This window comes from Amphiura filiformis, chromosome 1, assembly GCF_039555335.1.
Source record: "Amphiura filiformis chromosome 1, Afil_fr2py, whole genome shotgun sequence".
NCBI classification, from domain to species: Eukaryota; Metazoa; Echinodermata; class Ophiuroidea; order Amphilepidida; family Amphiuridae; genus Amphiura; species Amphiura filiformis.
This window is the reverse complement of record NC_092628.1, coordinates 15,608,523-15,896,880: the sequence shown is the minus strand read 5'-3', so window position 1 is coordinate 15,896,880 and position 288,358 is coordinate 15,608,523. Positions and strand designations below refer to the sequence as shown.

The following is a 288,358-nucleotide window of genomic DNA, read 5'->3' as shown; positions in this document are numbered from 1 at the left end:
ATATGGAGATACCTTTCAGTCCGTTGGCATTTTATATATGTGTGTGAAATCTGGTTCTGATTTGACAATCGAAGTGCAATATATAAAAGTATTTTTTCTCTCATTTCCTTATGTTCTGGTGCAGATTCTTGTAGGATTCCTTGTATCATAACTCAACATTATGATCTGTATAATTATTTACCAGTGGAACCCACAAGTTCTGTAACTTCTTATTTTACCGCTTCTTCCAAATGTAACATTGAGTGCCGTGTTACTGTGCTGGTAATATCAACGCTTGTATTATAAATTGAGAGGTGTTGGTGCTTCTGGCAGTTGTTACCTTCCGTGCCAAGTGATAACATGTAAATTTTAGCATTATTATATAAAATCGAGCGATAGGCAAATTTAACAGATCTTCCTTTAAAACTCTTCGTAATTTATACCTTGTCCCACAATAATTAAGTTTTTGAAGCATATCCGCCTAGCAATGAGTTTTTTGCGGGGATGGTGTTATGGGGTTGGTACCGTAAAATGGGGTAACTTTGGGCACTTTTCAGAGTTTTTAAACCACTGCTTCCAAAGAAAACCAATTATATTTCTAATTAACTCTATTTTGTGACATTAGGGTTCCTTCTGCCCCTTGCAGTTGAAAAAGATTGGTTAAATAATTTTGTAAGGGTGCCCTAGGGGTTAAAAATGACCTGACCAAAGTTACCCCGCCTTTGGGGCAACTTTGGTCACAGTATTACATTCCATGAAGGAAAAAAAAATTACAAAATTGATCTTCGCTGAATATGGGCAAGTTGTTGTTTTTTGTGACATTTGACACCTTGCAATATTAATCAAACACACATCCTTGCTCACAAATATCGATTTTTATTTTTTCTGAAAAAAATGTAAAAAAATGCTGATTTTTTTTCAATTTTCCCGCTTTTTTCGTAAATCTCAAGGAAATTACACATGAGCGACTATTATTTCTTCCAAACATATTTCTTAACAAATTGACACCAAATATGACTAAAAACAATATTGCTGTTCGAAAATATGACCATTTAAAAAAATATATTTGACCGACCAAAGTTACCCCGCTGACCGAAGTTACCCCATTTTACGGTAGGTGTTTATCGGCTATGGTGTCATACACAGAACTCCTTGAAAATTACATAGGATACATGTATGTGTGTATTGATGAGAAAACCTTACTTGCCAAGTTTTAATTTTTCCAACAAAGCGTTTTTGACTTATGCACGTTTTTGTTATCTAAAAATCCCATTAAATTACTACAGGGAAGGGTTTTGGAACTTTTCCCAAAATAGCCAAACTTTTGAAAACAAAGATTTTATTAAAATTGATTTTTCTCTCTTTTATAGCAATTGTATACAAAAAGATTTAAGTTTCATTTTGCTGCCAATATATCACAGAATAATACAAATCAAGTTTATTTTCTAACTTCATATTACTTAAGGGGTGGGGTATGAGCGTTTGGACAGTATCTTTGTGGGACATGAGAGCACATCAGACATATCGAATTGCATTCTGAATACGGAGAATGTCCTTCTAATATCAAATAATTTTTATTTTTTGAAATTTGCGATATAATACCCATTTTATGGCAAATGATTAAAGATTGATATTTTTTAAATGGATGAAAACGTCGCTACCCGAGCCCTTAAGTATATGTTTAAAAGGAATATTGCTATAGAAGTTTTATAGAAACACTAAATGACCTAAATTCTATCTAGGATTTTATTAGCCAACAGGGAAGGTGCTATTGTTACCAAACTTTCAGGGGTGGTAAATAAGATTAATATCTAAATTCTCTCAACAGCTTTTTACCAATTTAGTGTTTCTATTTTAAGCTACTGTGTTTCTAACTTTCCCTAAAATAAAAAATGGACAAAATTTTTTTTTTCCTTCAAAAAGTAAACAATTTCTCCAAACATCCGGGCGAGAGATATTAGGCTTATTTACCATCTCTGAAAATTGTGTGACTTTCCTTGCGGGCTTCCTTGCGGGCTACTAAAATCAAAAACTGTCAACATTTAAGGAAGTTTCAAAAAATAAAGAAAAAACATAAGAATTGTTACAATTCTTAAAAGACTCTTAAAACAGGTAGGAAATACTTTTCTTTGTTATGATTAAAGATTTAAATGAATAGACCTGATTGAATTGACACAAGAGCAATTTTCCTACAAGAGTGTTGTATCCGAGGCAGCTACCTTAAGTATTTCATATAGAATGCTGACATCATGGATAACAGCATTCTATTTCCTAGTTTGATGACATCATGGATAACAGCATTCAATAAATTTTAAATAAAAAAGTGTTCACAAAATAATCATTCGACTCCTTTTAAAATTCAACATCTAAAGTTGAAAATCGTGTTGACTCCCGGACGATCGTAAATCATCAAAATGCTGGTACCTTAGTGATTGTCATAGATGTGATAACATAACAGGCTAGTGGTTCAGACGAAAGTCGGGCATTTAAGACATAATAAGGCATTTGTCTGCAATTTATATACTGACAGTATATAAAGTAGCTGCATATATTTGAATGTGGCTTCAACTTGGCCAATACTGCTGTTTTTTATTGTTTTTTGCCAAATTTTTCATTTCAAAAATACCAAATGACAATTTGAATGACGTTTTTCTTCATTTTAAAGCAATTCATAAACAATTGTATTTTTTACACTTCCGCTTGGATCACTTCCGCTTGTATCTTTGCCATGCCCAAGATATTTAACATATTAATAACACAATAAATATTAATATCAATATATGTTACAGATGATATATGACACTTTTAGCAATACGGTTTAGTGTCAATGTGAAATTTAATGCCTCTTCAATGGATCGTGATCGTGGAAAAGTAATGTGTTTTCATGCAAATTAAGCATGCCCTTCTGTGACGCCGATTGCAATGTTTCATATTTCAAAGTTGCACCAAGTTGCCCCTGTTTATCGAATTAAAATGTAACTGATTTTCCTTGCAACCTACAACAATGATGCCAAAATATGTATGGAATGTATTCTCTTCGTTTAAGTTTTCAACCTTTTACTGAAAACACTCATGAGTGCGTTTAACGTATAATTAAGTGCTAATGTCCGTTTGTCATCTATGTCTGTTGTCAATCATCCGACTCGGATTAGATAATGGAATATTCCAGTTGAAATCCATACACCCCCAATGGAAGACATGGCCTTAATCTCCCACACTGGGTGTGTAGATTTCAAAAGGAATTACCCATTTAGGTAACCCCATTTGAAATGCACACTCCGTCGGCGGAAGATTAAGGTTGTGTCTCCCATAGAGGGTGTATGGATTTCAAATGGAATAGCCCAATTATTCTCGAGCTTACATTACGCTACAGGTCCATTCATTAAGAAATTGTTCGTGACAGCGGTAGTTCCAGAAGGACGTCTTACCCTGTCTCTGAGATGACCTTTTATATTACAGACAGATGGGGAATTGGTTATATATGAAAGATGACCTTGAAATGTTCAGTCTTCACAAAACCTAGAAAGACATTATTAAGTACTGAGCTGGTAACTTTTGGATACTCCAATATTATATTTGAAGGTCATATCTATTGCATTCGAAGAGAATAATTATTAAATTGACACTCGTTGCAATTTTCGGGCACCAATAGCGCTATAGGACCAAAAAGATGTTGTGCATTTCAATAGATTTAACCTGTATGATTAAGTAGTAGATTTAGTATGACAACTTGTTTAAAAACCGAAGCGCTTTTGAAGAACTCCTTTTTTCATTAGGTCGGTATAATGCCATATTCTGTTGGAGGATAATACTTACTGCTTCCTATTACATTTATGTAGCTTTATGTAGCCAATATCGATTCTTTTTTATACATATCAGAACATCCTCCGATATCTTAATGTCTCTATTACCATGATTACATTAGACAAAGAATACCAAAGATCTTTCAATAAGAAAACTCATGGCCATAAACCGACACTTATCAGTTTTTCGATGAATATATATATCGTAAGAAAGGATCATGAAAATCCACATTTCCTTTACTACTTCCCAAAGGTAATTACGAAATAAATTGCGACCTGTTCTTTTACGATGAAAGTTAATTTTAGTCGTAAAATATACGTGGAGTATATCAATACTCAATTTACAGTTTCTTATAGGATTGTAAGCAGCATTTGCAAAGCTACATTTTGCAGAAAACCCCATTGAATTTGGACAATCAGTTCAAAAGATATTAGCAGTTAAAGAGTTTCCAAAAACAGTAGGAAACATAATGAAATACTTCCTTTGTTTGAATATATCTGAAAATCAATATTTCCGACTTCCGACTGATTTTTCTTTACCAGAACAACTATGGGAAATAAATACAATTATTGCCTTTTTATACTACTTATTTCTTATAAAATCAATGTGTTTAAAGTAGAGTGCAGCTAAAAACTAGGCCCCTGCCATCCAACCCGCCTTAAAGGGACACTTTGTGATCCACAGTGAGCCTCAGCTCCCGCCGTCCCCACTTTTAATGTTTGTGTGCATATTGAATGTGTGTATGTGGTAAGATTCAATTGTTGAACAAAATTATTGTCAACAGAAATATACAGACGGCAACTGAGTTGAGATAGCAATAATTTTCATCCCTGTATATCCTAAACAAAGACACTTCCCAGCTAACACACTACGTTTTCACGACGTTCGCTGACGTTGGACTTAGGTTGTCATTTACGTTGTAAACACGTAAATCTGTGAACTCGTATTCGTGTAGTGACAACGTTATTTTCGACGTTGATTTTTGGACGTTGAAATAACGTCATTATGACGTTGTAATGACGTAGTTTCGACGTTGATGCAATGTTTGACCAGACCTGGTGACACCGTTTGTATAATACGTTCAGAAAACGTTGCACAAATAGGAATCTGAAAAATAGTTTGAATGTTGACACCATGGAATGTGAATTCTTCCATTCCAAGGAGATGGTTGTCCAGCCAAAATTTCTCTATCGTGTCGTCTGACTCAAAGTAACGACTTCTATTCCTGAAGTTCTAAACTTTGAACTTTTATACGCTCTCCCTTTTTGGGATTGAGCATCATTGTTGCCGGATGTTAATATAATGTCATAATCACGTTGTCTCGACGTATAAAACACGTGGTTAAAACGTCGTTTAAAAGTCATGAACTGACCCAGATACAAAGTCATCAACGGACGTCGTTAGTATGCAAATTTGTTACGTTGTTTCGAAGTATAAAGCCCGTTATTACAACGCCGTATAAATGTCATGGTCTGACCCCGATACAACGTAATCTACGGACGTCGTAATTACATTAATTTTAATTTTCGTACGTTGATGTAACGTCATAGTGCTGTTATTTCGACATTCGCAACTTGAAGTCGAAACAACGTCATCATGGCGATACATTAACGTTCGGGAATAACGTTGTCACAACACGAACACGAGTTCACAGATTTACGTACTTACAACGTCCAAATATTACGTTTATACGACTTTATATAACTTTTAGACGACGTTATAACAACGAATTTTTTTTAGCTGGTTATGTCCAATAGCTGCATCTTTTAGCTCGTCTCGGATTTAAGAAATAAAGACACGGTGATTCAAAATCCCCCAAAAGATGCAAATTTAAAAGTTGCCTTAGTGATCAATTGGATGATCTATTGTTTTATTATTTTTATACAAAACGTTCTCGATTTCGCTCCTTGAGTTTTCAATCACCGTTTTAATTATCAACCTATTTCAACAAAAGGTACAAGCATGTATTTTTACACAACGGCCTACGGAGCACTGTAATGTATTTAATTATGCGCAGCTTCTCGCACATTCAACTGAGAAATAAGGGTTTTCCGTATACCAAAAAAAATGCTACCAGTGCTATAATCACGAAATGCCACTTGAAAAAGGTTATGTTTCATGTTATTTTTCTTAGTGTCATCTGAAGTGTTTATTATTGCCGATTTGTCAGAACAGGTGTTTCAGCAGTTTTGTTAAACTAATATGACCTATATCGTATATAGATATCATCAGTATAATGTCATGTAAACCTTAAAGCGCATACTTAACACAACAAGTATGTAGGTGTCAATTATTGCCAAAAACGGTTTTGTGAGATTTATTTAACTTTGATTTTTTACAGGGAAAGAAACCCTTCTCCTGATTCTTTATGTCGCCCCTCTTATTAGACGTATCTATAGAATCCCTTTGTGTATAACAGGCAAATTATTTACATAGTAATGAAAGCTTACTTTGATAGATAATGTTGCTACAAGAAGCTAGTAGGAGCCTTTTCCTCAATCCGACGATGAGCATGAATTTACATTATGTCATCACCAGTATCACTTTTATTTATTTATATGAAACCTTTTTGTACATTATTAGTGTCAATTCAAACGTTTACTTATTTTAGGCGGGAGAAAGTATGTCATTCGGCTTGTATCCGATGCTCTTTCATATATCAGTTTTTTTAATGGGAGGCCTAAATGTAAGATACAAAATAGAATATAAAACAATTTGACCACCCACGTTTAGATACAAAGAAAATCAACTGGAAAATCTACAATATTTTTGCCCACAAAAATCAATACTCATTTTTACCAGAAAAATGAAATTACAAATTATTTGATTAAATAAATAACTACTTCTGACGACAATTTACATTTTTACGTTTCTACGAAGACATGATCCGAAATATATAATAATTAATATTCAAAATATTATATTTTTTAGCTAATATATGTTTAATATTCTTTCAAAAAGAATTAAATAACAATTAATTTGATAAAATTATTTATTTTAACAAGAGTTGCATTCTTACTCTCTAGAAAGAAATGATTAGTATTCAAAAATTTTTCGTTATATATTTCTTTGACAGAATTAATGAAATATCAAATAATTTGATTATCTTATTTCTTATTGGTTTTGAAGACGTCGTCTGAATTGAATTACTAGTAACTATATAAGTACGAGCGTAATGTTCAAATTTTCAAAACAATTCTTTCAATAGAATTAGTGAAATAACAGTTCATTTGATTACATTATTGCTTTGCACAAAATTTGCATTTTTCTCCGAAGATTATGATTTGAAATAAATAAGAATTATGTAAATAATATTCAAAAGATTTCCTTTTAATCTTTTAACAAAATTAATTTAAAGTTTTGCTTTTGAAAAAAATATATTATCGCGTTTCAACGAAGACCTGATTTGATTATTGTAAGTTTCAATTAAAAATGAAATGACCTTGAGCTAACTTTGACACATTGACACTATCAGTTTGTTAAATTAACACCTTGTAGGTGGTAATAATCTGAGCAATTAAAATTAATTCACTATTACTTTTTCGGCTTTACTCCAAAGCTTCTTGCTGTTCCATTAGGGTAGTTGTCAATGATACATTAATGTTGAATCTTTCAGCCAACATACGGAGTGCTATTGTTAAACATACATTAAACCAGAATATGCACAACCTCAAGCGGGAGGTAAATCGCTATGTAAGCGCTAACCCGTAATTGATAACTAATGCTCGATGCCTTGGTTTGCTTTGACATCCATTAACCAAACCTCAATCCTCGCGAGGCTTCAACTAAGAGTATAAAGTAAGAATTATACCTTTATCACCTCAAACGTTAACCCTACATGTTTTTCTAGGTCTTGTAGCCTCTTATCAACATAACCGCAGAAATTCATAATTATTAGATGATTGAATTGTAATCATGATGCCAGATTTAAAGATATATCAATGTTGTGGCTGTGGTTTGATGAATTTAGGTTACATTGATTCTTGCAATTCATCTCTTATATCAGATAGAGAAATGTCATGTCTTAATGTGTCATTGGGGGAATCCCTCATTTCAAATATTTAGTTTTGGTTTCTCTTTTGTTTAGAAACCAAAAATCAAGGGATTAAAAAGTAGAGCTGATCTGGTTTGCAATCATAACACTATTATGCTGGAAGGACACAGTATAGGGTATATAACCAGAAGTATACAATAGCCTATTGTGCTAACATAATTATTATCATGATTGATATCGGAAATCTATCCCGCGGACGACAGTTGATGCTCTCTGTCGAAGGTAGGTGGCATATTACACTCACGAGTTCTAGGCCTAGAAATCATATACATGCGCGTATATTGAAGGATGGGGCGGGGTGAGGGATTTGTTTGTTTGTATGAAACATAAACGATGCATGGAGATGATTTGATTATGAATTAGTTTATTATCCCGGGAAGCACAACCCATACCTCTTTAAGAGGGGGCTCCTCTCCCTATATAACCACCTCTTCCCTAAATTACCCCTTTCCCCTCCTCCTCCCCTACATTCGATATCTTCATCTCGAGCTCTCCTCCCCTTCTTTTTCACTTCCAATGCTCTCTCTCATCTGTTTCTCTCTCTCCCGGCCCATATCCCCCTTGCCCTCCAACCACCCCCCCCCACACACACACACACCCCACACAATCTCTTTTCCCCTCTATCTTCTACTTTTTGCAGTAAAAATTGCTTCAGTAAAAGTCATTAGGTTATTAGAGGTCATATAATGGCCTTCTATCGATTCTGGTACATGGGATTAAGGACATGAATCGATTTTGTTTATAGCACCTATACAATTACAATAGTGACCCCTTTTGTAATGTCGAATGCAAATATTTCGATGGTCTATATTTTTTCACAGGTGAATTAGCCTAGACTTATTCGGTTTTGTAAACCACGTCTTTCAAAGTAGATTACCATGCTCGATTTCTCTCCTCGTGAATATTGCACTGCGAAATTTAAACATTTCTTTTGTATACTTAGAGTAGGTAACTTCAAATCAAATAATTTTACGATCCACACCACTTATAAGAACTGAAACCAAAACCGAAACTGACTGACACAAATGTTCGGTTTTAAACAAAAGGTAGAAACAATGAGTTCGATATCTTATGATTCAAGTGGTTAGGCAGGTCAATAGGAAACCACGTGACCAAAACCAAAACCAAAACTAAAACTATATATTTGAAATGAGGCACTGTTGATAATCACAGTCAATGTCTTTTACCGATATGATTTAGTAGTACACTTCAAAAGCTTCAAAAAGTTACTAAAAGTAACCAGAAGTTAAAACTGAAAGTACGAAGTAAGAATTATACCTCAAACGTTGACCCAATACGTTTTTCTAGGTCTTATCAAAATGGATGCAGAAGCTCATCATTATTACATGATTGACTGGTAATCATGATGTCTGCCCTTCCTTGACAACGTCGTGGCTGTGGTTGGATGAATGAAGGCAACAGTGATTCTTGCAATTCATCTCTTATAGAGAAAGATCATCTCTTAATGTATCATTAGAGAAATATTGTTAATAATTAACAATATTTCTGAAATTGTTATTGTTATTGTTGTTCACATTAACACCTGTTTGATCGTAATGACTGATTTTTCAAAGTAAGATAGGAGTGCGTACGTATAAATAGGAAATAAGTGTTTCGAAAATGGACTGCGACTCAATTATACTCTGATTTCTATTTATGATATAGCACATATGTTTATTCGGACTACGAGCAATAATGTTTGAGAAATTTCAAAATGTGCTCTCTTCCGGGAAACACCGCAGTATATATTTTTCAGCAAAAAAACATCCGAGACCTACAGGATGACCAAATGGTCAGAAGTGTGACAAAAGTAGCTGAACTTCTGCTTTCTCTACAGACTTGATGACTACAACAAGGCGTCTGTGGTCACATAAGTGTTATGATATGTATTAGGGACGCACCATTAGACTTCAAGGGGAGGGGTTAGAAAGTTTTGGAAAAAAACTTCCCCCACTACATGAGCAAAAAAAACAAACAATCCCCACCTACCTGTGTATAAATGCATGAAATAAAAAAAAAAAAACTTGCCGCCTTCCGCGGCGATAAAAAAAACCAACTTAATTTCTTTCCGACCCCAAATTCCTAACCCCCCTTGAAGTTTAAAGGTGCGTGTCTTACTTGATTTACGAAGATCTTATTTTCGTAATTTTGGTAGAACAGAACCAATATCATTAAATTAAAAAGTGTTTGGGTTTTTTCTGGAATTTCTTAATCTCGGTAGGTTTCATTTGTACTAAAAATACTTCTACCAAGTGGCATACATTTCAGACACGTACTGAGAGCAGTACCTTAAGGAAGAAAATCAGTTCAATAATATATCCGATAATCCCCTTTCCGATATTGTTTCTTTTGGTATTGATGCATTTTGCAACAGTTTTGTACTTTCCATAATGGCATCATTTACAAAGTTATACAATTAAGTTATATAAATTTGCTCCATTTAAAAATAGTCGCGGATTACATTCGTTCAGAAAAAATAATGATCAAATGCTATTGGTGAGATACGATAACAATGCAAGGTAATACAAAGCAGGTGCACGATCAAAAATTCTAAATGCCTGGCTTTCTGTCCATGCGATTTACTTTATTATCTTATTCAATACCTATTGAAATGAAGTAAATATGCGTCTAATGATTTCGCGGATTTATTGAAAATACTACGATGGCAATCAAAACTATTGCAACACTTATAGAGTCGATATTGGAACCCGGGGGCACTCGAATATGAAAGCGATGTACCTGCGCCTACCGGAATAGGGGACTTTTGTTGAAATAAGGGAGTCATTTAGAGGTGGCTCTAAAAATGTGAGTCATTCAGAGCGGGAACGCTAAAAATTGGGTGCCATTGAAAAAGGAACTGTCTGGGCAAAACTTTGGAAGAAACGTTTACGATAATTTGCAATTTTGAAGCTAAAATGGCTACAAAAATGTAAATTTGAAGATTTAGCGTAAATTTCGAGAAACAAAGAGGAACATATGGGGTAAGCTGATGAAAAAGCGGGTCATCGGGTGGCAGACCGGATGAAAAAAGGGATCTAGTGACAGGCACATGACGCATGCCAATATGCGAGTGCCCCCCCGAAAGGAACGTGATATTTTACTCATGCGCATGTAGTATTCAAAGTGCTTTGCAGTTATTACCGCTAATGATTAGGATAAGGTCACCATTTTGCTCCAGTATTTTTGAAACAAAGACACTTGTGCATCTCCACAACTGACGTCGCAACGCAATATAGTGATTTGTTAAACTTAGAGTGCGCTTTACCAAATCCGCAATGCTTCTTTACAGCTCAACGTTGACCACTGCGGCCGCAAATTCCTCCATGTAGCAGACCTTGTCGTTTGAGGTGAGCCATCGCTCCAACTAGTGAGCGATTTTCCACTCGCCATAGACGCTAAATATTGCTCGCTGCGAATCATCCCAAGTTTCAATACTTTTTAATTTATTCGATTTATCGTGAAAACCTATTAATATATAAATATAAAACGTGTTATATATATATGTATATATATGGTCAATTCCAGCGAAAGCGGGACAAAATTCTCTCTATGTTAACTTTCCACTTTAAAATGTCATTAATAAAGGAAATCACGTTATTGATAGAGCATATCATGTCACATCCAATGTGCTCTCTTTGTGCATATATGCCTTTACTAGCAAGTCATACCAGGGGACAAGTTATGATGGCTTAAATGAATTGGCGTTACCCACGAATCCAAAGATAAAGCACCATATATGTCATTGAATGTCCTTCAATCAAAATGAAATTATTACCGTTAGAAAGACGTTTGCATGATCTCTCATCATATGTAAAACGATTGAATTCCACCAAAGTTTGTGGACTCTAGAGGCCATTAAGTCAATTTGGCTAATAATTTTGTTACCCGCGTATCAAAAATAAAATGATCGTTCTGAAAAATGTTAAGTGAATATGCCATAAATGACTATATCATGAAACGAAGTTTCGTTCTATAATTCTGAGGTCCAAGTGATTATTTTATGCAAATACGTTTTACCCATAAAATTCCATAAATTCAAATTTGACGTTACCCACGTATCAACTGTTACCCACGAGTCCAGCAAATATAATTGCCATAACTTAAATTAACATTTAATGACTTTGGACACTGCATTTAGTTTGACAAGCGCTTAAAATTGTAAATCGTAAAAATACGTTCACCGCTTTAAAAAAGAATCTACGACGGTTTAAACTTCTGTTACCCACGAATCCCGAATAGATGCTAACCTTGAAAAACAAGGAGATTGTTTATTTAAAGTTTAAATCAGCACATATTCAAGCCATGGGTATGCTATAATTTTACAGTACTTACAGTTTATACACCTAAAAAACGCAAACCCCAAACGGTACTATAGTACTTATAGCTTTACCCACGAATTCGGCGTTACCCACGAATCCAAGGATTTACTCGTAAATTATATGTTTCTTATGCATCTTAACATTTTGAAAACATGCGAAATAGGTTCCAAAACAGTCCTGTCTAATAGCGTCCTCTTGAAGGTATATTGAAGCTGTATCATGAAGTTTTGATTGATTATCCTAAATTACCATTTTTGGGTAAATGCAATTGGTTAGAGAAACGGGAATCATTGAAACACAATGGAGGAATAACCGCATGATGGTTTCCAACCTTCTGTAATATTTTCTATTTTGCCGCTTACCAATACATACCTTCAAATATGTGTTACCCACGAACATTTTGGTTACCCACGAATCCCTACTTAAATTATAGTTAACAATGTATTGATAGTGTTTTAGTACATAGGAACTGTCAAACACGATTTAATAGAATATTGCTGCATGAAAATATGGAATGATTTTACTAAAATAATGATATAAAACTGCTTGCTCTGTCTATTTGAATTTGGCAACTTCATTATTCTCAACATTTTTATACCCAAAATGCCATAATGATCCATTCTAAATATTCCATGTAGTTTGTATATTGATTAAAATTCATTTTAGTGCCATTGCAGCCTAAATTATTGACATACGGAAAAGTATATTTTATTTTTATCAAAAAAATTAATAGGAATTCCTATTTTCCAGACGCTGTTACCAACGAATCCATCCGAGATCCTCATCCTGCGACGAGATACAAAATCTAACTTTATATTTATATGAAGCATTTATTCTAATCTTTCGAAATAATACAGTAATGTTAAATGACAGCCACTTTGGAAAGAGTTCGAAGAATTGACACAATCTTAACTGTACACCTGGTTCTTTCTTAAAATTTGTAATAACCAAAATATTTCTTTGTAGATATATGTAATAAAATTCTATTTTACGTTCAAAGTCTTCACCGATTTCTAGTGTATATGATTCACACATAAGATATTGAAAGATATTAAAGAAAGTGAAATTTTATGGCGTACAACAGGTGAAAAAGGCTTGAATTCGTGGGTAACATGCATATGCGCATTTAACACTTTATTTGGTCTAGCAAGAAAAGTCATTTTTCAATCCGATGGCACTTCCACCTGATGATTCACCAGATATGATCGTCTCATTTGATAAGTCTAGAATTGAAAAGGAAAACATTTTCAAAATGGCCCCCAGAGAGAATTTTGTCCCGCTTTGGCTGGAATTGACCATATACAAATCTATCTCACTACAGGTTTAGCGTGTAAAGCTACACCCAACAGTATGGTATAAGTTTCCATGTGTAATCTTCATTATCAGCTAATCACGAATGATTGAATCAAGCTGTACAAAAGATCTGGGTAGATTTGATTTTTCAATGGCATGATTATATCGGAGTACAAATGATAAGACGAAATGGCAGTGGGAACACCACAGGGAGTATTATGGCGGGAAACGGGAGTATTATGGCGGGAAAATGGAGTATTATGGCGGGAAATTGTAGATGGTAAACCATGATGAATATGAAGATACCTTTCAGTCCGTTGGCATTTTATAAATGTGTCAAATCTGGATCTGATTTTTGCATTATACACGTATAAACGTCTTTTTTCTCATTTCCTTACGTTCTGGTGGAGATTCTTATAGGATCCATTATATAGCTCGCCATTAGAACCTGTATACGAGCTTGTCGTTGGAATTTGTAAGTTATATAACTTCTTATTAACTTGAAAAAACTGTTATATAACATTGAATGATGGTAATATAATAGCTGGCATTTGGCACTTTTCCAAAGTGATAGTTTTTGTGCGTCGACAAGTTATTGTGGCATAGCTTGATTCATTTGATAGGGAGATGGGGGGTGCCATGCCTGATTGACGGAACATCGGCTGTTTTTACGGCAACTTCAAATGGTGATAGGAATCCAAACCTTTAATTTTAGGCACACTCAGTCACTCACCCCCTCTTCCCCCATTTCCGATGTCCTTATGACGCTACGCCACTGACAGCTACTGATGGTAATGTGTGGTAACGTAACTTGTCCAGGCTAGGTGCCAAACTGCAAATTTCAGCCCTGTAAGTAAATCAATGGATATATTAATCAACAGGTTATAATACTATAATACACCTATTCGTTTCGCTAAAAGCTCTCCATGATTTAGTCCCTTTCACACAATAATAGGGTTGTTCGCGCAAATTCGCGTATATAAATAAGGCTTGTCATTGTGCGGGGATGGGATGTGTAGGAATGGGATTTTGAGGAGTGTATGGTTACCATAATATCCCATCCCAGACATCACGGTTAACAACATTACACTTTAAAAAATTATGTTTACAAATAATTCGACTCACTTAACAATTCAACATCTACAGAGTTTAAAATGGCGTTGACTGAAAACAACTCCAAAGAAAGATATCCTTTACCATTTCCAAGACATTAAAAAACATTTTAAAAACATAACAGCAAAATAAGGATATCAATATCTGTAACAGATGACAATGATACTTCTAGCAATATGGTTTGGTGTCAATGTGAAATTTGACGCGTGATCGTGGAAAACATTTAATGCATTTGACGCCGATTGCAATACATTTTGCTTACAACTTAAAAAATGATGCCAAGCATGTTATCGTATGGAATATTATGCTCTTTGCAAATCTTCTACTGAACTTTATGAGAGCGTTTATTGTATACGTACTAATGTCATTGTGTCATCTATGTTGTCAATCATCCGATTTTGATTAGATAATGGACCATTCCAGTTGAGATCCATACACCCCAATAAAATACCTTAATCTCCCACACAGAGAGTGTAGATTAGGCAGAGGATGATTTAAGTACTTACCATCATGCACTGTGAAAGTGTTTCAACTGTCACTTAAATTTTCAAATCCCATTGAATTCTGTGTAAAATATGTTGTTTTAAAATCGTGTTTGTGTCATTATTACTTGGTCCATGTCAGAATAAAAGTGATGTGTGTATAAAGAATAATTCACACCTTGTAGATAACATAAAATGTGAAATCGACCAGCATATTGACAGTGTTTTTATAGTAACATAACTATACAAATTCAAATTTAACCATACTCTTGTATGCAGTGACAGAACAGTGGTGTCATGTTTACTCACACTGCTATGATAGCTATATTGTTAACCCAGTGGGGTGTTGGGTAGTACTTAACTCATCCTCTGTCATTTAGGTAACCCCATTTGAAATTCACACTCCCTGTGTGGAAGACTAAGTATATATTCGATAGGGGGTGTATGGATTTTAACTGAAACTTAACACAATTAATCTTAAGCTTACATTACGCTACATGTTCCTTTATTAAGAAATTGTTCGTGACAGCTGTAGTTACTGATGGAGTTCTTTCCCTGTCCCTGAGATCATCTACTGTATTATACCAGTTTGTATTACAGCCAGATGAGGAATCATGTCCAAAAGATGACCAGATGAATTACCCCGGATTGGTATCAGGAGAGATCAACGATTAAATATTGATGTCAGATGCAATTCCCCAGATATCATACGGACAGATTGCCAAGACAGAGTTTGATCTATCCGTCATGACATCTTGATTCCGTAAGATGTATACTCCTTGTTTTAATACTAGGCTACGTGATACTAGGCTTATACATGTAGGTAGCACCCAGAGTATTGAATCTGGCCCATAAAATATCAAAGAAGGGATCAGTAATGATGTAAATGTATTCTTAGTGGTAGAAAATTGGCAATCAAAGCAAAGCAAAGGAAAAGACAGAATTAAGAGGAACAAATAAACTTACAATCAATATATGATTTAGAAGTAGATTTAGTATGACAACTCGGTCAATACCGGAAGCGTTTTTGAAGGACTTGTTTTATTATTAGGTCAGTATAATGCTATATTCTGTTCGAGAACAATACTTAATACCTCCTACCACAATTATGTAGCTTTATGTAGCCAGTAGTCATGGTAGTAATTCCCTCCTAGACGATATGCATTTCATAATCATCTCTGAAAGCTTAACAGTTAGCTAAAATACCCTAGCTCATGGCCATATACGGACACTTCAGTTTTTCGATGAAAAATTATATAGATCGTTTAAATTATCGTGACTACATAGACAAAATGACAAAATCCACATTTCCTTTACATATCCCAAAGGGGATCACGAAATAAATTGGCACTTGCTCCCTTCAAATGAATTAAGTGGTAAAATATATGTACGCTCGTACCTTTACTGTGAGCCAACAAATTTTCAGTGGTACAGATCATATCCCCAAATCTGACCTTAAGGGCTGGGGTATGAACGTTTGGACAGTATTTATTGTGGGACATTAGAGCACATCAGATCTGATATCAAATAATTTTGATTTTTGAAATTCGCAATTTAATACACATTTTATGGCAAATCATTAAAATTGATATTTTTGATATTTAACAGTACTTGAAGTAAACTTTATAAATCTGATGATTTATACTTAAAGTGTATGTAGGTGGGATGAAAAGCCGACGATCAATTGAAAATTTTGACCTTTCGTATTGAAGATATGGATTTTTTCCCCAAAACACCAAAAAAATAGGTCTTTTTGGGAAAAAAATCCATATCTTCAATATGAAAGGTCAAAATTTTCAATTGACCGTCAGCTTTTCCTCCCTGCTACATACACTTTAAGAATATGTCATTAGATTTATATAATTTACTTCGAGTACTGTTATATATCAAAAATTTGAAAAATATCAAATTTTTAAAATTTGTCATAAAATTTGTATTATATTGTGATTTTCAAAAAATGAAAATTATTTGATATCAGAAAGACATGCTTCGCATTCAGAATGCAATTCGATAGGTCTGAGGTGCTCTCATGTCCCACAAAAAATACTGTCGAAACGCAATAAACGCTCATTTTAGATCCCTTAAGTTGTTGAGTATGAGATTTTGTACCTCAGAATTGTGTCTTGACAGCACGGTTGATTTATGGCATGTAAAACTGAGTCATTTTAAAGAACAGTTGAACAATGATGGCGCTATTTATCTTAAATCATGTATGCATTGTTTGCATCTTTACAAGGGGTGGACAATTGTATCATGGTAATAGAACATCAGCAAAAAGACTAACAAATGACAAGGGAATTTTCAAAAAACTTTTTATCATGAAAATGTAAGATATAACGCATAACATTTGGCCGGGTATTTGGCTAATTTAAATAAAAAATATATGTAAACAGCGCCCTCAGTTTTCAAACAAATGTACAGTTTATTGAAAAATTACCACAAAATGCCGAAAAAGATGAATAATTTGATACAGAATTGAAAATCTATGTTAAAAATTGCTACAAAATATATGTGTATATACAGTTTATTAGTGTGATACGAGCTATTCAAGTCTAGAATTGAACATTATTATCATTATATGTTTTGTTAGAAAAATTAATACATGATCACATCAAACAACCATGACAGATGAGCATGTTTCCATGTGAGTAATATCGTCCAATTCGTATTTTCTGTCTGTCAACAGACACATACAACAACAAAATGTCTGACTAATGCCAGAATCACGAAATGCCCCTTGAAAAGGTTATGTATCATGTATCAAGTGTTCTGGCGACATATTTCTCATTTTGTCAGAGCAGGTGTTTCAACAGTTTTGTTTAGATGACTTGACCTATATCATACAGAGATGTCATCAGTATATATCATGTAAGCCTCGAGCGCATACTTAGAATAAGCAAAAGAAGTAGGTGTCAATTCGTCGTCCGTATTCCATAGTGGCGTATAGTGGGGCGCCGCGAATAAACAACTTTTCGAGAAAATCGGGTTTGAAGAAATGCCAATTTAAAATCGAGTTGTGTAAATCAGACATTCATTATATTTTGTAAATGATGTGAAATTTCTGTAGTAAACTAAATAGATTTTATTGTTATATATTTTCAAAAGAAATAAATACATACTATTGCTGGCAAACTGACAATAAAACTATACGTCACTATGGAAAACGAACAAAACGCAATACCCTAACCTTACGTTAACCGTACGCCACCTCGGTCGCCGTGTAATCCCTATGGCGTTACTTTTCGTCGTTCGTATTCCATAGTGGCGTATAGGTCCGATACGCGTACGCCACTATGACATACGATGTTTTTCATTTTGCCGATATTTCATAATTATAAAATGTGTATAAAAAGTGGCGTATGGTCGATACGCCACTATGGAATACAAAAATGTCACTTTGTAACTATACGCCACATTTAATTAATTAATTACTAATTAATTAGCTAATTATGACTGATGAGACTTAGAAAAATGAAAGAGAACATCATTAAAATCATATGTGCCAATTTTCAAAAAAATGACCAAAAATCACTATACGCCACTATGGAATACAGCCGACGAATTATCGCAGAAAAAAAACCGGGTTTGTGAGATTTACTTTAAGTTTGGTTTTTTTACAGGGAAAGAAAGCGTCTGTTTTGATTCTTTATAAAGCCTTTTTTATTTGATGTATCTATAGAATCCCCTGATATGTAATACAAGCAACAATCATTTATATTATAGCTTACTTTGATAATGATATCGCAGCAAGAGGCTGGTGGGAATCTGCACCTCAATCGAACGATTAGGATGGATGAGATGTAACAGCTTCACATTGTGTCATCATTGGCATCACTTTCATTTTGTACATTATATCAATTAGAGCTTTTACTTGCTTTGTGTTGAAGTACCATCATTTTGTATCTTTCATAGATCAGCTTCCTTGCGGTTCTACTTTTAAGGCAATCTAATCCCTTCTTCTAATCCTCTACAGGTAGTGTTATTATATATTGATTTCCAAATGCTTAGAGGTGTGTGACCAGGTCCACATCATCATCCCCAATTTTTCGTCATAAAAACTGATATTTTGGTATCAGTAGAAAGCTCATAATACCCATTAAGATGGCGCGAACAAAAACGTGATGTTAACATCACCAGAAATATGTACTATCCTATGGAATATTGTTATACCAGTTTTTGCTTTTAATAATATCTACAAATTTGAAAACAGGTTGTTTCAATGACATTAAGATAAGAAAAAAAAAAGAATATGGAAAAATCCGATCACCCACTTTAAATACAAAGAACACTAAAAATCAACCATATCGTTTGCTCATAGTCTACTTACTATATACGACCGATACTCTCTTTTGTCATATATCGCACAAGGCATTCTCATCTTCAAACATTTACATTTTACACACCAACTCATATTGTAAAAGATTAGAAAATTTAATGGAAAATGAGAAAAGGCTTTTTGAAGTTGAAAACTGTGGGCTTATTAAGATCGTAAGGTATCAATGTACCAACCTCATTCAATACGTAAAGGCAGAATATTTATGATGTATTTATGTTGGCAAGTGGCAGAATATGAGGAGTAAAGAAAACATATTGGATTTAAATCAGACCTTTCTACGAAATAATATTAAAAATTTTTTATTCGTTTTAATTATGTTTTAAATTGGATGTCAGGATTAATGAAATAACAAATAATTTCATTAAATTATTATTTTTCCGAAAATCTGTATTCTTCTCAGTACAAAACATAATCTATGTCGTTTAACAGAATTGATTAGAAGTATTGAAATAGCAGATAAAAGCATAGAATTTTGACTTGTTCTACTACATGTCTTTACAGATCTGTTTCGTAAAGGCCGTTAATTATCTGAAATGATCTGAAATAGCAGATAATTTGATTAAATTATTTCTTTTGAAAAAATATAGTATTAAATTTTATTTCTTACGTTTATACGAGTACTTCATCTGTAATTAACAATAACTATATTAGTAAATATTCAACTTTTAAAAATTTCTTTCAATATAATTAATTAAATAACAGTTCATTTGATTATATTATTGCTTTTCACAAAATGTGATTTTTTTTGTCCAAATACATCATCTGAAATAGATAATAATTATGTAAGTAGTATTTAAAAAATCAACAGAATTAATGAAATAATAAATATTTTGATTAAATTATTGTTTCTACGAAGATATGGTCTGAAATAATAATAATAATTATATGATATATATATACATTAAATTAATACAAGATTTAAATAACTATTAGTTTTATAAAATGATTACTTTTACGCAGATTTGCATTTTATTTGCAAGATATGACCTGAAATAATAATAATTGTGTAAGTCTTATTTAAAGGAATCCCAAGAAATTGATATAAAGAAACTACGTAAATACATTTGTTTGTATCGCCCCATTAAACAAAGGAAGTCAGCACTAACGAGAAAAGTATTATCTAATTGATACTGAACATAAATGACCTTGGGCTAACTTACACTTCATCAATTATGACTACACAATGATACTTACAGGTTTCTGAATTCACCTATTGTACTTGTCAGTCAGGTGACAATATTCTGAGTAATTAAAATTTAATACACTGTTGCTTTTTCAGTTTTCATCTTTGGCTGGGTAGAGTTTCTCATTACTACAGGGTGTCCCTGAAAGAACTGTATCGTCGGAAACTTACCTGTTTGGTATTATAACGCCATAACTTTACATAATTAAATAACTGGTGTGGTTGAGGAATAAAAGAGCTATCATATACTTTTTGAATTTTTTCAATTGACCACACCGTTCTTGAAATGTAAGAATTTTACAAAACTCCCTCATTTTCAAGCCTTTCCACGGATTCAATTATCAATCGATGAGGCGTCTACATTTATTGTGTTGATAAATATTTGACTCCGTGGAATGGTTAGAAAATGAGGTAGATTCGTAAAATGGAGCGGCTAATTTAGCCGCTCCGTTTTTTCATAATATGTGTTACTTGTGTGCAATTATTCTAAATGTAATTTGATGTTTTTACAATCTCTAAACGTGTCTTTATGTTATTTGATATTTAAATCAAATTGTAAAATTCATGTAATTCAGCCACTTCGTTGCAATATGTTTTAATAAATATAATATTCTATTCCATTTTTGTAGTATAAATACAAAATGTTGGGTGCAAAAACTAGATTGATTTGCAGAAAGAAGTCCAATTGTGGTAAAATAAGAATACAGCTGAATATTGGCAAGGAATAGAGAATACTAATATTATATTCATGTTAAGAAGAACATTGACGTAATAAGAAGTGTTTCTAAGGTTTTGTACAGAATTAAAGTGCCTTGTTTTTAATGTAGATTAAAGTGGCTTGCTTAATAAATGTAGATTGAAGTGCCTCGCTTTCATAATAAACAAAATGTTTTCCCCACCAGTCCCAAGTACAGGGAATAAAAAAACAGTCGAAAGCAGCATGAATTGATTAAAGAAAGCGTGATATATCACCGACGATTAAATAAAGTTTTCTCAAAACTGCTTTGAAATCGGTGCCGTAAGTTTCTTATCTCTGTCATGAATTGTTTTAAATGCTATTGTTTTAAGAATTATGAGTCAGATATTCATTAGAGCATAATAAAGTAATAAATCTTACAAAAACCATTTTTCCTGTAATTGACACATCCTTCTTTTGTGGATTTTCTTTTCTCGTGCTTAAAACAATCTGTGTAAAAACATCATACAAACGAAGGTATATAGAATTCAATCATCCAAACAGACCTCGGCCTTTCTTACGTGCCATCAGTCTTAACCATAATTGCAATGACAATTTGTTATGAATGAACTTATGTAACACCGACCTGTCAGGTCAAAACAATCACAAGATTGTCTTAATTGTACAGCAGATTAATAGAAACGAAAGCTACTACTGATGCCTACATTATCACTCGAAACTGATTAACATCATCATTTTAATAGAACCAATATACACCAGGCACAAAAAGAAACTTGTCGGTTATAGTCATCCTTGCTGTTCAAAATCCTGATGATTGTGGATTATTATTAGACTTTGTTTTCTCTTGGACTCCCTGTTCGTAAAAATCGAGCAAGAATTGACCAAGATATGCACCTCCAAACAATCAACCCCCCCCCAAATCAAAAGTTGCAATTTTAACGATTCAATTGTGCGTGTTACACGTGTGCTTTATCGATTGGCTCGTGGTGCTTGTGTGCAATACAACGATGCATTCCCATTGAAAATCGTTGAAATTGCAACTTTTGGGGTTTGAGGGTTTGGAGGCGCATATCTTGCTCGATTTTTACGAACAGGATGTCAAGTGAGAAAGCAAAGTCCCATTAACAACAAGTATATTTCAGAATAATCCAAAATTATCCGGTTGTTAAACAGCAAGGATGACTATAACTGACGAGTTTTCGTTTTGTGTCTGGTGTATTTTGTTTTGTCTGCCCACGCCCCCACCCAACGTTCCCTCCTGGTATTTTTTTGTGGTTGTTGCCTTCTCACATTTATTCCTCTATATAAATGCACCACCCAATGAATAACTATAAGTCGGCGTTGCCCTACATAATATGTTCAATACAATTATTTATTACAGCCTAGATACGTAATTCACCTTAATGTTTTTCACTACTCGAAATCTTGTCTGCGTCTGTATTTGCTTGTCATTTTTAAAGCCTTTATCTTCAGGCCAGATCTTCTAAGTTCGTTCACTCATTGCATCCATATTAATCCAAAAGTTCCTCTTATGTCGACATTATCATGTCAGAGTCGTTGGCAAACTTTACATTATTTGTCATATTGTCCAAAACCCAATGTCAATACAACTATTGGTTACAAAGCTACAACAATTTGAACACCGGTACATTAAAAAGAACGAAACTGAGAAAATCAAGTTTAAAGTTATCTAATTGAGTCATTTTAGCACACCTAAAATACACAAATATATAGTCAACTTTATGGCATTGATACCTTTGGTTTAAGATATGGCTACGAAATTTGGCAAAATAAAACATTAAATCCGAGCTCCTCTTTGAATAATTTTTGACAATTATCGAATTTGGATGGGGGTCAAAAAAGTCACTAGGATTGCCGAGTTCCGATTGATTTTGCCTGATCACATAACCAAGCATTGTACTGGAATCATTTGTAGGTCTTTTGTAATGGCTAGTTTTTGGCGGGAGGTAATGTAAAAGCAGACAGACAGGCTCTTATCTCCTTTCAATCATTACTTGCAGCTGAATACCCCGAAGTCGCCTTCTGTGTTCTAAATTATTTCCTCTATTATTTCTCTTCAATGCTTTGACAAAATTAATGACAAAAATAAAACAAATACTCAAGAACGCGGATAAATCAACCAGAGACCGATCACGGGAACTCACAAGTCACAACACACAAGAACTTAGCACGTCACACACGCATACTTAAACACGGGGTTTTTCTGCGAGTAAGGACAAAATAATGATTTTTGCACTCAAAGCATCTATTCACGTGCAGCATATGATTTTGTAATTCCAATCACACAGATGTAAAACAAATTGCTGACGTTAAAGGTGTGTAACCCGATTAACAGAATATCATATCTCACTGTAAGTACCATGCTAGTTCAGTCAAAGTTGTGTATAGCGCCCTCATGCATACAGAGCCGTTCGATAGATCAATACTGTTCGATAGATCAATGCGGATCGATGCATTGGCTGTTCGGGGCTCTCTACTAGGTAACTCTTCAAACATGTGTTGCCCTATTGTTTACACAAAAGTTTTTAACCGTTTTTCCATTGTTATGTTACAATAAATGTTAAAAGAAACAAACAAGACAACAGCTTTGATAACATTAATTTGAAGGTGGCATCGATGGAGACGTGTCTAGAACGAGAACTTATTGAAATGGTGAGAAATTATCAGTCAGTCTGTGGGTTTTAAGATCAATCATGTTTAGGGTGACGAATTCGTGGAATCAAGCAATCGGACCTTCCACTCACTTGGCACAACAAAATGAAGATTTGGGTAGTTGTTTTTTATATAATAGTTGTGGCGATATGAGCACGAATATGATACTTTGGTGATTATGTTTCGGACTATGTACCCTATGGGCCACACATTTTTGCTTCTGTAATCAAAAGCGCTGGAACATTTGAATTCAAAACATGGAATACGAATGTTTGGGTGATACTTGAACCCCAATCAAGCGAGTCTTCAACAAACCAATAATTGTAAGACTTGATCTTTCATCATCACATTAATTCCACTGCCAGACGAAAGCCTCAGTGCATCTCCGCCTGTAGAATTTGAGTGTGTTTTGCTACTGAGGGTATGCCCTCCCTCCGAGAGTATGCCCTGTAAGCCTGCCCAGATTGATATAAAACATTATTGTATGCATACCGCTTGCATCACCTCATAAGACAATATCAATTGAATATATTATCAATAATATTGGTATTTTAAGACAATGTATCCTGACAGTGGATTCATCATAATCCGATTTAAAGTTGAAATGGATCCCCACGGTCTCTGTTAAAGTTGTTATTATCTTCTTGTTCCAGATGACTTACCACGATAAGGGGGCCATCCTGGACAAGTGCGCCGTTCAAGTTCAAACGAGGTGTGTTCCAGGGGGACCCCTTATCTCCCATTATCTTTTTGCTTGTATTTAATCCGATCATTCAATGTCTGAAAAACCAAGAAAGTCTGCATGGTTATAACATGGAAGGAGAGAGATATATCACCCTGCCATTTGCAGATGATTTCTGTTTGATAACCGGTGATAAACGCAAGCATCAAAGGATAATGTCTGAAATTCACCAAATTACCAAATCTATGAATCTTACCTTGAAACCGTCTAAGTGTAAGTCTATGTCCATTTGCAGTGGTCACCCTGGGCCTCAAGGAAGAACAGATGATTAATTGTGTTTTCAACTGATTGAGTGTCCCAGGTTAAAGAAGAAATAAAACAAACAAACAAAAAGTGGTAAACCAAACACATGTTAATTCAAAATCGGTGAAAATGTCTTAAAAACAATAAAGGAGGCTCCTTAAAAATTCCTGGGTAAACATATCACTCATGGTTATAAAGCCAAGGACACCTTTGAGATCATTGAGAACAAGATCACTGAACATATGAAAAATATCAATGAAAGCCTCGTAAGGGGTGAGTTTAAACTCACATTCAATACTCTATCCCTGCTTTACGCTATTTGTTCTCAGTCCATGAACTATCCGACACCCAGTTGATGTGCCTTGATCACCTTCACACCAATGCTATAAAATCTTGGCTTGGGGTTGCCAAATTTGGTTCCACGCCAGCTGTTTTTTACAGCCCTAATGGGCTGCCCCTCCCAAAACTTTCTGACATCTATTTAGAAGCTCATACATTATTGTATGCAAGATGTCTCGTGAAAGCAGATGAACGAGTGATCCACGCTCTTCAATGCAAGATCACTCGGGAGTCCGATTGGAAGCAAAAAATGAAGACTTTCGGGAGTAAACGATGGAGCGCCATCTACCTCACTGCCTGCGAAAACGCGGTCCAAGATTCTGCTTCTGAAGAAATCAGGCCCAAATGGAAGGTGGTCAAGGAAAGCATCAAAAAGGAACTCACATGTGAAAAACAAAGGGAATGGAGAAATGATATCCAGTCCCTTGTCGCCCAGGGTAACATGCTAAAACTTATTGAGGCTGAGAACAGTGACCTTACTTGGAAGTCGATGATCTATAACTTGCCCAGGGGGGTCTTGAGTTTTGCTGTTAGATCTTGCATTGACTTTTTACCCACTTTCACCAACCTCCGAACTTGGGGTAAAAGAGTCAATGCCAAATGCAAGTTATGCCACAACACTCAAACCCTCCTCCATGTTTTGAACAATTGTTCTGTTTCTCTCCAGCAAAGCAGGTATACATGGCGGCACAATAGTATCCTCACACATATTATTAATATGCTGTTCAAAACCATTAAAGACAATTGTATTATTTTTGCCGACCTCCCTGGATACACAACAACAGGCGGCACTCTTCCACCAAATATCCTGCCCACTGCTCAAAAACCCGATTTTATCATCATTGACAACCATAAAAAGTCAATTCACATATTCGAGCTAACCGTTCCTCTAGAAACAAACATCCAAAACGCCCACGTGCAAAAATTGTGCAATCTGATATCACCCAAAAAGGGTTTAAATGTTACCTGAACTGTTTTGAAATTGGGTCCAGAGGTCTGGTTACAAGTGAGAACGTGGGGAGATTGCGCGACACCTTCAAATTCGCAGGAGCCAAATTCTCCAAGCAATTGGTCCGGGAGATTAGTAAGATCGCGCTAGTCAGCAGCTTTACAATCTGGAACGCCCGTAATGAGCCCCATGGGGAGGCGGCTCATTACCTTAAAATCTAGCCCCCCCCCCCCCCCCCCTTTGCTTGCTGCTTTGCATCTCTCCCCACGTCCTCATTTGCTGTGTTAAAAACATTTTTGGCATTTGTATTTTATAATAGTTATATTTTTATATTGTGTTTTGTGTTGCCTTTTTAAGGCCCTCCTGCCTGCTTGATGGCCTGCCAACGCAGGTTTTCAGCGTGTCCTGGGGGTGTTCGTACATTCTTTTCTTAATTTTGATGTATTTTTATGATGTGATTAATAAAGAATGATTGAATGATACTTACCTGAGCTGCAAATGAACCACCCCAGATGAAAATTTTCCAAATGTATAACCACCTCAAGAAAGTAGTCAGCCGTAAAGCAATCGGACCTGATAATATACCAAACCAACAAAGATGTGAGTTCATTTTTCCAATAACTGAAATATTAAATAGTGTGCTCACGGAGGGATAAGTGTCCAAACTGTAATCTCACAACTTGGACTTGCCTCCTTCACATCTTAGTTTGCTAAGGAGTGTTTGTGTATTGTCACCAATTTAGATTCTTGGTGACATCTAGTGCAATATTGACCACTATCATTACGGTTATTTTTTAACAAAGAGCTTGACTCACACGACAGGGTTGCGAATCTAGTCGTAACTGACCCTCTCAAAAGCCTTTGACTCTATAGATCACACTACAATAATTATGAAATTAATCCAGGTACTCGAAGGGATATCATTACACGGAGTGTCGACGCCTAAAGGTCTACGTGAGAAACGCTTACTTGTGGTGTCCCACATAATTTTTTACATAATCAACGATACGATGCTTCAGCTGATTCCAAATTCAGCCGATAGAAGCCCGGGGTAGAAGTATGTTGAAGATCTGAAAATCCCCTAAATATGATGCTCAGATCACAGAAGCACCCATTAGCTCGACAATTGAGCAATCTGAACCCCAAGAAATGTAAGAAAGTGCAAAAGTGTGTCAAACTTAATGCCCTTAAATCACCTGCACTTAAATTTTTGTGGTAACACCCTTGATGCTGTCAAAGAAACCAAGGTTCTTGGGATATGAGTTCAAGAACAAAAGAAATTCAAAAGGCAAGCACCGTCTGTAATATAATGCTGGGACTTTCGATTAAGTTAATTCATCCTGCCATAGTGTTCATTTCCCGTATTTGCAATATTCTTTTTATTTTGTGCAATAAGCTCAAATGCACACCAACGACCTGTATAATGCTCCCTGTGTTACCTAGTAACGACAATAATAAGTAGCATCAATAATTAGATCTAGTCTGTACAACGAAGCACACTACCTTATTCTATTAATATTATTAAAGCCACAATGTGTGATTTGCTCCACTTAACAGCAACAGCCTCGAATTTCTACTTTTTGCATGATTGTAATGCCCAATGGTGCACTAAAATATTACGTGAAAGACTAAGCCTGAAGTGCTTTAATTACAGTAAGATTTAAGTTTTTATATAAAATCTGGAGATCTCCGATTTTATTCAGAGCTCACAGATAGAGTGATGGCTAAACACATCACGTACTCGTGTTAAAGCCATGTGTGATTTGCTCCACAGTGACGCCCTCAATTTTTCTCGAATTTCTGCTTTTTGCATGAATGTAATGCCCAATGGTGTACTAAAATATTACGTGAAAGACTAAGTCTGAAGTGCTTTAATTACAGAAAAATTTAAGTTTTTATATAAAACCTGGAGATCTCCGGTTTTATTCAGAGTTCGCCGATCAAGTGAAAGCTAAACACATCGCATACTCGTGTATCATTCAATCAGTGACGTATAAACTGTGTGCATATCACTTTTCATCTTACGTCTTGACGTCTAAACTGTGTGCATATTGCTATTCGTCTTAAGTCTTGTTTGTAAATCCCAGCTGCGTGAAGCTCCGCCAATAATGATGACAATAATAAGATCGGCGAGCTAATACACGCATTGTATGCACTGGAATGAAATAGCAATTTTCTTCGTTTTACTTCATTTGTTTGGCTGAAAATTAAAAGGTGAACATTTAAATAGGATTCTATTCTTCACGCAAATCACCCATTATTGATTGAACCTCAACTGTATGAATATTAAAATGATTAAAATACTGAACAAATATGAACACTTTGTAATGAAACTAAAAATAACTTTTATGTTTAAATTGATATCTTACTTAGTAATGATTCAATACTTATTAAGAGCAATAGTGCGATTTTGTGGGTGAAGATTAGCGAGCGAGGCAATTCTTGTGAATATGGTTTTACAACCATATTGACTGGAGGGAAATTGTCCTAGATCCTTTCATGAGTCGTTATTAATTGCATTTTAAAACCGCAACACGCCAGCAGAATCCTTATTCGACGTTGTAGGGTAATACCATTGTAGTGTCAATATGTGGGTTGTGACCCGCTTTCTTGTATGTATTTTCCTAGTGAGGTGAAGTAATTGACATCAATGGACATAAAGATTGGTTATGTAAACGTCTAATTCATCTTGTCAACTATGAAATCAAGATGGTTTCTCATACATAAATGCACATCTTCTTCAATTGAATGTATAACTTCAAACGTAATGCTTTTAATGTATTGCATTATACATGTATGTTGACAGATTCATTTCTGAAGCTTTACTTCCTCAAGTAGGTATTTAACTAGATCAAACTAATTGTGTTCAATCCAAGGACCCTTCTCCAGGGTAAAAAAACAACAACTTCAGAGAAGTCTTGTTAATCAAAAAGATGAATATCAACAAAGTGAGGCACATGAAATGCTAGAAAATGTTTCTCATTAATATGGTATAATTTTAACGGACAGATTACATTGATGATCAATGGATCACCACCTAAGTACCAAAATACCCTACAAATGTTTCTTTTCTGCTGTAGTTCTTAATATAAATTTTTCGACTCCTTCATTGTTTTATCTTATTGTTATTTGCCTATTCATTATGTGTTTCAATAACATATATATTCAATATCATTCTTTAATAGTAGGCATGTCCACTAAAAATTGAAGTACTTTTAAATTGATTCAGACCTAACTTATTGGATGGGAATTGATGAAAGAAACATTTTGGCGTTTAAATAATCTTAATCGGACGTTTCATTCCAGAGATATGGCCTTTCGAGTGTCACGGTTTTATATAGGGCTGCTAGAACATGTTAAAAAGTTAAAGTCCAAAAGGAATACTAACAGAAAGTGCAACTTTAAGGTACTTTTTCTTAATGTATTTATTAACTATCTGATCTGGAACATTATATTTGCTTATAACAACATGAAAATAAGATCATCCTGAAAATTTTATCGATTTTGTTGACATACAACTAAAAATATAAGACCTCAAAACCCATGGTTTGTTTGGTGAAACCTCAAGCATGATCATAGATGGCCGCCATGGAAAATATCTCCATAGAGGAGATGAACAATAAGTGCATTATTTCAAATGAAAAGCGGTAGTCTTAAACATTGTTCAATCTTTTAAGGTCAGCACATTTTATCTTCAAAATTATTATATTTCATCATGGCATAAGTTTGGTAACATTAATCACTACCAATTTTGAGAAATTTGCTCCAACTCAAAGGTTATCTTTACTACATTGAGCAATACTGTGTGTGCATGGAAGACATGATGGTCCCCGGGTTTTTATACTCCCTATGAAATGGACATGGTAGTGAGAAGTGCACGGGGAAGTGCATGATTTGAGATGGGCCGCAGTAGGCTTAAACATTCTTAAATTTCTTAACATCCTACACATTTTGTCTTCATAAATAGTTAAATTTTATAAGTATGTAAGTTTGCTTGTCTGATTCACTCCAAATTCGGAGATAATTGCGTTTGAACACCTGATGCACGGAATGGTGTCACTTCAACCTGTTGTAGTTCTCATCTCATTAAATTTTTCATTAAAAAGTTGATCTCTTCTTGCAGGAAGGTCCTCTCTATTTACTGACCAAACAGGAAAAAGTTTGGTTAATGTTTTCTGGTGGAATCAGGAATTTCTTGAAACACCCTGATATAGGCCTACATTTGGATCAAAACAAGTATGTACGCCATTTAACAGGCCTGGGATTTCTTGTATCGATCAGTTTCTCCATAGACAATACGTGTGTGAGTGCACGCACACAGTAAATGAAAAATCGTTCTAGTGGAAACTGTATTGAGAGTGGGCATCCCTATTAATAGGGCCAAGTAATTCATATTGTTTTCCAGTACTTTTCCAATAATCGTGGCTACCTGTATGCTGCTAATCTTTTTTGGAACCTTTATTTTCAGACCACAGTTTATAGTTCCTTCACTTATTCCACCAACATTGCTCCTTCTAATGTTTGTTCGACTTATAATTGGCGAAAAGTATTCGCTTCTTGTTACTCGCGCGGCAATAAAGTCCCAACTCACGCTGGTGTAAATTTTAAGTGTTGCGCCCAACTGCATGCACACCATGCTTTATCAGTACACGATGTTATTATACGCCAATAATAAGGCGAACAAACTTTAGACTTCTTCTTATGTCCACATTATAATGTCAGTGTCGTCAGCGAACCTTAGCTTATTTGTTTTTGGATTCTGAGCTGCATGTTCATTTATTTAGTATTTTTTCTTTATGAGGAGGGCCACCTGCCCGCCTACCCACTATTTCCTCAGCTATTCACGTACTCCAAATACCACTTAATTAACTTTGTTGGAAATATCGTGAGTAGGCCATGCACGTACATCCATCAGGTATACAAGTAACTTGTCAGTGTATTCACATCCTTGTCAATTAAATTATTCTATATTTTCTATTTTACCTATACTGGAAATTCTTTTTGTAAAATTGGTAAAATAAGTTTGATGTCAATAAACGTGATAAATGAAAGAAAGAATGTTGCCACTACATAAATAATCAAAATGGTTATATATGTGACCGTCCACCACGAATGAGCCGTAAATGTCCTCAATTGTATTCTGAGTTACAGTGTAAAATGGGCATGAAGGTCATATTCATAGGTATTTCAATTTGGTGCTACGTGTATCTCATTAAATGAGGTACACGTAGCACCAAATTGAAGTACCTATGAATACGACCTTCATGCCCATTTTACACTGGAACTCAGAATACAATTGAGGACATTTACGGCTCATTCGTGGTGGACGGTCACATATATAAATTTCTGTTAGTTTTTAGTTAGGATGCGATAATTTGTTGTTAGTCATTTAAATGTAATATCAAATCAACCATACTTTTAATATCGTTCAAATGTCATATCTTGGCTACTTTTTGGCGGGAGGATATGTACACGTAGACAGGCATGTTCGCAATTTAAACGTTAGTTGCAGCTGAACACCCAGATGCTCGTCTTCTGTGTTCTAATTATTTCCTCTACTACATGCTGTCCCTTCAACGCTGTGAAAGTAACTTGTTTCACAATTTTTTATGACAGCGCATCACAAAAACCCAAAATGTTCAAGGTTATGTAGATAGATACACGAGTCACAAGACCCAGCAAACACAAAACATTTTTGACATCATTCGCAAAAGGTTATAAAAGATTGCCAGAAAACGTTTAAATGCCGGGTTATATCAAGGGTATATAAGGATAATCAAAAAAGTTTTTTGATAACCCACTGCAAATATTCTAACATAATGTTAAATAAGAATTGATAAAATATTTGGTAAAAAATGTTTGCAAAAATATTTTACAATAACAATTTGAAAACATTTAAAAAATGTTTTTGTAATGTGTTTTCATACAAAACGTTTTAACACGTTTTCATGATCTTTATATAACCCAACATTTAATGTTATTAAAGCGTTTTTATAACCTTTTGAAAACGTTGTAAAAACGTTTTGTGTCACGTTACAGAAGGATTGTCTGTAAGTAACGACACAATTACGATTTTCGCACTTCTAATATCTACCTATAGACGAATCCAAATACACGCATTCCTACACCTGACTAGCAGCCTTTAGTTGGGTCCCCGTCGGCCACAATGCATCCAAAATGTGAAATGATTCGGCCTTGGCGGAAATTTTAAACTGCATTCCATCACCCGTTTTACACCTTCCGCGAAAACACAGGTAGACAAAAGAAGTTTGCAACACAATACAGTTCCAACAGTTGTGCAAATAAAAGCCGCCTTACACCTAGAGAAGGTCGAGGAGGGTTAATAGAATAATACAATAGAGATAATTCCGCAGGTAATCTCGTCGCATCTATTCATAGATGTACGAACAAAAGGACTATGTATGAATAGATGCGACAGGATTACCTCTATTGTATATCATTATTCTATTAACCCTCCTCGTCTTTGCATCTTCTCCAGGTGTTAGGCGGCTTTTATTTGCACAATCGGGTGCTCATAACCCCAGGTTGGTGCTAGCGGGAAACCAAAGATGGCCGACCAAATCCTGACCATGACTTGGCTGGTTGGATTCGTCTATACACGTGCATTCAATGATTTTACATTATGCCAATTATAGGGATATAAAACCAAATTGATAACATTTTTGTATCAATATGTAACAGAGAAGACCCGTAGATATACATTGGGCATCACGCTTCTTCACCCAAAAGTGAAGAAGCTTGCTGGATCAACCCATTGAAAAGTAATATTGATGAGTGAAGAACTTCCATTACCTGCTGATCAGAACATACCCTTGTGATGAGCCGCCTACCCTTGAGCATATGAGAGATGCCACCCAGAGCATGAAGAGCAATTATTTGGCTGGATTGTGCGAGTACTTCAGAAGCACTCAAAGGTTGCAGTGAAGTTATGACCAACATTATACAAGACTTACGCCTCCTGATCAGTGGATCAATAATGGCATTGTTCCATTACCAAAGAAGATATTCAGAAATTTAAAGGATGTCTCCGGCAATCACAACATTATGCCTTATATGTTAGAAAAGTTAATTATCAGTTAAGTTAAGTTAATCACGTGGTTTTATTTTAAACAAACTCATAATGACAATAAAACAAATTAAAACAGCCATCTCTCAACACGCAATATTCAAAATTCCCGGGCGCCAAAATTGTCGAGTGCAATGACGTCCCAGTAATACAATGAAGGCTGACAACAATTGAGCACAGGTGACCATGACGTCATTGCACTAGGCGATTTCGGCGCGGGAAGCTTGAATATTGCGTGTTGAGAGCCGGTTGCTTTGATGCGTTTCATTTGACATAAAACCATGTGATTCGTGCTTGATAATTATTTTTTTGCCGGAGACACCCTTTAAAACTTACGTGCATGAACAAGTTAGCAGTAATATCATTGCTTGATTGTGACCCACTTTTACTAGTGATTTGAAGTACATCAAGTGACATGACGATTGACTTGTAAATGTCTAATTCAAGAATGAAATCAATATGTTTTTCGTATATACAAACACACCTTTCTCAATAATTGAAGTAGAATATGTAACTTGAAATTGAAATGACGTTTTATGTACTTTTAGCAGATTTGAAATATATTAAAAACTTTGCAGAGTCAGTTGCAAGTTGACAGAGGCGAGTAGGTGTGCAGCCACTAGTTCTAAGGTACTCGAGTGCAAAAACAAGGTTAGCTTATCATTTATTGAAAATGTTTACCTTTCATATTGAAGATATACATTTTATCCCCAAAAGATCTAATTTTTGGTGTTTAGGGGGGAAAATGTCAATACAAAAGGTCAAAATTTTAACAAGAACGACGGCTTTTTATCACAGCTACATAAACTTTAAGTACATATCATCAGATTTATACAATTTACTTCGAGGACTGTTAAATTTTTAAAATATCAATTTTTAATCAGTTGTCATAAAATGTGTATTATTTCAATATCAGAAGGACATTTCTCGTTTTCAAAATGTAATCTGATATGTCTGATGTGCTTTCAGCTCCCACAAAAATTCGTGAAAACATCATTATCCGATCCCTCAAGTTGATAGAAAATTGTGCCCAAGGATATAGTAAGATACCATGTATACCTTTTCTGGAGACCTAATTTAAATTAAGATAAGTATTAGCATGAAATAACTGCTTTATTGTAACACATTTTGTAGACCATTTATATTTCATATGAAACAATGTGTGTTCAATTTAAATATTTTAAAACTTGTTTGTGTTCATTTTTAGAACCGTTTTAAATGATCTGGGTCTGGTCAATGTGGCTGTAAAAAGTTTGATAACTCTGAATTTACTTTATCAAAACTTTAAAGTCAAGTATTAACATGTAAGACTGTTTTTGCTTTTGGTCTTCATCTGCCTTCTTTTTCTTTCTTTGTGTACTTCTTCTTTTCTCCTTCTCTCCTGCTGAGGTAAGTTACTAATTGGTTGGTATAACATTCGTAAAGGCTTAAATCTGTGAATCACAAAATCTGCAGAGAATAGACGTGTCAGAAGCGTAGGCAGCTACACTATAAATGCCTTAAACTATAACAGTGACTGTTTCGTAATCACAATTATGCATCCCGACTGTACTATTAAAGTTGAAAAAAGTGATATTTGTAATGGCTATCTAATGGCTAAGTAAGCCACATTTTGCAAGCACGGTTCTGTATGTAGTGACTGTGATTTTACGTGTGTACTTCGCCAATTTCTTGTCATATGAACAATAAGTTCAATGTGTTATTATGGCAGTGCTATTGTGCATTTTCAAGGAGCAAAAACAGTCCTGAGATCTTCAAACTAATGGACCCCTTTGCATCACCTAAGGTCCTTGTTGGTATATAATACTAAAATTCTGCGTCAATACTGTGACATTTGATTTGCCTATTTTTAACGTCTTGTCTGGCTTTCTTCCCCTAGGTCTCAAACTGAGGAAATAAGTATCTAGAAATTAGTCTTATATAAATGTAGATTATGTTTGTGTTTCATTAAAGCATACATGATCTATTTTAAAATCCAGTTATTTATGAAAGACACCAACAACACGTTTTCTGTAGAAACTGTTTATGGAAAAGGTATGGGATAGCTCATTGATGGCGTGGCATGAAATAAGGATCCTAGTATAAAGGGATAATCAACAGCTGTGTTATCTGTGGTTTCGCTTCTTTACAAATGATGATATAGTCTCCAGTGATGCCATAAAGGTCTTAATTTTGTAACGGCTCTGACCCTTTTGGAAATGGCGCAAATGCTCTTTGTATTGTATTGTATTGCATTGTATTGTATTGTATTGTATTTTTGTATTTGTATTGTATTGGATTGTATTTGTATTGTATTGTATTGTATTGTATTGTATTGTATTGTATTGTATTGTATTGTATTGTATTGTATTTTTGTATTTGTATTGTATTGTATTGTATTGTATTGTATGAAACCAGTAAACAAAGCCGCAGTGTTATATTTCCAATCATCCTCAAAACGTGTGATTACTCACCACCTGTTTGTAACCCTCCTTATCCTACTCCATGCAAGTATGATTTTTAAACAAGGAATAAGATACATATCTATAAAAACAAGTTTGGCCCGGCGGATACATGCATTAAGTTGATCAACTTCGAAGAGTATAAATAGGTTACATTTTGACTGTGCTGTTTAATTTTCATGCTTGTTTTGTTGATTGAGATTAAATTATGTCGTTGATATTTCTATAGAATTAGGACGGGATGGTTAACCCGTTCTTCTAGTATCCGTAGCTAAAACAAGTAGCTAATAATATAGGTCAACGGAGTGTACTACACATGATAACATATAACACAACAAATATTGATACATCAAGGAAAAAGGAAACAAAGCACCTTGACAATAAAATGTTGGAACTCTCCATTGCCGCACTGCTAATTCAGTGAAATCAGTATAACTATGTTTGATGAGAAATGCAAACGTCCCCTTTCCAATTCTCTGCCCCATTCCCCCTAATTCAACGAAACTTATGGGATCGGGAATATGGGATTAGATAAATAACATGGAAAGGGGAATTCACAGGATGGGGAATTCACAAGAAAGGGGATTTCAACAAAATATGTAGAATTAAGAAAGAAAGAAGGCAAAAAGGAAATATCGAGGGTTGAGAGCCAGAAAGCCTCAACTCACAATCACATGCCCCACAAAATGAGTATAAAGTCGCCAGGGCACTTTAGAAGACACAGTCCATTAATCATGACAAAATTTAATAGAAAACAAAAGATATTGTGGAAGAAATATTGATTTTTGAAAACTAAAGCAACGAGCCAACTTTAGGCCAAAAAAAATATTGTTGTGTTGCCCTCAAGTGGAAAAATGGGAAATTTGGGTAGGACGGTCGGATTATTATTATTATTATTATTTTTTTTCAAACCTTCAGTTTTTAAAAATCCCCTCAAATATTAAATAATGCTTGTTCAATTAGGGGACATTTGTCAGACTTCTGGATACCTGTTAGACAACAATTAAAGACTAGTCTTACAATAAAATATTACTTTTAAGTGAAAAACATTGAGTTTTTGAACAAATCTGTAAAAATCATCATTCAAAAAAAAAAAAAATTGCGACCCTGATTTTCAGGATTTAGGGTAGGACGGTTGAGGGCAACACAACAATTTTTTTTTGGCCTTATGCTCATTTTGTGAGTAAGAGCTTCTGGTTCTGAACCCTCGATATAAGAAAGGATATATTCAAAATTAATGGTAATGGGATTAGATAAATAAATAATGAAGTTAAAACAAAGGCAGAAGCTAAAAAGGGCAGATTTAGATAAATATAATTACCCTTTTCAGGGTTCTTCCTGTTTTAGTAAACGGTCCCATTCACTTAGCGGGGCCCAATGTCAAAAGTGGTTTCAACAACATTAAATTGTGGCAGAAGGGTGGCGACTTAGATTTAGTATACCCGAGTGTGCCAACATTATTTTCCTTAATTCTAGCTCTTTATTCAGGAAGAATCTAGTGGTTAGGGCGTCTGCCTAGCACACAGAAGGTCGCGCGTTAAATTCCAGTATTGGCGCTTTCACATTTTGTATCAGCACTGTCTTGTTAATTGCGTTTGTATTAAGTTTCAATTCTAACAGATCGGGTGGTTTACCAGAACTTTCGCAAAAATCAAACTGCCATACCACCGTGTACACATTTCTCTTCATTATAGCACCAACAATAGTCTTTTGATTTTAGCAATAAGCTACATATCAAAGACCTGTACTGTGGCTTGAGTTAGTAAGTCACAGCCATTGTAAAAAGTATCATCGATATTAAAATCTAGGTAGTACAAGGAATTACTACCGTTAGCTTTAATAATCTCGTGAGAGAGAGAAGTTATTCATTGGTAGAACACCCGCGCTGTCACCTTTCACCCTTTTTATGATGAGCACTCCATCGTCTTAAGCATGTGGCTTGGGAATAGTTCCGTGAATTGAATTTCTTCTCTTTGCTTACTTACAAACAAAACAAAAAACAGCTTATACCAAAGCCTATGAACAACAGAACTAGCAGCAGACAGGACTAGTGTATAGCTATGAAAAGTGACGTTGAGGAATGGTACTTTCATTGGTAGAACATCAACACTATATCAACACTGTCACTGGCACCAACCCCTATTCTCGCACTCATCAGCTACAAGGTCTTGCTATTTGCACTTTTTCCTGGCATATGCATTGGACAGGTTCTCCTCCATTGGAACAGTGAGTTCATGTAGATGGTAATGGTATTTGGGGAGAGAACACTATTCGTTTGTGTTCTTCATCCATCAAGACTTCCCAGTCGTTAGCCTTTTGTAGGATGTTTGTACATTCCTTCTTTGGAAGAGGCAAGGCTGGATTCATGTAGGCTGTACCATCTGCAGTGCGGAATGCGATAGCAGCGATATAGTTTGTATTGTCTGGAGACTGAACAAAATACTAAAAGATTACAATTTTCAGGCCCAAATTTCAACGTAACGTGAAAATACATACATCATTCATAAAAATGGTAAGTAATGGTTTTCAGTGGTTATTGAGAAAAGTCGCGAAAGTCGAGTTAACAGCCAATTGATTAAAGATATCCCAGATCCTTTTTACGTAAGCCGCAGTCAAATATTGCATTTCAACCCCGTAACAAGTCAGCAGATCGTTACATGCGGATGTGGGATAATACCATTGTGTGGATTGCGACCCGCTTTCTTGTACAAGGTGTCTCATAAAAAGGTTACATGTAGAAAATGAACCGCGTTTTGCGATGGTACAACAAAACAATGTCATTTTTCCAGGTACTATTTATTCATCCTCCTTATTGTTAAGTTTCAACTCCGTATCTTAAAAGCAACGTAACTTATGAGCGCAAGGTGGCAGGGGTGTCAAGAGTGACTAATCATCAAAATATCGTACAAAGAAAGTTGAACACAAGCACATTTTCATGGTTGAAAAGCTTATTGCACTAAAGAACCATATTGACTTATTAAATGTTGCTTATTTTAGAGCTTCTTGACTCTTGGCGATAAAAAGTAAGACGGTCATTAGAGAGGAACAGTTTTTGGGTGAAGGCATTTCTGCACGCTGTATCTCCTGCCATCAACATAATGAAATTAATAACAATTTGCATTTAGGCTTTGTTAATTGGGTTTAGTTGAGTTGAAATCGCTGCTGTGTATAGCCTACTGTAAGAATATTGTCCATTTTCTGACTGAACTCTCAAAATAAAACTGAGCAAGTTTAATTATCTGTTCAACAGAATAATATACTGCGTCTGCCATGCTATGGCTGGACCTACTCAAATGACCCGCCAAATGCACTGTGCGCCGTGTGAATCTCGTGTAAACTTGGTAAACAGCTTGTCTTAGGAATGCGTGGAATGCGGGCTAAATACTCACGTTGTGAACTTGACATTTACAGGTGTACTAGTGGAGGGTACATAGATTATGTCATGAAAAGGGCGTTTAGATTTGTTAACATTAACTTATATTATTTTCAGAAATCTACATGTAACCTTTTTTTGGGAAACCCGGTATGTATTTTTTAGTAAGATGAAGTAAATCGAGGGTTGGGAGAGAGAAAGCCTTGTTAAGGCGTTCTAATCCTGTGTGAGTTAAGGATTTCTGGTTCTCAACCCTCGGCCGCCAATATATCTCCCGGGTATATCTCCTGGCGCCCGTTCTTTTTACGTCAATATTATAATTTCAATGTCGTCGGCGAATCTTAGATTATTTAGTTTTGAATTATGTGATCATAAGCTGAGTACAAGAAGGTGGTAAGTGCATAGTAATAACAAAGCACTTATGACCTTTTTGTACCCGGCCGACGATATATAATATTTTATACAATCGAAAGGAAAAAATGAGTTTGACTGTGAATAAAGTAGTCATGGTCCGTAAGTTTAAGTCAATAAGATGGTGTTTATCTGCCCTGGAATATATATGTAGTGTTTTGTAATCTTTGATTATGCAGTTTTATAAACGAATGCTAATAAACTTATATCGCTGATACTTCATGAATAATATTTAACAATGGCCATATATTTACAGCTGCAGGACATATTGTTTATATATTTATTTGGTTGGTTGTTTTTTGGTTGACTTTTATTTCTTTTTTGTCAAATTCAGCTTTCCAAATACACCATCCACAAGTTTTCCTACACGACACATTCAATGTAGTTTTTTAGATACAGAATTCAACTTGTTCCAATACTTATAATCTTATCTTGCGTCTGTATTTGCTAATCCGTTTTGACAGCTTTATCTTCAAGTCACAGTTTCTAGTTCACTCACTAATTACACAAAATGTTCTCATTTGAGTTTGTGTCCAAATTATTATGACGATGTCGGCGAACTTTGCATTATTTGTGTTTAGATTCTGAGATGACTGTTCATTAATTTTTAGTACGTACTCAAGTACCAATTTGTTAACTTTACGGGAGCTTTGTGGGAGATTGTGGGTGCTCCATAGATACCCCCATGTTGTAAAGACCTGCAACCGTGGACCTTTTTTGAACTTTTTTGACCAGAAAATACCTAATGAACCATGACCACCATGAATACCAATCGAATACAACAGACCTTTTACATTTCAAGGTAGTCCCACTACCTTAAACAAACATGAGCAGTGGTTTAAATGGCGAATGATTTCCTTTTTGGCTGATTTGGTTGCAGGTGTGTTGCCATTTAGGCGGTAACAAATCATTTCTGTTTGGCTAGGGGATATGTAGACGTAGACAGATAGCTTCCCAATTATTATTTGCAGCTGAACACCATGAAGCTACCTTCTGTGGTCTAATTCCATCCATTACGATTTCCCGTCAACGGAATAATATAACGCAACAAAATATTAGTTCAATAATAGTTGTGTCAACTCATTATGAAAATTTACAAACAGAATGATCAAAGTTACCACTCCGACGATGGAGCACCTGTAGAAGATCCTGTTCCTGACGTTATCACTATAGCTAGCAGGACTTTCGGAAAAACATATTTCACCATATAACTGCGTTCATTTTCTTTATTCTCTTTAGAATAATTAATAACCTCAAATATACATCAATGACCTGTATACACCAGTGTTATCCAGTAACGGTAATTAATATAAGTAGCATCAGTAACTTTAGATGTTTGTAAACAAGGTAAATAGAATCACAATACCTTGAAAAGATTCATTAGATTTATTGATCAAATACGGTATGTATTAATTTTGTTTGTCAAAACCAGGTAAATACTTACTACTACAATATTTCCACGCTACAGGACTTCATCAGATATTAATAATATGGTAATCTGAACCACTTTAATGGGTCATCTGAATCCAGTTTCCAATGAAAGTGGATCAGATGACCATATCGGTTATTTAAATCTGACGAAGTCCTCCAACACAAAATGTCGCATCTCATTACTGTCTGCTATTACTAAACTCAACTGCGTGGATGTAGAATTTCAAAGACTGGAAAAGGTACTAACAAATTCGAATTTTCTTTTTAATGCATACATTGAAAATTTAAGCTATATATTGTAACATTTCCATTAAAACAGATTTTTGTCCCCAAAATGTTAGCTTTTACTCTCCAATATGTCCCGTTTAAATTTTGAGCTAAGGTAAGGTAAAGCAAAGAAAATTGGAATTTAATTCCAGCTCCGATATCGCCAATGCGTGTCACTCCGTCGGTCGTGCCGGAGTCGGTTCTTTGATGTGTTATGTCCATCCCGTATCCCATATACGAACAGTGCATGCGTGTTATGAACATTGCGTGTATGCGTTCGACTTACATTTTGACCGTGTGAATAAAACGACGGGACACATCGTTTTATCAAAAATAACATATTTTGTCACAAATACACCTTAAGGCATGAATTTTTGGAGGGTATGTTAGTTTACTAATTTACATTCCAATCATGTAAAAAACAGAATTTTGACGACATTTGAGGGCGTCCTCATCAGCAAATGTTACAATATGGCTTTAACCATAAAAGTATTAATAATATGTTCAGTTTTTATTGCGAATATCTGTGCGATTATATAGGTGAAGGAAGACCCAGTAGTGGTGAGTCATGTGAAGAGGGCTTTACAGCCACATTGACTGGAGGGAAAATGTCCCAGATCCTCTTCGTGAGCCACATTGACTTGAGGGACAATGTCCCAGATCATCTGCGTGAGCCACTATTAATTGCATTTTAAAACCAAAACAAATCAGCAGAATCCTCAATCGATGACATAGTGTCATACCATTGTAGTCTCAATGTGCGGGTTGTGACCCGCGTTCTTGTGTGTATTTCCCTAGTAAGTTTATTTACATAAATTTTCTTTAAAAACATTTTTGTTAAAAGTCCAATTCAAGAATGAAATCAAGATGTTGTCAATTGAAGTGGAATGTGTAAATTGAAACTATATCTATATTTTATGCACTTAATTAGCTTGATATAGATTTTAAACATAAATTATTTTGCAGTGGGTATGTGGTTTTCTTTAAATGCGTACATGCATGTCAAATGTTCAGTAGAAGGAACTTTTTCCGAAAATAAATCAAAACGAACAGAATATACCTACCTATAATATCTTTTGAGACCAACTCCCTCTCTGGTTTTTGCTTAAGTGGAAGGAAAGAATGAAGGAAGGAAGAAAGAAGATGAAAAGAAAAGTTGCTTTCCCCGTTTGGCATGATTACGCAATCGGATCACTTGGGATGCTGTCGATTCGTGCTTTATGGTTTGTATGGTCTAGTAGCGTAATACAAATATAGTGACGATTAGAAAATACATTTATGCGAAAGTAATTTCAGTCAAACCTTTGTTAATGTTCATTTTAACCACGTCTCAAAGATGTGAATATTCATTTACTTCGTCCAGTGCTGCTTGTTGGATGTAGATTGGTTTCCTGGTGACCAAGATAGTTATTAAGCAAGGTTTTGGTATTTAACCCCATATGATTGCTGCCATTGTTAAGGCCATGGAGTATGGATGCAAGATCATCAGGGCTTTATGAGACTAGGATGATGTTGTCAGCAAATCCCAGGTAATTGCGTTTCTGTCCATTGAAGTTAGTCCCATTATTTTCTCAATGTCGCTTACCAGTAAAAGCGGCATTGAAAAGTTTGGGAGTTTGGTGTCCCCTGTCTTACTCATCTGTCAATACGTATCTTACGTGTCTTATTCATCTTATCATTCTCCTTTTGAAGCTGGGTAGTAGCTGTGCCCTTGCTGTAGATGTTCCTGACGATGTTGATGTTGGGGCATTATCAATTCCCTGGTCGACAAATGCTTGGAGTATAGCTGGTATTTTAATGTTGTCAAACGCCTCTTCAAAATCTAGGAATGCCATGGATCATTGCTTGTGGTGAGATGGTCTGTGGTGGGAATACACACTTCTGAATCCAGCTTGCTCTTAGGGTTGATTGAAAGCCAAGAATGTAGTATTATGTAGATAATAGATATGGATGTTGAATAAAATACCTATTGGTCTGTAGTTGCCGAAGTCTGTGATAATTCCTTTCGTATGGATAAGGATTGAGTAATTTGAATAAGTTTAAATACTTTTAAATGTTGATACATCAATGGATTAAAATAGTAATTTATCCTTTAGACAAGCTTAGACTCAAACAGAATTTTCAATGTACCGCCTTATCTTTTTAACATATTTTAGCATTTGTTGGAAAAATTGTGTAATCAAAACTTTAAATTAGTAAAAATATTGCATTATGTTTAGTGTTAAAATGCAAGTTTTGAGACAAAACAAAGACAAATGAGGGAAACCACTTTCCGTATTGCATTTTAAATCTTGAGACAAATATTTCTTTTTGCATTCTTTTGGCCTAACAGTAAATAAAAAGCTTTTAAACATGTTTATACTACGTAATGTGTCATATGTATCTTGAAACTGCAGTTGTAAAACTGTTTGCCAGGGGAGATTAAAAGCTTAGACAGTTGCACTTTAAATGCTTTAAAAATGCCTTAAGTTATAAAGATGTCTGATTAAAGCTCGATGTAGTACTATCGTACATGTAGCTTTCTTATATAATTCCATCTACAAGCTTATATGCAACTAAATGATTGTTGTTGTTTTTTGTTTTTTGTTTTTGTTTTTGTTTTTGTTTTTGTTTTTGTTTTTGTTTTTGTTTTTGTTTTTGTTTGTTTTTTGTTTCGTTCTTTTGATGAAAGAGACGAAAGGTAGACGCTCCCACAAAAGCTTTAGACAAATGTAAAGTTATTGTGCAGGGTATCTATGTTTCATCTTTTTCGTCAAAAATACTAATTTAGAGGACATAATATGCTTGTATTCTGAAAACAATCAAATAGTTTTGATAAAAAAATACTATATCCGTCAAATTAAAGACTTTTGCAAGCACAGTTTTGTAGATGTAATGACTGTGATTAAAGGCAAACTGAGAGTTGAACATTGGCACGTTTATTCCTTGGAACAGTGGTGTCGCGTTGGTCATCACATTGGGTGGGGGGGGGGGGAGGGCACCGACCATGATGGGGGGGGCACCGGGTCTGATTGGGGGGCACAAGCCGTTTTGCGGCAATTATCCTGTGGGATTTTTAAAATTTCAGATCGATTGGGGGGCACGTGCCCCCCGTGCCCCTATGACGCTACGCCACTGCCTTGGAATCTGAACAATAACATCCATGTTAGAATAGAAGAATTTCATTATTTCAACACTACTTACCGGGAGCGCTTTCAAAGTACCAACTGCGTCCTTCTCCGGATGTTATGGCTCTAATGATTTAAGGCTTGACAAGCTTGGATGACGTCAATAAATTACCAACCTTAACGCATGTGTAAATATCACATAAGCGCGCGGCAGTCACGCATTACGATAAGAGCATTGAACTAACGTAGTTACAGCAGAGATTTTATATAATGAGATAAGACAATCTCTACAAACTGCCTATACCATGCTATACAGCAGTTGACGACAGGCAATTCGCAAGCGTCATCGCCGGCCAAGTCTTACTACGATCGTGTAATGAGCAGATACCATAGAGTCCTACATAGAGATCTGAGGAAGAGACGGTCCGAATTGACCTACCTTGACCTATAATTTATCAAGGAATCACATTTTTGTACCGCTCACAAAACAAAGAGTATATGTCCGCCCACCGCTGTCAATCATTCTAATGAACAAATAAAACAAGCTCTGGCAATGACGTAATCCTAATTATAAATGAGAAAATCACATTGTACATGTACTGTCTGCTGTACTAGATGTCTTCCAACCAGTGCCGGAGTGTCGCGGTCCTGGTTACAGTGCCTAACTTTTCCATTTTGGTTTTGCAATTTGTACAAAGTAAACTGGGCTCAAAAAGAAACTTATAATTTTTGGCAAGGTCATATCTTAAATCCTGTCCATTAAAATGAACCAAAATTACACACATGATTACTTCAATACTCTACTCTAAACAAAGTTCTGATTAAATTCAGATTTCAGCTCTCCCCATGGTTCACTTAGAATTGGGTAAATTAATCATGAAAGTATTCCGTCCTTCGGAGGCAACGCACGCGTCGGTCCCGTGTCTAGAGAGTCATACCTGTACATGTATCTCGCAGCCAGTTTCGAAAAGAGTAGGGTGTTAACCACTGACTGTTCCCAACCCGTCCCGGTGTTCAAATGGACCCCAATGGAAATATGGTTCAATAGAGGCTTTCTTTCAATAGAGATTATCCAGGGTTGTCAAAACCCGAACAAATCAAATCAAATCAAATCAAATCAATTCACAGGCAAATAATTGGCACCCAGCAAAAGAAATCTGCATACATACAAGATCCTTACACAGGTGATTATTTCCAAAAGGTAAATGAAATAGTGTGGAACGGGCTGCTTCTGCTTTTCACACACTTTCCTCAAGAAACAGTTCTTGTTCCACATTATTCCACTTACTCACAGATTTCTTGTGTTGGGTGCCAATTATTGGGCTGTGAATGTGGCCCAGGAAGCTGTTCCATGTCAGTGCATTTTGCTGTTGTGTCAGTTAGACAATTGCTTGGTTACTGACATGTGTTTAGAGTATTGAAGTAATCCTATGTGCAATTTTCGTTCATTTTTATGGATAGGATTTTAAGATATGACCTTGTGAAAAAATATATATTTCTTTTTGAGTCCAGTTTATAACAAATAGTTCTTGTGCAATGAGCTCAAACATAGACGGCGGAAGCGGAGAGGGGACGAGAATCACGTCCCTTTAATTCTTTCCATACGGGAAATTGCACTGTGCATCTTCCTTTGTTACCTACATTTGAGCAAAAAATGGTCTGATATTAATTTTTTTCGGAAATTTCACGTTAAAACTGCCTGAATTTTCATCCTTTTGCCACCACTGGGCTCAGATACACATCAGTGACATGTACACGGCGCCTGGGGCCTGTGTTAGTTAGTCAGTGTAATTATAAATGTATCAGCAATCCAATCTAGTTAGTACAAGGAATCACTGTTGTCTGCAATTATTAGTATCATCTGAGTGCGTGAATATTAAATTTCGGAGACTGGAAGATTACATTTAATTCTCAATTTCCATGTCCAACTTCATTCATCGTTCATAAATATTAGAATGGTTCAGCTGTTATTGGACATTTTTGAGCAAATGAGAACCCAATGAGTCTGTTAAAGATAGTTTAGAGCCACATTGACCGGAGGGGGGAAATCCGAAATCCTTTCCATGATCCGCTATTAATTGCATTTTAAAATCGCAACAAGGCAGCCGCATACTTACTCTATGAGATAGTGTAATACCATTGTATTCTCAATGTGTGGGTTGTGACCCGCTTTCTTGTGTGTATTATCCTAGTGGGGTGAATAAATCAACATGAAGATTGTTTTTGTAAACATTGGTACATTGTAAAAATACAAAGTCAAATTTTGTTTTCGTACATAAATACGAGTACATATCTGCCTCAATTGAAGTTGAATATGCAACATGTCTTTTTAAATCATTCTTAGTTAATAAAACCACTCAGATTTGAATGATTTTATTTACGTTTGTAATCTTGTTTATTACGAACAAAATAGCTTACATTTCATAATGGACACTACTAAATTTGACATTTGGACATGCTGAGTCATTTTCTCGTAGTGTTTCCTTTATGCCCGGCCCTTTAGGATAGCGTATAGGCAACTCAAGCCAAATATCGTTGTGTAAGCTCAACTATTTAAAAGGGCATTTCGTGATCCACAGCCTCATCCCCCCACTTTTCTCAAAAAAAGTTGAGATTCTTATATCACTGGAATATTCTGGCTACATAATGTTTATGTACAAAATATTTCTTGCAGATTAATTCGTTTAGCAAAGATATCGCGAAATTTGAATTTCGTTCTGGTGCACCAGAACGAAATTACAACCTATTGTCTATGGAGCAGTGTAATACACATAATCATGCATAACTCGCAAACGGAAAATCGGAATCAACTGAAATTTTGGGAATATGCTTTTTTCGTGGATATGTACTGAAAAATGTCATAAAAAGAGGATGCTAGGATCACGAAATACTCCTTTAAGTAAATATCTGAATATACTTAGAACTGTTTTTTGCTTGTCCAACATTTTTAATGTATCACTTAATCTTTTTAAAGTACATTTTGCCATGCTTGGGCGCATTTATACAGGAACTGCATACACAAACCATCTGTAATAATGCGAATATTGCCAACAATGCACATGAAACAAGTCATTCGCTCTTATATAAATGTGACTGCTTGTACAATAATAATTACCAAAATAAAAAATGGCTCGATCGATAAAGCGAGAGATAGTGCATGGGGTTAAACTTGACATTTTCCTGGAGAAAGAGCTCCCTGCTTAGTATCCCGATATAATCTGTACGAAACTCTTGGAGCTGATCATGGCTGGGATGGTTTATTTGGATTGTATAGAGTGTACGCTTCTTAATTGGTTTATGTATAGGATAATGACATGAAGTGAAACAACGATAAGAGCCAACTCAACGGTATCATGAAGGTACGGATCTACAACAACGCAATTATACCCATTCTGACATGAGCGTTCACCATCTATAACTTCCCAATTACGTTCCTCGAGAATCTGGAAGCTACTTGCATCAAACACTTGAAGCGATGGGCTGGAGTAAGCCGATGTACCACCAACACCGCCCTGTACCGACCGAAGTAGGAATAGATGCGGCCTACAGCTAAAAAGGCTGCTCACTTCTGTAAAGTGCATGTAGGTCACCAAGTATCTCTCAACAAACATTCTAAAGATGGAAACACTCAGGCTCTGTACAAAGACTGTCTCCAAAAGAAATCAAAGCAATTCAGATGGAATGGAGTCAAGGAACTAGAGCAGAACGCCACCTGATACTAAATGAGATGTGCAGAGGACAGACAGATAGAGCAGGCCTTGGATTTAGAAAGAACCACAGGCTAATCAAAAACATGAAGCCGCAGGAACACAGATAGTGCTTGACCGGTCTTTTCAAACATGTGGATGAAGATGATAATGCTTGTTTACCTATGTGCTTGTGCTAAGCAGGGAGATTGGCTTAAAACTGAAGTGTACTGAACTGAAGCCTGTACGATCTTTTTAAATTTTTAGATTTTTCTTTTTTTTCTTCCAAAATGATAAAATAGTTAATATGCAATCATTATGAAAGTTCCCAATATATTTGGACGCGAAAAACATTGGAAATTTGCACAGAAACAACAACAAAATCATCACCTCTATCACTCGAATTATCTCACACTTTTTGGATTAGGACGGCGAGTGCGGCCACAGAGTTAGTCTCCTACGCAGCCAGTTTGGTTACGCTCCCTCCACATGTGGAGGGAGCGTGACCAAACTTCGTAGGAGACTACGATTTGAGATGGTTCCGACATATTATCATAATCTGAAAAATTATGATAATATGTCGGACAAACAGAAAATCATCCCGTTTTATATAGGTATATTCTGAAAAAAGATCGTACATTAAGGCTTTAAGTGGGTCTCCGCCATGCAAGTTGACACATCATGGGAGAAGCTGCTGTACGTGTGGACACCAGAGCTGCTGTTGTTCCATATCAACACCATATATGACCAACTGCCAACCCCCACGAACCTGAGATTATGGGGCAAGACCAATCTAGGACCTGCCAGCTATGCAGCTATCACATCAACTGTACACTTTCCCATATCCTAAATGGCTGCAACTTCGGTTACTCCTCCATGTAATTATACACGAAATCTATACACACACACCCCATACATAACACATAAGACCCATACAAATTCGACTATACACGAAATGTACGCACACGAATTTTATATATACAATTAGACTATACACGAAATGTACGTACACGAATTTTATATATATAATTAGACTATACACGAAATGTACGTACAAAAGTAATATACATTAATCAACATTATTCTCAAACTTGTTCCAATGTTCCACGTTCCAAAAGTCCAATAGATCTTTACACACATGATACAACATATATAGACCATTACTTGTAAACTTGTTCCAATGTTCCACGTTCCAATAATACTTTATATACATGAAACAACATATATAGACCATTACTCTCAAACTTGTTCCAACGTTCCACGTTCCAAAAGTTCAAGAGATATTTATACACATGATACAACATATATACCATTACTCTCAAACCTGTTCCAAAGTTCCACGTTCCAAAAGTCCAATAGATCTTTATACACATGATACAACATATATAGACCATTACTTTTAAACTTGTTCCAATGTTCCACGTTCCAAAATTCCAATAATACTTTATATACATGAAACAACATATATAGACCATTACTCTCAAACCTGTTCCAATGTTCCACGTTCCAAAAGTCCAATAGATCTTTATACACATGATACAACATTATATAGACCATTACTTTTAAACTTGTTCCAATGTTCCACGTTCCAAAATTTCAATATTACTTTATATATATGAAACAACATATATAGACCATTACTCTCAAACCTGTTCCAATGTTCCAGGTTCCAAAATTTCAATATTACTTTACACACATGATATAACATACATAGACCATTACTTTTAAACCTGTTCCAATGTTCCAGGTTCCAAAATTTCAATATTACTTTATACACATGATATAACATACATAGACCATTGCTTTTAAACTTGTTCCAATGTTCCAGGTTCCAAAAGTCCAATAGATCTTAATACACATGATACAACATATATAGACCATTACTTTTAAACTTGTTCCAATGTTTCACGTTCCAAAATTTCAATATTACTTTATATACATGAAACAACATATATAGACCATTACTCTCAGACTTGTTCCAACGTTCCACGTTCCAAAAGTTCAAGAGATCTTTACACACATGATACAACATATATACCATTACTCTCAAACTTGTTCCAATGTTCCACGTTCCAAAATTTCAATATTACTTTATACATATGAAACAACATATATAGACCATTACTCTCAAACTTGTTCCAATGTTCCACGTTCCAAAATTCAAATAATACTTTATACACATGATACAACATATATAGACCATTACTTTTAAACTTGTTCCAATGTTCCACGTTCCAAAATTTCAATATTACTTTATATACATGCAACAACATATAGACCATTACTCTCAAACTTGTTCCAATGTTCCACGTTCCAATTTCAATATTCCTTTATATACATGAAACAACACATATAGACCATTACTCTCAAACTTGTTCCAATGTTCCACGTTCCAAAATTCAAATAATACTTTATACACATGATACAACATATATAGCCCATTACTTTTAAACTTGTTCCAATGTTCCACGTTCCACGTTCCAAAATTTCAATATTACTTTATATATAAGAAACAACATAATATAGACCATTACTCTCAAACTTGTTCCAATGTTCCACGTTCCACGTTCCAAAATTTCAATATCAATATATATAAATCATCTTTATTCAACATAAAGAAAAACACATATAAAGCCCAGATCTACTGCAACCCATTCCGGTTGCAGGCAAGGCAGGACAAAAAATACAAACATTTAAATAAATAAACAAAGTTGGAAATACTCATGGCGGGAAGAAAAAGTTAAATAATTTCATTTACATTCCAAGATGTTTCATATCTGGCGATGAAAATGGAATAAGATGACATTAGCGCCGATTTAATCAACTGGGTCTTGAGATCAGAATACTTTGTGGGAAGATTGAGATCTTTTGACAGACGAGTCAGACTATTCTTGTTGTCGGCGTCAATGAAGCCTCTTGAGCCTACTTCAACAGCAACAAGTGAGCAACAGTACCCGGCGTTAGTGATGTCGGCAACCAGGGAAGAATAGCGATCAAGTTTGGTGTAATGAGCTTTACTGATGTTTGGTTCAAATGGTACCGACAACTCAAAGAGAATGACTCGCTTGTCAGAAGGCCAGTATAACACAATGTCCGGTTTTTGAGACGTGGAAATGATATTGGGTGGTATGGTCCCCCCTCCTATGGTATAATTTTCCAGATCGGCATAGATTTTAATATGAGAATTACGAAATGCCTCCGACTGTTGAAATGTGGAAAGAAAAATACGGATGAGGTTGTTGTGTCTCCATAGATACCTGTCCAGCATATTTTGGCAATTATTTAAAATGTGCAGGAGAGTACCTTTCCCCTGACAAAGGGACAGCTGTCCGTAAGCCTTTTCCCCATCTTTTCAAATTGGTGAATGATGGCAAGGAATCTATGGAGGCATTGATTGCAAATTTAAGCACACCCTTTGGTAATGAAAACATAATGGATTTCCAAGACAGATCGGAATTACATGTTTCAAGCAGTTTCGGAAACTCCCCCTGGCTCAAGAGGGGCTCAACTACAGATTTCCAGTGGTTATCCGTCTCTTCCTTCAGGATCTTTTTAACATCAGGTTGGCCCTTATTCCAAGGGGGGTTGACCCGGGCTCCAATAGCAAGTGCATGAACGTTTTCACACTGGTTGGTTATGGAAATTTTACGAGACCACGTAGATTCTCTGTTGAGCTTGAGGTCAAGAGCCAGGTTAGTAACTTCATCAGCTTTGCACCTAGATCTACTATATGATGCGGAATGAGCCTGGCGATAAACATCAGAAATGCGCTGGATGTTAAGCCCTCGGGACATATGGACCAGGGCAGTATTTGCACCATGTTTTGGAATCCCAAGCCATTTCTTAACATACTGCCCGGACATACGGTCTAAAAGCACAAGATTAGAATGGGTCAGGTCATGCACCGTAAGACAGAATCTCATGGAGGGGAGGCAGTAACGGATATATATTGCCAGTTTGTACTCATTGCGAATTAAAGTGGAGTCAAAATATTTATATTTAGGCACATGCATATTTGCCTACATAGAGTTAAAGAGAGCCCTCAAGGATTATTTTCAGACTTTCTGGCTGGATGGGTTTTCATCTCTAGAGGGGGCTATTATTGATTCTCAGCAGTCTTCATCAGGTGATGAGCTAATTTGCATATTACCTGGCGGAAAATTTTAAAGTGCCACATGTACACATGTGGCATCTTCATTGGGCAGGTGGCTTGGAAATAGAATCACTTTTGTGAATGCTGTTGGAGTATCAACACCTTGGACAAGTTTGCTGCTGACAAGAAGCAGTTTGTAATTTTCTCATCGGTTACTGCATGGAGATAGAAGATTTTCTTAATTTTTCATCGGTGACTGTGTGGAGATAGAAGATTTTCGAATTTTTCATCGTTGACTGAGTGGAGATAGAAGATTTTCTGAATTTTTACTGTGTCGGATATCGAGTACGGTGTGGAGAGAGAAGAGATCCCAGTATCAGTAATTGGAATACTGGTAGGTTGAATTGAAATTGTTTGTGATACATGGGGAAAGTAAATTATTATAGTTGCATTTCATTATCACTGCTGTGTAGCCAATTTGAGAGGGAATAGTATGCCTGTTATGGGAGCATGGTATGGTGTTTAGCCGTGGGTGCTTAAATTTTGTTGTATTTTTACGCTTGAGCTATTGGGCAGATGGGGCAGTGGTGAGAGGGCTCCACATGGGAATCACATGTTTGAATCCTGCTGCTGCACATTTTTTCCTATTCATGCAGAGTCATATTATTTGGGTTAAGTTTCTTCTCTTCGCTCAGGAAGGAAAAAATAATTGCAATTCATATACATGTACTGCTTGTCAGCGAACCAAGGTGGTATTTCTTTGATTTTTAATTTTGTATGACCAAATGGTGTACAAGTTCAATTTTGCTAATGGCTAGCGTGTGTCTCAGTTCATTTGTAGATCCTAGGATGCCGAAAGCAAGACGTGGTCGGAGCTGTCGGTGGGCCAGTGCGACAAGGAAGAAGTTTGGGTCAACAACGGAGACAGATGGCGGAGCCGCAGCTTGAGGAACCATTCCAACTTGTGCGGCAGAGGACTGAAGAAGCTCAGCACCAGTCTCTTCGAGTTGCCAGTCCTCATAGACGAGTTTCCGAGAGTGCAGGTACCCCAAGCTCAAAATCCAGGGCCTTCCTGTGGTCTAGGGCAATGTCGCCCAAACAGTAGTGACGGGATGTTAAACCCCACAAATGGTGAGTTCAATACTATGCCTCATTTTGCTTTTGTTAATAATGAAACGTTGGGTTGGGGATGAATAAGATACAAAGCATAACCAAATTCTATGAATGCCACACAGACAAACATAAAGTCTGAAAAATCAGTGAAGCATAAAATGCGCACTAAAGCAGCGCATGTAAATCCATCATACAGGTGAAAGCACTTTACTAACTTTATCATGTAAATATCCATTGAGGAAGTTTTGTTTGAATGTTGTTTTAATACTGTCGGAGAAGGGGTGAGTTTAAGGGATTGGTCAAGATCATTCCAGAGGAGAGCACCATGTGTTTTGATGGTATTTCTAGCAAAATCCGTATTAAATAATTGGATGTGAAAGTCTTTAGAATGTCTGGTATCGTGGGTATGGATGTCATCATTAGTAGTAAAGAAGTTGTCGTAGCATCTGGTAGCATTTTTATGAAGTTTATGCATAAAAATTGCTGTTTGAAATTTGAACATGTCATGGATTTTAAGGGCGTTTAATTGGTGGAAAAGTGGGTCAGTGGTAGGAGAAAAAGAGAATCCAGATTGCGTTGTTTTTATCTGCCCAGACAATTGCACAGTAAGTTAAATAGGGAAGGACAATTGTATTTTAATAAGGTTTGCAAAGAGGCCTCCGGTAGAAAAGTGCGGACTTTACGTATAATACCATTTTATTTTGACAAACTTTTAGTGACGTGTATAGTGTGGGATTTCCAGCTGAGGTCATCATCAATAAGTAGGCCTTGAAATTTGGTAGTATGAACCAGATTTAATTCTGTGTTATCTATTAGTGCTTTTATATTTGTTTCAGATTTATTATTGTATTTATTTCTGAAAGCATGAGTGAACATTTAATTAAAACCAATTTGATATTAAATTAAGCTTAGCATTAATAATGATTCGAGGTGATGGTGATGTTAATGCGAAAAAAGTTGGTATCATCTGAAAAAAGGATAAAGTGTGGGACTTTGGAACAAAGGGAAGGTCATTAATATGTAATAAGAAGAGGAGGGGACCAAGAATTGACCCCTGTGGAACTCCGCAGGTGATATTAGTGAGAGGAGAAACTGCTTCATTCAATACCACACATTGTTTCCAATCACTGTGATAATTTCGAATCCATGTATTGGCCAGACCTCTGATACCATAATGATCGAGTTTGTTCAAAAGGATGTTGTGGTTTAAGGTATCGCATGCCTAATTACTGAGGTCAAGGAAAATGCCTGCCACGTGTTGCTTTTTATCAAGGTTTTCGGCAATTTTGCAATAAAGCTCTTAGAATATCATGAAGTGAAATAAAATTTAAAATACGATTATAAATGACTTTTTCAAGAAGTTTGATAGTGATGGTAGAATTGATATAGGCCTATAATTAGGGAAATTGTGACAATCGTATACTTTAAAAAATGGGTGTGACTTTAGCAATTTTTAGTTTTGTGGGTACAATACTGGATGATATTGAGGAATTGGAGATGTGGGTGAGAGTAACGCTTATTTCGAAGATAATTGATTTAGAAGATTGGAGCTTATTCGGCTACACCAGAGCTATATGTGTTGTTTTTGAAGAGAGCTTGATAATTTACTCAATTGATGTTGGGGAAAGGAAGAGTCTTTTGTTGTTTGGAAAGTCATTGAAGGTTGACGGGGAATTATTATCGGGTTCGGTATATTTTCGGCCAAAAATGGTCCGATGTTTGTGACAAAGTCATTAAATTTCAATGCAATGTCTTTATGATTAATGGCTTTATGACCGTTAACGGTATCAGTAATGAAATCGGGAAATTTCATTTTTCTGTTTTATTTATTTATTCCTACCTAAGAGTTGTTCGAGTTCGCCACATTTATTTTTTCATGTTATGACTATGAAATTCAATTTCGGAGGTAATGCACAGTTTCTTTGAGTACGTAGCAGGGAGTTTAAATAGTTTCTATATTTGGTATATTTTATTTCATTCTCGACAGTGGGCTTGGAGATATATTTTTCATAGAGTCTGTCGTTAGTTTTAATCGATTTTATTAGGCCACTTGTACTGTAATCCATGGTCTCCGAGGTGATTTTTCTTTAGATAATTTAGTGGTCGTGATTGGACAGTGAATATCAGTCAAGATGGTTAATTTGTTAGTGAATTCATTTTAAGCACCTTCTGTGTCATTGTTTGTAATGAATGACCATTGACCAATCCACAAGTGCAAGAGCATTTTAAAACCTCTGATGCTAGGGGAAAGTACTTGGAAGTTGCCTCCCAATCTAAAAAAAAGATTTTGCCACTTTCAAGAGCATCCATTTCAGTCTCATTCACTTCGAATTGGTGCAGCAACAACTGCTGGGCAAATAGGCATATCGGACCAACCGATTCAGGCAATGGGATATGCATATGTTATATTGCATGGAAGCCTAAATGGGGGATCTGCAGGAGCTTCTAGTATCTTCAGATGACGTCCCCGACTTGCTTGTCTTTCACCTTGGGTGCAATAATTTGAATTTTATTAGCAGTTCAGGTAAAGCATTTCACTATAATTATGGTGAGCAACCTTTTCTCTTTCTGTGCGGAATTTTTGCCTCCTACCCAACTCATTTGGTCCTGCATATTCCCTCGGAAAATTTGTAGATTTTTTAGATACGATGGGTTGGAAGTTGACGCAAGTGACCAGGAATGCAAAAAATCTCTTCCTCAGGGCAGGTGGCAAGGCCATTGGCCATCCGGAAATCCATCCCTTTGGGTGCAGAATTTGCTTAGGGGCGATAATGTTCATTGGGACACGCTTGGATTAGACTTGTTTGTCAATAACCTGAAAGGTGCCTTGGGAGTTTTTCCACCTTCAACCTTAGGCCTTGGTATTTCCACATTGGATGCTGCGGTAAGCTTACAGACAGTTTGGGCGACATTGGTGGGCCCAAAAAGCGTCTTTTTGGGGTGGGTCAGTTTGTTTATAACAAGTTCATTATTCAGCAAATAAAGTAATAAGGTTAAGCAATGTTCAGGCTCTCCACAAGCACATTGTATCCAGTAAACGGGATACTTTTAAATTCCAATTTGAAATGTTGGAATTTCACAATTCCATCAAAAAGAGACAATCCTCAAGTCACAATCAAAAATTACATAAGTTTGCAATTGCAATAATGCAACAATTAAAGAATAAGAAAGGAATCATCAAGTGCACAAGCACAAATACTGTAATTTCACAATGTTAATTTTAAAGAATAGTAAAACAATCGTCAAGTGCACACGCATGAATTTTATTGATTTTCACACATTGTCTTTTAATGACCAAACCATGTGCCATGAGCTTGAGTACTTGGCACATGTTGAATTGTAGTCTGGTATGATCAGTATGATCATGGTCATCGGAAATAAACTTGCATTCACAAATGGCAATACATTTTGTGTTTTCAGCTTCTTTCTTGAGGTGTCTTATTTAAATATATATATATATATATATATATATGAAACAACATATATAGACCATTACTCTCAAACTTGTTCCAATGTTCCACGTTCCAAAATTTCAATATTACTTTACATATATATGAAACAACATAATATAGACCATTACTCTCAAACTTGTTCCAATGTTCCACGTTCCAAAATTTCAATATTACTTTATATACATGAAACAACATATAGACCATTACTCTCAAACTTGTTCCAATGTTCCACGTTCCAAAATTTCAATATTCCTTTATATACATGAAACAACATATATAGACCATTACTCTCAAACCTGTTCCAATGTTCCACGTTCCAAAATTTCAATATTACTTTTATATATATGAAACAACATATATAGACCATTACTTTTAAACTTGTTCCAATGTTCCACGTTCCAAAATTTCAATATTACTTTAAATACATGAAACAACATATATAGACCATTATTCTCAAACTTGTTCCAACGTTCCACGTTCCAAAAGTCCAAAAGATCTTTATACACATGATACAACATATATAGACCATTACTCTCAAACTTGTTCCAGTGTTCCACGTTCCAAAATTTCAATATTACTTTATATACATGAAACAACATATATAGACCATTACTCTCAAACTTGTTCCAATGTTCCACGTTCCAAAATTTCAATATTACTTTATATAGTTATATGAAACAACATATATAGACCATTACTCTCAAACCTGTTCCAATGTTCCACGTTCCAAAATTTCAATATTACTTTATACACATGATATAACATACATAGACCATTACTTTTAAACCTGTTCCAATGTTCCAGGTTCCAAAATTTCAATATTACTTTATACACATGATATAACATACATAGACCATTGCTTTTAAACTTGTTCCAATGTTCCAGGTTCCAAAAGTCCAATAGATCTTAATACACATGATACAACATATATAGACCATTACTTTTAAACTTGTTCCAATGTTCCACGTTCCAAAATTTCAATAGTACTTTATATACATGAAACAACATATATAGACCATTACTCTCAAACTTGTTCCAATGTTCCACGTTCCAAAATTTCAATATTACTTTGTATATATGAAACAACATATATAGACCATTACTCTCAAACCTGTTCCAATGTTCCACGTTCCAAAATTTCAATAGATCTTTATACACATGAAACAACATATAGACCATTACTCTCAAACTTGTTCCAATGTTCCACGTTCCAAAATTTCAATATTCCTTTATATACATGAAACAACACATATAGACCATTACTCTCAAACTTGTTCCAATGTTCCACGTTCCAAAATTCAAATAATACCTTATACACATGATACAACATATATAGACCATTACTTTTAAACTTGTTCCAATGTTCCACGTTCCAAAATTTCAATATTACTTTATTTACATGAAACAACATATATAGACCATTACTCTCAAACTTGTTCCAATGTTCCACGTTCCAAAATTTCAATATTACTTTATATAGTTATATGAAACAACATATATAGACCATTACTCTCAAACCTGTTCCAATGTTCCACGTTCCAAAATTTCAATATTACTTTATACACATGATATAACATACATAGACCATTACTTTTAAACCTGTTCCAATGTTCCAGGTTCCAAAATTTCAATATTACTTTATACACATGATATAACATACATAGACCATTGCTTTTAAACTTGTTCCAATGTTCCAGGTTCCAAAAGTCCAATAGATCTTAATACACATGATACAACATATATAGACCATTACTTTTAAACTTGTTCCAATGTTCCACGTTCCAAAATTTCAATATTACTTTATATACATGAAACAACATATATAGACCATTACTCTCAAACTTGTTCCAATGTTCCACGTTCCAAAATTTCAATATTACTTTGTATATATGAAACAACATATATAGACCATTACTCTCAAACCTGTTCCAATGTTCCACGTTCCAAAATTTCAATAGATCTTTATACACATGAAACAACATATAGACCATTACTCTCAAACTTGTTCCAATGTTCCACGTTCCAAAATTTCAATATTCCTTTATATACATGAAACAACACATATAAACCATTACTCTCAAACTTGTTCCAATGTTCCACGTTCCAAAATTCAAATAATACCTTATACACATGATACAACATATATAGACCATTACTTTTAAACTTGTTCCAATGTTCCACGTTCCAAAATTTCAATATTACTTTATATCTAAGAAACAACATAATATAGACCATTACTCTCAAACTTGTTCCAATGTTCCACGTTCCAAAATTTCAATATTACTTTATATATATATATGAAACAACATATATAGACCATTACTCTCAAACTTGTTCCAATGTTCCACGTTCCAAAAGTCCAATAGATCTTTATACACATGATACAACATATATAGACCATTACTTTTAAACTTGTTCCAATGTTCCACGTTCCAAAATTTCAATATTACTTTAAATACATGAAACAACATATATAGACCATTATTCTCAAACTTGTTCCAACGTTCCACGTTCCAAAAGTCCAATAGATCTTTATACACATGATACAACATATATAGACCATTACTCTCAAACTTGTTCCAGTGTTCCACGTTCCAAAATTTCAATATTACTTTATATACATGAAACAACATATATAGACCATTACTCTCAAACTTGTTCCAATGTTCCACGTTCCAAAATTTCAATATTACTTTATATAGTTATATGAAACAACATATATGGACCATTACTCTCAAACCTGTTCCAATGTTCCACGTTCCAAAATTTCAATATTACTTTATACACATGATATAACATACATAGACCATTACTTTTAAATCTGTTCCAATGTTCCAGGTTCCAAAATTTCAATATTACTTTATACACATGATATAACATACATAGACCATTGCTTTTAAACTTGTTCCAATGTTCCAGGTTCCAAAAGTCCAATAGATCTTAATACACATGATACAACATATATAGACCATTACTTTTAAACTTGTTCCAATGTTCCACGTTCCAAAATTTCAATATTACTTTATATACATGAAACAACATATATAGACCATTACTCTCAAACTTGTTCCAATGTTCCACGTTCCAAAATTTCAATATTACTTTATATATATGAAACAACATATATAGACCATTACTCTCAAACCTGTTCCAATGTTCCACGTTCCAAAATTTCAATAGATCTTTATACACATGATACAACATATATAGACCATTACTCTCAAACTTGTTCCAATGTTCCACGTTCCAAAATTTCAATATTACTTCATACATATGAAACAACATATATAGACCATTACTCTCAAACTTGTTCCAATGTTCCACGTTCCAAAATTTCAATATTACTTTATATACGTGAAACAACATATATGAAAAACCTGATCAGTGGTCTATAATGAACCTTATCCCTGTACCAAAAAGTGGGGATCTTAGCAACACTGCAAACTACAGAGGTATAAGCCTTAGCTCTATTGTAGCAAAAACCTACAATCGCATGCTGCTTGAAAGGATAAGACCACATATGGACATCAAACTCAGACCAAACCAATGCGGATTTAGAGAAAACAGATCTACTGTATGCCAGATTCTTGCACTTAGAAGAATAATAGAAGGAATTCAGGACAAAAATCTCACTGCAGTAATGACATTTATTGATTTTAAGAAAGCATTCGATACAATACATAGAGGGAAAATGGTCAAAATACTCAAGGCATATGGACTACCCACCATAATTGTGAAAGCCATAGAAGACACCTACCAGAACACAAGAGCAAAAGTTGTGACTCCTGATGGAGAAACAGAGGAATTCAACATCCTTGCAGGAGTTCTTCAAGGGACACTCTTGCTCCTTATCTTTTATAACTGTGTTAGACTATTGCATGAGATCTGCTATAGATGGTAGAGAAGAGAATCTAGGCTTTACAGCAAATCCCAGACGCAGTAGAAGGGTTGGACCGCTATGTGTTACTGACTTGGACTTTGCTGACGATATAGCATTAATATCTGATACTGCCAGTCAAGCTCAGGAGCTACTGGAAAGGATAGAGAAAGCTGCTTTACAAGTAGGTCTGCACATGAATACCAAAAAGACAAAATGCATGGTATTCAATCAACAGACTGAAGTGGATGTAAGAACTGCAGATGGAACCAGTTTGGAAGTTGTGAAAGACTTCAAATATCTTGGAGCTTGGATCAAAAGCAGCGAGCAGGACATCAAAACAACGAAAGCACTGGCATGGAGGGCATGTAATAAGCTCACTAAAATCTGGAAATCCCATCTTCCAAGGCAGATTAAAGTCAAGCTATTCCAAGCAACAGTAGAAAGCATCCTGCTCTATGGTTCAGAAACATGGACAGTGACAACAAAGATCCGCAAGTTGTTGGATGGTTGTTACACCAGGCTACTTAGATCAGCTCTTGATATAAGCTGGAGGACACATACCACAAATAAAGAACTGTATGGAGAACTCCCAAAGGTAACTGATAAAATCAGGAAAAGGAGACTACAATTTGCTGGTCACTGTTTAAGAAGTACAGGGCAGGTGGTGTCAGACCTAGTGTTGTGGAAACCCAGTCACGGCAAAAGAAGTGTGGGGCGACCGAGCAAGACCTATGTAGATCTTCTGTGTGAGGACACTGGACAGGAACCAAACGAAATCTGGAGCTGCATGCAGGACAGACACATCTGGAGAGCCATCGTAGGAGTCCGACAGAAGTCGTCCGAGTGAGTGAGTGAGTGACATATATGGACCATTACTCTCAAACTTGTTCCAATGTTCCACGTTCCAAAATTGCAATATTACTTTATACATATGAAACAACATATAGACCATTACTCTCAAACTTGTTCCAATGTTCCACGTTCCAAAATTTCAATATTCCTTTATATATATGAAACAACACATATATACCATTACTCTCAAACTTGTTCCAATGTTCCACGTTCCAAAATTCAAATAATACTTTATACACATGATACAACATATATAGACCATTACTCTCAAACTTGTTCCAATGTTCCACGTTCCAAAATTTCAATATTACTTTATATATATGAAACAACATATATAGACCATTACTCTCAAACTTGTTCCAATGTTCCACGTTCCAAAATTTCAATATAACTTTATATATTATATGAAACAACATATATAGACCATTACTCTCAAACCTGTTCCAATGTTCCACGTTCCAAAAGTCCAATAGATCTTTATACACATGATACAACATATATAGACCATAACTTTTAAACTTGTTCCAATGTTCCACGTTCCAAAATTTCAATATTACTTGATATACATGAAACAACACATATAGACCATTACTCTCAAACTTGTTCCAATGTTCCACGTTCCAAAATTTCAATATTACTTTATATATATGAAACAACATAATGGACCATTACTCTCAAACCTGTTCAATGTTCCACGTTCCAAAAGTCCAATAGATCTTTATACACATGATACAACATATATAGACCATTACTTTTAAACATGTTCCAATGTTCCACGTTCCAAAATTTCAATAATACTTTATATACATGAAACAACATATATAGACCATTTCTCTCAAACTTGTTCCAATGTTCCACGTTCCAAAATTTCAATATTACTTTATATACATGAAACAACACATATAGACCATTACTCTCAAACTTGTTCCAATGTTCCACGTCCCAAAATTTCAATATTACTTTATATACATGAAACAACATATATAGACCATTACTCTCAAACCTGTTCCAATGTTCCACGTTCCAAAATTTCAATAGATTTTTATACACATGAAACAACATATAGACCATTACTCTCAAACTTGTTCCAATGTTCCACGTTCCATAATTTCAATATTCCTTTATATACATGAAACAACACATATAGACCATTACTCTCAAACTTTTTCCAATGTTCCACGTTCCAAAATTCAAATAATACTTTATACACATGATACAACATATATAGACCATTACTTTTAAACTTGTTCCAATGTTCCACGTTCCAAAATTTCAATATTACTTTATATCTAAGAAACAACATTTATATAGACCATTACTCTCAAACTTGTTCCAATGTTCCACGTTCCAAAATTTCAATATTACTTTATATCTAAGAAACAACATAATATAGACCATTACTCTCAAACTTGTTCCATGTGTTTCACGTTCCAAAATTTCAATATTACTTTATATACATGAAACAACTATATATAGACCATTACTCTCAAACTGAAATTTTCCAATGTTCCACGTTGGAACAAAATTTCAATATTACTTTATATAGTTATATGAAACAATATGAAATATGGACCATTACTCTCAAACCTGTTCCAATGTTCCACGTTAAAATTTCAATATTGAACTTTGGAACGTGGAACATTGGAACATGATATAATGGTCATACATGACCATTACTTTTAAATCTGAAATTTCCAATGAACATTGGAACCAGGTTCCAGAAATTTCAATATTACTGTTATACACATGATATAACATACATAGACCATTGCTTTTAAACTTGTTCCAATGTTCCAGGTTCCAAAAGTCCAATAGATCTTAATACACATGATACAACATAAGGTTTGCGCAACGTGGTCTATATATGTTGTTTCATAGTATATAAAGTAATATTGAAATTTTGGAACGTGGAACATTGGAACAAATTTGAGAGTAATGGTCTATATATATGTTGTTTCATGTATATATAGTAATACTGAAATTTTGGAACGTGGAACATTGGAACAAATTTGAGAGTAATGGTATATATATGTTGTTTCATGAGTAATCTAAATTTTGAATTTGAACATTGGAACAAATTTAATATGGTCTATATATGTTGTTTCAATATTTGGAATATTGAAATTTTGGAACGTGGAACATTGGAACAAATTTGAGAGTAATGGTATATATATGTTGTTTCATGTATATAAAGTAATATTGAAATTTTGGAACGTGGAACATTGGAACAAATTTGAGAGTAATGGTCTATATATATGTTGTTTCATGTATATAAAGTAATATTGAAATTTTGGAACGTGGAACATTGGAACAAGTTTGAGAGTAATGGTCTATATATGTTGTTTCATGTATATCAAGTAATATTGAAATTTTGGAACGTGGAACATTGGAACAAGTTTCAGAGTAATGGTCTATATATGTTGTTTCATGTATATAAAGTAATATTGAAATTTTGGAACGTGGAACATTGGAACAAATTTGAGAATATTGGTCAGAGTAATGGTATATGTTGTTTCATGTATATAAAGTAATACTGAAATTTTGGAACGTGGAACATTGGAACAGATTTGAGAGCAATGTCTATATATATGTTGTTTCATGTATATATAGTAATACTGAAATTTTGGAACGTGGAACATTGGAACAAATTTGAGAGTAATGGTCTATATATATGTTGTTTCATGTATATGTAGTAATACTGAAATTTTGGAACGTGGAACATTGGAACAAATTTGAGAGTAATGGTCTATATATATGTTGTTTCATGTATATAAAGTAATATTGAAATTTTGGAACGTGGAACATTGGAACAAGTTTGAGAGTAATAGTCTATGTTGTTTCATGTATATAAAGATCTATTGAAATTTTGGAACGTGGAACATAGAAACAGATTTGAAAGTGATGGTCTATATAATGTTGTTTCGTGTATATATAGTAATACTGAAATTTTGGAACGTGGAACATTGGAACAGATTTGAGAGTAATGGTCTATATATGTTGTTTCATGTATATGGAGTAATATTGAAATTTTGGAACGTGGAACATTGGAACAGGTTTGAAAGTAATGGTCTATATATGTTGTTTCATGTATTTAAAGATCTATTAAAATTTTGGAACGTGGAACATTGGAACAGATTTGAAAGCAATGGTCTATATATGTTGTTATTTCATGTATATATAGTAATACTGAAATTTTGGAACGTGTAACATTGGAACAAATTTGAGAGTAATGGTCTATATATGGTCAATTCCAGCGAAAGCGGGACAAAATTCTCTCTATGTTAACTTTCCACTTTAAAATGTCATTAATAAAGGAAATCACGTTATTGATGGAGCACATCATGTCACGTCTAATGTGCACTCTTTGTGCATATAGGCCTTCACTAGCAAGTCATACCAGGGGACAAGTTATGATAGCTTAAATGAATTGGCGTTACCCACGAATTCAAAGATAAAGCACCATATATGTCATTGAATGTCCTTCAATCAAAATGAAATTATTACCGTTAGAAAGACGGTTGCATGATCTCTCATCATATGTAAAACGATTGAATTCCACCAAAGTTTGTGGACTCTAGAGGCCATTAAGTCAATTTGGCTAATAATTTTGTTACCCGCGTATCAAAAATAAAATGATAGTTCTGAGAAATGTTAAGTGAATATGCCATAAATGACTATATCATGAAACGAAGTTTCGTTCTATAATTCTGTGGTCCAAGTGATTATTTTATGCAAATACGTTTTACCCATAAAATTCCATAAAATCAAATTTGACGTTACCCACGTATCAACTGTTACCCACGAGTCCAGCAAATATAATTGCCATAACTTAAATTAACATTTAATGACTTTGGACACTGAATTTAGTTTGACAAGCGCTTAAAATTGTAAAACGTAAAAATACGTTCACCGCTTGAAAAAAGAATATACGACGGTTTAACATTTGATTACGAAGGAACCCTAACAAGATGCTAACCTTGAAAAATAAGGAGATTGTTTATTTTAAGTTTAAATCAGCACATATTCAAGCCATGGGTATGCTATAATTTTGACAGTACTTACAGTTTATACACCTAAGATACGCACACCCCAAACGGTACTATAATACTTATAGCTTTACCCACGAATTCGGCGTTACCCACGAATCCAAGGATTTACTCGTAAATTATATGTTTCTTATGCATCTTAACATTTTGAAAACATGCGAAATAGGTTCCAAAACAGTCCTGTTTAATAGCGTCCTCTTGAAGGTATACTGAAGCTGCATCATGAAGTTTTGATTGATTATCCTAAATTACCATTTTTGGGTAAATGCAATTGGTTAGAGAAACGGAATCATTGAAACACAATGGAGGAATAACCGCATGGTGGTTTCCAACCTTCTGTAATATTTTCTATTTTGCCGCTTACCAATACATACCTTCAAATATGTGTTACCCACGAACATTTTGTTACCCACGAATCCCTACTTAAATTATAGTTAACAATGTATTGATAGTGTTTTAGTTCATAGGAACTGTCAAACACGAGTTAATAGAATATTGCTGCATGAAAATATGGAATGATTTTACTAAAATAATAATATAAAACTGTTTGCTCTGTCTATTTGAATTTGGCAACTTCAATATTCTCACAATTTTTATACCCAAAATGCCATAATGATCCATTCTAAATATTCCATGCAGTCTGTATTTTGATTAAAATTCATTTTAGTGCCATTGCAGCCTGAATTATTGACATACGGAAGAGTATTTTTTATTTTAATTTAAAAAAAATTAATAGGATTGCTATTTTCCAGACGCTGTTACCCACGAATCCATCCGAGATCCTCATCCTGCGACGAGATACACAATCTAACTTTATATTTATATGAAGCATTTATTCTAATCTTTCGAAATAATACAGTAATGTTAAATGACAGCCACTTTGGAAAGAGTTCGAAGAATTGACACAATCTTAACTGTACACCTGGTTCTTTCTTAAAATTTGTAATAACCAAAATATTTCTTTGTAGATATATGTAATAAAATTCTATTTTACGTTCAAAGTCTTCACCGATTTCTAGTGTATATGAGTCACACATAAAATATTGAAAGATATTAAAGAAAGTGAAATTTTATGGCGTACAACAGGTGAAAAATGCTTGAATTCGTGGGTAACATGCATATGCGCATTTAACACTTTATTTGGTCTAGCAAGAAAAGTTATTTTTCAATCCGATGGCACTTCCACCTGATGATTCACTAGACATGATCGCCTCATTTGATAAGTCTAGAATTGAAAAGGAAAACATTTTCAAAATGGCCCCCATAGAGATTTTTGGCCCGCTTTGGCTGGAGTTGACCATATATGTTGTTTCATGTATATAAAGTAATATTGAAATTTTGGAACGTGGAACATTGGAATAAGTTTGAGAGTAATGGTCTATTATGTTGTTTCATGTATATATAGTAATACTGAAATTTTGGAACGTGGAACATTGGAACAGATTTGAAAGTAATGGTCTATATAATGTTGTTTTGTGTATATATAGTAATACTGAAATTTTGGAACGTCGAACATTGGAACAGGTTTGAAAGTAATGGTCTATATATGTTGTTTCATGTATATAAAGATCTATTAAAATTTTGGAACGTGGAACATTGGAACAGATTTGAAAACAATGGTCTATATATGTTGTTTCATGTATATATAGTAATACTGAAATTTTGGAACGTGGAACATTGGAACAGATTTGAGAGCAATGGTCTATATATATGTTGTTTCATGTATATATAGTAATACTGAAATTTTGGAACGTGGAACATTGGAACAAATTTGAGAGTAATGGTCTATATATATGTTGTTTCATGTATATATAGTAATACTGAAATTTTGGAACGTGGAACATTGGAACAAATTTGAGAGTAATGGTCTATATATATGTTGTTTCATGTATATAAAGTAATATTGAAATTTTGGAACGTGGAACATTGGAACACGTTTGAGAGTGATGGTCTATATATATGTTGTTTCATGTATATAAAGATCTATTGAAATTTTGGAACGTGGAACATTGAAACAGATTTGAAAGTAATGGTCTATATAATGTTGTTTCGTGTATATATAGTAATACTGAAATTTTGGAACGTGGAACATTGGAACAGATTTGAGAGTAATGGTCTATATATGTTGATTCATGTATATGGAGTAATATTGAAATTTTGGAACGTGGAACATTGGAACAGGTTTGAAAGTAATGGTCTATATATGTTGTTTCATGTATTTAAAGATCTATTAAAATTTTGGAACGTGGAACATTGGAACAGATTTGAATGCAATGGTCTATATGTTGTTATTTCATGTATATATAGTAATACTGAAATTTTGGAACGTGGAACATTGGAACAAATTTGAGAGTAATGGTCTATATATATGTTGTTTCATGTATATAAAGTAATATTGAAATTTTGGAACGTGGAACATTGGAACAAGTTTGAGAGTAATGGTCTATATATGTTGTTTCATGTATATAAAGATCTATTGAAATTTTGGAACGTGGAACATTGGAACAGATTTGAAAGTAATGGTCTATATAATGTTGTTTCGTGTATATAGTAATACTGAAATTTTGGAACGTGGAACATTGGAACATATTTGAGAGTAATGGTCTATATATGTTGTTTCATGTATATAGAGTAATATTGAAATTTTGGAACGTGGAACATTGGAACAGGTTTGAAAGTAATGGTCTATATATGTTGTTTCATGTATATAAAGATCTATTTAAATTTTGGAACGTGGAACATTGGAACAGATTTGAAAGCAATGGTCTATATATGTTGTTTTATGTATATATAGTAATACTGAAATTTTGGAACGTGGAACATTGGAACAAATTTGAGAGTAATGGTCTATATATATGTTGTTTCATGTATATATAGTAATACTGAAATTTTGGAACGTGGAACATTGGAACAAATTTGAGAGTAATGGTCTATATATATGTTGTTTCATGTATATAAAGTAATATTGAAATTTTGGAACGTGGAACATTGGAACAAGTTTGATAGTAATGGTCTATATGTTGTTTCATGTATATAAAGTAATATTGAAATTTTGGAACATGGAACATTGGAACTAGTTTCAGAGTAATGGTCTATATATGTTGTTTTATGTATATAGAGTAGTATTTAAATTTTGGAACGTGGAACATTGGAACAGGTTTGAGAGTAATGGTCTATATATGTTGTTTTATGTATATAGAGTAATATTGACATTTTGGAACGTGGAACATTGGAACAGGTTTGAGAATAATGGTCTATATATGTTGTTTCATGTATATAAAGATCAATTGAAATTTTGGAACGTGGAACATTGGAACAGGTTTGAAAGTAATGGTCTATATATGTTGTTTCATGTATTTAAAGATCTATTAAAATTTTGGAACGTGGAACATTGGAACAGATTTGAAAGCAATGGTCTATATATGTTGTTTCATGTATATATAGTAATACTGAAATTTTGGAACGTGGAACGTGGAACATTGGAACAAATTTGAGAGTAATGGTCTATATATATGTTGTTTCATGTATATATAATAATAGGGATGACAAGCACAACAGCCCACTCATTTGGACATCTTTTGTGTTTACCATGCAGCACTGGACACACACATATTTCAATGGGGTTGTCCATGCAGAGACTATCTTACTGAACTGACCAATGGATCTCGCTTGAGTGCACACACAATGCATCCAGTATTATTATTATCAGGCTGTTTGTCAGATAGGCAAAAAACATGTTTTTAAAAAGTCCAAATATGCACCCCTAAATATCAATCAATATATCTATAACTTGGCCAATCAAATTTTGATGCAGATATACTGTTGATTTCACTTCAGCTAGCGGTCATTAACAGTCACATAGTTCATATGCCTAACACTCCATGAGAAACTGAGCGCATGGATGAGTCTCATGTGTAAAAAATGTATCACCAAATTTTGACAACTTGTTATTTAAGTAAAAAAACATGTAATTAAGTTGATCTGCAGTGACTTTTTATGCAAGGTTTCCGAATTTTGCACTTTTTTGGACTTTGATAATTTTTGGGCCTTGGATGCAAAATTCGGAAACCTCGCACAAAAAATCGTCACTACAAATCAACTTTATTACATGTTTTGTGACTTAAATAACAAGTTGTCAAAATTTGGTGATACATTTTTTTCGTCAAATTTGTTCATAATTTTTCTTCCATGACTGCCATCTTGGATTTGTACAAAGAAATATAGAACAAAAAGGCAATTTCACAAGACCAGATCTCCGAATGCATTTATGAAAACCCGTATTTATAAACGATTTCTTCTTGTGAGTATTTGTATAAATCATGTAATCCATTTTCAAGGGTTACTGAAAAGGTGTTTTTTGAAAATACTTAATTTGAAACTGGAAATTATTAAATGTTGTGCCATTTTACCTTGGTGTCCATAATCTGTCCAAACTGCCTATTCAAAACACGCATATAAAATTGGCCGTAACTTCAGAACCATTTATCCTATTGAGGTCATTTAAAGACTGAAATGCTCCATTTAATGAGCTCTTTAATATAAGGTATGATTCTACAATACAGGAGAAACTTCAAATTTTCATGGTCATCCCTAATAGTAATACTGAAATTTTGGAACGTGGAACATTGGAACAAATTTGAGAGTAATGGTCTATATATATGTTGTTTCATGTATATAAAGTAATATTGAAATTTTGGAACGTGGAACATTGGAACAAGTTTGAGAGTAATGGTCTATATATGTTGTTTCATGTATATAAAGTAATATTGAAATTTTGGAACGTGGAACATTGGAACAAGTTTCAGAGTAATGGTCTATATATGTTGTTTTATGTATATAGAGTAATATTGAAATTTTGGAACGTGGAACATTGGAACAGGTTTGAGAATAATGGTCTATATATGTTGTTTCATGTATATAAAGATCAATTGAAATTTTGGAACGTGGAACATTGGAACAGGTTTGAAAGTAATGGTCTATGTATGTTGTTTCATGTATTTAAAGATCTATTAAGATTTTGGAACGTGGAACATTGGAACAGATTTGAAAGCAATGGTCTATATATGTTGTTTCATGTATATATAGTAATACTGAAATTTTGGAACGTGGAACATTGGAACAAATTTGAGAGTAATGGTCTATATATATGTTGTTTCATGTATATAAAGTAATATTGAAATTTTGGAACGTGGAACATTGGAACTAGTTTCAGAGTAATGGTCTATATATGTTGTTTTATGTATATAGAGTAGTATTGAAATTTTGGAACGTGGAACATTGGAACAAGTTTGAGAGTAATGGTCTATATATGTTGTTTCATGTATATAAAGTAATATTGAAATTTTGGAACATGGAACATTGGAACTAGTTTCAGAGTAATGGTCTATATATGTTGTTTTATGTATATAGAGTAGTATTTAAATTTTGGAACGTGGAACATTGGAACAGGTTTGAGAGTAATGGTCTATATATGTTGTTTTATGTATATAGAGTAATATTGACATTTTGGAACGTGGAACATTGGAACAGGTTTGAGAATAATGGTCTATATATGTTGTTTCATGTATATAAAGATCAATTGAAATTTTGGAACGTGGAACATTGGAACAGGTTTGAAAGTAATGGTCTATATATGTTGTTTCATGTATTTAAAGATCTATTAAAATTTTGGAACGTGGAACATTGGAACAGATTTGAAAGCAATGGTCTATATATGTTGTTTCATGTATATATAGTAATACTGAAATTTTGGAACGTGGAACGTGGAACATTGGAACAAATTTGAGAGTAAGGCTAGCTTCAGACTCCGTATTGTACGTACAATATTGTATGTACAATACTTTTCGTGACGTCAAAAAGTATTACACGTGCAATAAATATACGTGCCACGACGAGTTGAATCAGATTAAATAACGCGCTATAACCCTGACGGTTCATTGTTTGCTAAATCCAAGCGAGGTCACCAGAAAATCTATGCAAGAGAAATTTCTACTGCTGCTGATGAAAAATCCTAGAGTGCGTTTGGAGGTTTTTTCTGCACTTTACCAGTAGGCCTAATAAATTCATAAAAAAATAAAAATAAAATAAAGATTTAGGGCGAATGTTTTTACTCACTGCTCATCTGATCCACTTTCCCAGGAAACTAAATACCGATACTCCTTAGTTTTTCCCTGACTTTCCAGACATAATTATGAGTAAACATCAAATTTAATGTTTACATGTACAAAACAATCAAATATATTTATTCAAGGTTTATTTTATATATATGAAATCGTGTAATGGAACCCAAATTCTAATCAAAAATAAAAACAAATTTGTTATCAAATACACTAGGCCTATACATTGTATTACAGGAATTTAATAGATGGTGCATTTTAATAAATAAATAGATTAACACGGGTAATGGGCGAGAAATATTTGGCAATACCGGATTTACCACAGAGCCAGTGGATAAAGAAATTAATTAAAATTAAAACAAATTAAATGAGAAAATGAAAGCAAGGACATTTGGTGAAGTATTGTTTTAGAATTCGAAGGAGTCCTAAATGTTATCCTGGCCCAGGACACTGATTAATGTAAATTCGACCCATAGTTATTTTATCAACTTTTGCCAGCATTCAACTGTTCAATGTGATTTATGCCTATTTTAAATAAAATTCCGAAATCTGACGTATCAACATTGTATCGTGCACAAATTATGATTCGAGACTATTTCATTTGACACGGTTGTATGGATTTCAAAAGATCGGTCCTATAATAGATATCGATTAGAGAATTACAACAAGAGGCTTTGAGGATGCCGTAGTCCTCTTGACAATCAACCAATCAGAGAGACATATTTCAGAAATATATTGTAGAATTGAAACTCTTTCAACTCTGAAATATATATTTCAAGTAATCTCGTTTCACATTTAGCAGCAATCTGGCTTGCAATAAAGCCACGAAGGGGCGGTAATGCTAATATACGATTTCAGTAAATATTGGTGCAAATATACGATTTCGGTCAACTATTTGGCTATCCTTTGCCCAAAATTATGATATGTTTATTGGTAACAGCAACTCTTAGGAGGGTTTTCGAGTAATTTTAGCGAAATAATGAGGTAAAATAAAAGAAAACCCTCTTACAATTTTGGACGCTTAACTGTGGTGTTCTAGGGGAATTAAAATATCACAATTAACAAGTTTAATTCAAAATCGTTGTCCTACAAGCACATGTTAAATGGCTCGATTCATATTAGGTATAAGTTGGGACATTGTCAGATTGTGTGAACATTACAAATACAAACAATAAGGTTGAAAAATAGCCATTTAAAAATTATTTTAAAAGATCGTCTATTTTGTAGCTTTATGACACTGAATAGACCAAATATCGGCCTCTGACGAAAAAAAAAATGTTTTCCATGCTGATTTGTTTTTGTAACAAGTACCGTATGTCATTTCAAAAAGAAAGAAAAAAGGCGGATATTACTTTTAAAAACTCAACGCATTACTATTAATACGCTTATAATTAATGAAAAAGTATAGAAGGCGTTGCATCCGGTTCTGATGAGGGGGAGGGGCACAAGCCGTTTTCGGCAGTTTTCCTATGGGATTTTCTAAAATTTCAGATCAATAGGGGGGGCTTCCGTGCCCCTATAACGCTACGGTTACTGCATTAACACGTGTATGGATGTATTGTGATGATCATAAGTAGGCCTATAACATACACCATCATAACATGCCTCAACGATATTAATATGTAAAAAGGTGTTGCAAATTCATAACACAGCGTGTTATAATGTAACGAATGCTATGCCAAAACTTTAAGAAATAACAAAAATATCAGTATCAATAAAATCAGAACCAGAATAAATACATAGGCCTACAAATAATACTTTTAAACTGACTAAATCAATATATGACTAAATATCAGTATAAATGAATCTCTAAATCAATTAATCAATCAGTAATCAATCAATCAATCAATCAATCAATCAATCAATCAATAAACAAATAAACAAATAAATAAATAAATAAATAATAAATAAATAAATAAACAAATAGGCCTAAATAGATAAATCTATAAAGAAATAAATAAGAACTGAATGTGCCATTTATATTATTATTACAATTTTAATATTATTAATATTAGTATTAATATTATTAACTTTAAAAAGGTGCCCATTGATTATATAATAACTCAAGTACAGTTGAATACAAGAAGACATTAAAAGATGTTCATCATTCCGTGCACTCACTAAATTTACCACTCTTAGAAATTTGGCAACTCCGTATCAATTAAGCAACAAATGATTGTAGCAAAATATATATTTTCCCGGTACATACTATTTATTGCATGTGCAATACTTTTTGACGTCACGAAAAGTATTGTACATACAATATTGTACGTACAATACGGAGTCTGAAGCGCGCTTAATGGTCTATATATATGTTGTTTCATGTATATATAATAATAGGGATGACAAGCACAACAGCCCACTCATTTGGACATCTTTTGTGTTTACCATGCAGCACTGGACACACACATATTTCAATGGGGTTGTCCATGCAGAGACTATCTTACTGAACTGACCAATGGATCTCGCTTGAGTGCACACACAATGCATCCAGTATTATTATTATCAGGCTGTTTGTCAGATAGGCAAAAACATGTTTTGAAAAAGTCCAAATATGCACCCCTAAATATCAATCAATATATCTATAACTTGGCCAATCAAATTTTGATGCAGATATACTGTTGATTTCACTTCAGCTAGCGGTCATTAACAGTCACATAGTTCATATGCCTAACACTCCATGAGAAACTGAGCGCATGGATGAGTCTCATGTGTAAAAAATGTATCACCAAATTTTGACAACTTGTTATTTAAGTAAAAAAACATGTAATTAAGTTGATCTGCAGTGACGATTTTTTATGCAAGGTTTCCGAATTTTGCACTTTTTTGGACTTTGATAATTTTTGGGCCTTGGATGCAAAATTCGGAAACCTCGCACAAAAAATCGTCACTACAAATCAACTTTATTACATGTTTTGTGACTTAAATAACAAGTTGTCAAAATTTGGTGATACATTTTTTTCGTCAAATTTGTTCATAATTTTTCTTCCATGACTGCCATCTTGGATTTGTACAAAGAAATATAGAACAAAAAGGCAATTTCACAAGACCAGATCTCCGAATGCATTTATGAAAACCCGTATTTATAAACGATTTCTTCTTGTGAGTATTTGTATAAATCATGTAATCCATTTTCAAGGGTTACTGAAAAGGTGTTTTTTGAAAATACTTAATTTGAAACTGGAAATTATCAAATGTTGTGCCATTTTACCTTGGTGTCCATAATCTGTCCAAACTGCCTATTCAAAACACGCATATAAAATTGGCCGTAACTTCAGAACCATTTATCCTATTGAGGTCATTTAAAGACTGAAATGCTCCATTTAATGAGCTCTTTAATATAAGGTATGATTCTACAATACAGGAGAAACTTCAAATTTTCATGGTCATCCCTAATAGTAATACTGAAATTTTGGAACGTGGAACATTGGAACAAATTTGAGAGTAATGGTCTATATATATGTTGTTTCATGTATATAAAGTAATATTGAAATTTTGGAACGTGGAACATTGGAACAAGTTTGAGAGTAATGGTCTATATATGTTGTTTCATGTATATAAAGTAATATTGAAATTTTGGAACGTGGAACATTGGAACAAGTTTCAGAGTAATGGTCTATATATGTTGTTTTATGTATATAGAGTAATATTGAAATTTTGGAACGTGGAACATTGGAACAGGTTTGAGAATAATGGTCTATATATGTTGTTTCATGTATATAAAGATCAATTGAAATTTTGGAACGTGGAACATTGGAACAGGTTTGAAAGTAATGGTCTATGTATGTTGTTTCATGTATTTAAAGATCTATTAAAATTTTGGAACGTGGAACATTGGAACAGATTTGAAAGCAATGGTCTATATATGTTGTTTCATGTATATATAGTAATACTGAAATTTTGGAACGTGGAACATTGGAACAAATTTGAGAGTAATGGTCTATATATATGTTGTTTCATGTATATATAGTAATATTGAAATTTTGGAACGTGGAACATTGGAACAAGTTTCAGAGTAATGGTCTATATATGTTGTTTTATGTATATAGAGTAATATTGAAATTTTGGAACGTGGAACATTGGAACAGGTTTGAGAATAATGGTCTATATATGTTGTTTCATGTATATAAAGATCAATTGAAATTTTGGAACGTGGAACATTGGAACAGGTTTGAAAGTAATGGTCTATATATGTTGTTTCATGTATATAAAGATCTATTAAAATTTTGGAACGTGGAACATTGGAACAGATTTGAAAGCAATGGTCTATATATGTTGTTTCATGTATATATACAGGGTGTCCCAGAAAAAATTACCGGGCAGATGAATTTGGACGTAAGTCGAGAAATAGACATCAGAATTAGACAATCTAAAAATCAGTGTGCAGCCCATGCTATTCTGCATCTTATACGCTAATTTGACTGGAATCATTTGACTGATTGCGAAGAAATTAGCGATTACATAGCGCATACGTCAATTCACTTCATTCCAAGTTTGAAAGAAAGATCGTTCAACACAATGCGCACTAGTGGTTAACTGTCAATGGGCTTCATATTTTGTTCGGTGAAATCCTTTTCGTTCTTTTTAAATAATTTGTTTCTTGCAAAACATTTCATTAGGGTTTGTTCAAATTTGAAAACTTGCATGATAAAGAAAGCTTGCATGCGCATGTAAGATGATGATCGGTACTTTTTTCGTTAATGTTCATAAATGTTGCAAAAATATAATAGCATAAAGAATTCCATCTGGCTTAAAAAAATTCTCACACACAATAATGTTTTTTGGGATATTTCCAAGAAATTGTAATGCAAATTTGAAAAATTTTAAAACACCAACATTAATGTTACATGGTATCATAAATCACACGTAAAGCTGAAAACACTTGTTCATTGTCATTCTTGGTTGTAATGTTTTTTGCACAACCTAAAGAATTAAAGTTGGGAAGCTGTCAGTTGCAGAAAAAAGTTTTCTCGGAAAAAATGTTATTCATCTTCAGTGAAAGCATGAATTACATAACACCGTCGGATTATAAAATAAATTGTGTGGACTAAATTTAATGAGATACAAAAGCTTTAGGAAGCGGTGAGCGAGTATGAGAAAAACACCTTTTGATCAAACTTGGAATGAACTGCATTGATTCGCGCATTATGTAATTGTTAATTTCTTCGCAACTACTCAAGCGAATCAAATAAAATTTTCGTATGTGATGCACAACACAATCAGCTATGCGCTATATTTTAAATTTTTTGATTCTGATGTCCAGTTCTTGACTTACGTCCAATTTTATTCACTCGGTAATTTTTTCTGAGACACCCTGTAGTAATACTGAAATTTTGGAACGTGGAACATTGGAACAAATTTGAGAGTAATGGTCTATATATATGTTGTTTCATGTATATATAGTAATACTGAAATTTTGGAACGTGGAACATTGGAACAAATTTGAGAGTAATGGTCTATATATATGTTGTTTCATGTATATAAAGTAATATTGAAATTTTGGAACGTGGAACATTGGAACAAGTTTCAGAGTAATGGTCTATATATGTTGTTTTATATATAGAGAGTAGTATTGAAATTTTGGAACGTGGAACATTGGAACAGGTTTGAGAGTAATGGTCTATATATGTTGTTTTATGTATAGAGTAATATTGAAATTTTGGAACGTGGAACATTGGAACAGATTTGAAAGCAATGGTCTATATATGTTGTTTCATGTATATATAGTAATACTGAAATTTTGGAACGTGGAACATTGGAACAAACTTGAGAGTAATGGTCTATATATATGTTGTTTCATGTATATATAGTAATACTGAAATTTTGGAACGTGGAACATTGGAACAGATTTGAAAGCAATGGTCTATATATGTTGTTTCATGTATATATAGTAATACTGAAATTTTGGAACGTGGAACATTGGAACAAATTTGAGAGTAATGGTCTATATATATGGTGTTTCGTGTATAGATAGTAATACTGAAATTTTGGAACGTGGAACATTGGAACAAATTTGAGAGTAATGGTCTATATATATGTTGTTTCATGTATATAAAGTAATATTGAAATTTTGGAACGTGGAACATTGGAACAAGTTTGAGAGTAATGGTCTATATATGTTGTTTTATGTATATAGAGTAATATTGAAATTTTGGAACGTGGAACATTGGAACAGGTTTGAGAATAATGGTCTATATATGTTGTTTCATGTATATAAAGATTAATTGAAATTTTGGAACGTGGAACATTGGAACAGGTTTGAAAGTAATGGTCTATATTATGTTGTTTCATGTATATAAAGATCTATTAAAATTTTGGAACGTGGAACATTGGAACAGATTTGAAAGCAATGGTCTATATATGTTGTTTCATGTATATATAGTAATACTGAAATTTTGGAACGTGGAACATTGGAACAAATTTGAGAGTAATGGTCTATATATATGTTGTTTCATGTATATATAGTAATACTGAAATTTTGGAACGTGGAACATTGGAACAAATTTGAGAGTAATGGTCTATATATATGTTGTTTCATGTATATAAAGTAATATTGAAATTTTGGAACGTGGAACATTGGAACAAGTTTCAGAGTAATGGTCTATATATGTTGTTTTATATATATAGAGTAGTATTGAAATTTTGGAACGTGGAACATTGGAACAGGTTTGAGAGTAATGGTCTATATATGTTGTTTTATGTATACAGTAATATTGAAATTTTGGAACGTGGAACATTGGAACAGATTTGAAAGCAATGGTCTATATATGTTTCATGTATATATAGTAATACTGAAATTCTGGAACGTGGAACATTGGAACAAACTTGAGAGTAATGGTCTATATATATGTTGTTTCATGTATATATAGTAATACTGAAAGTTTGGAACGTGGAACATTGGAACAAATTTGAGAGTAATGGTCTATATATATGTTGTTTCATGTATATAAAGTAATATTGAAATTTTGGAACGTGGAACATTGGAACAAGTTTGAGAGTAATGGTCTATTATGTTGTTTCATGTATATAAAGTAATATTGAAATTTTGGAACGTGGAACATTGGAACTAGTTTCAGAGTAATGGTCTATATATGTTGTTTTATGTATATAGAGTAGTATTGAAATTTTGGAACGTGGAACATTGGAACAGGTTTGAGAGTAATGGTCTATATATGTTGTTTTATGTATATAGAGTAATATTGAAATTTTGGAACCTGGAACATTGGAACAGATTTGAAAGCAATGGTCTATATATGTTGTTTCATGTATATATAGTAATACTGAAATTTTGGAACGTGGAACATTGGAACAAATTTGAGAGTAATGGTCTATATATATGTTGTTTCATGTATAGTAATACTGAAATTTTGGAACGTGGAACATTGGAACAAATTTTAGAGTAATGGTCTATATATATGTTGTTTCATGTATATAAAGTAATATTGAAATTTTGGAACGTGGAACATTGGAACAAGTTTGAGAGTCATGGTCTATATATGTTGTTTCATGTATATAAAGTAATATTGAAATTTTGGAACGTGGAACATTGGAACAAGTTTCAGAGTAATGGTCTATATATGTTGTTTTATGTATATAGAGTAATATTGAAATTTTGGAACGTGGAACATTGGAACAGGTTTGAGAATAATGGTCTATATATGTTGTTTCATGTATATAAAGATCAATTGAAATTTTGGAACGTGGAACATTGGAACAGGTTTGAAAGTAATGGTCTATATATGTTGTTTCATGTATATAAAGATCTATTAAAATTTTGGAACGTGGAACATTGGAACAGATTTGAAAGCAATGGTCGATATATGTTGTTTCATGTATATATAGTAATACTGAAATTTTGGAACGTGGAACATTGGAACAGATTTGAGAGTAATGGTCTATATATGTTGTTTCATGTATATAGAGTAATATTGAAATTTTGGAACGTGGAACATTGGAACAGGTTTGAAAGTAATGGTCTATATATGTTGTTTCATGTATATAAAGATCTATTTAAATTTTGGAACGTGGAACATTGTAACAGATTTGAAAGCAATGGTCTATATATGTTGTTTCATGTATATATAGTAATACTGAAATTTTGGAACGTGGAACATTGGAACAAATTTGAGAGTAATGGTCTATATATATGTTGTTTCATGTATATATAGTAATACTGAAATTTTGGAACGTGGAACATTGGAACAAATGTGAGAGTAATGGTCTATATATATGTTGTTTCATGTATATAAAGTAATATTGAAATTTTGGAACGTGGAACATTGGAACAAGTTTGAGAGTAATGGTCTATATATGTTGTTTCATGTATATAAAGTAATATTGAAATTTTGGAACGTGGAACATTGGAACAAGTTTCAGAGTAATGGTCTATATATGTTGTTTTATGTATATAGAGTAATATTGAAATTTTGGAACGTGGAACATTGGAACAGGTTTGAGAATAATGGTCTATATATGTTGTTTCATGTATATAAAGATCAATTGAAATTTTGGAACGTGGAACATTGGAACAGATTTGAAAGCAATGATCTATATATGTTGTTTCATGTATATAGAGTAATATTGAAATTTTGGAACGTGGAACATTGGAACAGATTTGAAAGTAATGGTCTATATAATGTTGTTTCATGTATATAAAGATCTATTTAAATTTTGGAACGTGGAACATTGGAACAGATTTGAAAGCAATGATCTATATATGTTGTTTCATGTATATATAGTAATACTGAAATTTTGGAACGTGGAACATTGGAACAAATTTGAGAGTAATGGTCTATATATTTCATGTTTTAAATAGTTTCATGTTTTAAATAGTTGTAATATATATATTTTTTCATTGTTAGTTATAAGGACCCCTTTGGAAATAAGTCGCTGACTTTAAGGGATATCCTTGGCATATTATCGTGTCAATTTTTATGTTTTAATTTGTATTTTATAATAATTATGTTTTTGTATATATGTTCTGTGCAATATGTTATTTGACTCTTACGATGATATGCTTAATAAACTCAAATCAAATCATATATATGTTGTTTCATGTATATATAGTAATACTGAAATTTTGGAACGTGGAACATTGGAACAAATTTGAGAGTAATGGTCTATATATATGTTGTTTCATGTATATAAAGTAATATTGAAATTTTGGAACGTGGAACATTGGAACAAGTTTGAGAGTAATGGTCTATATATGTTGTTTCATGTATATAAAGTAATATTGAAATTTTGGAACGTGAAACATTGGAACAAGTTTCAGAGTAATGGTCTATATATGTTGTTTTATGTATATAGAGTAATATTGAAATTTTGGAACGTGGAACATTGGAACAGGTTTGAGAATAATGGTCTATATATGTTGTTTCATGTATATAAAGATCAATTGAAATTTTGGAACGTGGAACATTGGAACAGGTTTGAAAGTAATGGTCTATATATGTTGTTTCATGTATATAAAGATCTATTAAAATTTTGGAACGTGGAACATTGGAACAGATTTGAAAGCAATGGTCTATATATGTTGTTTCATGTATATATAGTAATACTGAAATTTTGGAACGTGGAACATTGGAACAAATTTGAGAGTAATGGTCTATATATATGTTGTTTCATGTATATATAGTAATACTGAAATTTTGGAACGTGGAACATTGGAACAAATTTGAGAGTAATGGTCTATATATATGTTGTTTCATGTATATAAAGTAATATTGAAATTTTGGAACGTGGAACATTGGAACAAGTTTCAGAGTAATGGTCTATATATGTTGTTTATATATAGAGAGTAGTATTGAAATTTTGGAACGTGGAACATTGGAACAGGTTTGAGAGTAATGGTCTATATATGTTGTTTTATGTATAGAGTAATATTGAAATTTTGGAACGTGGAACATTGGAACAGATTTGAAAGCAATGGTCTATATATGTTGTTTCATGTATATATAGTAATACTGAAATTTTGGAACGTGGAACATTGGAACAAACTTGAGAGTAATGGTCTATATATATGTTGTTTCATGTATATATAGTAATACTGAAATTTTGGAACGTGGAACATTGGAACAGATTTGAAAGCAATGGTCTATATATGTTGTTTCATGTATATATAGTAATACTGAAATTTTGGAACGTGGAACATTGGAACAAATTTGAGAGTAATGGTCTATATATATGTTGTTTCATGTATATATAGTAATACTGAAATTTTGGAACGTGGAACATTGGAACAAATTTGAGAGTAATGGTCTATATATATGTTGTTTCATGTATATAAAGTAATATTGAAATTTTGGAACGTGGAACATTGGAACAAGTTTGAGAGTAATGGTCTATGTTGTTTTATGTATATAGAGTAATATTGAAATTTTGGAACGTGGAACATTGGAACAGGTTTGAAAGCAATGGTCTATATATGTTGTTTCATGTATATATAGTAATACTGAAATTTTGGAACGTGGAACATTGGAACAAATTTGAGAGTAATGGTCTATATATATGTTGTTTCATGTATATATAGTAATACTGAAATTTTGGAACGTGGAACATTGGAACAAATTTGAGAGTAATGGTCTATATATATGTTGTTTCATGTATATAAAGTAATATTGAAATTTTGGAACGTGGAACATTGGAACAAGTTTCAGAGTAATGGTCTATATATGTTGTTTTATATATATAGAGTAGTATTGAAATTTTGGAACGTGGAACATTGGAACAGGTTTGAGAGTAATGGTCTATATATGTTGTTTTATGTATACAGTAATATTGAAATTTTGGAACGTGGAACATTGGAACAGATTTGAAAGCAATGGTCTATATATGTTGTTTCATGTATATATAGTAATACTGAAATTTTGGAACGTGGAACATTGGAACAAACTTGAGAGTAATGGTCTATATATATGTTGTTTCATGTATATATAGTAATACTGAAAGTTTGGAACGTGGAACATTGGAACAAATTTTAGAGTAATGGTCTATATATATGTTGTTTCATGTATATAAAGTAATATTGAAATTTTGGAACGTGGAACATTGGAACAAGTTTGAGAGTAATGGTCTATATAATGTTGTTTCATGTATATAAAGTAATATTGAAATTTTGGAACGTGGAACATTGGAACTAGTTTCAGAGTAATGGTCTATATATGTTGTTTTATGTATATAGAGTAGTATTGAAATTTTGGAACGTGGAACATTGGAACAGGTTTGAGAGTAATGGTCTATACATGTTGTTTTATGTATATAGAGTAATATTGAAATTTTGGAACGTGGAACATTGGAACAGATTTGCAAGCAATGGTCTATATATGTTGTTTCATGTATATATAGTAATACTGAAATTTTGGAACGTGGAACATTGGAACAAATTTGAGAGTAATGGTCTATATATATGTTGTTTCATGTATATATAGTAATACTGAAATTTTGGAACGTGGAACATTGGAACTAGTTTCGGAGTAATGGTCTATATGTGTTGTTTTATGTATGTAGAGTAATATTGAAATTTTGGAACGTGGAACATTGGAACAGGTTTGAGTGTAATGGTCTATATATGTTGTTTTATGTATATAGAGTAATATTGAAATTTTGGAACGTGGAACATTGGAACAGGTTTGAGAATAATGGTCTATATATATTGTTTCATGTATATAAAGATATTTTGACATTTTGGAACGTGGAACATTGGAACAGGTTTGAGAGTATTGGTCTATATATGTTGTTTTATGTATATAAAGATATTTTGAAATTTTGGAACGTGGAACATTGGAACAGGTTTGAGAGTAATGGTCTATATATATATGTTGTTTCATAAATATCTATTAAAATACACCCCCCACACACACACATATTGGAAAACAGGTTTGAGAATAATGGTCTATATAATGTTGTTTCGTATATATCTATTAAAATACACCCCCCCCACACACACACACCCTATATATCTATATATATTTATATACATACATATACACATAAGCCTATCCATAATGAATATTACTGTTATATATATGTGTAACATTTCGTGTATAATTACATGAAGGATACACCGCAACTTCTCACTGCAAAGTGGTCGATACAAGTAGCGTCATGACCAAACCTTAAAAGCCATAGCATCTGGTGTTATCATGGTTATGAAGAAGAAGAAAGAAAGAAAGAAAGAAAGAAAGAAAGAAAGAAAGAAAGAAAGAAAGAAAGAAAGAAAGAAAGAAAGAAAGAAAGAAAGAAAGAAAGAAAGAAAGAAAGAAAGAAAGAAAGAAAGAAAGAGGTAAGGCGACTGTAAGAAATGTGTGTGAATTTTGTCTTATAATATTGGAATAAAATATTATCAAGTCCTATTGAGAGACGGTAAAACGCATTGATTTGACTTTCAAAGTTTCGTAATAAGATATCTGTGGTGCTTCTAGCTTTAGTGATGATCCGTATAAAGTATTATGATCACGGACCCTAAAATATAATGTGAGTACCGTTATAAATTCACCTTTATTGACTTCGGAGGTTTGTAGGTGGCCCTTTTCTGTTCTTCCCGTTTATTTAATCTCGTGTCTTCGACTGAATGAAGTTAGCTTTGTTATAAAACGAGAGAAACTGATCCTGCAAAAGTATATGAAATATCTTACAAATCTGAATAGTATATAGTATAGAATACATAAACATGATAAAGGGTACGTCGTTATACATTCTGGTTCAAGTGAGGAAAATTTGTATATGGAAAACGTCTGGATTTCATTCTGGCAAAGATGAATTCGATATTTTACTTTATATTTTACTTTTATCTTCGTGTCAGTTAATTCTGAAGGTACCAACACCAATAGAAAGGTACATCTCCAACCTGGTAACTGTATTTCGTATCTTGGTAAAATCGATCTCTTTTTGCCATACCTCGGTGATGGAATAAATTGTATCAAGCATATAATAATTTGCATATAATAACATTTGCATAGTATTATCGTTTTTATTTATAAAAAAAGCGAAAACACTATATGTAACGTGTCATGTCAAAAGGAGGCACTTTTGGGCAGAATCGTAAATGGAGAAATAGCCAAAAATCTGCCCGTGGGTTTGTTGCGAATTTGTGATGTTTTTAATGTTAAAAATATTGTCTGATAGTTTCAGACCGGAATATAACTGGCATCTTGTATTTTTTGAGACATTTTCAAGGTAATTCCTACTCTCTACATTGTTAATAATATTTTTTAAAGGCCGATATCTCAATTTCCAAATTTATAATACCATAACTTACGAACGCAATATCTTCGCTTAGGAATGTCCGATTTCATTGGAGAAAACGGCGTTGTGGAGCAATATATCTCGCTATTTAAGATAATGTAAAAACCTCAAAATTGATAAATTGCCCAAAAGTGTCTCCTTTTGACATGACACGTCAAATATATGCTCAGGAAGGGTCAGCGGTACCTATCGGGGTGCCTATAACGCCATAGGACCAAATTAGATGTGGTGCCTCATTGTTTCCTCAGTATAGGAAGGGTCAGCGATACCTATCGGGGCCACTATAGCGCTATAGGACCAAATTAGATGTGATGCCACATTGTTTCCTCAGTATAGGAAGGGTCAGCGATACCTATCGGGCGCCTATAGCGCTATAGGACCAAATTAGATGTGATGCCTCATTGTTTCCCCAGGAAAGGAGGGGTCAGCGATACCTATCGGGGCGCCTATAGCGCTATAGGACCAAATTAGATGTGATGCCTCATTGTTTCCTCCGTATAGGAAGGGTCAGCGATACCTATCGGGGCGCCTATAGCGCTATAGGACCAAATTAGATGTGATGCCTCATTGTTTCCTCAGTATAGGAAGGGTCAGCGGTACCTATCGGGCGCCTATAGCGCTATAGGACCAAATTAGATGTGATGCCTCATTGTTTCCTCAGTATAGGAAGGGTCAGCGGTACCTATCGGGGCGCCTATAGCGCTATAGGACCAAATTAGATGTGATGCCTCATTGTTTCCTCAGTATAGGAAGAGTCAGCGGTACCTATCGGGGCGCCTATAGCGCTATAGGACCAAATTAGATGTGATGCCTCATTGTTTCCTCAGTATAGGAAGGGTCAGCGGTACCTATCGGGGCGCCTATAGCGCTATAGGACCAAATTAGATGTGGTGCCTCATTGTTTCCTCAGTGCACTGTTTAAGTTAGACGTGTACAGTCATTATCTAAATGCTCCTTCTCTCTATTCCCAAAAATATAGTTACCGGTATTTTTTCAACCTATTATTGCTTGAACAGGTTTAGTGGACGGACTTAATACACAATAGTGTTTATGTTTGAAAATATGGGGGTTTGTTTTGCTGAATATTTTTCAAAAAAGTAAATGATATTTTTTTTAAACATGCAGCATTTCATTTGATTCTAAATGGTCTCAAATGCGTCACTGTTCAGTCTAGGCAATGATCTAATTGGCTTAATCGTGCCATTAGAAAATTGCACTCCCTCTGCGGATTCAGTATGCATTAGAGCCACCGTAAGGATATTGTAATCATAATTAGTTTTTATCTTTTATTCAAACAGTTTAAAGAAATACCAGGGGAAATACCATAATTATTCTTCTAGACCTTCCACTTGATGGTAGGACAAGGTCGATGACATACCTTATTTAATGAAGTGTTGTGGGTGCGATAGCATTTCCTTCGTACCACTAATTTATTGGAGCAACGCAAATAATGTTCAATTTGTTGAATGTTGCCATAATGACACTGCAAACTGACCACGTTTCCAGCCAATCTATCAACCAGAACAAGGAAAGAACCCTACACCAAAAGACGTTATGACAACTATCACTTAAGGTTAGAAACTATTTTAAACTGTTGCGATTTGGTAGTTCACAGCATCATGCGAATGGTAGTGAGCTTTGGCAAAAATGCATTGATCATTTCATAGCGAGTGTGTAGAAGAATTCAAATATCACAGATATAATTTTGTAGTTCTTGTGGTTTTGAGTTATGTTGTAAAGAGGGCTGAAACAACAACACTTTTGTAAAACGTAAATAACTCATTAACAGCAATAAATCAAGCAAGTCTTCAAGTATATGATGTGTAGAATGAACTTTTGCAAAACATCAAAGTATGTAAGCTTATGATGCAAGATCAAGAGCAAATAAACTTTCTGGTGTATTCATAAAACTATGAAAGATGCATAACACTTCTGGAAATGTTTTAAGTTAATAATATGATAAAGTTCAATCAGCACCTTTGGGACCAAAAGGTGAGAGCCTTTTGAACTTGCTGCTTACTTTACGCTGTCAACGTTTTTTGGTGGATCTGTTCTATACAGCCATATAATGGTTTCCTTGGGCATTCTCAGTGTATAGCTAACCCCTAAATACCTGCTAACCATATATATATGCATCTTACATCGCAGCATGTTTTGAATTGTAATAGTAAACAAGCAACATAAAGTTTGTTTCATAGTAATACGTTAATCAAAATGCTGTCAATCATATGGTTATATTCGCATTTTAAAGCATTTTTTAATTAAGAAACGTAAAAGGTGTTATGAACCACATTGTTCAACGAAGTATAATTAAAAACACGATGTCCTATGAGTATTAGATATTCCCGGGTACTAAATTCGACACGGAATATTATCCATAAGTAACACTTAATTTTGAATCCCCACGCTGTGCAATCGTGACCCATTTAAGTCTACTTTACACATAGTGTCACATAACATGCCCTCGTTAGAATTCCTTCCAAAAATATAAGAAAAGTGCATTTGATAAAGTTAATGGTAAAGGGACCTGCAGAGGTCTGTCGAGAAGTGTCAAATCTGTAACCGTCGCTTAATATTGTTGATACATTAGGAAAATGCCCTTAAACCAATTTCCTTTCAGAAATATTGACAAAATCTGAAAAAAAAAGAAAAAGTACCTCCATCTTTGAGATCGCGTTTCCTATTGAATCCGAATGGAATTCCTTATCCCTGAGCAGAAAGATTCTAGGCTCAATATTACTAATTCTCTATAACACAATTTTTAATGAAAATATAGGTAATTTCAAATACGATTTTCTCATACATTGAACTTTCCACGAAAAGACATTATTATCAATTTAGTAGTAGAAGGTTGAATCCCCAAATGACCAAAATTTCAACATATTATTATGACCTGAGACTTTTCTTGTTTTATACACTTAAGTGTAAAGCAGGCGGTGTAGGTTACGGATCACGTGCCGTATACGAGGTTGGCGAAACGAAAAGATTAGAAACCCGTTCAAAATAATTATACTGTTAGCAATTACAAATTGAAAAAAACAAACATAGCCTACCTACAGTTGGTTCTGTTGTCGGACTCCACCGGTTTTAAAATAACATAACACATTTAGAATTGTTTGTGAAGATTTCATGATTACGTGCTAATCCAATGGCGACGTAAAAATGGCGATATCGATCCCCCCCCCCCACCCCTCGGTGTAAATAGAACAAACCTATAGTGCGCCCTTTTGGACATGAGACGAATACACCGGTAAGATGGGGAAATTTGATTTCCAGTGGAGGTAATTGGGAAAACTTTTCATCAAAACTGTAAAATAATGATAGAGAAAACAAGGCATTTCTGCATGTTACCTTATTCGTATGTTTTATTTGTATAGAGGTTATCCACTTTACTCATGTGTGACTTCTAACAAAAGGCGCTGGTCCCCGTAGTATTCCTTATTCAAACCAATTCAATGCACGACCTCGCAGTTACCTGCATGACTTTTGCGGGCTATTTTGAAACAGTCGTGGTTGCACATGCAGATACTTCTTTTGAAAGTCCTAAACAAGGTATAGCAGTCGCTGCTAGGATATGCAGCTTATAGAACACGGATAACCTCTATTTCTCCTTTTAACCTTACAATAACGGCATTTTCAGGGTAAATTATGGCATATAACAAAATCATAATATTAAACCTCGCTAACTTGACAACACACACGAGCATTACATATAATACCATAAATATTAGTAGGCATATCCCCTCAAAAATAAGCTCAGCAGGGACAGGTTATTTAATGTTTCTAAATGAATGAGTTTTATTAAAGAATAAAAAATCAAAAAACGTTTTCATTGTATCAGGGTGCGTTTTTTTTTTACACACATGTATACAAAGTTCTTTCAATTGATAACAAAAAATACACAAAAAGTAATTAATTATGCAAATTAGCTAATTACAGCTAATTATGTATTCATGATATTATTATGTAAATTAGGCATGAGTAATTTTGGTTTTTTTCAATATTTAATGAAAGTCTTTTCATTCATCATAAATTTATCAAGTATGAACCTGTTAAGATGTTGAATAAAGGAACTGAAGTTAATTACTTAAAGGTGAACCTCATTGAAAATAAAGTTATATATCAATGGAAAGCTTATGATGTCAGGAAGCAGAAAAGGAAATTTTTTATTTGCATAGCGTACCAGGCTAGACATAATCTCCATGCAAAGATTGGATATTGGCACCCCCTAAATTACAAAACGAAATCGTTCAAATTGGGCGCTTTCGTTGATGACGTCAGCCCAGGGACACACAGTTACTTCCGGGTTTGATTGTAAACACAATGTCCGTGTATTACTGTGGCATGCATCGGGCCAATGCACGAATTCAGTCATTGTCAACTTACTTTACATGAAAACTATCTTCAATAAAATAAGAATAACATGAAGGAAATATCATGATCAAATTAAGAATGAAGTTCTTGAATAAAGTGTGTGGATTTAAAAATGGGAAAAGTGCTGGCCGGGGTGATTTGGGATAGGCCAAGCCATCCACGATATGCATAGGGAATATTACAGTGAAGCACGAAGAGCGAAGATTCGCCGAAGAACCGGAATGAAAACAGATTACAAAAAATAACTGCTAGTGCTACCAGTACAGATCGTCACACCAAGTTGAGATGAACTTATCACAATGAGAAAATGAAGGAATAGAATAAGGTACATGTACAGGATTTTTTAATTATTTCTTAGCTTTACAACCAGTCATGGCCGGTCATGTATGATAGGCGAACTCGTATAGATACATACGGGATGAGCTCAGTGACTGCACTGAGTCTCACTACGCCGAGTGTTCAGTATCCGCGACTGTACTGAACTTGCAGACAAAATGACCGATTTGATATTCACATTCTTATTGCTACTTCATCAGCAAAATTTATTCCTGTAAATGTTCCAAATATAAGGGAACGATTGATCAAATCTGCTGAAACACCCCATGAAACACGGTGGACGAAGCCCCGAAGCGAGTCGCTGTGTTTTTTGCATATCCGTCCCTGCAATTCAGCAGCAATTTACGCATCGTGTTCGGTAATCCATAAAACATGAATGTTTCACTTTTTCAGTACCGTACACTGATTGTACTATCATTAAAGAATCATGACACAAGTGACAATATTTTAATTTTATTCAGATTTCAGAATTCCATCAAATAACGGCATACTAAGCCTAAATTGTATTTATTTTATAATAAAGTATCTGCCCGAGTATCTGTTTCTTTCAATCGCGATTGTGTGGAAAGAATGTATTACCGCAATACGCTAAATATAAAAACCTTTTATGGGCTGGATTTGATGAGATCGGCGGTTTTTATTAATTTTTTAATTACTGCAAGACGATATTTTTTTAAATCAGACATTTTAAAATGAATCAAGAATATATAGGGAATGTCACAAACAACTATTTAATTTGTTATTCGATCATGTTTATTCAGTCCATGACATGAACGGTAGCAGCATTTGCGCATGGGATTGATCCCAGCGCGAAATTCAAACTCAATTACCCAGTTATACCCAGCCAGTTATGACTGATTTTGTCAAAAATGTACGGAAAATTTATGTGTTTCTAATATATATAGAAGGAACCAGCAATTTGAAGATTCCTCTAATTTCAAGCTTTATTGTGAAAATCAGACTTGCCGGGCAGCTTGCAAAGTACAGGAAGCAAGTCTTGTTTACATGTTTCCGAGTAGGATCACGTGACTGCGAACCCTGAGCTTACGTCACGAGCATTCCCAAGGTCATAGACGATTGATTTGGGTGCTTTTTGGGCGCCTTAAAAAAGACCAAAAATTCAATCATTTTTTTAATTTTTCAGCTTTATTAGTCATCAAAAAATCGGAAAAAATAATTTTTAATATCCTGACATCATAAGCTTTCCATTGATATATAACTTTATTTTCAATGAGGTTCACCTTTAAATGTTTTGCCTAATGCAAAAAATACGGTGTCTGGAATAGAATTTTCATTTTTTCTGTAAATATTGTATGTGTAACCATTGCTCAAAGCCAATTCCGAAAAGTAAAAAATAAAAATTCATTTGCCAATGAGACTTTATATTAACATTTTGTTATCTGGATTAACATGGGAGGACAAATGGTAAAAGGAACCGCCATTCCACTACATACGGTGTGGCCTTGGACACACACAATGGCTTAGAGCATTCTGGTTTGGAATATTACTCCCTTTAAAATCACTTTGCTAATGATATGTTTTTAAATCGTTTTCCTCAAGTGTGTCATTCGTTGTCGACGGAAATAATTTACATGCTAAGAAAGATTAGTATAGTATTTCAGCTAAATGGTGGTAGGTCTTTTTATTTCAAAAGGCCTATATTTATTGATTTATGAGGGATCTTCAACAATCCATAAAAACAGGTAGTAACTCTTAAACGAAGCAATACTTATTTTTAAAAGACCCGATGGTAGTCACAGAAAGGTTTCACACACCATATATTAAAATTTCAAACAACTGGGATGAATAGCACATATGAGGAAATTAATTTTTCGACATGGATGTTTGCCAAAATTGAACAACAAGTGTGGCAGAATAATTGTGCAGCCACTGTGACATCCCTAATATTAGCACTCGGAGAACTGATGTTCATTGATGTATTTAAAGCGCGACCTTCAACACGAAAAATTGGAGAGGCTTTTATTTAACGGTTAGTTTCCAGGCCATGGAAATTGGTTATTTGCACAATACGAAATACAATAAGTCCCTTTTGCCCAGAGAGCTTTTATAAACATAGAGTGGCAACAGATTACCGAATGCTTTGTTCCTTTGATGCCGATTTGATTTTCCGACAGGCTATTTATAAAAGTGGTACCATTGTTTCGACAGGCTTGTGTGCTTGTGCGGGTCTGAAGTCTATAAAGGAGGCTTTAGCTGTCGATGTAATCTTCTTTATCACCCACCTGATTTTAGGCGCTTCTTTTAAATAAATTGAATGCTCTTCCTGATCGATTACACATCAGAATGTATTAAGGCTGCCAGGTCCACATTATCTATAGTACTCTATAATGGTAATCGCTACGTATATGTAAATATAAGTATAGTCCTATAAAGGTTGTTTTTCACAGATTTCCATTTAATTTTGTTTTAAGAAGGAGATTTGCATAGAAATAGTGGCGTACCCAAAGGGGCGGTGGGGTTTGGGAGGGGCAGATTCTACCCTGTGAGAAGTCTTGGGAGGGGATGAGGGAGGAAGAGGAAGAGGGGAGGAGGGGATATGGATAATGAGAGGGGCCTACAGGAAGGGAGATTGAGGAAAAATTAAGTGAAAGAAATAATGAGAAGTAAATAAAATAATAGAAAGATAAGGACATATTGTTGGAATGAGATGGAGCGTAAGAGAGGACAAAAAAAGAAAGAAAGAAAGAAAGAAAGAAAGAAAGAAAGAAAGAAAGAAAGAAAGAAAGAAAGAAAGAAAGAAAGAAAGAAAGAAAGAAAGAAAGAAAGAAAGAAAGAAAGAAAGAAAGAAGGGTGAAGAAGGGAAGAGAGAGAAGGAGAGCGAGGGAGTGATAAAGTTAGTGTAGGCCTAGGAAAGAATAAGTACAGAGAAAGCAAAGAGAGCGATGATAAATAAGTGTAATAATAATTATTATAGAAATTAAACACATAACATCACTAAGCAGCCATTCTACACTCTCATGAATATTGATTGGCAACATTTTCCAATATGTCAGCGCTCTAATCGGAAACAATAGAACAATAAACCCTACAGAGCGTTGGTTTTGTCTGCCCACACTTTGGTTTAGCTTGTTCATTGCATTCATTACCCAGATAATAATTAAAAGTATGAAAACAATCAACAGCACAATCGGAATAAATCAACACTAAAGCAAAACCTCAAACCAATTGATATTTTTCACAAACATCATCGCTTTTTCGCGATCACGTGATTTAAGTATACGCGGGAAACGGTTACACAGGCTGACATAGCAAGCAAGTAGCACACACTACACTGACTATAGCTATAGCTATTTTAAACTACAGTAACACTGTGAAAACTCAGAAAAGGTTTATACTAAAACGTTCGGCAAATGATGTGGCAGCAAGCAAGTTAACCAGTGGATGATAATTTGTGGTGCGTGGGTTTGGACATTCCGTGTGGCAATTTCTTATCAATTCGTATATCGTCTGCTCATCGTATGTGTCTCTCTATTGTATTAAGTTATTTTTCATCTTGGCGCGCAAATTTGTCATAAAAATCACATACTCATACCTGTGATTATGATCATCAATCAGATTACTCTGAAATCTATAATTGTGAACAGTCAAAACGGCAGATTATTTCATCGCACTATATCTTCTGGATTATAATAGCTGACGATTAGCTCAAAGTGGATTTAACAGGACCGAGGTAAGCAAACTTTTAAATAATAGTAGAGTAATCTACCAAAAAAGGATATAATTATTGTACTTAAAATTGCGCATTAATTTACGAAAACTTTGCTGCTCATGCCCGGAGTGCTTATAACATCCCGCGATCGCCACGTGCACATCCATATTTACATAGTCATACACGATACATCTACCAGAACCAGGATTAGGTTTAGCAGTTTAAGTATGGTATAAAGAATTATAATGCCTTGATTGATATACAAAATTAAAACTAAACAATCACTCGATCGTCATTCGAACATGACTGTAAATAAACACATGTCGATATTATAAACAACAGGTGATAGGACCATTGACCTTCATTCCCTGTACCTTTACTTATATCTATCTACGGTATCACAGTGTCATCGACCCTATATCTTCATGGCAGGAATCGCCATGGTAGGTTAAATCCACAGCCACTATTAGCCATTTGGTTCAAACCTTTAAAGCTCTTTAGAATTAATAATTAGCCGAGGGACATAACTAAGGCTACTCACAATAGCTGGGTAATTGATCTTGGTTGTGCGTGAATAAGCTTGTATACCCCATTGAGGTCAATGGTCATCGACTTTTATACTGCCTACAGTGAGTGCAGCTGTACTACACGCTGTAGTCAATACAGGGTATTACACTATTTACAGGACCAACGCAATATAAAATGGGCAGATTTTGAGTTCAAAGCGCACGGCCAATTTTCAAAGCGCATTCTAGCGACTATCATATCTGTTCAACACGTATTTTCGAGTGTATGAGACCACATCTGGTTTCTTGAGAAAAATTCATTTGCGGGAGATATTCATCAATTTCTAACCCAGTATTCGAAGATTTTCGTCTGATATCAAAATCGTGCATAGCAATTCACGTGTATCGATCCCGTGTATTCATTTTAGTGTCCCTGCTCCACCAAATAATTATTAGCCAGGCGGTGTCGGTGTGCGGTATTAGAGAATAAGCCTAATGACATGACTGACTTATTACGCGTATTTCAGCTGCGGAGATCACTGCCCGCGAAATAAAAGAGCACTAGAGAGGCCGTGCAGCCAAGAGTACTCAATTTCACGATTCAAGTTTAAGTTTATTTGTTTTTATCTCAACATAAACATGAAAAATGGAAAATACAAGATAAAGAATACATTACTAAGATAAACCATAAGAACATATAAATTTCGTTTCCATGGCAACAGTCACACTATTTAAGGATTCTTCATAAAAAGACAAATTTTCACTTGCTGTTTCTTTGAATCTAAATGAAGTAGAAACTTCATATTTGGGGTGGATACTACATGACACATGGATACTTATTATCAATTCATAAAATACAAGGTGTCCCATAAAAAGGTTACTTGTACAAAATGAACCGCATTTTTGACGATACAACAAAACATTGCCATCAGTATTCTTGTCATAGTCTGCTAAGTTTCAATTCCGTGTCTTAAAACTGCTTAAACCAAAATCACTTCCGGGTAACGAGGATACGTCAATAGCAACCAAGTTTCGCGGGAAAAGCAGTGGACCAATTCACCTGTGATCAAGCCATCAGCCAAGATGGCGAAAGCTCAGTTCCGTGAGTAATATGTATTGGATTCGGCTAGCATAATGAACCAGTTTATATATTATTCATGCAGAACAATCCAAGGATTTGTTAAATACGTACACCACACTACTAATGTAAACAAAACACAAAAAGAAACTCCGTACTTATGTAACCCATCATAAACCTAAACCCACGTATGATGTGGCGATTTGATTGAAACAGTTGAATGTGTGCAGCATCTTATTAGCTCTAATTTGATACCACATTTGCTACCAAAACCTCTAAATTGACAAAGATTGATACCAGGATATGAAATTTGGTGCATTTGTAAAAGTTGCAAATTAAAAAAGAAGCATGCGAACATGTAGAGGTGAATTGCAGAATGACATAGCTCGAAACAACCGCTAGGTCATTAACCTTTTCGAAGTATGGCGTGCACAAGAGGGCAGTCTCCAATTTGGGTAAAACCCGGCGAATTCAAAAGACTTTACCCACTTCGTGCAGCGCCATCCTATTGTATCCGCCATATCTCGAAAAGGCTAATATCGATCGTATCATGCCCTAGCATTCATCAGTAAAGCATTGAAACAATTGATGCGTTTTTCAATCGGGCATTTGGGATAGTCGACAGGGGCTATTCGCGACTATTTTGCAACTTTTTAAAATGCACCAAATTCCACATACTGGTATCAATCTTTGTCAATAAGAGCTTTTGGTAGCAAATGCTAACACGTTTCTGCACGCGACCGTTTCAATCCAATTGTCATAAATTGAAAGACTCGCGTCTGACGTCATCTGTCAATCAAACTCGAGCACGGTTTGTTTACAAGTGTCGTGATGATGACTTGCTGAGCGCGGCGGTATAAACCAGGCGCCTTATTGTTAATTTTGCACCTTCACACATACAAACCATCTCAAAAGTTAAGTCTTTATATAGTAGGAAACTTTCTTTCCCGAAGGCACCATGTCAACAATGCCTAAAAAGTTGCATTTTGCCTTGTAAAAGTAGGTAAGTTTTCACCATTTCCTGCTATTCCTTTTCTCCGATCGGCACCAGATAAATCGGCCTTCCTTTACGCGCTATTAACCAATCAAGGATCGTAATTGACAGTCACGTCAGACGCGATAAAGTCTTTTTACTTCTGTCTTTCATTATAGCAGGAGCAGGTTTAGATTTAAGACGCGTTTTGTAATACGGTGTTTCATTTTGTGTTGTGTAAATATAGATGTACCTCATTGCACTGTGAAGCTTACAGACTTCTTTTGTTATATCTAATCAAGAAACCGGAGGTCAGACGATACTAAAAGCTTAAACAGTTTCTTGAAGTAAAGGGTAGAGACAAAGCTATCGATTACAACTATATATCGATAGCTTTGAATACCGACAAGAACCTAGTTATGGCAATGGAAAACTAAGGAAACGTAACCAAAATTAAAACCATGAACTTGAAAACGTCCAATATTTAAGATTTAAGACGAGTTTTGTAATACGGTGTTTCATTTTATTTTGTGTTAACATAGAGGTATCTCATTGCACTGTGAAGCTTACAAACTTCTTTTGTTATATCTAATCAAGAAACCGGAGGTCAGACGATACTAAAAGCTTAAACACTTTAAAGGAAAGGTTTAGGACAAAGCTATCGATAACAACTATAATTGTTATCGACAGCTTTGTATACCGTCAAGACCCTAGCTGTGGCAATGGGAAACTAAGGAAACGAAACCAAAATTGAAACCATGACTTTGAAAATGTCCAATATTTAAGGCGAATCGGAGCCTTTAGGTCATATTAGGTCAAATTTCTCCTGTTTTGTTATACTGTTTCAGTAATTCAGTTCATGTACGTTGATTTTATAGGTAATAAGTCAAGGAAGCCACTCGTCAAATTTATATTTCCACATGTATTGGAGTTATTCAGTTAGGACAAATTGTATGTCAAAACTAAAGGTTTCACTATTTCCCCCTCCCAGTGAAAATCATGCACATGAGGGGAAAATAAAACCCATTATGAGCCTCGTGATCTCACTTATTGAAATTTTCCTATGTGTGTGGACTAAATTTGTTGAGCACAGGCCCCGCTAGCTCAGGCACCGCTCCGTCCCGCCATTAACGATTTCTGTCAATTATATTTTGTGTCATTAGTGAATTATAATCAAAACATATAGAAAGCTGCTTTAAAAGTTCAAGAATTGTTTTGACACAGTTGGATGAAACGGCTTATTCTAAGTAGTAAGTACCAAACAGACTAATAATGTAAGTCTTAAAAAATCTTGTACAAATGACATACCATGTACATATACAATGCTGATTTCAGATTGCAAAGAACTCCCTTTTTCCGTGAATATCAATAGCTCCCAAGAGATGATACCTCTTCACGTACCACATATCCTTCTGGATGAAATCCATAAACCTTCACCAAAGGTTGTGACCTATACTGACTTGTGGGAAGATCAATGTTGTTTGCAACTCTTCGGATTGACTCGTCAGCTTATGGGATAAGCACAAATACTACCTCACATATCCGACATGAATTATTACTTGAAACGTAAGATGCACAACTATAACCGAAGAAGCAGTCTACTTAGATTATTACTTATGTTGTTTTTAATATGCAGAGTGTCAACTTTTGTGATACTAGGCTGGCTTTTTTAAACATAATTGATAGAATATTGAACTCTTTGGGTAATGCATGAAAAAAGTCATGCCAAGTCACGGCGCGTCATTAATTTAGTACATACAAAAGTGAGAGTCCGTATTTTGTCGACGCCCGACGACACAATGTCGCTGATGAGTATTGTGTGTAGGCAGAAGTCGTGACAATTATTAATTAAAAAAAAATTGAAAGTGAGCAACAACCTCATCCAAATATTATCCCCACTTTCTTTCCACAAAAGGAGATAATGGTAACGTCGGAAATTCTCATTGAGCCTGTATACCGGCTCGAGATCCTACGATTGGGAGTTGATGTTTAGGCTATTCAGAATGGAACAACTTTGGATATAGAATTTAACCATATCACCCTTTCCAAAATACCTCTTTTTTGATGTTGCTAATTTTTGTTTAGTTCCACATATACTTTAAGGTACACTTTATTACAAATTAAAATTCGTAAGTCTTACTGCCTGACTCGGCTGTTATTAAAGTTTTTTCTGTACTTATACCGTGATATCAATGGAATTTTCACAACATACATTCTTCCAACTTCAAGGTATTGCAAGCGAAGGCCCAAACTAAGAGTGTAATTTCGGATTGTATTAGTAGTTTAAAGAATAACTACTGATGTTGCTCAAAATATAAAACTAGATCAAAATGTATACGGTTGCATATCAAAATATACAGGTTTTAACTAATAAAGCGTAGAATTATACCAAGATTATTTTAGCACAGAATGCTGTTTTAGCACAGATTGCATGCATATTCGGGATTACCAAAGAATGTTTTAACCCAGATTCCGTTATCCGGGATCACCACAAAGGTGTATCTCTTTAATCATAAAATGTTGTCATTATTTACCACTTACTTACGGACATACTCATATATCACAGATTCTCAGTTTTAATAACACTGTATTTTGGAATTCACACCTGCCAGTATGCCCAAGGTTGTTCTTCTTTCCCACCTTTTCTTATTTTCTGGATGCCATAAAATCAAATTAAACTCCGTATACAGGGCGTGAGTTTCTTGGGGAACCAATATGCGATATTGGGCTTTCACCCGGGCTTTCACCAAACCCGGGGGGGAGGGGCACATCACAAAATTTTGGTGGGTATGCTCCCTCGGAATTGTTAGGTGGTGGGTATAAGGGGGTCTTTTGGAGCTGCGAACAAGTAAAATGGGGACTTTTGGAGCTGCGAACAGTTCAAATCAAGGGTCTTTCTTGGCTTTCTGGTTGAAAAAAAACCTTTCAGAGCTGAAATTATCAAGATCAAGGGTCTTTCGGAGCTATATTTTGGTCGAATATTGGGGGTCTTTCGCAGCTGCGAAATCCAAAAAGGAGGGTCTTTCCGGGGAGCTTAACCGTATGGTCATTTGTGTTGAGTGCCCCCCGGCCACCAAAAACACTAGGAGAAACTAGAACATGGTTGTTTTCTCACCGACATTCTGAAAATCAGTTGCCCGGGATCAGTTGTTTCAGTACTTTTTAGATATTCACTTATTGTTTAACTTAAATGGAAAATATCACGACACCAATGTTTGTTCTAGGTTTTTTGTAGTAACAATTCGCCTGCTGTTAACACTTGCTAAAGTTAATGTCTTTCCAGTGCAGACTTTATACACCTTGCATGGTCTGGGGCGGTTATTTTATAAATGAATTTAGAAGAGCAGCAACGACACCACTTGCATTACATTTCAGATGTTAAAGTGACATCATATGCAAAATTTGAGGAAAAATGAACGAGTCAGTTTTATTTTAGGGCCATTTGTCTATAACTGACCCGTGCGAATTTTCTAAAATTTTCAGAGTATGTAGTATATATAACAAGTAGTTGCCCTACCTGCTCTTCTCCAAAACAATAAAAAGTCCTATACCTCAATGATAATGAAACCTAGGTGATCATACGTAATTTTCTTCCTGTTCCATACGCCCCCTATGGATGGCCATGATCTTCAACACGGGTAGTATGAATTTCAAATATGGCTACCTGAATGGGTAACAACATTTTGAAATTTACACCTGTTTGTGGGAGATTAATTAATCATGTTTTCTATAGAGGGTATATGGATTTGCCAACTCAATCTTAAATTTGTGTTTGTTACAAACGTTTTACATATTAATCAATTCACTGAACTTGCGATTGGTTCATGATGACTTAGAATATTAAAGGATAAAACGGGTATTGCCCGACAGATCACCGTCACACACAGAGGGTGCGTTGTCAGAAAAATCTCCTTAGTAAGAGTATAATACATATTGTTAATCGACTCGACTGTATTATGTTTTTCAATGTGGTTAGAAGTAGATGCGTGTGTGTCATTTAAACTGTTAGTTAGTCAAATTAATAAAAAACATCGCACTTAACGTAGGTTTACGAATATTTATAAGCTAATGTTTTGCGTAAAAGCGTCAAATCATTGATCACTTAACACGAAATTTAAATATTGAACATTAAACGTAAACTAAGAAATAAAATCGTTTTGATTTCAACGAACCATACAGCTTAATATATTTTACACATCAATATTGTTATTTTGAATAAATTTTGTACGAAAGAAAATCCTTATTTTTCAGTTTGTTTGTATCTGTGTAGTTTTTATGATGGTTTTGTTGTTTTAAGGTCATGAGTGAGATGGAAGGGATCATATGTTTCTAGTTTTAGCCATCTAACTAAAACATGCAATGTAATTTTTCGTTGAACCAGATACCCTTAAAGCGGGTGGTTGGAGAGCATGACCAAGGGATGTTTGCAATCAATATTGAGACAAATAATATGAAATGAGTCAAGGAAGTTTATTTATTTCCATTGGTCTTGCGGTTCTCGAGTTAAGGACAATAATATCACCATAAATTCATTGCACAATGGATGGTAACGACACCCCTTATAAAAGCCTTGGTATTTCCTTTATACAATCCATACCGTTGACATGGTTAACGTTGAGTGCCAGCTTTATTTGTTGTAATATTTGGGTGCTAGGTCACGTCGGTTCTACAAAACAGTACATTAGTTGACAACAAATATATTTCACGGCATGCATATACTACATTATATTTTCAATGATTAAGTTTGTTAATTTCTGCTACACCTAATGTTTACGAAGGTATGATCATTAAGTCCAAAATGATAAAAATATAATAAGAAAAGAAACATAACTTCACTTCAAAATATTAATATTGTACAGTTGTACATCTTAACCGATATAATTAACGTACGTATTGTATTTTATAGTTTTATAGTTTTTGTTCGATACTTCTCATTGTATTAGCCACATTGTTACTTTTCATTGTATTAGCCACATTGTTACTTTTCATTGTATTAGCCACATTGTTACTTTTCATTGTATTAGCCACATTGTTACTTTTCATTGAATTAGCCACATTGTTACTTTTCATTGTATTAGCCACATTGTTACTTTTCATTATTAGCCACATTGTTACTTCGTAATGAATTTTAGTGTTGTTTTGCTCAAATATGTAAAATGTTATATGAATTTCCTTCTACCTCTGTTTAGTGACTACCCACAGCCTACAAGCGAATACCTACTAGGACTAGAGGTTTTAGTGCGTAATTAGACTGAAAATATATGAGGTCAAGTTGGTGCACGAATCTGACATCTTAATAGACGAAACTGTGATTTTATTACTGAAAAATGCTTCCCTTTGTTTGATAGATAACTTTTTTTTTTTAAATGTCAGTCCCATAAATTTGTTTTACCAAACTTGATAATAATGAAGAGTTCTGGTCTTCGTCTGACAGATACAAATACGAAAAACCTTTACCATAAATTTGTTCTGGAATCGCTTTAAAACATTAATGCGTTTCGCATCTGCGCTATTTATCGTATTATTTTATTCAGTATTGCAGAGAACTGTAATTTAAAAGGTTTGTCTTCAATAAAGCAATTTAAGCTTTTCCATTTATCATCTGAACATTATGTTAGAGTTATTAATGAAAATAGAAGCATATTTATTTAAGCCCACTTGTGGATTGAACTCAATTTTCTTCGGCCAAGTCGTAAAACATTTTACGGTTAAAATATCATGACAGACGTGTGTGAGAATAAACAAACAACTTTAATGGTAAACTTGTACCTAATAATTATTAGGACACATGTGTGAAGCGTAATTTTTGAGACAGCTTTACATACTGTGCCAATCCGCCCGCAATGTGTAAATGGCACGTCTGAAAGTTAATCATTATCATGATAAAAAGCATAAAAATCATGAATAAATAAGCTTTATGTGAGTCGGCAAATTTAAAGTGACGTCTTCTAAGGTATTATATTTTACACTTGTAGTTACTCGCGGGTCGTAGGGGAGCAGCACCTAGCCGTGTTTGCAATCAAGTATTGACATAAATAAAGCAGACACATTTATTTATACAAGCGATCTCAAGACTTGAGAAATATGCTGTAACTGGGACAGCCCTTGAGTGGTTTCGCTCATATCTTAAAGGATGGTCATCACGTGTGAACATAAACGGCACCATGTCATAGGGCCTGCACTTTGGCTCGACATTTGAAAGGGGCGTGAATTCATTTTTGGATACGCCCCTATTATAATTAGGTAATACTCGACTCACACATTCCCTATATGTATATACATGTACCACATGTAGTCAATCTGTCTGCTTTATCTGTATTGTGCCGTTCTTAAGCAAATACGGTAGTTAAACACGATTTCATCAAACATTATAACAATAGCTCTTTTACAGTGTGCAATCATCCCGGGCAATAATTGGGCAATAATAGAGGATGTGCGTGAAATTATTGATTGGCTCCATACAAAGGAATTGAACCGGTGTCCTTCACCGTAATCATGGCACAATGCAGTGTATTCAATCAAACGTTGTCGTCAACCTATTTGATCGTATTTGTGCATTTGTTATGTGTGTGAGACGAGCTGTCGCGGTAGATTGCAATAGCTTGTACAGTTAGCAGCCTGCACAACCGATTCTTTTGTTTGGCAAGGCTCACTCAGTCATTTAATGAGGCAATACAAACGATCGAATTTGGTGTTGAAATGAGCTAAATTTTTAGTAACACCTTTTCGATGTAAAATTCATTTTCTCGGCCAAATGAAAAGCAATCATTTTCATTTTTTCAGTAAATGTCAGGAAAAATTGTAGTGCTTGATACTGTATTTTTTTCTCAAATTCTAGTGTTAAACTTAGGCGTGAAATTTAGTCATTTAGTGTAAGATTTTCGATTTTGATAGGCTTAAACTCTGTCCGCGAGCCTTTTTTTGGATCAACCTTTTAGCTTTTCAAAGTAAGATAGTTCGCTAATGAAGGATTTTTCCCAACTTTCTAACGCACATCACCGTGAGCGATATATCATAGTTTTGTCAGAATTTCCGTTTTGATTTCACCATCTTTCACTGTCGGCTGAAAAAATTTCTAAATCAACACGTGAAATCTAAGGCTAGTACCAGCATTGTGGATCGATATCCCTGGGTTTAATAGGAATACCGGCATGGCTATAGTGTTGCCAGAACTTCAATATAGCAAAGAAATTCCCAGACCTATAGCGCTCCTACTGATCATGTTTAACCAGAACACCCAATTGGGGATTTAATCGCTGGTCGGGCAATTTGCTTTCAATGAAAAATTGACCTGGATAACAACAAAGGAAATATCGACCATTTCTGCTGGTTGCTCTCGAGATAAAAGTACTCACCATTGCCTACTTTTACTTAGTTTGACATTTTCGGAGCATCAATGGAAAAAGGGTAAAACAAAAACGGAAATTCTGACAAAACTATAACATATAGACCTACACGATGTGCTTTACAGAGGTGGGAAATATCTTTCTTTAGCAAACTATGTTAGTTTGAGACGCTAAAACATGAATTCCGTAAAAAGCTCGCAGGCGAATTCAAGGCCTATAAAATCAAAAATATCACACTAAAAGACACAATTTGATGCTTAATTTTAACACCAGGATTTTTAAAAAATGTATATCCAAGCACCAAGTTTTTAACTGACATTACTGAAGAAAAAAAAAATATTGCTTTATATTTGACCGAGAAAATTAATTTCATAGCAAAAAGGTGTATCTCTGAATTGTGCTGATTTTTACATGTATCGATCGACTTTTAGCGCGACTAAGCATTTCTAAAGAATTGGTTGTCCAGGCGGCAGACTGTGTAATCATGCTTTTGTTGAATGAATTTGAGTACTCCGCCATATTTACGGTATGATACGTCATAATCTAGGTGATTATTTGCATTGGATGTCTTGAATACGCTGGCGAGGTTGTGTAATAATCGGATTAATGCTATAACAGTAGGTGAATACAAGTTTTGAATATATCGCGTTGCAAAGCCCCATTCAGTGATCCCAGCGAAAGTGAAAAAAAAATCAAATTGTTACTTTAAAAAATTTTTTTAATGAACAAAATTGGCACAAAACCCAAGAAAACGGCAGTATTGACGAAGTTGAAGCCCCATTCAAATACATGTAGCTAATTCATATATACTGTCAGTATACATGTATAAATTACAGATTCACGTAAATGCATTATTTTTGTCTTAAATAGGCCTACACGGCTTAGGGCTGAACCACTAGCAGAAGACACCAAGTTGATGTTTTATGACCTTTGACATTCTTTTGTAGCGAGTGACATGGTCAGTTCAATTCACGCCGAGTGTCCTTGACAGGTTTAACTCTGCTTCGGTGGTCATGAAAGAATTCAAAAGATAACCTCTGCCCCAACAATCCCAAGCAATTGTCTGAAACTGCTCTTCGGATGATGTATCATAAGAACTCAGTCGTCAAATGATGATAGTCATATAATGACCAAAAGATTATTACTGACTATATCATTGAAGACTGAGTTCCGCAGTCTTGTACAAAATCTGAATTTTGATGATTTACGATCGTCCGGATGAAAAAAAATCACTGAATGGGCCGTTAGTTCCCTTCTCTCCTTACACTGGCAATATGGATCAAAGAAAAATAAAGAAAAAAATAAAGAAAACAAGAAAGAAAAAAAAGACAAAGAAAAGAAACAATAAAAGAAAAACAAATATGAAAAGTTCGAACAATATTTGGTTTATAAAATTAATGTGACCGTGATGAGGCTCGAACTCATCACCTTCCGATTTAAAGTTCGAAGCGCTAGTGTACCAAATTCTGATGCCTTACCAAGTGAGCTGTGCTCCTGAGATACGAAATAAAAATAAAATAATACACTGTATACCTGCTTGTGTCGGTAATTGATTTGCTCAAATTCCATAATGGTACAGTGCAACAGAGCAAAAATGCCCAAAATTTAAAAGCTATATAATTTATGACCACTATACACTACACATAAAAATACTAATACAAGGGAATTTCAACGTAAGAATCCAAACAATTAAGTACCAACATGCACAGCTTTGTCCTTATATCACATTTGGGTTTTTAACAAAATGTTATCAAACCTCTACTGTGATTGGCAGCTGCACAAGGCATCTCTTTGATATCTGATCATGGCCATCCATTCAGCAAGTGGCTACTAACTGACCTTGACAGGCTTGAATGAGCACTGTCATCTGCTACAAAACCATCACACTCTAGGACTACACCACATTTCGCCATACTGCATTCTAGAAACGCTTGCTGTTAGAATAAGAAACATTTTAATGCTAAATTATTGCACATTCTAGGGAAGCGTGGTTACCGTTTTGAAATAACCGAGTGAGAGGGTTTTCAAGAAGATATTTTTCCTGTCAAAACTGAAGCATCCTCTGTATAAAAGAAAATATGAATATTAACTGCACATCATATATATAACGATTCGTGATACCCAATTGTGGCACATTTGAGGTCGTTTATGAGGCAGAGAATTTTATTTCAATTTTATATACGCCAAAATATGTTTTTAATTGAGCAAGAATAAGGATAGAAAAAACGTTGAAAATTCTATGTATAAATAACATTAGACCCGGCAAAAGATTACTGTTTCGTTTTTATGGTAATCTAATCTTTTATTTCCTGAAGAAACATTTGGGGTCTAAAATGGATTTTTTATGTAATTGATAAAAACATCGAACGTGTATACAAGAAAAATGGTAGGTTCCTCTATAGTATTTTACTGACCATGGAAATGTACTGCCACCGTGCGAGCACATGTCAAAATCGATATAATGTATTGTCCATATAGACGCGCATTTATCATGTTTATTGTCGGATTAACAACAATTGAGCGCTATTAATACACATTAATGTTTTTAGGCAAATAAAATTCCAAAATATGGTACGTTTTCTGCTTTTGCTTGTCACGTGGTAGGCCTATATTGAAGTTGCGATTATATCTTCAAATACGTTTCATAAAAGATTCCATCAAGACAAGTGGCCGAGTGGTCTAAGGCGCTAGGCTCATAGAGCATCTCCAAAGCGGCGTGGTGCGCCGTGAGTTCGAACCCCGCCTCTGCCAAACTTTAAAAGAAGTAAAATTAAAATTTAACTTTTTTTAAATTTCATATTGGGGAAATGTGACTGGGAGAATTTATGTATGGCTTGGAGTGGTGTGCTCTAGGACCTGGTCACTCCATAATGCTACAGGGAGCACAGTACTTTGACAATGGAGTGAAAGACTATTACTATTGATTAGGCGCGGATTTTAAAAGTACAGCTCCTATAGCAAAAAATTGGAATAGAATGTTTGGAATCATGTAACTAAAGTACTAAATGCATTCTGCAAAATGCGCTCTGACCAATTTATAAAGCATTTCATTAGCTTTAGTTTGACATATTGTTTGACATATTTGGAATTATGGTAAATCATTAAATAAAATATTTATTAATTAATCAATTATGTCGATTAATTAAAAATTTAATGCAAATATGCATATTTTCTCTGACAGAATTGTAGGATTTGACAAGAGCCATCTTTCTTGTAAGTTTGATTCTTATAACATACCAGTATCGTATTGCGTCCCGTTATAGTTGCAGAAAAAAATACGCGTGCAGGACACACATACGCACACCCCCCCACACACCCAGAGGATCGTACCGTTTTACAATCGTATAACATTCATTGGCGCTAGTAGTAGTAAATTTCAATTTTCTTTGCTTTACCTCACTTGTTCTGCTCGAAATTAAAAGGGGACATATCTGACAGTAAAAGCTTACATTTTATGGAAATTATGTTTAACTATTTGCTTAAACAGCACAAAACAGATAAAGCAGACAAATTTACTATACATAGGCCTATACATGTATGGTATCTGTATGCCAGGGACTGTTTAAGAATATAACATTAGATTTATGATATTTACTTCGAGGACTGTTATTTATCAAAAATGTGAAAAATATCAAATTTTAATAATTTGTCATAAAATTTGTATTATATCGTGAATTTCAAACAATGAAATTTATTTGATATCAGAAAGACATTCTTCGTATTCAGAATGCAATTCGATATGTCTGATGTGCTCTCATGTCCCACAAAAATACTATCGAAACGCTCAAAACAGATCCCTTAATTTGGTTAATTTTCTTTTCTTGTTTTTTCTTTATTTTTCTTTGATTTATTGCCAGGGTAAGGAGAGGAGGAACTAAAGGCCCATTCAGTGATTTTTTGATTTTTTTCATCCCGACGATCGTAAAAATCATCAAAATTCAGATTTTGGATACTAGACTGCGGAACTCAGTCTTCAATGATAGTCAGTCATTTTTATATTTTGGACATTATTATGACTATCATTTGAGGACTGAGTTCTTATGATCCGAGGAGCAGTTTCAGACAATTGCTTGGGATTATTGGGGCAGAGGTTATCTTTTGAATTCTTTCATGACCACTGAAGCATAGTCAAACCTGTCAAGGACACTCGGCGTGAATTGAAAGACCATGTCACTCGCCGCAAAAGAATGTCAAAGGTCATAAAACACCACTTTTGTGTCTTCTGCTATCTAATGGCCCTTTCGTCATTGTCATAGATGTGCTAACATAGCTTGCTAGTGCAGTGGTTCAGCCGAAAGCCGCGCCGTGTGTCTAAGACAAAAAATAATGCATTTACGTGAGTCTGTAATTTATATACCGGTACTATACTGACAGTATATAAATTAGCTACATGTATTTGAATGGGGCTTCAACTTCGTCAATACTGTCGTTTTCCTGTTTTGTTTTTTTGCCATTTGTTTTTCATTTTAAAAAATTATAAACGTAACAATTTGATTTTTTTTTCACTTTCGCTGGGATCACTGAATGGGACTTTATAGCGCGGATTATTCAAAACTTGTTTTTACCTACTGCTATATAGTATTAATCCGATTATTACATAACTTTTCCAGCGTATTCAAGACATAGGTTATGTAGGGATAAACTGTACATGGGTATAGAGGTCCTGCATGCTTTTATCGATTGGCTCCAAACAAAGGATTTGAACCGGTGTCCTTCACCGTAATCACGGCGCAGTAGCCTACAGTCCATTCAATCAAATGTTGTCAGTGTGCGAGACGAACGATGTATAAATCTGGAGGTCACATCATCACTTATCATGCTTAATTGCTTATTGTAAAAAGTTTGTCCAATGCATATACTGTGTGTATTGTTCCCGGGTATTGTCAATACAGTCAAGCAAACAGGTATTATATTTTGAAAAGGCCGCTATAGTATATTCACAGGGGTGTCTTGAATGGCCAATCATATGGGACATAATCAAATTGCAGTGACTGCTTCCTTTGTTACCACATGTCAGTCATCTTGTGATTATTGGACCATGTAAACCTGCAAAAAACGAGCCAAAGTGCAGGCCCTATGCAGACCCAGTTACTACTGATTTCGGACTGCCACAAGGATCAGTCCTCGGACCTCTTTTGTTCACCACATATTCCAAGCCCATCGGTGACATTGCGAGGAAACACGGCATCGATTACCATCAGTATGCAGATGACTCGCAATTGTATGTTGCTTTTAACCCGCGTAATCCTGACGACATCATCAAGGCTTTGAACAAGATATCATGCTGCATTGCTGACATAAAATCTTGCCTCACCGCCAATTATCTGAAACTCAACGACTCCAAGACTGAGTTTTTCATTGCAGCATCAAATCATAATCTCAAGCTCCTGGACACACAGAACATTCAACTCACCATCGGTGACTCCACAATCAATCTGTCTTCTGTCATTCGCAACCTGGGTTGTCACTTTGATTCCAACATGTCTCTTACTGCTCATGTTAACATTCTCCGCAGAAATACGCTCTTCCAGATAAAGAACTTGTGGCGTATACGGTGTTACATCAATCAAGAGACCTGCCATCATGCAGTAAGAGCACTGATACTCTCCAGGCTCGACTATTGTAACGCACTCTTCCTTCAGCTCTCTGCAAAAGACATAAGCCGTCTCCAAAGACTTCAGAACTCCGCCGCGCGTGTCATCTTTGCCGTTGGGCGTCGAGTCGAAGCTCACCCATTAGTCTCATCTCTCCACTGGCTCAGCATTGATAAACGTATCAGTTTCAAAATTCTTCTGTATATCTTCAAGTCTCTCAACAACCTTGCTCCGAAGTACATCTCCAACAAACTGACTCCTTATATTCCTCAAAGAACTCTCAGATCAAGTAATGACACCACACGTCTCCTGGCTGATAGATCCATCAGTGTCGCCGGTGATCGTCGTTTCCCTGTAGCTGGTGTTAAGCGCTGGAACTCATTACCAACAGAAATCAGACTTTCGCCATCGGTCACTCTTTTCAAACAGAGACTCAAAACTTATTTATTCTGAACTGTTTTATTCTGAACTGGTTTTCTTATGTATTTGTTTTTTATTGTAAGCGCAACGATGCTTCCTTTGCGAATTGCGCCCTAAGAACTTTGTAGTAGTAGTAGTAGTAGTAGTATAAGGTAATTCCCGCTTCAAATGCACAATATTTCTCGGGACGGGGAAAACACCCAAAAAATTTGGTCTTAACTCAAGAAATGCATGACGCGATCGATTATTGGTTTTCTTGACCCATTTCCTATAGGATCAATGTATTAACATTTAGAAGTACACTGCAGGGTTTTTGTTACATGGCTAAAACTGGATGTCTCTTTCCATCTCACTCGCCTTTAAATAAAGCAACGTTTGTATTGAAACACTCCTGGTTATGTCCCAGCACGGTTGTAAATGTATAATGCATGTGGTAACAAGGACAATCTGCCACACTAAATCCCACGAGACTGCCGGAATCACGATTCGATATTGTAAAACGCTACTTTATTTGTGTACATGAAACGCGTCGTCCTTTTTCCCGTTGGGTTTCCACAATATTGTCACAGCAAATAGCCTGGTCATAGTCAGTTTCTTTCTTGGTCCCTAAGGCCCAATGAATACTGTATCTTTAAGAAAGCAAATACCGTATTGCTGACAAACTATACAGGTGAATGCTCGGTACAAGAAGGTGGTTGTGGTGATAAGAGGTTACATAACATCTTAAAGTTTTGTGTGGACTGGTGTTAAGCGAGCTTCAGACTCCGTATTGTACGCACAATATTGTATGTGCAATACTTTTCGTGACGTCAAAAAGTATTACACGTGCAATAAATATACGTGCCACGACTAGTTGAATCCGATTAAATAACGCGCTATAACCCTGACGGTTCATTGTTTGCTAAATCCAAGCGAGGACACCAGAAAATCTATGCAAGATAAATTTCTGCTGCTGATGATGAAAAATCCTAGAGTGCGTTTGGAGGTGTTTTCTGCACTTTACCAGTAGCCCTAATAAATTCATAAAACAATAAAAATCAAATAAAGATTTAGGGCAAATGTTTTTACTCACTGCTCATCTGATCCACTTTCCCAGGAAACTAAATACCGATGCTCCTTAGTTTTTCCCTGACTTTCCAGACATAATTATGAGTAAACATCAAATTTAATGTTTACAAAACAATCAAATATATATACATTCGTTTGCATTTTGTACATAAATATTAATATTAATAATGTACAAACATTAAAAAAGGGGGGCCTAAGAGTAGGCTATGTCTATCTTTAATCATATACTAATTCCGCCATGCCCAAACATATTTTATATATATATGAATCGTGTAATGCTGTACCCAAATGAAAGCAAGGACATTTGGTGTTCAAAGTATTGTTTTAGAATGCAAAGGAGTCCTAAATGTTATCCTGGCACAGGACACTGATTAATGTAAATTCGACCCATAGTTATTTTATCTACTTTTGCCAGCATTCAACCTGTTCAATGTGATTTGTGCCTATTTTTTAATACAATTCCGAAATCTGACGTATCAATGTTGTATCGTCCACAAACTATGATCCGAGACTATTTCATTTGACACGGTTGTATGGATTTCAAAAGATCGGTCCTATCAGGGGCGGCGCCAGGGTATTTTGATAGGGGGGGGGGCAAAAGAATTTTGGAAATTTGATATGCGGCGCGACAGCGCTGGCCATCGCGCTTGCGCGACGCAGGGGGGGTGTCTGAGGGGGGATGTGCCCCCCTGAGAATTTGGAAAATTTTCAAAATGAAAGCACAAATGAAGCCATTTGATGCACCATTTTCATCCTTTTTAGGGTTATTTATTTATTTTCCAACCGCATATTTTTATGGATTTCATTCACGGACCGGGCCCGACTTTCAGCCTGCTGGTTTTAGGCATAGACCTACTCGATTAGTTACTCCAGCACTACCTTTTGGTAACAAAATAAATTCATGGTACAAATGTGCACGAAGTGAAATATGGTGGAAACAGTATTGGCAATTTTTAGGCTAAAATGGCCAAATATGAGGTTACTTTGGTCAGAAACCCACATACAGGCATCAACATTGGGGAATGATTGTAGGCCTATATGGACCATGTACCCTATCAAAATATTGTGGGGATTTATACCCCACATCCCGGGTCGGATCTACGCCTCTGGTCGCAACGCGGTGTATGCCTATGTTAAGTCAGTTGCATTGTATATGATATGCTGGTTTTTTTTGTATAAATTGGCACGATATCAAAAAATGATATGAATGGGGGTGTCTTGAGGTTGGAAATATTTCAGGAGCGTAGGCGGGAGGTACATGTAGTTGCCCCCTAATCACTAAAAGCCGAGAAGGTCCGCTTTGCGAGCGTAGCGAGTGAAAAAAAAAGGTTTTTTTTATGCTTCAGTCAGAAAATGACAAAATTTGCCCATTCGCGAGTGTAGCGAGCGAAAAAATTAGGTTCTTTATGCTTTCTTGGTCAAAATTTTAGGAAAAGGTCCAAAATAGGTCCACCTTTTCAAAATATCAGCCCCCAATAAATCCTGGCTACGCCCCTGGCCGGCCGTAATTAAGCCAATTGCTTATTTATATTGGTGCATAATTTTTACACTATTTCTGAGAGAGGCGTTCTAGTATATAGGTTTTGGATATACAATGTGATGAAACCCTGTAAAAGTTGTGTGATATCGGTCTGAAAGTAAACTTATTTATAATGATCAATTGCTGCATGATACAGACCTGCATGTGTTGCCGCGCCTGGAAAGTGACGTAGCCATGGATTTTTCCAAAGTAGTTGGGAGAAAAGGCAAGAGAGGCCATGTGACTTTTATGGGGGAAAATGTGCCGAAAATGGGCCCAAAATATAAAAACCAACAACTTTAAAACCGCGTAGGTCAGCATTCCACAAGGGGCAAGATGTCCGAAGGGGGAGTTTCCTCCTTCTAACCATGGCCAGGGAGGGGAATGGCTCCTTTTCTTCTCCTCCCTCCTCTCTTTCTCTCCCCTCCCTTTTCTCTCTCCTTCTTCTCTTTCTCTTTTCCTTCCTTTTACCTCTTTTTTGAAAATCATAGGGGGGGCAATTGCCCCCCTTGCCCCCCCTGTGGCGCCGCCCCTGGGTCCTATAATAGATATCGATTAGAGAATTACAGCAAGAGGCTTTGAGGATGCCGTAATCCTCTTGACAATCAACCAATCAGAGAGACATATTTCAGAATTATGTTCGTATAGTTGAAACTCTTTCAACTCTGAAATATATATTTCAAGTAATCTCGTTTCACATTAAGGGGGTACTACACCCATGCATTTTTTTTTTTTGCATTTTTTTTGCATTTTGTGAAGAAATGAGAAAAAGAAATTGGACAAAGTGGTATGCAAAATGAAGGGGCAAATCTTCTCGTTCAATTGGTGGCATCAGAATCAATGAAGCGTACATGCTTCTAATGATATAAGCCAAAAGGTGGTACATCACTGATGTTTTAAATTCACTTCATTTTGGAAAGCTTACTATCAACGGATTTCGTTAAAATTTTGGATATGTGTTGCTAACACATTTGGGAAATAATGTTGATATGTAAAATGGGAATAAACGGTCCCTGATCTCTTTTATGACTTCATGAACTTGGTGCTCCACAACTATCAAAAAACGAACCGGTTAAAATGCTTCTATTTTCAATGTTGAGCTATATTTTGTATTTTGAACTTGCGACACTATTTCACTGAAACTTAATTAAGCCATAGGTAACAGGTTACCACAACCACACTACAGCAATGTTGAAAAAGATTGTATTTTTGTCACCCATACCACCATATTAGGTAGTTTTCCGTAAGCTTCATTTTTCTGATTTTGGTAACTATTTTATATTTATTTGCCCAATTCATCTCAACTAGGCAATCTAAATTGTACTCACCATTTACATCCCAAGGTATTTTATTATATCCACCTCACATATTTCCATTATATATCCAGTAACAGACAAAATATCAAAATTGATGCCTCATTATGACATGTATGATATCACAGACTACCACATGTTGATGCCTGAATTTGACCTGAACCAATTGACCTATAACCTGACCTTTGATGACCTTATAGCCTTTTTTAATCTCTTTTCCTAACACCACATTATAGAAGATAAATACATGGTGTACTATTAAATTGTCTATGTGGAAGAGATTAGGCCTATTTAATTTATTCAGTGTTATAATCAGTGAGTACATTTCTATAGATGGTATAACAAAGGATTTAATGTATTCTATTCATGCCCCTACTTGAACATGTTGAAAAGAATAAATTATGGACAATTTATGGTTTGTTATGAAACACGCATCTGAGTTACCAGGATACATGTAAACAAAAAATATATAGGGCTAAAATGACTTACTATACAATGGTTTAAAAGCACCTTTTTTTATTATTATTTTATTATTTTCTTTATTTCACATGATCCGTGCATATATTGCCTAGCTATAAATGAAAAAATATTTTTTTAGACCAATCAAACCAATACATGGGTGTAGTACGCCCTTAACACGTTTATGGATGTATTGGGATGACCATAAGTAGGTCTATAACATACACCATCATAACATGCCTCAACGATATCAACATGTAAAAAGCTGTTGCAAATTCATAACACAACGTGTTATAATGTATAATGTTATATGCCAAAACTTTAAAAAACAATAAAAATATCAGTATCAATCAAATCAAAACCAGAATAAATACATAGGCCTACAAATAATACTTAAGAAACTGACTAAATCAATATATGACTAAATGTCAGTATAAATTAATCGCTAAATCAATTAATCAATCAGTAATCAATCAATCAATAAATAAATAAATAAATAAATAAACAAATAAATAAATAAACAAATAGGCCTAAATAAATAAATCTATAAATAAATAAATAAATAAGAACTGAATGTGCCATTTATATTATTATTACAATTTTAATATTATTAATATCGTTAGTATTAATAGGCCTTTTAATATTAAGTACAGTTGAATACAAAAAGACATAAAAAGATGTTCATCATTCCGTGCACGAACACTCACTAAATTTACCACTCTTAGAAATTTGGCAACTACGTATCAATTAAGCAACCAATGATTGTAGCACAATATATATTTTCCCGGTACATACTATTTATTGCACGTGTAATACTTTTTGACGTCACGAAAAGTATTGTACATACAATATTGTACGTACAATACGGAGTCTGAAGCGCGCTTTATAAAGGTGTTTTGGTCATGTACACTAATTATTGATTACCCTTTGGATCGGTTTCAAATCAAGGACCTTTGTCATATTATTTGGTCGACTTTTCAAGCATCATTCAATGACCTGAGTATCATACATCAAAAGATAAAATAAAAATATAGTTTGTGTTGGCTAAGTTGAAAATACTCTTTGTGTCAACTATTGGTGTCATTTGTTTAAGTAGAAGCATTAAGTGCACGGTTTGGTGTCATACAGGGTTCACAATAAGCCCCCGCCCAAGATATTTTGGTATAATTCAACAACTACTGGATCAATTCTCTTGTTTTAATTATTAGTTATGCATCAAGTGAGCGGGTTTTTGTTGCTTCCTTTTATCATCGTCACTTAGAAATACATCGATTTTGGTGGAAAAGCGAAATAATCAAAAAGCAATGTTTCTTTTTTGTGTTAAGTTCATGATTTAGGTTTCACACATTCCAAACGTGTTTTAGGTTCAGTGGGTGATTAAGACATTTATGAAATTTTATGCACAAACAAACGTTGCACTTTTCTACAAAGTCTTCACGTGACTTGGTATATAGATTTTCAATGATGAATTCAGATTGCAAAGAACGTGTCTTTTTTTGTGAATATCAAAAGCTTCCCTAATTATACTTTTCCACATCCAACATATTCTTCTGGATAAAACCCATAAGTCTTCACCATCGGTTCTGGACGTTGACCTCTACTTACTTGAGGACAGATCAAAGTTATAAGCAACTCTTCCATTATTGACTCGTCAGCTTATGGGATAAATACAAATGCTGCCTCACAGATCCGTCATGAATTATTACTTGAAACGTATGATGCTTTTGTCAATATAATTGATAGAATAATGAACTCTTTGAGTAAATGAATAAAGTCATCATGCCAAGTCACAGTTTTTCATTTATTTAATACTAGTAAAGGTGTTCGGATATCGTTGATATCCAGCGCTGCTAATGAGTATTTGGAAGGCAGAAGTCTTGACAGCTATTGATTTTAAAATAACGGAAGTGATCAACAGCCTCGTCCCAACATTGATGCCATCAAAATGCGATTCTATTATTTTTCTCATTGATCCTGTCAACTATAAAGGCTTAAATATGTTCTGTGTGGATTTTGTAAGCCAAAATGTATACTGGTAGAGATCCTCACGGTTGGGAGTGGAGGTTAAGGTCCCGGGTTAAGGTAATGCAGGTAAGAAAGAAACAGCGTGTGATATACAATTCGACCTTCCTAATTTCCAAAATACCTTTTTTATAATGTTCCCAAGTTTTGTTTAGTTCCCCATCATATGCCATACGTAACCATAAGCTGCATAGAAATAATATATTTAGACATATACATTCAGGTATTAATTCACCTTTTAAGTGTTAGCTCTTTAGCTCTTAAGACAGACTCTTTCTGTTTACATTTTTCGTACTTTACCCGCCATATCAATGGAAGTGACAAAACGTGCATTCGTTCAACTTCAATGTATTGTGAAGGCATGCCAACACAAGCTTTGAATTTAAGATTGCATTGGTAGGTTAAAGAACTATTTACTCAAAATATGTGCCTTAAAAATGAAACAAAACGTGTAAGGCTGTTTACATAATTTCAACAGCGTTGAACTTTTAAGGGGTACTGATGCATTGCTTAAAGTCATTCATAAAATACTGAAAGATTTATACCATTAATTGTCGTTGTAAGAACATGGCTTTTAATTAATCATGTTATACGCACTTTATATAGTGATTTATCCCCTTCAGTATTTAAGGGTGAATGTTATAACTTCCTCGCCTATCTAGATCATACCCGTTTCTATGTGGAAAAGTGTTTAATGGTCACTATTAACCCACCATTATTAAATTCATTAGTTGGCTCAAAATATCTTTAATCATAAAATGTTGTCAATATTTACCAGTATGAAGTTTCAAATAATTATGCTTACTGACATACCCATATATCACATATTCTCACTTTAATAACACCCTATTTTGAAATTCACACCTGCCAGTATACCCAAGGTTGTTGACATTAAATGCGTCTTCCGGGTGTGGTGGGTGTTATTTTATGGGGGGGGGGGTGAGCAAGCACAGTATTGGGTCTTCATCATATAAAGAGCAGTAAACTTGGAAGTATTTGTTTACCTGCGAACACTCGGAAATTAATTTGTTTCTGCATTTTTTAGATAATTAAAACGTGGTTTAATGAATGTTCATCGGAAATCTCTCGATGACCACAAATTTGAATTACTATATCTAATAAAAATTTATTAGGTAACCCAAACATCTTATTGGTTAATAACGCCAGCGTCCGAGTACTGTATTTTTTTTATTAGTAATAGTAATATAAACTTCTGCATCCCAATCACCACACAGTGTCTCAACCCGCGCGTCACTATTCCTTTAAACGTAGCATTATGCCACACAACGACGATTCTGCAGATGCGTTTTTCTTGCAAATTGTTACGAACGTTTAACATTTTAATCAATTCTTTGAACTCGCGATTGGTACATGATGACTTAGAAGATCAAAGGATACAACGGGTATTGCCCGACAGATGACTGTAAAATTACACACAAAGGGTGTGTTGTCAGAAAAATATTGTTAGCAAGAATAAAATACATAGTTGTTAATCGACTCGACTGCATTTTGTTTTTCAATGTGGTTGGATTTAGATGCGTGTGTGTCATTTAAACTGTTAGATTGTTTAGTTAGTCAAATCAATAAAAACATCGCACTTAACGTAAGCTTACGAATATTTATAAGCTAATGTTTTCCGTAAAAGCGTCAAATCCTTGAACACTTAACACGAAATTAAATATTGAAATCAAGTTTAAACTGAAATATAAAATCATTTTGAATTTCAACTAACCATATAGCTTAATGTATTTAACACATCAATATTGTTATTTTGAATTAACTTATTTTTCAGTGTGTTTGCAGCTATGTACTTTTTTAAAAACTTTTTTAGTTTAGCTGTTGGAAGGTTTTGTTGTTTTAAGGTGAGTGAGTTGGCGGTTCTTTGATGTATATAGAATTGGCTTCATTATTAACTAAATGCAAACTATAGATGGCGCTATTTATCCTAAATCATTTTTTTTTTTTTTGCAAGGGGTAGGTGATTAATACTGTTATTAAAACTACTTGAATAGGTGGAACAAGCAACAAGGAAATTTTATCACCATTATAAAACCCATACTATATATCTTGTTTACCAGCTTTATTTGTCTCAATATTTGAGTGCAAACACCATCTAGGTCATGTTCTCCTCCGACCCATCTCAAGGTCATCCGGTTCTACAAAAGAGTACATTAGTTGACAACAAGTATATTTAATGACATGCGTATGCTGAAAGAATATACAGATTACAGGGTGTTCCTACGAATGTGGTGATACATGTATTTTAAAACGTGTTTTAAATCATTATTCGTTATTTACATAAAGGCCCCATCAATTAGCTATAATTTGTATTTATCCAGAACTCATTTGACAAAACTAATTTGAAGATATGATCTCGGATGTAAAAATGGTGCAGAATGAATTTTGAAATTTTGCGTTGACTGCAAATGATCTCCTCTACTTGTGTCATAGTTGTTTGTGTGTATTGTATACCTCGACTGCTTACGTTAGACCCACTTTTAACCACCGAATCCCATGCCGTCACATTCCCTGGCTTGTTTGTACAAGTTGGGTTGCGTGACAGTCGGGATTTGTGTTTATTTGTTGTCTTGTTTAATTGTAACACTTTGGGTTGGTAAACTGTTCTTTCTTTCTCATACATTGTTAACCGATACAATCAAGGTATTAATTGTATTTTGAAGTTGTTGTTTTTTGTTCTAAAGGATATGTTTCGTTGTTACTGCATAATGTAATGCATTTTAGTATTTTAAATTTAGCTGTTTAAAATAAATTAGCTTTCCTATCTGATTTTCTAATTTGTTTACCTTATTATTTTATTCAGTTTTTGTATGCGCATCTTAGAATTATTAATGACAATAGAAGCATATTATTTAAGCCCACCTGTGGATTGAACTAAAAACATCGGCCAAGTCCGTAATAATTTTACGGTTAAAATATCAGGACAGACGTGCGTGAGAATAAACAAACAACTTGAACAGTCAACTTGTACCTCAATAATTATTAGGACACATTATGTGAAGTCTAATTTTCGAGACAGCTTTGCATACTGTGCCACGCAATCCGCCCGCAGATGTGTGAACAGCACGTCTGAAAGTCAATTATTATCCTAACAAAAGCATTGTTCTGAAGAAATAGGCTTTATGCAAGTCAGCATGACATCTTATTAAGAAAATATGACTATGGTATTTTATAGTTGCTGGTATTAAGAATCGTTTGCTTTGAAGCACTCCTGATTACATCAAATGTATAAGTTGTAACGAGAGGAATAAACCAGACTAAATCCAACAAAACTGTCGGGATCACGATTCGTTATTGTGGGTTTTTTTCTCGTTGGGTTTCCTCAACATTGTTATAGCATGGAACTTAGTCACTTTCCTTTTTGGTACCCAAAGCGCAATGAATGATGTATCTATAACAAAGCAAATACAGTATTGCTGACAAACTATTGAGGAGAATGCTCGGTTCCGGTGCTCGGTTCAAAATGTGGTTGTGGTGAAAAGACGCGACGTATTGCAAACTTATAATTATTGTTACGCTATCAATCGTTGTCAAATCAAAAACCTTTGTCATATTATTGGACGGAAAGGCTTTTTAAATACCAGAATATCTTACTTCGAAAGATGAAGTTAAAGAGTTTGTGTTTAGTCAAGTTAATTCAATCGGTATGAGCCTCCGGTGCATTGGTGTTTAGCGATGTGAGTTCGAGCACTTTTAGTACAGTCCCTTTTGTTTTCTTGTTTAAGGGGGCTGTACGAAATTCGGGGAACTGATCCTGACTGCGATTGTGATATGTAGGCTGATTAGGTTTTTAAAGCGTATCTTGGGCCACAGTGCTTAGCGAAGTACTGTTATAACAGTAAAAAGTACCATTTGACGATGCTCTTAAAATATATAATTAATGCTTAGAGTGGGTGTCTCGCGTTTTCATTAACAACTTTAAGGTATGATGTCACTTGCAATGCAAAATCTATCAATTATATACGATGATGATTTACTCTGACTTTCCGTTTTAATCGCTATAACATATATTAACCTTTAAACAGATTATAATGGTTCCAAATTATAACAAACCTTAACCTACACATTTTGAACTCTTTGTCCATTTAGATACATGATTCAAAATTAACAGTCGGAAAATGGTTATATTTCTTCTACGTATTGGGCTATTCCAGTTAAATCCATACACCCCCCTATGGAAGACATGACCTGAGTCTCCCACATAGGAGGTGTACATTTCAAATGGAGTCTTCTGTTCTGGTAACCCCATTTTAAATTCTCACGCCCTGTGTGGAGGATTAAGGTCATGTCATCCATAGGGTGTATGAATTTTAACTGGACGAGCCCATTGTTAACTATATTCTACCGTCACTAAAAGAAACAACTGACGTATTGATCAAGCAAAATCAGTCGGAACTCGGAAAATATTAAATTTTCACTTTATTATAGGATAGTAAAAAGCATTTACAAAGCTGGATTTTGCAGAAAATCCCATTGAAATTGAACAACCAGTTCTAAAGATATGAGCAATAGAAAACAAGAGAAAACAAAAGGAAACATTTCCTTTGTTTGGCTATATGTGACCCGGCAGCACAAATGAGCCGTAAATTCCCTAAATTATATTCTGAGTTACGGTGTAAAATGTGTACGAAGGTCGTATTCATCGGTAACTTAAGCTGGCCCGACATCGATCTCATTTTGATAGTGAAACACTAATCAATTATCCTATTGTTGAAGTGGATAATAATCTTCTACCTTAGATGGCTATAGAACTTTTAATAGCTCTGATCTTTGTTTGCTTTTGCTAAATCCTGTTCAAGTGGTGGGTTACCAGGCATTGTATTTTGTATAGGTATGCATGACCAACAATTAACAATGAGAGAACTTTCTTAAACCTCGTTGACTTGGGGATGATTTGAAATGACCGCCAATTATGACTGTTTGATATTTATTGCCAGCAATGTGGAAAAAGAGACACACGTAGAAACGAAAGAAGCTATAATTTTTTTGAAGGAGCAAAGTTTAACAAACCATAACCCCGCTTCTGGATATCGTTTGAAGTCAAATGATATACCATTTTAAGTTTATGATGTTTATTTTTAAACACGAAATAAAATAAAATTGACCGGGGGAGGAATTTACGGCTCATTCGCCGTGGACGGTCACATATCTCAAAATTTCCGAGTTCCGACTGATTTTACTCTATCGCATCACATATAGTTACTCAATGTCATGCTAGAGGGCGCTCGAGCATAATTAGACTTTGGAATAAGAATAGATAAGTCGTTAAGGCTTGGAAGAGATGAATTCAATTGACCTTTTAAACTTGGGGTCTGCCAGCGTTTCCACGCATGGACACTCAATCATCATATCAATTGAATATTCAATTTTGTTAGCATTGTATCAATAGAGAAAATAGAGAGACGTAAACTGGAAAAATTGGATTGACTTTTTCCATTGAATTATTATGCAACTAACGATCACGCGTCGCAGATCTTTTTATCTGTCAATTAACAATAAGAAATCCAGATTCTTAGGTTGTCACGATATCCTCCCTTCCGCATATCTAATTTGTGATGCGATCAAGCAAAATCAGTCGGAACTCGGAAATATTACATTTTCAGTTTCTTATAGGATAGTAATAAGCATTTGCAAAGCTGCATTTTGCAGAAAACCCCATTGAAACTGAACAACCAGATCCAAAGATATTAGCAATTAAAGAGTTTCCAAAACAAGAGAAAACAAAAGGAAATAGTGCCTTTGTTTGGCTATATCTCAAAATCAATATTTCCGAGTTCCGACTGATAACAACAACAAAAGCATTTCATTTTCTTGCATATTTCGTCAAAGTGATGTCAGTGTTTTTAGTTGCTGTTTTCCTCTATTGTTTCCCAGGCAAAAAAACAACAACAGTTAGCATGCTAACGTACAGGTGCAATTAAAACCATACATGAGAAAGTTATCAGGTGAATACAAGTACAAAGAGAAACGGTGGCTGTGTGCCCAGCATCCCATACTCGCTAAATCATCTAAAAACAAAAAAGATCTCATGTTCAAACCGAAGCGATGGACACGCATCACCTGCTACCTGCATAACAATAATTAAATAGTATATATTTAATCCTAGAACTACGAATGGGGGAGGGGGTAGTCGTCATAACAAAACGCACGCGTTTATGCCCAACGAATAAAAGCTAATCGTAGATACATCCTTTGCGCTCATTTTGGTGATTAAGATGCTATTCTCCACAAAGTGCATTGAAAATACCCCATTAATTTCCCAATATTTTTATAACTTCCATAAGTATATTTTTCTAGTGTATAATGGTTTTCCAATTCGTTCTTGAAAATATGGATCAAAGGATTGTTTTCTTTCAATTAGATTTTGTGCATGTGAAATCTGCACAGAAGTAGAATCGATTCCAATATAGCATCATTACGGCCGACGTTAAATTAAAGCAGTATTCATACTTTTTATTGTACGTACAATATTGTATGTAACATATATACGTTATTTAATCTATTGCCATTCTATTTCCAGTAATGTTTAAGTTCTAACGAATGTTTGATGACGAAAAATCGATAATATATTTCTGCTAGATATTGTATGTAACATATTATCGATTTTTCGTCATCAGACATTCGTTAGAACTTAAACATTACTGGAAATAGAATGGCAATAGATTAAATAACGTATATATGTTACATACAATATTGTACGTACAATACTCGGAGTCTGTGGAGCGCTTAAGAGTTATATGTCAATTTGTCCTCGATCCACTTTTTCACATTATCCCAAAACCTAATGACAATTGCAGAATATATCACTTTCATTCAGACAAACAAAAAGTACATAAACTGGAATCTTTTATTTCAGTTTCAAATAAATTTGTACTCCGGATTCTGTGAATTATTCTACACAGAAATAATCTGAGTTTAGTACTTATTTTACATTTCAAAAGGAGCATTAATGATGATATAATTGAAGACCGAATTAAAAAGACTAGTTTGCTTATGACGTTTTGTCAACCAGACCAAAACAGCTGTACTGCGCAGGTAAACAGCCAATCACGCCGCGCCTTTGCCCTGACGTCAGACTCCAACTAGTCTTTTTAATTATAGACCAGCTTGCATTTATATTTGTGACCTGCCACAACGAAATAAGTATAAACTCGCAAGTTGGTAGTTTCGAAACATCCAGCTGACTGAGTTGATGACTTTGTTTGCCGCGCACCTGTTCAAGTCAGAAGTATGTCTGTATGTCCTTTGTGAATTGGGACACAATGAGCCATTCACGAAGGAAACAAAGACCACCAACGCAGTAGCCAGGGCGTTTCGAAACTACCAAATTGTGACTTTACGCTCATTTCGTGGGGACAGGTCACATTTACGAACAAAACTGGTTTTCTTTAAACATTCTTCTGGAACTCTTTTTATTTTTGAAAGTTAATTTGAATAGTCGTGTAAAGCTTTTGTCAAAGACTTTTAGAAATGACTATTTGATTGCAAAAAGTGATGTTTTGAGAAGCCGGATTTCTTTGATATTTTTAGGTAAACAATTAGGAGATCAAGTAAATATTTGAATATTGTTAGCATTTCAACATAAGGATTAAATTACATTGTTATAAAATTAAACCTCATGTAAGTGTTATTAATTTTCCTTCCCCGGCGTTCATTCGCCTGCCTGCACATGTGAACTTGACTTACGTAAGTCCCAAAATGGGAAGCTTACATACCTATATAAACCTGACAAAGTGTTTGGTTTAAAACAGATGGTGGGATCACATCTTGGCCACAAGACCTCCAGGCATTTTTGTCTTTCATGATGGTTGTTATTGATAACTTTGTATCTAATCTTTGTTTGTAGTTTAAGCACAACTTTAGAAATTTAGGAAAATTATGAGACTCTTAAAATAGGTGAGGAAAATACTTTTCTTTGTTATGTTAAAGATTTAAATGAATAGACCTGATTGATTTGACACAGGAGCTATTTTTCTGCAAGGGTGTTGTATCCGAGGCAGCTACCTTAAGAAGATATAATTATTTGCTATTAGGGTCAAATATTATGACGTAAAATACTGTAAAATATCAGTCCAAGAGCATATTATGTTCTCAAATGTTATACCACTTTTATATCATGAATTCAAAAAGTTTGTCTCCAATAAATAAATTCAAGCTTTTCCAATATGCTGTTAGAGTTATTAATGTAAATAGAAGAACATTTGCTTTAGCACACTTAAGATTTGCAGTCAGAAGAATTTTGGGGCAAGTCGGTAAACTATTTCACGGTTAAATATGCGGAAAGACGTGCGTATGAGAATAGACAAGCTGGATACTTTAATCCATACCGCAGCCAATAATGAAAGTTTGACCACAGTAGCATTACACAACACAGCTGTAATAAAACACAAATGTCCTTTTCATCACAACTGGCTTGCCTTCTTGAACCGAAAAGTCACTTATATCATATAGTATGTCAGTAATTGCTTTGCTGTGGATACAGCATTCATTATGCCTTATGATCAAAAAAGGAACAAACTTTGACAATGGACAATGTAGAGGGAACAGAATGTGGCAAAGGGCGATGTGCTACATGTATGCACATAAAGAGATGTATTACAGGCGTAGTCGTAGTTCCAACAGACTGGTGGGTTGATTTAGTCTGAAGCATTTTCCTTGTTATCTCTTGATTTTACAACCGTGCTGGGACATATTAAACAGGAGCGCTTCAAGACAAACGTTTCTGCCCTGACAGCAACTACAAGTATAAGATGTAACAAATAATATTATCATAGTTTTACAATGACACTATATATGCTAGCTTGCATGTTATTGAATAACCTATTTATTCATGATAATGCTTTTTATCGTGATAATAAGTGATCTTGTGATCTCAGCGAAAAGGTGAACAAATTGAAATAAATTATTGTGCATAAATTACCTAAAGTGAAGGAAAAGTCATTAAGCTTATCTTCAAGTATTTTTGAAATGACAAAGTTGGCAAAAAGAAAACAGCGGTTAAGTTGAAATTCAAAATACATTTATCTTATATCTCTATGTAAGTAGAACAATTACAGATTCATGTAAGATGTCTTATTTTGTCAATGAATACACGGCTTACGGCTTAACCACTAGCAGGCTTTGTTAGCACATATTTGATACTAACAAAGGTGTCAACATCTGAATTTTGATGATATTTACGATCATCCGGATGAGCAAATCACCGAATATAGGCCTTTAACTTTTACACGTGTCGTTTACACATCTGCTGGACGGATTGACATATTGTGCAAAGGTGTATGTAAAATTACGCGTCACACATGTGTCCTTATATCAGGTACAAGGTTTACTATTAAAGTTGTTTGCCTATTCTCGCGCACGTCTGTCCTGATATTTTAACCGTGAATTAGTTTACCGACTTGGCCCAATAATACATCTTGCTGCAAGCCTCAAGTGTGCTAGAACAAATATTCTGCTATTTACCTTAATAACTCTAACAGCATATTTGAAATGCCTAAATTGCTTTATTGGAGACAAACATTTTTGACTTACTGATATAAAAGCTATATAAAATTGAAAGTATACAAAATACTTTTGGGTTATGGATACGTGACAACAAGATGTTGACCCTAATACCAATATCTTAATTATATCGGTTAAGGGGGTACTACACCCCTGGTGAATTTTGTGCCTATTTTTGCATTTTACTTAAAAATTATAGCGCATTGGTGACAAGTACGTAAGATATGTATATTATAGGGGCAAGGACTACAACTACTGTACTGAAAATTCAGCAACTTAAGTCAAGTAGTTATTGATTTATTGATCAAATATTGGTTTCCCCTCATTTTTGACTCCACAACTGTTGTCTGTGCACAAATAAAGTTTCCAGTGCAGTAATTGTAGTTCTTGTCCCTATAATATACATATCTTACTTGTCACCAATGCACTATAATTTTTGAGAAAAATGCAAAAATAGGCACAAAATTTGGCAGGGGTGTAGTACCCCCTTAAGGGTACATTATTGTATCATATATTAATGTTTGTAATCTTTTTACGTTGTGCTATGAAAATGGCAGAAATATTTTATTCATTTCATTGCTTTAAATTAAAGAAATAATGTAACATTATATTTCTTTTCCACAAATTTAAGTTTTCATTGCCAGATATGTCCATTATGTAATTCCAGGGCCGATGTGGCCAATTTGTTTCAACACTGAGGGCGTCCTCCTCAGCAAATGTTACAATATTGTTTTTGATTGAAGCCATCAAAATAGTGGGGACTTTCTCTTTTGGATGTGTTTAGTTAAAAGATGTTGAAGAAATGTAGGCGTTGGGATACGACAATCTACTTTGAATCCAGAGTTGTATGATCATGACAAACTAGCATGTACAATGACATTTTTGTCACAAATAGTTATAAAAACCACGAGTTCAAAAGTTTTAAAGTGTTTTGTCTAAATCCTTATAGAGTGGAATTCTTATAATCCATTTAAGCTTGACATATTCTAGAGAAATTAGAAGGATAAGTCAAGGTATATTTCTTCGGATATGAATGATTGGTTTTGCATTGCAAGTGACATTATAACGATACGTTGTTAATGAAAACGGGAAGACACCCACTCTAAACATTTTTTATATTTAAAGTTTTCAAACTGCAACTTTTTTTTGTTAGTAAAAAAGGGTTCTTGTTCGATAAATCCGTTTACCCTTTAGCTTATCAATTTTAATATCGTCACAGGGCGCTGACTCATATCAGTAGCTGACCTTGATTTCACTTATACTTTGATCAGCTCGTGATTGGCGAGAATTATTCGGTTATCATGGTTATTGTTACTGCGTGAGTCAAGAAAGTCCCAATTTAAGCCCGCGTAAACTTACAAAAGTGCGTGTCAGTCACGCAATACGCAAAGCCTTGCTATGTGTACGCCATTCTATATCAATCCGCGATGTTATGAGTCCCGCCTATTACGAGCTGATCAGAGTAAAGTACCACATGATTTAGGAAAATGATATACTATTGGTAGAATCATAGCAAGAACTCACTTGGGTCATAACAAAACACTGTAATATTTTATTGTGTACAATTGATAGATTTTCACTGTTTATTAGCTTCACAAGTGATATTTTTTACTCTTCTTTCGCGATCAATAAGCTGGTAAAACCAAAAATCAAAATTGTTTAGTAAGCAAGCCATTATAATTATGCCAAGATATGTTGCATTCAATAACATACGTATACTTTACTTTTACTGTCACTAATTATATATACCTTTTTATTTTATTTTTTATGGCCATTTATTGAATACTTTACATGTGATAAACATCACTATAATTTCAAGTTCAATTGAATGCGTTCATTATGATTGATAACATGATTAATGTACATTCATACGTAGCGGTAAACGTAAATAGAATTTGGTACACTCACGTCACCGGAGCGCTTTCACCGGGTAAACCGGCGTCTTCGGTGGATGTTATTGCTCTGAAGATGTGTTGTTGCTAGTGATGTTGTTTGACGCCATCTACATCTGTGACGTCATCGGAGGTGTCGCAACAACATCTTGAGCAACAACAAATTTTCAGAGCAATAACATCCACAGAAGACACCGGTTAAACCGGTGAAAGCGCTCCGGTGAGTGTACCAAATTTGAGTAGCGTAGAAGTTTAATTTTGCTTTCTATTAACATAATTTTATTTATCAAAACTCGACTATGGCATAGTCTAGGTGTTGCCAAGATATTTACACCTTGATCTCTAAGAGTATACAATACAAGCTTTAAAACTTTCATAAATTTTATCTGGCAAAAAATATGAAAGTGTGAGAAATTCTGCTCTTGGGACGTTCAATTGCTTAGTCGCCTATCAAATATATATGACAACGGTTTGTGGTTTAATACTGTTCCATAGTGGTCAAAATATCAATTTACGCACTTTCGTCGCAGAATTACAAATTGTAGAAAATAGATCAGTTTCTTAATAGGATTTGAAGAGATAAAACTTCATTGACCTTTCAAATTTGAGGTCTGCCAGAGTTTCAATGCGTGGATACTAAATTATCATATCAATTGAATTCAACTCTGCACTCTGCAAAGTTTGTTGGCATTGTATAGGTCTTAAGCTTTCAGTACTGAGTAGCAAAATAGAGAGAAATAAATTGGTAAAATTGATACAGCTTCGGAGTGACTATTTCATGTAATTATTATGCAACTAACGATCACGCCTCGCATATCTCTTTATCTATTAATTTTCAATAGCAAATCCACATCCTTCGATAGTCACGATATCCTCCCTTCCGCACATCTAATTTAACAAAAACAAAAGCATATCATTTCCTGTACACATTTCGTCAAAAGCAAGTCATATTTCTTCATTGTTTCTAGGAGGAGATTGAACGTCAATTTTAAGGTTAAGATAATATTTGAATATTACTTCAAAATCAGCTTTCATTGTATATTGAATTAAAGTTGAATTTTCAATTCACAAGTTGAATTACCTTTTAAGTATAGTTTTTGAAGTTGAGTTCAGTTTCATTTCAATTTTTCCTATGTAAAACTGCCTGCACGTGTGAACTAGAATTTGGCAACACCTAAAACTGCGAGCTTTACAGAATTAGATCAAACTAATATAAAGAATTTTTAAAGAACCATATTTAGGCCATTTTGAAAATAAAGAAAGCAGTTGTGTATACAATCGAAAATTTAATTAAATTTATGTCTGGTGATTATAGAGTTCGTGAAGAAAAGAAAGAAAAGACGGTTTAGGAAGAATGAGGTTCGCTTATGAAAAGCAAAATAGTTGAAGGTGAGCCTATAAAGCTAGTTATCATCTGTAATGGGGGCAGAGAATTAGATGTACCCGAGAAATTATTCACACCTTGATATTGATATCATGCATATTTGGGTCATTCTCATAGTTTTAAGGTTTTAGGCGCTTTAAAAGTATATAATAAAGTTAATTTTGTAACCGGATCTGATATTATTATAGTACATTATTATTTCATTGTTCAATGAATATGATCCAATTTGCAACTTTCATCTAATGAAATTAGATTTTGGTACCTGTAAACCTTGCATTTATCATGTTTATACGCGAAATATTACAAACATAAACCCAATCGTTAACAGGCATTCTTTTTATATATACTTGAAAAGTTTTATACAATTGGTTCTTTTAAGTATTATTGGTGTATTTGCCGAAAAAGCATCGTAATATTTACTCCGTAATTTCCCTCAGTTGTCAAGCCACGCCCTCTTTACGGAGCTAATTTGTAGTTTGACCAAAATCGCTACTCAAAAGCATAGTTTAACCCGGTTTGGGATGTTTTCAATGACTTATTTTCTCCCAGTCTCCTTCACATCCAATGGTTTAAATTTATGCGGTCTTCTATATACAACCATTTATTTTGTTGTTATAGAACCCTAAGGATTGTTCGCAAATGTAGAACCATTACCTTTTTGCTTTGTTTCTGTGTACCCTTTTCTTTTTTACCCCTGGTCTTATTCTTCAGGCCCTGCCCTCTATCGTTTTCTAATGTATAGTTTATCCTTGTTGGCTATTGTTTTTGAGCACTAATTGTATCTTTGTAGCCCTGCGGGGCAACCTTGAACTATATTGTCTTTGAGCGCTGTTGTTGTTTACCTTAAGGATAACGGGCTGTCTCTATTGGTATCGGTATTTTAACTTGACCTTAATGTTAAAACCTTGCATAACCATAATGTAACGACCTTGTAATGTAATGTAATGTAATGTAATGTAATGTAATGTAATAAATTATATATATATTCTGTGGTGTCAAAACGTTTAATATTCGTAACTGCCGTGTATATAATCAGTTTAAGATCATTTGTAGGTAGGTAGGATATAATATGATAGGTCTTGCAAAATAACCTCTGAACCAATTCACAGCAACACATGGATTTTGATTTTGATATATTTGAGTTTTTATTCTACAAAAAATGATTCATATATTCACATTCCGAACTCAGTACAGTAATTGCAATATGTGATTTCGTTATTGATGGTGTTATTTTTATACACATTGTGTATTTTTGGAAGTAGAGACGTCATCTGTGGATCATTCTGATATTTTTAACCAGTATAATCAATCTAAATATTGAGTTATTGAATAACTAATGTTCTCACTGAGCGGGCGATTATTAAGATATTAGATTAAGTTCGATTTAATAATTGACTAGTTCAGGTAACACCCAGCACAGGTTACTGCACTGTAATAAGCCACTAAATAATGTACTTTAAGGCATCATATAAATCTCCCAAATCAGGTTATCTCAAATAATTCATTTATCACTTCTAATGCATTGAAGCTCAAACCATTAATGTATTTGATTTCGTTTATACCCGGGGTCACTCACTAATTGACTTACTATACGCAACCGCGTCCAACCATAGTGTCGAAAATGGCGTTAAATTGTCAGCATAATTATTCAAATATGAATTATACGATTGTTACTTTTGAGAGGGCATCACATTTTAGGGTGGGGTATTACCTTCCAAAAGCCTTGATGATTAGGGTTGAATATTTTGCTGAGTTACTTGGCAGTAGATAATAAGAGGTGAAATCTACCTAATTAAAAGTAACGCATTTTTGTCTTTCCGTGGCTTCTCTTAACTTCTGCATGCAGCAAGTTTACGATAAAAAGTCAGTTATTAGAAATCTTGATTTCACTGATAACATCGCTCTCCTTGCTATATCGATCAACAAAGCCGAATTACTGTTGAAGATTGTTGAATCAACATCCAAGGCAGTGGGTATGAACCTCAATGAAGGAAAACCAAACACATTCTCCTCAACTTGCCCAACACCTAAAATGTAAAGACCATCAATGGAGTAGCACTGGAAAATGTGTCTGAATTCAAATAACTGGGGCATATGCTCCAGATTCTTTCCATGAATTCAGATGTAGGTAAGCCCAGGCATGGAATACTTGCAATAGATTGCATAAGATCTGAAAGTCCGACCTCGAAAGATCAATGGAAATCAGACTCTACAATGCTTGCGTTGAAAGCATTCTGTTATAAGGGTCAGACACGAGGACCATGCTAAGAACTGGAGGACAGGCTCATGGGTACTACACACAACTGTTGCGTCGAATGTTAAATGTCAGCTGACGAGATCACATTCCAAAAACTGCGTTGTATGACGACATCGGCACATCCCCCTGTGTCATCACTAATCAGATAACGTTGCTGTTCACTGCATTCGCACAATTGACCAGTCTGTCTCCTGGATGATTTTCTGGACCCCTCCTGATAGGAAATCAACTAAAGACAGAATGCCACTTCGATACCATGACACCATCCAGAGTGATATTGGCCTGCAACCATCAGAGATTCAACAACTGATGAACGAATGAAGAGTTTGGGCATCGCATACTCCTGATGCTTATACACAATACGCAATACGCCACTTAGTTAGCTCTAGCTCATGTATTTGTGTAAACGACGTTATTATAATCTCAAATTACCCTCACCATGTATGATTGCATATTATATACCTCATATATAGATTCCTTTCATCTGATTGGTTAAAAGTGGAGTCATTAAAATAGCTGTGCCCCCTTTTTCTATCAAGATGACGTCATACAACAACTGTGCCCCGGGCACAGTTGATTCTATGCCCGGAAAATAATTGGATATTCGCAACCCCGAATACACAGATCGCTCGTATACATTGCGCACCCACTATACGGCCGGCGTTGATTACGAGTGTTGAGACTATCGCGGTCACAGTTCGCAATGAATTTGACCTCTCCTTGACGACGATCTTTCACCGGCCGCCGCGAGTGCAGTGATTGTTTACAATCTGTTACATGTCAAGGATTTATACCTGCCAAATGTCACTTTTTAGACAAATTACTACGACCTGGAGACTCGGCAGTGTGTGATGTTAGCACAGAAACGGTAGGGTTGTTTTAGATATGAAATCGGTAGATATCGGTCCAAATTCTGCACCCTTGCTCTTGCATGCACTGTGTGCATTTAAGCCTACTTAGGCCTATGCAGTTAAAACCTTGTAGGCCTTGTCAGTCAGGAAATCTTTTAACCAATCAAATGAGAAGAATCTATATTATTCGAATATATAAAACAAATATTGACTGCTTAATATTCGGGGCACAGTTTAAAATTATAGGCCCTCGGTGATGTCAAAACCATGACTATGCCCTCAGCTTCGCTTCGGGCATAGTCATGGTTTTGACATCACCTCGGGCCTATAATTTTAACTGTGCCCCTCATAGCAGTCAATATTTGTATAATGTAATGTACTGCGTGTGTACTTTGGGCGACATAAGCTGGTAACTTAATGTGTAGACAATTTGAACAACTAAAAACTATAGAAGTATGCCAACAGTCTGAGATATTAGTAGAAACAAATCTCACGCAGCAGCCTGTTGAGATTGCACAAATGTTTGAAATTGAATACCACTTTGCTCCTTTACATTATCCCCTCGGCCCATTAAAAGAAGGTGTTTGATCGCTTTTACATGTCACCTGGTTTTGTTCTACCATTAGACATGTAGTGCTCACCTAATCAATAGTTGGTCTCTGAAAGGTGAGCCATTTGTTATTGTAGTATATACTAGAGGAGTTACAATAGTTTGTTCATTTCAAATGTACGTTATTTGCTAAAGTGGTTGACTTAAAAAAATTCTGATGTTATCAGACCCAGCGTATCAAAGTAATCGATTAAGTTCCAGTATAAGAATTAATTCAACAGATTTTTGAGTTTACCTATTGGATATTCAAACCGTTCGTAACAATTCACCAGCGACTGTTAATATTCTTGGCATGGTGTGAGTGGCATTGCTCTTCCCAAAGTTAAATGTATCGATCCCGATTGCATTGGTCTGATTTTGCCCGTAACAAATTATATTGTCCAATCAAAGTCTACTATAATTGAAGACAGAGATAAAATGACTGACCTCATCCGTCAATCAAACTCGATGCTCTAGATAACGGTCGGGGCAACGAGTTTTGAACAAAAGAAGTACAGATAAAATGTAGTGCATATCCTAAACGATCTCTCAGATTATGTATTCAGTCATGTTTGGTCATCTATATTGTTTAGAAATAGACTTGTGAATCTATACTTATCCGGAAGCTTCCGGATGCTGTATGAAGTCTGTTAAAGTAAAACGTAGCTTTAACATGATCCACACATATCTCTGGTTAAAATATAGTAGGTCCTACGTATTATATTCCTATGGGATCTCTCAGAACAGATTGCATGACTTGAATTAGGTCAAGCACTCCTAGTTAGCTTCATGCCCCAATTGCCACAAATCAAATCAATTACAATGCGTTGACTTGGCCATACACTGCTATGGCTGGACTATTGACCAGATGCAACAGATCATGTAGCAATAATTGTATGTTGCCAAACACAAAACGTTTTACAGGAAACGTTTATAAGCTTTTATATAAAGGGCATATAAAGGGAGTAAACAGTTTTAATAACATTAAATACCTTTTTGAAAATTTGCTTCAAATAAAGTGTTGACCAATGTTTGCCAAAACATGTTCATCACCTTTATATAAGCCAACATTTAAATGTTATTACAACATTTTGGCGAAAACCTGGACATATTTATCATGTTTATAACCTGTTTATAACGTTCTAAAAACACGTTTGTGTTTGCTGGGCTCTTTCCTAGCTGTAAAAAATTGTTTTCAAACATATTTAATGCTTGTCAGAGCCTTCATACCATATTTTACCAGATTGGCTTTATGCAGGGTAATACATGGATCTGCCAAAACGTGGGGTAAAAAAACCCACACCCTATTACCAGGTGAACCACACATTTATGGCTTAAAACCTTAATGTTAATCCACGGCTGTTGGTTAAACTTTAACAAGTTGTTGATTAAAATTCTTAATCATTTGGTTGTTAAATCCCTCGAACGAGATCTGATAAGCTTAAAATCGGGCCCTATTCAGAACCTCATTCATATATTATACATTATACATTTAGTTTGCTGCATTATAAAAGTGCATACTAAGTATTAACGCTACGTGTATGCCATTTGGCCTATTAATCATTCATAGACTGTGTTACTGTTACTGTGTGCGTGAATGTGACTTGCCATGTTCGCGGGGAATTCAGGTTAGCGCTCCTCTTGCGTGTGCACGCTCGTTCGAGAGTCACAATAGCTTTACACATTAATTTACAATATTTTAGAAAGTGCCACATACCTTTGAACACTTCAATTTGGGATTGTAGTCTCCACTCTTTCAGGACACGTCTCACTTCGTCATCCACTATGATGCCACATTTGCCGATGAAAGCAACAGCCTCGTTTTCATGCGACACCACGTTGTTTAAAGTTTAACCAACGCGTATTATTTTGTTGCCGCCATATAGAACGTTATGATTTTGTTGGCGGGAAATCCCCTTTTAGTCCAATGCTGGTTAAAAATCCGTCACATGTCGATTAAAAATAAACGAATCTAACTTATACCTTTCCCTGTAAGTGTTGGCCTTATTTTCCTCATTATTTGAGTACAAACACCGCTAGCTCTGACACCGAACCGACTCGCCTTAAAAAATACTAGACTTTATTTTGAAGGAAACATAATAACACAAAATATTTGAAAGAGTCTAATTTGTTCTAATAAGTACATGTTATCTGCATTATAATGTTTTGGCATAGTAGTAGGGTGCTTTTGTAAATACATTTTACGACATTTCGACCCTTGCAGTTCATTTATAAAGGAGCTATATCTTGTTATCTGAAAAGATAACTTCCTTTTTATAACGGCAAGGCATCATGTGTAGAGATGATATACAAAAGGAGTCCGTTCCTGTTCCCTGTTACTCACACAATGCATTTTCTCAAAATTTTGTATAAAACCTTCATTGTTAACATTATTAATACCTCATTAATAAGGTATAATTGAATAAAAACTTCAAGAGAAAAAAGGTCCAAACCATTACTCCGTAACCATATATAACACAAAACATACAGTGATATAAAATTGATAGTGATACCTGTCCTTAGGTTCGTTGACGTGTTCGGAAGTGTGAAAAGTAAATCGTTACGCACGTATATATCTCCAAACCGCAGATATGCAATAGTTGATTCAGAAGAGATAATGCTCTTGGCAATTTCCGTCACTTCGTCATAAAAATGGTCCCCATTCGCTAGCTTGTCAGTACGATGCTCTTTTATTTGTTTGTTCTTCTCAAATTGCAGATGGTAATGTTGTGAAACCACTGAACAATTAATGACCATGTGTGTACTCTTTTACATGCATTTTGCACATCTTTAAGATAATGATTGTTTAGAATTAAAGTAGTATTTCCACTTCTAAAATAGTAAAAATCATGGTATGCAGTATTATGAAAGGACAATATACAAACTGCTTCTCCTCACCTATAAGGCTGTTCACGGCATGTCGCCTGTTTACATCGCTGAAAACATCTTGCTTTACAAGCCTAGTTACAATACCCGGTCGTCATCCAAACTGCTTCTAGATTATACTCGCAAGTCATCCACCAAATACTATGGTGATAGAGCCTTTGCTACTGCTGCTCCCACTCTTTGGAACAATCTGCCTTTCACTGTTCGCTCTTCACCAACTGTGACAGTCTTCAAGACGCGGCTAAAAACTCATTTATTTTCTGTGAAATACCTGCAAGTTTAATTCATGTGTTTTTTTTGGTGAAATTGTGTCGATGCTGGCCATCTTGACTCTGACTTTTTATCTGTTTTTTGCTTGTTTTTTATTATGTTCTTACCTGCATGACTTATGTATATATTGGTCTTGCGTATTTTATCACTTTTGTCTAGGATAAAATTTCTGTAGTGTAAGATTTTATAAATGCTCTCTGTGTATTTTATATATCTATTTTGCTGTTGTAGAGTAAGTGTTTACTGTAAAGCGCACTGAGACCTTGTTACTTGCGCTCTATAAATGCCTTTTATTATTATTATTATTATTATTTATGCGATACCCTTATACCACCCATAGTGGGTAGGAGAACATGAAAACTAATATGAGATACTGTATTAGGATCACATATTAAGTATCATGTGAGTATACTCTTGTACTCAGAAGACAGGATCACATATTAAATGTGCGACACTATGGAATATAAAAAGCAGGATATGGGTATGTTAAAAATTGAAATGAGGTATGGGGCTGGCTGGGGGTGGCTACGGGGCGTTATCTCAAGGACAATATTGTTCAAGGTTGCGCCGCAGGCTTACAAAGAAACAATAGCAATCAAGCTTAAACTTTAAATTAGCACCCGATAGAGGGCAGGGCCTGAAGAATGAGGGAAATTATGGGGTAAATATTTAACGGAATAAACTGCATAATCATATTATTTAGATTTATTCCGTTAAAAATATTATTTTAACCTTATCAAATTACTAGTTTTTATATTCTATGGTGTCAAATATTTAATATGTGATCCTGTCTTCTGGAGTACAAGAGTATACTCTCACATGATACTTAATATGTGATCCTAATACAGTATCTCATATTAGTTTTCATGTTCTCCTACCCACTATGGGTGCTTATACCCATATGGGATCAGACTGGAATGTCACTGATCTGCAATACATTTGTATAAGTACGCTGCAACTTATCACCAGTCATGTCTGTGTATGTGTGTAATCATAAATTGAATACAATACCGCCATTTTCGAACACGGACTCTGCATGATGTGATATTTCCATAGAATTACGATCCAGGTCTCTTTGTCTATTCTTTGATAATCAATGGTACGATAAAAGAGTTACAGTCCCTCATTTCAAATATTGAGTTTTAGTTTTGGTTTTGGTCACGTGGTTTACTATTATCCTGCCTACGCTCTTGACTGGCATGATTATCAATATCTTTGTTTCTACCTTTTGTTAGAAACTTAAAATTTGTAGCAAGGAGATTCTGTTTTCATTTCAGTTTGTTGAATAAACAACGTGTGAAGAAGATAATCACTTGCTTTGATGTTACCTGATCTAAAGAAATGTTTAAATTTCAATATTCACAAGCAGATAATACGAACAAGTCAATCTACATTTGAAAGCGTTGGTTCGATTTCCAAATAAGCCATAGCTTATTTCTCTGTTAGCAAAATAGACCATCGAAATATTTGCATACGACATTACAAAAGGAGCGACTCAAGTGATATAAACAATAACGATTCGTGTCCTTATCGCATGTAGGAAGATCGATAGAAGAGTGTGTGCGTGTGGGGCTGGGGAGGTAAGGGGAGGGAGAAAGAGAAATAGATGGTAGAGAGTATTGGAAGTGGAAAGGGAAGGGGGGAGGAGAGATTGAGAGTGGGGTGGAATAATGTTCGAATGTAGGGGAGGCAGGAAAGAGGAGGTTTATAGGGGGATAGGTGGGAGAGAGGGGAGCCATGGTAAGAGGTATGGGTTGTGCTTACCGTGGACAATAACCTAATTCATAATCATATCATCTCCATCATTATGCATCGTTTTATATATTTCATACAAATAAACAAAGCCCCCTCAATATAATCGCATGATTTCTAGGCCTCGGGGTGTAATTATACGATGACATGAAAGTATGCCACCTATGACAGAATCAAGACTAAATCATATCTTATGAGCATGAACTACCGCCCGTGGTGATAGATATCCGATAATAATTATGTTAGCACAATAGACCATTATATACTTATGGTTATATACCATATACTGTGTCCTCCCAGCACGATAGTGTTATGAGAAATCAAAATCCGGGAAATTGTGGCGTAGCGAGGGCGTTTTTTTGTTAGTGCGGTACAGCGAGCAGCAGACATACTCACGTTGCAGTGCGTATGCGGTCACGAAGCGATGTCGTGTGCGCGCACTGTCGCAAACAAGTGGAGATTATAATTGATCCGCATCACAAAAGTCAATTATCTCGTTTTACTTTATTTACCTGTCTCTTTCAATCATCATCCTGAGATTTTGACAAAAATATTTAGAATAGTAAACACTATCAAATTGTTTATGTTAGTAATCATAGTGAAGTGACAAAATCATTATTGACAACCATTGGGTTCACTTATTTGGGAGTAATAAGACAAGTAGATAAAATAGCTGAGTACTATGGATTTTATTTCATATAATGATCAATGCAAATTTTAATTATGATGCTTTTAGTGACCTTCTCGCATTTTAACTGCAACAACACGCACGTATGAAACAAAACTCACACAAAAAGTTTTATGTTAAAACCTTTCTCATAAACAAATAATAAGTTTAACATGGAGGATGTGGACTCTGGTAGCCTGAAAACATGGTGATGTCAAGATTCTCATAATGGCGCATATGGTCTCCATTGACACAACTGGAATCTTTGGCACAAACCAACATGACCAAGAATGTCCTCCTGCAAAAATGCAAATGAGGGCATGGACGCTTCATTCTTCTCCTTCCTCATTTATACGTGGAATTTACCCTAAGGCAAAGGAATCCATACGGTATGCGAATTTTCGCTGAAAGTGAATTATCAGTGAAAGAGACCAAAACAAAACAGGAATATCCATCCAAAGGCTGAAAGTTTCAAAACCATTTTGTACGGTTATTTTTATGTAACACATTGAAACATTGAATCATTTGGATCATGTATTGCCACTGGCTATATGACCACCGTGACCTTGACGGTATGTAATATTAGCATCTCACGTCAAATTATGAAATAAAATACTACATTTTCACTTCATCCATGTCACAGCGCGTCATGATGAATGCAATAAAGTGGCATGTGTGAGTGACACAGTAGGTTTCTCACACTGGCTCACAACCTGAGTTAACACCAATACATTGCTCTTCACATAGAATGATGTGTTGCCCAATCCGTCAAGTTAGCCTTCGCCATTGCGCTACTATACAAGAAGCGTCACACTGTTTTTGCTTACATTGTCTACACCAGTAAATCTGCTTCTATTGACGTGAACTGGAACAATTGGGAAATGCAACAATGATGACGTCATTGTTATGTTTTCGGCATTTTAAGATATATTTTTCACATCGGTGCAATAATCTGTGTTCTGGACAAGTAAACATGCAATTATTCTGTTGTTGATGACGTCACAACCGTTCAGTTTGGGATTTCTAGTGGGTGACAATTGTGATTGTGTTTATTGAGAGAGGTGATAAATATTTTGACTGCATAGGTCTAGTAGGCGCTGTGCTTCAGTTAGGCATTCAGTAATTTTTGGGATTTTTGAGAGACTAGCCCAACTCAACTTGTCTCTTAGTCTTATCTCGGGAACTTTTTTTGCTTCCATTTCGGGTTTTGGTCCGTTTCATCCAATATGTCACCTCTACATTTTTATAACAAGGCATATCTAGGTATTAACATCACGAAACTAATAAAGACTGCTGACAGGTTTGCGCCCTTATAGCGTTATCTTCCTTGCTGACGTTGGCCCGAAGTCTGACACAAAGATATGCCCAAGGAGAGCATTCTACATACGGGCTGTAGATAACTGACAATAGAGAGCTTGCGAAATGGAGTTACTTTAACTTTAACTTTAACGTCTAGAGGATTATAGAGGATTATGTATTCAAAACCACTCTGCCATTAAAGCCGCTTGAAGTTAAAGTTAACGCCAGAATCTATAGTGTGCCGTAAATTATGATGAAAAAACGTCATAATTAAAACAATGGTTTGCATATTTCCTCATAGACTACATAATTACCACTTATGTATTGTCTAGTTAATAGACCAATTATTGGAAATCTAATTTGGTTTGGGTAAAAACATGCCACATGATGCTAAAATTACTGATTGAATTAGATCAAAATAAATTTTGTTCCAAACGTCACACTTGATATATACATTTGTGTGTGCTCATGACGTACACCAAATCAGCTTGCGGAACCAAGTTTTTGGTTGGACTTCAACGCCAAGGGGATTAAGTTCTCGTAAAATGGTCTGGTTTTACTTGAGCAAGCAGTATATTCAAAATTCCCGCCCCGAAATTGTCTAGAGCAGTGACGTCCCAATAGTTCAATAAAGCCTGTCGACAAATGTGATGCGATCAAGCAAAATCAGTCGGAACTCGCAAATATTGATTTTGAGATATAGCCAAACAAAGGAAATATTTCCTTTTGTTTCCTATTGTTTTGGAAACACTTTGATTGCTCATACCTTTGGAACGGGTTATTCAATTTCAATGGGGTTTTCTAATGCAGCTTTGTAGATGATTTTTCCTATCCGATAAAAAGCTCAAAATTTCATATTTCCGAGTTCCGACTGATTTTGCTTGATCGCATCACAAATGAGCACAAATAACCATGACGTCACTGCTCTAGAACATTTCGGCGCGGGAATTTTGAATATCGCGTGTTGAGAGACGGCTATTTTTATTCGTTTTTATGGTTAATATGAGTTTGATTGAAATAAAACCATGTGATTCGTGCTTGATAATTATTTTTCTAACATATAAGACCTAATGTTGTGATTGCCGGACACTTCCTTTAATTGAAACGTATAGCTAGTTTCAAAATAATATGACAAGGAGATTAACGCTGAGTCCCGACATAATCCATGTTGAGTGGTATCGCGAGTTCATTCATGTTTACTCAAACGAAGCTCTTAAGGTAGAGTCTTTTGTCTTGAAGTGGGACTAATAACCACTTGACTAAACAAAAGAGAGATACTTGGATGTAGTCGGTACAAGCTCTTACACATGCCCTTCTTTTGAACGCACATTGATACACATGTCCCGAGTTTAAGCGACAAGACGCTGTTGTTGCAGTAACCAACCATACGTTCGCGTTGGAGTAAATTTGAGCAAGAAATCCAATCGATATTTCTGAAGTTGCCGTTCCAGTTAAAGTAACTTCATTCCGCAAGCTCTCTAATGTTTGATCATGGTATCTCGACTGCAAGCCTAGGATCTTGGATTCGTGTGTGTCTGTGTGCTAATGATACTGAGATACTGATGCAGTTTGATGATACAGGTGCCTTATCCACATTATTTTCTTTACTTTATATATATCTTCCAATACACTACATGCAAATGTTATTTATTTTACGGAACATATGAAAAGGTTTGACTACAAAAACGATTCTCTTATAAATACATCTACGCACAGTTTCCATCTCGATACACCCGAGTACATAAAAATTTCCAGCACAGCGAGAATGAGCGAGTTTAATCTCCACGCAGTCCGTGTTATACTACACGGTTGAGTGCATAGCATCATATAGAGAGCTGTGTGAGATCTAGCTGGAAAATACGCCTCTATGATTGGTTTTTCTCAAAACCTCAAGTGTTCCCTTCATCCAATCAGAATTTTTTTTTATATCGAACGAAAGCTAACACTTCCCCCTAAAAACACTTTTTGTCATTAGGTCAACAGATTCAATGTTTATAGCAAGGCGAATATAGTAAATCTGTTGAAAACGACCTATCCAAGCGCGAGGTTTGACCACATTGTAGGTTTTTAATGTCAAAACCTCAAGTGTTGCTTACAATATTTTTCAAATTTTATGTCATTAAATGAAAGAGCACACTTATATTGTCTAGTAGGGTTATTAGAATGAGCAATGGCAAATTCTTTTTAAATTGCAAATCTTGTGTAAAAAGTTACTATTTTCGCCCGTTTTGTTATACGGTTATAAATTCAATGAACTATGACTTTGCTAAAGAGCGCTTACCAATTATTGATATCGTAATAACAGACCAACTTTGAGAAATGACGTATTATGGTTTTCAATAGACAACACTTTCTAGTCTTGTTCAAGCAGCCGGTTGCTCAAATATAAGTACTTACAGAAACACTGATACTTCGATGTTTGTTACATTAAAGCCTTTTACATTGACAGACGCACGACTATTATCCCTGTGCGTAGAGAATTAACCTGACAGTGAATGTCTAATCAAATATTTGGTATGCTCATTTCGATTATTCTATCGTGGGTGTCAAGTGCATTAGCAATAATTCTTTTAATATCAACTATGATTTAAAATAAACAAATATTTGTATTAAATTCCCAAGTAAAAATTGAGTGTAGATTGTTAGGGTGATTGAACCGGGTGACATCTACAACAAGGTTGGAATTTACAATGATTATCCATTTGTAAATAATGCAATAACTAGAAGACGTTAAGGAGTGTGTGCAAATATTTTCTGAAATTTGCATATAAAAATAGAGATGTAAACAACTTTAGGACTGCGCAATCACAAAGAATTAACCGAAAATGAAAAAAGTCATTCCTTGACGGGAAATTGAACCCGGGACCTCCCGTTTATTAAGCGAGCGCTCTTGTCAAGAAGCAATCGGGGCTGATGGCACTGAAGCGCTTGATGTTACCTAAATGTACATAATAGATCTTAGGTCAAATTGCCTTATTTCTCAGGCAGTCCCGCTTCGTTAACGACAACCATGAAGAAGAAATAATATATATTAATTCTAGCGAATTAAACATAACATTGAAGCTACCGAGCACTCGAGGTAATGAATAATCGCATCCCATTACCTGGAGTACTAAGTAGCTTCTTAAACAAGTTGTTGACTATGTGAAAGGTTTATAACACCAGTCTCCATGCACATAAGGTTTATAACACAAGTCTCCATATACATACAGCCTGTCTCAAAAAAAATTGTGCAAGTGAAAAGCGCCCTCTTTGGCGATTAGAAAATACCGTAGTGACATGATGCTTACATCAACGTCAAGGGCACAGTCTTAGCTCTCAAATAGCGTTTGTTCTGTTCAATTTGCTCTTTTTTAATCTCGAGATATGTTTAGTTATTAAGAACGAAAGGGTAAAATCACAATTGTGCCACTTTTACTAGGGAATATGACTGTACATGTAAATCAATGATAGCTGATGTTGATGTGTCTAATGCACTTCCCCTTTCGGGGCTCGTGCATTAGGCGTATCAACACCAGCACGCGTGCATTATTTTGTCTAATTTCATTAATTTGTCAAATTTCATGAACATGTCAAAGTTCATTAACCTATAAGTGTGTAATATTTGTTTGTCTTTGTTCACGTCTTGAATGACAAAAAGAACAGTATTTACGATTGACATTCACATGTATTTAATTTTACAGCAGAATGTGAAATATTTATTTATCGTAAGTGGAAAAAGAAAATCATTATACCTTTATCATGATAAAACATTCAAAACAATTGTATTGTTGTGTAATTGATGCATTCTTTTGATTTCACGAAGGAACTCTTGATAAACTTGATGCTATCATTGATTTACATGTACAGCCCTCTTCCTTTGTAAAAGTGGCACAATTGTGATTTTACCCTTTCGTTGTTAAGTAAGCATATCTCGAGATTAAAACAAGCAAATTGAACAGACTAAACGGCATTTGAGAGCTAAGACTATGCCCTTGACGTTGATGTAAGCATTATGTCACAATGGTATTTTCTAATTGCCACAGAGGGCGCTTTTCACTTGCACAATTTTTTTTGAGACAGGCTGTAAATGATCGCCAGTGAAACAAATTCACTGACCATCCAGGATTTGAACATGGGACCATCGAATCTCCGGACCGATGCTCTACCAACTGAGCTAAGGAGTCAGACGGAGAAGAGCAGTGATGTTTTATTTCTCCAAGTACTTTTTAACAACACAGGTTTTTCTGGTTGGAATTTAGAAACTCGTCTTTTATTCAACTGGGATGGAAAACAACTCGGGTTTTACCCTGCTCTTTCCAAAACTGACTTTATTTCATACAGTTGTATTTGACTGGTATCCATATAATATATTTATATAATGTATTAGGTAACAGTTGGTATTCATACAATATAATACAATGTATTCGTATACATTGTATTCATGCAGCTGCCTCTTTGTTGTCACATGACCAAACAATTAATAGATCAATAAGTAATAAATTGATAGATAAATAAATATAAAATAGTTTTCCATAAAACAGCCACTGAAGCCAGTAACACACTTGGGTTCTGGTGAGACCCACGTGGGACCAGTCTCAAAGAAACTGCTCACTAGCTGTACTATAACGCCTTTAAGGGATCCAAAATGAGCGTTTATTGCGTTTCGACAGTATTTTTTGTGGGACATGAGAGCACCTCAGACCTATCGAATTGCATTCTGAATACGAAGCATGTCTTTCTGATATCAAATAATTTTCATTTTTTTAAATCACAATATAATACAAATTTTATGACAAATTATAAAAATTTGATATTTTTCAAATTTTGATATATAACAGTCCTCGAAGTAAATTATATAAATCTAATGATATATTCTTAAAGTGTATGTAGTAGGGAAGAAAAGCCGACGGTCAATTGAAAATTTTGACCTTTCATATTGAAGATATGGATTTTTTCCCAAAAAGACCTAATTATTTTTTGGTGTTTTGGGAAAAAAATCCATATCTTCAATACGAAAGGTCAAAATTTTTAATTGATCGTAAACTTTTTCATCCCACCTACATACACTTTAAGTATAAATCATCAGATTTATAAAGTTTACTTCAAGTACTGTTAAATATCAAAAACATCAATTTTAATGATTTGCCATAAAATGTGTATTAAATTGCGAATTTCAAAAATCAAAATTATTTGATATCAGAATGACATTCTTCGTATTCAGAATGCAATTCGATATGTCTGATGTGCTCTAATGTCCCAAAATAAATACTGTCCAAACGTTCATCCCAGCCCTTAAACAAATTAGCTGTATGCTGCATTTCCTTTTTACCTGCTATTGTATATACGCATGAATTACAAATGCATTTAATTCTAGGTTTAAAATCTGTATGTTTCGCCAATTTCACGATATTACGACATATAAGTACTATTCATTCATATGCAACAATCAGTAATTGCCAAATAAAAATGCACACTGTATCAGTATCTAATTTTTTCGGACAAGTTTTGACAATTATAAGGCTGATGATATTCAAAAAGCACCACAGCCAAACAAATTGCTTCATCTTGCGCTATGCGTCTTTTTTACCTTTCGTTGCAAGAAGATTTGTTTTGGTTAGCTTAAATAATGTGAGATACACCTTTTTTCATTGGCCTAATTTGCTTTTAGCTAAAAATGTTTATAAAGTTTACAGTCACTTCCGTACAGTACCTAAACATTTAAGTTGTTATAAATCTGTAATTATCCCATTAATAAGGATTTTCAAGTTTATAGAGCATATTTATTTTCTATGCACATACATTAATATAAAACAGATAAATTCAAAAGACCTTCTCACAAAAACACAAACACTCAATTTATTCAACATTTACAACTTTACTCAGAGAAGTAGGTTATGTTTCTTATTGTTGATCATTGTCATAGTGCTCTGTTAATTAGGTATACATGGTGAGTATTATAACTGATGTTTAATGGAAACTAATTTATGGCACACAAATCCCCCAACAAGTGTCTACTGTGATGTGTCCTGGGTAATTTTATTTGATCATTTATGTTTGTTTATATGCAAAGCTATTTCATGAGAGTTGGGAATCCCCTCTCATGCAAACAAGTTGATTCATTAATAAATTAAATTATGTCTATTTTTGAATATTTGGAAATCCCTAGTTCTCCAGACAGTTGCACCATTATGGAAAAAAATACTTTTACTACTTTAGTATATGAGCGAGAGGGGCAGTTTCCTTGGCAGATCTGAGTTAGAAAGTGAATGTAGGCTTTCTCGGGTTTTTTTTATAGCTTATGTGCTTTCAAATAGAGGTACATTAGCAAATAACGTGCTATCAATATAACGAAGGAGTTTCGAGTGCAACAAAGTGCTATTCTGTTGACTTAATGAAGTATTGTTCTTGTAACTACAACAAATCTGTTAATGTATGAAGTGGGACTGTGCAGAAAAACCTGTTTCCTGTAGAAAATGGGTGATTGGTGTAAGCAGCACCATTTTAGAGATTGTCATCTGTGTGAGGATTTTATACACAAAGGATATCATTATTTTCAAGTCTTTAGTGGACTTCGCAAAACAGTGATCTTCGCAGGACAAATTTGAATAAGGATTATACATCAGTCGTCCGGAATACTGAGTGCAACAGAACTTTGTAATCAACAAGAAGAAGACTGTAGGTTAAGTTGTTAGTTTGATCTATATTAAAAGTGTATGTGCAGAATCATATGTGATGCGATCAAGCAAAATCAGTCGGAACTCGGAAATATTAAATTTCCAGTTTCTTATAGGATAGTAAATAGCACAATTGTTTTTATTAAAGAATTAGAGGTATTATACCCACTCCCCCTCCAACAGGGGCTATTTTAACGTGTCTCACTGTCACGTTCGTATAATGAGATAAAAAAGTTGATGAAGTAGAGTGCGTTTCAAAAATAAAAAATTGACATTTTTACCTGAATGTGACCGTAAGAAAGGCTCTACCATTGTCTACTATTAAAGCATATCTACACGGATTGTTAATTGTCACTGCACGAATATTTTATCTCATTGTACGAACGTGACAGTGAGACACGTTAAAATAGCCCCTGCCCTCCAAGCCGAGCTGTGGTCATGTTGGCGACCAAAAAGGTATAGTTACATTAGCTTCCATAATTTGCCACCCTTTTTCATTAATAACTCTTCTTGCCGCCCCTTCTGCCCTCTTTTTTAGTTAATAATTCTTTTTGCCTCCCCTTCATCTTCCGCCGCCCCTTCTTTTTTGTCTTAAATACACAGCTTTCGGCTGAACCACTAGCAGGCTATGTTAGCACATCTATGACAATGACAAAGGTACCTAATTATGAATTTTAATGATTTTTACGATCGTATGGATGAGCAAATCACCGAATGGGCCTTTAAGTGCAGATATTGAAAGTGATCATGATTTGTAGATGTTACAGAGAATATGGATTAAGCTTGACGTGCACAAGCTATTACAGTGGCGATTGAACTTTTGAATGTAACAATACACTGATACAAACACATCAACTTCATCTTAATATGCTTAAGCAGAAAATAAAAGTTTTACAGTAAAGTATAAGGAACATTGTAAGAATACAAATTCACAGTGTGCTTAAGTAAATTGATGTCTTCTTAGAAGGGATGTTTTAAATGATGCATAACAAATGTCGTAATATTTTCTTGTATAAGATAAAATGTGTTCATCATAATTTCAGGTGCAAATAAAGCCCTTTAAAGTTGCGACCTTTTTGAGTGTGAAACACACGTTTGTCTTATACAACAATAACAATTTTGTACGTGAGATGCTTATTTTATTGGTCTCGGATCTTTATAAAAAAGTTAGTATGTCAAGTTAGATTCAAAATAATTATTTAAATGTCTTCTTCATAATATATTTCTTCAGTGTTGGCTGTTGCTTACGAGAGTTATAAGCGTTGAAAATGGTAGCGCCACTTCTTGACATCCTCACTTCAAATGGGCTATTTCAATTTTTAAAAAACCCTCCCCCACTGTGGAAGACATGACTTCAATCTCCCACAAGGGGGAGGGGAAGATTTCAAATTAAGTCACAAATTTCATTCAGGTAACCCCATTTGAAATTCTCGTTCATTGTATTGGAGATTAAAATCATGTCTTCCATAGGTGCAGTGGACTCGCAGAATTAGAGAAGGAGAACCGGGACTCCCTATACCGCCACGTACAATCGCGCCGTCAGCTATGGGGAGAAAATTGGAGGTATTCGGGTCCTTGCCGACGGTGCGCGGAGACGAACGAAAACAATTCTGCGTCTCATCTGAAGCGTCTTGGTACTCGCGTGCAGGTCGCATCAAGTGCGTCTCTCAAATGCGCCCATCATCCATGTCGCGCTTGCATGACAACGAATGCCTCGAGCGCATTCCGAGGGAAACCGAATGCCCCCAATTTTTGCTCCATGCCTGTATCAAGATGGCGGTCGAGTCCTGGTTCTCTGGTTTTAATTCTGTGAGTGGACTGGAGAAAGGGTGAAAACAGTCCAAAATGGGTGACCTAATATTTTTTGGATGGTTTGAAAAAGTAAAGAGCAACAAAAAAACAAACAATAGGTGCTAGCAACCTAAAAACACGATTTATAATTCAATTTTTTAACATTTGTGACAATTTTTCAGCCCTTGTTTTTAAAATAATTCTCTTTGCCGCCCCTTCCGTTTTGCCGCCCCCTGCTTTGCGAAAAAAGCTGGTTTCTCATGATTTTTCTAATAATAAACTAGTATTCTAGAGGCTGTTATTTGGGTAATGACAAAAAGTCTTTGTTTTGCCATTTTCATACGATGCATCTTCAACATGTTCAATTAATGTTTGGTCGCCATAGCAACAATGGTGTAAATTGAAACACAAAAGGTATCAATAATGCAGAAAAAAATCGGAGCCCCGTTTGCTATTACGGTGTGCTATTCGTCAAAAAAATAAGATTCAACTGAAAGCTATTAAACTAACACTCATCAACCGTGAACAATAATTGTTGACTGATGAATTATTCAGAATGCGTTAATAATATTATTTGAATAGCTTATTTAGGATACCGTTTGAATGTTCAATATAAAGGAATGGTAGCATCACCTATCAAGTCGACCTGAAAAATAAAGTGTTTTCAACACAGTCTAACGCGTATTTATGTAATCAAAATTACTTACGTTCAAAGCTGCGCTGCATACAAATATAAACAAACAATATCATAACGTGAATCAGACGTCGGAAATTCTTTATTGTGATATAGATTATGGAGAGACGTTCCTTGCCATTTTAAAACGATAATGACCTTACCATTGAATAGACATAGGCACCTTGGGAGAACAATGCCAGTGCAGAGAAAGGTTAACCCAGGTTAAATAATAGATAAATAAATGAATAAATAAAAACCTTATCAGATAATCTTGATATTGGATACAGATAAAAAGTTCACTGATGTGTCAATAAATTAAACGAAGTGTAAAAATCCAAAGATAACTGACAGCTAAGCCCATCACAATAATACAGGTTCAAGACATCTTCAAGTTACTAATGATGATACCAAACATAACTACGGATGACCTCAAGCATAGGTGTAGATCCGGGGGTGGGGGATAAGTCCCCGCCAATATTTTGCCAGGGGGATGGCCTATCATCCTCAAATGTTGACGCCTGTATGTGGGTTTAAGATAAAAATTAACCTTATATTTGGCCATTTTAGCCCCCCAAAGTGCCAAATTTTGCGCGCGAATATTCTGCTTTGGAACCTTATTTCACCAGTTTGTTTCAATATGGCAAAATTTTCCCATAAACCATAAACTTGTTTTGTCGCCAAAAGGTGCTGGATTGACATTAATTTTTTCCAACCCCATCCCCCAATGTCAAAAAGAAGTCTACGCCACTGACCTCAAGTTTTTTTCGTCAGATATAAGTGTATATGCTGCAAGTGCAGTACAGCGGCAGGTGCAGAACGCCATAAAGATGAAAAAAGAATGAATGAATGAACAGAATGAATGAAAGTCAAGTCAAGTAGATCCACAGAGTCAAGTAGATAACATACTGGTAACAAAAGTTATGTATATTATAGGGGCAAAGAATCCAGTTACTACACTGGAATTTCAGTGACTCAAGACAAGCGGTACGTTATTTTTGATAAGTAAAGAGGTACCGCTAGAATGTACCACATATAATAATGAACCACTTGTCTTAAATCACTGAAATTTCAGTGAAATAATTGGATTCCTTGCCCCTATAACATACATAACTTATGTTACCAGTGTGTAGTTATCTTGTGAGAAAAATGCAAAATTAGTCACACAATTTATCAGGGGGTTTAGTACCACCTTAAGATGAAGATCTCTCAGTTACATCTGACTAAGAACAGCGCCCCGTTGGTAATTAGAGTTCTGAAGACTAATATCCTGCGGAACGAATAAGGAGAGATATCAGTGATATCGGTTAGTCACGGACGAGCACATCCGACCAGATCTGGGAATCAACTGACACGATCGTGGAGTGGATGACCACAGTCATCCATTACACCAGTTAGCTTTTTGCCCCAACAAATCAGCATAGATATTTTCGAAGTCCCGCAGCGACTCAGGTACCTATGCTCCTTTCAGCTTCATTCACTGAGTCAAAGCTACGAGCCGTATTTGGTGGTTTAATGAGTTGTTTGACATTTTCCATATTAAAGGTTAAATACCACTAATTATGTATTACACGGGTTTCAATGGGAAAATGGCTAATTTCGGGTGGAATGTTCTCATATTCAGAACTCTCACAGTTAAATGCCACTAAATGAAACTATATGATTTAGATGCCAAATGATCAAAAACTCAACATAGGCTGACCTGAGACTTTTCTTGTTTTAACGCACTGAACCGTAAACACCTTAAAATGGCAGTGCGCCCTCAAAGTTGAAAGTTACAATATGGTAGGGCGAATATTTACTAAACACTGAAGCCGTGCGTATGAATTTTGGTACTATTACAACAAAAATGTTATATAATGAGAGAAAATATACCATTTTGAAGCATCAAACCCTAAAAAGTATTTTTTGAGCCGTAATTTTAATTCTGATTGAACACACGAATTAGCGTGACCCCCCCCCCACAGCGCGCCCGATTGTTGAGTTTGGGAATCTAAGCAAACAAAACTTAGTGATTTTTTATATTGAAGAATTTACGACTAGCACTCAAATTGAGAAACGAACGAAAGTAACGAGCAAGTTGTAACAAATTAATACGCTGTTTAAGTGTACTCATTTCCCGGAAATTTATAGAAATTGATCACACTTAGCATCAGTTAGATATGTTCTCAAAATATCAAGAGATATCTCCAGAACCACTGAATCAATTCTGGGCTTGTTTGTACTCGTTTTAATGCATTTGTCATGCTGATTCCAAATATGGTCATGAAAATGTGCAATTTTTCAATTTGAATTTTTAAAGAAAACTTGTCGTCCGCAGCGTGGAGAACTAATGAACTATCCAAACATTTGTTTGCTTTAGATTCCCACACACAGATACGAACTGAATGTCATTTTTATTTGTTTACAAATGACCACTATGGCTGTTTTAGCTCTACAAATGAATCAATCACCTTCCGATTGCTACAAACTCCCTGGTGTAGTCTATTACGTCACACGTGATACCTCATCTTGTAGTCATTCATTTCTTTTTCTCGGGATCATAGGGCCTGCACTTTGGCTCGACATTTGAAAGGGGTGTGAATTCATTTTTGGATACGCCCCTATTATAATTAGGTAATACTCGAACACATTCCCTATATGTATATACATGTACCACATGTAGTAAATCTGTCTGCTTTATCTGTATTGTGCCTTTCTTAAGCAAATAGTTAAACACGATTTCATCAAACATTATAACAATAGCTCTTTTACAGTGTGCAATCATCCCGGGCAATAATTGGGCAATAATAGAGGATGTGCGTGAAATTATTGATTAGCTCCATACAAAGGATTTGAACCGGTGTCCTTCACCGTAATCATGGCGCAATGCAGTGCATTCAATCAAACGTTGTCGTCAACCTATTTGATCCTATAGTGCATTTGTTATGTGTGAGACGAGCTGTCGCGGTAGATTGCAATAGCTTGTAATCATGCTTTTGTTGAATGAATTTGAGTACTCCGCCATATTTACGGTATGAACGTCATAATCTATGAGCGTGTTTATAGTGAGCCAGATTATGCGGTATTTATGCGTGGCAGTCTATATTTGTTTATGTTTTACTAACCATTGCAAATCTAGACTACGCTAGACTCGCTTGCCAGTCCTATATACGCCGTACCTATGTATATTGAGGACTGGCTTACGCCATTTTGGATGTCAATGGGAAATACACACTTAACGATTTGCGCCGGTTAGAAACTTGAAAAAAAATCTTTAAAATTTCATCAATGTATATAAAAGTGGTACCAACCGTATTGTGCTTGCTAATTTAAGACTCGGTTGAAACAAAATTAAGGATCGAAAGCATTTTAGTGTCCAAAAAGGCAAAATTATCGTCAAAGTTCTGCCGAAATCGGCACCCATGCGAAGGGTTCAGAATTCGAATCGGGAACGAAAATATCCGATCATTGCGATCAAAAACACAAAATTACAACTTTAAACATACTATTGGCAAAAGACATTATTACCAAACAATACAGAATAGAAAATTTGACATCATTTTCTCAAAATATTGAAAAAATTTGCTCACTAGACATCGAAAAAGTACGCAATCCAATTCCCGTTCAAACGCGTGGGAAACTGAAAGTGCGATAATCGTGACTAGACTACGCGGTAGTTTAGCTAAATAACGGAAAGATTGTCTCACTATAAACACGCTCTAGGTGATTATTTGCATTGGATGTCTTGAATACGCTGGCGAAGTTGTGTAATAATCGGATTAATGCTATAAAAGTAGGTGAATACAAGTTTTGAATATATCGCGTTGCAAAGCCCCATTCAGTGATCCCAGCGAAAGTGAAAAAAAAAATCAAATTGTTACTTTTATAAATTTTTTAATGAAAAAATGGCAAAAACCCAAGATACGGCAGTATCGACGAAGTTGAAGCCCCATTCAAATAGGCCTACATGTAGCTAATTTATTATACTGTCAGTATATAAATTAAATCAGTTCAATTCACGCCGAGTGTCCTTGACAGGTTTGACTCTGCTTCAGCGGTCATGAAAGAATTCAAAAGATAACCTCTGCCCCAACAATCCCAAGCAATTGTCTGAAACTGCTCTTCGGATGATGATAGTCATATAATGATCAAAAGATTATTACTGACTATATCATTGTACAAAATCTGAATTTTGATGATTTTTACGATCGTCCAGATGAAAAAATCACTGAATGGGCCGTTAGTTCCCTCCACTCCTTACCCTGGCAATATGAATCAAAGAAAATAAAGAAAAAATTAAATAAAACAAGAAAAAAAAAAAAGAAAAAGAAACAATAAAAGATAAACAAATATGAAAAGTTCGAACAATATTTGGTTTATAAAATTAATGTGACAGTGATGAGGCTCGAACTCACCACCTTCCGATTTAAAGTTCGAAGCGCTCGTGTACCAAATTCTGACGCCTTACCAAGTGAGCTGTGCTCCTGAGATACGAAATAAAAATAAAATAATACACTGTATACCTGCTTGTGTCGGTAATTGATGTGCTCAAATTCCATAATGGTACAGTGCAACAGAGCAAAAATGCCCAAAATTTAAAAGCTATATAATTTATGAACAATATACACTACACATAAAAATACTAATACAAGGGAATTTCAACATAAGAATCCAAACAATTAAGTACCAACATGCACAGCTTTGTCCTTATATCACATTTGGGTTTTAACAAAATGTTATCAAACCTCTACTGTGATTGGCAGCTGCACAAGGCATCTCTTTGATAGCTGATAATGGCCATCCATTCAGCAAGTGGCTACTAACTGACCTTGACAGGCTTGAATGAGCACTGTCATCTGCTACAAAACCATCACACTCTAGGACCTGGTCGCCTATATTAATTACTAGTCAACATTTGCAAGGTTCATTATTGATTGGAGATTATATACGTATTTATTACTAATAGACAAGTAATATATATATATCGTGTGTTTGCGATTTATTCCGTAATCAATAAGTATGATGAACAAACGCATTTCTGGCAGAAGCGCTCACAGCGTAGTGGTATTCGATCTCGACTGTTAAATAAAAGGTTGTGGGTTCGAACCCTGGTAGAAATTTTAATTGGAATAAATTTGTTTTTCTTTTGTTAAGGGAGGTGTAATGAGCGTGAACCTGGTTTGGATGCAGAGGGAGTGTGCCTGTAACAGACACAGCCACCAGAAAAGGACCAGCTCAGACCGCGCGCCAAATAAGTTTGCAGTCCAGAAATTTCATTTTTTTTTCTCAGCCTTGCAAAAAATAGGCAGAGGTGGGAATCGAACCCGGGACCTCGGTGTTGTAAAACCTACTGCGTTACCACTGAGCCAACTGACAATCAGCTATGAGAAGTTTGATAGTAATCCTTGATATTGCTGAATAGAATAAATCAATACTGATAGGTCTATTTATCTAATGTACGATGCTATTCAAATTGGCCTATAAACTAGGAATATAATGTGAAATGACTATCAATCGATCAATCAATCAAGTTGTCAAGTTCTATTATAATTTTCTGCTATACACGCAAAGGACCTGTGCCTTTAATATGTCCGCGCCTAATCAATAATGAGTCTTTCACCATTGTATCCCTGCAAGTATTATCTACTGACCTAACAATGAAATGGATGCTATAACGTACCCAATCAAGCGAACATATCAAGGTCATATCAGGGCGTTATACAAAGAATGGTCAAAGGTCAACGTTTCCAAAGAAGTATAGTAATAGATGTAGACACAAGCTTTCGTGCGGGAAACATAAACACATAGTCGTCAGTCGTGTGGTTTTTATGAGATTTGATACGGCGCTGAAGTCTATTGGCTGTCCCAAAATCAGTACCAGACCCGGTTTCCAGACGGCAATGTGTGTGTTGTTACAAGGAATGCAAACTCATTTTATCAATGAGTGAACCACATAGAGGAATACGACATCTATCGTGAGCCAGTCTGCATTCTGTTGCCTGCAAAAGCCGACGATCAGGTAAAAATTCTAAAAGCAGCGTGACTAGATATTTGCGTTAATTTCATGATACGTGTAAAACGCATTGAAAACGCCAAATTGCAGTCATAAAATATATAATATTAGTAAATCACCCAGTCGAATGTTAACGTTGGTATGTGGAAAAGAACTGCAATAACAATAACAAACTATGTGCCCAAAGAGTTGTCTTTGGCATGTCGCTTTTTTGAAATATCACCAAAAATATCAAATTTTGGAAAAACGCCCCAAAATTTAAAACAAACACGAACCTTCCAAAATAAATATATATTAGCACTCGGCGGCCCAGTCACTACCTGCCGCTGTGATTTGGGGTAACTCATTGCTTCCCCTCTCCAGATACCGGTACTTCAAGGTCGCTCATACCCCAGCCCTTAAGTAAGAGGTAATAATTATGGCAATAAATCCGCCGTATAAAACTGAACACAGCTCAATCCAGCCTCATATAGGCCTATATCATGTAAATGTATTATGTGATGCAAATGTTGACTAGGAAAAAATATCGCGACCTGGTCACTATAATGCTACAGGGAGCACAGTACTTTGACAATGGAGTGAAAGACTATTATTATTGATTAGGCGCGGATTCTAAAAGTACAGCTCCTATGCGTGTGTAGTAAAAAATTGGAATATAATGTTTGGAATCATGTAACTAAAATACTAAATGCATTCTGCAAAATGTGCTCTTACCAATTTATAAAGCATTTCATTAGCTTTAATTTGACATATTGTTTGACATGTTTGGAATTATGGTAAATCATTAAATAAAATATTTATTAATTAATCAATTATGTCAATTAATAAAAATTTAATGCAAATATGCATATTTTCTCTGACAGAATTGTAGGATTTGACAAGAGCCATCTTTATTGTAAGTTTGATTCTTATAACATACCGGTATCGTATTGCGTCCCGTTATAGTTGCAGAAAAATACGCGTGCAGGACACACATACGCACACCCCCCTCCACACACACACCCAGAGGATCGTACCGCTTTACAATCGTATAACATTCATTGGCGCTAGTAGTAGTAAATTCCAAGGGGGACATATCTGACAGTAAAAGCTTACATTTTATGGAAATTATGTTTAAATTTGCTTAAACAGCACAAAACAGATAAAGCAGACTAATGTACTATACATAGGCCTATACATGTATGGTATGCCAGGGACTGTTTAAGAATATATCATTAGATTTATGATATTTACTTCGAGGACTGTTATATATCAAAATGTGAAAAATATCAAATTTTAATAATTTGTCATAAAATTTGTATTATATCGTGAATTCCAAACAATAAAATTTATTTGATATCAGAAAGACATTCTTCGTATTCAGAATGCGTTTTCTTTGTCTTTTTTTTTTTTCTTTTCTTGTTTTATTTATTTTTTTCTTTATTTTTCTTTGATTTATATTGCCAGGGTAAGGAGAGTAGGGAACTAAAGGCCAATTCAGTGATTTTTTGATTTTTTTCATCCCGACGATCGTAAAAATCATCAAAATTCAGATTTTGGATACTAGACTGCGGAACTCAGTCTCCAATGATAGTCAGTAATTTTTATATTTTGGACATTATTTATGACTATCATTTGAGGACTGAGTTCTTATGATCCGAGGAGCAGTTTCAGATAATTGCCTGGGATTATTGGGGCAGAGGTTATCTTTTGAATTCTTTCATGACCACTGAAGCATAGTCGAACCTGTCAAGGACACTCGGCGTGAATTGAAAGACCATGTCACTCGCCACAAAAGAATGTCAAAGGTCATAAAAGGCCTATGGCTGATTTTGTACGTTTCGTCATTGTCATAGATGTGCTAACATAGCTTGCTGGTGTAGTGGTTCAGCCGAAAGCCGTGTGTCTAAGACAAAAAAAATAATGCATTTACGTGAGTCTGTAATTTATATACCGGTACTGACAGTATATAAATTAGCTACATGTATTTGAATGGGGCTTCAACTTCGTCAATACTGTCGTTTTCCTGTTTTGTTTTTTTGCCATTTGTTTTTCATTAAAAAATTTATACACGTAACAATTTGATTTTTTTTTTCACTTTCGCTGGGATTACTGAATGGGACTTTGTAGCGCGGATTATTCAAAACTTGTTTTTACCTACTGCTATATAGTATTAATCCGATTATTACATAACTTTGCCAGCGTATTCAAGACATAGGTTATGTAAGGGATAAACTGTACATGGGTATAGGGTATAGAGGCCCTGCATGCTTTTATCGATTGGCTCCAAACAAAGGATTTGAACCGGTGTCCTTCACCGTAATCACGGCGCAGTCCATTCAATCAAATGTCGTCAGTGTGCGAGACGAACGATGTATAAATCTGGAGGTCACATCATCACTTATCATGCTTATTGTAAAAAGTTTGTCCAATGCATATACTGTGTGTATTGTTCCCGGGTATTGTCAATGCAGTCAAGCAAACAGGTATTATATTTTGAAAAGGCCGCTATAGTATATTCACAGGGGTGTCTTGAATGGCCAATCATATGGGACATAATCAAATTGCAGTGACTGCTTCCTTTGTTACCACATGTCAGTCATCTTGTGATTATTGGACCATGTCAACCTGCAAAAAACGAGCCAAAGTGCAGGCCCTATGAAAAATAGGCTAATTCTGATTGAACACACTAATTAGCGTGACCCCCCAACAGTGCGCCCGATTGATGAGGGCTGAAATTATATCCATAAATTATTTTATTTAATTATTTCCATTGTATATTTCATTTGTTTTGAAGTGTGCACGCGACAAACAACCTACATGCGCATCAAGCAATGGACATTTACAAAAAAAAGGTTCTGGTTGGTGTCGCTAGGTTATTTTACAATGCCCTATAGTTAGGATAATGCAGTTTAATTTGTACATTCTCTGTCAGTTTTTCAGCAAGAACGGATGCAGAATTTTTTTTATCCCACCCACTACTCCCCATATGTGACCGTACAGCACGAATGAGCCGTAAATGTCCTCAATTTTATCTGAATTACAGTAAAATGGGCATGAAGGTCATATTCATAGGTATTTCAATTTGGTGCTACGTGTATCTCATTAAATGAGGTACACGTAGCACCCAATTGAGGTACCTATGAATACGACATTCATGCCCATTTTACACTGTAACTCAGAATACAATTGAGGACATTTACGGCTCATTCGTGCTGTACGGTCACATATGTCATATTTGATATCTGTTTAAAATTGATTTAAAGAGTTTGATAGTGTGTCATACAATTCTCGCAGTCTCGCAGTAGTGAGACAAGTACATATAAAATGTCGGTCTTCAAGTTAACAGGTAATTAGGAATGATATGAAATACGAAGGAGAAATGAAAATATATTCGATTGAGAGTTCTCCGAATTTGAATAATATTCTAATTACATTGAGGTTTTTTTAGTTGCATAGTAGTATGACTATTGTATACGGGTGTGAGAGTGTGCATGGGTAGATCACTTTTGATTCTGTTTCTATCTCAGCAACACATTCTATTCTGTTGCGCAGTTGTATTTTTTTAATTCTATTTTGTATAGGTGTGTTCACTCTGTGTCTTCAGAAGCATTAACAAAATTGATACAATTGGTACCACTTTCAGTTTTAGGTGGTAATGTCCTTCAGTCTTAGGTTGAGTAATTTTATTTATAGCAGGAAGGAAGGAATTAACACCAGGTTGGCATGGGATAGCTAGACAGGGGACAAGTACTATGCCCTCAGATTTTCTTGTTCATCAAAATATAAATACAAATGAAATATTGGGTTCAAGTTTTTATGAGGTTGCGCAGCCGGCTGGTTTTCGCGTTAATTTCTGTTAAAGGCTGCCCTTTTGTATTGAGGGTAGACATGGTATCCTAGTTATGTATTCGATTTCATAAATGTGCAGAGCATGGCACTGTGTTTGCTTGGCGTTGGCAGCGAAAAATAACGGGTTTTGTAATTAACTCCTTCAACATGTTCAAATAAAAAAATCGGGTTAATGGTCCACTGTGGTGAAGAGGCCTCAACCGTAAAATTCAGAGGCTCTTCAAATAATCACAAGTGTGGATCTTGCGGTATTTACTAGCAAAGGAAATGAGTGGATCAGAAATAGCTTATTCCATGGTACAGGGTACGGATGTTAACAAGTAGTCCTCGTGGCAGTTTTTGGATCATTTTTCTAAAATGATCGATTTAATGCACGAATTATACATGTACTACATTAATAAATTCTATTTAGTAGTTCCAATATCCGTAGGCATCTACCTACTGGGTAATTTAGCGTTGGTATTTACCGATGTCCACTATGTAATCTAAATATGAATATAATAGGAAAATGAGAAAGGTATCAGCCATTTAATTTCTTTTGACGCGCTAGATGACTGCCTAGCAAATTCATGTAAGTCCGCGGCATTTTATATTATCTGCATTGGTATTATGTAGCTTTTATTTCCTCCGAGGAGGAGATGATCGTGTAGAGGATTGCCTAGCGAAATATTTGTCCATTGGTATATGGAGCTTTTCCTCCTCGATAAGGAGTTGATCGCTAGATGAGTGCCTAGCAAAATAGTTCCCAGTGTGTTAAGGGGAACTCTTGGGTTATAGGCGCAACTAGCTTCCCAGTACTTGTTGGGATGCTCGGTCGGGTATTTACTTCGAGCGAAAAAGTTGTCCAGAAATCATTATTATTTGGCTGATTCCAGGGAATTTTCTAAAAACATTGCTTGAATAAATTATGCGTTCTTTCTGAATGGCTGAGAAGAGGCCCAAATTTTGGTGTGAGCGTTTTCGTCATTTCAGTGTCTGGGGATAATTCCCCCGGTTGTATGACAAAGCTATTATAGCGAAGTGAAAGGTATGTTAATCTTAATAACCTGCTGATTTTGGTTTGTGGATGTGTAGTAAATTAACTATTATAAAGTATTAACATATTATACACTAAAACTATACCACTTAATGCAAAAAATACACACCTAAAAGACACCAAAGGTATCAATAAAGCAAAAACAAAATTAAGAGCCCCTTTTTGCTATTACGGTGAATTTACGTGATACTTAGATATTGAGTTACGGTCGTCAAGAACATGAGATTCAACCAATTCAACATACTCACCATATCTGGGAGTATGTACCTGAAACCAATTGTTGAACTTGATATAATCAAAATTATAGATAAGTTAAAGTTAAATAAGAGTGGTGGTCACGACAATATTGGCAATCTAATCATAAAAAAGTAAGTCGAGAAATTGCCAAACCTCTTAATATGATATTTAATTTATCTATTTCTACCGGAATTGTTCCAGATAAAATGAAAGTAGCTAAGGTCATACCACTTTTCAAAAAACAAGATGTTGAAGTTTTCTCAAATTATCGTCCCGTTTCTCTCCTACCATGTTTTTCCAAAATTCTTGAAAGATTAGTTTTTAACAGATGTATGGATTATATTGATACTCAAGGAATCCTTAACACTAAACAATTTGGTTTTAGACCAAAGCACTCAACCTCTATGGCTATTGAACAAATGGTAGATAAAATAAATTTCGCGGTTGAGAGAAACGAGACGACTGTTGGAATATTTTTGGACTTGTCTAAGGCATTTGATACAATTGATCACAATATTCTCCTTCACAAACTAGAACACTATGGCCTTCGTGGCATTGTCTTAGACTGGTTCAGAAGTTATTTAAGTAACAGGAAACAATATGTATCTTATAATTGCCATTCATCAGAATTGAAAAATGTAATTTGCGGAGTTCCGCAAGGATCTATTCTCGGCCCTCTTTTATTTATACTATATATAAATGATATAACTAATACATCTAATATACTTGATTTCATCCTCTTTGCAGATGATACAACAATTTTATATTCACATGAAAACATAGAAAAGCAAGTCAATCTTATAAACAAAGAACTAGAGGAAGTGAGCAATTGGTTCAGAGCAAATAAATTGTCTGTTAATGCCAGTAAAACAAATTACATGATACTAGGAACGCCAAATATGACACAAATTAATGATCTGAGAATCATACTTAACTACATTACCTTAGAAAGAGTACAACAAACCAAGTTTCTTGGTGTGTTAATAGATGAATGTCTCACTTGGAAAAGCCACATAGATTGTATTTCAAAAACAGTGTCAAGAAATGTTGGTGTCATGACCAAACTAAAACATTATGTACCAGAACGTATTTTACATACCCTTTATTGTACTTTGATAATTATGGAATACTTGTATGGGGGGATACCTGTAAAACTTACTTAAGTAAATTAATGAAACTCCAAAAGTGGGCTATAAGAACGATAGCAAACAGTCACTACAGAGAACATACAGGACCGTTGTTTGCAAACTATAACATCTTAACTATCGAAGATATGTACACACTAGATTTGGGTACATTCATGTACAAGTATTCTATTAATGAACTCCCTCTTATATTTAATAATTATTTTTCCAAACGCTCTGATGTACATAACTACAAGACAAGACATGTGAACGACTTAAATTTGACTAAAAACAAAAAAGTCTTTTCTGATCACGCAATCCGTACTAAAGGCCCCATCCTTTGGAATTCACTAGGTATTTTTGTGAAAAACTCCAGATCTATTAAACATTTCCGTTATCAATTAAAAGAAATGTTAATCTCAAAATATACTTAATATATTATCTTTGAGCACCGTCCTTGTCTTGTCTTTTGGTTAGTGATTCCTTTTTATGTGATGTTTGATTGATTTTTTTTGTATAAATGTTATTTGTAACTTTATAATTTCTAGGGGGAGGCGATATATCTGGCCTTATTGGCCTTCTAGCCTCTTCCTCCATAATGTGTTGTTTTCTGTAAATTTTTAATTTGATTGTTTTTGTGAATGTCAGTTTTTTATGGAAATAAAATGAATGAATGAATGAATGAATGAATGAACTAATCAGCCGTGTACACTAATTGTTGACTTATGAATTATTCAGAATGCTTTAATAATATTATTTAAATCTTCAATATAAAGTAATGGTGGAATTACCAATTACAAGTATATCTGAAAATAGGGTGTTTTCACCACACCCTAACGAGCATATATATATATATAATACTGCGCCAAAAAAGTATCCTTACACTTGGAAAAATAATCACAATTTCAACTATATTGGGGTATTTTTTTAATAGATGCGCTAGTTAATCCTGCACATTACATGTATGACACCACATTGAATTAAATGTGACATCAAGAAGTAAAATTACAAGCAATTGGACAGATGAAGGTCCAGTTTTAAAAGTGACAAATTGACCTATACAAGGCGCAAAAAGATTCCAACAAGCGCAACAAAGAAACAACACAGTTTCTTCAATGAAGCTTTATTTAAAGCAGTTTTTATTTCTGTCTTTACTTGACTTCTCTGTACTTTTCACAACTTTCATTTTATTTGTCAGCTCTTTTGTTTCAGTTTTCTTTTGTTCCTTTTGTTTTAAATTAAAGGCACGCACAAATTAGCCATTCACCACTCTCAAACCAGATGTCTAGTCCGTGGAGTTTTGAATAGGTCAGTTTGTGACTTTTAAAACTAGACCTTTGTCTAATCAAATGCTTGTAACTTTGCTTCTCACATGGGGTTCAATGGGGTGTCATAATGTACCGGATTAGATAAAAAAAAAAAAAATTTACTTCAATATGGTTCAGTTTTTGAAATTGTGATTATTTTTCCAAGTGTAAGGATACTCTTTTGGCGCAGTATATATACGTTCATAGAAAATCTGTTTTTGTTAATTGAAACTATCATTTATGGGTTATTGAAAGTGTCGGAAGATCTGATGTATTTTATTTTGTTGAGGGGGGATGTTGCAAAAGGGGATAGGGAAAAATTGATAGAATATTCAACAACTCTTCCTATACCTTTGTACAGGAGCCAACCGTTGTTAATCCATGATGAGTCCACACTTTTACTGTAGCGTATACGCTAACGCGAGCGAGACTACGCGTTACGCGAGAGCGCGTAAAATTCGTCATGCCTGGAACCTTTGTGCGTATGCAAGCTTACAAGTTGAATTCAGTATTTTTCAGGTAGCGGCTAAACATTGCCGTTTTATTCTGTAGTTTTATTGCTGATATCAGTAGAGAAAATCATCGAAGTTTTAGTAAGGCTGTGTGGTAATGATTAACTGACATTCCTCGTGAAATAATCGTGAAGTATACGATCTTTAGCTTCTTTTCGTTGTTGAAAGGGATTTAATCATGTTTCACCGTTGTTCATCACCGATTAACAACGATGCGTTCGCGTCGTCTGCGTGGTTTACTTCGCGAGGGCAGCTTTAGCTGCCCGAGCGAAGTAAACCACGCAGACGCGCCGGACGCGAGTCCCTAAGTGAATAAAGCATAGGAAGGAAGGAGGAGTGTTTGTGGCGGTCGGGACTTCGAAGCTGTCGTTGCTGATCTATTGGGTAAGAAGCTGACTGGTGTACCATGGTCATCCCCACACCTATTATCAGGTGATATGTGAAGGCGAGTCGGAGCGTTTAGGTCATATCCGGTTTGGGTTACTTTGCCTAAATAATACAGTTTAGTTAGGTCTGTAGCGTAATACATTGATCTTATTGGAAATGAATTCAGTCAAGGAAGCCACTGGTTGCATATATATTTCCATATGTAATAACAGGTAAAAACAGTTTTTCCTATTTCCCCCTCCCGGTGAAAATCACGCACACGGGGGAAGTATACATCTCACGTATTGAACACATACGCATCACGACTCCACTACCCAGCCTATGAGTGCGGGCTTTATGTTTCTTAATATTTGAGCACAAACACCGCTAGCCTTAATTGAGAGAAAAATGTGATCCCACAATAAGTCAATGCCATTTGGTGGTTTAATGAGTTGTTTGACATGTTTCATACAAGGGATATGCCTGGAAGTGGGTTGCCGGCTCGTAACACCACTCCTCTCCCCATGGCTTGATATGGCTTATCTGGTAATAAACCTATCATATACCACTGATAATAGAACCCCTATGGAATGTGCATCTGGACTCTGACATAGATTTAATGAATAACCAGTGACGTATCAATTTGACAATGAAATGCTAAAGGTACAGCTAAAATGTTAACCCTTTGCCCACTTGTAAAGATGTTGTAATTGAAGGACGTGATGAAATAACCGCATCACAAAATTTATCTGCGAAGCTGTTGCAAAGGAATCTTATAATATTATCTTAAAATGTTAGTGTAATCAATTTCTATTAAGTGGTTACAATTGAGTTCATAAAATGAGCACACTTAAACGGCGCATTAGTTTGTTACATCTTGTCTGTTTATACTTTCGTTCTTTTCTCGGTTGTTAATATTGAACTATCCAAACATTTGTTTGCTCTAGATTCTCACGCACAGATACGAACGGAATGTCATTCGTTTACCACTTTGACCACTGCTACAAATGAATCACCATTTAATTGCTACAAAATTCTCTGGTGTATGACGTCACACGTGATATCTCGTGTTGTAATCATTCATTTCTTTTTCTCGGAATAAAAATAGGCTAATTCTGATCAAACTCCACTGAACCTAAAATAAATCTACCTATAAGATACTTAATCACCTATATTATTGAACGTTGTTTGTCAATTTGCCAGGCATTATATACCACTGGCCCAAAATAATCTCGCTTATCATATCGAAGTGCAGCAACACATTATGTGAATGGGATCTTACATCTCAACCTAGTAAAGTGAGAAATTTGTTGCGATACAAGCAGTGGAAAAATATTTCATGAGTGATTGTTCTTGTATTTTAACCATAGACTCTGAAGACAGAGTCTATGGTTAGCTGTGTCTACGCATAGACTCTGAATGGTCTACGTTACCTGATATACTAGTACACTACGGATCAAAAAGGTTGGATGCCCTTCCTTGATGAAATATAAATATCTTATAAAGTATACCATCTTCGTATTTCATTGTATTATAGTCTTACTTGACTTACATATCTCCACAGACAAACAGCTGCTAGTAAACCTAAAAATATGCTCCGTGAATTTACGATCTATCATGATGCCGCGATAAAAGTCAGTTAAGAAGATTATTTTTCTGCGATATTTTGATACCGTTCATTTTGCACAAGGTAACGAGAAACACGTGCATTTGATATTTGACCGACCAAGTCAGCTTGTTAAACAATGAAAAATGGTAAAATTATAATTCATGCCGTTATAATCAAATATTCTGTGAATAGTAGAACTAATTGTCATTATAAATAAGGAAAGATTGTCACAATTTTGTAAAGATTTGGTAGGTAAACAACGTCTTAAAATATATTCTAATAGGTTGAAATGCTTTCAATAAATATTGAATAAATGTTGAAGCATTTTAGATCAATTGCAGGATTAAATTAACCTAACTTTTTACAAAATATTGTTAATGTTAGCAACTACATTAAACTGTTGTGATTTGGTAATTCACAGCATCTTGGGAATGGCAGTGAGCTTTGGCAAAATTGGCATTGATCATTCCATAGCAAGTGTGTAGAAGGATTCAAATATCACAGATAGGTCTTGTACTTCTTCAGTTATGTTGTAAGAGAGCTGAAATGACAAAACTTTTGTAAAACGTACATAACTCATAAACAACAATAAATCAAGCAAGTTTTCAAAATATATGATTTATAGAATGAACTTTTGCAAAGCATCAAAGTGTATTTTTTCAATAATATATTGATTTAGATAATGCTTCGACCAACAATACCGCGTCTACCCTTAAATAGGATTTTAAAGTTACCACCATGTATTTCAATTAAACTTTAATTTTAAGATAATATATAACTTTGGTGGAATTTATTATGCTGAATCTTTTTGACGTTTTAGGTGAGACTTGTGTTTGAGTATTTTGTGTTTCACGTCTACAAGAATATCATCATACTTCACAAAAGGTATTATTTCCACTAATTTTGCTCAAATCAGAAAGTGTATGACTCGTTTGACTGCAAACAGTGTTTATTTCTTCACTTTAACGTAGCACACATATACAGTCATGTGAAATAATTCGGTCGATCATCAGACGACAGACGTACTAGTCGTATTGTTTTCAGTGGACATAACATTAATCATGCTCAAGGCAAAGTTCCCATTGGGGTTACGTTTCAAGACCGATCGATGCAATAACAAAAGAAACATGATGTAGTCAATAGTGTCTGCCTGTATGGACACAACTAAAATGTTTAGGGCATAAAAGGGCTTGTCAGAAGTCGTGTTCACACGGTCGGGCATAGGTCACTTATTGCCAGTAATAAATCACTATTATCGGTAATAAGTCACTTATATCCGACCGTGTGAACACGACTTCAGAAACATATGAATAGAAGGTTATTTAAATATGGTGTATGATTTATTATTATTGGGGGGTTCTACTTTTATATCTTTTTGTCATTGTATATTTGACTCACTTTTTTCTCTTTTCATTTGAGCATATTTGACCCATTTATTCGCATATTTGAACCACTTTAAATTTCGTTCATTTGTATGAGAGAACTATGACGGCTATCTCATGCAAAATGAGCGAGTGCAAGTATATATTAGACCCCATATTGGTCAGGTCAAGGAAACACCCTAGGTGATTGGTGATAATAGTGTCAAGGTAATACTATTAACCTAATTAAATTTTTGTATCACTTTGGTACAATTATAATGCATTGAAACACCTGTTTCAATTATCCGGTGACACATCTTAATGGTAAGTGATACAGATGACTTGCGATACGCGCTTTTATTGTAGTTCTAGAAACTCCAGTATTCTGCACCGACCAGCTACTTCTTCAGAAGAGTCTAAGCTGCCAAAAATCTTGTCTAGAATAGACGTAAAACCCGAGTACTACGCGGGATTTACCTTTTTCATTATAATTATTTTGACACCCTCGTTTGCCATTATTTACATACTTTTTACCAATTACAAAAGACTAGTAGTCAACACGCAGCGCTTATCAAAAAAAGGAATTACCATTAAACAATGCCATTATTCAAAAACGGGCTATTATATTACATATCTGTAAAATGCGTTAGAAGCAGAATTTATTTCTGCGTATTTTGACACCTCATTTGATACGATAGCCCAGAAAACAATAAAACACCGGTCAAGTTAATGTAGTGGGGTCCAGATTTGAAAGTTGCACTTACAACAATACAAACACTCATATATAATTACACAGATTTTCTTCCATTTTACTGAATACAAATCAATATAATTTACTGCAACTTTCAAATCTTGGGTTACATTGATTTAAATGTACGCTGCGACGTTAATATTTAGACATTTGCTACAAATGAGGTGTCAAAATTTGCAGAAATACATTCTGCTTCCAACGCATTTTACAGATTTGTAATACAATAGCCCCTTTTTTAATAATGGCCATTGTTTAAAGGGGTGATTACGTTTTTGAGATGTTTATAATAGCAACTAACACCAAGGGGTGGTATAGATGAGGATATTGATTTTTTATTTTTATCATCTGAAACAAACACTGAGGCTTATTTTGACTGGTGTTGTGTGCTTATGAGCTCTCTTTAGATGCCAAAATCTATATTTTGATGAGGTAACATGAGGGGGTGATGCCAATCCGTTCGCCCACCTTAAACTTGACACATTTCGTATGAAGTACTTCACGTGTTTATAAACGTGGTAGAATCTTATAAAACCTTTATATCCTTTAGTGTTTGATCATGTTGATTAAGCAAGCAGCTTTGAATGCCGTTTGGTTTGGGTCTTGGTTGGAATAGGCCGCAAAGTTGATTGATGAATAATTTAGTTTCTGATTAGTCTGATTATTTGCCAATGTTATTTGTCCTTGGTTGTTGTTTATTGACAATCATACTTCTCAACTCTCGATAAATAAGGCTTCTGTACTTTTCTGCTTAGTTAAAAAAATTTAAACCAAGATACTTGATGTGTTTAGCACTTTTATCTTCCCTCGTCACTATCACTCATGCTGTTATACAAAAAATACGATTTGTGGCCGTACACTACGAATGAGCCGTAAATGTCCTCAATTGTATTCTGAGTTACAGTGTAAAATGTGCGTGAAGGTCATATTCATAGGTACCTCAATTTGGTGAGACATTATTCTCATTTGATAGCGCGAGTCAAACACCGTTTAAACCAATCAATAATCCTATTGCTGAAGAGGATAATAGTCTTCTATACCTATTTCTATAGAATCCTTTTAAATAGCTCTAGTCTTTGTTTACTTTGGCTAAATCCTGTTCAAGTGATGGGTTACAAATAACAAAACATTGTATTTTGTCTAGGATGGAATAACCAACAATTAATAATTAGAGGACATTGGTGAACCTCGTTGACTTAGGGATGATTTGAAATGACCGCCAATTATGACTATTTGGTATTGGTACCAGCAATGTAGAAAAAGAGACACATGTAGAAACGAAAAAGGTGCCATTTTGGTGAAGGAGCAAAGTGCAACAAAAATCATCACTCCGCTTCTGGATATCGTTTGAAGTCAAATGATATACCATTTTAAAGCTTATGATATATATTTGCTAAACATGAAATAAAACAAAATTGACCGGAGGAGGAATTTACAGCTCATTCGTGATGTACGGTCTCATTTTCCAAATCATGATCAAATCGACTCCTCAGTGCCAGAAGTGGGTAAGTCCAATAGCTGCGATATGTAGCTACCATGTGTAGATGAATACAATATATTATGTGTAAATTGCCAAATGTTCACAAGGCAGCTATTGCACTTACCCACTTTTGGCACTGAGCAGTCGAAATGTATAGTTCAAAGGACAGATTAATTATTCAGTATCTTAATTCTCGATTCAAATAGCGATCGTTTTAATTAGAAGATAAAGATATTGCTTTTAGCCACTGTCGTGTATGTATCGCCTCAAATAAACGGCCGACATCATTGTATGGTCCTGTGTCACAACCTGGGGTACCTTTGTGTTACATAGTAAAAAAATGAAATGGTTCAAACATTTTACCTACACATCTCATTTGAAGTGGTTCATCCTTCTGAGCATTTTGACACCTTTTTTATGGGAATCGGTTTAAAAATGAGAGAGTGCGAGCAAAAACAATCACAAAGTAGGGAGGATGTAACCCCACCTCTTTTTTCCACATTTACAATCATTCTGAGCAAGTATTGGTCTTTTAAATGAACTTTTCTATTTATTCACTTGGTTTAGATGTCTGGGAGTTCATTTAGACATTTTTTTACTAGATTCAAATTTTTAATTTACAATATGAATCCCTCCCCTAATCCTCCTCCCCCTAATCCTCAGCCACCCTTGGCACATTTCATGCCAAACGTCATAAGAAAATAATTGAAAAATATTTTAAAACAGGATAAAAACATGAGCAATATAGAATAAATTAGCCTCAATTTAAGACCTAATTGAATCTTCTAAGTGAAGGAATACTCAAGAGACAGTGTTTTGAAATCCAAACTGCACATCAAAATGTAACAAAGCCACCTTTTTGTGCACCCCAGTATATGGCACAGGATCTAATACATTTATTCTCATTGTAGCACTTGTATTATCCGTTTTGAATTCACCTAGTATAGGGCTTCAAATCGATTAGTCCCGTTGTTGCATGCTATGCACTTCCGATTGGTTCAAATATCGAGTACGAGTATCGCGTCATATCCAGTGGCGGCGCCACGGGGGACATGGGGGGGCAAATGCCCCCTAGTCAGAACTGTTGCCCCCCCCCTGTTGCCCCCCCCCCGAAAAAACCCAAAATTACGAAAATTTCCACTTGTTACGGTAATTTTGCGCAAACTTTGTTGATTTTGCCCCCCCTGAAATTCACTTTGCCCCCTAATGCCCCCCCGCCACTGGTCATATCACCCGGCTAAGAACCAATAAGATTGCAAGAACATTCTCAAGTGCTTAAGAATACTTTACAACTGATGGATACTCAAAATGCAATTTCTCTTTTTGGGATGATGTTACGTTTTGTGTGGTCGTCACAGGTAAATACGTGGTCGTCACAGGTAAATCAAAAATTATTTGATTCTGATAAAAAAAATCGAATACAAGGAAAGGCCAGAGACCTGTAGGCTAAAGGGTCCTTACAACCATCACTGAGAAGTGCCAGTAATTGCATCAAAGAGATACAGGCAACTGTCAGTCACTGTTTGAAATCAATGTTAAACAATTTTACTCACCGACAATATGAATGGACGTGAAGTATAGAAGCTTACAGACCTCGGGTCTTACGACTGCTAATGGCGGTAACGGATTATTTCTTTTTAAAACAGGAGTATAATTAATTAACAGGGGACTTGTACTTGTTGATGACCACGGTCTAATTATTTGGTTAATGGTTCTCATGGTTCGTCAGAGACTATAAAATGTACCGATAATTGCTAACAAATGGTTGATAAATCGGGCAGGGAAATACTCTTAACCATTTCTCGTTACAGAAATATTGACATAATATTGACTTATATCCTTGTAATTTTATTACACTTTCGCAGGGATCTGAATGGGATTTTAAGTGTCATCTTCCCTACACAGGTACTAAATACAACATACAATTAGAGTTAATGTGATGACCAGTACAAAACTCTATACACTATTCAAAACATCAGATTTATTTATTTTCAAAGAAAAAAACAACACCAACAAAACAGCATTAACATTGTAAATCAGATGAGTGTCATTTCATTCAGTAATGTTCAGGCAACAGAAGACTTGCACTACCGATTATTGAAAGTCTATGACACTGACAAATATTTTGGTCAGCACCATGAGGACAGAAAACTAAGAATGAAAACCAGGATTGTCAGATTATTATCCTTTAAATGTTTTGAGTATTGTCCTTAGGAAATGTTCTTTACTATATAATTTTGAAGAGATAGCTAACTACAATCTCCGAGGTTATAAATGGAAGATGTTAAGCACTTTTTGTTCACTTCAAATCGTTACCAATATATCGACTTTATCGTTGTAATTTCATTACGTATTGATCCAATCGTTTGAACGTGGTTATTTATTTGTATTAAAAAACGCGTAGTTTTTCGTGGATTACCCTAAATAAAACAAAACTTATCTCTAGAGCTCAAATATTGAGGTTGTCAGTACAGATTTGATTGTATTTCCGTTAGATTCCGAACAAAAATGGACAAAAGTAAATAAAATTATACTATAAGGAACAATTTTAACTGTCGTCTGTTGTTTAAACTCGAGCGCGGGAAAAGGTTATGGAATAACGACTTATTGATTGTCTGCTCAGTAAATCCCTATGGTGTCTTCAAGTAGAAGAAAGTGTTTGCTATTATCCTTCCGCTTTCCGATGCTCTTTTCTTATGACAACCCCTTTTCTGTTAAGGGAGATCGCAGGGGAGCACGACCTAGTAGTGTTTGAACTCAAATATTGAAACAAATTAAAAGGAATCGTATGGATTATATAATGGAGATCACAAGGCTTCATACAAGAGTCATGTACGCCTCAAGTGCATGATTTTTCTGTGGAGGGGAAAACGCCCACAAATATATTATTGGCCTTAACCAAGAACCGCAAGACGAATGCAATTAATGACTCATTTGCTATATAACTTTTACTGTAGTTAATATAATATAATATAGTGCATCTACTTATTTTGTTAAATGTGACTCCTGTCACACCCCAATTATCTTAAGCCATCAAGCAATAGGCTCTGTCGATTAACAAGTGTTTGGTATAAATTAAATACAGTATATTTTTACTTTTTTGGGAAATTCATGCCCAAATTTGAGAATGGAATCGTAAACTAACAATGCATATAATATTATATCAAGGTCACTATTTCTGTACTTAATATTTATTGGTACAAACGCAATTTTCCGCAAATAAATGTCAAAATTTGACAATGTATATTACATTGCTCTTCATATAATTCCGATGTGTAACCACTGTAATATTGAACGGCTACATGATAAAATAAGATTTTGTATATATTTGGCACCTCCTGGTACGGATGATAACTTAGCATACGTAGGCGACAATACAAATATTTATAACCAAATTCTAATTTTAAAACATGCTTTCAATTCATATACAAACAAACTTAGTTTTTACAATGCAAATAACTTCATCTATATGGCATAGATAATACCTTCTGCTTAGAGTACATATATACCCATCGATGCACAATGTCAAAGAATTTGACAAAAAATTTTCATTTCCTGTGATTATTTTCTTTTCCTCCGAATCATCAACAGAAAGACGCGGTAAGGTTTTTCGACTTGAATTCTTCAATTAAGTTTCCATACGATATAACGTGATGCAACGCGAGAAAATGAGACGGTTGTCGGGATTTGCGGTAGGACCAAATATCAAAGCAAAAGCACGTACATGAGAGTAGATTTTTGAAAATGATCATAAGATATATAAATGAAGACAGAGAGAAAAAGACTAAAATGCGTCTGACATCACTGTCAATCCGATCCTTGATTGGTTAATAAGCGCGTAAAAGGAAGGTCGATTTATCTGGTAGTGCTAATCGGAGAAAAGGAATAGCAGAAAATGGCGAAAAATGGCTTTTACAAGGCGAAAAGCAACCTTTCTAGGTATTGTTGACATGGTGCCTTTGGGAAAGAAAGTTTCCTACTATAAAGAACTTTTGAGATGGTTTGTATGTTTGAAGGTGCGTAAACCCTGCTAATGTAATTGTGGTACTATTTTACTGGTTGTATAGACTTTTTCTGTAATATATCAAAATCAAATTTTAGACTCGTTTACTCACGTTGGCGCACAACATGCCTAAGGCAATCCGTTAAGCCTGTATTATGGTACTGTGCTGTAAAGTTAATGGTTGTTATCTGAAATCTTCCACAGGGGGGCGTGGGTCTTAAATGGAATAGCCTAACTCATTCATCCAGGTAAAATCAAATATAAAATTAAACTTGTTAAAACTATTCAACTGGACTCACGGTTTTGAGAGGCAACGGTTTCACACCTTATCCTAGGTGCATCTTCAGGCCGTCTGTTGGTCTGTCGGCAATTGGTCACAATTCCGTTATTAAGAACATTCCAAAGAAGTTTGGCTCTAAATCTACGACCTCTGGCAACACCATCTCGCCACTGGTCAGTGACCAATTGCCGACAGACCAACAGACGGCCTGAAGATGCACCTAGGATAAGGTGTGAAACCGTTGCCTCTCAAAACCGTGAGTCCAGTTGAATAGTTTTAACAAGTTTAATTTTATATTTAACATGACACCTGTTACCATCTAAGTAAAATTTTGACAACTTATTCATTGCCTTGGGCGATGGTCACCTTCTAGGAAGTTGGACAATTGGTGAACACAGTCATCGGACGTAATTGACTCCACACGTGGGTTACATCCCAGTAATCACACAAACGTTCTTAAAACTCTTTATATTAAAGTATTTGCAAAATATTTTGTCAATACTTGTTTAAAATATTTTGCATCAGGTGTTCAAAAATATTTTTAAATGATATTAAAACGTAATATAACCCGATAGTTAAACGTTTTGTGTAAAACATTCTGTGTTTGCTAGGCTGTTACCATCTGGTAACATATTGACAAATTATTCATTGCTTTAAGCGAAATGCACCTTCTTGGAAGTTAGACAATTGGTGAAGACAGTCGTCTGACGTAACTGACTCCACACGTGGGTCACATCCCAGCAAATAAAACACATACATGTTTTTAAACCCATATTCAAAACGTTTCTATAACAAATGTCGGGTTATATAAAAGTCATGTAAACGTTTTTAAAACGTTATTGTAAAATATTTTAGGCAAACATGTTTGCAAAATATTTTGTAAACACTTGAATAACATTCTGCTTAGAATGTTTGGCATCAGGTTTTCAAAAATGTTTTGCAAAACTTTTTGTCTAAAATATTTTACAATAACGTTTTAAAACGTTTATATGACTTTTATACTTTTAGACTATTAAAAACCTTCTATACCATTTATATAACCCGACTTTAAAACGTTTTGTGTAAAATATTCTGTGTTTGCTAGGCTGTTACCATCTGGTAACATATTGACAACTTATTCATTGCCTTAAGCGAAGGTCACATTTTTGGAAGTTGGACAATCAGTGAACGCAGTCGTCTGACGTAACTGACTCCACATGTGGGTCACATTCCAGACACGCAAATGTTTTTAAAACGTTTATTAAAAACGTGCTAATATTATTTGAATATCGGGTTATATAAAAGTTATGCATACGTTAAAACGTTATTGTAAAATATTTTTGGGCAAAGATTTTTGCAAAATATTGTGTCAACAGTTAAAGAACATTCTGTTAGAATGTTTTGCATCACGTTTTTGTTTTGTTTTCCAAAAATATTTTATGAATGTTATTAAAACGATTATACCCTTTATATAACCCGACATTTATACCTTTTCTGTAAAACGTTTCTGTAAAATGTTTGCTAGGATACAATACCTGACTGTATGACAAACTGGTAAGTAAACTAAACTTTTAATCTCAAGGACAGATATTATTTCTTTGGAAACTAATCTGCTAAGTTACAACGTCAACATGTTAAGAGCCCTGTAATGTAATGAGGGTATTTTAAGTAATTTCTCCAGATATCCTACGATATGACAGCTCACGCGCTCGGTCTAGTCTCGCATAACATCTTCAACTCAAGATGCATTTCTTTCATGTCTGCGGGTGTATTTTATATATACCGCATAACTTTGATATGCAAACGGATAATACAAGTGCTAGAAAAACGCCTACTTTTTCCACTTGTTAAAGCAATCAATTATACTAGGCTAATGTACAGACTACATAAACCCAAGTCCCAATTTTTATCAAGATTTGCAGTTGCTCTCTTTTGTGATGCAGGTGTAGAAACAATTTCATATCTGTAGGCTCTATGCGTTATGAAAATAACAGGTTTATAAAGATTTATAAAGATGAAAAAAATTTAGGAAGTTGATGTAAAAATAAACAAATCTACACAGATATTATTCTCTTGCTGAATTTCTTTGAAGACAGGTCCTTATCACATTTTTGACGCACAATAAATGCATAGACTGCGGTTATATAAAGTCTAGTATGATGATATTTCAAAGACTGCATAGTTGTGCATTATTTCCTGTCTCTCGGTCATTTCACATAGCCGAATAAGACCAGGCATTTTGATTTTATATTAACCATTTCAACATAACACTACATTGAATCTTATAAAAGAATATGAGGAATCATTCACCTTAAAGTGATTCTTGGTTATTAGGCTGTAGAAATGATTTATGGTCAAATAGTCATAAAAGAAGTCTTTAGCGAAATATTTCTCTTAAAGGTACATTTCGTGACTCATAGCCTCACATTTAGCCTACTTTTCAACAAAAAAACTAATTAAGATTTGTATATCACTGGAAGACTCAGACAATAAAGGGAAATGCAACCGTACTGATTAACCAGGGTTTACCCACAAGATGGCGAAAGGTTGACACTCGTCTGTAACGGAGAGGTATAATTAAAGACACAGATAAAAAGAATTGATCGCGTCTAACGTCATCTGTCAATCAAATTCGAGCACAGTGTCGTGATGATGACTTGCTGAACGCGGATTTATAACCGGGCGCCTCATTGTTAATTTTGCACCTTTCGACATGCAAACCATCTCAAAAGTTAGGTCTTTATAGTAGGAAACTTTCTTAACCGAAGGCACCATGTCCACAATGCCTAGAAAAGCTGCTTTTTGCCTTGTAAAAGTACGGAATTTTTCGCCATTTGCTGCTATTCCTTTTCTCCGATCAGCACCAGATAGATCGGTCTTCCTTTTACGCGCTGATTAACCTGTGTAAGCCAATCAAGGATCATAATTGACAGTGACATCAGACGCGATAAATTGTTTTTATCTCTAAAATAGGATTATTTCTTACTTCTAGTCCAATAAACAGTACTCACTGTGGACGTTTCGATGTCTACCAGACATCTTTTTCTACACTATTGATGTTGTGACGAACTTCTGTGTACCACTGATGCTGATGGTTGCTTAGCAACGTGGTTGCCAGTTCTCTTTCCAAGAAGATCGCCAAACACGTGACTGATCGTCAAACACGTCCCTGTTCATGATGGTCTCCTGTTTTCTGATTTGTATCGCCTCCTTAATCCACCGCTTGTATCGGATTTTATGTTTCATAACAGTCCTGATGAACATGTTCAGTAATGTTTTTATCTCTGTCTTTAATTATAGATACAACCCCATCCCCTCGGCTTAAACAAACCACCAAACAGCTCCGTGCAACCGTCCGATTATCTTTGCGCGCGCTCATTTTGGCGAAAAGTGTTTGACCCTACCACCTTACACGGAAGGGTAGACCGTCCAACTTCGGGGTATAGGATGGGAGTTTTGAAGCCCAAAAACTAAATGCCTTTTAAAAGACACATGATTGAATTATTGACTCAAAAACGTAGTTGCTTTGTTACTGAAATTTAACCCTAGAACTACAAAGGGGGAGGGGGTTTCTACCTCACGTGTTTACGCCCAAACGACCAAAGCTAATCGTAGATCCATCATTTGCGCTTATTTTAGTGTTAAAATGTTTACATTGGTATCAAATATAGCTCTAACGGTATATGACGTTTATATTTGAAAATTAAGGGGGTTTCACCCCCCCCCCAACTTCGTAGTCCGTGTTACAAAATATGGCTCAGTAGTTTTAGGGTTACAAATATTTTTTATATTATTATTTAATTATGAGTTATATATAAAGCACACAAGATAATTCAAAATATGTAAGAACGCTTTGTCTCGTTATAATATATTAATGGTGACAGGTTTTATGGCGTTGTGCACGTTTTCGGATTTTGGTAAAGTCTTATATTCCTGTAACAAAATACTTTCGCCATTCCTTGGTGATCTCGTCTTTGTCCTTGTCTTAAATCCTGCATGAAAATCTCCTTGGAAGAAATGTTTTGCTTTCTATTGTTGATATTTCTTAATAAACAAAAAAAACCTGGAATGAATACTCTAAAACGTTTTGGTAGAATGTGTAAAGTCTTCACACTAATTTCTTTTAAATTTATGAAAGGTTTTCAATTTTTATTTATTTTCTTCCAGTTTCAAACTGATATTGAGAGTGATAAAACAAATCAGAAAGTGTGTGAAAGGTTTCCCTTTTTTTTATTTGTTAGAGATTGTCAGAGCACTCAAAGGATACCGTTATATGGGTGAATGTACGAATAATATGCTTGTGTCGTTGGTAAAGGATAGGAGTTTTTTGTAGCTTTTTCGTCTTGTGGAATCTTGAAAGTTTGAAAGTTGTTGGTTCTTAATAATGTAACTGATTGATTGATTGATTGATTGACTGATTGATTGATTGATTGATCAATCGATCCATCGGTTAAGTGATCGATTGATTGATTGATTGATTGATTGATTGATTGATCACAATGCCCAATTCAATCTTTTTCACTCGATGTCGAATATTCGTTACTTTTTTTTTTCAAGAACGAAATTTGAAAAATTTATGATATTTTCCCACCAAAATACTACCTTTTCGTCCAATATTTAAGTCAACTTTTAGTATGATGTTTAGCAGATATCTCTGAAGTGTATAACACTTAACATTGCAATTAGTGTTGGGCCAAAGCATAATTTGACTGGGCTAGTTAAACTTCATGTAAAATTAATTATACAACGATAAGATTACAATCCGAACAATTGTAGCGTTAGTATTTTTATACAAATGTTATTCCAAGGAAGTTCCAGGTAAATGTGTTGATTTTGCTTTGGATTAATTCATTCCCAGGCTAAGAAAAATAATCAGGCTCTAAAACGTATCATGTTGATGTACTTCGTTTGAAACTTTATCTTACCTTAATTCGTTGATATGTTATTTTAATAATAACCCTTATATTATATGTTTAGTGCTATTCTTATGTACTTCAGCTGCGTTCACTGTATAAATGAGTGGGATGGCAGGAATTATATTTTTCCAGTTTAGCAATTAAACAAAAAAAGCAGTGTACTTCTTTATATTAATACATTGATCTTAATAGCAATTCAAGAAACCGAATAATCAGATATATATTTCCAAAGGTTTAGGTTTTCGAGTTAACGGCGTTAATGGGCGTTTTCCGCCTCCCAAGAAAAATCATGCATATGGGGCAAAAATGACACCCATTATATTAAGCCTTGGGACACCATTCCTATTGTGTGTCAGGGTTATTTGTCTCAATATTTGAGTGCCAACACCGCTAGGTCATACTCCCCTACTTTCCTCCAGAACCTTTTCGACACATGTCATATCCGGGGTTCGTATATGGTTAAATCCTCTTGTGTGTCAGCGTTATTTGTCTCAATATTTGAGTGCCAACACCGCTATGTCGTGCTCCCCTCTGACTTGCCTTAACTATTTTCCTCCAGAACCTTATCGGCACATGTCATATCCGGGGTTCTTATATGGTTAAATCAAGACGTATATCCCGTCACTTCTGCTTGAAATATTTAAGTTACATGATTTAGGTAGTATCATCAAGAAGAGATTTGTCAAGAGCTGTAATCTGAGTCAAGCACTCTACCCACCTTCCATGCCCTGAGCTTGTCTGAACAAAACAATATACAATTTATTAGTACAGAATTAGCTCGGGAGTGCAACTGAATTTAGTGTACTTTAAAGGTATATGTCAAGGATCTGACGATTTGTATACTTCCTTTCATTGTGTAAAAACGGGAAGCATTTGTTTATCTTTTTTAATTATTACACTTAATAAAGATTTAACAAGCCAAATTTATCGAGTGCTTAATGTTACCTCAATATTAAAATAGTAAAAGGTTCAGCTTATTTCATTTTTATGATTAATCTGGCACCTGAGTATAACGTAGTATTCACAAAATGCGAGGGTCATTCACATGAATATAGGCCTACCCTTAAATCTTGGCTACAATATAAAAGTTATTTGATTAACATGTGATTTTGGGTTGTTAAGATGTGTTGGTTAAATGTATGAGGGAAACCATTACATATGAGCTATAATATGATGCTTTATAACTTTTGGCTCCAGTTTGTAACCATTTGCGTCGTGCCAAATCTGTATACGCTTTATCTAACATATGTAAACAACCAAAAATCGTATTTTCATTAAAATACTTTTATTAGAGTTAAGAGTACAATCATGGGTAATTTTAATATCCTGAAACGTAAGATAACAGAGAGATGTGGTAATGGTGGAACCTTTTGAATGACCCTCGTATAATCCAACAGATACTGTTTGTACAATTGGTCCAATGCAAATCGCTACCAATTACAGCAAGCTCGTAACCCTATCCTGAGTGGCTTTATCTGAACGCTGAATGATTTATCCAAGATCAAAAAAATGAAATAATAAGATATACTGTATCAAAATGATTGATACCCTCCCGTTTTTAGTGTGGCAGTATATCCATAATCACTGGAAGCTGATGAGTACCAATCATTTTGATACATTCTATATGATAATGAATGTGTTTTTACCCGCAACTGGTATATCTTTTCCGGGGGCACTCCAACTTTGGAGGTGACGCGTATGTAGGGCTGTTAAGACCCCTTTTTCAGCATCGCTGTCACCCAAAGACCCCATATTTTTTACGAACACATGTTCTGTCACCCGAAGACCCCTTATTTTTTCATTTGATCTGTCACTCAAAGACCCTTACTTGTTCAATTTTAACAGCAACTTTCATTTATCATTGATTTTGTCACTTATTTTGATAAAACAAAGAAATTTGAAGCCATTTAGAACTAGAAATTCGATTTTCGAGGTTTCTGTTGCGCTGTTTCGGCTCTCACCCAAAGATTCCATTTAAAAAAAAGGTCATGTTCTCACCCATTGACCCCATATTTGTTACATTTTGCTCTCACCGAATGCCAAAAATCATGCTCTCACCCAATGACCCCATATTTTTTACATTTTGCTCTCACCGAATGCCCTTAGTGCGAAAGTGCCAGCCCTACACCTATATCCATTTCAAATTGAAGTGCCCCCCGGATATCTTTCATACATTTAAACATTGTTAGCAAAATATTCATTGTTCTAAGCAGATTATGAAGATGCAGATTAACATTCATGTAGTATTACCATGATTACGAAATTCATGACATAGAAGATCATAACCAACATAGATCCGAAGCCAGTACATTTTAGGGGAACTATATAGTTGACAACATATTCAAGGAGACTGTTCTCTAGAGTACGAAATAATTACCAAATTAAGAGTAACATTTCAAATTTATTCATTGAATTTCCACATGTATACTAAATTATACAGCCGAGCGCACACAAGAATACTGTTTAGGCGCACTACAGTTTAACTATGGCAAATTTAACTTGACACTCTGGTTTTCATCATAATCAATATTTCTTTTCATCTACATTTAGTTTTTTTAGTATCTTTAGTGATTAAGGGTGCCCACTCTTTCTAACTATGCAAGAAGCAAATGTTTTGACATTTGCGCTTTGAGATCATGCCACAAGTTTTTTGGTGTCAATAATTTTAGATTTTTCTGGTGTCATTTACAGTAGAATGTTTGAAATACTTACGAAAATGAACCATTGCATCTGTATGGCAGGGTTGGGCGTACGACCAGGGACCGTGTAATGAGGGGACGGAAAACAGCTTATTGATGGCTATTGTTATCAGGTTATCTGTTACGACCTTCGTTAGCATGCGAGAGCTACTTGCGCCGAGTGTAATAAAAAAAATCATCCAAAATCAAATTGTGCTAACTAGTTTAATGTCTGTGTAACGTTGAGAGCCAATTATACAGGATTTTGGAGAAAATAGAACAAAGAAATTGGAACATTTCCTGGAATATGTACATTGTTCGCTTAGTAGTGGTAGTAGTCAGCGACAAACTATAAAGTGTGCTGAGGCTTGTGGATCAACGGCTAGGCGTTGTGCTTGTGCGCAAGGCACTATAAATCACTACAAATTTTTCTTATGAAAACATGTCATGTCAATTTTATACCCACCTGAATATGAATTACTTCAACGTGTAGAAGATAGAGAGTGTATCTTAAGCAACACAGAAAACGTCTCGCAACAAATCTCTTCTTCAATATTCTAAATATCAATTTAGTTACAATTCGGCATGGTGATGTAATTGAAAGCACGTGTAATTATAATGGTTTAAATGGAATTTGTCATCCAAAACATGAACTTTCTTCTACATCTCATGTGTTAAATTGTTCGTAAAACATAACACACTACTGATAATAAAAGTGATTTGCAGAATCCAGAACAACCTAAAATTCATCACAATTCGTATTTTAGCATTTGTGAACAGGTGTACGTCAAAGCTGTGAAAGAAATCTGATCTGATAAAGACAAAATGCGACATCAAAATGTGACATCGCGCGAGTGATGAATTAATGGTATGTTACGTAAGCTAGCAGTAAAAACGGAGCCATAGCAATCTAATGCCACTGCTTACAGAGCGCGTTATAATTATTTATATGCTTTGAGATTTATGATAAAACAATGCCTATAATGCCAGTATACAAATATTCTCTGCACAGAATATCTCTGATATCACTTTAACCTAACGTTGGTCAAAGCTTAAAGCTTGAAGTGAATAGAGCTCAACAGTATTATCTCGATCTTTCATTTTTAACTAAATGGAACACTGATTACACTATTTATCTTGATACTAGTTTACATATTTATAACGGGTATAGACAAGGCAGACACTTATTTATACTGACATTAAAGCATCAGAAAAATGAGCAAGTGATATTTTCAAAATATTTTATCATGAAATGATTTATTATTTGGCTAAATTAAACTTAAAATTTAGTAAACAGCGCCCTCAATTTTCATACAAATATACAGTTTATGGAATAAGAATTATTGCATATAAAGCAGAAAAATAATAACTTTGTAAAGAAAGGAAAATGGATGTTTAAAATAGCATTTATTTGTGTATATTAGTGTGGAAGCTGTCCCGGTCTAGAATACGCAAATTTAAGGTTTCTCCACCGGATGTTCGATTTGTACCTAAAATTCCTTCCCACAATACCATCATCCTTAATGCAATACAAAGGAGATAGATTAACCTTTGAACTGTATCTATTGTGTAATATGCCTATTACTTTGTGGTAAGGAATTTTATGTACAGATCGACACTAGGTAGAGGAACATTAAACGTGTGTATTGAAAGTTTTATGTTTTGTCGCACAAAATTAAGAAATAATTATATACATCAAATAACCCACTAATGCTGTCATATCATTGTTAACTCTAAATTGTAGTCGACTCTCCAGATGCCTATAATGCAGTGTAAATAATGAAGACTCCTGATACAGACATTATCATTTAACTGAAGTTTGACTTAGGAAGCAATTTAAGACTTGATGTGTAATCTAAGTCAAGTATAATACGTATATCCATCTATAGCATGTATGAACCTAAAAACAATTTAGAACGGTATTACTCAAATTTGCTGACAGCTCAAGGTTAAAGATATTACACAGAGTTCGGTCTATCTTCGGAGATTCAACAGGCAAGTTTACACAGAATATCCTTGATATCACTTTAACCTAACGTTGGTCAAAGCTAAGCTTGCAGTGCACTAAATAGAGCTCAACAGTATTATCTCAATCTTTCATTTGTAACTAAATGGGAACACTGATGGCACTATTTATCTTGAATCTTGTTTACATATTTATAACGGGTATAGACAAGGCAGACACTTATTTATACTGACATTAAAGCATCAGAAAAATGAGCAAGTGATATTTTCAAAAATATTTTATCATGAAATGATTTATTATTTGGCTAAATTAAACTTAAAATTTAGTAAACAGCGCCCTCAATTTTCATACAAATATACAGTTTATGGAATAAGAATTATTGCATATAAAGCAGAAAAATAATAACTTTGTAAAGAAAGGAAAATGGATGTTTAAAATAGCATTTATTTGTGTATATTAGTGTGGAAGCTGTCCCGGTCTAGAATACGCAAATTTAAGGTTTCTCCACCGGATGTTCGATTTGTACCTAAAATTCCTTCCCACAATACCATCATCCTTAATGCAATACAAAGGAGATAGATTAACCTTTGAACTGTATCTATTGTGTAATATGCCTATTACTTTGTGGTAAGGAATTTTATGTACAGATCGACACTAGGGAGAGGAACATTAAACGTGTGTATTGAAAGTTTTATGTTTTGTCGCACAAAATTAAGAAATAATTATATACATCAAATAACCCACTAATGCTGTCATATCATTGTTAACTCTAAATTGTAGTCGACTCTCCAGATGCCTATAATGCAGTGTAAATAATGAAGACTCCTGATACAGACATTATCATTTAACTGAAGTTTGACTTAGGAAGCAATTTAAGACTTGATGTGTAATCTAAGTCAAGTATAATACGTATATCCATCTATAGCATGTATGAACCTAAAAAACAATTTAGAACGGTATTACTCAAATTTGCTGACAGCTCAAGGTTAAAGATATTACACAGAGTTCGGTCTATCTTCGGAGATTCAACAGGCAAGTTTACACAGAATATCCTTGATATCACTTTAACCTAACGTTGGTCAAAGCTAAGCTTGCAGTGCACTAAATAGAGCTCAACAGTATTATCTCAATCTTTCATTTGTAACTAAATGGGAACACTGATGTCACTATTTATCTTGAATCTTGTTTACATATTTATAAGGGGTATAAACAAGGCAGACACTTATATTATGACATTAAAGCATCAGAAAAATGAGTAAGTAACATTTTCAAAAACATTTTATCATGAAATGATTTATTATTTGGCTAAATTAAACTTAAAATTATGTAAACAGTGCCCTCAATTTTATAAAGTGTATGGAATAAGAATTTTTGAATATATAAAGCAAAAAAATAATGACGGTGTAAAGAAAGGCAAATGGATTAGATAAAATAATATTAGTGTGGATGTTGTCCAGGTCTAGAATACGCACATTTAGGGTTTCTCCACCGGATGTTCGAATTGTACCTATAATTCCTTCCCACAATACCATTATGCTTAATGCAAGACAAAGGAGATGGATTAACCTATTACCTTGTGGTAAGGAATTTTATGTACATATCGACACCTGGTAGAGAAACCTTAAAGGGGCGTATTGGAAGTTATATGTTTTGTCACACAAAATTAGAAATAATTACATCAAATAACCCACTAATGCTGTCATATCATTGTTAACTCTAAATTGTAGTCGACTCTCCAGATGCCTATAATGCAGTGTAAATAATGAAGACTCCTGATACAGACATTATCATTTAACTGAAGTTTGACTTAGGAAGCAATTTAAGACTTGATGTGTAATCTAAGTCAAGTATAATACGTATATCCATCTATAGCATGTATGAACCTAAAAAACAATTTAGAACGGTATTACTCAAATTTGCTGACAGCTCAAGGTTAAAGATATTACACAGAGTTCGGGCTATCTTCGGAGATTCAACAGGCAAGTTTACACAGAATATCCTTGATATCACTTTAACCTAACGTTGGTCAAAGCTAAGCTTGCAGTGCACTAAATAGAGCTCAACAGTATTATCTCAATCTTTTATTTGTAACTAAATGGGAACACTGATGGCACTATTTATCTTGAATCTTGTTTACATATTTATAAGGGGTATAAACAAGGCAGACACTTATATTATGACATTAAAGCATCAGCAAAAGGAGCAAGTAACATTTTCAAAAACATTTTATCATGAAATGATTTATTATTTGGCTAAATTAAACTTAAAATTATGTAAACAGCGCCCTCAATTTTTATACAAATATAAAGTTTATGGAATAAGAATTTTTGCATATAAAGCATAAGGAATTTTATGTACAGATCGACACCTGGTAGAGAAACCTTAAAGGGGCGTATTGAAAGTTCTATGTTTTGTCGCACAAGATTATAAATAATCGCATCAAACAACCCACTAGTGCTGTCATATCATTGTTAACACTAAATTGCAGTCGACTCTTCTGATGCCTATTTATTCTGCAGTGTAAATAATGAAGACACCTAATACAGAAATTATCATTTAAATGAGGTTTGACTTGATGTGTAATCTAAGTCAAGTATAATACGTACATCCATCTATAGCATGTATGAACCTAAAAGCAATTTAGAACGCTATTACTCAAATTTGCTGACAACTCAAGGTTAAAGATCTTACACGGATTTCAGGCTATCTTCGGAGATTCAACAGGCAAGATTGTTAATCATTTCAAGTTGACTTTTTTCACAGTTAAACAATTTTTGGGGACTGTCGCCCAAAATAACAGTTATTACGTACATACACCAGTTGAGGGACGGTTAAAATTACGATCATATCGCAATCTATATATTCCGTTAGGTTTTCTATTGTCTGAACTCGCATTCCTAATAATTAAATAATAAAATACAACATATTTTCACCTTCTTTTAATAGCACGGCTGTAGATGCCAAACTGTAAAAATCAATCAATTTATCGGGTTTTCGCCAGCTCTTGAACAAATTATTAACAATTAGATGGTCGACTTCCTAGCCATTATCACTAACGTCTGATCATGATGATTATGTGATTTGGATTGGGCGACTTTTGATCTAGTTGGGAATAAGTTTCAATCTGTTCAAGAGATATCTTACAAGTGATGTAGTAACTTTAGTCGAGTACCATACCTGCAGTCTTTTGAATCCGAACTATTACCAATTATAAAAGGATTCACCTCTGGCCAAGCTGCATAACACATCACCTTCAGGTGCGATCTTCAAGTCAATGACTATTCTAATGATGAAAGTACAAGAGAATATCTATTGAATACAGCATATTAGTATACAATCTTGCAGTAGCGTAGCCAGCTAAAAAAAATGAAAGAGAAATTCTGGAGGGCAAAGGAGAAGAAAAGGGGCAAGGAGCCCCATTACCACCGAAATTCACAAAGCATGTACAGTCTCTCTAACAACAAAACCGGAAAATGTATTTTTCGTCTGTGACCCGACATTTTATTTTGCCCCCTCCCCCTCCCTCTCCGCACAAAGAAAGCTGACTACGCTTCTGTATTCTTGCTAGTAGCTGGATGGAAACTTGATTTTTCAAGATTACTTTAATAAAGGATTCACAGCTTCTTTTCTCAAAATGAAACTAATGTGAACTTATGTGATACTACCGACGAATCAAATATTTACAAAATGACTTTCCAATAATGCATTAATGTTTCTAGAGTTTGTTTGTTATGATAGTAAGATAATAATTATTCCCCAACTGCCCATATGTTTCGCGCATGTTCGACCTAATGTTGCGTTGCTAGATGTTTAGCGCAAGCCATAGGTCACAACATGTTTCGAAAACTTCACATCACAGAACACTAACAACCTTTCTCAAGTTTTGAGCTTTACATACGCGTTGCCGCAATGCATAATAAAAAATGCAATGTTCCGATTGGGTGATACCGCAACGCGTTGTGGAATTTTCACTTTTTTTTCGCAAATCGTTGTCGCAAAATGTTAAGAACGGTATGGCTTGAAACAGCTGTATATAGCTCCATGATGCTAACTACGATATCATGTTGCATTTCGGAGAAACGAATGACTTAAGCAATGTCCTCCACAATAGGAAACGTGGCCGTGGCACACATTCACCAAGTATAAATCAGACTCCTGACACGTACACATGCAACTACTTCATCTTAGGTATGATCTTATCTTTGTCTATATATGTTATCTGGGCTGACAGTGTTCACACGAGAGGATGAGCAATGTGTTGCCACTATCACTTCCGTCGTTTATGTCTTAAAGGTCGGACAGATCATTTATTGTAGGTGGTTAATCCCTTCCACTTCTGTGTAAAGCCATTAATCAATGTTCAAAAGTAGGACTTATAGGTAAAATCAGTGATCCCAGTAAAAACATAAATTAAAATTTATAGGGCTTGCTAAAAATAAAATTGCTATTAGGTATTCATTTCATATAAAATGTGGAAACAACTAAGAAAACGTCGGGGTAGATAAAATATGTACCATTCAAATGTACGTTGACCATTATGTTACATGTTACCCTTATACGGTATTGGTCCATTTCTAGGGAATGTTAGCACACCATACTGTTTACAAAAATGCAAAAATCTGATTTTGATTTTTAAATTTTCTGATTCAGCGAATCAGTGATTGTGGTGCAACGGTTGAGAAAAATCGCCTTTATACACCGCATAGATGCGGTTCTCGGTTCTTTGATCCACAAAATCCTTGTTAAAACAACAACTTGATGAATTACGTTGTTGTTTATTTGCACTTCTTTATCCTCGTCGTGCCAGTGTTGAAGACTCGGGAATTTCAATTGAAATAATAAGGTCATTTGGTTACTCCATTAAGGACATAATAATAGTTAAACACATATGAACACTGACATACTTTGTGTGTGATTCAAGGTCATTCGATGCCTTATGCGGTACCACCGTGACCGTTTATTCTTCTGAGTCTTCTAAGGCTGCCAACTTCTTCCACTTGGCACATTCATAATTCATTCTCCCTCCACCATTTTTCTGATACCCTGCAAAAAACAATGAAACCTTATTTGCAATAATTCGCTTTCCGTCTTGCCGCTAACCTAACATGCCTGATGTACGCACTGAAATATACACGCATTATATCACCAAAGTGGACACCATTCATCCCATTAATTAGCCTAATCGTACTTATTATGCTATAAAGAACATTGCCATCCAGAGCGTCATGTGAAATTGACAGAATATCGGATGAATGTTCACTTTTACAATGTGCTTAATTATTCGATGTTGCAAAACTTTTCAGTGTGTGTAGTGACCTAGCAAACACAAACACATTTTAAAAACGTTGTAAACAAGTTATATTTAGGGTTTTCGTTGATGTAAAATCGTTTTAATGATCTTAAATGTCGGGTTATTTAAAGGTTATGAACACGTTTTGTTTGAAAACACACTACAACAATATATTTAAAATATTTTCAAAATGTTATTGCAAACTATTTTTTGCAAAATATTTTTTACCAAATATATTGTCAACACCAAAATAACATTATGTTAAAATATTTGCTGTAGGTTATCAAAAAATGTTCTTTAATGTTCTGAAAACATTTTATGCCCTTTATATACCCTTTATATTACCCGACATTTAAACGTATTCTGACAACCATTTATAACCATTTATAACCTGTTTGCTGGGGATGTTGATTTCATATCGCGAGCCTCAATGGTTTCTTATGTTTAAAGAGAATTTAGAATAATGAAAAATAACAGATTTAGTTAAGGAGAAAATATCAAAATCGATTACCAATTTGCCGATATCGATCCTCAGATCTTTAGATTGTATGCTGATGCACTATAAAAGTCGCATCTCAGCTATAGTGTCTTGTAAAAACTCATTTATTGACATTGAACTTCATTTTCAACGATGATTACAATTTACTATATGCAATCTTTGGTTATAACAGCTTAAAAAAAGAAAAGATATTTTCGAAACTTTGGCATGTAGATTATATATGTTCAGAGTAAGCATGGTATACCACCTTAATCATCTGCTTATTAGGAAGTCAGTATGATAAGTGATCAAATTGTGAGGTATAATATTCGAGTGTTGGTGAAATGTTTTCCTTAGAGTTTGATCTTTTTCCATGTGCAGCGTTAGAGTTCATTCAACGTAAAATATAATCGTGACTAGGGTCTCGAGGTTCCGACACTTTACACTTCATTGATTCGAGCTAAGGTCATATCAGGTCAATATTGTGAATTAAACTCCTTCACAACATCTCTGGAATTCTCTTGATGAAGAAGTGTATCTTCACGTCAAAATATTACAGTTAGTCTCAATTAATTTTGCAGAGTGACTGTTTAAACTTGCTGTGGTTTAATGCTTATTTAAAGACATAACAAAAGAATATACATCGACTAGAATTACTGGTATAGACTTAATCTATGTTAATCTTAGGCAATACGTATTCATACAATACGCTTAACCTAATTGGAATATTGTCAAATCATTGTTTATACACGTAAGCCCAGTAATGGCATTAATATAAACACGGTTAAGTTATAGCAAACATAATTTTATACCCAGTATTTCGTAAATACTACAAAACCTATTAACGTTGGAATAATGTCGCAGTTGCATCCGTAAGCCTTTCACTTATCGGTTTACTTAATGTATATTTAAACGCGATACATTAATGATACTATTAGACACTCCATAAAATATCGCATCTTTTCTAATAGAAAATAGTGCCAGATTGAAATTTCCCCAGACAAGCCACTTATTGCTAATTGTCCTGGTCTAATCGTATAGGACTTGTGGAACTTAATTGAGGCAAAGTGTTTATCTGTATTTGTAAAGTGTAATGAGGTAATAATTATACTATATAAACCAGTGCCCTTTTACCAAACAATTCTGGTAAGTAATCATCTCATAAAAAGTAACACCCCCCCCTCCCCACTTAAATAACTTCCATTATTCACAAACGAGCGATTGTATTCGATAACACAACATGAACGGAATAATAAGTAGTAAAATATAGGGCACCACATTCAAATTGGTTCAATCTTGCGATCGAAGCAGAATTTATTTCTGCACATTTTGACACCTCATTTGTAAATATTGACGTCGCAGCGTACATTTAAACCAATGTAACCCAAGATTTGAAAGTTACAGTAAATTGCATTGATTTTGTATTCAGTATAATGGAAGGAAATCTGTGCAATGACATCTGAGTGTTTTTGTATTGTATGTAAGTGCAACTTTCAAATCTGGATTTCACTACATTAAATTGGCCGGTGTTTTACAGATTTGTAATACAATAGCCCTTTTTTTGATAATGGCCATTATTTAAGGGGGGTTAGTTACTTTTTTGAGATGTTTATTTGGCAATAGCATCTTGCAAATTGCACATGTCTTCCATAATGAAAGAAGGCTTAACAAAGAAACATAAACATGTGCATTCCTTCAGACACAATTCCAACATGTCTTCGGAAAGTCATGTCTGCCTAGAAGACACTACATCAAGATTAATGTGTGAGTTTAAAACCTGCTTCACTCAGATGTATTACGCAGAGACTTGACTTCGGGTGTTACTGGATAAGCATCTCAGAACTGACTTCCCAGGACATGTCTTTCATTGTGTATTAAGGCAAGACATATGGTGTTATATAACTCATACAAAGATTCTTATCATTTGACAATGTTGAGAGTAGGAGTGACCTTGAAAAATGATGTCAGTTATATTCCGGTCTGAAATTATCAGACATATTTTAAACATTATTAACATCACAAATTTGCAACAAACCCAAATTGTGAAAAAATCATCAAGGCAGATTTTTTGCTATTTCTCCGTTTACGATCCTGCCAAAAGTGTCTTCTTTCGATATACCACGTCACATATATCCCCACCAAAACTTGTAGCCAGTTAAAGCACAAAGTTTGAATCTCAAGTGTTTTTTCTATGGGTGCCAATAAGTTATTGAATTGCTCAATAGATAAAACTTAGCTTTGAAGACACAATACTTACAGTGTATGTTTTATCAAAACCACTATGCGATGCTTCTCCTTGGTTTATATATGTGGGAACAAAATTGAATTAAATTTTGGTATATTTTAATCATATATATTATTGTGTCAATAAGTAATAATGAATGATTTCTGGGGCAAGCAGGGTTATAATAACAACTGAAAGGAGCTACATTGTTATTTTAAGAGAACTAAGTTGAAATAGATACTTGTGTCTTCTATGTTATATTATCATAAACGTACAAATTATGCTCAGACAAATGATAAAAAGACACTTTTTATAGCCATTGAAGATAAGTTTCATTTTATAAATATTTTGATTGATATCCGAACCTCTGCGATGGAAACCCAGCATACTCTCCCGACGAAATGTCTTTCCGCAGTAACAATTGTTGAATTTTTAGTAAATAATACTAACTTGAAACCTATTTATTTACTTCAATATCATCTATAATACCTTCAATCAGTTTTAATCAACTTTTCAACATCAATACATTGCTGGATAATAACGAAACAAACTTTCTTATGATCTAATGAAAAACCTGTACAAAATCCCCATAGGAAAAGTGGCGGCGCTGTGCTTAATTAGCTAATTATGACGTCAGTCCTTGACGACCACCATAACAACAGATGACGCCAGGGGTATTGGAACCCTTTTTAAAACATGTGATGCATTACAAATGATCAAGGTTATGAATTGTGATACTACAGGAATAAAGGTATCCCCCGCATTACGTTTGGGTTTTGGAAAGAACCTTCTGTTAAATCATGCATGACTCAATTACAAATCTCTAAATCCCTTTCTTCTTATCTATTGATATTTTGAATAGTGTTTATCTTTCCCTAATAGATTATGATACTAAATGAACAATCAGCTTGGACAGTTCGCACTAGGCCCTACATCTCATAGGACAATAAAGCTAGCGCACTGATCGATTCTTCCTGCATATCAATATGCTTCATTTACATTACATTACAGAGATCGGACACTAATCCCAACCATAACAAACCATGTAAACAATGATCACCTATATTACAGGTGATATTACAGGTCTATATATTACAGGATTAGATTAGTAAACTATGATCTATTTGCAAGTATTATTTTGATTGAGCAGGAAAGATGTGATACTATTTTTTATAGTAGTCTAGTTGCCGGCGTCAGGTATACATAGAATGGTTTTTTTTAATGATGATGACATGGACGTACTCATCATTATGCATGATGCAAACTCATAGGTATTGTGCGTTTGGCAATTTGGGAGGGGGTGGGGGTTCAAAATGACCCCATAGGATTATAAAATCAAAATTTCGAATTGCTCAAATACCTCTTTCAAATATATCAAATTATTTTTTAAATCAACAAAACAAATAAATAAATAAATAAATAAATAAATAAATAAATAAATAAATAAATAAATAAATAAATAAATAAATAAATAAATAAATAAATCAACAAAAAAACATTGAACAAATTTTAGCGTAGCATTAAAATCATAAATATAACCATTGCTGGCAGGAGGACTCGAACCAACGATATTGATATCAGCAGTCTGATGCTCTACCATTGAGCTATGACAGCATCTAGTGATGAGGGTCGAGTTTTTAGCTTATACAGTGTTTGTCTGTGATAATGCCGCCTCGTGAAAGAAAGAAATATAAAATCTTTTCCCTTTTATCCAATTTGCCCGCTATATAAGAATCTACTTCTTTTATTACTGATTTAATTCCGCGATTTGTTCCATTAAGCAATATCAAAGATTAATGTCACACATCTCACAACAGATATTTAGTTGGCTTAGTGGTCTTGCACAGTGCTGTCACCGGGTGGTATCGAGATCGATTCCCACCTCTGCCTGCAATTTTTTTAAAGACTGGGAAATAATAACCTGACATTCGCCGCTGACATTCGTACTGCAGAAGCGGAGTTATAACTTATTAAACTTTACTCCTTCCGTAAACGGGTAGATTATTTTGGCACTACATTATTTCTTCTTTTTTCACATTGCTGGTATTAAATATCAAATGGTCATAATTGGCGGTCACTTCAAATCATCCCCAACTGAACGAGGTTCAGGAATGTCCTCTCATTGTTAATTTGTTGGTTAACCCACCACTTGAGAATAAAGAACTATGAATAGGTGCAACAGGATTACCTACGGGATTATCTCAAGGATATAATTCTGTTCTCCCTCCTTTTCTTACATCTTCTCTGATATGTGCTAGTGTCAATGGTTATTGTTAAAAGGCAATAAGGTGTGTAATTGCAATATTTCCTCTGAATAGGAAAGACTCTCTACATCGAGTTATGTATGCTGGTGGTTCGCAATACTGTTATTTAAGAGAAGGTATCTTCCAAATCCAAATCGAAATGGATTACAACGGATTAGTAATTGTTATGCGATTTGTTATTTGCCATGATCCAAAAGAGATAACTTCCATTCAGTTAATATCATGCAGCCTCACTACAGGGATTTCCTATCTAGCAGCGCACACCGTCATCATCCCAATATCTTCGTGTCAAAAATTGCCGTGATAGTACGGCGAATCCTCTCGTTTTTCAATAGCTACGCATGGCGATTTTGTTCGAGATAGGCCGAGCGACTCAGGCTAAGCATAGTACGACTATCATATGAGATACCATCAAGTTCTATTCTACACATTATTACGATTTGAGCATGCTCTAGTATCCCATATGGTGTTGCTAATACAAGGAAATTCGATTTGTTTTGAGGTAAAACCAAGGTTTTGTTTTAAATACACTAACTTGAAATTAAATACACTAATTAGCGGCCATCACTGTTTGCTCTGGATACATTTTTACTGCACTTTTGGCGTAACAATTTTTAAATCGAAAGTTAAAATTGTGATATATTTAATTTTGAGAATTACAGTTATATAAAGGAACACATTTATGATCCAGGTGCGTGTATAATAGAAAATTCGATCACACGTGTATATCACAATGCATATGTATACTTTCTTTATCTGTGTCAACAATAGAATATTGATCACCAACGGAGTATGAAGCTTTATCAACAAAATATATTTATAATATAGCGTGTTGACACTGTGCAGCGCATTATATTTTAATTTCGACTTCCAAAATTATTCAGTTTTAACATCAGATCAGGCTAAAAATGCCAAAAATTTCCGATCACCAGAAGGGAATGATAGAAGCATATCATAGTGAAGGAAAATCAAACCGTGAAATTGTAAGATTATTGAATATTGAAGAGGGATCTGTTCGATATAATTTGAGAAAAAAAGGAGATTCATGGCTCAATGGACAATCGCCCGAAATCTGGACGGCCGAAAACAACAACACCCAAGATAACAACCGAACCTAAATAGCGTTTGTATCAAACATTGTTGATGTTAGCCAGCAGTGCAGTCGGGATAACTGCAAGTCGATCATGATAACTTTTTGATAGCAGAAGGGTATTGACGTCATAATGGGCCTCATTAAACAGCGCCGCCACTTTTTCAATGGAATTTTACTGTATAATTTACCGCAAAATAAGGATATCCTTTCTTTCTTTCTTTTTGTAATAAATGTGGGTTACTTCCAGGTTCCTGAAATTATTACTATTATTGATTAAAGGGCTTATATTTTAGTGACAGTTAGGTTTGATACGTTTTCCATTTGTAGTATCATTATAATTTAACATTTCCTGTGGTTATAGTGGGTGCGGAAAGATATTTCGTCGGGAGAGTACATGTACGTCATCGTCAATTAATGCGCACATCTGTTTTAAAAGTTCCTCAGCAGTCAGTTTGGTTTCGCTCCTTTTTTGTGGAAGAGGATTTCAGAAGGAAGTAGAAACTAGATTTATGTGCCCTAAATTTCCTTGGTTATGCTATTATTGATATATATGAATATGTGAGGCGCTTTAAACAAAATCGATACATGTGTTAAATGGAAATTCAGCTCATTTAATAGGTGGCACTCTTTACTGTCTTCTTAGAAAAATAGATCGTACTATTTATAACTTTTTTAAGTTTTTACACAAAATTTTTTGTTTTTTAATCAACTCAAAGATAAATGTTTCCTTTGAGTTCAAGTACTAAGATGACGATATTGCTAATAAATGGGTTTAAAGCGGACATTTCTTAATTCAAAATCTACAGATTGTATAATTTATTAGTGAACTACAGCATGACATACCTCTAACTCAAAATACGATAAACTTTATAATCATTCATGCGTGGATGTTACCCAATAAACGCTGTAATTTTATTTGTGTATGACATGATTATATTTTATTTGGAATTTTTTTTTATTGTTTTTATTGCTTCAATAGAAAAAACAATGTTACATACGACAGCATTTTAATGATATTAAAACATCCTTATTGTGAAATAATAGATCGTTAACACTCATTACTTCGTTCATTGACTCAACGACTCTTCGTTCAATGTCAAGTAAACAGATTGTTGATTCTGGAAGGCTGCATTCAGATAAGGTTAATTCTTCTACTTAATAATTAAGACAAATGAGATCTTGCCACAAAGTTTTTGGTGTCAATAATTAAAGGTTTTTACATTTAGTAGTATGTTTGTGGTGTCATTTGCATAAGAATGTTTACAAATTCTTATGTATATGAACAGAAAAGCACGTCATTTGATATATTTCAACACATCTCCATTGCATATATATTATATATGGCAGGGTTGGACGTAAGAGCAGGGAATGGATGAAGGGAATGAAAACAGCTTATTGATGGCTATTACGTATTATTGGAATATCTGTTACGACCTTCGATAACACGCGAGGGCGCAATGTTTCAATTTTCTTGAAACTCATGTTGCCCTTCACAAATCAAACAAATCATCAAAACATTACAATGTTTTCTAAAGTTTGATACGTCAAATTGTGCTAAATTTCTATAATTTTTCGAAATGTAGAATGCTACAACAAATTAAAATATTTCCCGGAATGTATACATCGTACGCTTTCCATTCCTTCTGATTTCGATAGAGAAATAAGTTTTAAATGTTCTTTGATTATTTATGTTGGCATTTCTAGAGTCTTTCATTATATAGTTCCTTTCTCATCGATCAACACAAGCCACAGTTGCACACCACTCCACGCCATACATAAATTCTGCCAGTCACATTTCCCCAATATGAAATTTTTTTAAAGTAAAATTTCAATTTTAACTTTACTTCATTAAAGTTTGGCGGAGGCGGGGTTCGAACTCACGGCGGCGGCGGACTGCTTTGGATACACTATGAACCCAGCGCCTTAGACCACTCGGCCATTTGTCTTCTTGGAATTTATTTGAAACTTATTTGAAGGTATAATCGCAACTTCAACATAGGCCTACCACGTGACAAGCAAAGGCAGAAAACGTACCATATTTTGGAATTTTATTTGCCTAAAAACATTTATGTGTATTATTAGCTCTCAATTAAGTTAACTGCGTGTTTTATACAAAAAAAATCCAATAATAAACAGTGATAACTGGGCGTCTGTATGGACAATACATTATATCGATTTTGACACGTGCTTGTGTCTCAGTACATTTCCATGGTCAGTAAAATACTATAGAGGAAAACCTACCATTTTCTTGTATACACGTTCGATGTTTTTATCAATTACATAAAATTCCATTTTAGACCCCAAATGTTTTTCAGGAAATAAAAGATTAGATTACCATAAAAACGAAACAGTAATCTTTTGCCGGGTCTAATGTAATATTCACATAGGATTTTCAACGTTTTTCTATCCTTATTTTTGCTCAATTAAAAAATATTTTGGCGTATATAAAATTGAAATAAAATTCTCTGCTTCTTAAACGACATCAAATGTGCCACAATTGGGTATCACGAATCGTTATATATGATGTGCAGTTAATATTCATATTTTCTTTTATGCAGAGGATGCTTCAGTTTTGACAGGAAAAATATTTTCTTGAAAACCCTCTCACTCGGTTATTTTAAAAAGGTAACCACGCTTCCCTAGAATGTGCAATAAATTAGCATTAAAATTTTTCTTATTCTAACAGCAAGCGTTTCTAGAATGTATTTTGGCGAAATGTGGTGTGCCACAGTTGTAACTGTGCTGGGATTCGTACCAGGGTCTATCGATCAAAGTATTATACGTGCTTACTCAACTGAGGATAATTTATAAATCAGGAACTCGTATTTATACGATCCTGGTAACATCAGCTTACGCTCTGGTAGTTCTGATCTTGGGCGGTCAGGCTGCAAAGTGAGCAACCCTGTACTGAGTGTAGCTGAGTGTGATTGGTCATTTGACTACTTTCTATAAAACCATAGTCCGACGAGTAGGACCTGTTTTTTCTTAGTTACCAACTATACTCTCCATGCTCTGATCGCTCAAGAAAGATTAACCACAAAAATCCACTAACCGCCCTTCCCGATTGGGCGGCGCGGTCACTGGACTTTCGCGATTCGTCTTTCTTGCGCCATATGAGATAGTGATCATAGTGTGAAATGAGTATAGTCTGGTAACTTTAAAAAAAGGTCCTACTCGTCGGACTATAAAACCACTGAACTGTTAAACTATGCAAGGTTTATCATATAATAAGTTTCTTATGCTTCAACTAAAACAAACTATCACTGACTCTTTAGGCCTGAATCTAGAATGCTTTTTGAAGTATCGCATTCACAAAAGAAGAGGGCTTACTTTGATTTGGGCAATCTTTTGTATGCTTTCCCAGTTGGCAAATTATTACCCAAATCAAAGTACGCCCTCTCGTTTTGTGCCCGCCATACTTCAAAAAGGCTTATTTTGGTTCTATCTTGTAAATGACCGTTGATGCTTGGCCGATCCCTATTACTTATGAAATATTTACATTTTAGTATGTAATGTATTATGCAATACAATTAGGCAGCATCGATGGTCGATCGCAACATCGAACCAATTTGGATGTGGTGCCTTACTTTATACTACTTATTATTCCTTTCATGTTATGTTCTCGAAGTCGCCTTTTTTCACTAAAATTTATCAAATGTGACGCGATCAAGCCAAATCAGTCGGAACTCGGAAATATTGATTTTGAGATAAAGCCAAACAAAGGAAATATTGCCTTTTGTTTCCTCTTGTTTTGGAAACTCTATAATTGCTCATATCTATGGAACGGGTTGCTCAATTTCAATGGGGTTTTCTGTAAAATGCAGCTTTGTAAATGTTTTTACTATCCTATAAGAAACTGAAAATTTAATATTTCCGAGTTCCGACTGATTTTGCTTGATCGCATCACAAATGTTCCTTTATTTACTCCCACTGCCTTCATACCCAAGGTATTTTGAATAGAAATGGCCATTCAAATATAAAAATAAAAGCTAATGCCTGCCAATACTCTGGGGTGTTTCTTTATACTTACTAGTTTATTATCCACTTTAAATTGTGGTTTTGACACAACCTGTTTGCGTGCACACCCCAACAAGTTTGACAAACAGTACAATTGTATAATCGAGAGTTTATACATAGTAAGGAAATAAATAATTGTGTGCTATAATTTATTTATATAAAATCGTCAAACAGTATCAACATTTGGAAACGTGTGCACCCACTCTGGCGCGCGCACTTATCACCGTAAAATCAATGCGTAATTACCACGCTTTTTTGTATTACAAGACAAGTCAATATCAACTTATTATTTAATTAACGCCATCTTGGATTTTTTGGTGTCGGATTTCAAAGGAGTAAAGGTACACAGCGAAACATGCTAGAAACCTAATTCTTTTTTAAATGAAAGATAATAAGCAAACTTAAATGTTGGAGTTACATTTTTTGATAATACATTGCATTTTCTTAGGAAAATGTAAAATCAAATTATATTATAGATGGCGCTATTTAGTGCAAAAATCCATGTGTTTCATTATATTTATTTTTCTTTCATTAGAAAATGGAATATTTTATCAAAAATCTACATTAACTCCAACATTTCTAAAGCCTTTGATATACATTTGTAGTGTTGTGTACGAATAGTCTTAGAGATACAACCTCTGTGAATAATGCAGAACAGTTAAAACTTATTTACGGATGATATGAAAGACGTATATCATGGGATGATATATTGCGCACAACCGCCCCCCCCCCCCGGTGCAAACGCCACTCACTGACGCTTATACATGTTAAATCTAAGTCTTCTAATAATAGTAAGGAGAAATCATAGTAACGATGCATTATTATTGTTATTATTATTATTGATGCTGTTGTTATTACGAATGTACGCACGACACTAATAGGACGTCAACTGACTCAGTATTGAATAATTAGTATGCCTAAATTAAATTACGTAAATGAACGCTTGGTAAACGTACAAATATTTAATCCCTTTCCAGATATATATATATCTTCTTCATAAAAATAACACAAGACGTATGTACGGATAACAGTTTTAGAATCATCTGTTTGACTTAATGTTGGTTTCAAATTAAATATACAATATAAACATCCGGCCTGTATATTTATTAAGCTGTATCTTAAACCGCGGTCTTAAACTCGTAACTTTTTGTTCTTTCCCCATTATAAGTTGTGTATGACTAGCATTTTCTTATTGAGAAGTCAAAAATGACAGGTGCCCAGTGGGCACCCTTGAGTAATTATAAAATATGAGGACAAAGATTATACAGAAGCCAAAACTCAAAATTTCTCCGATTTGGTTCAAAGCTATACCAAAATATTGCTCAGATCACAATGATTCAGACAAATATATAGCTCGACCTACCTACGACCAATCAGTTTGGGCTCAACATGTGTCAAACACAAGAAATTTATCTGATTTTGATTTTTAAAAATTGTCTCAAAATGTTTCTCTTGTCATATAAAAAGAATAGTGTTCAATGTGTAGGACATTTCGATACCTAGGCAACGCGGGAAAATACATCGACATCATTTGGACTCAACGGGCATAACTATTTTTGTTGCGTTACCATGGTAAGGAAACATTGTAGGTGACATTTTTAAACCATTTTCATCAAACTTATTTTCTTTATTTGACCCCCAAATTTCAAACTTTGACCTTTGCGCCAATAACTCAATAAGTTTGAGACTTGACCTCTGTGTAAAAGTAATTTCTCGAATTGCTCTAGGGTACCTATTGGGCACCCATTATATTCTTATTCAATACACCTCAGATATCAATATTAAAGTAAAACATGATGTAATGAAAGACAGAGATAAAAAAGACTAGTTCACGTCTGAAATTCTGACAACTTGACAGAAAATGCGGTACTGCGCAGGTCGGCAACCAATCACGGTGCGCCTTTGCCCTGATGTCAGACACGGTTTGGTCTTTTTATCTCTGTCTTTCATTATAGTCATATCCACCTTTACACTCACAAGCAAGTTCTACCCAACTATCGACATCTAGGATGTAAAGAGTAGTATCCGATTCACACAGCTATAAAACAAGCTCACCTGTTTGTAGAATTATGTCTCTATTTCATTACCATTTTTACAAAAATACATGAAAAATACATTCATTTTTCTGTTGTTGCCAAATAAAAATCCGGCCTATAACTATATTCTGTTTGGCTCGCTGACATTGTCCTGCAAGAGCAAGTCAAGGCGCTTAGATATGAATAAGAAGGCTCTACTCCAGGGTCGCAGTCAGGTAATTCTACCGTCGTGACTTTGTAAGTGGCAAAGGTACACACTGGATGCTCTGGTTTCACAAACGGCGGTACTAGCTCGGGTACCTGGAAAATTGAAAAAGGAGATTATTAAATCGTTGTATGCTCTAATTGTCATTTACAATTCAATAGGACATTGACTGCATGTCAGAGCTAAAGTTAGAGCTAAAGTTACGAGTATCATTGCATCATCGTATAGGCAGAATCTCTTGCTTTTTCCAATAACACATATCATTTATACGCCAGAAAAGGATTTAATATTGTATTTATTACGCAAATAAACAATGTCCATGCCCCACTGTCTGCAACTATCGGGAACTAACCTTTTGCTATGCTAAATAGCTTTCCGAATTTTACGAAGGTCGTGCTTTACATGCATCGGTGAACATCAAAAGAGAAGCTATGCTGTTCTCCGTGTTTAAAAATATGACACGTAATTTCTGGCGCACTTGTGTATATTATTTATGTAATATTTATGACCGATAGAGAAACTAAATCTGAAAACTTGAAAAGGTCCATTGTCAAACAAAATAGGAAGAGTGTGCTATATGAGAGAGACAGATTATACAGATACTACAACTGTCGGTTGAGTGAAGGAGAGAGAGGCAAAGAAACAGACTGAGAAATAAAATTAAGTCTTGCTTTACAGAAATATTTCCGCCTCTTTCTAATGAATGCCAGAGAAAACACATCTTATGAATATTAATATAATTATATAAAGTTCTATTTCAACAGACGTTGAACATGTCAAGAGCGATTGACGCAAGATTGTTTTGCTTCCTGCATTCCTTTTTTGTTTAATCATTTGTTAATGATGAACAAACAGAGTGAAACACATTTCTTGCTACAGAAAACGATACCTCGATCAGATTATTGATATTTTGATATGCATCTATAATTACGTCGTACGTTATACAACTTGATAAATTAATAAAATGCGACAGGCGATATTATTAAATGGGTAATGTTGTATATGTATTCACTATTTTTAAACTTTGTATATAATTGTGTCTCATAAACAATGATAAATATTTATATAACCCAGAAAATATATTTGTATAGGTCTTACTGCAATGTTGATAAGTATTGTCAAATCATTATTGAAATGTGGTATTCCCAACGATACCAGGCACATAATATAAGCTCAGAAAGCTGCCAGATACTAGGCTGGTTCTATGTGGGAAATATATGCTTATCTAAGCGTCAAGCGGCAAGTTCGTGTAAAAGCTGGCAACCAAATTATATTGGTCAATTCGGGTATGCTGAATTCAAATATTTTGCCTACCAAACTATATTTGAACCTCATGACCCTAAAAGGGAATCCAAAACCCCACACAGGATCATTTAAGGGGTGAAAATTAAACATACTACAAATTCACTAAAATGTGCGAGGCTCAACAAGTTCGAGGCCAATAGAGGGGAAACATTAAAGTTGCTGCTAATTTCGCAATTCAAACATTGTTGCAAACTGTTAAATGGATCCGGAAAAGAACAGTTTTACTATCTGCGATGTGAAGTTTAGAAGATAGGTGATAAATAAATAAATACATACAAATACTATTGAATCCTATTTGATGTTAGCAACTATTTTAAACTGTTGCGAGTTGGTAGTTCAAAGCATCTTGCGAATGGTAGTGAGCTTTGGCAAATATTGCATTGATCATTTCATATCGATTGTAAAGAAGAATTCAAATATCACAGATATACTTTTCTACGTCCTGTGCTTCTTGAGTTATGTTGTAAAGAAGGCTGAAACAACAACACTTTAATAAAACGTACATAACTCATTAACAACAATAAATCAAACAAGTTTTTGAGTATATGATTTGTAGAATGAAAAACTTCAAAGTATTATTTTTCAATAATATATTGATTTGGACAATGAAAATCAATGTTTTCCTGCTTCGACCAACAATACCTCGTCTACCCTTAATACTATATTTTTATTCTTTGCTGTGTGACGTAATAACTAGACATCGCAGATAGTGCAAGCACTAAAATCATCTGAAATTACTAAGCTAGACGAACATTTTTCCCTCGATTATTACGAAAATTGGAGCAACTTTGACTTTTGACCCATACACAATTACAAGTAAATTCAATCTTTTGTGCCCCATAACTTCTTAACTTTAAGTCGTACGCGCACAAACTTTGCATTTCAGGGATCCGTGGGGCCAGCTAAATAACCCGTGAGAGTCACGGTCTCAAATTCAGCATACCTATTTTAATAAAAATAAGCTGATTGACCGCAAACTTGGAACGCTTTTTTTCCAATAAATTTAACAAGTACATACGCGTACCTAAGCTACCACGATTTAAGAAATAAAGGGTAATGCATTATACTTAACACGCAAATAATGTGTCCGAGGCAGTAAAAACGTAAAAACGTCAGGCGCATATTTCTATTCTATTACCATAAAATAGTGCGATTTAAAGAGAAAATATCACTTTTTTTTTCAAGTATTTGAAGTTGTTTACCTCAATGTAGGGCGCCTACGCGTAGCCAAAGCGTAAGTGATAGCGAGTAAGGCAGAATTATTGAACGCGTAACCAAGCGTAATGCTTTGCGTAGAATGTGTAACTTATATTCGCCACTTGCACGGTTCCGCCATTATGCACTATGTGCGGGGAGAGCCTCGAACTGGCAGCATACATGAATGGGAATTGAACCAGTCATATAACATTCTGTGTAAGGTTACGTAATTCTTCCTTTCATGTATGCTGCCAGTTCGAGGCTCTCCCGCATATAGTGCATAATGGCGGAACCGTGCAAGTGGCGAATACTGCATCGCGCTTTGCTGTGGGCTGTGATGCGAGAAGAACATAAAGTTCGTTGCCCTGGCCACTTAATTGCTAATTAATTGTCTTACACGTGATGCGTTGCAACAAATCACTGTGCGTGATTTTGAATATTGGGTCGTGGAGGTAATAGAATTGATATTATTGAACTGTAAATGTATTTATTATTTTCATTCTATTTTAAAGGTATCGCTCAGTTCTCTGAAATATTACATTTTCAAATCAATTGAGGCCACAAACCTGGGGCTGCGAAAACAAGTTTAAAAACGTCTGTTTAAAAGATATTTATTCTCAATGTCAAAAAGGAATAAAGCAATAAATAAAACACATTATGTTTCAGATTTTATTTCATGAGATCGAAAGTATATATTACTTATTATTTCCTTAGATTTGGCACTGAGTTGCACCTTTTGCAAAATGAAACTTGTTTTGATAAAGCTCAATTTCGAGTTCTTATGATGTTACGACAATAATAAACTTCTTTGGATAGCATTTCATACCTTCAGTTTAAGAATTTATTTCGTAATATTTTGGTCATTAGTATGAAACTGAGATTCAGCGGAATTTGAAAGAAAGCCTCAAATATCGTGACATTTTATATGAACAGATATACTAAACTGGGTCCTGCTTAAACGATAAAGCACAATTACTAGAAAACAAGAAACCAAAAAAGGCTAAGAATATGATAGGGTACACCTGTTGCGCCGGTTATTTCTTTTCTAGACATTCATAATTAATTTACTTCAATAAATAGTATCCTTTAACGATTTTGATATGCAATCATTGAACGAATTTAACTCTTTGTTCATTTTAAAGTTATACAGTTTGACAACTACAATACAAAAGATTAATATTGTCCTAGACATTGCTTACACGCCTTCATAATAGATAGAATTATACGATAGTTTACTAAAAGAAACGTATATCTAGAATTCTAACACTTAATTTTTACACCTTTAAATGTGTCTTTCGTATACGTATTCATTGGTATCATGAAGTTAAATTTCTGTAGATTTTAAGAATTGCGAGAAACGGTACCATGGAGATCATTTCAATCTAAAGCAATTAAAATTTCCCTATAAATATACTTTCAATCTCAAATTCATTACGGAAGAATATTTCATCTTAAAAATTATTCATTTCGCAAAATTAGGTCAAAAGCTTAAATGTATTTAAATGTAATTTCATGCCTGCATTGTTAACGCTTAAATGAACACCGTATACTTATGTTAGAAATATTTCCATTAGCCAATTAACACTAGGGGTGTTTGTTTCCATATTTTTTCTGTACGAGAGTCGCCGAATGCAGGGATATTTTGATAGATAAGCTTTTAAAAAAGCTCTGCAGGTCAATCTGAAAACCGCTTGTTTGTATTCCTTTTGTTGCATTTTATTTAAATTTATCAATCATTACTTTTTTTATATATTTTTATAAGAATTTTCACTAACCTAATTTCACTTAATAGTAATAGTCGTCTGCAGCATTTAGCACCAAAAAGGCAAAGAAAGGTTATCGAGCTGCTGTAAAAGGTTTCAATGGTACTAATTGAGTGTGTCTGTGAATAGGTAATCTGAGAGCTACTTACTTGATGATCTGTAAATTAGCTTATATTTGCTGGCACGATTTTAAATCTTAATTAGATATTTTGGTATCGTTTATTTAGGAAAGATAACTTTATATAAATAGGTCAGTGAATCACGAGAATAATCCATGATTTGACGTTGAGATGACAGATTCCTTAAGGTGATACCCTCATCTATATCTTATATTACGTTTCGAAAATGAATGGTACCAACATTTGTGAACTGTTTGCTGTGTCATTTGTTTTTATTCACAAGATATAATAAATTCGTTGCTGAATAGTACCCAACTATAAACTGTCCTAATCACTTTTTGTCCTGTCTACAGAGGGCGCTATCTGTCGCTTCTCGTATAGTATTTTTTATACTCGTTTGTCTGGGTCTAATCGCGTAACGCATTTCATCTTTATCTAATTTATTATTCGGCATTGTGAAAAAACCTCGACGATATGTGATGCGATCAAGCAAAATCAGTCGGAACTCGGCCATAATAAATTTTCAGTTTCCTACAGGATAGTAAAAAGCATTTACAAAGCTGGATTTTACAGAAAACCCCATTGAAATTGAATAACCAGTTCCAAAGATATGAGCAATTTAAGAGTTTCCAAAACAAAAGGAAACAAAAGGAAAAACTTTCTTTGTTTGGCTATATCTCAAAATCAATATTTCCGAGTTCCGACTGATTTGGCTTGATCGCATCACATATGATTGTACGACTCAAGTATTCAATCGGCAAAAACATAAGGACCCACATGTTGTTAGTGTATGTGGTATAATTGCCCAGACTGGTTGTAGTTGTATTTACAATGGGGCACAGTGTCTTCGACCCTATATCTTCATGGCAGGAATCGCCATGGTAGGTTAAATCCACAGCCACGATTAGCCATTTGGTTCAAACCTTTAAAGCTCTTTTAAACTAATAATTAGTCGAGGGACATAACTAAGGCTACTCACAATAGCCGGGTAATCGATCTTGGTTGTGCGTGATTAAGCTTGTATACCCCATTGAGGTCAATGGTCATCGACTTTTATACTGCCTACAGTGAGTGCAGCTGTACTACACGCTGCACGCTGTAGTCCATAACAGGACCAACGCAATATAAAATGGTCAAATTTTGAGTTCAAAGCGCACGGCCAATTTTCAAAGCGCATTCTAGCGACTATCATATCTGTTCAACACGTATTTCCAAGTTTATGAGACCAAATCTGGTTTCTTGAGAAAAAAATCATGACAGGAGATATTCATCATTTTCTAACCCGGTATCAGAAGATTTTCGTCTGATATCAAAATCGTGCATAGCAATTCACGTGTATCGATCCCGTGTATTCATTTTAGTGTCCCTTCTGCACCAAATAATTATTAGCCAGTCGGTGTCGGTGTGTGGGGTTGATTCAAATACAATAATGTAACAAGTTATATGTAAACAAGGTCATGAAAATACATCCTGCGCATGAATATATGATCTTGAAAGTTATTATACTATAGATCTTTGGTTTGATAGGATGAATCCTTTTAATCCTTCCCCAGAGCAACCAGCGCACATAAACGTTGAAAAAAAAAGTTTATGACCCTTATCACAAATTCCATCATGGATAAAATATGAACTGAAAAGAGCTATAGGCCTACTTTAGCAAAGAATGCAGCAAAATTTTAATATAGAGAAATTTCAGGTGTTACTTGTATTTACTATCTTCCGTTAGAAAGAAAATGACTGGACATCATGGTCCGTCCGTCTGAATGACTTACCTCATTGGTATCACATCGTCCCCAGCATCCTCGTACAAAAAATTCCATCGGTCTGCAGCCCTCTTTCTCCGCTCTGTGTTTCATTGCGGTATGTACAAAACAACCTGTCGTTGTGCTGGGATCAATTGCACTCGTTATACCAATAATGTAGATAAGGAAGAGGAGAGCAAAAACTTTCGTCCAATTGCCAGGTTCGGTCTTTAATTCCATTATATACCTGTTTTGTGGCAAAAGCAGCAAAATGAGTTAGAAATGTGTTGAAATGAATAGAATGATAATTATCATGTTTTGTTTGAAATATCTACTTTCTGTTTGTTTTTATGAAGTTTAATGTTTCTACCTTTGTCTGGATATTAGTTGTTGTATATAAGCAACAGACTGAAATATTCGTCGAGATTTCGTCAGATGGATTGATGAAGTTAGAGCCATACTTGACGCAAGCTTGACAGTGTTTCCGCTTCTTCTTCTCCCACTTCCTCTTCTTCTTTTTCTTCGTCTTCTTCTTCTTCTTCTTCTTCTTCTTCTTCTTCTTTTTCTTCTCTTCTTCTTCTTCTTCTTCTTCTTCTTCTTCTTCTTCTTCTTCTTCTTCTTCGTCTTCTTCTTCTTCCACCTCTTCGTTTTCGTTTTCTTCTTCTTCTTCTTCTTCTTCTTCTTCTTCTTCTTCTTCTTTTCCTTTATCTCTTTTCTAAAAAGGGTTAAGTTTCTATAACATGACTAAAATGGGACAAAAAATTACAAATTTGGCTTTGCCCCCTCACACTAAAATCCTGGCTACGCTACTGGGGAGTTCAAATGAATGAATAACATGTTTAATAAATAAAGAAAGGGGCGAGTATACTATTATATTGTATCTGTATCTGTACTATTCAACAGATACACTCCCCAGGCTGGAGCCTAGTCTCCTCCGCAGCCAGTTTGGTTACGCTCCCTCCACACAAACAGTCTGCCAATGATCACGAACTGGTCCTTTTTGATTCGCTAACGGTTTTCTGCCGACGTCATCCAGCTTGACGTCAAACAAAGCTTTCAATTGGTCGATCGGCTAGACGGCTACTTTATTATTCATGAGCAAGTTTGACCCGCCATCTCGCGGCATTCTCGCCAGCTGACTGAGGTCAATCAAGTTCCCGTATGTACAGCTCTACGGCTACAATCGTGTAGCTAATCAGAAACGGCGTTATAAGTGGCAATTGGCAGACTGTTTGTGTGGAGGGAGCGGAACCAAACTGGCTGCTGTGGAGACTAGCTGGAGCCAGACCTAGGGTACTCTGCGCATGCGGGTGTTGCTTAGTCTTAAGGTAGATGTAGAACTGCTGCTTTGAAGCTGGCTGGATCTTTGATGTGGATGATTGAGTGTACCACTTTAAATCCTGTCAATTTTCTAGGTGACCTCTTGTGTAATTCTTTTGATCATCGGTGGGTTTAGTGTGTTGTTTGTTTAATACATAATTACTGATTTATTACTTGTGGGATGTTGGAATTCAAATGAGATGTTCAAAAAGTGTTCATTTGAAATCTTCTTTTACATTTTGTCTCCCTTCAAAATTACTAACCGACCCAGAGCTTCTGTAAATCACACATCTTCCTTGCCATTCGATACATCCCTAGCAGACCAGAGCCTCTGCAAGCCTCTGAAAAGCACCTTGACGGGTAACAACATAAACGGAGGATCCCGTGTGTTGTGTTACTGGCAGTTAATTATTATAATTATATAAGGCCAAAAAAAACTTGTCTCGTGTCCCATGGGAGTTTGAAATCTAATGCGGTATGCGGTTTATGTTTTTTATTTTATCAATAAATCAGGTGTTCGGGGTGTGTACTTAGAGTGTATCTAGCTTGGAGGAAAGCTGAACATCATAGGAAAAATTTGACCTTTTTTTTTTATTGAAAACAGGCCCAATCAATGAAGTTTCCCAAAAGACTTCATGTATATTTTCAATACGAAAGGTCAAAATTTTCATATGATTGTCGGCTTTTCATCCCAGCTACATACAAATTACATATCATTATATTCATTAAATCTACCAAGTTTACTTCGAGGACTGTTAAATGTCAAAGAACTTATTTGAATATTCCATATTATCTTAGTAAACCTTGTTATTTGCACACCTTTATGTGGGGTCACCTTCATTACAAAGAGCGTAATTCTCTAGTAGTTAATACTTTGCCATAAAATTTGTATTATTTCGCGAATTTCAAAAAATCTAAATTAATTGATATCAGAAGGACATTGCTCTTATTCAGAATGTAATTAGGTGTGTTTGATGTGCTCTTTTTAAAATGACTAAAAATGGGACAAAAAATTGACAAATTGGGACAAAAAAATTGGCTTTGCCTCCTCACACTTAAATCCTGGGGAGTTCAAATGAATGAATTACATGTTAAATATTGATCTGAAAGGGGTAAATATACTATTATATTGTATCTGTATCTATACTATACAACAATTTCCAGGCTGGAGCCAGACCAAGGGTACTGTGCGCATGCGAGTGTTGCTTAGTCTTAAGGTTTTTTGTAGAACTGCTGCTTTGAAGCTGGCTGGATCTTTGATGTGGATGATTGAGTGTACCAGTTTAAATCCTGTCAATTTTCTAGGTGACCTCTTTTATAAATCTTTTGATCATCGGTGGGTTTAGTATGTTGTTTGTTTAATACATCATTACTGATTTATTTCTTGTGGGGTGTTGGAGTTCAAATGAGATGTTCAAAACAATGTTGATTTTAAATCTGCTTATTATTTTGTCTCCCATCACAATCCCTTATGCGACCCAGGACCTCTGAAAATCACACATCTTCCCTGCCATTCGACACATCCCTAGCCGCCCGAGAGCCACTGAAGTCTCTGAAAAGCACCTTGACGGGTAACGTAAAGGGAGAATACAGTGGGTTGTGGTACTTTGAAGTCCTATTCAGTGATCCCAGCGCATGTGTAAAAAACAAAATTGTTTATAAATTGCTTAAAAGTGAAGGATAAGTCATTCAATTTGTCATTTGGTATTTTGAAATGAAAAATTAGGCAAAAACGAAGAAAACAGCAGTTTAAGCCCCTCCTTATTTTGTCTTAAATACACAAATTTCGGCTGGACCACTAGTAGGCTATGTTAGCACATGTATGACAATGACAAAGGTACAAAACTCTGAATTTTGATGATTTTTACGATCGTCCGGATGTGCAAATCACCGAATGGGCCTTTTAACAAACACAACTAGTGTTAGTTAATTAGGCCTAAAATAATTTTTTTGATTGGCGTAACCCGACCCTGATCCTTTGGTGTTTTTTTTTTTTTTGGCAAAAAAATAAATGAAAAAATAATAATAAAAAAAAAGAAAATTTAAACTTAATTTAAAAAAAAGACGAAAAAAAGTTCCAAGGCCTTTATCAATGTACAGCTTTAAAAGTTATTAAAAAAAAAAGAATCCCTACCTACCTACCCATTTTTTTAATATTACAATTTTTTAGGCCTTATTATCATTTAATATACAAATAAGTATAGCTAGTAAAATCAAAAGTCTATAGTTTATAAATGATGTTTATCCTAGTTATCTGATATCTGTTACTAGTCAATTACACGTTCCATTTATTCTGTCACATTCACAGCTGAAACGGTAATTTTAGCCTGATTGGTAACATGTTAATATCAAAAATAAGCACGTACTTGTTCCAAACCACTGACAATTTTTTAAAGCTATGTAAGAATTGTCAATGTAAAGGCCCTACCCACACACGCACCCATAATATCGCCTTATTCTGTTACGGCAATGTCCCCCAGGGTGCACATCTAGGCCCTCTTTTTTCTTAGCTGTACATATGTTATATTAGGTAGGCGAAAACAGATCAATCACTCAACCAAGTTATGTACTGTGTGCTTTTGAGTTATTAAGTAGCTAAAATTAAAAACAAATCCAGTTGAATGCATTGTTTGCGTATCAAAAATAAAGTCTGTTGTCAAGGAGAGGAACATATTTTAGTCCGACAAAAAGTACTTAAACTCTATCAAACATATTTACATCTCAACTGTTGAATTTTAATACTTAAAATTTTAATGACGCTTTTGAAGATTGCACTTGAATAAATCAAATCAAAATACACCGGATAGCCAATATTGCCATATTCGCACTTAAATGTGCGTCATTCTTATTTGTATATTGTAATTATCATTATTAAAAATGAAAGCAGTCCTTGCACTTTCACATTAATATCAATGTTCTGTCTGCTAGCTATAGTTTCAACATAAAAAGTCCAAGTTTTTAGAAATTATCTTAAAATTTCAAGAGCTATCTCAAGAGCCACTGAACTAATACTAGACTTGATTAACATTTTCTTATTTCTCACAAACTATGATTGCTTACCGAGAGGAAGCTTTCATCATCCAGAATTCTCTTGGACTATACAGGGTGTCTCAATAAAAATAGGCCCCGTGGATCGGGGGACATAACTTAAAATATCAGCAATAAAATTGAAACTTTTTACAGATTCATAATCCATGAAGTGTCTTCTGTAGATTGGTGCATAAATCATCAAAATCCGTTCACTCGTCACTGAGATAATTGGGAAACTACAAATAGACTCATTTTTTGTCCTTTTTAATGGGACAATACACATTAACAACAATGTGCTGCATTTTAGTTTAGAATGGAAGAAATTAATGAAGTTACGGGTTGCCTAAGTATTGTTGGTCGAAGCAGACAAAAAGATCGATTTTCATTATCTACATCAAAATATTATTGGAAAAATAACACCTTGATGTTTTGCAAAACTTCATACTTTGAAAACTTACTTGATTTATTGTTGTTAATGAGTTATGTACGTTTTACCCTTTTACAACATAACTCGAGAACCACAGGACCTACAAAAGTATATCTGTAAATATCAATGCAATATTTGCCAAAGCTCACTACCATTCGCAATATGATGTGAACTACCAAATCGCAATAGTTTGAAATAGTGTCAAAACTTAACTCCCTGTGTGGCTAGGTAGGAGATAACTTGCCTGATCAGCAACGATGCCTCTTTTCTGTTATTGATGTTGTTTATCAATTTTTGTTTATTTAACCATCAATGCTATCACCTTGGCATTTCATTTTGAGGGAACCAATTTCTTTTGAATCAAATATTTCAGCCACTTCAATATAAAGTTCAGCCCTACTGTTGGTTGGCAAATGCATGTATAATAATAAGTACATTAATTACATATCATTAGATTTATGAAGTTTACTTCGAGGATGGTTAAATATCAAAAAATTCAAAACATATGAAATTTAAAAAAAAAATTGATATCAGAAGAACGATCCTCGTATTCAGAATGAAATTCGATATGTCTGATGTGTTCTCAGGTCCCACAAAAATACGGTGCAAACGTTGCTATCCGAGCCCTTAACCCAAAGAGAAACGTATGAAAAACATTCTTTGGGAGATTGATTGATTGATTTTGAACTCTTACTCAGCAGCACTTGGCGTTTCCTTTTATTTCTTTTATAATAAACTACACATTATTGCTAATGTGTATAACCCCATTGGAATGGTCCAAAAATGTGTCTATTTGTACAAACTTAATTATCTCAGTGATGCGTGAACGGATTTGGATTATTTTTGCACCATTCTTTAGCAGACACTTCATGGTTTTTGAATCTTTAAGAATTTTTTTATTTTACTGCCAATATTTTAAGTTATGCACATCTTTACATAGGGCCTATTTTTATTGAGACACCCTGTACTAGACTTGTTTGTACTCATTTTAATGCATTTTTCATGCTGATTCCAAATATGGTCATGCAATTTACATTTTTTTGTTTGAATTTTTAAAGACAATTTGAAACTTGTTGCCTGCAGTCGACACCCGCGTGGAGAGGGTTCAACATAATTATAATTCTGCTAGTTTTCGATTTATTGTCTCAAGAAACACAACTGGGAACAGCCAAAGTCCAGAGATACGGAGCTATTGCCCAAGTCTGCCCAGGATTTGCCGAGACAGGGGATTATTTCAGAGTTTTTGTGCCCAGGAATGTAGTAGTGTAACAAGATTAATTGCCATTGAAATTGAAACAATTGTTGAATATATTGCCCTGCACTAGACGTGCACTGTACCTTTGCATCCCATAAATTATCAAAGAATAGGCGTAAAGATTTGGATTGTAATAATTTTCTAGAAATTTCACATTTAGCTGAGTCCATGTAAGTTTCACTCGCACATGTGCCATTGGTATCTTTGAAAAGAGTAGTATTGAATTCAATCTATGATTGCATACATTCACGCCGAATGCATTGAAGGCTATTGTGGCAAGATCATAGTGCATAGTCTGCCTGCAAAAAGCCAAACATGAGGATATTTTAGTGCAAGTAGCACTATATAATGTACATGGTTATTTTGAAACAATTGACAAAGCAACACGAGCTCATTTTTTGACCTTGACATAACAGAGTAAGGTAATACGAATTCTAAAAATAAGTAATGTCCTGTCATAAAATAACAGATTATATAATACAATTTCTAAAAATAAGCACCATCTTGTCATCTGGTGTGATGGAGCTATTGATGTTTAACACGACATCTCTCTTTTGGGACGTTACGTATGTAAAAACAATGAACTACCAAGTGTATTTGAAGGCGCGTGTGGCAAAAACAGGTTTTATCAAAGATATTAGAAATAACTTGGTAGGTATAAATAACGATATGTCTCTGCGGGAAAGCTATGAAAATACAATGGACTGCTATTAATAGCAAGCAACAGTGTAAAAGAAGGGGCAAATTTTTAAATTTTTAAATTCAAAAAAGCGAGTATGGCAAAAACCGATAGCTTTCAAAAAATGATAATAATAAAACATGGTCCTGGTAAAGAATAATTAATCTAAGAAAAATAATTTTTTAGTCGGGTTTAGGTTTAGGATACAAAATGGCTCCTTAAACGTGGATGATCAGATTTGGTTAATTCGCCAGCGAAGTGGTTACATAACTCCCTGGGATCACGCTCGAATTGATAGTACATGCCATAGACTTTGTGTTGCGATCATTTCGATCGTGGTGTAGAACTCAAAATCGTGATCCAGTTGTCATGGTGATAATCGGATTACACGAAACACTTCGCTGGCGAATAGCAAATACACCCATTGGATTATATATATCTTCGTGTTGTGGTTACCACTTTTACCACGTTTTTGTTTACATCATCTAAACGAGCGTTAACTTTTACTGTCTGGGGTAATGAGAAACGAATGAGTTCTGATACCGAAATCTCAATTTTAATATCAGTAGTTCATTGTAATTAATGTCAACGTTTCGGAGATGACCTTGTGAAGAACATATAGCGCTTTTGGTCTGCAATACTCTAGTGAATTTACCGACAGTTCAAAAATTCGTACAACATAGTAAAAGCATGCTTTGAATAGCGCACCTCGGTAGTGACAGGTGCATGTATTTACGTAGTTTCTCAAGAGATGTATTTGCGCTATTACAATCTGAGTATGTATCTTGTGTAAGACCAATTTTGGCTCCATTTTGCAGTTCAGAAGAGTCTGAAAAGCACCAAGTTTTTTCATAGCTTTCCCGCAGAGACATATCGTGTAAAACATCAATAGCTCAATTATACCAGGTGAAGTTATCGCTAATATTTTTGATAAAAACCTGTTTCTGCCACACGCAACTTTAAATACCCCTGATAGTCCATTGTTTTTAGATATACGTAACGTCCCAAAAGAGACATGTCGTGTTAAACATCAATAGCTCCATCACACCAGATGACAAGGTGGTGCTTATTTTTAGAAATTGTATTATATAATCTGTTATTTTATGACAGGACATCACTTATTTTTAGAATCCCCCCTTAAAGATTATAATAATAAAACCTGGTTCTGGAAAAGAATAATTAATCGCATTTTGTAAAATTGCTACTCGAACTTGAATTAAAATTCGTTTGTTTAGTTTGTATGACAGCTGTGAAACACACAGGAGTGAAATTTACCAGCTAGTTGCCCCTGGAAACGAAGCAAATAATGTGCATTTTGTAAGGTAAATACTCTTATTATTGGGTCAAAGTGCAATATGTTGCAAAAGGTCAGATTTATGTGCTTCGTCGTTAGCTCCATTAACATTTAAATTTAAACTAATTGGTATTCTAGATACTAGAAACACACTTGATTTACTTTAGTAATGCCACTTTAAGCAGTGCGTAAGCGTGAAAGATGAACTTACTTGATAGATTTCTAGGTCATTGAATTTAGAACAACGTTAAACTCTTGCCTTGTTTCAACTATCAAAGATGAAAATATACACCGATTGCTTGATAGGATGATTCAGTGTTACTTTACAAACAGTGTGCTGAAGCCTATATACGATGTTATTCCCAAAGTTATTTCGAATATCAGCAATCTAACTTATTATATTATGGGGCAAAATTTGACATATTTTGTTTAAAATTGCCCAACATTGGGTCAAGTTAAACTACACCAATTGTTGGTTGAATTTATACCCGATAATTTTGATTTTTAATATTTTAACTAACAATATTTGCTCAAATGTTGTGCAGTGTAAAAGCTTCTAATCTAAATCTTTGATCTATGCTCAAATCTGATCTGTGAGAAGGCAGCACGTATATCATGCGCGTATTTGGGGGTGGGCTTTGTGGCGCGAGCCCCAGGGGGTAAAAGCAGGGGCAGCCAAAACGAAGGGCGGCGGAAGAAGAAGGGCGGAAAAATAATTGAAAAGTATAAAATATTGCTTGTAGGGCGCTAGCGGCAATAATTCTTTTTTTTTTTTTGGCTCTTCACTTTTTTCAAACCACCGAAATTTTTTTTGGGTCAACCTTTTCGGGCTGTTGAGGAAAGGGCGGCAAAATTGAATTTTCTTCAGCCCCCCCTCCTGGTAGGAGCGGTCACGGTACGCCACTGTATATAAACGAAATTCACGTCAAAATTGCTTCACACACACACACCCACCCCCACACATATAATACAGAACATCCCCCACCTCCACTTGTAAAATGAGTGAATGATCGGGGTTTATGTGTGTTCAAACGGGACTATTCAAACGCGCTTATACTATGTTGCATTGCATCATTAATGTCAGACAATTGTCATAACACTAGTATAGAGCATAGCGTTATGCGTTTCTACTATAAACTTTGCCCACAAAGTAGAGATACTTGGCAGCATCTCTCGGTCCGTAGTCCAGAAACTGTATACTGTGTTAAAAAAAATTGAAGTGGTTTTGAAAGTATCGCCCTGTAGATTGATAAGTTCATTTGTTTTTCTGTTTTCCTTCCTTTGCTTTCCAATTATGCGCATGATGCATGGTTGTCTGAACGATTAATGAATACTATATCTAACATCTTGTTCTTGGAAATTGTCAAATATCATTTGCTTGATCATTTGCGTGGTTTTTTTACAACCAGCTGTTTTGTTTTGACATTACAGATTTATGCTTCACCAATCACGCTGATGTAATGCTTAGCGTGTTACCAAGAATTTCATATAACTGGGTTGAAAAAAATTAACAAAAAGTGAGCTGGAATTGGCTGACCTTGTTTCCAATCATTGCTATATTGTGCGTCCATGTAAGATAATGCATAAACCATAACTATATACCGGGAACACCCACACTTGGAGGATTGGAAGCTTCACTATGCCGGAATTGTCCTTACTACATAATAACACATTCAGTCTCTGACTTTCTCTTGTAACTTCCAATGTTTGGTTGACTAAGTCGGAAATCTTTTTGTGTAGGTGAAAATATATCAGTCTATGCTGATTCATTTTTGTTTGTTGGAGGCTAGTTTCTCTTTGTATAGACCTTTTCCGAAGACAACTGCCGTTTGTTTTGGATGACCCAAGTTAAAATCCCGGGTCATAAACGCTAACACAACAGTTAGCCTGAACAATAATCTGCATGAAAAACACCATGTAGCGTGTATGTCTTGTGTAAGAGATTGATGTTTACGTCAATTTGTCAAAATCTAAAATGACGAAAAATGACGAAAACTTGCACTTTTCCTTCCATTACTGTCATTATTGTGAAGTGCCCTAAAAGCGGAGGTGTTAGTTCAATATGGTAGGAAAATATTTTACCTGATGACCACATGTTGACATTGGCTAAATAAGCTGTATTTTCGCTCAAAAGGGTACCGTGAATCATGACAATTCCTGTCAGCCAATTTGACCCCCCCCCCCTTTTTTTGCGAACTTTTCCGATCTTGATTTGAAATGTTCTATTGGCTAGATGTGATTCAACCTAATACAGAAGGAAAATTCAGTTCAGCTGAGATTTAAAAAAAAATGATATAATTAGTATTGAAGGAGATATTTGCAATGTTTTTATGGTCAAAATTAATCTTTTCATACTTGTTGATCATTTGGTGGAGCAGTTATACTTCCATGGTGTATTAGCCAATGACAAGCCTTGATTGCGCTGCTCAGTGACAAGCGTCATGGAAGTATGATACGATCATTAGAGTGAGCATTTTGTACAGAAAATTTCTGAGTATCCCTTTAAGTGTGTTTGTCAGCATGCACAAGCAAAAGCAAATTAAATCAGTCATTCGTAAATAACATAGTTTTTCCTTATATCACTAGTTTTCTTTAATACTAAGTCTATCATTATAGGCTGTGTATAACAATGATCATCTATTGCACCATCGTAAATGCAATTTAAACCAATCTAATGGCTTACTTGTCATACCTTATGACAAGTGGGTCAGAAAGTGTCTTACTCTTAGCTTATATTACATATAAGCACTGGATGTTGTCCAAGTACTTAAACATTAAAAGGAGTCTGCTATTCAAGTGGTGCGTAACAAGTGAATGGCGTGTCCAAGCACTTAATATATTGACCAGAGTGTATGGCTTGGCCAGTTGCCACGGCTTGAGGTCAGTGCAACAGTTGGGAAAGTATCACTTCCAGGCACATAACATAGTTCTTGAGCATTAATTTAGTACGCTGAGAGCGAGAACATTAAGTTTATTTTTGAGTTTATTGTGGCTTCAGCCTACGCTTTGGTTAACCACAAACTTCAATGCTGACGTAAAGTGCAATATTTTTGTGTTTTGTTTTGTTTTGTTATTAGTTACTTTTTTGTTTTGTTTTTGTTTAGTTTACGCGGATTGTTTTAAGTAACAAGGCAACGCCAGCGTATGTGTTACGTCACAGTACCTTACTGAACCAATATTTTGATTTCAAATTGTATATTCATAGTTTACACAAAATCAAAGATGTGTCTCATTTCCCTGGTTACGAACTTTGAGCAATTTCGAATACCGTATTCCACTAACATGCTAAACGAATTATAAACTACACAAAAAATATGGGTAAAAGTGTTGACTAATAGTTAGTCAACACTTTTACCCATATTTTGTCACAGTTACTGTTACACAGTTACTGTTAACTGTGTAACAGTAAATTAACCAACGATGAAAAAAAAAAAAAGTACACGTGCTATGAGGCTAAGCTTGGCCCAACTTTCGTAAACTTTTGTAGTTTTCGTTCACTCAACAAAGTTAACTATTGCATTTCTTTTCACGTGTACTTGGGCCTGGTGGAAGGGGAAAAATAACATACATATACATACATGGTCCACCAGACCCCATCTTAAAAACCAAGATAGATACAAAGATGCAATCAGAATATGACAATGAGATTTAAATAAAACTGCTCCACCACGACAACAGAATCCAACTGAAAAAAGAGAGCAAACGCTGCGCACTATAATTAAAGACAGAGATAAAGAGAATTTCTCGCGTCTGACGTCATCTGTCAATCAAATGCGAGCACGGTTTGTTTACAAGTGTCGTGATGATGACTTGCTGAACGCGGATTTATAACCGGGCGCCTTATTGTTAATTTTGCACCTTTTGACATGCAAACCATCTCAAAAGTTAGGTCTTTATAGTAGGAAACTTTCTTTGGCGAAGGCACCATGTTAACAAAGCCTAGAAAAGCTGCTTTTTGCCTTGTAAAAGTACGTAATTTTTTGCCATTTGCTGCTATTCCTTTTCTCCGATCAGCACCAGATAGATCGGTCTTCCTTTTATGCGCTGATTAACCTGTGTAAACCAATCAGGGATCGTAATTGTCAGTGACATCAGACGCGATAAATTGTTTTTATCTCTGTCTTTAATTGTACCAAGAGTGATGATAAGGGCATGTAAAAATAAGATGTGGTAGTCCGGCAAAGGCAAAATAAAACCAAACACAAAGGCAACTGTTGGCTCCCCCTGTCATGAGTGAGCAGAATAAGTACCATAATATATTAAGAAGAATTAAATAATGTTGGTTACAACAGCATAAATAAACTAGACATCAGGATAGTTACTTAACAGTGGGTAAAATCGTAAATTTGTACAACGTTATTGTAGGAACTTTGAATAAATATTATGAAAACAAATAGTATATTAAAGAGCCATGACTCGATCGACAGCCTCATCCCCCATTTTTATTCATCAAAACTGAGATTTTGGTGTCAGAAGAAAGCTCACATTTTTCTAACTACCAAGTTTAAAATCCATATCAAGGTGACGATGGGTTAACATTTCTATCACTTAAACAAGTGATGGATCTGCGATTAGCTTAAGACATTTGGGTGTAAACACAGGCGTTGTATTATGCCGGATAATATGACAATCCTTACGGGGTTGCAATACTTATAAATGATACAAGATAACCTATAGGCCTAAATATCGTATGCATTGAGTACATTTGTTTATCCTTGCCATTGGTGTCCTATATATAGGATGTACTGAGTCAAGTGATCTGATACCGTAAGGTTTGTCTAGCTCCATTTAATATGAAGTTCCATAACCAAAAAAAAAAAACTCACATACACATTTTGCCACCAGTAGTGATTCCAACCGACAGCTTCTAATTTTACGGAGTTTTTCCGAAATAAGAATTTTAAGACAATATGAACAGTTCTATAAACATGCTTAATGGGTTCAAGACGTGTGTAAATTCGCCAATATGTGCAGCATTTTCTTGAATCCAATTTTCTCTAACGCCTCAATTGATGTGTTCGGCAATGTATCGTCTTTACCATTTTTCCCGCCACGCGCCAATATTATTGTTCAAATTCTATTTCCCAAAGAAAAACATACTATATTGTACAAGCTTAATCAGAAATGCTGGAAAAGGCATTTAAAAGGGTTCAAATAAACAACATATCCATTCTGTGTTACTTAAAAGATGCTTTTTAGTTTGGAAAACACGAAACATATTAGAAACTTGAGGTTTAAAATTGTGCAACTGCATAGCCGTGACGTTTGAGCAAACATTGTCTTACGGCCGTATGTACACAAGGCTTGTTCCATTTGTGACATTAAAAGAGAAGTAATTGATGGTCATGTCCATTGTCGCTTTTGGTGATAATAATATTTCATCTCAAGTAGTCATTTAGAAAATTGTGACGGGTTTAAGAGAAACTAAGAACATGGTAGTTGGCATGGCTTCGGGTAAATGGTGTGTAATAATGAATTAAGAGAGTCTATAACAGACGTCTCTTTTCATGTGCAAAACGAAGAGGATTTTAATGTCTATTTTGAGTAGATGCTACAAACGGCAATGCAATTATTATTAGGGTCGCATTATTCAGGGCATGTTTGATAGGTTAAAGCCACAATGTTTGATTTGCTCTACTTGTTGCATGATTGTAATGCCCAACCGAGTACTAAAATACCATGTGAAAGACAACGCCTGACACGTCTCGTGCATGTGTAGCATTGAATCAGTGACGTATAAACTGTGTGCATATCACTTTTTGTCTTTAGTTATATTTCTTATTTATACGTCCCAGCTGCGTGAAGCTCCGTTCAATAACGATCGGTAAGCTAATACTCACATTGACGATAATTATAACAATTTTCTTCGTTTTCATGTGATCAGTGAAAACTAACATTCCGTGAAAAACAAAATAAAAATATATTCTTTATGCAAATTGCACATTATTGCTTTAAGTGTCGCATCTTTTATCAAATAATATCTTTATCATTTATACTCTAAGGGTGATGTCACCATATATTAATGTGTAATGTTCCAATTTTCTGACGTATCTATAACAATTTCTTTTGAATCTTCAGCTCCGAAATACTAAGTATTATCGTCCTAAATAATTACGTTTCGATATTGTACACTTGCAAAAAAAATGCTAACTTGGCTAAATCAACGACCTTTACATTCTTGCTTTAAGCGTAGATTTAAAGGCTTAGAAAACCATCCTTATTGTCCTGTCGTAAAAAGAACATATCTCTCTACTATGTACCTGACAAATATCTCTGAATTAGCTGAGTACAAGTGTTATCTCTTCTTGAGGCAATGAGGGCTGATAATCAGCTTATACAACTTATACCTTCATAATTAACAGAGTTTTGCAATGACATTGGGCCTATTCAACTTCTTGGATTTGGTTTCTTTTTGTTCACTTGGATCGCCCGCAGCCCTGTACCTGTTATCACTTGCCGGACATTTGTGTTGTTAGTTTGTCAAATATTCATGTTTGGAAGGCTGCCAATAATGCGGACAAAAGAGGTTCGTTTGGCTGATATTCACGATAAATGAAGAGGTCGAGTTCCCTGAAAAAAATTAAATGGTGATACAAATTTTCACTAATATGTACCCTTTCTGGCGAAAATACAGCTTATTTAGACAATGTCAACATGTCATCAACATATCATGTCATCAGCAGATATAATTATTTCCTAACATCTAACACCTCAGCTATGTGGTACTAATATAACAGATAAAAATGAAAAGTTAAGTGCAATTGTTCAAAATTTGTTGGTACAAATAATTTTGACATATCGAATAAATCAAATGACGTCACATATATAATCACTCTCCTAATTTGCATATTCCTCCAACTAGCTTGTCAAAATACAGCGGCCGCCATTGGCCTAGTTGTATATAAATTATGTCTATGACTTTGTTGTCACCTTAGCTAGAAAACCCACGCCTTTCTTCAAAACCCTATTCTTCAATATGACAACAGGCAAACGAAGGGTAAGATTCTTTTAATATTTCTACGTCATAACAAGTATGTACAAATACCTCATTGGACGTATATTCAACTGTAATTAGTTCGGTTCAATTTAGATGGTTTTATATAATTAATACTCCATTATGAATATGGTGGTAGACATAGTAAAATAGTAAACGATCATGGGCGTGTTAAAACGCCTTCTCCTTTAATAATTGACCATAACGTAAAAAAGGACTGAACAATGTCAACAGCAGGCTAAGACATTTATGGGCTTTTAAGCAAATTAGGGTTTAAGGGCTCTTTTACCCACCTTTGCACAGTACTTTTTGTGAGACATGAGAGCACAACAGACATATCGAATTGCATTCTAAATACGAACAATGTCCTGATATCAAATAATAAAAATTAGGTCTTTTTGGAAAATACGAAAGGTCAAAATTTTCAATTGATCATCGGCTTTTCCTCCCAGCTATATACATACACTTTAAGTATATATCAATAGATTTATAAATTTTTACTTCGAGGACTGTTAAATATGTAATAATTTGCCATAAAATTTGTTTCATATCGCCAATTAAAAAAATCAAAATTACTTGATATCAGAAGGACATTCCTCGTATTTAGAATGCAATTCGATATGTCTGATGTGCTCTCGTGTCCCACAAAAATACGGTGCAAACGTTGCTATCCGATCACTTAATGCTATTTCCATCTAATTAACTCACTTATTTCCATGATGCTGAACAAAATGACCATAAATTAATTATAATCCTAACTGTTTTTTATTACTAGTTTTTGTGTTTGTGGTGTGGGTGGAGTGTGGGGGTGCGTGTGCCATATTATTGTTTAATGTCACGGGTTGTTCTTTGCGTGTCCTTTCAAGCAAATGGTATTTATGTTAACACACATTACAATAAAATATAGTCACATTTTACGAAAGGCTTTGTAAGACATGCACCGTGTGTATCACTAATTAGTGTTAATCTTTCTTAGATTATTTTAATTTATCTTATCAATGCCGTTAGATTACATCGATAATGCACTTTGCCTGTAAAGCCAGCATAAGATATACGGCACATCAATATACCAATTTTTATAAATATTTAATAGCTATTATTTAGCCCTTTCAACAATATATATTAATTTAAGCTTTCTGAACATTCTGTCACTCTATGCGCGCATTCAAAATTTTAAATGACGTTTTCAAAATCTTTTTAGCTTGAAGGGATACCCTTAAGTCTATAGGAGCTATGGGAAGCAGCTTGTTTTCTACTACTCGTATTCCCAAGATAACAAGAGGGATGCATTATTTACTTTTCCGTTATCTATTATTTAACTGTTGTTTCCCTGAACATCAGTTATATGTCAATAAAATGAATAAATACATTTTTTTCGCTTTCTTGAAAACGATTATTGTTATTGACTCAATGGGCTTAGAAGTCTTCTGGGGTTGAGCAAGTTTCCCCCTTTTTACACACGATTTTTACTTCACTATAGTCTGTCTCGTCTCAAATTGAGAGAAACGCCATGTTGGATTTTCCAGTGGGAGATTCGAATCACGCGCGCTAATCTAATCCTGCGGAGTAAATATACACGCGTAGGTAGGTGATTTGTCCGTACCCTGGCAACGCAACCGCGTAAATGCGCTGATTCACATATGCCACTGCAAAATGTCAAATTTTGGGTTCCTCATGGGGAAACAAATTCAAATTGGTAAAAAAATATTCTATAATTGTTCATTTGGCAAAACTAAATCTAAATAAGAATAGTTAGCCATAACAACATCACAAAATATGTCAATATCAACATGGTCAACAGGATTCAATAGGTTTTGACATTTGTCCTGTTAATACCTAGGTAACAAAACACCTAACATACGACAAACTGTTCTTTGTTTAACGAATAATTTTTAGAAGGAAAAAAATCATATTTTTATCCCTGTGGACCCCAAAATTTGACACTTTACCTTAAGTTGTTTATAACTCGGGAACTCATGTCTTGCTCCAGAGACAAAGACATTAATCACTGGTCCACGTTGGGTGTGCTTTCAAATACGCATTCTTGGCTATAATATCGAACGTATTGCAATACTATACCAGCATAGAAACCTTTTGTTTATTCCCTGTGCTTGGAACTGGTGGAGGGAGAAAAAACATACACAAAGAACCACCAGTTCCCAACTATCATGAACAATTACATTTATATTTACAATCACATTAATTTTTATATTTTTAATATTATAATACGTTTAAAAGCAACAGGTACAGAGATGGACAAAAGAGACGGAGACAATGGACAAAGACAACATTCATGATGGTATTCTTGAATACATGTATACATGCACTACTATCTGTATAAATGGGCACACAAACATGGAAGCATAGAAACTTAATAGATGGGAATGGGTGTCAATTATTTCAAGGTCATTCAACCAAAGTGAAAATTTCCCGCAATGAAACTACATGCAGCTGTTAACATTATGTTATAGACAATTAGGATTACAATATGAATGTTAAGTTGCAATAGATTAGGTTGATAATTATTGGGATCAATATTTTTCAGAAAAAAATGAAACCTATGGAACGTATAGAACTATTAGCAGCTGCCCCTCAATTATTCAAAAAGTCAAATTGTTATAGTTATTGAAATCATAATTACTAAAGCAATAAAATAATAAAATGTGCCAGATTTCTGATTTCAAGGCCTTGTAATTAAGTTATAACAACATCGACAACAACAACTTGTTAGTACTTTCAATGGCGTAACCAGAGAGTGGGTGAATGCGAGGGGCATGCGACCCAAACATCATGACCCATGATATTACTAAGTTCCTTAAAGAATTGGTCTCTTCTCACCATCGTTTCAGCTCAAAAGACGGCAATTACCTTTACTTCTATTGTAATACATACTGTCGCTAAATATGCTTACAAGATAACACCTGTGACTATCAATAATTATTATCTCAGGCGAAAGTAACTTTCAGGAAATATTGAGATACTGCTGTAACTGATTCCCCATCTGCGTCATACAAATCCCAAGGCTGCTAAACTTGTGTCAAGAACAGATAACGAACCTATGGGTACTCAACCAGTCAAACCAAATTGCTTAAATTTTACAAGCGATATCGTATATGTGTTACCCCTGTTGCACAGAGATCTGACAGGTGTCAATACTTGAGGTCTGAATTTCGCCTCTTTATATTCTGCCCTTAGCCTCCCCCTTGTCACCCCGACTATGACATTCTGGTGCGTACTTTTAAATTGATTAAAAAATTAATGGCATGACTTCAAAGAAATAAAATGGTGTGAACTGCGCGACAAGAAAATGTTTTATGACACGTTCCATTGATCCCTTGTTTATGTCTTGAATAATACATCCTTAACGGGGAATTCCAGGAAGATATTAAAATGCCTCCTTTGATACCAAATTTTGATTAAATTATATACAATATCGTAAGAGGTCTTTTTTGCTTGCTGATTTTAAGCTTAACAAGTTTCGCATCTTAATAAATGTATTCAGAAAAATGTATTGATGAGTGAAAAATTTAACCAATAAACTTTTTTATCCAAAAGAAGTAAATTTCATCTTTCAAATATAAAATGATGTATAATTTGACAATCTTAATTAAAAGGTGGGTGGTTAGATATTAATTATTATATTGAGGCCTGCCATTAAAAGAACCTGTTTCCAAATTTATATCTGGATTAATTCAGTGGTTTTGATATGAGAATCAAAAACGTGTATACAATGTACATGTCGATACCACTTTTTATCACGGTTTTGTTCACATCGTCTCGGGTTTTAAATTTTACTTGAATACCCGCTTAAATGGTGAGACAAATATAGGTTTTCCGATATCAAAATCTCAAAAAATGGTGCACACACCTTGTTCACACACAACGTGTTCTGCCTCATATCTCCAGTCAATTAAGTATTCTACCTTGTAGCTTTAGTATCATTACATCCTCCGGGAATTAAAAGTTCCTTCAGTTGACAAGCAAGTACGTTTTCAGACAAAAATTATATATGTTAAAGCTACTTGAGGCTGCCTCAACTTTAAAATTGAGACACTTCCCTTGATACTTGTTAAATATCTCACTTCAATATAATGGTATTCAATGGAGATGTATCAATTATCAATGAGATCGTGATTGTGTACAAGTATGTTGTTATGAATATGAATGGTTCAATTATCTATGGATGAAATTTTGCTTCTATTTTGTTCCAAACGTTGTTTTTCTAAAATATTCGCTGATAGTTTGCTAATTTGCTACTGATTTAGCTATATTAGTCACCAAGTAGATATTTAATGTTATAGCTCAAACAACTTGAAATAGAGGTATGATGTATACTAACTAAACTATAAAATCTTATATTTAAATGATGATAAACAAGAGACAACCATATCTGTAAAATTTAATTCAGAATGACTGATTAAACAATCATTATACAAAGTTGATTAATTGAAAATTTGTATTTAATATTAAAATCAAAATATTGTATACAATCTATAGTCATAATTGATTGTATCAAGAGGAATATAGAACGATATAATAAAAGTTGACTGATTATATTAATCAAAAATATGTTGAAAAATTAGCAACGGAAAAGGATTAGGCCACATAATTGCTTTTTAATCTCGTTCATTCAGTACGTATTAATAATATAAAGTTAACATTGAAAATTGCGTTTTCCACTACTAGGTTGGACGGGTACACGTACTTATGTAGGGTTCACTGAACATTTCAAAGTTAAAAGGTTATCCTTATCCTATACAAGATCAACCAGTAGCATTTTAAAGATTTTAACATAATGACCTCTAATAACCCCTAAACGACCTTTCACCCCTAAATGTTGACAACTTAGAAGGAGCTTGGAGTCAGTGCTTGTTGTGGCCAAGTTTAGTGAACATCGGCGCAAGTGTCTGGCACTAGTAGCATTTTAAAAGTGGAATTGACGAAATAAATGGAAGAAGCAGAAGCAGAAGCAGAAGAATCATATTCGCCAGCTCAACAATATATATTTCATACCACCTGATATAATTTACACCTAGCTAACAGCATTGTATTTATATAAATAGAATGGTGGTAGATGCATACGTAGTGGCGTTAATCTGTAGACTCATGTATCCTTGTATTAAAATCAGTACAAATGCTCCCAGTTTCTGTTCAGTGTTTCTGAACATACCTTCTTCATTTTTGAAAAACAAAAATCAAGAGTTATAATTGATTGTGTCTAGAGGAATAAAGAACGATGTATAAAAGTTGACTGATCATCTATCGTATACTAGCTTATATTAATCAATCAAAAATATGTTAAAGAATTAAAAACAGGAAATAACATTACGCCAGCATCTCCAGCCGGATGTAAGTGGCTCTGAAAGGTGATGCTTTCTTGACATGGCCTTTATTTTTTTCTTTAAATCGGTCAATATCAGACATAAGTGGTATAATCAAGCAAAATCGGACTGAAGTCGGACGTATATAATTTTCAGTTTCTTATAGGATAGTAAAAAGCATTACAAAGCTTCATTTTGCAGAAAACCCCATTGAAATTGAACAACTATTTCCAAAGATATGAACAATTAAAGACTTTCCAAAACAAAAGGAAATATTTCCTTTGTTTGGCTATATCTCAAAATCAATATTTCCGAGTTCCGACTGATTTTGCTTGATCGTATCATATATTTAGAGTCTTTATGTCCACCTTATAAAAGAGAATAAAGAATAGCATACGGCATATGATGCCCTATACAAATGGAACTGTCCATACAGGAAATTAAAAGGCTAAGGCCAAGAATTAAGCTAAGGTATATCTATTGTTATAGGTGAAAACAACAGATAAATAAACCTTGTGAACACCTGCTCAGAATAAATGATCTAAGTATATTCCTGACTTGCCCCAAAAAACTGGAAATATTACATCGTTACTCTCTATGCTGCAGATATTGTTACACTAGGATCCACAACCTGCTCACTCATCAGGGCACAGTTCTTTAACCCCAGTACATTTGTACATTCATTGAATGACTTTTGGAAATTTGGGGACAAAAACACATACTCTGTAACTTGAGGTTAAATTTTGCACTATGTTTGTTTAATTGAGGTTATTGAACTATGCCATTGGGATGAGGCCATTGTCGTGCATAGTGTTAGTATCCATGTATTACAATAGGTACAAATGACTCCCATATTTTTTCAGTGTTTTTTTTTTAATATTCTCTTCATTTTTGACAAAATAAAGGCTATAACTGATTGTGTGCAGAGGAATATATAGCAGTTTGACTGATTATCTATCGTACAGGCTATACTAGCTTATATTAATCAATCAAACATATGTTGAAGAATTAACAACGGAACAAACATTACGCTATATAATTGCTTATTAATCTCGTCCAATCAGTATGTATTAACATGAATAATAGGGTGAGATTGAAACGGAGAGATAATTACGAACATATAATGTCAGTTTAAGTTCATGGATTATGATTAAATACCAACGAATATCGTAAAAAAGTTTTTTGCAAATGATCCTTTTAATTTTAGATAAATTTGAAAATAATTTGTCTGGCAACACAAATGTTTATTTTCCAATTCCTCAGCATTATCATCACAGTAATCATCACCGTCATCATCCATTTTATGACTCTTAACCTGTAATCTGATGATCGGCAAGCTTAAGTGCCAAGAAATCTGATTCTATTTTTAAAATTATACATGGAGATCCATCACTGCGAACCACACTTTACTAACACTAGTGTTTTGCGCGCTTATCATAACTAATGTAGTTACGAAAGACAAATATCAAATGTTGTTTAAAACAATAATTTCTTCTTTAATTTTCTTCCATTTTAAAGCTTGTGAATATTTTCGTATAATTGCTAGTCTTGCGTTCGAGTGAAAAATCGAGTGAAAAATTCACGTTTTCAAGAAAGTGCTACCTTGTTTTAACAATAAGCCTTCATACTACCATGGCTACTCGCTCTTGTAATTGCTTGCATACTTAACCCCGTTGGTACTACCAACAAACTTTTCAGCCTCTAAAAACTATTTTGATTGGTTACCACGCGGCCCAAATCATATATTATATTTAGCCAATCAGAGATGTGGTTAGAATGGTCAGTACACCTGAAGATCTAATAGCTCTATTTCAATTGGTTACTCAGATGAAAACCAGTAATGTCAAAAAAAAACAACAGAAACAATGCGCTAATTCACTGTATTTGAAACTACAATATCAAGTTTATGTATAGTTTACTTTGAAAAATGTATATAGAGGTTATCCACTTTACTCATGCGTGACTTCTAACAAAAGGCGCTGATTCCCGTAGTATTCCTCATTCAAACCAATTCAATGCACGACCTCGGAGTTACCTGCATGACTTTGGCGGGCTATTTTGAAGCAGTCATGGTTGCACATGCAGATACTTCTTTTAAAATCCTAAACAAGGTATAGCAGTCGCTGATAGGATATGCAACTTATAGAACACGGATAACCTCTATTGTGTAAAGAGAACCGAATCAAATTTTTGAAATGTACCAAGGAAAATCAAATAGGGATATGTTCTAGTTATACTACCAAGTATTGCTTATGGAGGACACATTATGCATTATGCAGTTAAGAGAAACAACGAACAGGTATCCTGTTGGGCATAATGGATCTACAATTACGCGTACTTCTGTGTGAGTGTGCTCTTTTGTAGCGATTATATTGATTTTTTGTTTTGAATTCATCATGCTTATAGATATTGTGAGGTGAAGGTTTCGGTTGTTTTGTTCTTGAAGAATACGAAGAACTATCTAGACTTAGGAGTAAAGTTTCAATTTTGCTGCTGACAAAATGTGTTACTAAAGTCCAAACCTATTTATATAGTATATATTTGATCGACTAGCTTAGTGCTTAAATCAATGTAAGTAGGTGAATTGGTTCCCTGCTCTTATGTGTCGTACTATGGCATATTCGATCTTTTGTTTGCTTTTATTGTTTTACTGCTGCCGTCGATGTCGTTGTCGTCGTTGTCGTTGTTGTTGTCGTTGTTGTCGTTATTGATTTCCCATTCATATTTAATTTTGGATATCTTTTTAGAATGGATACACTGTTAAAGTGTCATTTTTTTTTACAATTTGCGTTTTTAATTGTGTGGCTTTACATTTCAAGAATATTTTACCGTAATGTGTTTTTGAATATGCCTTCAAAATATTGTGGAATCAGTCGTATAACTCAGTACAGATTTATCCAAAATTTCTACTAATTTGTAGTTTTTAGTGTAGTGTCTAAAGACAATGGTAAAATATGTGTGGAAAAAATAGAATCGTTATGTAAAATGTGGAAATTTATGACAGCCCAGCTACCAGCAATTTCCGCATTTTTACGGAAATATTTCTAACAGTGTACCTATACGTATCAATTACATTTTCTAAGTGAGCTCAATAAATCAATAATACCCCGATTAGTTCCAGGTTCAATGAGCAAAGAGTTCCGGTATAAGCATTGACCAACCCTTCACGTCCCTCATTTCCACGTTTATTCTCTAAAGATGTAATTCTAGGAAACTTATAAACAATTAAGCACGTACATTTTCACCACCTACGTTTTTCGTGTACTTCCTTATTATAAGACATTTTAAAAGTACCTCCAAAATACGCACTTGTTTCCCGCCTACGACTACGTGATTACGTGAATGCCAGTGTATACAAAATTCAAACATTTTCAAACTGTCGTGTTGACCAAATGACGTACATTTAAATATCCCTACATCGATGACTAGTAACACAGGAATGACAATAGCCAATCTTATCAATTTCACTGCACACAAATACATTATTTTTATCAAATTCTCGACGTTGGATTTTTATCTTTTGCATGAAAGGTAAGTGGATATTAACATTAGAAGATATGGTAGCAGGAAACAGTATACTTTCCCGCCAAAATATATTCGATGGACGCAGTAATGAAGATTATGATCGTTTTACATGGACAATAATATAAAATCATAATTCGTAGCATTATTATTTTATTTCGCGCGACAACTAACCTGGATACTATTAAGCAGACGACTTTGAGCGCGAATTAAAGTGATGGCGTGGCAGCGGTTTGGGTCATTATTTTCTGATCGTCGAATACATTATTAAAAGCAGCAGCTATCATTACTAAGTTCCATCACACGCTAATCTACTCCCGCCAAAAATGGTATAGTTTGCGTAAAAGTAATACCACGAAAATAAGGATGTAAGAGACTGGCGCCAAGTTTGGAATGATTCGACAGTAGCTTTCATAATTCCTATCAAAAACTCACGTCATTTTTTGCTTGTTATTTTAAATATTTGTCATCAGGTGAGACGTTGCTGACTTCGTAAATAAGCAGACGGGCAATACGGCGTGAGCGGTTGGCTGGCTATAAAGCCCATTTTACCCGCCGGGATCGAGAAGGTGATGATGCGATCAGAAGTCTTGAATGCGTTAATAGCTAGTTTACTTCTCTTTGGTAGCCTACTTGGGAGTACTGCACAACACGCCTGGGAAAGACCCGGTTGTCATCTCGTGGGTAAGTCATTGTTATGTTTATTTAAACTTAACTTGGCAGTTTGTAAAGCAACATACTATAGTATTATTTATATAGCATTTCGTACACTCATGCTTTGAAACATGAATATCGCGAGGTTAGAACCGGAACTTGGATGAATTACCTAATCTGTTTGGTTTAATATTATCCACTCAATGTACATAGTATCCGAGGTATTAAAAAATATCCATTTGCCCATCATTACTCAAACGAAAGCGTCATTGTGGGATTTTGACTTTTCTTGAAGTGGGCAAGTACACAAATAATGCTTCTTTCTAACATCTAATCCCCTACTATACGCTGGCGAACTTACGTAGTAAATCGGATTAACTACCATAGCAATAGGTGAAAACAATTTTGAATATATCGCGCTGCGCTACAAGCAGGTTGAACTTATCACCTGTGTATGTCGCCAATCATAGATTGAATATCTTTTCAAAGATACTATTCTTGCGGGTGTGGGTGATCAGCATGACATGGTTCAATGCAGAGGTACCGCGTGAACGTACCAGTGCAGCGCGATATATTCAAAAAATGTTTTCACCTATTGCTATGGTAGTTAATCCGATTATTACATAACTTCGCCAACTTATTGCTTTTCTGACGGTCTCTATTGTCCGATGTACTTGCTGGGCTATTATTCTGTGACCGGTTGAAAACAAAGAAATAAAAAATAGCTGAACGTAATCTGTAGCTTAAATCATTATATTTGCTTTCCCCTGAGAGTTCTCCGTCCTTTGGAGTACTCGTTTAGCTTTTACATTTGTATGTAATTCAGGTTCGATTAAAACTAATGCCCAGGTCTTAAATTCCGAAATAACAAATAATATAATAACAAGTTAAGTTGTGTATGATTGGCCATGAAAACCATAATAATTTGTTGACGCATCGGCATGATAAATTTATGAATTTGTGAATGTTGCTTGGTTAAAAGTTCATCAATGTTATGGTCTACAAGTGAAGTTATAATACGAATACGTACTATATATAGATTTTTCTCAATAGTCGTGATAGTGCAATAACCTCGATTTATTTCAAATGATATAGAAACAGGACTCTGTAATATTGCTCCATTTGGGATGAGAGGGAGAAATCAATATTAATCATGATAATTTTGTCCTCTATTTCGGGCAATGGACCCGGTCTAATGCCCTCTAACCTTTTCTCAAAATTCTGCCATAAATTGAAATCGATTTATATAGTCGAGTGTTAACCATTAACAGAATTTGTGCCGCGCGTGACCTTATGTTTTTTGTTGTCTGACGAATGCAGATAGCTTGGTAAAACAAAATGATGTGATTCTCTTTGTTTATTTGTATTGTTTGATAAACAAATTATGAATGGTACTGTAATAGAGCTCTTGTTATACAGGTGCATCATAAGAGCATTTTGTTTTGGTGATGTTAAACCTTTCAGTGCTTTTCCATCGTGTAAACTATAAAGTACTTATCACCTTTTGCTGAAGATAGAATTTGAATGGTCAATATAATTGTACAAATCGAAACAAAGATAAAAGCAGATAAAAGCGAAGTGTATAATCAACGACATCAATCAAATGTACCTTTTATGTCATCAAATATTCGTTATATGGTGACCTTGCATAAAGTCCTAGCCCGGGTCCTAGCCATGATCGGATTCTATACGGATGATTAAATGTTGCTCTTAATTATTAATTCCAACACTTCTCTTTAACCTCAACAACATTGGAGGGGATTATCTCCTAGGAGGTGTGCATTATCTGTGTTTACTTAGCACTTGACTATTACAGTCATCACCTCAAAAGACGATTTCTTGTGTTCACTGTTGGACCCATGGATGCTTCTCACTCAATTCACCGTAAAAGTGATAATGTACAAGGATTAACTGCGTTGAAACTCTGCATTAAAAGCACAGATGACAAAGAACAGTGATAAAGACCTGGATCGTAATTTTATAGAATATTCATGTCATGCTGATCAGAAAATACCGGCATTGTATTCAATCTATAATGTGCTTGTAGTGCAGTGCGATATATTCAATAATTAATTTAACCTATTGCTATGGTAGTTAATCCTGTTACGTCATCACTTCTACGTCAAATACCTGATGATGCTTATCAGACAGACACCAGTAATTCAACTTAGATATTTTTCATATGATTAAATTAACTAAGTGCTGTCACTTCTGAAAGTTCTTTGTTCAATCCATATATAATTAGACAGCTTTAAATTACATGGCTTGATGATATTCATTCCTCATCTTTTTTCACAAAAATAGAAATCGTAGTTATTTGCAATTTTATGTTGTGCCTCGTTCACTTCTTTCTTCACGTTTCGTTGAAACGTAATAAACTTCAGATTAAGGAAATTTAAAGTTAGCAAAATCCAATTAGCATTGATATTGTTGGATATCTTGTACTTAACGAGTAGATTTGTTTGCAAAAGTTGTTTATGATTTTTAAGTACGGTATTAAAGTTCAAACTTGCATTAGAGGCGCTATCCAGACAAAAGAGGTATCAAAATTTGCAGAATTAACCTGGTTTTTGTTTTTTGCCATTTTGAGGAACTACGCGGGTAGTTACATTTTGGTAGGCGTTTATAACTCTTAGCAATGCAGGGATTAGATTCTATAAAGTGATTGAATCTAATATCTCTTAAGTACAAGTGGCTCTTAATTATATATTCCAAATCTCAGTCAATTACAACTCTTTAATCTCAAGAAGGTGTGCATTATTTGTGTTTACTTAGCACTTGACTATTACTGTAATCATCTCAAAAGACGATTTCTAGTTTTCACTGGTGGACTCGTGGATGCTTCTCAATTCCCCGTAGGAGTAATGAAGTGACAGGATTAACTACGTTAAAACTCTTAGAACAGGGATAAAGACCTGGATCGTTATTCTATAGAATATTCATATCATGCTGATCACTAGCACCTGTAACATTAGTATCTTTGAAAACAGCGGTATTGTATTCAATCTATGATTGCAGTCATACACAGGTAAAGAGTGCAACCTGCTTGTAGTGCAGGGCGATATATTCAAAGATTGTATTAACCTATTGTTATGGTAGTTAATCCTGTTATATCATCACTACTAAGGCGAATACCTGATGATGTTTATCAGACGCCAGTGATTCAACTCAGATATTTTTCACATTATTAAATTGCAAATGTCGTAGTTCATTAGTCATATAATATATCAACTAAGTTTTGTCACTTCGTAAGTTTCTTTGTTCAATCCATGTTTAATTAGACAGCTTTAAATTACATGGCTTGGCGATAATCTTTACTCATCTTTTTTCACAAAAATAGAAATCGTAGTTTTTTTGCAATTTCATGATGTGCCTCGTTCACTTCTTTCCTCACAAAACTAATCAAAGAAAAAACTTCGATGAAGCGTAATAAACTTCAGATTAAGAAAATTGAAAGTTAGAAAAAAAATCCAATTAGCAATACTATTGTTGGAATATCTTGTAGTTAACGAGTAGATTTGTTTGCCAAAGTTGTTTATAATTTTTCCAGAATCCCTTTTAAGAAAGTTTTTAAGTACGGTTCAACTTTGTATTAAAGGGACTCATAATATTGAACTCCAAGCGTTTTATCACTATTCAGTGGGAGTCGGCTAGTTCGTAGACACATAATTTGATTGGACCATAGTAGACAACCCTACGTCATCATGAGTATCGATAACGCGTTATGGGTTGCGGGTATGTAGTGCGTTGTATGAGTAGACCCGGCGCGTAGACCAGAATGCGTAGTATTTGCACTCGCTTGCAGTACACGCAACTGAAGACTTTAAGTTAGCTCATTTTATAATATGGGGCTTTTTTAACGGTAACTTAATTTTTGCTCAATTTTATAGTTATTACGATAATATTTAACTAACTAAGAATGTGACAAAACGATATTTTTTTAACTGTCCTCTGCCACACGGTAGATGATAGTAAAAATTAAAATTCATATCTTTTATTCTGTAAGTATTATTTATAACCGCATTTCATATTAATGAATTCTAGAAATTCCATCATTTATTTCTTGGTTATATCGTAATCATACACCGAAAACATAAGAGGTTGATGTAATCTGATGACTATATTTTTTTCTTCATTCCAGTTTGTTTTTCACTCTATAACATAACCATACACAACTTGACCTAGCATATATAATATAGTAGTCAGAAACAGCAACGTTTATTTCACAGTTTAACACAAAACACTTATCATATAAATCAGAGCGCTCTTGTTTTATCACTTTAGCAATGAGAGGTTCCATTTTGAATAATTGGAACGCACTTAACCTCCTTTAAGGTTATTAATTATTTTAAACTGTTGTGATTTGGTAGTTCACAGCATCTTACGAATGGTAGTGAGCTTTGGCAAAAAATGCATTGTTCAATTCAGAGCGAGTGTGTAGAAGAATTAAAATATCACAGATATACTTTTATAGGTGCTGCGGTTCTTAAGTTACGTTGTAAAGAGGGTTGAAACAACAACACTTTTGTAAAACGTACATAACTCATTAACAACAATAAATTAAGCAAGTTTGCAAAGTATATGATTTGTAGAATGAACTTTTGCAAAACATCAAGGTGTTATTTTTCAATAATATATTGATCTAGATAATGAAAATCGATTTTAGGTTGCTTCGACCAACAATACCTCGTCTACCCTTAAGGCCCTAAAACATCGTCAATAATCTAATACTTTTTGGTGCAAGATATAACAGTTTACCTCATTGGTCAATTACAAATGGATTAAACTATATACCCACCTTGTCGAATCGTAGAAGTATTCTTTGTCCTACATGAAAGAAACACCATCTGACAAAAAGTGGTGGTATTGAAATTCATGTATTAGACACGATGGCTCTTGTTAGGCACCACAACGAATTTGGTCCTATAGAACTATAGGTGCCCGGTTATACCGATGACTCTTTGCATCACTCCCTGGCAATGTAATAAATTGTATTAACCATAATAATTAACAGTTCCATAGTGTTATTGTTTTTCATTTGAATAAAAAATGAATGCGCTGTACAAATGTTCAGAGTACGATAAAAAAAATGCCCCTCGGGTACCGATAGCGCTATAGGACCAAAAAAGATGTTGTGCCTTACCACATTTTATTCCCGAGTTATAAATCTCTGTGATTTTTGGATTGCTACCGTCCTAGTAAAATAGATTAGAATTTACCATTTTAACTGTGATTGTTGTCATGCTATATCTAGAGTCAAGTCGATTTTCAGGTACCAAATCAAACACTACAAAAAAGCTAACAAAAACAAAACCAAAAATGCAATAGAAATACGCGTAACACACTTTTTTTCGCTATAAACAAAATATTTAAAAATGGTGTTGCACATGACTCTTTAAGGTTTTGGGCTAAATGTTTCTGATCCAAACCTGTTGACCTTGCAGAGCCCTTGTTATTTTTTTGTTTATAACTTTTGATTCGCGTTTAGCAAAAAAAAAATTATGTAAAGTACGTAGAGAAAGTCAAAATTAATATTTCCATCATACATGATATAGACCAAATTATTATGCTTAAGCAAATATCTCCGAATCACATTGCATAATATCAGAATGATTGCTATCTCGGGAATGTAATGTATTGTAAAGTGGGCATTCAACATTCAGGGACACAAAACTGCGCTATCAATGGCATTGAAAAGGTTAATTTACAGATTGCGATATCCCGATTTCTTCACATAGGATATAAACCGCTAACTTGAAATACGAAACAAAAGTTTGTCTGCAGCCGTCATGCTCTTACTTCCCAGAACGCTTTGCGAAGACTTGGTTTATACACGATTTATTGCATTATTGCAAGGTACAAATTTAAGTTTTGGAACTCTTGCTAAAAGATGATAATTATTTTTAGACAACGTTGTAACTGAATTACCACTATTTTATGTTTCTACTGTTCATGTTATCGTATCATATTGGGCGTAAAGGAACATTACTGACGTCCCATGAATTTGAGAGTTAATCTTCTAGCTCGTTGATGTTGAACGTCTACGTCTCTTTGAAATTCACTCACTACTAACGTCTTACCTAATTCCCGCGAAAAAAGCTATAGCCTAAAGGCAGTTAACGTGTGTAAATAATACTGTCAGACTTGATTTGTTAAGCATTTTAAAACCTTTAAATGAAACTGGTGCTTGCGCTCCGTTGGATAATTAGTACGTTAGACATGTTCACCTCAATACCGTTATATATAGAATACATGCGACTTCTTTCACACATGAACTAAACCAGGTGAATAGAAACGAGGTATTCGTAAATCTAACATTTGTTGATACTTAATCGTTTTCATCAATTGCAACCATACAGTTGTGGTTTTCATCGAGGCTGAACAAGTTTGCTATAGGTAACAATATACATTTTAGCTTATTGGCGAGTTGCAATGTTTAACGGTTTCGGAAGAGCAATCCAGGGCCCGATTTATATACTTTTGTGTGTGATCATGTCGTAAAAAAATCAGTTTGCCAAATGAAGTTTTGTGAAAACTTCAACGGCAAGGGGATTAAGATCATGTAAAATTGGCTTGTTTTTACTGGAGCTAGCAGTATAAGATACTTCTGGGAAGAGTATAGTAGGTTCATATATTTCTAAATAGAACATGTCATATGTTGTATCTCGTAAGTAAAACTGAGCCAGAAATTCAATCGCTAATATGTGCAGTTGCCGCTAAATTTGAAGTAAATTCACAAACTTCATTTCGCAAACTCTCTAGTTCGCGAGAGTTGAGGACCAGAAAGCTAACTTTTTTGTCATTTTTAGATTTTGGTACCAAAATAATCACCAACACCCACAGATTCTTATGACCATAAAACTTTTTAACCAAATCAAACTTCATATTGCAAATATAGCTTAATTCTACTTAGCCACATCTCAATATAGCAAATTAACAGTTTGAAGCCTCAACTATTTCTGGCACCAACTGAATTTGGTCAAACTCTGAGATAAGGCTTTCTGCATGCACAAAAATATATTGCTATATAATACATTCCAAAGAGATGAAAACACCTCCATGGCAATAAATGTTGAAGTACTGGACACTTCACACTAATCCGTCTTAGACTCTATAGTTACAGAACCATAATTGAATGGTCATTAACTTTAAAAGAGATTATAATAACACATATCATTCACCATTGACAACATTGAAAGTTAGAAGCTGTAACTCAGATATTCATGATGCAGTCATGTCTACAGTAGAATTCATCTCGACCTTTGCAGGACTTAACCCCATTACAAGCTATTAAACCAAGATAACACTCATTGAAACAGCTCAACTGATTAAATCGGATCTTCTCTGGTTGTGCACAAGTGACTGTTTTCATGTGCGATATCGCAATAAAGCTGGTATTCATAGCTTCAGTTGGGTAACCGATTATAAAGGAAACGAAAGGAAACAATGTTATGTGTGGCTTTGTTCACGAAATCAGACAATGGCGTGCTTTTTGTAAACCAGCATTCTTGAAAATGAGCAACATAATGATTTTGACTTAACACGGTTTGGAAATAATTTCTTCATATTTTTGGTGTTATCTGTCGTTTACATGTCCTTCCTAAAACACAAAAGTACGACCCTCTCCAAACACCTAAATTAGCTAAAAATTTAGGACATGTTACAAAACTATATTGTCTAGAATTTTAGAAGAGTACTTTTAATATTGGCCGGTTATTTTTCACACAGCGACGTTAACTAGGCAATGTACTATTACCTATAACATTAACTAAAACACCAAAGTACGAATATTTCCAAACATCTAAATTAGCTAAAAATTTAGGACATGTTAAAAACTATATTTTCTAGAACTTTAGAAGAGTACTTTTAATATTGGCCGGTTATTTTTCACACAGCGACGTTAACTAGTCATATCCCCATACTGTTAACGTAGGGCTATTTGTAAAGGTCACGCGTCAATGGGAAAGAGCACTGTGTATTGTGTATAGGAAAACGGACAGTAACTGCAGTATGTATACATTTTAGTTAGCGCCAGAAAGACGTAAGTAACTCAGTACTTTAATCATTATCATAATTGACTTTTTTTTTAATGAATAGGATATATAACTTCCGGTTATAGGGCCAAATTTGAGTTAAGATATTTACATTATGAGTTGTAAATAGGGTTAGTTAAATATATTAAAATTCAATTTTCTCTAAATGGCATTACGAATTTTTGGTTCTCAACCCTCGATTTATCTCTGTGGAACCCCGTGAAAGGAAGGTAAAAAAACTCTTCCTCAATTTTTAGCATATTGCCGAAATATACATTTATATAAGTATTGCCAGCAATATGCTGCTGTGTATGAACAACAATGTGTATTTTTTTCTTCTTTTAAAGGCAATTACAAACCTGCCTCTATTGAAATAATATAGAGCTGGCGATTTCCAAACTTACGTATCGCACGCCCGGTCACATGAAAGTGATTTTGAATAGATTACACAGGCGTATGATACGTAAGTTTGGAAATCGCAAGCTCTCTAATACTGGGATTTGCATAACTGAACTGAACTTGATTATGCAAATATAATTTAATTATGCATCTCAGTATGTCTGTATTTAGCATATTTTGAATTTTAAATTCAATGAAAACTAATCCATAACGCACGTTATTCAATATTTGAAGTAGCTTAAAGCAGTCAAGATAAAACGTATGTTGTGGTTCATAAATAAATGAATTCTGACTTTAATTCAATGAACTCATGAGTCAATATCCAGACTTGAACATTAAAGATATAATTTCGTGGGACGTAGTTCACAATTTTATCGTAACAAAAGTCTAAGACTTGTTAAAGGTAAGGCCGTTGGTCAAAATTCACTGTAATAGAGCAGTGAAACTGGACATTATATAATAATACTATTTTTCGGTATGTATATGTCAGCTTAGACTATACGAAATATTTCGGAAAGAAACATTTGACCGGCAGCCTGCACTCAAAACGTTAATAACTCATCGTCTTGCCAAGATAGTGCTTCTCATGCATTTCACACGACCTAATACGCTGGAGTATTAAACCTGTTGCTTTTTTGTTATTTTGTTAGCTATATACATTATTCAGTATAGGAATAAAGAAATCCTTGAATTACTCCTAATGATTTAAATGCAAGGGTATTATATTAACCCTGGGGGACTGAATGAAGCTGCTGTTTTTATTGAATGACAGAGAGAACATCCCAGAGGGAAAATTAGTTTGAATTGTGGAGGAAGCAATACTTGTAATTTTGCTGCATTCATTCATGCTGCATTTCATTTATTCATATTTTATTTCCATAAAAATCATGAACATTACATTACATTAAAAAATATACAAACACGATACGTATGGAGGAAAAGGCTGGAAGACCAAAAGGCCTGAAAGTTAGCCTTTCCCTAAAATCAAATGAAATTAGCAAAACAAAGCAACTTTACAAAACATAACCAAAATACAAGACAAGGGACGGGGACTCGCGGAAAAGATTTAGAGATATTTAGAGATGTAGCTGTAGTTTTTCACACATCCTATATTAGAAATTCCACTGATTTTAAACACCGTTCCCAGGAATTGGCATCGCTTCATTATATAATTTATTTATTAGTTTATAACGGAACAAGTAACAAACAGCAGATGTGATATTATACTACAAGCAATAACAACAAGGAGCATTATTTTCACCTACCGTATTCAAGGACTCTTCAATATCGGCACAAGGGAATGGGAGGAATTACAGTTAATACGAATGGAAAACAATTCATACCAAAACTCTTCGAGTAACGTGCCTTTATTCGATGGAAGTAAAAACTCTTTTTACTAAAATTGGTTGTTTTTCATATCATGCTAAACTTGTAATGGCGAATTGTGGAAAGTGCATTGTTTGCTCAAAGGCAGACTCGCTGTAAAAGATTTTGGTATATGTAAGGAACTGTCAGGATGTTCTAGATAGACTTTGATCATACATGTAGGTATTCGTTAATATTGATCTTCATTATATCTAAAGAAAATAATAAATTTACTATTGTACTATTTCAAAGATAATCACATCGCCACAAATATATATCTACTTTCTGGCAATTATCCTATAGCCTATAGCTTGAACCTACATTAAGTGGTCAATCCTATGTACCTTAGTCTAATACTTCGTAGTGCTAATGGATAACTATAATTACATGGAACAAAGGCTTTTCGTGTAAATCCAGAAATAGAACTACAACAAATATGACAATTCTTTCAATATAATGCGCGCTCCGGTAAGTTTGAGTGGTTACTTCGATATCGTATTTGATTTAATCGGGATATTTACATGTTGTTGTTGGTTTTTTTTCAAACCTATGTTTTTAGTATAAGACAATAACTAAGATACAGCATAATGTGAAACAAGGCTTGAAACAAGAGAGTATTCCTTGAAATATCAAATTGATCAAAATACATGCAGTGCCTGATGAATTAATACAATTATATTTAATTGTGTTATACAAAATTAAACAAATCCGAAATTCTGTATAGAATTTATATACAAATGAAACTCAATTTGGGCAATGGACTCGGTCCAATGTCCTCTAACCTTTTCTCAAAACTCTGCCTTCGATCGATTATAACTGGATTTTGGTATTACTCATTACCCATGGAAATACTTGCCTTTGTAATACATTGTTGTCTACTGTTTGCAAATTTTAGCGCTTTGAAAGAAATGGCGGGAATGATTTTAATATCAGAGAGGCTGACAGGCTCTGCGTTATAGACATAACAGTTTTCAACGTAAAAATTCCAAGTTTTGAGATTTTCTCAAATTATCAAGAGCTATCTTAAGAATCACTGAACCAATACTCAGCTTAATGCATTTTAAATGCTGATTCCAAATATGGTCATGAAAATTAATTTTTTAATAATAAAACTTGTCGTCTGCAGTCAACACCCACGTCGAGAGCGTTAATGATAATTATGTTGCTCATGTTAAAATTAATTTGTCAGTGCTCTACTAGACTACTATCCTTAGGACCGTGAAACGCATATGTGATGCGATCAAGCAAAATCAGTCGGAACTCGGAAATATCAAATTTTCAGTTTCTTATAGGCTACTAATAATAGCATTTACAAAGCTGCTTTTGCAGAAAAACCCATTGAAATTGGACAACCAGTTCCAAAGATATTAGCAATTAAAGTGTTTCCAAAACAAGAGGAAACAAAAGGAAATATTCGCTTTGTTTGGCTATATCTCAAAATCAATATTGCCGAGTTCCGACTGATTTTGCTTGATCGCGTCCTATATTTCAAGATGAGACGATGAAATATTAATCACCTATCTCTGGCTAAAATGACATTGAACGACATTTTTCGACCAACAAACAAAAGTAAAAAAATGAAACGAATATGATAAAAAGCCAATCGATCGTATTATCAACACCAGCTTATCCGACTCAGAAACGTCAACCTTTACAATGCAAATGTGTTAGGTCTCTAGCATATAACTCCTAGCAAGGGATCAGGTTATTCACAAGCGATTCAATCTAATACCTCTCAAGTGGCTCTTAATTATTTATTCCAACACCTCGTCATCGCCCCTCTTTAATCTCAACAACCTTGGAGGAGATTATCTCACAGGAAGAGTGTATTATTTGTGTTTACTCAGCACTAACAGCACTTGACTATTACAAGAAAAAGCATCATCCTAAATGACGCTTTCTTGTGTGCAATGGTGGAGCCATGGATACTTTTCAATACCTGAAGATGTTTATCCGACGCCAGAAAGTCAACTCAGATGTTTTTTTATCTGATTAAAATTATACAAAAGGTGTAGTTCATTACTCATATCATATCAACTAAGTTTTGCAACTTCTGACGATTCTTTTTTTTTTCCCATAGATAATTATAATTAGAGAGCGTTAAATTACCTCGAATGAAAGATTGGAAAGACTTGACGGGGGCGATATTCGTTAAAAAAAATCGTACTTTTTTCCTTTCTCACAACACTAATTAAAAACATTTCATTGCAAGGTAATAAACTTCAGATTAAAGAAATTTAAAGTTAAAAAAAGTCCGATTAGTGTTGCTATTTTTGAAATATTCAAACATTTTCCTATATTTGTTGGTAAATGTTGTTTCTGATTTATTTAGAATTTCTTTTAAGGAAGTTTTAGTGAATGTAGATTTTTAAGTACGGTTCCATAGATAATTTGCAAAAAAAATACATTTAACGCCTAGATGCTTTGAATAATGCGCTTTGAAATGCTTTGAAATTACTACATTACATTTCATAAACTCAATATTTATAGTAATCAATGAAGGCACCAAAATAGAACCGGTTTTCGCAATCTTATATAGTGGATATAGTATTTTATTCATTCCGGTTTTTTTACTTTATAACCATACACAGCCTGAGCTAGCACATATACAATAGTAGTCAGAAACAGCAACGTTTTTTTCATGGAACAGAACACACTAATCGTATAAATGTATATAGCTACTGATTTATCTGATTCCAATTTCAATAAGTGGAACGCACTTATACTCTTAACATATTACTATTGACGTTGCCAATGCAGTTCCACTGATTTGGGTCGTACTTTTTAGGCAAGATATTACATTATATCTCATTGGTCAATTAGCAATCGTTTGACGCTAGCGAGTAAACTATACATTTACCTTATCGGGTCGTAGATGCTCCTGTTTTCTTGTCCTGCATTCAAATGTCACAAAAGAAACAGATTGAAATTAATGTGTTAGAAATGGTGAATTTAATATCTTCTTACCGCATTTTAAAATGATATTATACCTATGCTATTAAAATACCATAGGTATTAATACCTGTGAGTTTGTGACTGGTAATAGATTAGCATTTACCGTGGCTGTGCACTCTAGACGTAGATTTCTCGAGGAATTGAGCTTTTTTGATACTTAGGTATTAATAATGTTTTTATATAATTTATATACAGATATATACACCAGGCACAAAAACTCGTCAGTTACATTCATCCTTGCTGTTCAATAACTTGATAATTTTGGAATATTCTGAAATATACATTTTGTTAATTGGACTTTGCTTCTCATTTGCCCCCCTGTTCGTGAAAACGAACAAGAATTGACCAAGATATGCGCCTCCAAAGCCTCAAACCCCAAAATCAAAAGTTGCATTTTCAACGATTTTCAATGGGAACGCATCGTTGTATTGCACACAAGCACCACGGTCCAATCAATAAAGGACACAGTGTAACAGGCACGATTGAATCGTTAAAATTGCAACTTTTCATTTTGAGGTTTGAGAGTTTGGAGGCGCATATCTTGGTCAATTCTTGCTCAATGTTCACGAACAGGGTGTCAAATGAGAAAGATAAGTCCAATTAACAAAATGTATATTTCAGAATAATCTAAAATTATCAAGTTATTGAACAGCAAGGATGAATATAACTGACGAGTTTCTTTTTGTACCTGTTGTATATACATGTATATATATTCATGTACATAAATACAAGCGAAGAAAATTGTAAGTTGGCAAATCCCAACTGCATTTTTAGATGGATTTTATTTCACTATTTGACTAGTGTTCGTAATCTAAAAGGAAAGAAACCATTTGTTGCATTAGCGGGATACACAATCGCAACAACGCATGGCGTCGCGTAGCTGCGCAATTTTAAAAAAACATATAAAATATCACGGACTACCTGCACATTTTATTTTATCAGAGATTGCTTGTTTTTATTTGTCAATTCCACAGTTTAGGCCTATTAGTATATTAAGTACCACCGGGTGTACCAACATTCCAAAATCAGACTTTCGATCAATGTTAGGGTGTCAAGGGACGTCACTGATATCCTATGATTTTCTTCTGCACGCGAGACAAGACAAAAAACGGCGAGACTTAAAAAATGACGTCCAGTTTAAAAAATGACGCCGAGAATAAAAAAATTAACGTCGAGAATAAAAACAACGTCGAGAATGAAATGATAACGTCGAGAATGAAATAATAACGTCGAGTTGTAAAATACAACGTTGAGTTCAAAACGATGACGTTGAGATTGTAAAACCAACGCCGAGTTTGTAACGAGTTTTTTCGCGTCCAGATTTTTTTCGCGTCCAGATTTTTTCGCGCCGAGAAGCGCCCTCTATAGTCTTTCTGTATATATTATATCTCAATACTAGTAATTATTATAAACCATGCAATTTATTGATTATTTACTAATATTATTCATATTTGAAAGAAACAACAATGATAAAGATAGCACTTGAGCTGTGATTATTGGCAGTATATTGTTCATGTTTCATTGTAGGTAATTGCTATGCGTGTTTGTTAAAGTCCATGATAGTGATAGTGTCTCATTATCTATGGTTGAATCCAGCATGGTCTTGACTTGGTGGAGGTCAGTGCAGAACTGCCTAGCACATGAAAAAAGCACATAGTATGGGGTGGGTTACCATGGTTATCAGGTCAAATTGCAAGGATAGGACAGGAAATGGGCAAGGTCAGTGATGTAATGTTAGGTATGGGTAGCAGGTAGGGTCACAATGGGTTAACAAAGACACATTGGGTATGCAGGCAACATATAAAGACAAAACATGAAATTTATACCTGTTACAATAATTTGAGTGATAATTCATGTTTGACCTATTGGCTCTGGGGAGTGTATACAGGGTGTCCCAGAACAATAAAAAAAACTGGACCTAAGTTGAGAAATAGGCATCAGAATCCAAATATTTAAAAAACAGCGTATAGCCCAATATAATACGATGATTTTACTTGAATCGGTTGAATGATTGCGAATAAATTAGCGATTACATAACGCATGAATTAATCATTTAATTTCAAGTTTGAAAGAAAGTTCATTCAGAATCAGAATCAGCATTATAGACAATCACCCAAACAAAGCAGGTATAAGTCAAACTAGACATTAAATGAAAATACAGGATCGAACATAGAGAATACAACATATTATTATGAACATGAGAAATTAACTATCATTACTTAACATGTTTAAAGAACGTTTTTAAGCAGAATGAATGAAATTAGCAAGAGCAGTGATGGCATCATTCTCATTATCGCTCATAATGAATATAAACTTATTATATTATCATTAAGGTTGCCAATATCAAAATTCAAACAAAGTACATGCCAATGGGCTTTATATTTTAGTAAAATCTTTTCGTTCTTTAAATAATCAAAGTTTTCCCGGACAAAATGTTACTTTAAATATTGTCCTGAATAATGAATGCAAAAGTTTTAAACAAAACATTGCACAGTATCAACTATACACTGTAAATTGGCTAGAACACATTGAACACGTCAGTCCCCCTAAAAATCATAATAGAAGAAACAAAGTAATAATTCCCATGTGCATCTTCCTTTTTAGCACCTTTTGTGGGCCCAAATGGGTAAAATTACACAATTGTACGCGCTTCGTGCGCGATGACCCATCAAATAGCAAAACGCACGTTCATCTAGGGCTAAAATAGTCCAAAATTGAAATATTTTCGTGCGCACAAAAAGTCCCATCAGCGAAACCGGAATGCTCGTCCCCCTACTAGCCCTCCCCCCACCTAAATGTTAATGCTTCCACCGCGACTGCTTAAAGCAGGATTAACATAACACCGTTGGATTATGAGAGGACTAACTTTAATGAGATACACAATCTTTATAAGGAAGGGGTGAGCAGTATGAAAAGCGGTGGGGGGGGGCACTTCAATATGAAATGTATATAGGTGTAGGGCTGACACTTTCACAGTAAGGGGCATTTGGTGAGACCAAAATATAAAAAATATGGGGTCATTGGGTGAGAGCATACATATTGGCATTTGGTGAGATCAAAATGTACAAAATATGGGGTCATTGGGTGACAGACGGACCGTTTGGATCTAAATTAGTCCGGGGCATTGGGTAAGAATGACCTTTTTCAAAATAAGGTCTTCGGACGAGACCCTCGAAAATTGAATTTCTAGTTCTAAATGGCTTCAAATGGCTTTGTTATTTCAAAATAAGTAACAAAATCAGTGATAGATGACTCGTTGCTGTTCAAATGGATATACATGTATAAGGGTCTTTGGGTGACAGATCAAAAGGAAAAAATAAGGAGTATTTGTGTGACAGAGCATGGGGTCTTTGGGTGACTGCGGTGCTGAAAAGGGGAGTCTTAATGGCCCTACATACGCGTCACTTCCCCCCGGAAATTGCATTGATGCGGGCATTATATCATGATTATAGTAGGCCCTAATCGCTCATTTCTTCACAAACAGTCAACCGAATCAAATATAATTTGCGTACATAATAATATTATAATAATATGATGCACAATACAATGAGCTAAACGCCGCTTTTTACATTTTTTCCGATGCCTATTTCTTGACTTATGTCCAAATTCATTCACCAGGGTATTTCTGGTTCACCTTGTATATCATGTTATGCTGGTTATTTAAATTTCACACGACATAAGAGTCATTCCATTGAACTGACTATGGCAAGTGTAACTAGAAAGGTCGTAACTTAATTACACAAATGCTCTTCTACCATATTCTTCCTAGTTGTTCCACGGAATTAACCTCGGAATCAATGTCTGTCCTCTGAATCTCACTCATAAGATTTGCCACACTCACCATATTCTTTTATTTCCGCCATTACAGATATTGAAAATGACTAGCTATTTGGACCATGTCAACATGGCCAATCAAAAACTATAGAGGGCGCTTCTCGACGCGAAAAAATCTGGACGCGAAAAAATCTGGACGCGAAGAAACTCGGCGTTACAAACTCGGCGTTGGTTTTACAATCTCAACGTCATCGTTTTGAACTCAACGTCGTATTTTAAAACTCGACGTTATCATTTCATTCTCGACGTCATTTTTTCATTCTCGGCGTCATTTTTAAACTGGACGTCATTTTTAAGTCTCGCCGTTTTTGTCCGGTGTGGCGTGCCATAGTCTTACCTAATTCACACAATAAAAGGACTGTAGCCTTAAGGGAGTTCATTTGTGTATATAATACTGTCAAACTAGATTTGTTAAGCATATTGAAAACTCTAAATGAAACTGGTGCTCGCGCTCCGTTGGATAAGACATGTTCATATAAATACCCATTATATAAAGAATACATGCGACTTCTTTCACATGGTATCTTAATAAGGCGAATAGATACGAGGTATATAAATCTAACATTTGTTGATACTTAATCGTTTTCATTTGAACGATAGGTTTGAAGTTTTCATTGAAGCTAATTGAGGCTGGAAAAGACTGCTATAGGTAACAACATAACTTTATTGTACTGGAGAGTCGCAATGTCATGAATGTTTAACGTTTTGTTTCGGAGCAGAGGAGCAATCCCGGTCTTAATTTGCCTCACAGAATCATTATAAGAAATATATTGTTGTAAGAACCAAAGGGTATTATTGCTTTTAACATTGTGACAAACATTGCATAATTGTGACGTGTCATGTCAAAAGCGGACACTTTTGGGCAGGATCGCAAATGGAGAAATAGCCAAAAGTCTGCCTGGGGAGATTTTTTCACAATGTTATTAATGTTTAGAATATTGTCTGATAGTTTCAGACCGGAATATAACTGGCATTTTGTATTTTTTGAGACATTTTTATTGGTAATTCCTACTCTCAACATTGTCAATAATAGTTTTAAAGGCCGATATCTCAATTTCCAATTTTATAATACCATAACTTACGAACTCAATATCTTCGCTTAGGAATGTCTGATTTCATTGGGGAAAACAAACGGCATTGTGGAGCAAAATATCCTTATATTTAAGATATGTAAAAACCTCAAAATTGATAACCTGCCCAAAAGTGTCTGCTTTTGACATGACACGTCACAATTATCCATCAAATTGTATGGTCTCATAGGCAATTTATATAAAGACATGAGATTTATAGATTTATTACTTATTTATTTACTCATTTATATGTATATTTATCTTTGGGGAACTTCAGTCAAAGGGAAATACACACTTTTTTCTGGGTTTTTTTTGCGGAAAAATACACTAATTTATATCAGTATTGCCAACAATTGGCTATTCCATTTAAAATCCACACTGCCCATGTGGAAGATTTTGGAAATACCTCCCACAGGGGGTATGACTCCATTTGAAACTTTCCCTCCCTCAGTGGACGATTCAGGTTAAATCTTTCTCCGAGGGTGTATGTAGGCAAATGGAGCCACCTAATGTGTTCATTCCATTTAAAATTCATACTCCTCCTCCTGTGGAAGATATTTCCAACATCTTCCACAGGGGTAGTGTTGATTTCTAATGGAATAGCCAAATATGCTATGTACGCTCATTTTCATTTATTCGTACAATAATTTTGTTATTCATAGGCGATTTTGTTTGGCTGAATCATTGCTTACACAAACCGGCGAATATTGTCAATAAAATAATACAGGGCTTTGCATAATTAAAATTAATTATATTTGATTATGCAAAATTATGTATCACTCTGTATCCCTTTATTTAGCATATTTTAAATTTCAAATTGAAAACAATTTGTTTCGCTTTAAATTTTTTAATTCATACCACATTATTCATTATTTGAAGTGGCTTAAGGAAGTCAAGATTAAATGTATGAATGTGTTTGAAAAGTAGCTGGAATAACAGCCTTTCGTATAAGTCCAAACATGTAAATAGAACTACAATAAATAACACAATTCTTTCACCATAATGCGCATAAGTCTTGTAAGTTTAAGTGGTTACTTGATGATCGTATTTGATTTAATCAGGATTTTCAAATATAAGATTTACCTAGGGTTCCGTATAAGGTAAAATCAGGCTTGAAACAAAAGAATATTTATTGATATATATTTCAAATCGATCAAAATACATACATGATGAATAAATTCAATGCCTTTCTTTGTAAGTATTTTTGGAAACGATACATGAAACAGGAAAAAACACGACACAAATCCATAAATCCCATAATAAAGTATAGAATTTATACAAAGTACAGAATTGTATACCAATGTAACCCGTAAGTTTTAAAATCTAGGTTACCTTTATTGAGTTATAGGCATATAAATTCAAAGCCGTCAGCAAATTAAAATCCACATACCATGTACCATGTTATTTTTGTATCAGTAATCAACAATATCATTTAAATAAACACATTCATTGAGAGACTAATATTGTTCAAATTACCTGATGATAGTTTACTTAATCTGAACTGTAGCTCATGATGCGATAATACTATACCGCCCATTATAAACATCTTTTTAAAAAATTGGGTGATTGTATTACAAATCTGTAAAATCTGTTGGAAGTATAATTTATTTCTGCGCATTTTGACACCTCATTTGTAGCAATTGACTAAATATTGACGTCATAGCGTACATTTAAATTAATGTAACCCAAGATTTGAAAGTTATTTCTATTTATAATTCTATTGATTTGTATTCAGTATAATGGACGGAAACTGTGTAATGATATCTGAGTGTTTTTGTATTGTTGTAAGTGCAACTTTCAAATCAGGACATCACTACATTGAATTCACCGGTGTCTTATTGTTTTCTGGGCTATCGTATTCAATGAGGTGTCAAAATGGGCAGAAATAAATTCTGCTTCCAACGCATTTTACAGATTTTTAATACAATAACCTGTTTTTGAACAATGGCAATTATTTAAGGGGGGGGGGGTAAGTTACTTTTTTGAGATATTTTAAATATTTTAGGTAATGTATCATTTTATGTCATTGACCTATATTGTATTGCTATATGTGACCGTCCACGGCGAATGAGCCGTAAATTCCTCCCCCGGTCAATTTTGTTTTATTTCGTGTTTAAAAAATAAACATCATAAACTTAAAAATGGTATATCATTTGACTTCAAACGATATCCAGAAGCGGGGTTATGGTTTGTTAAACTTTGCTCCTTCAACAACATTATAGCTTTTTACGTTTTTACATGTGTCTCTTTTTCCACATTGTTGGCAATAAATATCAAACAGTCATAATTGGCGGTCATTTCAAATCATCCCCAAGTCAACGAGGTTTAAGAAAGTTCTCTCATTGTTAATTGTTGGTTATGCATACCTGTACAAAATACAATGCCTGGTAACCCACCACTTGAACAGGATTTAGCAATATAAGCAAACAAAGACCAGAGCTATTAAAAGTTCTATAGCCATCTAAGGTAGAAGCTTATTATCCACTTCAACAATAGGATTATTGATTAGTTTTGACTATCGAAATGAGACGGATGTCGGGCCAGCTTAAGTTACCGATAAATATGACCTTCGTACACATTTTACACCGTAACTCAGAATACAATTTAGGGAATTTACGGCTCCTTTGTGCTGCCGGGTCACATATGGCAAAAGCATGAGTTGTAGTTAACCTGTGGTTGATCATTAATCCTGTATGCTTTGACACACTTGCGTGTAGTAACTAATTCATTTAGAACTAAAGGTAGGTTGTAATCGCTTGAAATGTAAAATAAAACAACGCTACCCTTTCCATGAAACTAAGATTATGGACGCACCACTAGATATCAAGGGGAGCTGAGTAGTTGGGGTCGTGACTGATTTGTTAGCACCACGGTGAAGCAATTTTTTAAACACCTCGGCGAGATTATATTTTACTCCACGGTGAAACGAATGTAAAGTTCTAAAGTTTTCTATTTTCAACAATTTGTTTTTGGATTTGTGAAACAAATTTGTTTAAAGTAGGGCCATATTATTACCATTTTTACATTTTGTAGCGTGCCGGTTTTAGGTTAAAATGTGTTCACATGGTGAGTTTTTCGTGCGTAGCGGGGGACTTGAAATTGGTCAACGGAGATCCATGTCTAATGATACCAGTTCGAAGCTAAAATATTATGAATATAATTATATATGTGATGCGATCAAGCAGAATCAGTCGGAACTCGGAAATATTAATTTTCAGTTTCTTATAGGACAGTAAAAAGCATTTGCAAAGCTGAATTTTGCAGAAAACCCCATTAAAATTGAACAACCAGTTCCAAAGATATGATCTATTAAAGAGTTTCCAAAACAATAGAAAACAAAAGGAAATATTTCCTTTGCTTGGCTATATCTCAAAATCAATATTTCCGAGTTCCGACTGATTTTGCTTGATCGCATCACATATTATGAACAGAAAATATGCAATTTAAAAGGCTAAAATTCCCAAATATGAGTTCAATTTTTATTCACTAACTGTGACAACAATTTTTTCACCCTTGACACCAAATTTTTTTTTTTTCTAGTCCAAGGTGGAGCAATATTTTTTTCATAAAACTGCACCTCCCTTGATATGGTACGTCCCTTAAACGTTTCTTTTCTTTTGGATATCAAGGCCGAATGACAACTCGTGGAATGGCAAGAAAGTTTGAAATGTTTGTAGAAACAAAATGTCAAGTAGCGACATTTGATTAAATAATTGGTACTTAAAAAAGCGACCGGAAAAAATATTCAAAAGGTAATAAATATCTCGGGGCATATTTCACACTCGTAGTTCTTGTTGTATGCGCTTTGATGAGTCAAACCTTCAATATAGCGTTCTGTATTCACCCTTGCCAAAGGTGCATTTCACTAACATTTACAACGCATCGTATACAGATTAGATTAGATTAGATTAGATTAATTATCCATCTATCAAATAACTCACAATTGCTTGATAGCATGTAAAACTACGTCATTTTTAAGAAAAGATGAACACAGATGGCGCTATTTATCCTAAATCGTGTTTTCATCTTTACAAGGGGAAGACAATGGTATAATGGCATCAGAAAAAGAGAAAAAAGAGAAAAAACAACGAAATTTTCAAAAAACTTTTTACCATGAATAAAATTAGGAATAACTTAAATTAAAACAATATGTAAATAGCGCCCTCAATTTGCACACAAATATACAGTTTATAGAATAAAAAATGCAGAAAAAGATGAATAAGTTGGAAAAGAAACGAAAGTCTATGTTAAAAAGAGCTGGAAATATACATGTATGTATATATTAGTGTGATATTTGTTAATATCGTCCAGGTCTAGAATTGAACATTATGTATATTGTTTTGTTTGAAAATTTAAGAAATGATCACATCAAACAACCGTGTTAACTTTGGATGATAAGATAAAGTTAAAAGAATTACGACGCGTCATAACTGCGTGTGAAAACGACCCTTGGGATTCGCTAGATATAGCCATAGATTTCTGAACATGACAACATCACACCTAAGCTAAATGATCAATAACGGAGGCAATAGCTGTTGTAATTGTACAGACATTCTCATCTGGATTAGTGAGGGCACACCTGAAGTACGAATATTGAAATTTTGAAGAGATAAATTTATCTTACTCCAATAAAAACCGTGGTACGTATATGGTCGAATCCAACCAAAAGTGTCCACGGGCCAAAAATAAAAGTCCGAAATAAAAATGTCTCCACAATTTTTTCCTTTTGCCCATTGATTGATGACATATTGGCCTTATAGAAACCAAAAGTGCCATTACTAATCTTGAAAAATAAATCCAGGACGTGTGATAGTAAATGTGATATCAAAACCCAATGTTACCTACGAATACCACTAGGATGCTTTCACTATCGCAATACTAATCAACCTAAAACAAGTGGAATATTCCCATTAACGCTTTTTTCGTGTAATGTAGACCACATGGTGTCAGGAAAATGCTAGCTCAACCAAAAATATTTGTTTTTGTTTTTATAACGCGATCAATATGATCTTAGTCAATTTATGCTAGTTTATTTTTGAAAATGAAGTTTAGGTCAGTTTCTGTATTTTATTTATCAAATGAGTGTGAATCAATTTACACATTGTATAAGAACGAGTGGAATATATGTTTTCAGGAAAATTTGGAATTATACGCATACACCTAACGCTTTATAAAATGAAAAGGTGAAGAAACCCGGGTATTCGTAGGTAACATGAGCGATTTAGCAATATCTATATTGAGTTTAGAGGTTTAAATTCTGCTATTATGGTAATGAATTAATAAAATGGTAGTTTTTAGATCTCTTTCAGATGGTACGTCCAAATGAATAAATGCTATTACCTTAGATCAAAAATTTTTGATGCTTTTAGCAAGATTTTGAACACTTCATTTTGATATACAAGTAGTTAATCAGCAATTTTACATAATAAATAATTGTTGAATGAATCCCTATATGGGTAATAATAGTGTCCTGGGGTACCGCTTAAAGTTTTTGACAATTAATTTCCATTGGTATGGACACTTCATTACACATGGCACGTATTATGCTGTATTCGTAAGTAACATTTCAGTATTTGTAGGTAAGAATTAGACTTTTGGTGGATATCGCAATCAAAACTTCATTTTATAAAGCACTTTGAATGTATTATTTTCTTAATGTGCGTTTATTGATACTTGAGACCATATCATGTATTAATAATGTCGGTTCACAGCGGTTGAAAGAGGATTGAAGTAAGAAACAAAGTGACTTTAATTTGCTTAATTGCACACAAATCGCTTAAAACCGTTATTGCAGACTTGTGAAGTCCATCTTGGAGTCAGTTACGTCTTGTGGCCTTTCGTTTGAGGGCAACTACAATTAGCTTTATACCAGGGTCCATCACTGTGTTGTCTAGATCATGAGACAATGAGAACAGTCGTTTTTCCATGGTATTCGTAGGTAACCTTAGCGAAAACGTCAAAAGTTACCTTCGAATAAATCAATTTGGACATAAATTACTCAGAAACCAGAAGGTCGGTAAACATTTAAAATGAAGAACACATGATAGTTGACAAATCCACGTATTTATCACCTTCTAATCTTCTTCGAATCTGATTTTTCTTTCAAATGAGCAGACCGTCGTCTATTTCAGTACATATTTTTCAACAAGTAAGCCGTATTCAGTTTTGCATGGTGGGCATGTATGTGAATTCGCAAATTTCATTGACATATGATTTGATAGCAAACATACAGGCCTTCGTTATGTACCAATATGGGCATTGGCGTGAATGGCGGTGTTTCACCATACTGTCATGATGTCAAATTGTATTCGTAGGTAACATTTGGTTACCGAAATTTACCTACGAATACTTGCTTTTATTGTTGACATCTCAGAAATATTTAAACGCAGGCTATTAAAACTTGGTAGAAATAAAGAGTGTATTACCCTGCAACAATTGCTTAACTATTGTTTACTATTCTCTCCGTTTGTGGAAATGACACAGCTTTTAACATGTATTCGGAGGTAATGCATATTTTTTACCAAACCTACCTTTGTGCCATTTAGAATTTCTGGCAGCTAAACACAATAATAAAGATGTCCGAATGCAATGTATTTCACTATTGGACATATCAAAGCTTGTATCAATTGCGCATTTATTAGTGATTTCCATTTTTTAAAGATATATCTAGTGCTATGAAAAATTGTATTCGTAGGTAATGTAAAAAAATACCACTCAAAAATTATCACAAAAATTCATAATTATGTACAAATATGTGAAAAATTGAACAGGCAATCTTTGAATACACACCTTTCAGGAAATCAATTTAGATTCAATCCAATGACTTCTTTGCATAACTGATTTAGATGTTTTTAAAAATACTTGAAGAAATATATTGAAAAAATTGGTAAAAATAGCATGTTTTGGGGTCTCTGTGTCTAAGTTTTTCACAGAAGGGGTCTTATTATATATGGCGCGAAGCGTATGATCAAGGCGAATAAACACAATACAAAAACGAATGCCAGTTGATTAATACTTTTAAGTTATGGCCCTGAACATGCCGTGTACACTTTTCGTTGGATTCGACCATATATCGTATCATCCTTCCGGACATTGCTGGTAAACTTATATTTACCATACACATTGTGATGATGAGGATCAACAGGTTTCAAAAAGCCCGCTGTAATGGCTAGATTTCATTGAATTGAAATTCTTGATACAATTCATAGATTCGAAGATTGCTTTTAACTCAGTGCGTTGGCTCTCCCTATGGGAAATTCCTAGCATTTTGTCCGATTTTAATTTACAATTAGGAATGGATTTCGATTAAACTTCTCAAGGGACTGGATTTACACGATGTTCACGTTGTGTGAGGGAGAAGAACAGGCGTTGTCGTATTATCCAGTAAGCTTCGATCAAAGTGCAAAATATCATATTACACATTTAAAACTCCATCTACGAATATTTCTATGTTTATGATTAAGTGAAATGACAATTTTCGAACTCTTAATGTACATTACAACTACGATTATTACAACATCCATAGGCAATTAGGGTCATCGGAAAGACCACGATCGCTCCTGGCACTGTTCCCTCATTTTTTATTCTATTTCCGATTTTCTGCATCATTTAGTTCATATTTGCGTTTGTGAATTCTAGTTTTTTATTTGTATTTGGTCATAATTTGAAATCAATATATCAAATGCAAAAGTTCCTCAAATAGTGTCTCAATAATAAGCATAAAATTGTAATATCAAAAATGTTTTTAGCACCAAATCTGTACTCATAGATCCCTGTATTCATATTTACAGATATGACTCTTTGCTTTTCCAAAACTGTATACTTGCATGTACATGGGCGTCAATCCTGGGGACAGGGGACATGTTTCCCCACCTTTAGCAAAATGACCCATTTTCTGTTCGTTTCAGCAACGTTTTGACCATTCTTGTATATAAAAGTCGTCCGTGAATTACGAAGTTACGGCACTTTTTTACGTGCATTTTTTGAGACTTTACGCCACCGTTGGAATTCTAATGTTCTCCTAAGGATAGAAACACCAACGTCCAGTGTTTATTTTTATATGATATTCTACCTGTTATCGGTACAGTATATAGCGTAATTTGAAATGTGTATAAATAATTGTTGCTTCTGAACCAGTGCAATTCCGATAGTTTTAAACCACGCTATATAGAAAATAGACAACACCCGTGTACCCGAGGCACAGACAAGTCTGCTGTTTTAAAACGCAGACCAGGACCAATCTATTGGCGTTGAGAAGACACCGAAATAGTGTATAATTATATGGTCCCTGCCCAAAAGGCATCGCAAATTCGCAAACAAGCAACTAATGGTTTAACCTATTATGGGACACCATTAGTATAGGCGGAGACGACATGTCCGAATTTAAAAAGATTAATACGGGTAATAGATACCGTCTTATCTACATATCCGTATTAAACGGAGATGTGTAAGAGAGCCCTTATTAGTCTAACCTGGATTTACGTACTTGCTTTGCAATGTGACACATTTGTTTTGCGTCTGTTGGTCAGTCCATATATACAAGCAACAATGCCCTTGCTATATAAAGCGGATCCTAAGCTGAACACCCTGATTTGAAATTGAAGCCGTTGTGTGAATGTCCCCGATAATAAGTAAACGTTTCAACCATATTGATGTATTACTCTCAGTATTTTCCTGCAAAGACATCCAGCTAATGACCTAATGATCCCTTTTCTCACCATTTCTTTGCACTCATGTAGCTCATTCATTGTTTTCGCTAAAGCCCTGATAACCTTTTTCTTACCTTGCCCTTTTTTCCTATTATGTATTCTTGTTCCTCTCAAAATAGAAATGCTCAATATTTAAGCAAATAATCGAATCAACAATTATACAAATATCATTTTAAAAACAACCTTTTGCCTGTGAAGGTAATAATCCACACGTGTGAATACTTGGGAATTTAAATGAATTTTAACAATTGAGTCGGTCGGTCGGGATTTTTTTTTTTTATTACTAGCAAACTCTACTGTTTGTATTAATTATGTAATTAAATAAATAATCTTATCTAAACAAAAACCTTTATAGAAAAAAACTAAATTTCAAAGCTAAAATGAAATATTGAGGATGTAAAGTGAAAGCTACACAAATGGAAATAACAATCATTAAATGCCACAAAACTGAAATCCAGTTGGCTATTCCAGTTGAAATCCATACACCCCATGGAATACATGACCAAAATTACAGGCAATACGTAAAATCGTTCACTTAGCGAAGTCACGCAAAATGTATTATCAACTTTTTTAAGAAACACTTTCTAAGTAAGCTACAGACTTTCAGACCAGTAGAATAAAAGTAGGCTCCACTTTATCCTGCCTTGAAATTAAATTTTTTAAATGTTATAAAAATGTCGCTATTATGTTAGTACATTTCAAACGTTTCCAGGATGATATTTATGTTGGAGAAACCTTTGCCCACCTATTCGTGCAACATCGTTTAAAGGAAGTCTCCGGCAATCACAACATTGTGCCTTATAATGTAACAAACATAATTTTCAAGCAGGAATTACGTGATTTTATTCAAAACAAACTCATAGTGACCATAAAAACATCCTTCTCTCAACACGCGATATTCAAAATTCCCGGGCGCTGAAATTGTCGAGTGCAATAGTGTCTCATTATAAGGCTGACGACAACAGAGCACAAGTAACCATTGCACATAGAATAGAGTTTTGAATATCTTGTGTTGAGAGCCGACTATTTTTATTCTTTTTTATGGTCTATATGAGTTTCGGCATAATGTTATGATTACCGGAGACTCCCTTTAAGTGAGACTCATAGAAAAAACACGTAATTTTTGCCGGTAGTTTGATTTCTGCACTTTCGATCGACCATAGATTGATCCGAGGCCAATTGACACTGGGATTACCATTGAACAACTTTCCTAGAAAAAAAATTGGCTTTGAAATAATGGTGATTACATTTGAAATCTACACCTCCTGTGTGGGAGATTAAGGTCATGTCTTCAATATGGGGTGCAAGGATTTCAAATGGAATAGCCCAATGTGGACTAATGGACGTGTTCAGGTGTCGTATAGTCCATTTCCCTGTATTTATGTAAACATTTTGATAAGCTACCGGTCAACCTATTTGTTTTGTAATGCTTCGAATTTGTTCACCTTTCTTTGTTGAAACTGATAGTATGCCATGATATAAATGGGGTGGGTTAACACACGTAACATGTGATTTCTGATTGTGTAAAACGTAGATTAATTTGAATTTGGTCCGATTCACATGTTTGAGGTTATTCTGAAACGTTTTAGTAGTTAGAGTAGACTATGCAAGTCTGTTTTTACAAGAATCAAATGGATTTGTGAGTAAAACGCAGGCCAGCGGACCTACTAAATTGTTATATCTATTCGCACTGAAAATACACCGAGAAAAGTGTGTTCCCTGGGTAAATTGCAGATAAGCATCACAAGTTTGTAGACAAGCAACTAACGGTTTAACCTATTATGAGACACCATTCCCGTCTCTTTATTAATACGGACATAGGCGGAGACGACATGTCCGTATTAAAACAAAAGACACGGGTAAAGGATACCCGTCTCATTTACATATCCGTATTAAACGGAGACATGAAAGACATCCCTTATTGGTCTAACCTGGATTTACGTACTTGCTATGCAATGTGACACATTTGCTTTGCATCTGTCGGTCACTCCATAAAAACAACAATGCCCTTGCTATATAAATCGGAACATAAACTGAATACAATGTTCTGCGACTGAACCGGTTCTGTCCATGTCCCTGATAACAAAAAAGTAAACGTTTTAACCAAATTGATGTGTTTCTCTTAGCTCAGTATTTCCTGAAAAGTCAACATGTAAGAAATATGTTGCAATATCCTGACCCAAAACAAACACTTTTATTATTCATTTATTATTCATGTCTTTGCAAATGTATTTCTTATAAAGCCGTGGCAAGACATATTATTTTTGCCCTGTCCTTAATAGGCAGTATCAAATTGATAGTTCCCCAAATGTGTCCAATTTGAGTTTTTTTAATCATGTTGTTGAAACATAGACTTCAAATGTGTTGGTAATTTTGGTTAAATGTTCACATTGCTAAGAATACCAGGTTTAATAAGACTTTTCACTGAGAATACAGGGTGTCACTGAAAGAACTGTATCGTCGGAAACTGATTATTTTGGGTACTTTAACGCATAAACGCATTTCTAAATAACCAGCGTGGTTGAGTTTTGACAATTTTTGAATTTTGACAAATCACTCCGTTGTTTTTACGAAACTACCTCATTTTCAATCCGTTCCACGGAGTGAAATATCTAACAATGACAATAGACGCATCATGTACTGGTGATTAGCATTCCGAATACAGATCATCTATTGATACTCGAATCCGTGGAAAGGTTTGAAAGTAAGGGAGTTTCGCAAAATTCTTGTATTTCAAGAACGGCGTGGTCAATAATTATTGTCAAAATTAAAAAGGTATGTGAATCTAAATGAAGAGATTTCATACTTCTAGTCCAATAAAACAGTACTCACTGTGGACGTTTCGAAGTCTTGCAGACTTCTTTTTCAACACTGATGTTGTTGTGATGATCTTCTGTTTACCGCTGATGATACAGGTTGCTTAGCAACGCGGTTGCCAGTTGGCAAATGCAAATGCGTGAGTAAGATTGTATTGCCCCTCGTCCCTGTTCATGATGTTGTCTTGCTTCCTGATCTGAATTGCCTCCTTTATCCATCGCTTATATCTGTCCGCCTCCTTGCCTACTACCCTAGCCTCTTCCCAGTCTATAATGTGATCTTTGTCCATAACATGGTCCGTGATGGCTGATTTATTGACCTTTGATTCTGATGCCTTTCTGTTAGCTCTGGTTTTTACTGTAGCCCCTGCTTTCTCCGCCTCTGCCCGGTGCTCTTCGACACGCTTGCCAAACTTCCTGCCTGTCTCTCCAACATACGTAGATTCACAGTTCTTACATGGAATGGAGTATATGACATCCGTGGTGTTGAATGGATCACGCTTATCTTTGGGATGAACCAACATGTTTCTGAACGTACAATGAGGTTTCATAGCTGTTGCAATGTTGTAATTTTTGAAAGTCCTGGCTATACGTTCAGAAACCCCTTCCACATATGGGATGACAACCATGCCTTTGGATTTGCTGTTCTCATCCTTCTTGGTGTTCTTCTTCTCTCTAGGGGTCTCCATTTGCTTGTTTACTCTGTCAATATTCCAAGGCGGGTACCCACATGTGTTGAGCGCTTTTTTCATGTTAGCTTCCTCCTCTTCCTTGTCTATGTCTTCTGTGATGATTTTATTTTTTCTGTCCATTAGAGTTCTTACTACCCCCAATTTCTGGTGTAACGGGTGGTGGGACGCAAAATTCAGGTATTGGTTGGTGTGTGTGGCTTTACGATACACCAACAGTTTGACAGAGCCATCATCACGACGAACGATGAGGGTGTCCAGGAATGGAATCCTGCCATATTTCTCCTCCTCAAAGGTGAACTTTATAGAATTCGAATCGTCGATACTGTTGAGATGATCTGTGAGTGGTATGACTCCGTCTTTGCTGACAACCTCCAAAATGTCATCCACATACCTTTTCCAGAGCTTAGGCTTACAATTCAATGGAGCCGTGGCGATAGCAGACTGTTCAAGATGTTCCATGAAAATATTTGCAGCAAGCGGTGAGACAGGACTGCCCATAGCTACCCCAAATAGCTGTCTGAAGATCTTACCTCTGAAGGTAAAATATGTTGTGGATAAGATGAAGTCCAACAACTCGATCACATCATCCACCGACAAGTTGTAACCAGAAGTCTTATTGTACGCCTTCATGTAACCTTTCTCTAATCTCTCTCTCTCACAATTTCAAGAACCTTGTGTATCGGAGTGCACGTGAATAGAGACACAACATCATGAGAATTTAAGATGTCACCTAACTCCTCAGCAAGTTGTTTTGAATTTACCACATGATGGGTGGAGTTTCCGACCATAATAGACAAAATGTCGGCTAACCATCTAGAAGTTTCGTAGCCAATGGTGGCAGTATAATCAACTATGGGTCTCAGTGGTACATTGGGTTTATGGATTTTCGGCGTGCAATAAAGTCTTGGTACATTTTCTGCAGTTGGATACAATTTTTTGTACTTTTCCTTAGGGATCTTTTCCTCATTCACAAGTCTTGAAAGAATGCCAACCAGTTTTCTTTTATATTTTGGAGTGGGGTCAGTGGAAAGAGTCTCGTACGTTTTTTCATCTCCCAACATGGTGTTAACCTTCTCCTCATAATCCTTTTTATCAAGAACCACCGTAGCCTTACCCTTGTCTGCAGGGAGGATAATATAATGATCGACTCAACTTTCTTGAGGTCTTTAATTGCCTGTCTTTCATCCTGGTTAACGTTTGACTTTGGGGTTTTTGACGAACTTGGCATACTGTCTATCTTACCTCTCAGTTGCACAGCTTCCGAATTCGGCAGGTTCCTACACGCGAGTTCCGTGGCTAACACGAAATCTTCCGCACATACATTGGTTGGAGACACGGCGAAATTCAATCCTTTGGCCAAAACACTGGTTTCCGACTTACTCAGACTGTACTTCGATAAGTTTACCACCCATTTCTTTAACTGCGTCCCGGACAGGTCGAGTTCCGATGTCGCAGGAAGACGTGTCTTGTCGTTGTTTACCTTCTTCTCCTTCAGAATTTGTAACTTCCGCATTTGCCGACATTTTGACTTCTCAAAGTGTTCTCGCGAACTCTCGTGATGTGCGACGAGATTTACAATCTTACTCACTCATTTGACGATCTTCTTGGAAAAACAACTGGCAACCGCGTTGCTAAGCAACCTGTATCATCAGCGGTAAACAGAAGATCATCACAACAACATCAGTTTTGAAAAAGAAGTCTGCAAGACTTCGAAACGTCCACAGTGAGTACTGTTTTATTGGACTAGAAGTATGAAATCTCTTCATTTATTTATCAACAACAGTCCTGAGGAAAATGTTCAGTAAGGTATGTGAATCTCATGTGTCAAGAATAGTAATTTTGATACAACCTGTATTTTTCCATACCTTTCCCTATGTTTTCTTTATTGTTTCTTGTTCCTCTCAAAATAATAATGGTCAGTCATTCAAGCAAATAATCGAATCAGGAATTGTCTAGACATCTTTTTGAAATAACCTTTTGCACGTGCCGAATATAACTCAAACGTGTGAAGACTTGGGTTTTTAGTGGTGTTGGCACCTTTCAATCTTAATTTCACAAAGATACGGGATGCGTAAAAGAGCACTATATGAATAAATGTGTCGGACCTTAATAACCAACTTAAAATTTTCATCAACGTACATAGTATGGTTCTATTTTGGACAAATCGCGTTCCGACCGGCAAGTTTGCGTAAAGTTTGGCAACCAGCTTATTTTTGTTAAATTGCCGGGGTATGCTGAACTCGAATTTGTTGTCTGCCAAGCAGTATTGATACCAAATAGCCTTCCGAATTCTGCGTATTGAAGGTCTCTCTCTCCATCAGTGAACATCGAAAGAGAAGCTTGACTTGGGATTTCTGGCGCACTTGTGTATTAATATTTGTGTAATGAGCGAGAAAATTGCTCTTTTTAGATCCATATAGTTAGATACTGCCTTTTCATCTTTCTACCTTTAATCCATTGAAAAGGTAGTAAACATGTTTCTTTTGATGTCGAAGGGATGGGAGATGTATCTGTGTCACCAGATATTGTTATTGACGATGACCGGTGTAATCTACCTACGTAAAGTTGTGCAAGATGTGTATGCAGTGAAAGTGTAGTTATCCCCTCATTTTATGTGACAATTCAACTAAAAACCTCTCAACGCCTCAACAATTTTCGGGGCCGTGTGCTGTACACCGGCCTTCATCCCGCAATGTCAAAACGAATTCTGCAGGACCATTACTTCCGTCACTTTCTTCTCATGTTTCAAATTGTACACTCACTTAGCTGTGCCAAAGATAAGTGACAAAGTGACAATATATAAGTTGACAGGTATCGTATTTTCCAATATTTTGGGCTTCACATCTTTAAAGTAACTGTATACGGTCCAACTACGACTAGACACTGGTCCAACATCTAAATTGAAACTGTTTTATAGGTTTCTATCGTCTCTGAAGCAAAACAGTTAGCCTATATGAACGTTGATCGTTGTATAATTCCCATTTTGAATCCGAATTCAATAAGATCGTGTAAGCTAAATTTTATTGTAAAACATATGAAAGAATCGTAATATTTTCCCCCAGAGTAATCTCAGCAAATTTAGGTGTATATTATCTACAATTTTCGATATGGTTTCCTTTCTTTATTAAATTCAATATATCAATATTGCTAGAGAAGTTTGAGTCTCTTCGGGCTTTTCATATATTGATAAAAATGTTTTTTCCACATCTTCCATACACGCGATTGTTACTTTTCCCCTTATATATTTACCATCAAAAATCAGATGAAATATAATTGCAATTTTGCATTTATATTTTTAATAAGAACATTTTTTTCTCTCAAATAAACCCAATCATCTTGTTTATATTTCGAGGGTTCAGAACCAGAAAGCCGTACCTCACTATGACCAGCTCTCACAAAATGAGCATAAAGTTAGCTCCTTGCTTTGGTCTTCAAAAATCACTATGACCAGCTCTCACAAAATGAGCCAAAATGAGCATAAAGTTAGCTCCTTGCTTTGGTCTTCAAAAATCAATATTTCCTCCACAATGTCTTTTATTTTCTATTGAATGTTATCATGATTAATGAACTTTATCTTCTATAGTGCCCTGGCGATTTTATGCTCATTTTGTGGGAGCAGGTGATTGTGAGTTGAGGCTTTCTGGCTCTCAACCCTTGATTTGTATATGATCGAATAATCTTTAACAATAATAACTTCTCATTCCATCCATCATTTTGTAAAATGAAACAATCAATGCCATATGCGCCTGATTTTAGAAAAGTAAAGAAAAGAAAAAACAAATACGAAGAAAGTAAACACCAGAGAGGTGTATTTTCTCACAAAACAACATCTTGTTATGGTTTTGATCTAATCGAATAATCGGTGACAAGCACTCGTTCCCTCTGACATGTAGACAAAGTGAAAGAATGAATGCATAATTCCCGACTCATGTTTAGATAAATAGAAGAAACAACTTAACGAAGAAGAGCAATCAACTGAAACTACTTAATTAGCAATCAGATTTAAAAGACAGAGTGTATACGTTAGAGTAATTATGCAATAAATATAATATTTAGCTATACAAATTTTCTTTTTATTCATATTTGTTATTTATTCTTTGATGTCAAATATTTACTAAGGCCTGTTTAACTTTTATTTTATTTTACTATCTTCTTTAGTTTAAAAAGACAAAATTTAAATTACCGCTTAGTTTTGTTGCTTGTAAAGTACAATCTATCGAATCCCCTAGCCTGGGCTGTTCATAGCGAAGCCACAATGGTGCATCCTCAACGTCAATTTTGTCAGTAAGTGAAACTTTTCTTTTTAAAGTTTTTATGGTAAGCATAACGGTATTAAAAAGGCTTCTCACTAAATTGTGGGATAGGCTTTTACGACCGTGAATTTAACAATCAGTGGGTTTTATAGGCTTCTCGCTATAACATAAGTAGTTAACTCAACATTGGTAAAAAAACAAAAACATAACAAAATTACATGTAAAAAATAGACAAATGGCGTAAATGTTTCATACATTGAAATACGTACCATGTTTAGTTGGGTTCTTTACTCGTTTTGGATGAAAAGTTATGCTCATTTGCTTACATCGTGCAGAAATGAGCTGGACGACTTTCGCCATATTCAAGTATATCACGTTGGTAAGGATTTGTACATTAACTTTCATTAGCTGTGTGTGTGCATCACACATCTCAGATCACCAAAGAAACACAAAAGCTTTTTTTGTGTATATGTTTTTATTCATGTACTTAAAATAAATAATGAAGTTAACAATTCAATCCTATTCAGACACAAAAGTGGTCAAAATGGATTTGCGACTACTTTACACAATTGACCATATCTTTGCTTCTAGATCACCAATTTGATTGCAACTAAACTCATTTAGAAGCCTAATAATTTTCCTCTACGGGAGGTATAATCAGAACAACAAACGTCTGACTTAAATTTTTAATATTTTTTTCTTTTATTTCCTTGCTTTACAATTTCATCTTTACATTATTTTCTGAGAAAACCATAAGTGGCCTAGTTTCATAATTGACCATTTCAATCCAGATAATGGATCAATTGGGTTCATATAAATCGCGATAAATAACCATGTTATCTTTCTATGAATGTCAAAAGATAAAAACAACAATACGAGTCTTATAGCTGAGACTTGATAACAATCGACGCTTAATACAAGAATGCAAAAAGGCTTAAGAGTTTTGTTATTACTTTGTATTAACAACTTTCTTGTATTTATGTGACAAGTCTTGACGCATACACATGAACGTCATTGACCAGATACCGTATATAGTCAATAAATATTTAATTGTTTCTATTGTTTCTTTTGTTGACGGCATTGTGCGTATATATAAATAAATAACTTTTAAATGAACGTCTTGCTGATGATTATCAATATTGTTTGGTGTGCTTAAGTATACGAGGAGGCCCATATTGTGCATAATTTGTCAAATGTCAACATTATACAGTAGAAGCAATTTACTGACGTAAGTGACATTTTTTGCGAAATTTTGGTTTTCGGCACATTTTAAGATAAAATCTACATCTGTCAATATTTAATTAAGAATTTTAACTATTAAGTGGGACAAATGACGTTTGTGTCAACTGCATCAGAAATGCTGGAATGCAACAATAACGTAAGAACCACTTTAGTTACTGCATCTGAAATGTTGGAAGGCGACACTGGGGGATTTGCAGGCTGCTGATATTCTATTTTTATATTTTCATAGTCATTAAACATTTTGAAAGTAATAGAAAATTGATCTTATTTTATTTATTTGATGATCATTTACACATTTAATCACTATTTATCAATTATAAACCAGTAATGAATAGGTCTGCCCTTACATAGGTCTGCACTTACGTTAGTGTTGCATTGTATAATTTGTTTCTTAATAAAGTGTTGCATTCACCCTTATATCACCGAATGAACATACTATATGGTAATATCTTGTTTATTTTATTTTTTTATCAACAATATTTTATTTCACACATTACAGTTATTTTAATAACTTAAAAGTTATTCACATTTTATGTCAAATGTTTATGAATAAAAACGATTACTAAAAAATACAAAAATTCTTCTCCTGTAAAATGGAGAAAAAATGCATTTACGTAAGCATAGGCGTAGACCCATGGGGATGGAGGGATAAATCCCCCAATATTTTGCCAGGGGGATGGTCCATACAATCACCCCCACCCCCCAATGTTGACGCCTGTATGTGGGTTTCTGACCAAATTAATCTCATATTTGGCCATTTTAGCCCCAAAAGTGCAAAGTTTTTCACGCTTCGCGCGAATTTATCCCATTTTGCACCATATTTCAACAGTTTAGCTTCAAAATGGCAAAATTTTTCGTGCGCTTCGCGCGCATTTGTACCATAAACTTATTATGACGCCAAACGGTATCGGAATTCACTATACTTCAAGAAAAATTTCCAACCCCATCCCCCCTTATCAAAAAGAAATCTACGCCACTGTACGTAAGTCTTGCATTCTGCCGACGAGATATGGAAAAAGAGAAAGAAGTAGAAATAACGATCAACTCAGACAGCGCGTGATTAGTTGGTCGTGCGTAAAAGGAAGGTAGATACATTTGTGGCCTTCATTGGTGAAAAGGAATCGAAGAAAATTTTAGACGATGTCAGTTAGACATGATGCTTTTAGGAAAAAAGTTTCCTATTACTAAAACCTTTTAGACGGCTTATATGTTTAAAAGTGCGAAACTAATCATAGGGCACGCTGTTGAAGTGTTATATTGGGGGTGGTACAACCCACCTTCGTAGTTCTTCGCATAATACAAAGAAACTCGCGAAGATTAATATTTACGATACTTAAAACGTTTTATTTTCCAGGTTACATAAACAAAAGTGTCCTTATTGCAGAGTCGGTTTCTAAGATATCGTTGTACTAATTTAGCACTTGAAGATTGATTACTGTATTGAAAACATGATATGTGTTGTTTACCGTTATTATAAACTTGTATTTTATTTTTACATTCTCCAGGTTACACAAAAGAAGTTCGGGTTCCCGGGTGTCACATGGAAGAAGTACCAATGAACGCCTGCAGAGGTTTCTGTTTATCCTATTCATATCCTTCATCATTAGCTAGATTATTGGAAAGCGAAGGAAGTCAAATACTCACAACTACCGGAAATTGTTGCTCAATACAAGAAACACATGATGTGAGTATAGAAACTTTCCTTTCCTTAACTCATTGTTTACAAGGGGTGCTGCACTCTAGAGGGCAGAATAACCAGCATCCCATGTTTATTACAATGCCGTCAGTCACTATAATCCGTTAAGAAGTACTCGGTGAGCATCACGGGCATAATAAAGACATGAAGAACTTCATTTCGTTGCTCACTTTTTAAAGGTGCTAGGTTGGGTACTTCATGACTAGTCACGTACGTCATTGTAATGGCATCTTATGTATTCTATCATCTGCGGAGCACATCATCCAAAGTTGTTTAATCCGTATACTCTTAAAAATACTTGGTTATCGTGGTTCGCTACATAATTGACTCGTAAAACGTGGTACCGGGCCAGACGTAAAGCAGGAAGTGCAGATTATGTATAATGCTGTCTGATTAGTATAGTAGGTGGTTGGAAAACAATCATTTTAACCACAATTTGCCTCCAAACCAAGAAAACCCCGCATTAAACAACATTGTTAAGTAAGATGAGTGGTTAAAATTAACCACGTTTGGTAACTGTGTTAACCACAAGTGTGGTTAAATCGTAACCACGTTCTACGTAGCCAATATGCTCCGACCTCGGTAACGATGTATTTATGTATTTATAAGATTGTAGAAACTATAAAAAGATATTCCACCCAATTGAGTAGCAGAACATTTAAAGATACATGGGATACTGTTCAGCATCTTATGTTCATAATCATGCTAGGTTACCCTCTCTTCCTATGGAGGACAGTATCTCATGTATATTTCATTGAGAACATATTTGAAAAGTTTAAATCAAAATCATGATTTATGCCAACACAGATGAACTTTCATAAGCAGAATGTCATAATGATGTATAAGGAAGGCTGGGAAAGTATCGGCCGTAAAAACAATTAGCGCTCAAAAACAATAGAGGCCGTCAGCGTGACGTCATATGCCGCCATCTTGTGGGTACACGCTGCGCTGGTCATTCGATCTGCATGCGTGAACAACAAAATCGCCGCATCAACGCGTGATAACAGCTGCGTGGCAAGCTGCGCCCTACGCGTAGCGTCCGATGCATGAACACGCAGATCATTTGTACCCACAAGATGGCGAAAGGCTGACGGCCTCTATAGCGATTACAGCGTAAACTATAAATTAGCCCATGATAGAGGGTCTGAAGAATTATGCAAATTAAGAAAAGAAGAAAAAGAGTACAAAGAAAAAGAGAAGTGTCGGGCTTTGCCTAACTTAAGGTTACGCATTGCGTTCTTGCTCTGCGAGGCTATTATTATATTGGAACTCTATTAGTTGTAAGTCCTCACTATTGGAGTTTCTGTACTTGTAGCCTCCATGTTTTTGATGATATTGGGCCCCAGTCCAAAACAACATCAAAGCCGCAAGCCCGTCAGGGCCGAGGCCGGAACATAATGAGGACAAGGCTGTTTGATAGCATGTAAAACTGTTGTCATTTTTAAGTTAATAGTTGAAAAATGATAGCGCTATTTATCTGAAATCTTGTTTGCATCATTACAAGGGGTAGACACTTGTAGAATCGTATTAGAACATCAGAAAAAAAACTAACAAACGACAAGGAAATTTCCAAACAAAATGATCATTAAATGCTAGGAATAACTCATAATATTTGGCTAATTCAAAATTCATTTTGCACACAAATGTATAATTTATGGAATAAAAGTTACCACAAAAAAGCAGAAAATGATGAATAATTTTAAGAAGTAGATAGATTAAAACAAACAACAAATAACGAAAATGTATGTTAAAATAGCTAAAAATATATGTGTATATTAGTGATATAGCTGTTGCTATTGTCCAAGTCTATAACTGAATCAAATGTTTTGTTAGAAATATTAATAAATGATCACATCAAACAACCGTGAAGACTTGTAACTAATTGAGTTCAAATATAATAATAGTCCCGCAGGAAAGAAACCAATATGTAACCTAAATTATCGACAGCCCGTCACATTTGTTATGTTTTGTTTGTTTGTGTTTTTAAAGCAATCCGTAACCTTAAGGGTAGACGAGGTATTGTTGGTCGAAGCAACCTAAAAATCGATTTTCATTATCTAGATCGATATATTATTAAAAATTAACACCTTGATGTTTTGCAAAAGTTAATTCTACAAATCGTATACTTTGCAAACTTGCTTAATTTATTGTTGTTAATGAGTTATGTACGTTTTTACAAAAGTGTTGTTGTTTCAGCCCTTTTTACAACGTAACTCAAGAACTGCAGCACCTATAAAAGTATATCTGTGATATTTTAATTCTTCTACACGCTCGCTATGAATTGAGCAATGCAGTTTTTGCAACGCTGTGAACTACCAAATCACAACAGTTTAAAATAATTAATAACCTTAATGTAACGTTGACTAACAGAGAGCGTCAATGAGATACTGTCCTCCAGAGGAAAAGAGAACACTCCTGCATGATTCTAAACATGAGATGCTGAACAGTACCCCGTGTATTGTTGCATATTTTACCACTCATATTCTATATTCTATGTTTGTACACATCATGAAATGCTTTACATAATGTTTGGTGTGTTTACATATTCTACTATTAAGTAGCCGGTATTACTTGAATTAGTTCCACTGTTATGACAGTGCCAATTTAAATGAATCCACACTGCCACTTCACCATGCTTTTATGCTTTACCATTACCAATAAACGAGATTGATTGAATTATGCAATACTTAAGTAAGATACTAATTTGTTTGACTTGGATGACACTCAACCTATATCTTTGTAAGATTTATACAGTTGTCCTCGTTCGGTTAATCTGTTATGACGCGGTTTAAGTTTCAGTGAGTTTAAAATTGATCTCTTTCTATCCAGTATTGGTAACATCACCCGGTGATGCGAGATTTGTTTGTTGCGTTAGGTTAAGTGATTACAATTATTTTGACAGATGTTCAGGTTTGATAATATATTGTACATTAGGGAAATTGTTTTCGTTCAAACAAGCTTAAACCCTAATTTTATTATTATTATTATTATTATTATTATTATTATTATTATTATTATTATTATTATTATTATTATTATTATTATTATTATTATTATCATGGTTGTTGTTGTACCTGAACTTATCTGGCTAAATCTTAAAATTCATTATACATTTGACCTCTCAAAATCAAATATAGCTTGTAAACATTTATCATGAATTGCATCCATTTGAACGAGTCAAATTGAGTTCTCAAAAAAACACTTTAATCTAAATGATTGATCAGATAAGTATAAATATATTTAAATTTTTCCCACGAGGCCTTGCAAAAACGTCTACATTATGAAAAGCAACATTTCTAGGTCGCGACTATCATCATGATCAAAATTGAGAAATTTGACCAAATGCCCATTGAAATAACAAACGAAATTCATATGCTTAATGTAATTTATTTTATACAATAAATATATATTCAATTATGTCAGATGTGCTAAAGCGTACACAGTTCACCAACCACGCACCTCACCCCTTAACAACCACACCTACCCCATCCACCAACTACCCTACACGAACACCGTTTAAAAGCTTAAACGACGTCTTTAATGACTAACAAAAAAGTAACAATTACAAACTGATTTTAAACAACATTGATGTTCAGTCGGTTGAATTATGCATGATCTCATCGGACACTTAGTTGTAGTAAAACGGAATACCCTGGGATATTATTGCAAATCTTAATGGATTTTAAATAACTGTCTGTTTATATTGTTTTCATTAAAACCACAACGGTACTTAATTTGCTGACAAAAACAACTAAGTAAGGGCAAAGTTTGACTATCCATTAAAACTCTTTGCAGTCGTTAGTATTTTAATGAAGCTAATCAATGGGCCTTTTAAAATCCTTGTATGTTTTCTGATTTCGTATTTGAACTTGGCAATTTCCATTTTTTGTTGCCCAAGAATATGTAAAACACCCTTTTTTGTTATTGAGTTGAGAGATAGATCCTCCTGATTTGTATCCATATGTGGGTGCTAATTCTCTTTGTATGCAGAAAGAGAAATCAATAAGCAGGACAAAACATTCAATTATTTTGACTTAATGACAACATGATACGACCCAGTATTTTAAACACTACTAAATATTCCATTTGTTTGTCTTCCTTTTTCTCTTTCTTTTTCAGGTAAATGTTTGGCTACGATGTGAAAATAATGAAGAGAGATTAGTGACTTACCGATCAGCGGCGGCCTGTGAATGTAGTCTATGTGAGGTGTGATATGGGATTGTCGGACTTTGGACATGTAAACTAGTAAATAAGGACAGACAAAAGATTTTGTACTCTCTATTTTTTCCTTTAACTTCATGTCAATGAAACAGTGGTAAATTAACAGGTTGCCTGGTTTGCTATATAGGTAAGAAGTAAGAGACAGGTCGGCGCTCTTAGATGAGCTTAAACAGTGGAAATTTATATTTTCTTTCGTTTGATTCAATGGTTTTTGAATGTGAAGTATATAAACCTACTGCCTTGTTTGCTACAGCGAGACGACTGGAAGCAACTTTTGAATCGTTGCAATATAATGTATGGTGTGAATTATTCTACTCTTTCGTTTTTATTTGAAAACAGTAAATATGATGGACCTTGTACTTGAGCAAATCCGAAATAGAATTTAAATCGGATGGGGTCGCTGCCTCGCTGGTAGATGGTGCGACTCGTGAACCATGGTGGTTTTGTGTTGAAGCTAAAATCTAGCTACCTTATAGATGTGGATGTAAAGTTTCAAAGGCATACTCATAAATCCGTCAAATGCTGATGATCCACAATTTCCACCACCCTTGCCAGTTTGCTTCAAAGTTTACTAATATAGTAAACTGACCCTCGATATAAATTGGAAAACTTTGTTTTCGTGTCAAGAGACAAAAGGGATGTATGCTAGAAGATGCCACTACGAAGGCAAATATGACTCTTAACATATTGGAATATTTCATAGAAAACATGCGTTATTATTATTAAAAAGAGTTATTTATGCTAATTGATCAATTAGAGGTTAACACACAACACAACTATCAGTGGACTTCGGTTGTATATATAAATGCGCATATATAAATGCGCACGTGACATCTACAAGTCGCCATACCGTATTAAACGATATAAGGTACCCGGATGTACATAAACTCCCCGTGCAAAAGTATAGGGGAAAATTACAGGTCGCAAGGAAAATTGCTTTTGCAAAATAGTGGCATTGATTGCAAAGGGTAAAATAACTTGACCCGAAAGATAAACTCTTTATTAACGTTTTCCATCACGGAAAAAAAATCAACTACGGAAAAGCTAGATATAGCTGATTTACAAACTTATATTTCATAATTTCCGTGCTAAATGGGCGTGCCAATTGGCCATATCTATGACGTAGTGCTGGTTTCATACTATCATGCTGCTTGCCGTCGAGCGGCGTGACACACGCGCATTGTAGACAAACAGACACAATCAAGACTTGTGAATGGCTGATAAGTCATGCCTCTTGTCGCAACGGCATGAAAGTATGAAAGGGGACATGATTGGCTTTAAGGTCAGAACTGTGCAGGCGGCGGATGACATGATCGAGCCGGCAACTTGTGAAACCGCCCGGCCGTATGGCATTTTCCAATATAGTCGGTTAATTTTGTTGGGTTCATTATCGAACCCCAACGGTTTTAGCTTGTATTTATATTATTTATCAACATATGCCTATTTGTTTGTGATATTTCAAGCGTTTTAAAATTTCAAAATAATCCCATTCAATTACACGGTTGACGATGAAAATTTACTGAATTTAGAGAATGCAATGCGGCCACCACCTGGAACTGTGGTCGCAATTTCAGTGATTGACAGTGAGGTAACACGAACATGGCACTGGCCATCTGGTCACGTGCGCATTTATATATGCGCATTTATATATACAACCAAAGTCCACTGACTATTGTACAAATTAAATGTGAATGTTGTTTTAGGATGCGATTTTCTACTTGCTTGAGTTATTTTGGTGTAGATTAATAATCCAGCTGGTAGAGCAAAGTACAATATTAAATACTGCAACTTACGTTTCGTTAACCGAAGTTTCGTTCGATACCATTGGACATCATCAAGTGACTGATTCAGGTCGATCGAAACAGGAGAGGAGGATTACGCTTTCAACTCTCGCACGCACGGACCAGCATTAACCCCTGAGCACCACCTGCCGATCTAACATGTCATTTTAATCACCAATCAGAATGGAGTTTTGCAAATAATTCACCCCAATTTTTTTGCGTGGTGAAATTTTTCTAACAATGTTGCTGATTGGTCCAATTGATAATGAAAACTGCTTTTTGACCAATGGGGTTAAATTAAATTGAAACTCTCACGTGACCTGAATCAGTCACTTATGGTATCGGACGAACGTCGTGTTATGCAAACGCAAATATTTGTTCCAGTTATTCTACTGTTCCTCAACCGATATTGTATCTCAGCAAGTTCATGAGGAAATGATTATTGTGTATTTAGTTCAACTAGATGTTTTTCGGAGGCCCTTTGTGTAAAGCAGTGCCTATATCACCTTCTTTAAAATTTATATCTGAATAAATAAATAAATAAACAAATAGATACGAGTAGAACTTGTTGTCAGAGTTGTCTGATGATCGCATGAGCGTGAAACTCAGAGTTACAACTTTCGTTCCACAAGTTCTACGCGAATTATTAGCTCTGCTTTAATGCATCGAGTACTCTGCAGGAACATATTTCTCCAAGTACACAAATAGATAAATAAATAAATAAATAAACAAATAAATAAATATAATAAACAAATAACTGGATAATGAATAAATGTATATGCATGTAATGTAATACCAAATATAGGGTCCACAACTTATAAGTTCCCCCTAAATAGCCTACTTTTTAAAATAAATCGAAAAATATTTGACAAAATGCAAACCTGTAAAATGGTATGGGTAGCCGTATTACACATGAACCAGATTATAGCGTTGCGCGTCATTGCGTTCAGTCATAATGATTCGTTATGTAAAAAAGGATATCGTTTTAAACAGTGTTTAAAGTTGCATCTAATTCCATAGTAGGCTAGGTATATTTATGTGTTTATTAACGAGAACCTGACTGCTATGGGCTCAGGTGCAACTTTTAAAACGGGTCTCTTTTCTTACACAATTAACCATTGTGACAGAACGCAATGACGTGTGACGCTATAAATTGGTCCACATGTGTAAAACATATTGTTTACCCAGGTTGGTCCGTGAGGAACACATGCTAATCCATGGAAAACCATGGACCGTTCCAAGCTCATACAAATGCACAAGCCTGGATAGCCAGTGTAGGCTAATATATGCATGTTGGCCTAGATAGCTTTGATAAACAAAGCAAGAAATGGAAGAAAATAGCTAGGAAAAAGAGAAAAGAGAGAAGGCCACTCCCAAACACAATTGTACAATTTTACTCTTAGCCCTTACTTCGTGAGAAAGGAAACTGGAATTCCAATCTCAGGCCGATAGGCTGATAGGGCTATACATCTTTTTACATTTTTACATTTTGTAAAATATTTTTTGACTTATTCTAAAAAGTATTAGGGGGAATTTTAAAAGTTGTGGACCGTATATTTATCACAATTTTTCGGTTGCTAAATTCTACTCGATTTTAATTGGGTAGTTGTTTACCACGCCTCACCCACTCAAGTGCTATTTAAAACCTTTTTAAAATATGGAAAGTTTGCTTTTCATTAAAAAAACATGTTCATTTAATGGACACCGAGTAATAGTAATCAAGTAATCGATATTTTTGCTCCTGGCGACATAGTGTTAAAAAAACGGAAGCAAGCGGGTAATACGTCAGTGGTGACTCAAAATCCTAACAGGAAGATGTGTTTATGGAATTTAAGTATCTATTTGAATTAAGCCATTTATTGTCGTTGGTTTAAATATTTATCAGAGGAAACAAATTTGTGCCATGCGTGGTTCAAATTACTGTGCAATAGATGTTCAGTAAAATAATGTAGTAACAAGCACTACACGTTTATACTTGTTTCATTTCACCGCGAGAGTAATGATAGTAGTATTAGTAGTAGGTAGTGTAGTAAATAATAATAGAGGTTGCGTAATTAAAGAGAGAAAAGCGTAAACAGACGGTTGTTAATATTTTTTTCAAATGTGATGTATGCGAAAATAAATGAGTGCTTTTCTGACTCGAATGACGTTACAAATAACTTTCAGCGCATGTGCCGTATATAAGAATGTGTATCAAAACAACAGAGGGCGTTTATTACCTGATAAAGTAGATTGAATCTCCACATCTCTACATTTCCACAAACAATATAGTTCGCTGCAGTTTCTACCTGATGGTGAATAATTTACATTTATGTGGTATGAAATTACTCAAACATTGAAAAGTACCATAATGCAACATGTTACAGGTAACAAGTGAATCTGAAGTGGGAAAAGTACGCTTATTTCAATCAACAAAACTTGGTCACATTAACGTCCTAGCGATTGTCTTTTATCGCTTGGTTTTAGCTACAGATTTTTCCTGGGGTTTTAAATCAAATATTTTGATTTCTAAGTTAATAAACGATTCATTTGGGCTATTCCAGTTGAAATTAGATATTTCGATCGGCAGCGGCCTTCAAATGTAGTCTATGTGAGGTGTGATATGGGATTGTTGGACTATGGACATGTTAACTAATAAACAAGGACAGACAAAAGATTTTGTACTCTCTATTTTTTCTTTAACTTTATGTGTCAATAAAACAGTGGTCAATAAGCAGGTTGTCTGGTTTACTATATAGAAAATCACGAAACAACGGAGTATGTAACTTGCTGCAGCGAGATGACTTTGATGTGAATTTTTTGCGTTTAATTTATGGTCAAAAAACAATAACAAATTTATAACCATGTGGATGGGGATTTAAAGTTTAAAGGCAACCGTAAAACAAAAGTACAAAATTAAACCAAATACTGGAACTTTTCGTCCGATACCATCAGGTACCATCAAGTGACTGATTCAGGCCGATTTGAACAGGGGAGGAGGACTAGTACGCAGTGGCGTAACTAGGGGGGCAGGGGGGGGCAACATGCCCCGGGCGCTACCCGTTAGGGGGGCGCCAAATTGACCAATTCTGCGCCCCTCCAAGCAATAAAAGTCAACATTTTCTCGCGCTTCGCGCGCATTTCAGCACAAAATCAATTAAAAGAACATTTTAAGACCGATATTAGTTAGTGGTAGGCCTTAATAATTGTCCAAAATTTCGCGCGCTCCGCGCGCAATTGTTTTAAAAGAACATTTTAAGACCGATATTCAACTTCTAGTAACCAAAATTAATTAATTGTAGGCCTTATTTGTCCCGAATTTCAAAAATTGGGGAGGGGGCGCCAATTTTGTTTCTTGCCCCGGGCGCTACCAACCCTAGTTACGCCACTGCTAGTACGCTTTGTGACCAGCACTATAATTGAAGACCGAATTAAAAAGACTAGTTTGCATCTGACGTCAGGGCAAAGGCGCGGCGTGATTGGTTGCTGACCTGCGCATTACAGCATTTTTGGTCTGGTTGACAGGACGTCATACGCAAACTAGTCTTTTAATTCGGTCTTTAATTATAACATGAATCGATCACCGTCTGTCACGTGACCAATTGATCTGAAGCAGTCACGTACAGTGATGATGTCTGATGGTATCGGACGAAAGTCGTGTTGATACATACTTTTCAAAGTTTTAAAGGGTTCCCTTTATACATTTATGGACCTCCAAACGTCGTCTTTCGCGTTGCGACACATTTTTACGCTGACCCCCCTAAATTTCAAATTGATGCCACGGGAAAACGAAATGGAGTATGAAGCTCAAATGTTCAGGATTTTACTTTCTCATCAATATCTACGACCACACAGAAAAAGAAAAAAATTGAAGAGGTGCTGCGGTGCACATCCCTGGAGTTGACATGGAATGGGCCAGGGGATGTATGGATTTCAACTGGAATAGCCCATTGTGAAACACAGAACAAATCTTACCCTTGCTTGCATTCATTGCGTGAAGTGTAAAATATGGACCATTTGACATGTGACGTCATTGCCCGGCAGTATACGCGCAAATTATTTCCATTGTTCTTTGCCCTTTTCTTTGCGTGTACGCGTCGTAGTTTGCAACGTGCATTTTAAATCGCCCATCACATTTCATATAGTACAAGAAAGCCATTGAGCAGTGCAGCGGTTCGTTCAAGCATATCGATAGACCAGCCCCTCGCTCTTAAGAAATAATCGTTTAACGTGTGTGGGGGTGGGGGCGGGGGGTGTGTGTGTGTTTATTGTTTGTGGTCGAACAAGTGTTTCAACATTCCATGTGCTAAAGTGATTTTAAATAATTCCTGTTTCCGGCAAAACATCTGTAAAACATTTTTAAGCCACATATTAACATGTTAATCTATTTTTATTTATCGTTTGAAGAAGAGTGTTATCCGTGCTCTGTATTAATTAATATTCATGCTTCTCTTTATAAATCTTGAATTGTTCAAAAGACAAGGCACATTAATCAAACTTAAGCTCAGATGAATGTTTGCATGGACAATAACACATTTAAGATGTTTAATGCATAATATACAATGCATATAAACAAAATGTAATAACAGGGATTATGTCAGCATTCAATGTCATTGGCCAAACGTTTTAGAGGAAATAAAACATAATACCTGCTTCCGGACAATACGCATGGACTTGTTCTTAAAGGTGGGTGACCCGATTGACTGATTTACCCATCAAAATTGAGATTTTAGCATCTCAAGAAAGCATTTTTTATATCCCCGTAAACCTTGAGCACTGATTTTTTTCCTTTAGATGGTATAGACAAAAAATTACTCGAAATTTGGAACCAGATTGTTTTAGTGCAGCTTTTCGCGTATGACTGTATGAAAAAAATCGGACCACTAACGTTAAGAAATTCATCTTTTCGATTATCTTGTGAGATGGTCAGGGTTTTTTGGAGGGGGTTGCTGCTTGCATGTTTGTTTGTTTGTTTGTTTTTGGTGGATGTTTATTTTTGTTTGTTTTTTCAATGCACACTATATCAGGAATAATGCTGATGCATCAGAAAAAGTGGTCACCAGCCAATATGTTGATGTTGTTACAACGTCTACGTTGTAAATACGTAATTTTGTGAACTCGTATTCGTGTTGTGACTACGTTATTTTGGACGTTGAGTTTCGGGGGTTAATATAACGTCATTTTGACGTTGTTTCGTCGTCAAATTGGGAGCGTATTTTTCAAACGTCACTATTAAGTCCGATCAAACTTTATAACAACGCATGCCTTGCATAAAGTTAACTTCGTTTAAGACGTTTAGGACGTAAATACCACGTCATTACCGAATGTTTCAAAAAGGCCTTTCAATGTGTCAAAAATGTCTGGGTACGTTAAAATAACGTTGTAAATATGTCACTGTGCGACATTACCTTATCACAACCTAAGTACAACGTCAGCGAACGTCGTGAAAATGAAGTATGTTGGCTGGGAAGAGCACTTTGTGTTACAATGCTGCCTGTACATAACAAGGCAATTCTAATCAATCGAATCATTTCTGAATGATTGCTTGTGCTGTTTGCTTCCGTAATATTATGATACTTATCACCAACCATACGATTTTTCAATTGCGATACAAATTATGACTGTACAAACGTGTTCCTTTAATTCATTCAATTTCATGCGTGCGTATAAGTAAATAATTATGTTGGTCCTGCTTATATATTTTATCGTGAGAGGGCGCTAGACCAGAGTAACACTCACTACTTTCAAGCACATGCGCAAATGCCTCCATCTTATTCTCGCAGTAATAGTGAGGTTTAGATACAAAAGCGAGCAGTTTCCTGACGTGCGAGATTTCATTTGGTGAGCGGTGCTTGGGTATTTGAGAAATAAACCTACGTGAACATAATATGAATATCTTGGATAGTAGCTAATTCATGAACTATACAGTTTGTGCATCTTTCATTTTCAAAGTTTATATTTCATGGTAAACTACGGACAATATTACTGACAATTATTCATTCATCCAAGTATTTTATTTATTTTCAACGTTGTAATATTATTGTTTATAAGTATCATTTAAGTTTCTCTTAAGACATGTATTTGACTTGCTAAAACTGCTTCACACATTAAAAAATGAATAATGAAATTGGTATTATAGCGTAAACTTGTAAAAAGTAAATCAATGATACACATATCTACACGTGGATAATAGCTTTAAAAGCGATATTATCACTAGATCGTCTATTCTCTTCTATTCTATTCTTAGCTTATTTTATCTCATTCCGTTTCAAATAACATTGTACATAGTTCAATTTCAAACATTAAAGTTGTGAAATACATTCGGTACTCATCTGCAGTGGCGGAGCAAGAATTTTTCAGGGGAGGTATATAGGACAAAGTGAAATGCCAGGGCGAGGGCAAAATCCTGGCTCAAAAGAATGGGGGCAAATTGCCTCCCTCTCTTCTGCATATCAGAAGAATGTTGAACATACTCAAGCACTGTTTACTAAAGATGCTGGTTCAGTTTACATCGTTACATCGTTACTATATTCCGTATAGTTCATTTTATGCTTTACTCCAATAAAAGGCGAGTGACCCGATCGAAAACTTCGTCCCCCAGCTTTACTCATCAAAATGAGTTGTTATTATCATCAACAAGCCCATTTTTACACCAGTTCTAGCCGTGAGAGGCATTGAAAAAAACTGAAACTTGAAATAGAAATGTTGGAATGGTGGGCTGTCATATAAGGTATAAAGCATATGACATCTTGCCACCTACCTTAAGATGACGTCATATCACATGATTGGCAGTGTTCGCAAAAGCCCCGCCTCCCAATAACGATAAAGTAGACAGTGGAAAGATGTGCAACTGTATTCAAGTTATTCGTGCGAATATCATCATCATTGTCATGTCAACAGAGTTTACGCTGAAGCCTTGAAAATTTGATTTCACTGATCAATGACATTTATTCTTCATCTATTTTGTCCGTGAACATTCTAGAAACTTGTAAATGCGAGGCAGGTGACCATTGTTTGTTTTTTGTTGTTGCTTTTTGTTTGTTTGTTTGTTTGTTTTTTGTTTCGTTTTTTTTCTTGTAATGTGTTATCATTATTTATTGGAATTAAATTTCCGATTCAAATAAATAAATAAATAAATAAATAAATAAATAAATAAATAAATAAATAAATAAATAAATAAATAAATAAATAAATAAATAAATAAATAAATAAATAAATAAATGCACATAATTGGAATCCGCTTAATTACAACACAGAACCTCGCAAATAAGGTACACAGAGACTTAAAATCATCTAACGATATTCACAAGACAAGAAGAAGCTCTATCATATTAACAAACGTATGCTGTTTTCTAATCCCACATGCAAATTATTTATCAAATTACTTAAACAAAATAATGTCGGCGTCTGACATGGCAAATTCTAAAATGTAGATTATGAGTTTACCAATTGTAATTAATTTCAATAGATGCATAGAACAGCTTAGGTTTGCATATTATGTGAACATTGTGGTGCCGCTTCTCATTATTTACGTAATTCTAGTTTAGAAAACAAATTTCATCTTAGCTAATGAATCGCACATGTAAATGAGTGCTTTTACAATATGTCATTATTTCATTAAGTGATATATATGTTCAAGAGGAATGAGTCTAATGTCTACCATTTTTAATTTTTAATTTTGTTTACTATGCATTCGCTCACTCTTTAAAGATGTTGGTCCAAGCCCATTACAATTGTACTTCTGGTTAAAAAGGGTAAAACATAGTCCCCTGCTTTTATAACTCATCTTGACTAGCATCGTACATTTAATATTTAATACATTTATTATTACATTAATCCAAATTCAAATGCAATGAGCCAGATAAATTGTTTTATTTCACTTCAGATTAAAAGGACTTTGTGAGAGTACTTTTAAAATCAGCTAATCATAAATAGCCATTTCATCCAAAACCATAACCGAAAGCATTTTATCCTGGTGTTCAACGTGCTTAAAGATGCCTAATACGTCGAATCGTTTAATTACTTTTTTAGATCCATAACATACTTACTCCTTGACGAGATGCAATTAAACGAAACATCCTATTTTGTTTTAAATATTAACGCGGACACGACGTCCTGTAAAGTCTTAGAAATGCTTTAACCTAGAACTACTGAGCCATATTTTGTAACACAAACTACGAAGAGGGGGGTTGTTACGAGCCCCCACTTAATTTTCAATTATAAACGTCATATACCGTTATATTTGGTACTATAGCTATGGGTCTTCTCTATCCAGTGATACCAAAATAAGTACAAACATTCCCCACATAATGTCGCTATGACTTTATAATGTGAGGGCGCCCATGGAAATTTGGGAAATTCTGGCTATGTACAAAAGTATTGGCAAAATTGATTTTCGGCTAAAAATTTATGCAACTTTCGCTGAATTTGCTGCTAAATATAAAAGGAAATGACTATTAAACCTAACTAACAAGTAAAATGTCAGTAGCTCTTGATGAAATCATTGGGGTCTCACCCCCCCCAATGGTCATCTTTGATGGCCGGTCTAAAAATTTCATCACCAAAATGAGCGCAAAGGATGTATCTACGATTAGCTTAGGTCGTTTGGGCGTAAACGCGTGCGTTTTTTATGACGGCTAAAAAATCTCCCTCCCCCTTTCGGAACAAACTGTAAAAAATGTACTCAAAATTATTTCTGAGACTCGACAGCCGCTTTAACATTGTATTTCTACATTTTCTTGTCCAATATATATCACAATTTCATTTTATTATCATCTCATTTCTTACAATTTATATAATTGTCCCTTCTATGTCACATAAACAGGCGTTATAGTGTGCATGGCGCTCATTGATGCCAAAAAATGCTTTCATAAGAATTTCATAAAATGAATAATAATAATACTGAATTCTTCTTATACTGTAATCAACGACCAAATTACAAATAATTGAATCGAAAAAAATAAAGAAATCGAGTGTCACTTACCTTAGCAATATTCGATATCAAAATGGTCTTTCCAGGCTCATCCACTTTCTTTGCCACAGTCCAGGATTAAGGTACACCAAATGTACGTTTCCCCGTGTCACAAAAGTCAAACCTCAGCAACAACAAACAAGGGGCTCTGAGAAATGTTTAAATGTATCACCACACAGTTAAATTCATCAATCTTATCAAAGATTGTGTCTAAAATGACGCATTTGCAAACTCATATCAGAGACTCACGTCAGTCAAATATAATCCTCTGTGTTTGTATTTTTTACTGATTTTTGAATTATAACAGTTGAATGAACAAAATTGTACCATTGATCTTTACAGATGTCATCTCCAGTGGCTTTTCCGCTAAAATCAAATGACTATGGTAATTTTCAAAAGAGTCATTGACCGTAGAGGATTAAATAGCGAAGCTAAAATAGGATTAACAATATCCGAGAAAGGATCTAAAATAAACGCAAGGGGGTTAATGGGATGTAGCACGAAGGTCCCTTAGTTCTGAGACGTTTTCATATGTGACTTAACAAACGTGTCAAACCATGTCATTTCCCCCACTTAAGTGCCATCAAAGTGTGCTCGGGGTATATTTGTCGAACTTATCAGATTAGCCGCTCATATTTAACCAATAATATATACAAATCCCAAGAAAACTGCTTTATCTTTCTTGTATCCGTGAGGGATGATATATGCTCTTAAAAGCACACAAATTGTTAGAATTATTTTTTTATGTATTATCCTACAGAATTGAAAAAAAGTGGGCGGAACAATGAATTAGTGAACTATCTCATTCGTAGTTTACACAGATCCTGTTTAGTCCGTATGAATGATTCGTTTCATTATGTACTGTGACACGATGAAGTACAAAGACAGATATTTTTTTGTTAAAAAATTCCGTCTTTCATGTGTCTTACCTTTTCATCTTTAAGGCAATTTTATCTTGAAACCCTCATCAAATTATTTATGTAGTTATTGAGATATGGTCGTTTGTATCTTGTTCAAAACAATGTAAGGCAAAATAAAATATAACATTTATTTAATATTATCTTGTAATGAATTTTATTGATGAGCAACTCATTTTAATGGTTATACTAACTAACAGGTGTAATTAATCATCAACCGCGACATAGTACATGTTGCTATAATATCTACCCTCTCAAGTAAAAACAACGAAATGAGTATAAAGTCGTAAGTTGGTAGTTTCGAGACATCCTAGCTGACTGAGTTTATGTACTTTGTTAGCCGCGCACCTGTACAAGCCAGTAGTATGGCCTTCCAAAATGGCCCATTGTGCTCCCATTCACAACGGGCATACAGACACATTACTGGCTTGAACAGGTGCGTAAGAAACAAAGAATACCAACGCAGTAGCCAGGGCGTCTCGAAACTACACACTTTCGACTTTATGCTCATTTCGTAGTAGCAGATCAGAATTATTAGCAGATACTACTTATTACTTTGGAAGGGAACTGGTTTAACCCGCATGCCTCCCAGATAGAAGTACAGTAAATGCTATTATGTTGTACTTGCATATACTGCATTATGACTTTTCAAGAGCAGACTGATTCAAACACACATGTCTCCTACGTAAAAGGAAGTATCTTTTGTGTACCTTATTTGCAGATATCTCGTTTTTATTTGGGTGGGTATAAAACCAAACACCACAGAACACTGAATCAAAATTAGTGTATAGAATAAGTTATTGTTTAACCTATTTAAATGATGAGTGATAGTAACATGTCGGCTAGTTAATTACTGTTAGATAACATGTCACGTAAAATGTACTTTAATAAGCGTTGCGACATGTATTTTAAATTCGTGTATTACTCCAAATGATTAATTGGTCGCCATTCCGAACAAGTTTGATTGTAATTTGCACGAAAAAAGGTATTTATTAATCAAAGTGTTTGTAAAATGGGGAGTATGTGACGACTATTGATGTATTGTTTGTATATGTATACATCATTAGTTCTGAAGTTGGCGTTTTTCAATGGATGTGAGACTTGTACGTATATCCATGTAAGCAAGTCAAGTTTAAATTATATGTGCGTTTGCAATGTCATTCTTTGTTTTGCATCTATAAACAGACCTCCACCAATAGCAAACAGTTTGTAATTTACACTTGACGCCGTACAAAAGTTCACACTAAAGAGATAAATATTGAACAAGTTGTTCATACGCCAGTTTCGTACTTGAAATAAAACTCTTAGAATATGTGACCTTACACCACGAATGAGCCGCAAAGTCAGCAAATTGTATTCTGAGTTACAGTGTAAAATGTGCATGAAGGTCGTATTCATAGGTATCTCAATTTGGTTCTACATGTATCTCATTTTGATAGCGCCAGTCAAACACCTTTTAAACCAATCAATAATCTTACTGTTGAAGAGGGTAATAAGCTTCTACCTATGTCTATAGATTTTTTAAATAACTCTATCTAGTCTTTGTTTGCTTTGACCAAAAACTTGTTCATATGGTGGGTTACAAAGCATTGTATTTTGTCTAGATAATACCAACAATTAACAATGAGAGGACATTCCAGAACCTCGATGACTTGGGGGTGATTTGAAATGACCGCCAATTATGACTGTTTGATATTTATTATCAGCAACTCGGAAAAAGAGACACATGTAGAACCGAAAAAGGGTACCGTTTTGTTGAAGGAACCAAGTTCAACAAATCATAACCCCGCTTCTGGATATCGTTTGATGTTAAAATGATATGCCATTTTAAAGCTTACGATATATATTTTCTAAACACAAAATAAAACAATATTGACCGGGAGCCGACTTTACGGCTGAAGCGTAACCAGATGTAGTCGGAAGGGAAGAATGTCCCTCAGAAAAAACTTGTTTCAGATAAAATCGAGATTGAAAAAAAAATATCAGAAACCTTGAATCGTCTTATTTATAAGACGATTGAAGGTTTTTGATATTTAAAAAAATTAGTTTTTCTTGAAAGAAACCCAATTACATTATCAGCCAAAACAAACTCGCATTTTATCCAAGTAAATGCACAAGTCTTTTCTAAGCGATATAACGAGGCATGTATAGATGCGGATAGTCATGTTGGTTACGCTTTTAGTTACAACACGGACAACCTATTTCTGAAGAGCAAGTTGGAAGTTGAAATAACTACAATAATGGCATTGAGGGAAATCAGTTATCCAGTTGCATATATGTCGTTTTGACACTAAGTCAAGAAGATGTGCTCACGAACCAATGGGTAAATATTAATAAGATCCATTTATGTTATGTTACTTAGAACAAAAGCACTTTTACACTAAACTTAAATTACCAAAATTACAAAAGCACTTTTACACTAAACTTAAATTACCAAAATTTCTCTGCGTATTTTGACACCTCATTGCAGTTTTGAATGGAAAATGAGAGCATTTCAAAAGTAACACATTTGGATATTTCTTCCTTCAGGGCGATTCCCATCGGCTTTTGTAACGGGTTCATTGCAGCGTGACAGATCAACACTCATTCGCTGTGCTCATAACTTGAGGTATAACTTGAGGGAATAAAGTCGCATCGTGCCGAATGAGGTATCAAAATACCATCTGTTGACTACTTCATTTGGTAATTGTCTTTTGCTTTTGTTTTAGGTGTACGCATACTTTTTGAGCGCAGTATAAACACTACACTACTGGGTCAGACTGGTGTTACCCCTGACGTCATGCTTAACAAATTTCCATTGTTATGGAATTGATAGATCCAAAATTAACGTAGCTTAGATTTAACAAGGATTTAACAGGGCTCATCAAAATACTTTTTATTAAAATAAAAGAGATTTAAAAATGAAACTTTACACTAGGACTGCCATTTCGTTGGAAAATGCTTTTCAATAACCTATGCATTTTACCGCTTGGATGATATTACATTAATATTACATTTTATTCGGTATTGAAAAACGTTGTCTCACAAAATTGGCACCCACAACCCTCTTTAGCAAAGCAGGCAACTCTTGTCGTAAGATATGTACATTATGGTAGATAATAATATTGTCTGTATAATATTTTATTTGTTATGTGATGTCGATGATATTTTATCTTTATTATGTAAAGAGATGCTTTTCAAGAAAATAAAGTCAATTGACCCTGAGTGTCCAGCGCCATGTGTTTATATTGGTGTGTTTTGTGTATGTGAATTTATTTAAGGTTTTATTTCCAAGACCGGATTATGAGGACATGCTATTATGCCACGAAATTCCTTTCATTAGGTTAGATATCTCTTAAACAAGTTTTTCTTTGTTACTAACGAGCTTAGAATGTGGTATTAATATTAAATGGCCATTGACTTAAAAATGACACTTTCTGAAAAGCTGGACGGAAGAACAATGATTTCCTTATAAATGATTCAATATCTGGTCATATACTGTCCCTAGCTGTGCCAAATTGGTAAACAAGTCATTTCGTGGACTTTTGGTAATAGAAAACGAGAGCAATAACTGTCATAGGCCATATTTATCAGCGCTCACAGACAGGCATCAGAATCGGATTTTCTTATGTCAACTAATTAGTATTCTTGAAACCCTGTCCTCTTTTGTGGACGACATGTGTTAAATAGCAACATCAGGGATGCAGAAACTTCTACTCCTAGGATATTTAATACTATCAAAATCGAGTAATTAATGATTCCATGCGAGAGTAAGGGAGAGGGTGAAAAAGGGAAATAGAAACACTTTGTACATGTAATAAGTTACTGTATTTCTACGAGTATTTGCGTCGGTAATCACAGTACCGGTGCAGCCGGTACCTGTGTGAGTGGTCGAGCGTTCGCCAGTGTCTCTAATGAAATCAGAGATCCATCTGACGAAAGCTTGACTACTCTCACAGGGACCGGCTGCACCGGTACTATGATTACCGACGGAAATACTCGTAGAAATACAGTAACTTACTACATGTACAAAGTGTTTCTATTTCCCTTTTTCTCCCTCTCCCGTACTCGTAGTTATAAGTTAATTCCCATCGAGAAAGCCTATCTACTAAGAAATACTTTGCTCCTGAGGAAGAAAACACTTTCTACATCTCTGTACAGTAGGTAATCTTGTAATGTTTTCTAAATTTAATTGAGTATATGACCGAACCCGATAATATTCACAGTGACAAAAATAAATAAACCATTAGAACTGACAATTTCCAAGATCATTCCTTTTTAAAACGATAGAAATACTTAAAATGACAAAGAGAATAAAACGTCTTACTACATACTACAAATCTGTACTTCCAAGTATAAACACGGCATCTGCTTTGTTAATTGTCAAGAGATACTTTCTTTTACTTTTAGAGTAAAGTGACAGTATCTCTTGTGTTATTTACTACTACTACTTCATCTTTACTTTACTTTACTACTGTCTGCATCTATACTATAGTATTCTATACTATGCAGGTACTTGTACAGCGCTCTTATAACGAAAACCCAAATATCATAGCGCTTTACAAAAGAAAATAAAGAAGAAAACACATACAAGAACAAACAAGAAATGAATTATCAAATAAATAAGTTTTTAGATGATACCAGAAGGTTGTCAGTGTTGGAGCGTGACGGATATGGCGAGGGAATTTGTTCCAAAGAGAAGGCCTTACTACAAAAAAGCCTTTATCACCAGTCAGATTGCGTGTATGAGGAACAATGATAGGTCCATAAAGTATTTGTAGACAATGGTTAACAGTTTGAAATGGATGCGACTAGGTATTGGTATTCATGAAGGAGAGGTGTCGTATGATCATATTTTGGCCTTGAAGATGAGTTTGGCGGCACGGTTCTGTAGATGTTGAAGTCAGTTTGAGTCTTTCGATGTAATACCATAAAGCAGAGAGATCGTATAATTAAGCTTAGTATGTTATAATGGCTCGAACTGCATCTTGACAGGCATATTGGTCTAGAAACATCTGGGAGCGGACCGATAATTATATCGCCAAAGTGAAAAGGTTTGATCTTCATCACTTTTCATTAACATATACTACCTTATTACTTGGGAGGTCAGGTGTTGTTTGTATAATCATTAGCCTGAAATTGAGTTGCTCGTAATCAAATGGTAAAAGCACAAACAAAATAACACACTGGTTTTAACAACGTCACAAATCTTTTTTAAAGTTCATTCAAATTGCTAGTTTTCAGTTTTTTAACAATAATTAATAAGGAATTAAAGAAAGAAGACAATGGTGGTAATTTCCGTTATTTTAACAAATTTTGAAAACAAAATGATACAAACAAGTTTTTGCGCCAATGTGTTATAGTGCAATTTAGCTGCAGCGCTGCTGATGCAAAAGTATGGTAGATGCACAAGTGTTGTCATGAAATATAGCGACGAAAATGTGATGAAAAGTGTTGTGTCGTCTGTGATGCAAATGCGCAGAAAGTGTTGTAATGTAGAGTATTCTAGTATTAATGTGGGGGTATAAGTGTCCAGACGACCGATACCTCCTTACCCAATTGGCATATACGTAAATAATATTTTGTTAATTTATATATTCAATGGTGTCCATTAAAACACTATCTACCCTATTATGTGCATTGTTGTGGAAGAATGTAACTATGTGACTGTAGGGCCTCGATCTGTGATTGGTGTTTGGTGGGATTGAACATGGTGGGTAAGGAGGTACTACTTGGGGGCCAAAGTTGCACTGCTATCACAGGTAGTTGCATGCATCGTGGGATACACAAAATTGTGTGATAGGAATTGAACAGGGGTAG

At 34.8% G+C, this 288,358-nt stretch overlaps 1 protein-coding gene across 2 annotated transcripts; it reads left to right on the top strand.

Annotated features, from left to right (window-relative positions):
- Nucleotides 1-92,768: 92,768 nt before the first annotated feature.
- On the top strand, nucleotides 92,769-276,233 carry LOC140159026 (thyrostimulin alpha-2 subunit-like). Of its 2 annotated transcripts, none has more exons than XM_072182386.1 (4): nucleotides 92,769-93,207; nucleotides 229,447-229,657; nucleotides 266,500-266,678; nucleotides 270,810-276,233. In XM_072182386.1, the coding sequence occupies exons 2-4, from the start codon at nucleotides 229,546-229,548 to the stop codon at nucleotides 270,900-270,902; spliced, it is 384 nt and encodes a 127-aa protein (XP_072038487.1). In that variant the 5' UTR covers nucleotides 92,769-93,207; nucleotides 229,447-229,545; the 3' UTR covers nucleotides 270,903-276,233. The 2 variants fall into 2 exon arrangements, with proteins under 2 accessions (XP_072038487.1, XP_072038568.1); XM_072182467.1 differs by lacking the exon at nucleotides 92,769-93,207 and adding an exon at nucleotides 228,853-228,982.
- Nucleotides 276,234-288,358: the final 12,125 nt, after the last annotated feature.

Excerpts from the sequence above, each read along its gene's own strand:
- LOC140159026 (XM_072182386.1), top strand. The coding sequence starts at position 229,546 with ATGATGCGATCAGAAGTCTTGAATGCGTTAATAGCTAGTTTACTTCTC. Across the intron at positions 229,658-266,499 it reads ACCCGGTTGTCATCTCGTGG|GTTACACAAAAGAAGTTCGG; the intron begins GTAAGTCATTGT and ends TACATTCTCCAG. Across the intron at positions 266,679-270,809 it reads CAATACAAGAAACACATGAT|GTAAATGTTTGGCTACGATG; the intron begins GTGAGTATAGAA and ends TTTCTTTTTCAG.